Source organism: Carcharhinus amblyrhynchos, chromosome 15 (assembly GCF_965287045.1).
Source record: "Carcharhinus amblyrhynchos chromosome 15, sCarAmb.v2.hapA, whole genome shotgun sequence".
Classification (NCBI taxonomy): domain Eukaryota; kingdom Metazoa; phylum Chordata; class Chondrichthyes; order Carcharhiniformes; family Carcharhinidae; genus Carcharhinus; species Carcharhinus amblyrhynchos.
The window spans coordinates 16,927,769-17,185,120 of NC_137338.1; the positions used below are offsets into that span (position 1 = coordinate 16,927,769).

General features: G+C 42.8%; 2 protein-coding genes and 2 long non-coding RNA genes across 8 annotated transcripts; 2 read left to right on the top strand and 2 right to left on the bottom strand.

The window, feature by feature from the left end:
- Positions 1–5,206: 5,206 nt before the first annotated feature.
- LOC145353107 (E3 ubiquitin-protein ligase DZIP3-like) lies at positions 5,207–167,759 on the bottom strand. Of its 5 annotated transcripts, none has more exons than XM_080203475.1 (36): positions 166,660–167,759; positions 143,664–143,752; positions 142,365–142,508; positions 140,806–140,886; positions 133,832–133,956; positions 130,263–130,383; positions 128,291–128,413; positions 125,230–125,331; positions 123,839–123,931; positions 121,777–121,820; positions 119,551–119,636; positions 115,133–115,408; positions 113,595–113,903; positions 110,818–111,474; positions 109,478–109,516; positions 105,795–105,883; positions 104,011–104,067; positions 101,389–101,444; positions 98,947–99,244; positions 98,073–98,195; positions 97,742–97,860; positions 94,023–94,091; positions 91,650–91,746; positions 90,066–90,169; positions 85,528–85,615; positions 83,013–83,114; positions 82,722–82,859; positions 80,409–80,554; positions 80,116–80,236; positions 79,904–79,999; positions 78,771–78,863; positions 75,470–75,557; positions 16,010–16,381; positions 10,772–10,795; positions 6,906–7,024; positions 5,207–6,439 (listed from the first exon to the last, which is right to left on the bottom strand). In XM_080203475.1, exons 1-36 carry the CDS (start codon positions 166,778–166,780, stop codon positions 6,338–6,340), a joined length of 4,911 nt encoding a protein of 1,636 aa, XP_080059601.1. In that variant the 5' UTR covers positions 166,781–167,759; the 3' UTR covers positions 5,207–6,337. The 5 variants fall into 5 exon arrangements, with proteins under 5 accessions (XP_080059601.1, XP_080059600.1, XP_080059599.1 ...); XM_080203474.1 differs by having other exon boundaries at positions 75,479–75,557; positions 80,409–80,572; XM_080203473.1 differs by having other exon boundaries at positions 5,207–6,433; positions 80,409–80,572.
- Positions 63,963–69,782, bottom strand: LOC145353106 (uncharacterized). Its single transcript, XR_013888641.1, has 2 exons — positions 64,242–69,782; positions 63,963–64,200 (listed from the first exon to the last, which is right to left on the bottom strand). It is a non-coding gene; the product is annotated as an uncharacterized LOC145353106 (long non-coding RNA).
- LOC145353109 (uncharacterized) lies at positions 164,511–167,838 on the top strand. Its single transcript, XR_013888642.1, has 3 exons — positions 164,511–164,625; positions 165,583–165,675; positions 167,752–167,838. It is a non-coding gene; the product is annotated as an uncharacterized LOC145353109 (long non-coding RNA).
- Positions 167,839–217,477: 49,639 nt separating this feature from the next.
- On the top strand, positions 217,478–231,117 carry LOC145352917 (SH2 domain-containing protein 1B). The gene is made up of 4 exons (XM_080203218.1): positions 217,478–217,683; positions 221,260–221,323; positions 224,144–224,294; positions 230,086–231,117. The coding sequence occupies exons 1-4, from the start codon at positions 217,538–217,540 to the stop codon at positions 230,124–230,126; spliced, it is 402 nt and encodes a 133-aa protein (XP_080059344.1). The 5' UTR covers positions 217,478–217,537; the 3' UTR covers positions 230,127–231,117.
- Positions 231,118–257,352: the final 26,235 nt, after the last annotated feature.

Consider the following 257,352-nt stretch of genomic DNA (forward strand, 5'->3'; position numbering starts at 1 on the left):
AAAGTTTAATTAAGAGGAACTCCCAAAGTACTGGACGGCGCACAGGAAGGGACAGGGTACAGCAGTTTGATCCAGGGATGCCACCATTGCTACTTCATAACTGGCCTGATCGATGTTGGATTTTCTCAGGAAGGGGTGGAGGAGTTAGTCCTGTCATTTCTCTGGCAAAGTGGCCTGTCTCCTTTCCTTTCCACAAACCCTCTTAAGGACCTGACCAAGAACAGGAGAGGCTTGCTCACACAGCTTATCAAGTTTCAGAATGACAAAGTCTGATAGACGGGAGTTCATCATGCCACACATAGTAATCTGAGAAGTCTATCACACTACACTTCTTTAGAAATAAAATGTGGTTAGGAAGTTTTCAAATCTGTACTGAAAAGCTTTTAGCTCAAAGATCATCTCTGGTGATATCTCAGCATAGATTGTTGAATCTGTTCCAGTATGTGGCAGTTCAAGAAGGCAACTTTAATTTTTTTCAGCTTTCTCTCAGGACAATCCTTGGATCTTCAAATAATCCTCAACAAACAACTGGTCTTCAATGTAATCTTCTTCATAATGAACTGCTTTTGACAGCAAATCAGCTTCTATAACAAAAGGAATGTTTGCAGGACCTTCCTTTCTTAGGACTCTGATTAACAACTAAATCACAACAAACATTCTAAGGAAGTCTTCATCATGTGCAAACAGCTTCCTCAATGAGACAATGCCCATTCATGGGAATGTATGGAATTTTTTCCAAGTTCAACTACCTTTAAGATCTTGGGGCAGCACGGTGGCACAGTGGTTAGCATTGCTGCCTCACAGCGCCAGGGATTGGCTTAGGTCACTGTCTGTGAGGAGTTCGCACATTGTCTGTGTGGGCTTCCTCCAGGTGCTCCAGTTTCCTCCCACAGTCCAAAGATGTGCGGGTTAAGTGGATTGGCCACGGTAAATTGACCCTTAGTGTCAGGGGGCTAGCATGGTAAATACATGGGGTGATGGAGTTTGGGTGGGATTGTGATCGGTGCAGACTTGATTGGCTGAACAGTCTCCTTCTGTACTGTAGGGATTCTACGGTCCATGCTAAACTATACAGAAAAAAGGCCTAAATTTACAATATTTCACAGCATTTTGTAATACATAGACACACAAAATGTGACCTAAGCTTGTATTAGAATGTTATCCTAAAGAACTGTCATTACAGTTTACACTATAAACTTCCACAGCATTCCTGACAAAGCAAAATTTTCAAGCATCAGATTACATTCACATTGAGTACAGAGATCTCTGGAATATTTAAAGCCTTGCTCAGAGGTTGTTCCACATGCACCTCTGAACTGTGAACGTTCAGTGACTGATAAATTGAACCTTAACCTATTTGAAATGCAACTTGTTCACAGACAGTGCTGTGTTGTTGCACATATAATGTTAAGAAATTTTTGTGAATATTAATACAGTTTAGGAATTTAGGGCAGCATGGTTGCACAGTGGTTAGCACTACTGCCTCAACAGCACCAGGGACCCAAGTTCAATTCCAGCCTTGGCTTTTGTGGAATTTGTATGTTCTCTCTGTGAGTGCATGGGTATCCTCCCAATGGTCCAGTTTCCTCTCACAGTTCAAAAATGCACAGGTTAAGTAGATTTGTCATTCTAAATTGTCCCAAAGATATGTAGGTTAGGGGAATAGCAAGGTAAATATGTCGGGTTACGTGGATAGGGTCTGGGTGGGAAGCTCCGTCAGAGAGTTGGTGCCAGCTCGATGGACCGAACGGCCTGTAGGGATTCTATGATTTGATTCAATGAATGATTTTGTTATATACACTCTCTGGATGTATCTACACCTAAAGGATTGTAGCAGTTCAAGAAGGCAGCTCACCGCCACAATCTCAAAAGCAATTAGGGATGGACAATAAATTTTGGTCTAACCAACAACTCCCACATCTCATAAATTAATTTTTAAAATATTACACCAGTGTTAAGAATAAGTTGCATATGATTTATACTAATGATTTGGATGGGAATATAGGAGGCATGGTTAGTAAGTTTGCAGATGACACCCAAGACTGGGGGCATAGTGGACAGTGAAGAAGGTTACCTTGGATTGCAATGGGATCTTGATCAATTGGACTAATAGGCTGACAAATGGCAGATGGAGTTTAATTCAGATAAATGTGAGGTGATGCATTTTGGTAGATTGAACCAAAGTGGGACTTACTCACTTAATGGTAGGGGAGAGGGAGGGTTGTGGAACAAAGAGATCTAGGAGTACAGATTCATAACTCCTTGAAAGTGGAGTCACAGATGGACAGAGTGGTGAAGAAGGCACCCGGAATGTTTGGTTTCATTGGTCAGAACATTGAATACAGGAGTTGGTTATACAAGACATTGGTGAAGCCACACTTGGAATACTGTGTACATTTCTGGTCACCCTATTATAGAAAGGATATTATTAAACTAGAAAGAGTGCAGAAGAGATTTACAAGTATGCTACCAGGACTTGATGCTTTGAGTTATAAGGAGAGGCTGCATAGAAGGCTGAAGGATGGTCTCATAAAATAATGAGGGGCATAGAGCAGCTAGCTAGTCAACAACTTTTCCCAGAAGTAGGGGAGTCTAAAACTAGAGGGCATAGACTTAGGGTGAGAGGGGAGAGATAAAAAAGGGTCTACAGGGGCAAGCAATTTTTTCACACAAAGGGTGGTGAGTGTCTGGATCAAGCTGCCAGAAGTAGTAGTAGAAGTGGGTACAATTTTGTCTTTTACAAAGTGTTTAGACAGTTACATGGATAAGATGGATATAGAGGGATAGGGGCCAAATGCGGGCAATTGGGACTAGCTTAGGGATTTTAATAGAAAGGACAGCATGGACAAGTTGGGCCGAAGGGCCTGTTTCCATACTGTAAACCTCTATGACTCTATTGCCTATCCGGAGCTTGGAAATATTATAATGGCAGCTCTGTATCTCTGAAAAAAGCACTCTGGAGATGCTAGTATTTTAATGTATTACAATGAAATACAAGCTCCCAATTAACATTATCCTCTTTTCTACCGTAAAATAGGGTACAATTTGCGGCATAAGTCTCATAATGTTCTATTCATAACATTGCTATGATTATTGTTTTGATGATCTTAAAGGAGTGCAAGGCCAATAATTTTGCCCTGGCTATGATGATTGCTGTCATCACAAAGCATCCTAAGGTCAACAGAATAGCTTTGTCCTGGTTATTGCATTTATTTGTGTCACAAGTAGGTTTACATTAATACTGCAATGAAGTTACTGCTAAAATCCCCTAGCCGCCACACTCTGGCGCCTGTTTGGGTACGCTGAGGGAAAATTTAGCATGGTGCATGGTCTAAGCTCACATTTCATTGCATTGTAGGCGGTTCCACCTTTCAAACAAGGGACATCGAATTGAAGACTCAGTGACCTCTAAATATATCTGTGGGGCAATTCAAAGAAGAAACAGGAAAATCTTCCTGGTCTCCTGACCAGCATTCATTCCTCAACACCAAAAATACATGATTTGCTTCTCTACTGTAGTGTTGTTGGGACTTTACTGTCCACACAATAAGAGTGACTGCCTTTGAAAGAGTAAACCTTTGGCTGTGAAATATTGTGGGAAATACAAAGGGCACAGAGAGTAATTGGAAGCACATTTATTCACTTTGTGAATGCCTAAAGCTACAAAGGCAATAATTATAGGAATAACATTAAACATTCAGTTAGGGATTTATGTTGAAAACAAGACGTTCCACTTGTATGGTGCCGGTAGCGGAATCAAACATTCCAAGATGCTTCATTGGAGCATTACAAAACAATGTATGCCATCCAGCCATGTAAGGACATTTTCAGTCAGATGGCCTAGAAGTTTGGCCATAGAGGTGTGATTATGGAATTTTATAAAGAAGGGAAGCGAGGTGGCTAGGCAAAGAGGCGGAGGGAAGGAATTCCAAATTTGAGGGCCTCAGTAACTGAAGGCACAACCAGTTGTCATGGAACGATTAAAGTTGAAGATGGGAAAGAGGTCAGAATGTGATGAGAATCAATAGGACAGAAAGTTGTGGGATTGGTGCAGATTGCAAGGATTGGGCTATGTCATGTAGGAACTTGAAAACAAAGATAGAAGTTTTAATATCAAGATGTTGCATCAGAAGAAGCCAATGTATGCCTGTGAGCATAGAATTGTTGCGTAAACGAAACTAGCTGCAAGTATGCTCTGAGCAGAGTTTGCACATTCTCCCTGCGTCCATGCGGGTTTCCTCTGGGTGCTCCGGTTTCTTCCCACAGTCCAAAGATGTGCAGGTTAGATTGATTAGCCATGCTAAATTGACCTTCATGTCAGGGGATCAGCAGGGTAAATATGTGGGGTTACAGGAATAGAGCCTGGGTGGAATTGTGGTTGGTGCAGACTTGATGGGCTGAATGGCCTCCTTCTGCACAGTCAGCATTTTATGATTCTATTCTAAGATAGCAGATGAGCAGCAAGCTTAGAATGATCTCAAGTCAATTGAGGGTATAATATTGCAGGCAGCCAGGAGTACATTGGAATAATAACATTTCAAGGTGCATGAATGAAGGTTAAAACTCTCCTTCCTGATTACATGGTCACCTATCCCCTCCTCCCCACTTCACAGCTTTCGCCTGAGGGAGGGGGAATTACATTGCATCCAAATGGACAGCATCCACTTTCACTTCTCTGGCCCAAAAGATGAAGGGTTAATTCACCATTTTCAGTAGCATCACACTGTGCAACATTTAAATGCATTAGAACATGGAACACTACAGCACAAACAGGCCCTTCGGCCCATGAGTTGCGCCGATCACATCAACACCTACCAATCTATAGACCTATCTATAACCCCCAATCCCATTAAATTCCATATACTCACCCAGAAGTCTTCTAAAAGACCCCAGCGAGTTCGCCTCCACCACCACTGACGGCAGCCGATTCCACTCACTCACCACCCTCTGAGTGAAAAACTTACCCCTAACATCACTTCTGTACTTGCCTCCCCGCACCTTCAATCTGTGTCCTCTCGTAGCGACCATTTCAACCCGGGGAAATAGCCTCTGAGAATCCACCCTATCTATTCCACTCAACATTTTATAAACTTCTATCAGGTCGCCTCTCAACCTTCGTCTCTCCAGGGAAAAGAGTCCCAGCTCCCTCAACCTAACTTCATAAGGCATGCCTCCCAGTCCAGGCAACATCCTTGTAAATCTCCTCTGTACCCTTTCAATAGCTTCTATGTCCTTCCTATAGTGAGGCGACCAGAACTGCGCACAGTACTCCAAATGAGGCCTGACAAGGGTCTTATAAAGTTGCAGCAGTACCTCCCGATTCCTAAATAATAGTTCCTAAGTTGCATTCTGCAACTTCATCCTTTAGGTTTGGTATGAAGTGGTAAGATATTTACAGAACAAAATAATTAGGCACCTAGTGAGTTCAAATATATTTACTGCTTCTAGTTCACAATGACTATGAAATGTTCCTTCATGTGTGCTGTGCCTGATGGGGGATCCTTGACTCCTTGTCTGTTGATGCTTCATCCTCAGTCAAAACAGGAATCAAAACAGTGGGGTTGGAATTATACTGAACTGCATGCAAGACATCTAACCAACTGAACTAACTCACCCTCTATGAGATGCTAATGGCTTCATTGCAGTGAACTTTATCAATCTCTTTGAGAGAATTTATATGTTAGCCATAAGATTGTTTAAAATTTGTGGCCCATGTTCTAGCAGAAGTAAATATTGAAAAGGTGAACCATGTGTGCCACTTTGAGGAGCTGAGACTAACCTACTTTGTTTCTTATAAAGTTAAGGCAATAAGCAAATATGATGCAAAACACTTATCAAAATGGCTTGGGGAAAATATTTCACAGCATTATCCCCAGGCAGGCATAAGGTCAGCGAGATGGACAGAGATTTTCAACATCATGCATTAATATATAAAGTTCTTGGGCATTATCATACTCGGAGCCACCCAGAGGAATCCTCATACTTTCCTCAAACATTATTATGTGAGTTAGTCTGCTAAAGAGAATGCATGTCTTAGGTCTGGATTAAATACTGCGCCTTCCATAGGATTGCATCATTTTTTGAGTTCCTACATGTCCAATGCTCTCACATTAGCTATATGCTATTGTATATATGCTAATACATGTGACAATAATAAATCAAATCAAATCAAATACTGGAATATTCATTACCTAATGGAATTTTCTACAGATCACAATTGTAGAATTGATAAACTGATGATGCGTACAGTGACTGCGTCCATGTGATTTGCTTCTTTGAGCATAATTTGTTGGTGTATGAAGAATAATGTATTTCCAAGAATGAGAACAAACCAATTTCATGTCTTCACTTGTCTCATTTCACTCTTTCCTATGTTCATGTCTTCATATATTGATGAGTCCATCTGTGTTTCTCTTGATTTTCTTTGGCAAACCTGTTTCTTTTGAAACAAAATAAACTTGTCAAAAAATGTTACCCATAACCCACAAACGTCATAGAATTTCAGAAGGTATTTGTTTGTATGGTAATTATAAATGGAATTATCTTAATATTTGATAAGAACATTAATAAGAGCACTTTCTAATAGATGAACCAGTTCAAGAAGGCAGTTCACCACCACTGTCTCTAGGTAATTAAGGATGAACAACAAGTCCTGGCCTTGCCAGCAGTACTCACATGGCATGAAAGAATAATTTAAAAAATTTAAATTAATTAGTGAGTAAAATGCCACTAAGTAATACTGGCCACCATAATGTTTTCTCATGTGTCAAACTAATTCTCAAAATTTACCCATTCTTTCCAGTGATTGAGATGGGAACAGATGATCATGATATTATCAACTTTACTAAAATTTCTGTATAAACACTCCTGGGTGTGTAAGATGAAGATAGTGCAGGCCAACTTACCCAACAAACCAATGTAAGCACCGTCATCATCAGAGCATATACCATAAGAATCACAAACATTGCAAGAAGTGCATTTTCACTGATTCTGTTTGGGTGCTCATATGTTCCATTCCCAGCTCCTTAAAGGTTAAAATAAATTACAATAAGTTTTTTTGTTTACGAGATCATGTAAATCAGTGCACATCTGTAAAGCATTGCTTCCATTTTCTTTTATGAAAAACGAACGAAGGTCTTTGTTGGCACAAAACATACTTAATTCCAATAGTAATTATAATTATTGCAACTCAGTAAAATGCTCTGCCATGTAGGAGCATATGTATCTGCCAGGTGTGGAAATTAGTGTCAAAGCGTTGGGTTCTGATGACTGGTGGCCAAGGACTTCTGGCAGTAGTTTATTCAATACTCTGAGCAGTTTTACCTGCTTCGACTCTGCCCACGCTCCAACATGTGGCTCTTTAAGTATCATAGAATCATACAGTGCAGAAGAAGGCCATTTGGCCCTTCGAGTCTGCATTGACCACATTCCCCACCCACACCTTATTCCTCATAACCCACTGCATTTATCCTAGCTAGTCCCCTTGACATGAAGGGGCAATTTAGCAAGGCCAATCCACCTAACCCACACAACTTTGGACTGTGGGAGGGAACCGGAGCACCCAAAGGAAACCCATGCAGACATGGGAGAACAGACAGTGACCCAAGCCAGGAATCGAACCCAGGTCTTACTCACAGGTCACTGTGAGGCATTATCATGTGCTACCCGGTCTATATCTTCTCTGTTGAGTTGGAAAAATCTGTGGTACTGAGATGTAACACTGCACACACAGTAACTTTGTGCAAACCATTTTGTAACGTACAGATTGAACAGGCTAACAATATATAATTATTTACTATTCATAGGGTGAAACATGGATTGAGCTGTTGCAGCTGCTGTACAGCCCAACATGTCTCTTGACTGATTGCCAAGGTGTCTGTGGACATGGTAATCAAAGTGCATTTTTCTTCTTGATCAGTGTTCCATGAGGGCACCACTCACCAGTAAGAGGTTTGAGTTTGGGTTACAAAAGAGCCTTAGTAGTAGGAGTTGTTATCCTGGTGTGCCTGGAGAAGTTGTGCTCACCAGGACAGACCCTGTTGCAGTAAGTTCTGTAGGCTGAGGAGTGCAGTATTGTAATCTGTGTAATCCCTGGCATATTTCTGTAGAAGATGCTTGGCTGAGCATAGCACCCATTCTGCCAGGCTGTTGGACTGTGGATACTGGGGACTGCTTGTGATTTGCTCAAAGTCCCACGTGTGCACAAAGTTTTGAAATTCGGTGGAGACAAACTCAGTATTGGACGCTGTGGGACCTGCAAGGAAGCCCACTGCTGGACAGGTACTGGATCCTGAAGAGAGGGAAGTATTGGATAGGAAAGATCTGGGAGCCCAAGGAGGGCAGTGAGGCGGTTTGGGGAGTGTTGTTTCGGAGGTCTGACAGAGAGGAACAAAAGGAGTGCATTACCTTGGGGTTGGGGAGTGGCAGAAGTATAGTGCGTCCTATGAAAGATATATCCCCAGCCTTCCCATTTTTTAATCATTTTCCTTAAAACAGGTTTGTCCATTCCTGCCAACTGTTTTATGGTGTGGGCAGTGTATTATTCCAGTTAATTGACTTGATAACAAGCTCAATTGGCCATTATTTATTTAAAAATGGTGGTCAGGCACTGACTTTGGGACCCACATACCCACCATGTTATGGGGAACAGCCCGTGGGTGATGGCGATGGTCTTGTCACCCCTAGTATTTTACATGCCTCTCCCCTGAAAGCATGTCTGGTGACTGGCCACAAATCCAGCCCTCAAGTTGAAATTCCACTAGAATTAAATTTAAAACTGTAGCAACTTGTGGGAAGGCACCAGAATAAATCACTGTGAGACCTGCCAGAATGTTATATAAAAAAAGCCTGCTCCACAATGTCCTTAACAGAGGCAACCTGCTACCCCCCATTTGTTCTGACCTATATGTGACTCTAGTCAGAAACTGAGGTTGATTCTTAATGTTTTAAAGTTTATTTATGAGTCACAAGTAGGCTTCACACAACAAAGAAGTTACTGTGAAAATCCCCCAGTTGCTGCACTCCGGCCCTTGTTTGGATACACGGAGGGAAAATGTAGCATGCCCAATTTACACATCTTTGGACTGTGGGAGGAAACCAGAGCACCAGAAGGAAACCCATGAAAACATGGGGAGAATATGCAAACTCCAAACAGACAGTGATCCAAGTGGGAATCGAACCCAGGTCCCTGGCGCTGTGAGGCACAGTAAAAAGTCTGACAACACCAGGTTTTAGTCCAACCAATTTATTTGATAATAGACTCACAAGCTTTTGGGGATAGCCCCTTCGTCAGGTGAATGGAGAGTTCTGGCCTGTGAGTTCTGTGAGGCAGCAGCACTAACCACTGTGCCACCGTGCTACCATTCTCTGAAGTGGTCTTACTAGCCAACTACTCAGTTTTAAGAAATGCAAACTTTGCACGAAAGCCCAGCACCACGTTCTCAGGGACGTACAAGTGGAAAATAAATTACATCTTGCTAGCACAACCCAAGTTCTGAGAATAAATACAACCGTTTTGATTCCGTCTTTTGGTACAAGCCCACATAATGGTTATAACTTGAACAGAGATATGAATTACTATAGCCTATTATCAAACAGAAAAGGCTAGTTCTAAGGAAACCACGTCCAGAGCACAAAAGCAGAGAAAATTGTGAGATTCAACGTGCAAGAGGGACAGAACTTAAGAGTATCACTTTGAACTAAATCAGATAAAGTTGGTAAGAGATGGTAATGCTCCACTCAACTCTTACAATTTGCTGTAACCACAGTTTGTGGGTACAGCTTCTTCACAATGAATAGAACCTGCTCCCAACCATGAACTCCTACATAGGTTCTATGACTAATAAAAGGGTCCTTACACCAATTAAACAGCCAAGCCACTCAATGGTCACTGGGGATTATCATCTATGCAGTGCTGTCATTTGAAATAAGTAAAGGTATTACTAATCTTGTTTATCTAATTCTCCCATGAGATTCCTACATGCTGAAGTTAAATAAATAATTAACTACAAAAGTAGTCACACAAAATTTAGATCTTGAGCTTTAAACAGTTTAATTAGTCAAACAATCTTTGTTTGGACATTGAGCTGAGATCCTCAGACCTTGAGTTTCTAGAAGTGACTGCTGGAGGTACTGGCATACAGCGTCTAATATGTCTGCAGAATACTCCTCAATATGTCTGCACAATATTCTGATATGGTGGCACAGTGGTTAGCGCTGCTGCCTCACAGCGCCAGGGACCCAGGTTTAATTCCCAGCTTGGGTCACTGTCTGTGTGGAGTCTGCACGTTCTCCCAGTGTCTGTGTGAGTTTCTTCCAGGTGCTCCGGTTTCCTCCCACAGTCTGAAAGACGTACTGGCGAGGTGCATTGGCCATGCTAAATTCTCCTTCAGTTTACCTGAACAGATATCGGAGTGTGGCAGCTAGGGGACTTTCACAGTAACTTCATTGCAGTGTTAATGTAAGCTTACTTGTGACACTAATAAATAAACTTATTTCCTTAATCTGTTGTTTTAAAATAATCATGTGCTCGATTAATTTAAATAAGTTAACACCACCATTGAGCTAGCTAAGAAAAATAATAAATTCTTTAAATGCGCTTCACTATTATTGCCAACAGTCATTTCTAAAGTTTGAACATTTACATCCATTATTATGAACTAAATATAGATCTGTTTCAGACAGGAGTTGTACAGAAACTTTACATTCTTATGAAACATTTCCAAATATGCTTTTTATCTGATAGCTTTTCTTTCCTGTATGATGTATTTACCTGATTTGGGAGGTTTCCCGTATTCTGAAAAAGAAATGTATACAATTTTCAATGTGGTTTGACTTGAAATAGTGGAAGATTAAGGAAAATGTTAATGAACAGTAGAATCAACAGTCACAGCTCTTGTTCACATACAGTGAAAACTGTTCAGATAGTTCACAGCAAGGCATTTCAATAATACATAACTACTGGTACTTTTTGATTTCTAACATGTCTGAAATCTTTCAGCATTTTTGCCTCGACTATAAATCATGGGTCTCTCCAATCTGTCATATACTTTATCATTTTATTGATAATGTGATTGAATAAATAACTGTGCTGTAATGTGTGCGATAAACTGCTTTGGAGTTTCAACCTTATTTGTTATAGTAAAATGAACCTTTCACAGAGTACCAAGGTTAACATAATCACATTCATAAGCAGGAAATTTCATTAGTACAAGTAAGGATATCATTTTTTAAAACTATCCAGTCATATAATCACAAATCACAATGGGCTGAAAGGTCTCTTTCTGTGCTATAAGCTCTATGACTCGACAACATACTAGAAAACATCTCCAAGAAAGCTGATAACAATAAAATGGTTTCATTCTTTTCACCCATATGGTACCATTATCGCTTTTATATCGGAAGATTGTGGGTTTTAAGCACGGCAGCAGCAACTCAAGCACAGTATCTAATATTGAAGCAGTTGGGTGAGATACTTAGCTAAGGCAACATCTAGTCTCTCAGATGTTGCAAAATATCCCATAGTGCTCTTTGAAGAAGAACTGTGGGTTTCTCGAGCTGTCCCCTGGCTAACATTTATCCCTCAACTGAAACTACTAAACCAAATTATTTACCGATTTATCTCTTGATTGTTTGTCACACTTGCTGTCTGTAATCTTATTGTCATGTTACAACGGTAACTATGGTTAGAATTTTACTGTCCTGCCCACCACAGGGTGGGAAGGTCCATTGACCTCGGGTGGGATTTTTTGGTTTCGGGCCATAAAATCTCATTCTATATTTCAAGAGTACTTCACTGCCTGTGGAGGTTGTTTGGATAAGCTACTAATGTCAAAGGTGATATATAAATATAAGTTCTAATTGGGCAGCATATCTGTTGTTTCCCAATACTACTGGGAGCTTGATAAAAGATGTTACAAGAAAAGCACAAGGAATCAATGCACTGCTAAATAAATGAGTTATGATTTTAGTCAAATGGGATCGACAGGGTGGCATGGTGGCACAGTGGTTAGCACTGCTGCCTCACAGCGCTAAGGACCTGGATTCAATTCCAGCCTTGGAGTTTGTACATTCTCCCCATGTCTGCATGGGTTTGCTCCAGGTACTCCATTTCTCCCCCCACAGTCCAAAGATGTGCAAGTAAAGTGGATTGGCCAGCTAAATTTCCCCTTAGTGACCCAAGATATGTCGGTTAGTGGGATTAGTGGGGAAAATATGAGGGTGGCATGGGCAAGATGCTCTGTTGGAGAGTTGGTGTAGACTCGATTGGCCAAATGGCCTCCTTCTGCCCTGTAGGGATTCTATGATACATTGGCCCATACTATGCTATCACCGTAATGATGAGGTTAATAGCTCTCACTTTCATTTATGCACAAGTGGTAAAGCAAATTCGAGCGAGGGCAAATACATGATTAAATGTTTAAACTCATAAACTGCTGTCCAAGTCACTTTGTTCCACTGTTAGTTTGATGAAAGCAGCATTTATCTATCTCACCATTGAAATGTATTGAACAAAGAAGAAATGGAAATGGTTGAGAGGTTCTAGATGTTAGATTTCCAGATCACCAACAACCTGGTTTTCCCATGCCAATACTATTGTGAAGAAAGCCTCCTTTTTCACATGTCTAAGGAAATTGAGCATATCCGCTATGACTCTCACCAACTTTTGCAGGTGCACCATAGAAAGCATTCTTTCTGGTTGTATCACAGCTTGATATGGCTCCTGTTGCTGCCCAAGACTGCAAAAAACTATAAAAGGTTGTGAACGAAGCCCAGTCCATCAATCAAACCAGCCTCCCATTCATTGATTCCATCTACACTTCCCGCTGCTTCAGAAAAGCAGCCAGCATAATCAAGGATCCCACGCACCCCGGACATTCTCTTTTCCACTTTCTTCCATCAGGAAAAAGACACAAAAGTCTGAGGTCATGTACCAACTCAAGAACAGCTTCTTCCCTACTGACATCAGATTTTTGAATGGACTTACCTCATTGATCTTTCTCATCACCCTAGCTATGACTGTAACGCTATATTCTATACCCTCTCTCCTATGTATCCTATGTATGGAATGCTTTGTCTGTATAGTGCGCAAGAAACACTTTTCACTGTGTACTAATACTTTTGACAATAATAAATCAAATCAACTCAAATTAGTGTGAACTTGCTATACTTGCATTGTAGGTATGATCTAAACTTGCCACCAAAAGATAAATCGTATCAGTTTCAGTCTAAATACTCTTTTAAACTACTTAAAAGCGTAAGTTAATTACTGCCAAATAATTTCATTGACACTGAAAATTAATAATTAAAAGTGTGGTTTCTCATTCCTTCAGGCAATAATTGTCAGAAATTTAAAAAGTCAAATTTATTTGTTTTTACATTTCTATCTCTCAGTCAAATCTTTCTGTCCTTCCATGTGCCTCATTTGGCATTGAATGTATCTTCTTTAACTCACCCTCCTTTCTCAGTCTTTACGCTAGTAATTTTGCATTCTTTCAATCTGACTGGCTAAGTTGTTTGCCCTGTTCACCCTGGTCCCAGATGTTCAGATTCCATTGCAGTGCCTTAATCAGTTTGCACTTCCAATCATGCAAAAATTATAAAGCCTAAATATGCAGGGGATACTGGGGGATGCCCTACCACATCAAATTATGGCACAGTGTGTCCTTTCACCTTCAGGAAATGAATTCAAAGTCAATGCAGACTTGTGCAATCTTATTCTGCTCTCTCTGGTGATTGTAAATTCTTATGTTCATATGTTTTGGGCTGTCTCAACCTAGTTAATAAAGGCAATGGGATGACAACATTGTAGCACAAACTGGTAGTATCACGGAAAGGCCAAAATATGATCTAACAATAGAATCATTGTTGTGGTGAAGTTGTTGTATAATTCTGAAGTTAGGATTAAAAATCTTTGCTTTTTTTTATTCGTTCATGGGACATGGGTGTCTCTGGCTGGCCAGCATTTATTGCCCATCCCTAGTTGCCCAAGGACAGTTGAGAGTCAACCGCATTGCTGTGGCTCTGGAGTCACATGTGGGCCAGGCCAGGTAAGGCCAGCAGATTTCCTTCCCTAAAGGACATTAGTGAACATGGGTTTTTCCGACAATTCACAATGGTTCCATGATTATCAGTGGTTTCTTAATTCCAGATAGTTTTTTACTGAATTTAAATTCCACCACTTGCCGTGGTGGGATCTGAACTGGGTCCTCAGAACATTAGCTGAGTTTCTGGATTAATAGTCTAGTGATAATACCACTCGGCCATCATCTCCCCAGTGCAATTGAATGCAATTGTTTGAAAGTTATCTTGTATCCTACCTACTTCGTTCTATCAGCCGTTGATGCTGACAGTGGAGGTGGCATGGTGGCATAGTGGTTATGCCAGGGACCCGGTTCCATTCTAGCCTTGGGTGACTGTCTATGTGGAGATTGCATATTCTCCCCATGTCTGTGAGGGTTTTATCCAGGTGCTCCGGTTTCTTCCCAAAATCCAAAGATGTGTAGGTTACATGAATTGACCATGCTAAATTGCCCCTTAGTGTCTCAAGATGTGTAGGTTAGGAGAATTAGCAGGGATAGGGCCTGAGTAAGATGATCTGTCAGAGAGTTGGTGCAGACTCAATGGGCCGAATGGTCTCCTTCTACACTGTATGGATTCTATGATTAAGAGTGGTGGAGTATTCTAACATTTCTCACTTTGATAAACAATTAATTTGCCTATCTTTTCTAAAAATAATCTCAATGATTGTTATTTAGTTTTATTTAGCTTTTGATTTGATTTGGCTTGATTTGATTTATTATCGTCACGTGGATTAGCATACAGCAAAAAGTATTATTTTGTGCGTACCATACAGACAAAGCATACCATTCATTGAGAAGGAAAGGTGAGAGTGCAGAATGTAATGTTACAGTCATAGTTAGAATGTAGAGAAAGATCAACTTAATGCAAGGTAGGTCCATTCAAAAGTCTGACAGCAGCAGGGAAGAAGGTGTTCTTGAGTTGGTGGGTACATGGCCTTAGACTTTTGTATCTTTTTCCCGAAAGAAGAAGGTGGAAGAGGGAATATCCAGGTTGTGTGGGGTTCTTAATTATGCTGGCTGCTTTGCCAAGGCAGCAGGAAGTGTAGGCGGAGTCAACGGATGGGAGGCTGGTTTGTGTGATGGATTGTGGTATAGTGATGACATTTTGTAGTTTCTTGTGGTCTTGGGCACAGCAGGAGTCATTCCAAGTTGTGATACAGCCAGAAAGAATGCTTTCTATGGTGCATCTGTAAAGGTTGGTGAGAGCTGTAGCTGACATGCCAAATTTCTTTAGTCTTCTGAGAAAGTAGAGGCATTGGTGGGCTTTCTTAACTATAGTGTCGGCATGAGGGGACCAGGACAGGTTGTTGGTGATCTGGACACCTAAAAACTTGAAGCTCTCGACCCTTCCATGCATTTTGGGCAGGGTTTTACAGCATCACTCATCTCAAAACCATAAAATCCCACCCGAGGTCAATGGACTTTTCCATTGTCTGCCTCTCTCCCGCTCTGATTCTTGTGGGGGGCAGAATGGTAAAATTTCAGCCAGTGCTTTCACAACAGGGTAAACTTAAACTATAATTTGTGAATGTCACACAGCGATGTCCAAAATTCTGCATATACAATGAATATTTGCTGACTTATGTTCAAATAGGAGATTTGATAGAATTTTTGAAACCACAGCCCAAAATGGATTTATCTAAGATATTTCTAATTAAATAGCTACAATCACTGATTGTATAACAAGTACCAATGCGTTCTGGCTGCTCTGCTTATGCTTAAAAATGAGGTACAATGTTGGGGTGGATAAAAAATAGCCTGCATTATATCTAAACATTTCTGCATTATTTTGGTAATTCTGAATGAGATTATAGCATCCCAAATTGTTCTGCAGTAGTGACAAAAAGATACCATGGCTTAACCAGGTCGTTATTCATTTGGATGAATACAAAAGCTCAACAGTTCCAAAATAAAATAGTGACTCTTACCAGCAATGTTGGTGCCACTCCCTCTGCCTTCTATTGGTGGAGGGAGTATAGTTCTAGTTACTTTACAGATGTACAAGCCAAAGTCTGTTTTTTGCAAGTTTATAATTTTTAGAACGATTAAACCTCGTTTTAGATTCCCAGAGAGACTGAACAATCCTTCAGAACTATTGAGAATTGTACTCGTGTTGAATATGGGAAATCTCTTTGAAGAAATGTGGAGCAAATCACGTGGTTCACTTTGGTTGACTTGCTTCATCCAGTACACGTCAACCTCATCTTTATCCCCAATGTCAAGTTCAAAAGCGCAAATGATGGTAGCTGAATGCCCAGGTTCAATGCTAAGATGCGAAGGATACTGCTTTATGGGAATCTCTGTTGAGATAAAAGGCAAAGAAAAGAACAATCACTTGAACTGTTATTAATTTACTGATGATCAACAAACACATTTTTGTTTGATTATATGATCAATATATTGAAAAGTAATGTGTCCCAGAAAATGAAATCAGAACTTACAGATTAAGGACGTCTAGATATAAGCTTCAAGCATTGGAAAGATTAAGTATACTTGCCCATTTCAATGGTAGAATTTCTTCTCATTGTAGTGTGACAGGCCACATTCTAGCTTTGTACTTATATTTCCTACGCTGATTTGTATTGTTTCCTCCTGCCCTTGTAAAGTACAAGGCCGGGAAGATTATGTGAAGACTCTTACTCTCTGAAACTTAACTCCACTTCCTCTATTGACGGCTGTTTCTTATGATAAATTAAATCCCAATTAAAGTAAAATTTATTTATTAGTCACAAGTAAGGCTGACATTAACACTGCAGTGAAGTTACTGTGTGAAATCCCCCTAGTAGCCACACTCCAGTGCCTGTTCAGACTGTGGGAGGAAACCAGAGCACCGGGAGGAAACCCCCGCAGACACAGGGAGACTATGCAAACCTCACACAGTGACCCAAGCCGGGAATAGAACGCAGGTCCTTGGTGTGGTGAGGTGGCAGGGCTAACCACTGTGCCACCATGCTGCCCCTTATTCAAACAGTGGGTGTATCATACATCTAGCATTGTAATTTTAGCAAATTATCAACTGTGAAATAAAGACAGTACTAAGTACATTTAATTCTTAATTTTTGCAGATAAGATAATGATTAAGATACATGCAAAGGGCACAATTATTTAAAGCTAATCCTCTTCAGTAGTTTCTAATAATAATTGCAAGTTCGGGTTTGAAGTCAATTATCTTCTTTTATTGGAATTCATCCAGATCTTAGTTAATATGAAAGGAGAGGCAATTATGTAAAAACATAATTTCACAGGTAATTTCTGATAATAATTGCAAGTTAGGTTTTAAAGTCAGCCCTACTAGGACTCAGTCAAATATCTAACCAACAACTAGAATTGCCTACATTCTATAGCTTTAGTCACACTGACAGTTAAAATCATGGTTTGTCATTTTCACCAATGTTGAAGTAAGCAGCAAGTGGGCTGAACAGTAATATCTTAAATTGCTGCATTAGGAAAAATTCATTCACATTTTGATGTGAAACCGACATCATACCTAAACATGGTAGTGTAACATGGAGATACACAATGTATTTAAACATTCTGCTTGTTTATGCTAAAGCTGTTTATGCTGTTGCAGGTAAGTTAGTACTTGCCAACTATAACTTAAAAGTAACCTTAGCTGCAAATAAAGAAATGTTTTAATACTCCTTAAAGTTCAAATATTCTATGTATATTTAGCATCTGAAGTTTACAGATTTCAGCCCAAATATTATGTTATTGAACACACACACACACACACACACACACACACACACACACACACACACACACACACACACACACCACCGCCCCCACCCCCCCCACCCCAAGTGAGGTAAGCAGGTTTCACTTGTAATTGAGTAACATGTTTTTCGCTGATTTTTATGTTTATTCCACATTTCATTGCAGATAACTATTCAACTCATTGTCCAAATATGTGTGGGTTACGTCGATTGGCCTTGCTAAATTGACTCTAACGTCAAGGGGATTAGTAGGGTAAATAAGGGTCACGGGAATAGAGCCAGGGTGGGATTGTGGTCAGTACAGGCTTGATGGGTTCAATTGCCTCATTCTGTAAGGATACTATGAAGGGCTGGAAAATGGGATTAGGTTGGATCGCTACTTGTTGGCCGACACAGATATAATGGACTGAATGGCCTCCATTCATGGTTGAAATTTCTATGATTCATCTTGAGCTCAGACAGGTAGACTGAGCTCTTGACCAATTTTGGAGAGGGGTCTTTAAACAAGTGTTTGCCATTTTATCAGCATTTTATCATGGGTGGCACGGTAGCACAGTGGTTAGCGCTGCTGCTTCATAGCTCCAGGGTCCTGGGTTCGATTTCTGGCATGGGTCATCGTCTGTGTGGAGTTTGCATGTTCTCCTCGTGTCTGCATGGGTTTTCTCTGGGTACTCCGGTTTGCTCCCACGGTCCAAAGATGTGTGGGTTAGATTGATTAGCCATGCTAAGAGATTTCCCCTTGATGTGTAGGTTAGAGGGATTAGTGGGTATAATAGGTAAGGATATGGGGGTAGGGCCTGGATGGGATTGTGTTTGAAGCAGACTTGATGGGCTGAAGGGCCTCCTTCTGCACTGTAGGGATCTATATGAATGGGGCCTAATGCTTATTATGGCATAACATATATTTCATGCCTCTTTGGAGTGTGAGAATAGCCCTGTGAAACTTGATCTCTTTGCCGCTGTTTCACGGTGAATAAGTTGGCAAAGGAGCTACAATTCTGCCCTCTATACTTTCATAACCTTTTAACCAGTAAATTTACGAGTTGACTGTTACTTTGCAGCAATTGTCTCCTAATTTAGACAATACTGTTGTTACCTAATTATTATTGAAGTGTATGAAGTTGAGAAGTCTAGGTAGAATGGATAAGAAGGCTATATTCCCCTTTGTTCCCCTAGTTATGGGGGGCCCATAACTAGTGGCATAGATTTAAGTTAAGAGTTTGGAGGCTTAAAGGACAATAGAAGGTGGTGGTGGGGATCTGAAACATACTGCCTGAAAAGGTTGTGGAGGTAAAAACCCTCATAACATTTGAAAAATACTTGGATGTGCACTTTAGGTATGATTGGAGCTTCCCATCAGTCACCTTTGTTCCAGAAACAACCTTGGTCTCTTCAATCTTTCTTCATAACTAGAATATTACAGTCCAAGCAAATATTCTCCGCATCCTTTTTAAAACAACCATGTCTTTTCCATATAGCAGTGAGCAGAACTGTATGTATTACTTCAGCTGTGGCCTGTCCAGGGTTTTATATAATTCCAGTGTAACTCGCCAGCTCTTATATTCCAAGCCTTGGCTAATTAGGGCAAATATTCCCTATGTCTTCTTAACCGCATTATCTACCTCTTTAGCCATGTTCAGGGAAGTGTGGACGTGCACTCCCAGGGCTTCCTGTTCCTTCACATTTCTCGGCATACTACCGTTTATTGTGTATTCCCTTGTCTTGTGAGCTTTCTCCAAGAGCAATACAGTCAAACTCAATCCTATCCACATCTGATTTTAAAATTTGCATGTGAACACTAAGGTTGTTGATCAGGAATCAAAGTCAAAATTCAACCAATTTCTCTCTCTTTCTCTTTGACTGGGACACTGAGGACTAACGTAGTACCCTATCGTTACTGAGGGTGAGATCAGTTAACTTGGCATAGATAACCTGCAGCTTTTCTGGTTTGTATGACTGAGCTCCTTACAAGCTGAACTATCTGAGCCGTCAACCGCGTCAAGTTATTTTTATCGAGTCTGAGAATCATTGTCCTATGATTTTGTCAAAGGCAAGTTTAAGGTCTTGATTACTTCAAGTTAATTTTTTTTACAAAATTATTCACACAATATCTTAATTTTTTAAATAACTGTGGCTAAGTTCTGTACCTTGCCATACATTTTTAGTTTTTAACTTGATGAAGCTGAACTGAAAGTATGAAATCATTGGAAAGGGGGTTATGAATTTTAAGTCTAAATATTAAATTAAAAATTTGCTCCTTGTTTTAAAGTATCTCTTGACTAGCAATGAGTTAGTGTCTATGTTATCAGAGCTCATCAATAGTCACATGTTTATCAACTATTGTCATAACCTGATAAGAAATAATAAAAAATCATGAATAAATTATTATTTTCTTTAGAATTTTAAAAGCTACAACATTTAACCTGCAAATATAATGATATTTATTAATGATAATGATCTCACAGCAAAGTGATCAGAGATAGTCTTTGACTTATACCACTCTTGTCCTTCAGTCTTACTGCACATGCCAAATTTAAGCAAGAATTTCATATATTCCTAGTCACTCAGGGATCTCTGATTATTCAGATTAATTTAAAAAAGGGACATCTTATAAATGCTACACATACAAAATGAGTGCAGTTGTTGTAGAACAAATGAGTATGAAATGCAGGCAGAAAAATCTGTGTTATGCCTAAACCTCATCGGGCTTTGATTCAGACCCTGACCCCAGCTATGCGCATGCAGACTTAAAATGGGCACGGATAGTTCTAATTGAAAACATCCCAAATTAAAACCCCCACCTTCCACCCTCACTTCAGTGATAAATTAATAATAGGAGAAAATGCTGGTAGCTTCAACAATTCTTATCTTATGACTGCATTAAGTGCCCAGGGGGACTGCTTGTGGGCCCACTGCATGCCAGAACAGAGCAATAGCACGGTGCTAATCCCAAGAGGTGTGTGATGACCCACTGAAGGAGTTCTCACTCTGCATTACTATGATGTACTTTGGGATACGTCTGCTGGGTTAACTGGCACATTTGCATCAGTGAGCAATCCAAGTAGCCTCATAGTGACTCAAGGGTGAGAGCATAACTACAGGGCAAATATAAATTCAAGTGCTAAGCAGTTGAGGTAACATGTAAATAAATTCAAAGAGACACAACGTACAAAACTTGCAAGTTTTGACTAATGAAAAGTGTCATTGCTGAAAAATCTCTTGAGAAAATCCTGGTCACATGAATAACCCTGACACCTGACTTTAGCTTAGACAATTAAAATAAAGTCTAACACACTTAAAAAAAAACTCCTAAATAAAGTAAAAGTAAAGTTTATTTATTAGTCACAAGTAACGCTTACATTAACACTGCAATGAAGTTACTGTGAAAATATGGATGTTATCAAGTATTGTTGATAAAAATTAGAACTAGAATTAGAATTAAAAATCAGAATTCTTTTTATTGTTATTTTATAAATAAAACATGACATTTTCGATTAATCTACTATAATATTTTCAATAGAGAATATTCATGGTATTCAAGAACGGATTTGATATCAGGAATTTATGTGAAAATGATTGAAAAGACAGAATGACAGCAGCATTCATATAGAACTTTGATGCCAGCCAGTTACAGTCCTGTCTGTATCCATGACTCTAAGTGGGAGACACTGACATTGAAATTTAAGGAGTGTGAATATTGCAAACGGCCTTATCGAAAGGTGGATCTGCTGAGAAATAAAAATGGCAGATTTCCACTCTGAATCAGCGCGTTTGGAAATATTTCCACAACTTTTTGGAGAAAATATGAATTGGGATAAACCATGATCAGAAAAGTAAACATGATGAAAACGGAATTGTGACACATGAATGCCTTGAGAAAAATCAACATGTTCATATATTCACCATAATACACCTTAACGGATCAATGCAGTGCTGAACTAGTTTTGGGGCTTTTCAAAAGCTGTATGTTGATTTAGTTTTTGAATCCTCCTAGTTCTCTATTAATTTTATTTCTCTCTGACTTTTACTAGTTTAGAAACTCCTCCAGAAGAGAATAGAGGAAAATGTATGTACTCAGGTTCATGATATGAACCACCAGGTTAAAGTCCAACAGGTTTATTTGGAATCATGAGCTTTCAGAGCACTGCCCCTTCCTCAGGTGAGATGACACAATGCAGGCATCTCGACATCATGCAATAATTAAACTAGCAATAGTCATAGGCAGGTCAGTAATAATAATAATAAAATGTTTTAACGAACAACAACATTCCTCAGATGTATCTTTTGATATCATACATATCTAAGCCTACAGTTCCCTATCACAGTGCAGGAAAAAATTACAAGTAGACAGTTTGCTCACTCCTACCTTTGCAGTAGCTAGGTTCACTCTCCATGGCCAAGTAGAACAAAATATAAATTCCTAGAGATGTCACTCCGGTTAGATGCATTTTAAAAAATGTTGAGACTACTATTGTCACTGATTCTCACCAGCTCTTATGAAAAATAGTTAAAGGTCGCAAAGGGTCTCCCAGCTCAGTTGCACTGAATCATCTTCACTTCTTTACAAAGAGCTTCTGGTGCGTTTAATGTTCACTTTTCTGTTTACTAATATGAAGGGTAACAATAGTTAACCGATTAAACAGCAAAGACAAAACTACCAAAAGATTCTCAGTTCTTGTTTGGAACAGTCAGATATAAATTACTAAGTACCACAGGTGACAGGAAGTAATGGGCGTACTTAGAGAAATGGTAAATTCTCAGTACAGGAATTGCAACTACCACCCCTCTATGAATTAAAGTTTGGCAGTGGCCAGAGCTTGCATCTGCTCACAGGTTAAAGCGGAATCAAAGCTATTTGGTGTTTAATGCTTTAAAAGATAACTGTTAACTATCATATCTCTACAGCAAAAGAATGAATTGCAATTGAACTCCATCTTTAATATTAATAAATTACAGCCAAACTGCTCTCAAAAGCTCAGCACATGTGAAGTATCTTCAGAACGTAAATTTGGGTTGCTTTTGAGAAAAATAATTGTTCAATTATAAGGTATTATCAACACAGTGCTTTTCTAAAGTCATGTTCTACGACCTGCTGAGCAGGCAAGAAGAATGAGGGTGATTCAATTGTTCCCTCTTTGCAGTTCTACACAGAGTAATTCACTTCTCTTGCGAAGTGAAGCAATGTAAATGTAAATTTCAACGTAAGTATGTTTTAAGATAATGTCAATGCTGAAATTCAGAGACTGTATAGACACTTTTTCTTTATTCTTTCATCCGATGTGGGTGTCACTGACTAGGTAAGCATTTGCTGCCGTTCTCTAATTGCTCTTGAACTGGTGACTTTGCTCGGACATTTAGAGGGCAGTTAAGAGTCAACCTCATCGTCATGGGTCCAGAACATATGGAGGCCAGACTGATTAAAGATGGCAGACTTCTTTCCCTAAGGGGACAAATTAATGAACCAGATGGATTTTTACAACAACGATAGTTTCATGGTCAACATCACTGAGACTATCTTTAGAATTCTAGATTTTTAAAAATAATTTACTTTAAATTTTGCCAGCTGCCATTGAACTCATGCCCCCCAGAGCATTAACCTGAGCCTCAAGATCACTAGTCTAGTGATATTACCACTATACTACCATCTCCTCTTAAATACCAAGGCTCATTTAATTTCACTCGGAAGATTTAACTTGATATTGAATCACAGAATTGTTATGGTGCAGAAGGGGACAATTTAATCCATTGTGTCCGTACCAGCATTATAAGTTAGTGCCTTTCCCCTGCCTTTCCCCTGTTACCCTGTACATTGTTTCGATTCAAATAATCATCTAACTGCCTGAGTGCCACGCTTGAACCTGTCTCCACCACACTTTCAGCCAGTGCATTCCAGATCTGAACCGTTTGTGTGAAAACGTTTTTCTGACATCGCATTTATCTCTTCAGCAAATTGGGCAGCACGGTGGCACAGTGATTAGCACTGCTGCCTCACAGCACTGGGACCCGAGTTCGATTCCCGGCTTGGGTCACTGTCTGTGTGGAGTTTGCACGTTCTCTCTGTGTCTGCACGGGTTTCCTCCGGGTGCTCCGTTTCCTCCCACAGTCTAAAAGAATGCTGGTTAGGTGGATTAGCCATACTAAATTCTCTCTCAGTGTCACCGAGCAGGTGACTAGGGGATTTTCACAGTAAGTTCATGGCAGTGTGGATGTAAGCCTACTTGTGACTAATAAATAAACTTTACGCTTTCATTTTAAATCTGTGCCTTCTCATTCTTGAACCTTTCACGAGTGGGAACAGTTTCTTCCTATTTACTCTGTCCAACCCCCTCACGATTTTGAACATCTTGATCAGATCTCCTCATAGGGTTCTCCTCTCCAAGAAAACAGAACCAACTTCTCCAATTTATTTTCATAATTGGAGCTTCTCATCCCTGGAACCATTTTTGTAAACCACTTCTGCACCCCAATGCGTTCACAATGTTTGCTTTTGCATTTAACATTGAATTAATTGTTCTGAAGTAATCTATTATGTGGGTCCATGTAATTTCTTAAGTCACTTTGTGAAACAGTATCAAATCAAGCAATATTTTATAGTGGTTAAGACTGCCCACTTATCCCTCTGAAAGGATTATGTTGTAATTTTTTCATCTTTTTGTTTCTTCAGTTTTCAGAGGATGGAGTGGGAAGTTGTTCTATAATTGCATTGCTTATTTTATGTAGCTCTACGTCAGATAATTTTTGAACATAGTTATTGTAAAATCTAAGTCTAATTCATCACCAGAACTAAGACTGAATTACTAAAATTGCTCAGTTTATTATTCTGATAGGTTTCCAGAGAAAGTTGTTTGAAAGGAAATATGAATTACTCTGGAATCAATTAAGTACTTGAAGGATGAAATTGAGCTTGGAAGCCTCATCTTTGGAACCATTCTCATATATCTGTTCTGCACCCTCTCTAAGGCCTTCACATCCTTCCTAAAGTGTGGTGTCCAGAATTGCACACAGTGGTGGGCTGTTAACAATGATGTACCATTTCCAATGGCAAAACAGGAAGAAGGTACCACTTTTGCTCACCTGCTTTTTACTGACTGTCATGCAATGGAAACTTAAAATGCCAATGTTATAATCACACAATGGGGAAGTTTGTCAATTATGAAATCTGCTGTCAGCTGAAATTGCAGCAGGTATGGGCAAGTTATAAAAAGCCCCCTGTACATCATAACTAAAATCCTGCCCAACTCAACTTCCATTAGCATCAGACTTATTGAGAGCATAAAGCTGGCATGGGTGTTTTTTCAAACTTAAATTTTGCTGGCAAATATTTACATTACGCTGTTATTCACATGTGCATCATTGTTATTTGTTGAAGATAGCTGAGACAGAGAGATAAATGTACTGGCACATCTCATTGACTTTTATTGATGATTCCCCTTAGTTCAAGAGTCAGTCACAAGGAGACATGGGTTCAAGGTGTAGGGCAGGAGGTTTAGGGGGGGATGTGAGGAAAACCTTTTTTACCCAGAGGGTGGTGACCGTCTGGAATTAGCAGCCTAGGAGCGTGGTAGAGGCAAGTTACCTCACATCCTTTAAAAGTACCTGGATGAACACTTGGCGTGTCATAATATTCAAAACTATGGGCCAAATGCTGGTAAATGGGATTAGGTGCGGTGTTAGGTATTTCTCACATCTCAATGCAGACTCGATTGGTTGAAAGGCCTTTTCTGTGCTGCATGATTCTATGATTACCGGAAAGTTAGGGCCTTTTTTTTGTTGTGGATGAAACAATGTTGTGATTTTGCCTTCACCCGTAATTGAATGCTCATGTTAGTGTCCAGTGTTGTACTCAGCACCCCAGGGGATATGATTGAACTCAGCTGGCTCTCCCTTCCATGCATCAGAAATGACATTGTTCAAGATCACTACAAACATACAAACAAACAAATTAGGAGCAGGAGTAGACCACTTGGCCCATTGAGCCTGCTCCACCATTCAACAAGATCATGGCTAATTTGATTGTAACTTCAACCCCACTTCCTGCCTACACTTGGTAACCTTTCATCCCCTTGTTAATCAAGAATCTATTTAATTCTGCCTTAAAAATATTCAAAGACTCTACTTCCATTGGCTTTTGAGGAAGAGAGTTCCAGAAACGTGCAACCCCCGAGAGAAAAAAAATCTTCTCACCTCTGTCTTAAATGAGCAACCTCTGGTTCTAGATTTTCTGACAAGAGGAAACATCCTTTCCACGTCCACCCTGCCAATATCCCGCAGAACCTCATATGATTCAATCAAATCGCCTCTTACTCTTCTGAACTCTAGTGGATACAGACATAACCTCTCCAACATTTCCTAGTAACTTGTCGATTCCTGGAATTAGTCTGGTAAATCTTCTCTAAACTGCTTCTAACACATTCTTCCTTCAACATGGGAGACCAATACTGTAAACAATAGTCCAGATGTGGTCTCAACAATGCCTTGTATAGCTGAAGCATAACCTCCCTGCTTTTATGATCAATTCCCCTCAAATTCCAATAGCTTTACTACTTACTTGCTGTATCCCTAAACGGGATAATTGAAATGTTGTAGGTGGAGCCAAAGCATTGTAAGGATTCTGCTAACTAACACACTTAAATGACCCACATGCAAACAGTATTGACCCTGCTCTTCATGCCCCTCATTTTCATTCCTTGACAGATTGTTTCCACCAAAGCCACCACACCTAAGACATCACAGCCTTTTCACTTCACTCCTCCATGGCCTGACCACACCTTCTGTCACCACCGCCCCAATACTCCAGTTGAGACCAAATCAGTGTTTTAGAAAGGTTCATCATAACCTTACCTTTGAGCTGATATCCTATGCTCCTGTGTAGTATTTTGCAAAGACAGGCAATCATCAAGTAGATTAGCGAATGAATGGTTTATTATTATTTAACATTATTATCATTATTATTATTATTATTTTATTATTAAAATAACTATATACAGAAAGTGATACAAAGGCTACCATAGACCATCACTTCACACTCCTAACTGGCAAGGAAAACCCGCACTCAGCACCAGGAATCACGCACTGTAGTCACATACCCGCCAAGATCTTTTCCTTTAAAGGGACAGACTACCACATCCCTCCTCCTTTAACTTCCCAATTAACACATTTAAATAATATTATACAACAAGTAGATCTCAAATACAGTCCCTTATAAGGTAAATCAATCCGGGGATGTCCTGATTGTTTGGGAGCATTGAATTCATTAGCAGGTGCTCTTCAGTTTGAACCTCAATGGGTGGACAATTGATGTGTGAAGGTGTGTTAGTGCAGACAGCTTCTCCAGTTCCCACTGGAACATTACTTGGCTGTTCCTCAGGATAGCTTGGTGCTGCATTAATTTCATTCAGAACAATATCACCGACAAGCACACGAGTGGCTGACTGCCCCACTGGTTTTGTGTGGCAGGATGTGGCATCTGAAGATGCATTCACAAACTTTGACCTCCTCCTGCATTGTATTCAGGACCTTGCAGTTATACGCCTAGTATTGAGCTCCATTGGTGTGTCTTGTCATTGTTTTTTGAGCATATTTAGAGCTTCTTGCCTTCTCAATGCTCACCCCTCCCCACCTTTTCGTGGACAGGACATCTTTCCTGCCTTTAATCTCTTTCATGAACACCTGCAGTGCAGCATTTGAAAGTCTTGTTTTGCAAGCTCTAAAATGGTCAGCCATTGTTGAATGTTGCACATCACTATTCTGAATGGTCTCAGCACTTTCAAAAGCCAACGAGAAAGTAAGGCTTACATTTACTGTAAAGTTCCCCTAATCACCGCATTCCAGCACCTGTTCGGGTCAATGCAGCGAACCGGCACATCTTTCAGATTGTAGGAGGAACCTGGAGGAAACCCACGCAGACACGGGGAGAACATGCAAACTCCACACACACAGTGACCCAAGCTGTGAATCGAACCTAGGTCTCTGGAGCTGTGAGGCAGCAGTGTTAACCACTATGCCACTGTGCTGCCACTTTAAGCTGCGCAGTCTAGTTTTAAGTAGTGCCTGAAGTAACCACATTGGATCCCTTACTGATGTCTGCAGCAAATGAAAAATGCACACAGTGCCGGAGGCACGCAGGAGTCATTAGCAGGCAGCGCAAAGTTGACACGCTGTCTACGTTTGACTGAATGTCGATGGGTCAATCCTGCTGCCCAACGTTCGGGGGCTAACAAAGCTAACCCTTATAAAAGTGCATATTTGGACAACTGCAAGATATATTAAATGTTAAAACAAAATAATTCATCCAATTAATTAAAGAATAAAGTCATTTGTAACTTGGGTATACCTTTTTCAAAAATGATTTTCAAAAATGTTTTTCCTGAGATAATCCTAAATGCTGTGAGTCCAATTTAAACAGGAAAAATTGGGTGGGACTTTGCAGCCCACTTGCCAGCTGGATCTTCCAGTCCCACTGACTTTCGGCTGGTTGTCAAATATCTCATGGCAGATCCTGCCCCAAAAAGGCTGGAAAATCCCAGCCGTCATCCAATTGAATTTCATGTTTGTTAGATTGTCTTTTTGTAGGGTCTAAAATTCCAATTATTTAGGTATTAGGGATAATGCAACTCTTGTATTTATGAATATTCATGACCTGGGATGTAAGACAATCATATTTGTTCTTTCATCCCACAGTGCTTCAAATCTTTGCCTTGGGAAGAGTGTAACAAATATGTTCATAATAGCAAAATTACAAACAAAGAAATAACATCCATGTAAAAATGGTACAGCAAATATCATGGGGGATGTTAATCTATGTATCAATTGGTCAAACCAGGTCGGTCAAGGCAGCCTTGAGGAGGAGTTCATAGAAATTACCCGCAATAGCTTCCTTGAACTGTATGTAATGAAACCAACAAGGGAGCAAGCTATCCCAGATCTGGTCCTGAGATGGGAATAATTAATGATCTTGCAGTTAGGGATCCTCTTGGAAGAAGCGATCACAGTATGGTTGAATTTAAAATGGAGCTTGAGAAGGTAAAATCCAATACCAGTGTCTTGTGCTTAAACAAAGGAGACTATAAAGGGATGAGGGAGGAGTTGGCTAAGGTAGACTGGGAGCAAAACTTTATGGTAGGACAATTGAGGAACAGTGGAGGACTTTCAAAGTCATCTTTCACAGTCCTTAGCAAAAGTATATACCAGTGATAAGGACTGTAGAAAAAGAGATAATCAGCCATGGATATCTAAAGAAGTAAAGGAGGGTATCAAAATGAAAGAAAATTCATACAAAGTGGCAAAGATTAGTGGGAACCTAGAGGATTGGGAAATCTTTAAAGGTCAGCAGAAAACCACGAAAAAAGCTATAAACAAGGGTGAGATGGATTATGAAAGTAAACTAGCTCAGAATATAAAAGCAGACAGCAAAAGTTTCTACAAATATATAAAATGAAAAAGTGTGGCGAAAGTAAACATTGGTCCTTTAGAGAAGAGAATGAGAAAATGACTGAGGCATTGAACAGGTATTTTGTGTTGGTCTTCACAGTAGAAGACATAAATAATGTGCCAAAAATTGATGACAGGAAGGCAGGTGAGAACCTAGAAACTATCATTATCATGAAAGAGGTAGTGTTGGGCAAGTTAATGGGGCTAAAGGTAGACAAGTCTCCTGGTCCTGATGGAATGTATCCCAGGGTACTAAGAGAGATGGCGGGAGAAATAGTAAATACACTAATGGTAATTTACCAAAATTTGCTGGACTCTGGGGTGGTTTCCGCAGATTGAAAAACAGCAAATGTGATGCCACTGTTTAAAAAAAGAGGTAGACAAAAGGCAAGTAACTATAGGACAGTTAGCTTATTTTCTGCAGTAGGGAAAATGCTTGAATCTATCATCAAGGAAGAAATAGTGAGACATTTGGTTATAAATTGTCCCATTGGTAAGACACAGCATGGGTTCATGAAAGCAGGTCATGTTTGGCTAATTTGGTGGAATTCTTTGAGAACATTACATGTGCAGTGGACAATGGGGAACCTGTGGATGTGGTGTATCTGACATTTCCAGAAGGCATTTAACAAGGTGCCGCACCAAAAACTGCTACATAAGATAAAGGTGCACAGTGTTACGGGTAATGTATTAGCATGGATAGAGGATTGATTAACTAACTGAAAGCAAACAGTGGGGGTAAATGGGTGTTTTTCTGGTTGGCAATCAGTGGCTAGTGGTATGTCTCAGAGATCAGTGTTGGGACCACAATTGTTTATGATTTACTTTGGTGATTTGGCATTGGAGACCAAGTGTAGTGTGTCAAAATTCACAGATGACACTAAGATGGATGGAAGAGCAAAGTGTGCAGAGGATGCTGAAAGTCTGCAAAGGGATATAGATAGTCTAAGTGAGTGGGCGAGGATCTGGCAGATGGAGTACAATGTTGGTAAATGTGAGGTCATCCATTTTGGTAGGAATATGGACTATTATTTAAATGGTAAAAAATTGCAGCATGCTGCTGTGCTGGGTATCCTTGTACAGGAATCTCAAGGAGTTGGTTTGCAGGTGCAGCAGGTAATTAAGGAGGCAAATGGAATTTTGTCCTTCATTGCTAGACGGATGGAGTTTAAAAAGAGTGGGATTATGTTGCAGCTGTATAAGGTGCTGGTGAGGAGGCCACATCTTGAGTACTGTGTATAGTTTTGGTCTTCTTACTTGAGAAAGGATATACTGGCACTGGAGGGGTGCAGAGGAAATTTACTAGGTTGATTCTGGAGTTGAGAGGGTTGGCTTATGAGGAGATACTGTGTAGACTGGAGCTATACTCATTGGAATTCAGAAGAATGAGGGGAGATCTTATAGGTACATATAAGATTATGAAGGGAATAGATAAGATAGAAGCAGGGAAGCTGTTTCCACCGGTGGGTGAAACTAGAACTAGGGGGCATAGCCTCAAAATAAAAGGAAACAGATTTAGGACTGAGGATTTAGGATTTGAGGAGGAACTTCTTCACACATAGGGTTGTGAATCTGTGGAATTCCTTGCCCAGTGAAGCAGTTGAGGCTATTTCATTGAATGTTTTTAAGGCAAGGATAGATAAATTTTTGAACAGTAAAGGAATTAAGGGTTATGGTGAGCAGGTGGGTAAGTGGTGCTGAGTCCATAAAAAGATCAGTCATGGTCTTACTGAATGGCGGAGCAGGCTCGAGGGGCCAGATGGCCTACTCCTGCTCCTAGTTCTTATGTTCTTTTTGCAGTTCACAACCATTTGAAAACAACTGCAAACAATTTTGGTTTCATATCTCTGTTTGAAAAAGGACTATGAAGAGCAAAAGATGCAAAATATTTACAAGACATAAAGGAAATATTTTGTAAATGTTTTACAAATTGATCTACAATCACACTAATTATCTTTTTTTATCATGCTTTGTCAAATCTGCCTCTTGCTTTTTATTACTTTTATTGTCTGTTTCAGGATTTTTTGGGTTTTTTAGAATAACATTATTGAAGGTTACAATTAAAATGTCAGATTTTACTTAAATTACCTTGTGAGCAGTACAGTGGTACAGAGGTTAGCACTGCGGCCTCACAGTGCTTCAGACGTGGGTTCAATTCCCAGCTTAGGGTCACTGCGTGTTTGGAGTTTGCATGTTCTCCCTATGTCTGCATGGGTTTCCTCTAGGTCATAGAGGTTTACAGCATGGAAGCAGGCCCATCAGCCTAACTTGCCCATGTCGCCCTTTTTCTTTAACCCCTAAGCTAGTCCCAATTGCCTACATTTGGCCCATATCCCTCTATACCCATCTTACCCATGTAATTGTCTAAATGCTTTTTAAAAGACAAAATTGTGCCCACTTCTACTATTACCACTGGCACCTTGTTCCAGACACTCACCACCCTTTGTAACTCTCGCCTCTCACTTTAAACCTATGCCCTCTAGTTTTAGACTCCCCTACTTTTAGGAAAAGATATTGACTATCTAGCTGATCTATACCCCTCACTATTTTATAGATCTTTGTAAGATCACCTTCTATGGTCCAGAGAAAAAAGTCCCAGTCTATCCAGCCTCTCCTTATAATCAAACCCATCAAGTCCCGGTAGCATACTAGTAAATCTCTTTTGCACTTTTTCTAGTTTAATAATATCCTTTCTATAATAGGGTGACCAGAACTGTACACAGTATTCCAAGTGTGGCCTTACCGATGTATTGTACAACTTCAACAAGACATCTCAACTCCTGTATTCAATGTTCTGACCAATGAAACCAAGCATGCTGAATGCCTTCTTTACCACTCTGTCCACCTGTGACTCCACTTTCAAGGAGCTATGAACCTGCACCTCTAAATTGCTTTGTTCTATAACTCTGCCCAACGCCCTACCATTAACTGAGTCAGTCCTGCCCTGGTTCAATCTACCAAAATGCATCACCTCATATTTTATGTAAGTTAAACTCCATTTGCCATTCGTCAGCCCACTGATGCAATTGATCGAGATTCCGTTGCAATCTGAGATAACCTTCTTCACTGTCCACTATGCCACTAATCTTGGTGTCATCTGCAAACTTACCAACCACGCCTCCTAAATTCTCATCCAAATCATTAATATAAATGACAAATAACAGTGGACTCAGTACTGATCACTGGTGCTTCAGTTTCCTCTTACGGTCTGAAAGAAGTGCTGGTTAGGTGCATTGATCCGAACAGGCACCGGAGTGTGGCGACTAGGGGCATTTCACAATTACTTCATTGCAGTGTTAATCCTTGCGACTAATAAATAAACTTTAACTTTATCTTCGATTGAACTGATGAGATGGCGCAATCTCCTTTTAACTCATTGGAACAAAACTAAACCTTGTTTGAAAGCAACATTTCTTCAACAATATTTAATAATAATTAAACAGCACAATTGAAATCAGGCTTTAAATCTACGTATCCATAAATGAAACTTATTCTATCTATCAAGCTCTGTGCAGGATACCCTTGTTTTAAGGGTTTATAGCTGATTTGGCTAAATAGCTAATGTATGAATCAGAATAATGCCAACCAGTGCTGTTGTACAGGTTGTTTGATGCCTCATGGAGAGGTCTGGAGGCCTCTATGTTTGAACATTAAGGGTGCAATTTTACAGCCTCGCTTGGGTGAGACTAGAAATTCCCATCCAAGGTCAACAGAGATTTCTATTGTCAAATCCTTGCCCATTCCGATTCCATGATGGAATCCAGCCTAAGTGTTTTTTTAACAATTTGTAACTATATGCATCTCCAAGGTGTAGCCCTGCATGAGCACTGTCTCGTTCCAGAATCTTCCACATCACTGTCTTTGTGATATTTTTATCTTAGTCCCACATTGACCCTTTCACTGTCTGAACATCTTATACGACAAGACCAGGTTCGATTTCCAATGTGTGTTGATGTCAACTTGGGACCTGCCTCCTTACCCTGCTCCTGAGAGCGGGAGGCAATGGCAGAGTACCACTGACAAAACCGGCCAAGTAAACAGCTCAGGATCAAGCATCAGGAGATGTTGAGCCAAAGAGCTGCCTTCAGGCAGAGCACATGTGGAACGGAATGGGGAATGTTTATGTGATACAGGCGAGGCTGGAGAGGATTGGAGCTCTGTGGATGTTGTAACATTACTTAAAAAGATTGCGAGGGAAAGGCCAGAAAATGATAGGCTGGTCAGTCTGATAATGCTGGTGGACAAATTACTGGAAAGAATTCCGAGTGACAGAATAAACTGTCGCTTAGAAAGGCATGAGTTGAGCAGAGATTGTCAGCATTGTTTTGTTAAGGGAAGGATGTGTCTGACTAATGTAGTAGAATTTTTTGAGGAAGTAACAAGGAAGATTGATGAGGGGAGTGCAGTGGGTATTGTCTACATGGATTTCAGTATGGCATTTGACAATAACCCCCATGGAAGACTGATCAAGAAAGTGAGATATCCTGGGGTACAGGGGAAAGTGGCAGATTGGATCAAAAATTGGCTTAGCGGCAGGAAACAAAAGATAATGGTTGATTGATATTTTTGTGAATGGAAAACAGTTTCCAGTGGTGATCAAGAGGGCTCAGTGTTGTTTATTATCTATATAATTAATGATTTAGACTTAAATGTGGGAAGCGTGATTGGGAAATTTGCAAATGACACAAAAATGAGTCGTGTAGTTGATAGTGAAGAGAGTAGTTCTTGACTCCAGGATGATATCAATGGTTTGTTCTTTGTTCTTTGTTTGATTGAGTGGGCAGTGAGAAGGCAAGTGGAATTCAATCTGAAAAAGTGTGAGGTAATAAATTTGTGGAGGACAAACAAAGCAAAGGAATACCTAATAAATGGAAAGATATTGAGAGGAGTTGAGAAAGTGAGAGACCTTGGAGTGCGTGTCCATATATCCTCGAAGGTGGCAGGAGGGTCAAGAAAGCATATGGAATGGTTTACTTTATTGGATGAGGTATTAAATACGAAAGCAGGGATGTAATGATGGAACTGTATAGCACACTGATTGGGCCACAGTTGGAATTTTGAGTACTTCTGGGCACTACATTACAGGTAAGAGCCTTATTGCTCTGGAAAGAGTTCAGAGGAGACTTATAAGAATGCTGCCAGGGCTAGAAAATTGAAGCTGTGCAGAGAGATCAACTGGACTAGGATTGTTTTCCTTAGAATACAGGATGGCCTCATTGAGGTGTACAAAATTATGAAGGGTCCAGACAAGGTGGACAGAGAGGACTTGTTTCCCCTAGCTACAGGGTCAATTACCAGGGAACATAAATTTAAGATTAGTAAAAGTAAAGTTTATTTATTCGTCACAAGTAAGGCTTACATTAACACTGCAATGAAGTTACTGTGAAAATCCCCTAGTCGCCACACGCTGGCACCTGTTTGGTACACTGAGGGAGAATTTAACATGGCCAATGCACCTAACCAGCACGTCTTTCAGATTGTGGGAGGAAACTGGAGCACCCGGACAAAGCCCACGCAGACACGGGAAGAACATGCAAATTTCACACAGACAGTGACTCAAGCTGGGAATCGAACCCGGGTCTCTGGCAGTGTGAGGTAGCAGTGCTAGCCACTCTGCCACCGTGCCTCCCCAACAGAAGTAGAAGGATTAGGGAAAAACATTTTCTTCCAAAGGATGGTAGACGTCTGAAATTCACTGCCTAAGTTGATGGTTGAGACTGAAACAGTCAAGTCATTTAAAGGGTACCTGGATCTGCATCTGAAGTGCTGGAAACTGCGAGGCTATGGACCAACTGCCGGAAAGTGGGATTAAAACAAATGGCTCAGAATGGCTCAAACACACCTCTCAGCTGTAGGAATATTTTACTTCCACCTCCTTTAATTTGGTCTACTGCATTCGCTGCTCCCAATGTGAGCTCATCTACACTGGAAAGATTAAATGAACACTGGGGTGATGCTTTGCAGAAGACCTTTGCTCAGCTCACAAGCACGACCACAACCTTCCTGTTGTTTGTCATTTCAACTCAGCATCTTGCTCTCTTGCCTTCATGTCCACCCTTGGGCTGCTGCACTGCTCCAATGATACCCAATTCAAACTGGAAGAACAATACCTCATCTTCCAATTAGACATGTTACACCTTCTTAAACAATTGTAGTCCATCCAGTGTATGTTCAGAAAGGAGTTCCAGGATTTTGACTCAGTGACAGGGAAAGATGATACAGTTCCAAGTCAGTATGGTGCACATTTTGGTAAAGAACTCTCAGGTGTTGGTATTTCCATGCATTTGTAGCCCTTGTTCCTCTGGATGGTAGAGGCCATGGTTTTCCAATGTGCTGTCAAAGGAGTCTTGCTAAGTGGCTGCAGTGCATCTTGTTGACAGTATACATGGCTGTCACTGTGTGTTGGTTGTGGAGGGAGTGATTGTTTAAGTTGATGGATGAGGTGCCAATCGAGTGGGCTGCTTTGTCCTGGAATGTGTCAAGTTTTTGATTGTTGTTGGAACTATACTCATCCAAATCTACCATCATCCAGGCTTGGGCCTCTTTAGCTGCTGATCTGCTCCTGTAGCCACAATATTTATATATTTTTTATTCATTCATGGGATGTGAGCGTCGCTGGTTGGTCAATGTTTATTGCCATCCCTAGTTGCCCTTGAGCTGAATAGCTTGCTAGGCCATTTCAGAGGGGCAGCTGAGAGTCAACAACATTGCTGTGTCTCTAGAGTCACATGTCGGTCAGACCAAATAAGGATGGCAGATTTCTTTCCCTAAAGGTAATGAAGTCCTTGACCAAAACTCCAAGTTACATTAGAAAGCCAGATTAGATCCCAACAATTTTTCTATTTTGGCATAAACATGAGGAAAAGATACTTCCTTCCCTGAATTATTGCACTGATAAAGTAATATAATAAAACAAACTTTATTTAATTACAGTTTAAATACAACAAATGAAGCAATTTAACTATTAACAGTTGAATAATATGTAAAAAATGAAAAGGAAACAACTTTAATTTCAAACTTATCTCTTTTTCAGTTCCAGGTGAGGAACTTTCTTCTTATAGGCTTAAATGCCACTTTAAATATAGTTAGAAACTTCTTGTCAGGTCATTCTTAAATTGTTTTTAAACTGTGCAACCCAGATTCCCCATGAGAGGAAATATTCTTTCAGTAACTACCCTATCAAACTCTCTCAGGTTCTTGAACATTTCAATAAGATCACCTTTCATTCTTCTAATCTCCACTGAGTATAGACACAACCTACTCAACCTTTCCTCATAAAAACACACCTTCATCCCAGGAATCAGCTTAGTGAACCTTTCTTGAACTGCTTCAGGTGAAAGTATATCCCTCCTGAAGTAAGAAGACCAAAACTTGACACAATACTCCAACTCGGATCTCACAAACAATTCTAGCAAGACTTTCTTAAAAAGTTTAAAGTTAATTTATTAGTCACAAGTAAAGCTTACAGTAACACTACAATGAAGTTACTGTGAAATTCCCCTGGTTACCACACTCCAGCACCTGTTCAGGTCAATACACCCAACCAGCACATCTTTCAGACTGTGGGAGGAAACCCCATGCAGGCACAGGGAGAATGTGTAAATTCCACACAGACAGTGACCCAAGCCAGGAATTGAACCTGGGTCCCTGGCACTGTGAGGCAGCAGTGCTAACCACTGTGCCACTGTGCCAACCTTACTCTTGTACTCCATCTCCCTTGCAATAATAGCCAAAATTTAATTTGTTTTTCTAATAACTTGCTGTACATGCGTGTTAACCTCTTGTGATATGTATACTTTAGCTATCATTTTCTTTTTAAAATACTTGTAGAAACTTTTGCTCTCTGGCCCCATATTTCTCGCTAGTTTTCTCTCGTAGACTAACCTCTCCCGATTTTTTTCTTTGTCCATATTGTTCTGGTTTCTAAAATGTTCCCAATCTTCTGGCTTACAACCAATCTTCACTACATTGCTTATTTTTTATAATTTAGTACTATTTCTAATTTCCTTACCACAGATGAAGTATTCTTCTCATAGTCTTTCTTCTTTAATGGAATGTATCAGCAAATTAATCAATCATACACTTTAGAATACATTTCTTATTTTGAACTTAAGTATGAGCAAACTAACGTGGAAACTTTCTGTTACTAACAACTAAAACCACAAAGAATCAGAGATTTATTGTTTCCTGAAAAATATGGTTCTCACTTTTACGAAGATAGATGTTCTTGCCAAAATGACTCATAGGTTAAGTGAGAAATGATGCTTTTATGTGTCCTGTTATGCAATTAATGATTGCATATAGTCCCTTTTGCAAGCATTTTTGCATGTTTTCTTCCATTTTGAGATGAGTATTCAAATGAAATTGTGCACTAATAATAAAGTGCGGATTTCACACAATTAAAGTAATTATGAAATATTACGCTACAGTTCATACTAGAGTTTCATCCGTTCTTCCCTTCGTTTTCAAGGATCATTTTGAAGTATTAGTTGTTCCCGAGTCTAATACTCACAACTGAGCTGATACTGGTGTAAACGGGGACAAAGGACCACTTTAGTTACCTGTTAGATTTAATGGCCCAAAAGCTTAGGGTGGGCAGCTGATGTGTAGATGAGGTTTAGGAGTTCAAGTACCCCAGGCATCAAACTTAAGTATGAAGTTTCAGGTGGCTTGGTTCCTCACTACTTCCCTCTCCATCCCTCAACCGCACCATTACCATGGAGGAAAGAATTAATCCTTGTTGAAACTTACTGTCGTTCAATGGACAGTTTGCGGTTTAACTGCATAACAAAAATTAAATGGCATCATTTGACTCTTTCTTTGATGGAAGAAGCCTGCTCATATTTGATTTTAAATGCACTTAGTTTCCTTTTATTCATTCATGGGATGTGGGCATCGCTGACAGGGCCAGCATCTGCTGTTCATATCAGAAGACAAAGTACAAAAAACAAAGAACAACACAGCTCAGGAAACAGGCCCTTCGGCCCTACAAGCCCGCGCCGCTCATTTTAACATTCAGTGAGTGCCTCATTCCAATCCTTCTTCTACCTACGACTTTTGTCTACGCCTCTTGGACTCCACAATCAAGGGGTGCAAATTTAGAGAATTATATGTGTGCCAGATTAAGGGAGGTCTAATTTAGGGACAATTTGTCAACGCCAATCAGCCTAAAAGCATGTTTTTGGGGTGTGGGAGGAAACCGGGGCACCCGGAGAAAACCCACGCAAGCACAGGGAGAATGTGCAAACTCTCACAGACACCTCTCACATTTAAGAGTCAACCACATTGCTGTGGATCTGGAGTCACGCGTAGGCTAGACCAGTAAGTATGGCAGTTTTCCTTCCCGAGAGGACATTAATGAACCAAATGGGTTTTTACAATGAAAATGATTTCATGGTCATCATTAGGCTTTTAATTCCAGATTTATTTCATTGAATTCAAATTTCACCATCTGCTGTGGTGGGATTCAAACCAGGGATCCCAGAACATTACCCTGGGTCTCTGGTTACTAGTCCAGTAAGAATACCACTCTGGCACTAGCTCTTCTTTTTCATATTGATGGCCAGCGACCAGGATAAGTTTAATAAAGGAGTTATCATCACTTTAGATATCGTCTAATTTAAATTATAGGTCTAGTTTTAACTATTAGTATTGTAGGATCAGTAAATATATAGGCCGAGTTTTGGAATGGTCATGTCTGTAACACTCCTATTGTGACGTAAGAATGGTGAACAGCAGATGCCACGGGTGATGCTTAATGGAGGTGACAGGGGTCTCGTCATGTATCCCTCAGCAGGAAGTGATTGAAGCTGATATCATTGATACATTTAATGAGAGGCTTTTCTCTTTCCACCATGCCTTCATAATCGGTCTATTCCTTGCACCCCCTCTGGCCATCATGGGGATGATTTTACAGCCTCGCTCAACCTGAGTCCAGAAATCCCGCCAAAGATCAACGGACCTTCCCATTGTCCGCCCCTTGCCTACTCCGATTCCCATGGCGGGCGAGGCAGTAGAATTCCAGCACAAGTCACTCATTAAATGCATCAATAACATCAACTTCAACAACTATGAGGTACCAAGTCCCACATTCTCCCCAATTCCTGGGTAAAACAGTTTCTCCTAAATTCTTTATTTGACTTATTAATGGTTATCATATATCCAACCCCTTATTAGGGAGCAGTTTGAAATTAAACATACACAAATATACACATATTGTACACATATAGCAAAATACTGACTGGAAATCAGAAATAAAAACAGAAAATGAAATAAATACTTGGCATGCCAGATACCTTTTGGGAAGATCGAAGTAATTAATGTGTAGACTTAATTTCTTTGTCAGATCTTCTGGGTGTAATTCCGATAAGTTAACTTGCTTGTTTTCTCCACAGATGGCACAGTGGTAAGCACTGCTGCCTCACAGCTCCAGGGACCCGGGTTCAATTCTGGCCTCGGGTCACTCTCTGTGTGGTGTTTGCACATTCTCCCCATGTCTGCGTAGGTTTCCTCCCACAATCTGAAGATGTGTGGGTTAATTTGATTGGCTATGCTAAAATTGACTCTCGTGTCAGAGGGATTAGCAGGGTCAATGCATGGGGTTACAAAATAGGGCCAGGGTGGAATTGTGATCGGTGCAAAATTGATGGGCCAAATGGCCTCCTTCTGCACTGTAGGGATTCTACGGAGATGTTGCCTAAACTGCTGAGTATTTCCGCAGTTTCATACAGAAATTGCTTTCCTAAGCGTTAAACTATTTATTTTTCAAAACTCCAGGGGAATTGTGCAGTGTTACGGGTTACTTTGAATGAATACTCGGTTATGATATCTGAACAAAGACTCCTTACCATTAGGAAATCTCAGCCCTTGGAAGCCAATGCAAGCAGAAAAGTTTTAAATGCCATCAAGATGTTTCAGAACTGCTCAACTCGTGCGGTTTTTATGTTGAAAATGCCAGTGAGTCAGGAGATAAACAGATGTGGTTGTTTGTTGAGGACAGCGGAATCCAACACGGCAGCGATACTACCGACTGAAATGGAAATAAACATTTCAGGTGGTGTCACTTCATCACATAGGAACATAGGACTTAGGAGCAGCAGGAGGCCATTTGGCCCTTTGTACCTCAGCCTACCCCACTATTCAGGAAGAATTGGCTGTGGTCTGGTGTCAACTCCACTTTTCTGTCTGCCACCTTCACCACCCCCCCCCCCCCCCGAAAGTGTTTGTCAATCAAAAATCTGACTAACTCAGCCTTGAATAAATTTGATGACTCAGCCTCCACTGCTTTATGGAGGGAGACAATTCTTCAGAGAGAAAAAAAGATTCTCCTTATTAAAGAGAGGTCTCCTGTTCTTAAACTATGCCCCTAGTTCTAGTCTCCCCCACAAGTGGAAAGTTCCTCCCAAGGCTCCTCAGAGTCTTGAATATTTCAGAACTTTCATCTCTCATTCTGCTAAACTCCAACCTGTTCAACCTTTCTTCATAAGGTAAGTCGTCCTTCACAAGAATGAGTTGAATTGAGAGGTAACATGGTGACACAGTGGTTAGCACTGCTGCTTCGGAGGGCCAGGGACCCGGGTTTGATTCCCGGCTTGGGTCACTGTCTGTGTGAGGTCTTCTCGTTCTTCCAGTGTCTGCGTGGGTTTCCTCTGGATGCTCTGATTTCCTCCCACAGTTTGAAAGACGTGCTGGATAAGTACATTGACCCGAACAGGCACTGGACTGTGGTGACTAGGAGAATTTCACAGTAACTTCATTGCAATATTAATGTAAGCCTTACTTGTGAGTAATAAATAAACTTTACTTTCACTTACTGCCTGAGTGTATGATGGAGGGAAGTTCAATTGAGGCCTTCAGAACAAAATTGGATCATTATCTGAAGCAAAGAAATAATTGTAGAGTTACAGGGAAAGGCAGAGGAGTTGCTCTTGCAGAAAGCCGGACAGACTTGATGGACTGAATGGCCTCTTTCTGTGCTGTAAGTAATCTATGATACTCAGATTCAGAATTTTGCTGTACTCTTTGTGCCATTCAGTGTTTAATCAACTTCAATCTTATTTCATTCCTCTGGAATCTCTGATCAACATTATATGTTGGTGCCTCTCTTATTTGCGTGGTATAACGCAACATGGGGGTGACATTCTCTGCACAACCCACCATGTGTTTCGAGATGGCCGAGGTAACCCACCATTCATCAGCGCTAGAAACTTCTGGTCCCCTCATTAGTCATAGAATCATAGAAACCCTACAGTACAGAAAGAGGCCATTTGGCCCATCGAGTCTGCACCAACCACAATCCCACCCAGGCCCTACCCCCATATCACTGCACATTTACCCCCTAATCCCTCTAACATACGCATCTCAGAACACTAAGGGGCAATTTTATCATGGTCACTCAACCTAACCCGCACATCTTTGGACTGTGGGAGGAAACCAGAACACCCGGAGGAAACCCACGCAGACACAAGGAGAATGTGCAAACTCCACACAGACAGTGAGCCGAGCCAAGAATCGAACCTAGGTCCCCAAAGCTGTTAAGCAGCAGTGCTAACCACTGTGCCACCCTGTCAATGGAGTTTTCCGTTGAATGCCCCCTTTGCCACTGGGAAGCCAGCGGTGGGGTTTGCCAGCCTGCTGGTATGAATTGCTAGAAAATTCCAGCCAACTGATTGTGGTAGTAAATATATGTGGGTAAAATATGATTAGATGTCAGGCTTTAGATGAAATAGTTTGTTATCAGTTTATTTGCCTGGTCCAGTTTACAGTTTATTTGGATGAAAGCACAGCGGTTAGCATTGCTGCCTTACAGCGCTAGGGGCCTGGGTTCAATTTTGGCCTCGGGTCACTGTCTGTGTGGAGTTTGCACATTCTCCCTGTGTCTGTGCGGATTTTCTCCACATGTTCTGATTTCCTCCCATGTTCTGAAAGATGTGCATTGACCTGGACTGTGGCGACTAGAGAAATTTCATAGTAACTTCATTGCAATGTTAATGTAAGCCTTACTTGTGACTAATAAACAAACTCCAAACTTTTTTAAAAAAAGGATGCTGGATTCTGAAAGTGAAAGAGAAAACTCTGGATAATCTCAGCAGGGGTCTGGCAAATGGCTGACGTTTCGAGTCCAGGTAAGCCTTTGTCAAAGCTGGAAACTCTTCCTTTCTTTCACTACACACAACAGGACACTAGAACCACTTGCAAACACGATGAACGCAATATAAAAAAAAGCAGAGCAATGATCTTTATGATATAAAACAGTTTATTTGGGTTGGGTTTTACCACCTAAAGTAACAAGTTACACCCCTTTCCTGAAGAAAATTTGTGTGGAAATAGGTAGCAAAGTGGCAGGTCTGAAAAGCCAGTCCCAGATTTTGGAGATTTGTGGCTGCAAATGTTGCCTCTGTTGATGGCGAGATGAAAGGGAGAGGTGGGAAAGGGGGATCTGAGATATACAATACAATATCTTAAACTGTGAATGGTTGTGTGAGAATGACACTAATTCATAATGCTTATTTGGAGAGCCAGTACGGAGATGAAGGGCTGAATGGTCCCCTTCTGCACCATACTTCTAGAATAAATGGAGAGAAATTGTTTGCAGTGGCAGGAAGTTTAGCAACCGGCGGAACAGATTTAAGTTATGAGAACCACTTTTCGATGAATGAGTTATAATGATTTAGAATGCACTGGATGAAAAGATGGCAGAAGTAACTTGAGTGGTAATTTTAACTTGCTGAAGAGCTGACCGAGTGAGTTATGACCAAATCACTTCCTCCTGTGCTGCACAATTCAGTGATTCAATGTTACAATTCTACATTGAATATCTCAGATTCTGAATGTTGCAGTGTACAATTAGATCATCCGTTTTTCTTTAAATATCTGATCATACTTTGATTTGTAGTTTTCATGGAGTTTCCTTGTTGCAAAGAAACTGCCCTAGAGTCAAAACTTTCACTATGGATATTTAAATTGGGTGGCACGGTAGCACAGTAGTTAGCACTACTGCCTCACAATACCAGGAACCTAAGCTCAATTCCTGGCTTGTCTCACTGTCTGTGTGAAGTTTGCATGTTCTCCCTGTGTCTGTATGGCTTTCCTCCGGGTGCTCTGGTTTCCTCCCACAGTCTGAAAGACATGCTGGTTAAGCGCGTTAACCTGAACGGGCGCCGGAGTGTGGCAACTAGGGGAATTTCAAAGTTACTTCATTGCAGTGTTAATATAGCCTGACTTGTGCCTAATAATAAATAAACTTCCAGAAGCTCTTGTTTTATCTGAAAACTGAGCAAATCTGCAGTTCACTGCCCAGCTAGACAGCAAAACAAAACACTTTTTTTAACTTAGCTAGTTTGTCACAGGATATGAACTGGTTGTTTATGGAGTGAGGACTACAGGACTTGGCAGTTATCTGATCTAAGTGGCAAACACAACATTTCCTGTGTGCTTAATATTAATGAGGAGCGCTGCTGCTCGCTTGCTTTACACTGTGTACGGGCGAGATGAAACTGGAGGTAAAAAATGATAAGCTCTGCAAAACACTGTGTAACAAACCAAAAAGGAAATCTTTGTGTCAGCAAGTAGAAATCTGAAATGACTTTACTTTCAAATACAAAAAAAAATCACTTCACTAGATTGGCAAATCAAAAAATGCATTGAGTCAAAAAGTCAGAGAGGTTTATAGGCCTGAAAGGCCTTTTTCTGTGCTGGTCAAAGACAAACCGCCCAACTTTGCTAATCCCATTTTCCAGCACTTGCCCTTGTAAGCCTTGGCATAGCAAGCATCTAATTACTTAAATATTATGAGGGTCTCTGCCTCCATCATCCTTTCAGGCAGCAAGTTCCACACTCCCACCATCCTCTGGGTGAAAAAGTTTTCCTCACGTCCCCTCTAAACCTTCTGCCCCTTACCTTAAATCTAAGCCCCCGGTCATTGATCCCTCCACCAAAGGGAAAAGTTTTTTCCTGTCAACCCTATATATGCTCCTCATCATTTTATACATCTCAATCAAATCTCCCCCTCAGTCTTCTCTGCTCCAAGGAAAACAACCCCAGACAATTCAATCTCTCTTCATAACTAAAACTCTCCAGGCCAGGCAACATCCTGGTAAATCTCCTCTGCACCCTTTCCAGTACTATCACATCCTTCCTATAATGTGGATTCAAGAACTACACACAGTACTCTAGCTATGACCTAACCAACATTTCATTTGTTCCAGCATAACCTCCCTGCTCTTAAACTCCATGCCTCGGCTAATAAAGGCAAGTATACCGTATGTCTTCCTGACCACTTTATCCATCTATCCTGCTACTTCAAGGGACCAGTATACATGCATAAAAGGTCCCTCGGATCCTCAGTGCATCCCAGAGTTTTGCCGTTCACCCTGTTTGTCCTGCCTAAGTGCATCACCTCACTCTTACCCAGACTGAATTCCATTTGCCCAGTGATCAGCCCATCTGACCAGCCAGTCTATATCTTCCTGTAATCCAAGGCCATCCTCCTCACTATTTACCACCCTTCCAATTTTCGTATTATGCACGGACTTACTGATCAACCCTTCTAACATTCCAGTATAAATAATTTATATAAACCACAAACAGCAAGAGCCCCAACACTGATCCCTGTGTGATTCCACTGGACACAGACTTTCAGCCAATTCTGGATCCGATTTGCTAAATTTCCTTGGAACCCACGGGCTCTTACCTTCGCTATGAGTCTCCCATGTGAGAACTTGTCAAAAGCCTTGCTGAGGTCTAATTAGACTACACCAAATGCATTGCCCCTATTTCTCACACCTGGTCATCTCTTCCAAAAATTCAATCGTGGTGGTGAGACATGACTTCGCTTTAACAATCTGATGCTGACTATTCTTGATTAATCCCTTCCTCTTGAAGTACCCATAGCCATATCTTTTGTTTGGAGGAAGTGAGAGAAGTTGAGGGAGAAATTATTCAGTGAGAGTAATCCCTACTTTCAGTAATCCCTATGTTTATGTTCCATTCCCCTTGCAATAAACAGCACCATTCAATTTGCCTTCCTAATCATTTGCTGTCCCTGCGTACTATCTCTTGTGATTCATGTACCGGATAGCCGGATCATTCCGTATCTCAGAGTTATGCAAGTTTTGCAGGTGGAGGGGAGTAGGAATGTCCCAGTGCTGAGGAAGGGGAAAAAAAAGCCTGCTCTTTCAGAAAATTCATACTCACTTAAATCAAGAAGGATCAGTCATATGAAGTGACACGATCAATCTGGTGTCAAAAATGAAGGTGAGGCAAGAGGACGAAGCAAGGCAAGAGGACAATTTGTCATTTTACTTTTAAAAAGTAAAAAAACTGCACATTCATCCTCACCCACCAAAGGTACGGATGAATTACCTGATGCTTATCACTTGCTGATTTCCTGACAAACCACAATCCTGAAAAAGTTGAACAGGAAGGACTCTAAAATGCCAATGGATCTACAAGATATTTCTTCTGTTGAAGTGAGGGAGGATGCCTTTGGTTAAAGGGGGGGCCAAGGGCCGGGGTGTTGGATTGAAGAGCAAATAAGAGGTTTTTTTTCAGAACACTGGAAAGGAGGTGCAGCCTAGGACAACTTACACATGCGTGGTTCACAGAGTCTCCAAGGCTGCAAAAAACACATGCATCTTGGAAGCTGTGAACCAACATAACCTGCGGTTGTACGGGATTGCTGCATGCAATACCCTCCACTCCAGCTCCCTAAAGTCTAGTGGGAGGACTATGTGTAGAGTTTTCCACCGAGGACATCTGATGCTGGACAGCAGGCAACAAGGCATACCTGACATGACCGGGCAGCAGGCAAGGGCAAGTGGGTGAAAGGTATGTAGCAGCTCATACAGGCAACCCCTCCCTGCTGTGCATTCCCACTAAGCACCTCAGGCTGTGGCGCACCAGCACCCGACAAAGGACCCGGGGCACACCAGAGCTGTGTGTGTGCCCTGATCAAAGCAAAAATGAAACTAAGACTGGGTCACATAACACAGTGGTATTCCTTAAAGGCATATTCTAACACATCTGACCATCTCAACCTGGAATTCTCTATACCCACCCTGCTACAAGAGGCACTGGATGCTTATTTCCCATCCATCGTGTGCAAATGGTCATGGATATAAAGGCCTGCGTCCTGGTTGATTTTTTTGCTTTCTTCCTCCTGAGGCTGCCAATTAGAAGTGGTAGTAGGTCTGACGAAGCAGCAGAATTAGACGTCAAGTCATCTACTGAGGGAAGGGGGTCTGAGAGCAGCAACCTCTTCATTCTGGTATAGGGCTCTGTCTGAGAATCTCAGAGTGGAGTTTATGGGTAGCAGACATGCTTGAAGGCCAAGGGTGGTTTGGATAAGAACAAACCTGAGTAAAAGCAACTTAAATACATGGCTGAAAGCAAGTGCATGGTGAGTACAGAGGTCTTTGCATGCATCCTCTGGCTGAGGATGCTGGAGCACTAAATATGCATAACTTCAACCTTCTGCATTAGTTTATTTATTTATCACAAGTAAGCTTACATTAACACTGCAGTGAAGTTATTGTGAAATTCCTCTAGTTGCCACAGTTTGGCACCTGTTTGGGTCAATGCATCTAACCAGCATGGCCTTAGACTTTGGGAGGAAACCGGAGCATCTGGAGGAAAACCAACCAGACGTGGGGAAAACATGCAAACTCCACACAGACAGTGACACAAGCTGGAAATCGAACCCAGGTCCCTGGTGCTGTGAAGCAGCAGTGCTAACCACTGTGCCACCATGCCACCCTTCATCACTGTTCATTATTATCACTCAGTAACCTGAAAGGATAAAGTGGATTAATATCTCATGCGGGTGGTAAATTTTCATTTGAACATATATTAATGGTCAGACAATAATTATATTTGTATAATGCATATAATCAGATAATTAAGATACATTCCACACAGATTACAGTATTTAAGGATTAAGACAGAACGCTAAGGGAGCTCGCTAAAATGTCAATGCTGTTATAGAATGGAAAAATATTGAACTTTTATTCACCTGTTGGACTGAATTTCTGATAGGTTACACCTATACTGAAGGCATCGAAGAGGGACACATGGCGAATGGAAAATTGGGGCGAGTGGGTGTCTGGGGCAGACAGTCCTTATCACAAGTTTACTAGCAATCATCTGAAGAGCGAGAGAGGAAAAGGAAGAGAGACTGCATACCCTTACAAAGATAAAAGCTCTACGTTAACCTTCTGATGCTCATCTAAGTATATAATCATTTTTTGATGTTGTTAGAACTTTATCTGATCCAATCATTTGTGTGATTTACTCTGAATAGCAGATGATAAGAAACTACTATGACCACTGCATTATCTAGAACAGACTTCAACGACATTACATAACTTAGCATTAGTTACATAATTACTTCAAAGTTTTGGAAAAAAACTGAATAACTTTTAATCTATTTTAATGCCCCCTCCCACACAAAATGATTGGGGGGTGGGGGGATAAAATGTTAACAATCTGAAACAGTAACCCAGCCCACTTATAATCCACTTGATTTCAACATGATGGCGAGAATTTTTCAGCTACACCTCCTGTTGTGAGTTCTCCTGTGAGTCATTGTAATCCCTGTTCACATCTGTGGGATGAGGAGATCTGATGCGCGAAGGGCTGGAAAGTTCCAGCTGCTGAATGACCTTTCAGAGCTTTGGCCCAGCAAGAGGCTCCAAATAGGATGTCGGTCATGTGTCCTACAATCTTTAGTGAGAGCAGCTCTTGTGTGTCTACCCTCAACACCTACTCCCACCACACCCACCCTCCCCACTCACGTGTTTGCATAGGAAAAAGAAAGAAGGCAGGGATATACTACCCAGGCATCAGCAAGAGGTGTGTGGCCAGCTATCTGGGGAAGTAGTTACTCTGACATAAGGGTCATTACAGTCCCATGAGGCTTAATCCTACTGTCTTCCTTCATTCTCTAAGCAGAATAGATTTAGGATGCCAAACGTTACACTCAAACAGAATGAATGAAAACAGTAATGTTTGTAGCTGCCGTGACTATGTGGTGGCCATCACCGAAATTGTGTGGTTGTTGATTCTGTAAGTTGGTTGGTATGAAGTAGCATTGTCAAAGCTGTGCAATTTATTCTATACAGATTTTGGACAGTGTGTAACCTTTAAGAAAGGTGTTGTCTAGATTGTTGATAGAACCCTACAGAGCGGAAAGAGGCCATTCGGCCCATTGAGTGTGCACTGACAATCTGAAAGAGCATCTTACCCAGGCCCACCTTCTGCTCTATATCCTGTGGCTGAATGCCCTGCGGAGATTTAATTTTTAATATGTTGAAGGATCTTCAATCAAGCAAGCCTGATTTTCGGCCAAAGTTGTTTTTAAGCATGTTGGAATTTCCCATGGCCAAGCTGGCCTGAAGGACACAAGATGTGGATGTAGCAACTTGATCCTAAACCAAAGAGCTGAAGAAGTTGGTTCCAAAAATTTTGGAGCCAGTGTTTCCTTATATGGGCATTGAGGAGTCAGCGAGATGCAGCAAGGCCGAAAAACATGCTGGAGTCTTTAGGGTCCAGAATCTCTGTGCTGACTCCATTTGATTGGCCTAATTAAACAATCCAATTGGGTCTTTGATCAATTCATCGGTTGGTTTGGGGTATAAGAATGCTAACACAAAGTGCTTGTGGGCAGTGTAAAAAACCCAGGGACCAAAGCAAAGGAAGAAGGCAACATCTGCAAGAAAAGAAAGCCATGCAGCATAATCCTGGTCAGGTTTCATGCAAGTGGAAACCAATCTTAAGTTAAATAAATTAGCAGATAATGAGTACTTGTTTTAAGTGTTGCAAGGATTGACTAGTGTCTAAGTAGCTATAAAATAAAGTTGCGTTTATCTGCTACTTTACCACAAAAACCCGATTGCATCGTTTGATTAGGCCAATCAAACACAGAGGCTCTGGATCCTTGGTGTTTTCATTCGCTAGTGGAGGTTAAAACCCACAGGTTTGTACAACAACCCGATGGCTAATCCACCAAGCCAACACATCTTTAGATTATGGGAGGAAACAGGAGCACCCAGTGGAAACCCACATGCACCCGGGGAGAACGTGCAAACTCTGCACAGACTCAGGTCCTTGGCACAGTGAGCCAGCAGTGCCAACCACTGTGCTGTCTCAGGTTCATGTAGTGGGCTGCCACATAGCTATCAAATCCTCTTAAGCAGATGGTTCTGCCTCTGTCAGCCTGCCAATGGGTTTCCTTTGCTTTCTGTTTCCCCTGTTGACTTGTGGTTATCTCCTTCCCCTCATCTTTCTGGGTGGCTTCCTCCTGTGAAGGGCTCTACTCAAAAGCAAGAATATGTAAACACTGTACAGTGGAGCAGCGTTTCGCCTTGAAACTGTATGGATCAGGAACAGAAGATCAACCTTTATTTCCACTCAAGCACAGTGATCTTTTCTTGTTACTTCCAACTCTGCCTGCCAAAAGATGGATCCACCCCAATCTTTAGATCCATAAGTCCAAAGTCACATTTCCTGCCCGGCATGCCACAGGTATTGCGTCACCTCAAATTACTCATTTACTACATCCCAAGAATATCTTTGTGAGAAATCTACCTAGTTTGCGTTTAAATGAATCATACAAACAATGAGTGGGCCCTGGGCCCCATCCACCCCCCACACACTGCCTGGATTGTCCACTCCCAATGATAATCAATGGACTTTTATCTGGACCACAAAATCCCCCATGGCGGGACCAACTAGGATGGGGCTGGAAAATCCTAGCTAATATCTCCTGTTTCCCTGGGATGACTGTAATTTATCTATATACTGCACATGAATTATTTTAAAGTTGAGGTAACTCTCAGAGACACCTTAGAATCTCAAATAGGGCTTGGAGGTGACTTCATGCTTTAGAGCTGCAGGTAGGTTTGACTTATAGCTAATGAAATTAAAAGTTAAATTTTTAGGAAGAGGAGTATTTGGCATGGTGACACAGTGGTTAGCACTGCTGCCTCACAGCGCCAGGGACCTGCGTTCAAGACCGCAGGTGACTGTCTGTGGGGAGTTTTCACATTCTCCCCGTGTCTGGGTGGGTCTTCTCCAGGTGCTCCAGTTTCCTCCCACAGTTTAAAGATGTGCGGATAGGTTGATTGGCCATGTTAAATTGACCCTAGTGTCAGGGGGATCATTAGCATAAATATGTGGGGTTACAGGACTAGGACCTGGGTGAGATAGTGGTTGATGCAGACTCGATGGCTGAGAGGCCTCCTTCTGCACTGTAGGGATTCTATGATTCTACGAAAGCTAATTCTGTAAGCTGCCTCTCTCATTATGATGTTGGCAATATAGATAGAGAAGTGAATGTTCAGTTGCTCTGTTAGCCTCTGGATGCTATTAGTTTCCCATGATGGTAAAATGAAGTTTAGGAATGATATCATCATCACAATATGGGGAGAAAGCAGGAAAGTGGAACTGAGCCACTTCAGATCAGCCATGATCTTATTGAATGGCGGGGCAGGCTAGATGGCCTACTCCTGCTCCGACTTCTTACGTTCTTATGTCACAAGGCCTGTTGCTAAAGCTCATTTTGTTCACCTTGTACTATCCTGTCAGTTAAATTATACAACTGTTAGGGTCTTAGTGGGAATGAACAACTTTTTTTTTAAAGTAAAAGAAATCCAAAATCCCAGTTATTTACTAAAAGAATGAGCCCAATAGATACCATCATTTAAAACAGAAAAATTTTTACTGTACAAGATTCAAACAAAGTACAATCTTAGATAAAATCCTATATTCTGGGACCCAAAGTCAACTTTGTTCAGCATGAATCAAAAGGCAAATTGCAATTGATTATAAACTATGAATTACTCTTTAACTGGTAAATACAACCAAGACTTGAATTGGTTCCGTATAAAAACCATCAATTTCAGTCATTGTCCTTTAATACTTTGTTTTATGAAGAACTTCAGTTCTTCTTTTAGGATGAGGCCTGATCCCCAGTCAACAGTAGCACACATCCAACCCTAGCTTGAAAGTCTTCACCAAAAGTGACACCAAAAATCTGCAAAACCTCCTCAATCTTGCTGGGACAACATAGATCCACCAGTGTTATCTTGTAGGCAATGAAATGAAAAGTGTTTGGAAAGTTAATTCTGTTAGCTGCATCTCATAGAAACATAGAAAATAGATGGATGGGTGGGACTGGAAAACTTACCACAGTGTAATTTGCCTATTCTCATCTTCAGGATCCAGCCTGTGTCTTCTTCAGCCTGCCTGTCCTGCACACTGGACTCATCAGCCAGCTCGAATGACTCAGTCTCCTTTTATCTACTTCAACCATAAGCTTTGGTTTTCAATTCTCAGTTTCAGTCTTAGTTTCCTTAGAAACTTTTCAATTAGGGGCTGAATCAAAAAATACAAGCGCTGCCCACAACTTCCATCACACAACCATAAAACAGATAGACTTGTACTGATATAGCTTTTTGAGACTACTGGACATCATCTCAATGCACTTCATAGACAAGTTAAGTCTTTTATCAGGTACAGTATCCGTGATAAAGCCAGAAGCGTGGCAGCCAATTGTGCACTAAGCAAATTCCCATAAACAGCAATCTCAGACTCCGTTATCTGTGATTTTGATTGAGTGATAAATATTTTCCAGGACACTAGGAGTAACTTTCTCCTCTTCTTCCAAATGTTGGGCATTGCCATGGGATCATTTGCATCTACCAGAACATGCAGATGGGGGTCCTGAGTTAATATCTCTTTCAAAAGATGACACCCCAGACCGTGCAGCACCACTACAGCACTGCATTGAAGTGTCAGCCTTAATCTTTGTGGTCAAGTCCTCTGACTGGAGTTTCTCAGAGGAAGCGGGAAATGGGGCGCTGATCTAATTCTGGTTCCAAACCCATCTCCGTTTTGAGACCAGCACTGCCAGCAACGTTCCCTGACATGGAGTCTTAATTGAGTACGGGATGGGTCTAATAAGTTGCAAGTGTGTGGGAACAGGGACAGCTGCCTCATGATTGGGCAGGATGATAGAGTGCTTTGGTTGATGGAAATCTGCAATGCACAATGGTCCACCCGGTCACTACCGATTCAATCCAATGCTAATTAATAACATTAATATCACTAATTAATCGCCATATCAGCCAATCTCAGCTTGATTCAGTTGCCTTTCTTTCAGCTCTGTAGCCAGAGTGTGCAAAGCTTCATCTGATTGGAGCACTGATTACATGGTCTGCAGGATGTTTGGAGATGCGGAGTTGGGCTTTTCTGTAGGCATGGGGGTAGGTTCCCAGCATAGGGAAGGTCAGGTGGTACCCGATGTATCATTGACTACAGGCTGATCTTGGTGCCATCACTGGAGACTGCTGTGCTTCCAGAATGATTTTTTTCCTCCTGGAAGATTGAGGCCAATTCCAGGGGATTTCTGGACATTGCAGAAGGGTTGGTAATCCCCAAATTGACGACTACTGCTATGCTGCTTTCTGAATCTTCAATAGTCTTTCCACCCTCTCCTTACTGCTATTGCTGTAAATGTGGTAACTCATTATCTCATACCATGCTACTAACCCTCAAAGTTTTCTTCTCCCTTGCCTCACCTGATGGCTAAGGTTTCCTAAAAGCCAGCTGCCCCCATCAAAGTCCTAAAACTTCTGAGAGTTGGCCTTTTAACAAGCCCTTAAGTACTAACCTGTCAAAAGTGTGGGTGAATTTGGAGCCACGCACTGTCCCCTGCCCTTACAAAAGAGCTGTCTGGTAGAATTTCCAGCCTCATGACCTGGTCCCCATTTTTCTTTGCTGCCCACTTCCATTCCAGTACAAATTGGGTTGAGAAGACCTGACTCCTAGTGTGGGACTATTATCCCAGAATCCAAGGCAAGAGTGCCATCGATGGAACCTCTAGGCAAAGCAATAATCTCTATCAAGACCAATATTTTGATATGTAAGACGATCAAATAAAAATCATATCTTAAGCTGATCTTTCTCCATACTCTATCTATAAACAAAACACTATATCCTGCACCATCTCTTTTCCTTCTCCCCATGCAATCAATGAACAGTTTGTATTGTCTGTATAGCACGGAAGAAACATTACTTTTCACTGTATCCCAATACATGTGATAATAAATCAAATAAAATGATTTTTTTAAAGGACTATGTTTCACTTCAAAGACAAGAGTTGATCTTAACAGCTATTCATGCCATGCTGCCATGGCAGCGAAGTCGGAGAATTTGACAACCAACCAAATCTCCGTTCACTACAGCAGGATAGGAAAATCCCACTGATGTGAATGGCCATAACATTCCAGCCAAAGTATCCTTACAACCAAATGACTTTTAAAGTTTATTTATTAGTCACAAGTAAAGCTTACATTAAGACTGCTATTACGTTACTGTGAAATTTCCCTAGTCGCCACACTCCGGCGCCTGTTCGGATCAATGCACCTAACCAACGCGTCTTTCAGAATGTGGGAGGAAACTAGAGCACACGGCGGAAACCCATGCAGACGTGGGGAAAATGTACAAACTCCACACAGACAGTGACCCAAGCCGAGAATTGAACCGGGTCCCTGGCGCTGTGAGGCAGCAGTGCTAACGCACTGTGCGCCTGTTCTAGTGGCTCTCGGATTTCTGTTGTTATGCAATTTCCATAAAATAGGTAGAGGGGTTTGGGCTTACTCATTCCCAAAATACATTCAAGTCCAGCAAGCAAAGTATCAGTTTTTAACTTCCATTATAATTCTATCAGCCGGTCAGAAAAACTAAATATATCCTAACCCCAATGAGTATAAAAATAGAACTACACATGGGTCATCTCCTGTGAAAGTGATGAAATCAGGTGAGTTTTATATAAATTTTCCATTCATCAAACAAAACCAGGTGCAACCATCAGAGGTTAACCACAGATCTTTTGTTAACATACACAAACTGCTCAAACTGCGCTTCCATTCTTATAACCTGGTGACTCTGTTGGGTACATCGTCAGAAAGGTTGCAAAGGTCTAATAATGCAGATGCGAACTTCAACTCCTTGCCCATCACCCCCACCCCCACCCCCACCTCCACTCATACTTACAACACAACCTGTAACTGTGAACATTTTGTTCTCATCTGCAGTAAAGTAGTGGGTGCATCTGGTCCATACCACATCTAAGACAGTGAGTGTGAGAACTTGTCAGAAAACGGGCAAATTGAAACTGGTGGTGATGGATTTCTGTTAATCAACCATCTATTATTAAACTACAAAGACAGTACTCTTAACTTCTTTGTAGATTTTAAAGTTAAGGTTTTTTATTTATTAGTCAGAGTAAGGCTTACATTAACACCGCAATGAAGTTACTGTGAAATTCCCCTAGTCGTCACACTGCGGCGCCTGTTCAGGTCAATGCATCTAACCAGAATGTCTTTCAGAATGTGGGAGAAATCTGGAGCACCCGGAGGAAACCCACGCAGACACGGGAAGGATGTGCAAACTTCACAGAGACAGCAGCCCATGCTGGGAATCAAATCCAGGTCCCCAGCGCTGTGAAGCAGCAGTGCTAACCACTGTGCAACCATGCCACCCCACTGTAGACCCTGGCTGATCCATGCAGTCTTCTATGACAGGCTGTTATCCAGGTTGGCTTAACTTTTGCCAGCAAATTTGCACTTCCAGCTGCTGGCTGAGGTGATCATCTGTTTCCAAAGGATAGAATCCCTACACTACACAAGGAGGCCATTCGGTCCATCAAGTCTGCACTCACTCTTTGGCAGAGCATCTTACCCAAATTCTCTCCACCCCGCCCTATCCTGATAACCTCACACATTTACCATGGCTAACCCATCTAACCAACACATCTTGGGACGTGAAGGGATAATTTAGCACGGCCAATCTACCTCACCTGCACATCTTCGGACTGTGGGAGGAAACTGGAGCACTCGGAGGAAGCCCACACAGACACAAGGAGAATGTACAAACTCTACACAGTCACTCAAGGCTGGGGCCAAACCAGGGTCCCCGGCGCTCTGTGCCAGCAGTGCTAACGACTGTGTTACCATGCCACCCAAAATTGTCAGGTTTTAGTCTGTGGGCTTGTTGTCTTGTGCTACTTCAAAACAGTGTGAAACACTTTGGGAAGATTATAGCAGTCAGCAGGTTGAAACAGGGGTCCATTTGCAAACAAAGCAGCAGCACAGGAAAGAATCAGCTGCTTTCTGTCCACTCTCACACTATGTCGTTGGCATTCATCATTCACCAATTCAACCAGAGGGTCAGAGGTCAGAACATTGAAATTTTGAAAGTGCAGTTGTGAGTGGACCTAGTGGATTGATTTTTTTGTTCCAGGGATGGATGCAAATGGAGGTAGGGTTGGGGTGTGGAAATGGCATGTGTGGGTGGTGAGTGACATAAGGAAGCACTCAGATAATCTGAAATTGGTACAAGGAGGCTAGCAAGACCCTGTGAGATGGCAAGATCAATGGGGTCGCGGTCAAGGGGTGGCCATGAACATGGGTTGAGGAGATTTAGGGAGGATAACGGGGCAGTAAACTCCAGCATTTGACCTGTGGGATGGCATTGTGGCAGAGAGTTGGGAAGCACTGCTGCCTTAAAACGCCAGCAACAGGGGTTCAATTCTTGGCTTGGGTCACTGTCTGTGTGGAGTTTGCACGTTCTCCCCGTGTCAGCATATGTTTACTCCGGGTACTCTGGTTTCCTCCCACATTCTGAAAGACGTTCTGGTTACGTGCGCTGGTCATGCTAAATTCTCCTTCAGTGTACCTGAACAAGCGACTGGGGGATTTTCACAACAACTTCATTGCGGTGTTAATGTTTCGGGGGTGGCGCAGAGGGCAAGGGTTGTGATACTTTTGGGTGGGAGAAGGGAGGTTCTTTGGGGGTCAGAAGCTGAAAGCATTCAGGGTGCTGAAGGTGGGGGCATCTGGGGATCATTTAGGGGGAAGGTGTTAGATGAGGTAAAACACTTACCCTTGTTGCCTCAGCTAAGTCATTCAGTTTTTTGCAGCACTGCTTCCTGGTTCTCCTGGCCAGTGACCTGGCACTAACACATGCTGCCACCACCTCCCAGGGTGTGTTTCCATCCTTTCCTCAGCGATTGCGTCCTGCTGAAGGGAAGGGTCAGAAGGACCCATCTTGCCTCCACTACCTCCAACAACCTGGCCAGATCAGCATCAGTAAAATGGGGAAGCTGTCTTCCTGGAGACCATTTCCTCCTGCACTGCCTGCCTTGGGGGTTTTTTGGAACTCTCCCTTGTCAGGGCAGACCAGCTGCAGGCAGTCTGTACGAGTCATGCACCCATTTGAGCATTCCAGCGAGGTTACCATGAAGGGGAAGCCAAGTCAGCAATTGCTGGGCAGAGAGAGGGTCATGTCCGTCAGACACTGGGGCTGGGGGAGGCGGAGGGTGGGGGGAATGGGTGTAAGGGGGTCAGTAATGTAGGGAGGAGGGGTTTCTGATGTCCATGAGGGAGGGCTGGGGAGTCTGTATCTGACCCATGAGGGTTCTGTCAACAGAGCTGGGTTTTACTCCTCTCTATAGCACTAGCAAAACTTCCCGCAAGGAACTTGATCCCACTATGGTTCAGATGTAGACTGTCCCAGTTGTACAAGTCCCACCTTCCCCAGATATGGTCCCAGTGATCCAGGATTCTAAATCTCTTCTCCTACACCAACTCTTAAGGTCGCACATTCATCTGCACTATCATCCTATTTCTGTGCTCGCTGGCACGTGGCAATGGGGGTATTCCTGAGATTATAATCCAAGAGAATCTGCTTTTTAATCTACTGCCCAACTCCGTTGCAAGACCTCATCCCTCTTCCTAACTACGTCAATGGTACCAACATGTACCATGACCTCTGTCTCATCACATTCCCCCTTCAGGATGCTCGGTAGCCATTTAGTGACATCCTGGATAATTTAAGCACCATCCCCATTAGATATAAATCCTATTTCAGAATCACGTAGCACCCAGTCCGATTTACCCACATGGATGCTAGATTTCCAGTCTTTAGCCCCTCTGGATAGATGCAGAAAGACACCTGCCTTCTGACTCTTCCACAGAGAAGGAGATTTCCTCAAACAGCAGAACTTCAGAGAAATTAGTCTCCAGAGAAAGAGATACAGAGAAAATGACCCCTCTCTAAAGATCCCATGCAGCAGACTGAGTTGGGTTTCTCTCAGTGGGCCTCGTCCTGTCCTGTCACCTGATATTACTGTCAATCTGTTGTTGACTTGGGTACAATCAACACTATGGTACCAACAGTACTCAAACTTCCAAGCTTTATTACTTGTGCAGCGCAATGTATTGCTGGGTGTTCTGTTAATTCACACAGATAATTAGCAGTTATTGTTAATTACAGAAAATGAGAAACGAGTGACTTCCCAATCTTTCATCTACATACATTGTCCACCAATCATAGCATAGCTTTTTGCTCTTTTTTATCCAATAGAAAACAGTCTCCTAATCCTTCATTAGCATGTCACCAATGGTATTTGTCATTATACTTGTCCTTGTTTCATCCTGTGGCCAAGGCCAGGAATGCAGTGTTTATGAAACTAACAAAAGATTAGATTAGTCTCTTCCCTAAATACATAACCGCTGAGCTCATCAAGGCCGTATCTACACTTTCCATTCTTGCTGACAGTTATTTGCCATAGTTTTTGTAACTTAAGTTCCACACTCCCCCGCTTTTTGTCCTTTAAAGACAATCCGATGGGCCCTCCACAAGCGCTATGTGCATTAGTTTTCTAAATTCTTCCTCAGCTGATTTGTAGGCCAGGAGGAGGGGGAGGAGATGGGAGCTGGACTGTCGATGGGCCATGAGGGTGGCAAATAGAATGGATATAGCAAGAAAAAAGTTGTTTAACTATATACAGGACAATGGGCAAGGCAAGGCCCACAATAAGGTACTTGAGAAGAGTCTTGGGAAGGTCTCCAAAAAATCTGCTAATGTTAAGGAGCCAGCCCCACCAGTCAAAGGGCTTTTCCTGAGCAACTGAGTGTATGAGACCCATCTCTCCTGAATGGCAGGCACATCTGTCTCTAGATGCAGCATGTCTCATTGACAGCCACACAAACTCTCCTTACACTGCCAATAAGAGATCAAGGGCCATGCAGTTCTGAAGCACCGTCTTAGAAAGCAATTGAATTTCCAACTGCAGGCCCTGAATGGCGTCTACAATACTATTCTCAATTAGTTCCATGGTAGCAGAAATATTAATAACAGCCATTTTCTAATTCTGAGACACCAAGACCTGAGAGGAGGGCTCGGACAAACTGGTGAAAGCCAGTGTTACAGGTGACCAGCAGGTTTAGAACTGACCATTTCTGACACCTCATAAATCCTAGGTGGTTGTAGAAGGAGTGGATGGATAGGTGTTTGACCCCAAAGGTCACAATGGCAATGTGGTCTATGGTGCAGGTGCCAGCCCAATCGATGGGGAGGGTTTTGTATTGTCCGCCCCCACAAGAAGGTGGATGAGGGCTGTCCAGTTGATGTTGTCTACATGGACTTTAGCAAGGCCTTTGGCAAGGTACTGCATGGTAGGTTGTTGCAGAAGGCTAAATCTCACGGGATCCAGGGTGAAGTATCTAAATGGATATAAAATTTGCTTCTTGACAGAAGCCAGAGGATGGTTGTAGAGAGTTGTTTTTCAAAGTGGAGGCCTGGGACCAGCGGTGTGCCTCAGGGATCAGTGCTAGGTCCACTGTAATTTGTCATTTGCATTAACGAAAGTGGAGTCACAAGTGGACAGAGTGGTGAAGAAGGCATTCAGCATGCTTGGTTTCATCGGATAGAACACTGAATACAGGAGTTGGAATGTCTTGTTGAAGTTGTATAAGACTTGCAATACTGTGTGCAATTCTGGTCACCCTATTATAGAAAGAATATTATTAAACTGGAAAGAGTGCAGAAAAGATTTACTAGGATGCTACCGGGATTTGATGGATTGAGTTATAAGGAGAGGCTGGATAGGCTGGGACTTTTTTCTCTGGAGCGTAGGAGGCTGAGGGGTGATCTTATAGAGGTCTACAAAATAATGAGGGGCACAGATCAGCTAGATAGTCAATGTCTTTTCCCAAAGGTAGGGGAGTCTAAAACTAGAGGGCATAGGTTTAAGGTGAGAGGGGAGAGATACAAAAGTGTCCAGAGGGGCAATTTTTTTCACACAGAGGGTGGCGAGTGTCTGGAATAAGCTGCTAGAGGTAGTAGTGGAGGCGGGTACAATTTTTGTGTTTTAAAGAGCATTTAGATTGTTACAGGGGTACAATGGGTATAGAAGAATATGGGCCAAATGTGGTCAATTCGGATTAGCTTAGGAGTTTTAAAAAAAGGGATGGCATGGACAAGTTGGGCCAAAAGGCCTGTTTCCATGCTGTAAACCTCTATGACTCTAAAGCTAGAAGGGGCCATTGTAAAAAGTGTCAGGTACCAGCACGTGGAGTTGTGGCGAAAGGTAAGCCAGTGCTGAGTAAGGGGAGAGTTCTTCGGGACATACTAATGGATAATACAAGTCTGGCTAAAGCATAAAGCCCAAAAAGCCTACAGGTCAGCACATCTGGATTGATTTTTTAGGAAAGAAGCCGCCAGGAGTCCAAACAGTTACGGAACCATTAACGGTGAGGTTGTATGACCACTGGCAACCACACCCCCACCTCGGTGTAGGTGAGTTTAGCCTTGGAAGTGGGAGCCTGTGAAATGCATAAGGGATCATTCCTCATGCAATCTCAAAAGGATGTCATGGGACCAGACAGATTGTGGAAGTCAAATCGGGCTTCCCAGTGATCATAATCAGCAGGGTTGGTACAAGACTTCAATGGCAAATCATCCACCCGACTGTTACACTAGTATAATTCCTTCTGACACACAGTCACGCTGGTCCTTTAATGGTCACAAGGGTGGGCTGTTGCCTCCAAATAGGCGCACAATGGACCATGTCATTTGCTGACCACGTAGGGTTTGAAAGGAGACCAAAAAGTGCATCTCTGATGAGGCAGGGGTGGTAGGGAAGTGAGTACAGATCCAACACTAGGTTTGGTTGCCCTGCGAAGTGATAGCCTGCATCCTTCGGACCGCTTGTTAACCCATATCCCTGCACAGGTTAGTGCAGTCAATAATAGTGGGTCCACATTTCGGATAGTATCAAGTCCTTGTTTAAGTCCCTTCTTCCAAGGGCAGTGCTCACTTGACATGAGTAGGGTAGATCCACAGAGGTCTCCCTTCCACCCTCATGGTTGTCTGAGTGGCCAGCAGAACTTGGCAAGGGTCTTCCCAATGAGGTTCCAGGCAGTGCTCCCTTTGGAAGGCCTTCGTGAGGACGAAGTCACCCGGCTGTTACACGTGACACCCTTCAGTGGTGACTCTTTTTTATGCCTCAGCGATCTGGGAGTGCAAACCTTTGAGAGAGTTAGTTAATGCTATGCAATAATCCAACATTCCTCCATCCAGGGAGTGGATATCCATCTGTTTAATAGTAAAAAGGTGGGGAGGCAGGTAAGCGCATGGGATGTCCCATTACTACCTTATAACGTGACAGAGAGGTGGTACGATCGGGATGAGAGCACATGGTCATGAGGGCCAGAAAGGCTTTGGGCCATTGCTATTCTATTTCCTCAAACAATTTGGCTAGCTCATTCTTTAGTATCCTGCTCTACCTTTCTATTGAGCCTGTAGACTGGGGATGGTAAGGGCAGAAAAAGTAGTGTCTACACTGTAATGCTTTCAATAATTCTTGTATTATTTTTGCCGTAAAATAGGGGCCATTGTCACTAGATAGGACCTCAGAGATCCCAAACCTAGCCACATATTCATGTGATAGTTACTTAGCCACAGTGACAGCATCATCCTTTCTAGTTGAGTATGCTTCCACCTATCGCAAAAACAAGCACATTGCGATATCCCATACATTTAGGCATTTGTATAAGGTCCATTTGTAGCTGTACAAAAGGGTCCCATGGTTGTGGGCCACTGAAGGTATTTTTCCAGGGTTATGGCTTTGGCAGAGCACGCACTGAGCGGCAAATTTTCCTGCCACGGTGGAAAATCTTGGTGCAAACCTGTGTCATCCGCCCTCTGCCCGCATGGGTAAACTCATGTATCGTGTGGGAAAGCCAGGGCAGGAGTGAAGCACAGCTCGCGCCCATCCGGGGAACACGAAAGGCTGTCGGAAAGCTGGGGGCATTGGGCCTACAGCCATGCATCTCGTTCCGACTGGGGGGCTTCAGATTGTAAACGCATAACATCAGACAACTCAGAAACTGGAGAGGGGAGGCAGCCTGATAATAAAGGGGAATCAGTTGTCCGACTGCTTTGGCTGCTGCTGTCCATGCGGAATGATCTCCCCTGTCATTACCTTGAGAAATTAGCACGAGTGTGAGCCGTACACTTGATAACTGCAATACAAGAGGGAAGCTGAATAGCTGGAAGGAGATTAGCGGTGAGCTGGCCATGTTTGATGCAATTCCCTGCAGAAGTAAGAAAGTCCCAAAGGTTCCACGACTGTCCAAAGTCATGCGCGACAATAACAGTGTAATGTGAGTCAGTACAAATATCCACAGATTGTCCAGTCGACAGCACGCGGGCCCGTGTGAGGGCGAATAGTTCAGCCGCCTGCACAGGGCCAGTCGGTGGAAGGCGGGCTACATTAACAACTGAGTGGAGGTCACAGACGGTGCAGCCCGTTTGGAGACTGCCGTCGGGAGCTCGGGTGGAGCCACCGTCGACAAAGAGGACCCTGTGTGGGTTTGTTAAAGGGTGATCCTGCAGATCAGGTCAAGGGAGGGTAGGCAACCGGACGACTGCTTCACTATCATGAGGATCACCGTCGTCATCTGCGGGCAGCACCGTGGCACAATGGTTAGCACTGCTGCCTCACAGTGCCTGGGGCCTGGGTTCAATTCTGGCCCTCGGGGAGTCTGTCACATGGAATCTGCACGTTCTCCCTATGTCTGTGTGGATTTCCTTAAATTTCTCCCCACTGTCCTAAGATATGTTGGTTAGGTGGCTTGACCATGTTAAATTGCCCCTTAGTGACAGGGGGACCAGCTAGGGTAAATACATGGGGTTGTGGGTGGGATTATGGCCAGTGCACACTTGACGAGCCTCTTTCTGCACTGTAGGATTCTTTGATTCCATGAGTGTTGTGGGGTTAAGGGTAGTGCAGCGAACAATGGTTAGGGATGGCTCTCTCAAGAGTGCAGTTTCGTACTAGTAACTCTGGCAGCTGTCAAATGTTGGGTGGTGGAGTGATTCAAGAGAAGCGTGGGGGACATGGAGCACCAGTCGATCAGGCCCTGTATGGAAATAATGGCCAAATAAGCAGTCGCGCTGGAGCAGAGGCAGGAGGGTATTTCTCCTGCAACAGGGTCAAGGTGGGTGCCATAGTAGGCTACAGGCTGCTGAACCTCTGTGTGATTGGGTGAGGATAGCCTGGGAGGATCCACTCTGCTCATGGACATAAAGGTTAAAAGGCTTGTTGTAATCTGGCAGCCCTAACGCAGGTGCAGAGGCTAGAGGGGTCTTCAAGGAGGCAAAGGCGGCATCCAAATTGGAGTCCCAGAGGACATTGTCAGGAGCTGAGGGAAGGGCGAGGTCGCGGAGGGTATGGCTAATTCCAGCATAGTTGGGAATCCACTGTCAGCCATAGCCCGCCGCGCCTAGGAAGCGGGTAAGTTCCCTCTTAGTCAGCAGTTTTGACAACAGGTCAATGCTGTCCACGCAGTTGCAGGAGAGGAGATGGAGCTGGATGTCCAACACATGGTCTAGGTATTCAACCGGAGGACTACAAAGCTGCAGTTTTCCCTTGGAGGCCTTGTGACCCATGTTGGCAAGGGCGCACAGGAATATCCGGGAGTCCTGCGCACGGAAAGGTCCGGAGTCCTGCGCACGGAAGGGTCCGGGAGTCCTGCGCACGGAAGGGTCCGGGAGTCCTGCGCACGGAAGGGTCCGGGAGTCCTGCGCACGGAAGGGTCCGGGAGTCATGCGCACAGGAATGTCCGGGAATCCTGCGCACAGGTCTCATGTGAAGGGGAACAGAGGAGGAGGTCGCAACATTCTGGAGATGCATAGAGCTTTGGGGAAAAGAGACATTGGCCAAATCGAACTGGAGGACATGCAAAAATAGTGGGGCTCTCCGTCTGACCATGAGGCAATCGAATCCACACTTCTTGCCTCTGTAAAGGTGAATAGGTATTGGGAATCTGGATGAATGAGGATAGAGAAAAAGGTGCCACACAGATCACTACAGTGTAGTAAGTGGACTGTGGCAGGATGCAACTGAAAATAGTGGCAGGTTTAGGGACCACCGGATATGCAGGTATGACACATGCATTTACTGCCCGTAGATCGTGGATAAAGCATCAGATGTTCTTACCGGGATCTTGATAGGAAGAATGGGGCTGTTATAATAGTTGAGATAATAACTCCAAGGCATAGGAGTTCTTCCAAGACGGGCTGGACGCCTTCCTCTGCCTCTGGGTTCAGAGGATATTGAGACTTCAGACAAAGGCTTCATTGGATCCAGTCAGATCTTAAAGGATTCTGCTGACAGTACACAATCCATATCGTTAGGGCTTCTTGCCCATAGGTACTCCGGAACTCCCCTGCAACAGCTTAGGCATGGTCACAGTTGTCCCATGGTGTCACACGGTCTTATGCTGAACACATGCAAAATGTAATCTGGGAACCCAAAACTGGAACTGGACTGTTGAAGTGGAAATTTCCCTGATTCTTGACTGGCAGAAAGACTCAACAAAGTTCGTTGCAACAAAATAACTTGTCTTTATTTACAAAACACTGCATGCAGTACTGGCAAAAACTTGAGTTCCGAGAGCCGTCGTTACGACTTGCTAATTCTTCCTCAAGTCCGCTCTTACATAAAGAATCAACTCAGTATTCATACATAATCATTATCGGTTTGCGTTACCAGAGCTTATTCAGGAATTCGATCAGTAATAGCGTCATAAGCAATGTCGTAAATCATGGTACAACCTGCAGACCTCCTAGAACTCTTTGTCACATCAGTCATATCTCATCAGACCTCCTAGAACCCTTTGTCTCATCAGTCATACCTTTATCTCGTCCTTTGATAGAACAGAAGAAGGTTGGTGACTCCTTCATCCCGGACCTTATCTTGTCTCACTCATACAGCTCTAGGTCATGTGGAGTCAGCCTTATCAGGTCTTACAGAGGTCGGACATTTCAGAATAGCTTGATCAGCTTTCCTTATTTTGTACCAAATACTTGACCAATTTTCCCATCATGCCACCACTTCATTCATACAACTTCACAGGATGGCATTATCACATATGAGAATTAACCCATCCTCATCACGAACAGTATAGCTGTGGTTAGAGTGAATAAGTCATAGACCATAAAGCCCCAGTCTTTCAGCTGATGTCCCGGTGTCACAGACAGCGTAATATGGGGTGCTACACCTAGGGGCTCTTGGAACAGGGAATTGGCTTTGTGTTAAGGATAATTGCAGCAGCTACCCCGACTGGTCCGATGCTGGATGAGGAGACGCTGCTAGTTCGTCCGATGGGTCGGGTCCATCAGAGGAATAGTGGACTGTGCAATGGAGATCGCTGTACCACTCCCCAGGGAGTGCTCAGAATCATCCAGAGTCCTTTTCACTAGTTCATGCTGCAAAAGATGATGGACCACACCCTGGTGCTTTGGAGAGAGAGTGTGTTTTATCAAAACCCACCAGCACACTGGGGTTGTCAGCGTCGTTTGCCTATCTGCTAGAGAAGGGCACATACTGTCGATATGTAGATGCTGGATATGTAGATTCGAGGTGAATGCCCTGTGGAGAACAGATCGACGTACATCCCAATTTATAGGGAGAAGCTCGTCCCAAAATGTTCACAGGTATAACTAACTATTCCCCCATCATCACAGGCTTTGAGAGTGGAGGAGGCCTCCGGACACCCACTGTCATTGCCCTTGTTGAACAAAATGCCTTTTGGCTTTTCGGGACAGAGGTGGGGGAACATCACTTTCTGCTTGGAGAGGCCTCTTGCGTACAGAGGGTGGTTCTGGTATCAACTGGAAACACAACTTCCCGCTAACTTTGATAGGGATCACAGGTTCTTTATCGGCATTGGTAATGGCAGGACATTGATGGGCTTGGCTACCTTCAGTAGGAACCAAAGGGCTGCTGCATGGAATAAGGAGTCGTTAGGGGTGCAGGTAGTGGGGAGGCAGGAGCGGCATGGCCAAAGATCCCTGTGCCTGTTGTCTCTGGGGACAACCCTGGGACCACTGTCCCTGTAGACTGCAGGTGAAACAGGCACCTGGGTTGTTATCTCGGTCAGCCGATAGCCTACCCCCTTGCCTGCGTCCTCCATCTCTGCCCCATTATGATTGTTTTCCCCCAGGCTCTAACTGGCCGGCACCTCATCTGCACCTTTACTTTCCTATTTGGGCACCTGGTCTTGAAACTGGCGTTTACAGTGCTGGAGGGCACTAATGAACTCGCTAAATTCAGTTTTCCCTCCCACCAACACAGGTCAATGTAAACACGATCAGGCCGAGATCCCTGCACAAGAGCATTTACAAGCGCTGGCATTCCGGCGTCCTGATATACCTGAATTAATCATAAGCACGAGCAAAATCTCTCTATGTAGCCTTGCACATCCTCACCAGGTTTCCGTGCCGTGCTATGTATCTTATGCCAGTCCATAGTGGAGGGGAATGACTTACACAGAGTCACAGCCAGACGCTACCACAATTATGTTAATTTGGCAGCCTCTGACTCCCTATGTGGCCATCCAGACAATTCCTTAACTGTTTTCCACTTCTGGGTGCCCAAGCACGCGCCCAGAACAACCTTAATATCATCGGTAGTACAACTGTGGCACCAACGCGATATTTCGAGCTTTTACATGCATTTTCCTACATCAGCTTTAGGATTGGGGCAGATGCAACAACTGCCCTCAACTCGGAGGGCATCCAGGGACGGTAAACGTTCACGGGCTCACCCTGGGGTCCGGGAAAGTGTGAAGGGGCAATTATTTATCCTGTGGTTTTGAACATGCTCCCGAAGAGGGGCCCCCGGACCTGCTGGTGCCGGCACTATCTGCTGGTTGGAACCCTGCCAAGAAGCCAAAGGCCCCACTTCCCCTCCGGCCGCCGCACCCCCCTCTGCCTCCGGTATGAGGGGTGGCTGCTCTGGGAAGGGAGGATGTGGAGGTGGAGGAGCGCCTGGCTGGAGTTGTTGATATTGGGACATCCAGCTTGACTCCTCTCATCCTCCTCGCTTTCTCTCATGGTCTTTCCATCATGCCAATTTTTTCACATAGAGGGTGGTGTGTGTCTGGAACAAGCTGCCAGAGGTAGTGGTAGAGGCAGGTACAATTTTATCTTTTACAAAGCATTTAGGTAGTTACACGGGTACAATGGGTATAGAGGGATACGGGCCAAGTGCAGGCAATTGGGATTAGTTTAGGGTTCTTTTAAATAAAAGGGCAGCATGGACAAGTTGGGCTGAAGGGCCTGTTTCCATGCTGTAAACCTCTATCTGGAGACTGTAATTTGACTCTTTCATGCACCCCCACCCCCTGCTTCTGCTGCCCTTTCTGACTCAGTTTTCACGACTCATCTGCACCTCCTTTTGCCAATGGAAATGTGCACATCATCCCACGTGCTTTATATCCTCTGTTTCCTTCCTTCCCAAAACACATCCTAAGCTCCTCCTAGAAGTTTCTTCGGGTGGAAATGATTTTCCTTTATCCTGGGTCCACTTCACCCATTTGGGACACATGACGGATGCTTTCTGATCCATAATTTAAATACACCTACGCTATTGGGATCCCTTTTGGAAGTCCTGCTGTAAGTGTTTACTATCTGAATTGCCCATTTCAATTTCTTTTGTGCCAGCTTGTGCGAGATATAAAAAAAAGGAATAAAGAGTTAAAGGAAACAAGTTTTTAGCACTCTTGCCAACAGTGTATGACTATATGATCTTGGGCACCATCATGTGGTGGAATTAAGTATGGCAGACAGGTCTTGACAAACAAAACTAAGGGAGCCAGTTCAGTGTAATGGTACATCTATGCTCTAAACCGGTTACAATATCCCATCAATCGATGAACCAGGACCTAGGTAATTAATGACCCTACTCAAACAGGGCCTCGAACCCCAGAAGATTTTGATTTATTATTGTCACATGCATTAGAATACAGTGAAAAGTGTTGTTTCTTGCACGCTTTTTAGACAAAGCATACAGTTCATAGAGGAGGAAACGCGAGAGTGCAGAATGTGGTGTTACAGTCATAGGTAGGGTGCAGAGAAAGATCAACTTTCTTTCTGATAGACAGGGACAGTAGGGGTTATGGGGAGAAGGCAGGAAAGTGGAACTGATCCACTTCAGATCAGCCATGATCTTATTGAATGGTGGGGCAGGCTCGAAGGGCTAGATGGCCTACTCCTGCTCCTATTTCTTATGTTCCTATGTAACTTAATGCAAGGTAAGTCCATTCAAAAGACTGACAGCAGCAGGGAAGCAGCTGTTCTTTAGTCGGTCAGTACGTGACCTCAGACTACTTCCTGATGGAAGAAGGTGGAAAAGAGAACGTCCTGGATGCGTGGGATCCTTAATTATGCTTAATTTTGCTGAGGCAGCAGGAAGTGTGGACAGAGTCAATGGGTGGGAGGCTGGTTTGCATGATGGATTGGGCTACATTCACAACCTTTTGTAGTTTCTTGTGGTCTTGGGCAGAGCAGGAGCCATATCAAGCTGTGATTCAACTAGAAAGAATGCTTTCTCTGGTGCATCTGCAAAAGGTGGTGACAGTCATAGTTGACATGCCAAATTTCCTTATCTTCTGAGAAAATAAAGGCATTGGTGGGCTTTCCTAATTATAGTGTCGGCGTGGGGAGACCAGGACAGATTGTTGGTGATCTGGACACATAAAAAAATTAAGCCCTCAACCCTTTCTACTTCATCTCCGCTGATGTAGACAGGGACATGTTCTCCTCTATGCTTCCTGAAGTTGTTGACTTCCATTTTGTTGACATTGAGGGAGAGATTATTGTCACCGCATTAGTTCACCAGAAGAGGGACTCGCACCTCTCCACTAACACTGCTGATGACACACCTCACTGATGTCAGTACTTGCATTTCAACGAGCATTTCACTGACTTTGCTGAAATTGGGCATGCAAGTCTTTGATCGATGAGGCATGATGAGGTACCATTAACCCGTGCAACGCTTCGAGGGACGGCCATCTCAGTGGAATCTCCAAGAAATTGTCGTCGATTTGGGTACAATCAACACTATGGTACCAGGAGTACACCTACTTCCGAGCTTTATTATTTATACACAAGGACAACACACATGCAGTACAATGCACTGCTGGGTGTTCTGTTGATTCACACAGATAATTAGCAGTTATTGTTAATTACAGAAAATAGGGAACAAGCAACTTCCTAATCCTTCGTTTGCACACATAGTCCACCAATCATAGCTTTTTTATCTTTGTTATCCAATAAAAAAACCATCTCCTTCTAAAATTTAAAGTTTATTAAATACAAAGAACAAAGAAAATTACAGCACAGGAACAGGCTCTTCGGCCCTCCAAGTCTGCACTGACCATGCTGCCCGTCTTAACTAAAACCCCCCTTCGCTTCTGGGGACCATATCCCTCTATTCCTAACTCATTTTTGTATTTGTCAAGATGCCCCTTAAAAGTCACTACTGTATCTGCTTCCACTACCTCCCCCGGCAACGAGTTCCAGGCACCCACCACTCTCTGTAAAAAATCTGCCTCGTACGTCTCTTTTAAAACTTGCCCCTCACGCCTTAAAGAATATAAGAAATAGGAGCAGGAGTAGGCCATCTAGCCCTTCGAGCCTGTCCCGCCATTCAATAAGATCATGGCTGATCTGAAGTGGCTCAGTTCCACTTTCCCGCTTTCTCCCCATAACCCTTAATTCCCTTGCCTACCAAAAACCTATCTACCCGTGTCTTAAATATATTTAGCGAGGTAGCCTCCACCGCTTCAACGGGCAGAGAATTCCAGAGATTCACCATCCTTTGAGTGAAGAAGTTTCTCCTCAACTCCATTCAAAACTGCACCCCCCCCTTATCTTGAGGCTGTGCCCTCTAGTCCCTCTAAACCTATGCTCCCTTGTAATTGACTCTTCCATCCTGGAAAAAAGCTTCTGACTACCCAATCTGTCCATGCCTTTCATAATCTTGTTGACTTCTAGTCACAAGTCAGTCTTGCATCAACACTGCAATGAAGTTACTGTGAAATTCCGCTAGTCACCATACTCCAGCACCTGTTCAGGTCAATGTACCTAACCAGCATGTCTTTCAGACTGTGGGAGGAAACCAGACCACTGGAATAATCCCACACAGACATGGGGAAAATGTGCAAACTCCACACATTCCCAAGCCGGGAATCGAAGCTGGGTCCCTGGCACTGTGAGGCAGCAGTGCTAAGCACTGTGCCGCCCCTCTAATCTTTCATTAGCATGTCGCTATATCTGTTTTTTCAGTATTTGTCATTGTACCTGTCTTTGTTTCATCCTGTGGCTGAGACTAGGAATGATGTGGGTATGCCAGCGTTGGACTGGCGTAAACACAGTAAAAAGTCTGACAACACCAGGTTTTAGTCCAACCTATTTATAGGTTGGACTAAAACCTGGTGTTGTCAGACTTTTTACTGAGACTAGGAACGCAGTGTTCATGAAACTACATAAGGTTAGATTAGTCTCTTCCCTAAACATACAACCACTGACCTCATCAGAGGCCTCGTCTGCCAATAAGCACTTTCCATTCTTGCAGTTATCTGCCATGGTTTTTGTAACTTAATTTCCACAGATCAACCCAAGTTCTAGTCTGCAAAACCCAAGTGAATAGTAAAATAACAGAATAGCTTTAGTCCAGCAATTAGGACCAATTATAGTGCGGTAGCAACAACAGAACAAAGAACAAAACAGCCTGGGAAACAGGCCCTTCGGCCCAACGAGCCTGCGCCGCCATTTTAACACCACCAGTCCCCCCCCTCCACCCATGACCCTTATCTATTGTTTTATGGCGTTCCACGTTGCGGGAAACTAATTTAGGGACAATTTATTACTGCCAATCAGCCTAATAACACATCTTTGGGGTGTGGGAGGAAATTAGAGCACCCGGAGAAAACCCAGCTGCTGTTTACAGACCCAGCTGGATCGGTGTTGGAACAGACAGTTAAAAACAATCCTGCACAGAAACATGACTCAAATACATTGCTTAAAGGCACAGTGTCATCACAAGGTACACCAGTCCCTGACGGTAGCAGGATAGGTAGATAAAATGGTTAAGAAGGTATATGGTATTGTTGCCTTTATTAGCTGAGGCATAGAGTTTAAGTGCAGGGAGGTTTCGCTGGAACTATATCAAATGTTGGTTCGGCCACAGCTAGAGTGTTGTTTGCAGTTCTGGAATCCATATTATAGGAGAGATGTGATTTGGCACTTAGAATTTTTTTTGTAAGACTGCACCCTTAGATTCTAACCTTCATCTTTAGGCAAACCATTCTCTGCTTTCATGTGAAACTTCTCTCAGCCAGTTGGTGAAGGAGGCGGCCATCAGTGAACATTTATTTGGTTTTAGGTTTATTGACAAAGTGAGACATCATAAACAAGTGTCTCTTTACAAGTGCACAAGCAATGATGGCCCCATCCATAAGCACATAACCTTAACTTGTACAATTAACAGTGGGGCTGCAGAGAATGGAATGTCGTGCCTTAATCTTCCAGTTTTGACCAGTGACTTGATGACAGAAGACAGAAGGTGGTTACAGAGGGTTGTTCTTCAAACTGGAGGCCTGTGACCAGCGGTGTGCCTCAGGGATTGGTGCTGGATCCACTGTTATTTGTCATTTATATTAATTATTTGGATGAGAATTTAGGAGGTATGGTTACTAAGTTTGCAGATGGCACCAAGATTGGTGGCATAGTGACAGTGAAGTTATCTAGGATTGCAACAAGATCTTGATCAATTGGGCCAGTAGACCGAAGAAGTTTAATTTAGATAAATGCAAGGTGATGCATTTTGGTAGATCGAATCAGACAAAACTTATTCAGTTAATGGTAGGGTGTTGGGGAGCTATAGAACAAAGAGACCTAGGAGTACAGGTTTATAGCTCCTTGAAATTTTAGAATGTGCTATGATATCAAACTTAGACATCTCATTATCTTAAAAAAGTTTATTTTACAAACTTTACATGACTACAAATTAAGGTTATTTACTAGTCACAAGTAAGGCTTACGTTAACACTGCAATGAAGTTACTGTGAAATTCTCCTGGTTGCTGCACATTGGCATCTGTTCGGGTGAACGCACCTAACTAACATGTTTTCCAGACTAGCCACTGAGAATGGAACACTTTGAAATTTAAAATTTTAGGACAGCACGCTGGCACAGTAGTTAGCACTGCTGCCTCACAGCGCCAGGGTCTCAGGTTCAATTCCTGCCTTGGATCACTTTCTGTGTAGAGTTTGCACGTTTTGCTGTGTCTGCGTGGGTTTCGTCCGGGTGCTCCGGTTTCCTCCCACAGTCCAAAGATGTGCGGATTAGGTTGATTGGTCATGCTAAATTGACCCTAGTGTCAGGGGGATTACAGGGTAAATATGTGGGTTTATGGGAATGGGGCCTGGGTGGGATTGTGACCAGTACAGTCTTGATAGGCTGAGTGGCCTCCTTCTGGAATAGCTGCATTGTTAATCAAGGATAGTTTAATGGCTGCTGCAAGGCAATTCGATGGGGATCTGCCTACTGAGGTAATATGGGCTGAAGTTAGAAATAGGAAAGGAGCGGTCACGTTGTTAGGATCTATCCATACGCCCCCAAATAATAATAGAGATGTGGAGGAGGAAATTGCAAAGCAGATTATGGATAGGTGTGGAGGTCATGGGTGACTTTAACTTTAAGCATTGATTGGAACCTTTACAGGTCGAATAGTTTGGATGGGGCAGTTTTTGTACAGTGTGCGCAGGAGGGTTTCCTGACACAATATGTGGATAGGCCAACAAGAGGTGGGGCCACATTGAACTGGGTAATGAACCAGCCAAGTGTTAGATTTGTTTGAGAGAGAGCACTTTGGAGATAGTGACCACAATTTGGTGTCTTTCATTAGTGCAATGACAAAGGATAGGGCCATATGGCACGGCAAGGTTTATAATTGGGAGAGGGGTAATTATGATGCGATTAGGCAAGAATTAGGGAGCATAAAATGGGAACAGAAACTGTCAGGGAAAGGCACAAATGAAAAGGGGAGCTTGTTCAAGGAACAAATATTGCTTGTCCTTGATAAGTATGTCTCTGTCAGGCAGGGAGGAAGTGGCCGAGTGAGGGAACCATGAGGTTGAATATCTTGTCAAGAGGAAAAAGTATACGTTAGGACGAAAAAAACAAGGATCAGTTGGGTCACTTGAGGGTTATGAGGTAGCAAGGAATGAGTTAAAAAAAGGGCTTAGGAGAGGGCATGAAAAATTCTTTGCGGGTTGGATAAAGAAAAACTCCCAAGGCTTTTTACTCTTATGTAAGAAATAAAAGAATGACCAGGGTGAGGTTAGGGCTGGTCAAGGATAGTAGTGGGAACCTGTGCATGGAGTCAAAAGAGATGGGAGACACGATGAATGAATACTTTTCTTCAGTGTTCACTAAGGAGAGGGGCCATGTTTTTGAGGATGAGTGTGAGATACAGGCTGATAGGCTGGAGGAGGTAGATGTTCTGAGGGAGGGAGTATTAGCAATTTTGAAAAACCTGAGGGTCGATAAGTCCCCCACACCAGATGGGATATATCCTAGGATTCTTTGGGAGGCAAGGGATGAGATTGCAGAGCCTTTGGCTTTGATCTTTGGGTCCTCACTGTCCATGGGGATAGTGCCAGAGGACTGGAGAGTAGCGAATGTTGTTCCTCTGTTCAAGAAAGGAAATAGGAATGACCCTGGTAATTATAGGCTGGTTAGTCTTACTTTGGTGATTGGTCGATAAGCTAGTATATGGGAATGTCGAGTATTCAGCTCAGCAACAAAACTGAAGGTCTTCAGCTACCCTCCTGTATACCTGTGAAATGTGGACTTTGTATTGAAGGCATGCAAGACAGCTCAATCATTTCCACATGACTTGACTTTGCAGAATATTACGCATTAGATGGCAAGACAAAGTACCAGACACTGAAGTTCTCTCTAGAGCAAGTCTACCATCAGTTCACACACTGCTGATGAGTGCGCAGTCCAGATGGGCAGGTCACGTCATCCATATGCCAGACAAGTGCACACCCAAGCAGCTCCTTTTTGGGGAACTCTCTGCTGGAAGATGCTCGCATGGAGGACAGAAGAAATGTTACAAAGGCACACTCAAGGCCTCCCTGAAGTCGCTTGACATAGACATGACCGCCTGGGAAATGATGGCACAAAACCGCCTTACCTGGCGCTGCCTCATCCACAAGGGCTGCCAAGCTTATGAAGCAAGGTGCATTGCTGAAGCACAATTTAAGCACAAGCTGCACAAGTCCAGAGCCACCAGCGCAACAACTATAGTGCCTACACTAGTCTGTCCAATATGTGCCAAGACATTCCGTGCCTGAATTGACCTGATCAGTCATCTTCGGACACATCGCATTAACCTCAAAATGACTAATGGTGTCGTGGTCCTATCAACGACGATGGACAAACAACAACAATGGAAAAGGCTGTGAGGGACAGGATTTATGACCATAAATCCTGGTCATGGAAAGATGCAGCTTAATCTGGGATAGTCAGCACAGATCTGTAAAGGGTAAATCTTGCCTCACAAATTTGATTGAATTATTTGAGGAGGTAACTAAGTGTGTAGATGAAGGTAGAGCAATTGATGTTGTATACATGGATTTTAGTAAGGCATTTGATAAGGTTCCCCATGATAGGCTCATGAAGAAAGTAAGGTGGTGTGGGATAGAGGGAAATTTGGCCGATTACATAAGTAACTGGCTATCTCATAGAAGACAAAGGGTGGTGGTGGATGGAAAATTTTCAGACTGGAGACCAGTTACCAGCGATGTACCACAGGGATCAGTGCTGGGTCCTCTGTTATTTGTGATTTTTATCAATGACTTGGAGGGCTGAAGGGTGTGTCAGTAAATTTACTAATGACACGAAGATTGGTGGAAAAGTGGATGAGGTGGAGGGCTGTTGTAGGCTGCAAAGAGACATTGATAGGATGCACAGCTGGCCAAAAAGTGGCAGATGGAGTTTAACCCTGATAAGCGCAAGGTGATTCATTTTGGTAGGACAAATTTGAATGCGGATTACAGGGTTCACAGCAGGATTCTGGGGAATGTAGAGAAGTAGAGAGATCTTGGGGTTCATAGGCAGAGATCTCTGAAGGTTGCCACTCAGGTGAATAGAGCCGTGAAATAGGCTTATAGTGTGTTAGCATTTATTAACAGGGAGTTTGAGTTTAAGAGCCACGGGGCTATGATGCAACTGTACAGGACCCTGGTGAGACCATATTTGGAATATTGTGTGCAGTTCTGGTCACCTCACGATAAGAAGGATGTGGAAGCATTGGAGAGAGTGCAGAGGAGATTTACCAGGATACTGCCTGGTTTGGAGGGTAGGTTTTATGAGGAAAGATTGAGGGAGCTGGGGCTTTTCTCTTTAGAGTGGAGGAAAATGAGAGGCAACTTAATAGAGGTTTATAAGAAGAAGAGGGGGATAGATAGAGTGGATGTTTAGAAACTATTTCTTTGGGTGAATGTAGCTGTTACTGGGGGGCATAACTATAAGGTTCATGGTGGGAGATATTGGAGCAATGTCCGAGGTAGGTTCTTTACTCAAGAGAGTGGTTGGGGTGTGGAACGGACTGCCTGCTGTGATAGTGGAGTCGGACACTTTATGGACTTTCAAGCGGTTATTGGATAGGCACATGGAGCACACCAGAATGACAGGGAGTGGGATAGTTTGATCTTGGTTTCGGACAAAGCTCAACACAACATTGAGGGCCGAAGAGCCTGTATTACGCTGTACTGTTCTATACTGGAGGGATTCTAATGAAAGTGTAGTCTCAGGTGGACACGTTGGTGAAGAAGGCATTCGTCATGCTTGGTTTCATTGATCAGAACAGCTTGGTAGCACATGCTGGCCTCACAGCGCCAGAGAGTCCACTGGTTTGATTCCCATCTTGGGACACTGTCTATGTGGTGTTTGCACGTTCTCCTCACATGTGTATATTCTTACTTTACTGAATACAGCACTCTATAACTGTTCACAAAGGAGGAATTTTCCTACTGGGAAGACCTGGGAATTCTTGCGGTAGCACCACATGAAGTCTACAAGTTGGACACGTCCTCTGTTCACTCAGCCATGGTCCAATACACTATATGGAAAAAAAAATCACCATTAGTAAATTTACAATTAACATTCCTTTCTGAAGTATTTGTTACCGAGAGATACATGAGCTGTAGTGCAATGATAACGGAAAACACTAACCATCCCGACATAGGGGTCAATAATTGTGTTAAGGACAGCAAGAAGAAAAATTTCTCAACAATTTCAGGACATGGTGGCACAGTAGTTAGCACTGCTGCCTCACAGTGCCAGGGACCCAGGATCGATTCCTGGCTTGGGTCATTGTCTGTGCGGAGTCTGCACATTTTCCCCGTGTCTGCATGCGTTTCCTCCAGGTGCTCTGGTTTCCTCCCACAGTCAGAAAGACATGCAGGTGAGGTGCACTGGCTATGCTAAATTCTCCCTCAGTGTACCTGAACAGGCGCCAGATTTACACAGTAACTGCATTGCAGTGTTAATGGAAGACTACTTGTGACTAATAAATAAACTTTACAATATTTCTGATCAGTATGTTTCATGTCCAATGACAGAGCCATTTTAATATCAGTTGGGGGGTGGGGGGGGGGGGGGTCTGTACAGTTTTTAAAAACAATAGAAGAAATTGACAGTAAATTTTACAAGCATGGATAATGAAAAATTACTTGTATAGATTTATTGACTACATTTAGTCTTGTGATGAGGTAACAGAGAAGAAGGATAAAGGAAGTATAGTCAATGTTTAGCAAACTGTTTGATGTACACTGCACGTAACACATTGTGACAGACAATGTGAGCTAAATTGTACAACTTTAAAAATGGTGCAAGGACAGAGACCTAGAATGCTTGTACACAAATATTTGAAGGTAGCAGGACAGGTTAACAAAGCAATTAATAAAGAATAGAGTGGGTTTCATAAATAGATGTAGAATATTCGCCATTTTTAAAGGGAGTCCCAATCAGCACAAAAATTGAAAGACAGTGCCAGCCAGTGCCTACTTGACAGTGCAATCTGTGCTGGCGTGTCCCTCTCCCCCACCTATGGCCTATATTTACGTAGGTGTGCCTGGTGGGATCCCCTCAACTATTTCCTGTCTCCACAAACCTGCTGTGCACCTTGCCAACATCACATCAGCAAAGTTTCAATGTTCTGTGTGGGCTAGCGTGGAGACTGGACCCTTTAAACATATGTAAATACGTTTAAACCATCGGCAAGGGGCGGGGGGGGGGGGGAGAAAAAAAAATAATCAGGAAATAGGATCTTGCCAGCAAGAATCTGTCATCCGATTCTAGCAAGATTTTGTGCCCGTGTCACCGATCTCACTGATGGCAAACACAAGCACCAAATGGCCCCCATTATGTCTAATTTTGGGCATCACGCTTTCACAAGAACGAGAAGGTTTGTCAGGAATTTAACAGAATGGTTACACAGATGAGGGGGTTCCGTGAAGTGGACTGACTGGAGAGCTGTGGTTGTTTCTCTTCAGAGCAGAGAAGACAAAGGGGGAATTATTAGAAGCGTCATGAAGGATTTAGACAGAATAATTAGATAAATTGATTCTAATGTTTGAAGTGTTGATAACCAAAGGTCAGAGATGTAAGGTCATTGCCAAAAGAATCAGCAAGAAAAATTTTATGCACCAAGTTGGTAGGGTTTGGAAAGCACTGCTTGATAAAGTCCAATAGCAGCCTTCACAGGGGCACTGGATAAGGGAGGAAGAAAAATTACAGAAATACGTGGAAAGAGCGGGCTCTGGAACTGGACTGCTGAAAGAGTCGGCACAGACTTGATGGATCGAATGGCCTCCTTCTGACCTATGCTGCTCTGTGATCTTCCTGCGGTAGTGTTCTATAATTCTAAGCAAGAAGTACATAGTGCAGCAAAAACACCAAATTCTGCTACAAATTTAGTTAAAAGATCTAGTACAACTGGGAATAACTGGCAAAGCAGTCCAAAGATAAAATACTGAGCTTTGCATTATAGGTAAATTTGTAGGATATAAATTCACCCCACAATTATTTGTTCAGATTTCATGATATCTCTTAACAGAAAATAAGGGGGTGATTCTCCCACCCCAATGCACTAGTATTTTCAGCATGGCGGGCTGTAAGAATTGCGTGTAGGCTAATTCGCGGCGCTAGACATCCAACGCGGTTGGGAGCATGCTGGAAACCGACGGGAGCAGCAGGTAAGTGATTTTAATCTATGTTTCCTATAATTTAAATGTCATTATTGAACAAGGAGTCTCCTGGCTCACTGGCATCTCCCACCCTGGAGGAGCTCTCCACTTTCTTGGGGGGGGGAGAGAGAGAGAGAGAGAGAGAAAGAAGGTGGTGGTGGTGATGCTGGCCCGGGAATGCTCATGGGGCTGCGATTGGGCTTTTGGTGTGTGTGTGTGTGTGTGTGTGTGGCTGGATATGGGCAGCGCTGTGAGGTCTTGGGCTGGCCACTGCAGTCTGACAGTTTGGACCAATGGCACATGTGCACTGTTCCAGAACTATCAAATTCTGGTGTGAATAGGCCCCACCCCCCCCGAGCTTTTAATGATATTCACGATTTTGACCTCGTCATTGCACAGAGTGTGGGAGATTCTGGTCTAAACTCTCATGTAAAGAACAATCATGATTTACACTAGTTTCCCTGCAAATTCAGCCCTTGGATCTTTTTTGGGAGAATCACTCCCTAAGTTTTTCTCAGTAAGGAGCTGGTATGAAATAATCTGCAAATATAATATTATAATGCTTTCTTACTCTTACTGGCTGGTTCCAGATCGCAACAGGCAGATACTGAAGAACAGATATGTATTATAGATACGTATTCAATAAAGTTGTTATAGTCCCAGATGACCACAGACTGCTCTCCCCTTCGAGGAGAGTGAGCTGACTGGTGGTGATTTAACCCAAGGTTCACCACACCTGAAGCGAAAGGCACAGCTGGTTAGTGATGTCAAGTGATGGCAACAGTGCAGGTTCAATTCCCATAATGGCTGAGGCTATTCATGAAGGCCCATCTTCTCAACATTGCCCCTCGCTTGAGGTGGGGTGATCCTCAGGCTAAATCGCCATGAACAGCTCTCGCATCAAAGGGAGAGTAGTCTATGGTCATCTGTGACTATGGGGACTTTATGTATTCAGTCCACATTTTGCTCTCAAATGGATGTGTTCCTGTTAATAAATTTTCACTGTGATGGATCCTCTTTCTCTTTATTTGTTTTATATAGATTATAAAATTAAAGTTAACAAAGGTGTAATGTCATGATAATACCTGAGTGTGGAACTTGTGAGCACATGGTAAAACAAGCATCGACTCTGTAGAAAGTTCTTCATGGCAGATCACACAAGGGTCTTGCTCTTCAGTCTGTAACCCACAAGAATTATTTTGAGTTGCAACAGTTCTTATAGTTTCTCAGTGTACAAGCATTAGCAGCATTTAAAGCTCAAATCAAAATCTCGAGTGCACTGACACACATTTAGTCATTCAGTGAACTTCTCAATTGCTATGTTAATTATATATGTGCAGAAGATCCCTTTCACACGTAAATGACAAGGGCACAAGTATTTTCAAACTGAATGTACTCAAAGGGATATTTTGTGCCCAATGCCCACATGCAGTAATGAGTTTTGGATGCAATGTAGTCAACGCAGGGTCTCTTTCCACCTTGTCTGAATAATAACTACCATAATCCAAACCTAAAATGTGTAAGTGATTTCCCAAATAGTCACCTTGTGCGCTGAAGTTTCCTTGAGCCCTGAGAATGGCTACAAAGTTCAATTCAAAATAAGGTTCCTCAAAAGTGGCATCCTTCCACATTATATATATTAAAGCTGTGCTGTCTTCATACAGCTGAGAAAAGAAAGTCCCGATCACAGACTTTTTCAGGCCACTTTAGCTTACTGACATTCAGGCTGGCTTTGTTTATAATTGCTACTTTAACCTTCTTCCTCTCCAACCTAGTGAAGGGTGGGGGCCTGATCAAACATAACCTATCGATGGTCACTAAAGTGCAATGTTACTCCAGGATGGGATTCAACCCAAGTCCTCCTGGGACGAGAGCTTAATTCTCTACCGCTAACAACGATAGTTTCAAATAAACTGTTGATGATGCCTTTTAAGAAATGAATGCAGCCGTCAAAACGAACAACAAATTCTCCAAGCCACCCTGGGGTTAAAATTCCAAATCATAACATGCTGGGAATGCACATCACAGAATCGTGCTGTAGCCTTTGATTTTATTTTATCGATTACTTTGTAAAGATGAGAGATCTCAGGTTGGAAATGCGGGATTCCATTCAAAGAACACAGGATCAGAATTAATTTTTTAAAAACTGTATAAACTATTTGTCTCTAAATTTTACTCGCAGTACGTTCCAGTACGTTACGTATCAAGTTTAAATTACCAGTGCCCTGGCTCCTTCCCAAGACTGAAATCCCTGTTGCCGAGATGCACCCCAAACAGATTGCTGAGAAGGTTTACTTTGACTATTGTTGCTGCTCTGGAAGTCAAAAAGGAAAATATTAATTGCTGTGGGAATTAGTTCCTTTATAAAGCAATGAAACTACTAATTGCCTACTCCCAGTTTTTGCAGAAGCAGTAATTGCTCAAGTTTACCTCCGAGAGTTTGGATTCCACTAATTGTGCTACTTTATTAACAATCTCATCATAGGACAATCCTGAAAGGGATCCACCATTTGACAGCCTTACTGCTTTCAGGAAGTCAGTTAATGAGCCTCTAGAATGGAAACAGAAATAGCATTTTCATTTTAATACAACTTGGGATATAAGACAAATGTTCCAATTGTTACCATCAAATAAGTTTGCCAGAGAAGCAAAGTTGTACAGAAGGAAATGAACTGCATTGGACGCAATTCTGTGAACAAAGAATTTGAGCCACGGATATCAACCTGGTAAACTGTGGATAGGATGCTGACAGTTTCTCCATAATTCTCTCAAAGCTGTTCTTCCCACGGATTCCGACTGGTGTCACCACTGCCCCTGCTGCTCCTCTGTCAGCTTTCATAGACTGCTGGGGTGTAGTTTGCTCAGATACCTGGACAGACACTCGAAGCTATGGATTAATGCATAGTAACTTTGAAATCACGAGAGAAATAATCTATACACAACTTAAACCTCAACAAAAGATTTACCCAAAAAAACTAGCAGAAAGCAAAAAGGAAAGTTGTGCTTTTTTTCCCTCCCTATTTAAGTACATTGCTTCATAAATGTTAAAACATACAGGTGAAACAGATAATATTTTTGTTGCGGCAAACTTCAAATCACTATCTCACAGCAAAGCATTCACAACCTCAAGTTAAAGTCAGAAGCAACTGACTTACACCCAATATTAGGAGAGCACAGCTCCCTCTCAAAATCTTTTTTTATTGGTTCTACAGATGGATTCCTCTCAATAATCACAGGATACATTTGCAGAAGGGAAAAATGCCAATAGAACCACCACCTGTCTCAGGCACAGTAAGAAAAGCAAGACAGCTATTGCATGTGCTCAGCCTAAACATTGCCCCCTGTTCTTCACAGTCATGACTGCTGACAAAATACCCCAATTCTGAAGCATACAGCACTAACAGATAGCAACATGCAGGGTGGGAGGGTGAGCTGTGAGGAGAATGCAGGAATGCTTCAGTGTGATTTGGACAAGTTGATTGAGTGGGGAAATGAATGGCAGGTGGAGTACAATGTGGATGAATATGAGGTTATCCATTTTGGTAGGCAGGTTATTTTATGAAAGGCTATGGATTGAGAGAGGAGAATGTGCAACAAAACCTGGTGTCCCTGTACATCAGCTGCTGAAAGTAAGCATGCAGGTCCAGCAGGCTGTAAAGGAGGCAAATGGGATAGTGACCTTCATAGTGAGATGATTCAAGTACAGGAGCTGGAATATCCTGCTGCAGTTATACAGTACCTTGGTGAGACCGCACCTGGAATATTGTGTGCAGTTTTGATCTCCCAGGGACTCGGGTTCAATTCCGGCCTTGGGTCACTGTCTATGTGGAGTTTGCATGTTCTCACCACATTTGCATGGGTTTCTGCGGGGTATTCTGATTTCCTTCTACAGTCCAAAGATGTGCTGGTTAGGTGGATTGACCACGCTAAATTTCCACTTAGTGTCTCAAGATATGTAGGTTAGGTAGATTAACCACAGGAAATGTGTGGAGTTACGGGAATAGGGCAGGGGAGAATGTCTTGGTAAGATGCTCTGTCAGAGATTCAGTGCAGACACAATGGGCTAAATGGCCTCTTCTGTACTGTTGGGATACTATGATTCTACGAAAGTGGGAACAGATTACGGAGTTGGATGATTGATCACGATCATATTGAATGGCTGAGCAGGCCTGAAGGGCCAAATGGCCTACTCCTGTTCCTATTTTTATGTAGCAGAAAGCACATCAGAATATCAATCGCAATTAATTCAATAAACACTCGTGCAATACAATGTGAAGGGGGAGATGATGATGTAATGGTAATGTCACTGGGTTAGTAATCCAGAGTCGAGTACTCTGGAGAATTGAGTTCAAATCCCATAAAGGCAGCTGGTAGAATTTAAATTCAATTAATTAAATCTTGAGTCAAAAGCTAGTCTCGATAATGGAGACCATGAAAACTTTCATCCATTGCACTAAAAACCCATCTGGTTCATTAATGCGCTTTAGAGAAGGAAATTTGCCATCTTATCCAGTCTGGCCTACATGCGACTCCAGACAGCAATGGGGGTGGCATAGTTCTTAGCACTGCTGCCTCACAGCATCAGGGAACTGGGTTCAATTCCCGCCTCAGGTCACTGTCTGTGTGGAGTTAGCAAATTCTCCCTGTGGGTTTCCTCCCACAATCCAAAGGTGTGCGGGTTAGGTTGATTGACCATGATAAATTGACCCAAGCGTTGGGGGACTAGCATGGTAAATAAGTGGGGTTACAGGAATACAGCCTGGGTGGGATTGTAGTCGGTGCAGACTCGATGGGCCGAATGGCCTCCTTTTGCACTGTAGGGATTCTATGACTCAATGTGGCTGAGTCTTAAAATATCCTTTGAAATGGCCTAGCAAGCCACTCATTCAACGGCAATTAGGAATGAGGAATAAATCCTGGCCAAGCCAATGGTATAAACATCCCATGAAAGAATTTTAAAAAATTAAATTGACTCAGCTTAATCCAGAAGTCAATGGTCTTCATCATTTGGTCTAATATGACTTATTAGTTCCTACCTGTTCATGCACAGCTGCAGAAACATCTGCCTGCTCCTTGACATTAGTGGATCTTTCACTGGTAGACTTTGGCTGTCCAAATCCAGTCTGTACATTGTTTGCTTTTGCCTGTAAATGCTGTTCCAGAAAATGTTTCATCTATAAATGAAAGGAGCAAAACACAAACTACTTTTTAAGGTTTTAAGCAAGCTTTGATTGCAGACCTTTCACAGGAATAGAAAATTATTAGAGCAAAACGAATCCAGACAGAAAATTCAATGTTGTAAAGAAATTATTGTAGAAGAAACTTACAACAGCGTCAGGATGTGGAGGTGGCGGTGGGATCTTTACCTTTGGAAGACTACTCAGTTTAGTTCCACTCTTCAACAAACTTATCTGTTCGTCAAATTGATTCTAAGAAGAAGTGTCCAAATTATTACAAATTAAATCAATTGATACCAGCACAGAAAGCCTTGTGAATGAACTAGGTTTTTATTACGATATACGCTCGCAAAATGTCATTATAAAGTCATCTGAAATACATTTTCTTCCTAATTTCCCTCTTCTCTCAAATAATTTACTTTTACCGAGGTACTGTTCTAAAGTCACAAGCGGCTCTTTGACTAACTCTTTGCAACTATTGCCTTTGTTTAAGTGCAATATTAGATAGTGAATGTTGGCAGACAATTCAATCATTACTACAAACTCGAACTCCATCCTGCACTCATGTAATAAACACATGTACAATTCAGAGAAATAAATACATAAATTAATTCATACTGTTCCTTTAATCTGGCACAAGTCAGGAGTGTGATGGAATACTCCCCACTTGCCTGGATGGGTGCAGCTCCAATAACACTCAAGAAGCTCGACACCCTCCAGGAGAAAGCAGCCCACTTCGACAGGCACCACATCTACCAACATTCAATCTCTCTACCATCGATGCTCAATAGTAGCAGTGTGTACTATCTACAAGATGCACTCGGCAATTCATCAAAGATCCTTAGACAGCACCTTCCAAGCCCACAACCACTTTCAATTAAAACGACAAGGGCAGCAGATAAATGGGAACACCACCACCTGCAAGTTTCCCCTTCAAGCCACTCACCAATTCTGACTTGGAAATATATCGGCGTCCCTTTGCAGTCGCTAGGTCAAAATCCTGGAATTCCCTCCCTAATGTCATTGTGGGTCAACCCACAGAATATGGACTGCAGCGATTCAAGAAGGCAGCTCACCACCACCCTCTCAAGGGCAACTAGGGATGGGCAATAAATGCTGGCCAACCAGCGATGCCCATGTCCCATAAATGAATTTTAAAAAATTTCCTAAGGCACTTCACAAAGATCAACCAGACAATAATGGATATTGAACCAAAAGAGATATCAAAACGGGCAATTAAATGATTTGGTCAAAGGAAAATGATCTTGAGGAGGAAAGAGAAGCAGAGAAACAAAGCAACAAAGAAGATCCAGATGGTTGAAGACATATTGCCAGCATTGAGCTGAAGGAAGGGAAGAAAGAAAGGAAGGTACTGAAGTGCTGAGAGGATGTTTCCCCTCATGGGAGAGTCTAGGTCCAGAGGGCATAGTCTCAGAATAAAGTCCAATGTAGGACTAAGATGAGAAGGACTTTCTTCTTTCGGGGGGCTGGGAGTCTTTTGGAATTACTTGCTTCAGAGAGCTGTAGAGTCAGTGTCCATGTGTATACTTAATGATGAGTTAAATAGCTTTTTGATCAGGAAGGGAATCGAGGGTTATGGAGAAAGGACAGGAAAGTGGATCTAAGGAATGTCAGATCAGCCATGATCCTGTTGAATGGCAGAGGTCATGATGTGGATGTGCCGGTGTTGGACTGGGGTAAACACAGTAAAAAGTCTGACAACACCAGGTTTTAGTCCAACCGATTTATTGAACTTAGCATGGCCAATTCACCTAACCTGCACATCTTTGGACTGTGGGAGGAAACCGGAATACCCAGAGGAAACCCATGCAGATACGGGGAGAACGTGCAAACTCCACACAGACTGTGATCCAAGGCGGGAATCAAACCCGGGTCTTTGGTGCCGTGAGGCAGCAAAGCTAACCACTTGTGTTTCGTACACAAGTACTCCGAAGTCCCTTTGTGTTACAGCTTTCTGCAATTTTTCTCCATTTAAATAAACTCTGTTCTTCTGTTCTCCCTTCCAAAACAAACATTTTCCCACATTGTGCTCCACTTGCCAACTGTTTGCCCACTTACATAACCTATCAATATCTCTTTGTAAACTGTCTGTATCGTGCTCACAACTTGTCTTTCCAACTATTATTGTGTCACAAATCTGGCTACAGTATATTTGCTTCCTTCCTTCAAGTCATTAACACGTATTGTAAAGAGTTACGGTTCAGGAGGGGCCGATTGCAGTGCTGGGGGTTAGGCCAGGGTGAAGGTGGGGGGTGGTGGAAGGAAGGGCACCCCAACTCTGAAAGGACCTTCAAAGAGTGAGGTGCCCCCAAACTCCCTGCCCGCCAGAGGTGAGGAAAAATTTAATTGTCACTTTCCCACCCTATGCACACCCTCCATCCTAAACATTAAGGGCCTTTAGGTGAATGGGTGGCGTTCCACCCGAGGCCTCGCTCACTCAGACATGAGATTGCACTTGAGTTTGGGTGGATGGGTTCGCACCCATTCAATTTTAGCCCGCGCGCCCTGCCCCCATTCCCCCATTGAAAACCCACATTTGAGGAGAGTGCAAAAAATGTGTCCCAAGATGAGTAATCAGACAAAAACTGACACTGATCCGATATTAACATTTTAGCATTAACTGTCGTGGGGAAAAAAAACTCACCTTTGTAAAATCAATCTTGTTTCGTATATCAGCTACAATTGCCTGCCAGCCATCAACTGTTGCACGTACATGAGCAGATTCAGGATTCCTGACAGCCAAAAGTACAACAGTTTTCATTAGATTTCAACAACTATTGCATCTTAGCGAAGCCAAAATAGGTTTTCTGGAAAATGACACAGTACTTCCTCCTTTCATCATCTGGATTTGGTGAAGGGGACTGTTTATAAAACATTTCTGTTCAAGGAAGGGAGAAAGTTTCAAACCAGCTCAGCATATTACATGCAACCTTAGATTTGTCGTGACTAAGCTTCTGGAGGCAATAAATTGGGATAAAAGTTATTACCAACCCAGAAAAACAGCCAGTATGAATTTGTTAAATGAAAGTTGTATAAACAATAATAACAATGAATTATTGCTGTGTATTATCGCTATGGATTTTTAAAAGTTAAAATTTATTTATTAATTACAAGTAAGGCTTACATTAACATTGCAATGAAGTTACTGTGAAATTCTGTGAAAGGAATCTGATAAGATATCATGGAAGAGAATTGTTGGTAACAATCAGGCTGAGCTATTAAAAGAAAAGTTGATTTGTGGGCAGAAATTGGTTGAAGGACAGAAAGCAGAAAGAACCGGTTAATAAATACTGTTCAAGCTGTAGTAACATAATCTGTATTATTCCTCAGAGGTTAGGTGCATTGGCCTGAATAGGTGCTGGACTGCGGCGAGTAGGGGAATTTCACAGTAACTTCAGTGCAGTGATAACGTAAGCTTTACTTGTGACTAATAAATAAACTTTAGGTCACTGCTAGAACCTCACTCCCTCTCTCGCAGGAGAGCATGATTAACTGCAAACAAAAAGGACCACCAACAAATCCAGATGGACATAAAGGGGTTGGTAGATCAAGACAGATGTCCGATTAAATTTAATGGGCAAGATACGTGAAATAAAGGGGACGATTCTCTGGCCTCACAAGCCCTTTTGGGATTCTCTCTGCCCCTAACCGACAACGTATTCTGGTTCATAGCCAGTGAAGACATGAATCTCCATTTGGATATGCAATTCCAGATGTTAACTGGATTCACCCTGCTCCTGATATTCAGTGCCCGCCAGCACAATATGAAGCACAACTGGGTATCAGCCAAAAAATTGGAATTCCTGGTGGGCTCAAGGCACTCGGGATTCAGCTGATCTCCACTGGCAGCCCCGATCATTTTTCCATCAAAAATGGGAGGGAACCTTACACGAACACCTTCGTATCTATGTCATTAGCAGGACTGGCCTGAGATGCAGCGGAAGTCACCCTGGGTATAGTTTGGTATTACTATTAAAAAGCAGAGACTTCGCTGCCCCTACATGATTCATCCTTATCCCACAGGGTGACCATAATACCCTTGGAAATTTCCTGTCAGATGAATGATCTTGATGGAAACTCAGGTTTGACTCAGTGCCAGTGTCACTCAGTGCAGCACACTTCCCCCAGAGGTTCACTCCAGAAGTACTTCATAGGGACGCGAAAGGGGTTTGATAAAGGAGAGCATGATGCAAGATGGGGGAACAAGGGGCAAAGGCCTCATCATGTAAACTGGATGGTGCAGACAACAGTTGCTGCAATGCATGGCTGCATGGGGAGGGGGAATACTGAGGGTTGGTCATCCCCCAGTTGCTGCAACACCTAGGATGAAGGGGGACGTTAGACTGAAAAGATGGATAACATTATGACCTATCTCCCTCTCACTCTTCCATGCCTCACAGACTGAGGATGGATTTTAGGTTGTGAGGGTGCCAAGGCCAGTCCAGGTAGGTGGACACAGAAGATCAGGCAGCTGTTGCTGTGGCTCAGGTGCTGACTGTCCATCAAGCTGAGGAGTGGGCAAGAAGACCGCGACACCCAGACCCTGGGTCTACAGGAGGTGCTGGCATTTTGAGGAGCTGCTGGAAGACTGCGCCTGGAAAGGGAGACAGTGCGGCACTTCTGCCAGCTTTGTGATCATCTGGCACCAAGAGGAGGAGGAGGAGGACGACACTAGCTCCTGGTGGCTGTAAATGTTACCATCACCCTCAACCTCTATGTCACTGGACCTACCCAGGGCTCAAGCGGGAACCTATGTGGGATCTCACATCCATCCATGCACAGGTACATCTGCTAGATCATGGATGCCCGGGTAGCAGATTACAGTAGCTTCAACCTGGACTAGGCCCATCGGAATGCCCAGGCTCCAGGAATCAGTGCCATCGTTGCAATGCCCTATGTCCAGAGGCAATCAATAGCACACATTTCACCCTACGAGCACCATCCTGACTGGGAATGCCCTTGTTCAACAGGAAGGAGTTCCACTTCCAAAACATGCAGATGGCCACCAGCTGAACATTATGCACTTCTCCGCTCATTATCTTGGCATCCTACATGAGTAGGCCATTCGGCCCTTTGAGCTTGCTCTGCCATTTATCTTGATCACAGCTGATCATTGAATTCAATATCCCTCGATCCCGTTAGCCTCAAGGGTTATATCTAATTTCTTCTTGAAATCAGACAACGTTTTGGCCTCAACTACATTCTGTGGTAGTGAATTCTACACATTCACCACCCTCTGGGTGAAGAAATTTCTCCTCACCCCTGTTCTAAAAGATTTACCCCCTTTCCTCAAACTATGACCCCTAGTTCCGGACTCCTCCGCCATCGGGAACATTCTTTCTGAATCTACTCTATCTAACTGTGTTAGAATTTTATAAGTTTCTTTGAGATCACCTCTCATTCTTTTTTTCTAAGTGATGGTGCATGAAAGTAGAGAGGCAGGAAAGAAGGATATGGAACTGATAAGCATTAACTGTAGAAAGATAAGCTATCTTTTCGTAATGAACAGAACTCAAAGCAGATAAGTCTTTGGGCCTTATATAGCTGATGTTTTAAATCTTGTTTGTATGAATCCTGGATGCAAATAAAGACTTTTAGTTTCCTAGAAGTATATTCCCTAAAGGTCAAACATTAGTCCCTCCATTTCAAAACTGATAGCAAATGTCAACTATATGCAGAAGTAAGTAATTAATATAGGGTATTTTCTCTGGGTTTTTTTTGGTGCAGGGATTGAGTTTTGTGGGTTTTTCTGATGTCTATTAATGGATAAGAAGTGCTGTTCCGCGGAAAAGTTGACTGTAAATGAAATATTTACAGAGTTCAGCAGAACAGAAGAATTCTTAAAGAAAATAAGATCTGCAGCAATTTCTAGAATATAACTTCCACAGTGGCTCAGGGCACCAGGTGCAAGCTAAAGGTTCAACGTATATTGCTATTTATAAGAACATAAGAAATAGGAGCAGGAGTAGGCCATCTGGCCCTTCGAGCCTGCCCCGCCATTCAATAAGATCATGGCTGATCTATCGTGGCTCAGTTCCACATTCCCGCCCTCTCCCCATAACCCTTAATCCCCTCTCTTATCAAAAACCCATCAACCCGCGTCTTAAAAATATTTAGCGAGGTAGCCTCCACCACTTCAACGGGCAGAGAATTCCAGAGATTCACCACCCTTTGAGTGAAGAAATTCTTCCTCAACTAAACCGTCCCCCCCCCTTTATCTTGAGGCTGTGCCCCCTAGTCCTACTGTCCTTTCTGAGCGGGAAGAGTCTCTCCACCTCTATCCTATCCATCCCATTCATCATCTTATACGTCTCAATGAGATCTCCCCTCATTCTTCTAAACTCTAACGAGTACAAGCCTAGTTTATTCAGCCTCTCCTCATAGCTCAACCCCCTCAACTCCGGCATCAGCCTAGTAAACCTCCTCTGCACTCCCTCCGAGGCCAAAATATCCTTGCGTCAGTACAGCGCCCAAAACTGCACACAGTACTCCAGTTGCGGCCTCACCAATGCCCTATATAGCCGCAGCAAGACCTCCCTACTTTTACATGCAATCCCCCTCGCTATGAAGGCCAGCATCCCATTCGCCTTCCTGACCACCTGCTGCACCTGCAAGCTGGGTTTTTGCAACTCATGCACAAGGACCCCGAGGTCCCTCTGCACCATCGCCTGCTGCAGTTTTTCTCCACATAAGTAATAATCCTTCCTACCATTATTCCTACCAAAGTGGACCACCTCGCACTTGCCAACATTAAACTCCATTTGCCAGTTCCTGGCCCATTCGCCCAGCCTAAGATCCTTCTGTAGACTCTCCACACCCTCCGCGCAATTTGCCGTTCCACCAATCTTGGTGTCATCAGCAAATTTCGACGCCATACAATCTTAGTAATTTGAAGGTTAAAGTGATGGTCGATAAAGAGATATGCTAGGAGATCAGCTAGTGCCAAAGTCAGTCAATCTGCAGCTTCCATGACGTTACTGCATGGAAGAGCAGCAATTGTCAGCAGACCCAGCTTGACAAAATATCCAGTTTTGAGAAACTGTGAAAGTCATTAAATTCAGCTATTTATAGTGGAAGATAATAGGGCACCTGAACACAGCAGGGATACTGATGATCATAACATGCATCCTTGAACAATATAGAAATCAGACACTGATTTATATTAAAAGATAGCCCTCTCACCGTATCAAATTCTCTTCTGCTGCCCTAAGCTGGACTGAGCAATCTTGCTCAGCCTGTTGCAACTGGAAGAGACCATGATCTCGACGGCATTCTAAAAACAAAACCTGTAACAAAGATTTAAATACATACAAAGGAGTATGAACATGTATTATGCAAAAAAATTCTGAAGAATTATGTTGAAGACAATTTTGAGATTTCATGTTTCCACCATGAAATGGATTCTACTTGGGATAAGGCAACCCAGCTGATACAGCAGACAGTGTTTTTCACATACATAATCAGTAGGCGTTCAAGACGCATTGTATGCCAAGGCATAACAGGCATCAATCCACTTCAGGATGTCCATATTAAAGGAGGAAAGCAATGAGTATAATACGGGGGTGCAAGTTAAAGACAACAGGAAGGGAGAGAGGCCACTGACTTTTTCCGTAAAGATTTAAGCTCATTGTTACACATAGGATGTCAAACCCAACTGAACCCTGAGCTGCTGTGTTGAGATTGTTCAACAGAAAAACAAGGGCAACTATATGTAATACAGTTACTTTTAGGACCTCAGCAGGAGTAAAACTGGGGATTACCTAGCTGTGGAGGTCAACTCTGCAACAACCCTTGCTGGGAGTGAACACTGATAGGTATATTCAAACTGCTAATTAAGGCTAAGGTAATTTTCTATGCGAATGCAGTTACAACAAACCGGTTGTTCTGAAATACCCCTGTTTCTGTGCACTGCAAGCACTAGCTCAGATTTTTCAAGAGTATGGACATTACTCTTGATTACTCAGCTAGCTTCCCCAGTGAGCTCCCGCTTCAGTCTGAAAGCATGATACAGATTCCACCACAAAACTCAGTTTCAAGTTAGGCTGAAAGGTGGTCAGATTATTATGAGAACCGTGTCCGTAGAATGGGTGTAGCTTAGCGTGAGGTGATCAGCATTAGGCCAATTTCCAGGATATGGCACACTGCTTTCATTTTGAATGGTCAGGGAATGTGTATAATCAAGCTCCTATCAGTTACCCTGACTTCGAAGGACTTTAATATCCCTAATGTTATTTTTAGTGAAGGCAATTTAGCTGGTACAACTGTGATTTTTAAATTAAATTATCTTATCAATCATGGAGGGTCACATTGTTTCTCAATTAAAGAATGGGGTGGCACAGTGGTTAGCACTGCTATCTCATAGCATCAGGGATCTGGATGGGATACTCGTTCAGAGAGTCAATACAGACTTCATGGGCCAGATGGCCTCATTCTGCACCGTAGGGATTCTATGATGCTACTTAATTTGAGCATTGACTCCACTTATATATAATTTAAAATATGTTGATTATTATCAGTGCTGAAAACAGATGATTTAGTTTCCAATACAGATCCAATTAATCTTGACACCATTTACATTTTCCCTTTTTAAATAAACAAGCCTAACCATACAATACCGGACCACAAGTTTTAATGGCTGAAAATGTCAAATAGCTTGCAGAAACAAAATTAACAAAATATATTCCTACGGTGATAAACTGCCTCCAAAATTCAAAAGTTCACCCAATAATTATAACTATTCATTCCAAGATTAGCAGTAATGCTTACCTCAGCAGCTATTGCTCGCTTTGTTGCCTCTACTAACTTTGCAATATTTTTTGCAGTTACATCTTCTAGTTTAGCTTTATCCTTATTCCACAGCAACCTGCCATAGAAGGAACAACAGAGCTATATGTATTGCCAATTGAATAGATGCCTGAGAGCAGACAATATTTCAATCAAAAAGTTCACTTGATATTATAAACACATAAATCAAATGCAATGAGTTTAAAATAGTCACCTAAAGAGGGGATGAGATTAATAAGACTCCACTATATATATTTTTTCAGAACAGACTGTGATCATTTTAAGAGATGATTTGGTATGATTTTGGGCATCCCCTCCCCTTCCCAGCAGCAAGTCTATTTAGTATGACAATTACCAAACTACTCAGAGTTGTCGAAAGAAGACAATGGCCGCAATTCTCCAACCTTGCTTGCAGCTGGGATTTTCCAGTCCTGCTGCGATGAACGGAGATTTGGCTGAGCGCCAAATTCTTCGTTCTCGCTGACAAGGGGATGTGCGAGACTGGAGAATTCTGGCCAATATATACAATGAAGGATATTGAAAGCAACCTACAAAATAAGTAGATGGTACTTTGTTCCACAGCTCCAGATTGTGTCATGGTTTCTGAATTCATGCACGATTGCAGTAAATTATTTTCTGGTTCAAACTGATGGGAGTGTTGAGGTGGGCATTGTATAACCTTACTGTATTCACATTGTGCTGCTGCCAATCCAAAACTTCGATAGTCCCCTTGCTCACGTTTAACATTAACTTAAATATATCTCATTTTTATAGGTCTCAGCAAAAACACATCATATTGTCAAAAAAAATCAATCTGCCAATTCTGGGATGCAGTGATTATTTTTATGTAGAATTTGCTGCTGCAATGAACCATCAATAATGTAACCTGACAGTTTAAATACTTATACTTCTGAAAAGGAGAGCATATTTGTTCTGCAAGAATAACAGATACATCCTTTATTTAAATTATTCTACAAAGAGAATGTCCTATGTTCATCAACTTACTTTAGTTTTACATAGATACTCCAAATGCCCACTCAAACATATTAAAGATTTTAACAAATTGTATATAATGGACTTAATCACTATTGAATGGGCAACTAAACTTGAAGCAGATTTAATATTGGATTAAAACTGATCCCGTCTTTAATGCTACGTCAAATCTAATTTCTTATCAACGCAACACAATCTTCCTCAGATGGTCCAGACATTATAAGAACATAAGAACATAAGAAATAGGAGCAGGAGTAGGCCATCTAGCCCTTCGAGCCTGCCCCGCCATTCAATAAGATCATGGCTGATCTGTCGCTGCTCAGTTCCACTTTCCCGCTTTCTCCCCATAACCCTTAATCCCCTCTCTTATCAAAAACCCATCAACCCGCGTCTTAAAAATATTTAGCGAGGTAGCCTCCACCACTTCAACGGGCAGAGAATTCCAGAGATTCACCACCCTTTGAGTGAAGAAGTTCCTCCTCAACTCCGTTCTAAACCGCCCCCCTTTTATCTTGAGGCTGTGCCCCCCTAGTCCTACTGTCTTTTTTGAGCGGGAAGAGTCTCTCCACCTCTATCCTATCCATCCCATTCATCTTATACGTCTCAATGAGATCTCCCCTCATTCTTCTAAACTCTAACGAGTACAAGCCCAGTTTATTCAGCCTCTCCTCATAGCTCAACCCCCTCAACTCCGGTATCAGCCTAGTAAACCTCCTGTGCACTCCCTCCAAGGCCAAAATATCTTCGCGCAGGTGCGGTGCCCAAAACTGCACACAGTACTCCAGCTGCGGCGGATTATGCTTTTATTTTGGAGATAGCTAAAATATTTGGACAGTTTTTTCTTAAATTAGAGTGCCCTGTTGCTATCATTGCTGTTACAGGCCAGGAGTTATTGAAGCTAAATGCTTTAGAAGAATTGCTCCTCATCACGATGTGTAGTCACATCCTAAACACTTCATGAAAGAAAGCTTTTGATGTCACAACATGTGATTATCACAGTATTTTTTTCCTCCAGTGGACGGAAACAAGCACAATGAAAAAGGTAAAAAAAACTTGAAATGATTCTAGTTCATTTTTTTTAAGAAATGAGAATGGCATTTGAATTTGCAGAAGTTAAAATAAGAAAGCAGACTGAACTTTTAATCCCTTAGTTGTCTTTCTGAATGTGTATGGGAACATTAATTCTGAAGTGAAAAAAGAGATATCAGTCTGGTTCCAAAACTGCTTTACCTTGTCTGACTGAAAACAGCTGAGACTGCAGGATTGCCTTCACAACCATCTTTCACACTGACAGCTAATCAAATCAGAGTAATATTTTACTAAAGCACTAGTTGATACTTGTGGCTTTAGCAAAGATCTTACCGTTCATTTACAAACTGTGCTGTAATTTTCTTTATTTCTTCATCTTTGCTTTGCAATTGCTGGTTCAATCTAAATGATACAAGTAAAAATGTTATTACAACATAATAGTGAGGAAGAAAAATAGATCAGAAGGGTGATTGAGCCTGCTGTACCATTCAACTGTCATGGCTAAACATTTGCCTCAACTTCATACACTCCACGTTTCTGATATATGTTTGCTATGTTTAAACCTATGTCTGCATCTAATAATTTTCTTCCATGTCTTAATGGCTCCGTGATGTACTGAAATTCACCTCTGAAATGGATCAATCCAATGAACTCCCTTTCCTTGACTTAACAGCAGAAAATCTGCCAGGGAATTCTCTACCACAAGCTTACCTTCACTAATCAATATATGCAGTGTGCTTCTTATACTTCCTTGAACTAAAATTGGCCTTATCAGCAATTTTGTAAATAGGCCCTGAGACATTTGCTCACCATGCAAGCTTGACACTGAATAGAGCACATTAAAGATGTCTAATAGCTATCCTATCATGTAAACTCATTAATGGGCCAAAGCCCATCACATTTGGCCTTGAAAAGTACACAGTCTCTCAGGTTATCCTAGAAGGGCAACATTTCGCAAATCTTTGAGCAACAAGTAAAGACAACCGTTTCATGTTGCTACCATGCAGTAGCAACAGGAGAGGTAATCACCATAAGTAGGATGCTACAGTCAAGTCAAAAGATGTTCTGCATATCACACAAATGAGTAATGCAGTATATGAATTCCAGTACCAGTGTTAGCTTTGTAGGCTGTATGTCCAAAAGGCCCGCTGATCAGGGGATGATTCTCCCAGCGCAGTGGGCCAGGAAACTTGAGCAGAGGCCATGCAGAGGGCTTCTTGCAGGGCGCCACAGCTTCTATGCGTCTCTGGCTATGGGATTTCCAGCATCATCAGCTCCACGCCAGGAATGGGCATGGAGCTGCATAAATTATTTCAATGCCGCTTTTAATCTAATTAGTGAGCCCGGGACTGGAGTCTCTAGGCCTGCGAGCCCCCCCACCATGGGCAGTGGCTCATTCAGCACTATGCTGCCAGCCTCTCCAGTGGAAATAGTCACCGCCCACAGATTTTTAATGAGATTCAAACTCGGCACTCTGCACAGAGTGCGGGAGGTTCATTCTGAAAGTCCCTCTGGAAACACCAGCACATCTTACTCCAGTTTTTACTCGAATTCAACTTAGATTTTTTTTGGGCAAATCCCAGCCCATATTTAATAGCATGTCCCAGCTGCTGTTTGTAATGGGCAAGTTACCAACATATCCAACCAGACCGTATTTGCAAAACTCAAATCAGTATCCAGCTTTAGATGTGATTCTGCAATTGGACAATATTTGCTAAATAATTCTCAGTGTACTAAGAATTACACTGATAACTGATTTAAAATTGTCAGTTGGGCTCACAGTGTGGCACATTTGTTGATTCATTCCTCAGGGCAGTGCCACGACTAGCTGCCCATGGTAAATTTCAAACAATGCTTAAAGTAAAGTAAAGTTTACTTATTACATTAACACTGCAATAGGATTACTGTGAAAATCACCTTATCGCCACAGTCTGGCGACGAGGTGATGATCTCCAGGATAACCTGAGAGACTGTGTAGTTTAAGGCCAAATGTGATGGTCTTTGGCCCATTCATGAGTTTACGTGATAGGATAACCATTGGACATCTTTAACGTGCTCTATTCAGTGTCAAGCTTGCAGGGTGAGCAAATGTCTCAGGGCCTATTTACAAAATTGCTGATAGGGCCAATCTTAGTTCGAGGAAACGTAAGAAGTCCACTGCATATATTGACCAGTGGACCAGAAGATAAGCTTGCGGTAGAGAATTCCCTGGCAGATTTCTCTGCTGTTTGGGCACACTAAGTGAGAATTTAGCATGGCCAAACACCTTAACCAGCATGTCTTTGGACTGTGCGAGGAAACCGAAGCACCTGGAGGAAATCCACAGACACGGGGAGAATGTGCAAACTCCACACAGACAGTGACCCAAGCCGTCAATCAAACCCAGGTCCCTGGCACTGTGAGGCAGCAGTGCTAACCACTGTTCCACCTCATCAACTGGCACCACCACTACCAAAGACCACTCTCTTCTCATACAGTATAAACTTGTTTTTCTTTACACTGGTATTCGTGTGCATTGTGCCTGATGAATGCAAGACAAAAAGCTTCAAGTGTGCCTTTTTAAGCAACAGTCAACTCCTTACCTCCAATTTCCTTAATCTCCAAAAATCTTATCAATCTCGGTTATGACTATATTCATTTAATGAACATTCACAGCCCTCTGGGTTGAAAGTTCAAAAGATTCACAAGCTGCCAAACGAAGAAATCCTCTCAGCTCAGTCCTAAAAAGCTCTTTTATCTTGAGATAAGGCCATTAGTTCTATACTCTTGAACCAGGAGAAACCGCCTTTCAGCATCCACCTGTGATATATTTCAATAAGATCATTCCTTATCCTCGCAAATTCCAGACAATTCTATTTATTTTCACCTTACAGGCAGCCCTTTCACCCTAAGAATCAATCTAGTGAACCTTTATTGCAGAATTTCTAAAACAACCATATCTTTCCTTTCAAATGTAGACCCAACCTGGAGAATAGTGTACAATTTTGGTTTCTTCCCAAAGCGCTATATCATTACAGCAAAAAACATTTTTATTCTTACTCCAGCATATTTGAAATAAAGATTATCATACCATTTGCCCACTGTCTTGCTAAATTTCTGTGATTTGTGTACAAGGACACCCCACCATAATCCTCTGAATACATTTCATTTGAAAGGGTGCATTTTGGTTTCATTATATTTTTCAAAAGGGGCTTTTTGTGGTCTGTTTTTTTTTGGTACAGAAACAAGAAGAATTAGATATTGTAACGTATATTAGTCCAGATTTTGCTGTAGTAATGAAGCCATATTTGTTGTTATATGCCACTGTTACTCCATAAAAATGACAGTAACTTCTCATGTCACACTCAGGCAGTTAAATGAATAAATTCAGAAGTTGTTATCTGTGAATCCCCACTCCTCCACAGGTTGTGCTGGTAAAGTCCAAGTGGAGTGGAATCAAATTTTTAAAAAATTACTGTAGTCACATTAATTTCTGCGATTTGCTCAATTATCATCACTGTAAACTCCCTGGAAAAGATTAAATCTCATTGAATGAGGTGCAAGCGAGTTTCTAAATGGCGTACTAAGTCAAAATTATTGCTGAGAAATCTTCCTGGCCTTGGAAAACTAATTTTATATTTCTGGAATGTCGAATTTCTCCATTGCATTATAAAAAATCTAAAGATTAAAATAACAAAGATGTTTTTTAGATTTATAATTTTTCAATTTTTACCTTAATCCTATACGTATGTGTCCCAATTTTTATTTCATTTTCTGAAAAGTTATGGGCAGTAAATTACAAAATAGGCTTTTCACTCCTCGATTTGCTGTTGGTGAGAATCTTTCAATGTGATTGGTTGATTGGTGACATCACAGACGCTGGACTTTAAATTAATTTTGGTGCCAGGTAATGGTGAAAAAGGGGGAAACCACAGCACATCCTTAATCTTTGAGGGCAGCTTTTTTTAAAAGTTATTGACAAGTATCATAATTTCAATGCTGATCACAAAATCCACTTTACATCCTGATTGATTATGAGAGGTAAGCTATGTATATTCTATACCGAGCCATACCTAGATATTTCTAACTGGTAATATTCTTGGAGTCTTGAATAATGGTTTTCTGTGTGGCTTCTTTGCTGTTGCTCTTCCTTGAGCTTAATCATCAATTGTTCCAATTTCCGTGTAAGAGCCTGTGAAAATTTCAAACAATTGATACAGACACTGGAATAAAAAGGTATTGTTTCGGAAAGCCAGAAATTCCCTGCCATCAACAGCAACCAGTAAAATAGCTGCAAAATTATCTATTGGATGTAATTTTCCCATAGAGATGCTTGTGGTCCATTTTAAGAAGTGCTTTGGATTGAATGCATTACACATGAAATATTTTTTGGAAAATACTTACTTGGTTTTCATTTTGTAAAGCAGTTAACTTTTGCCTCATTTCAGATTCCTCTTTAACATTTTGCCACATGTGCTCCTGCATTTTGATGGCCCCGTCAACAACCAATGAGGATGAATACAAATCCTATAGGAGGAAAATCAAATAGCTTAATTTCATCCAGAGCAGCTTCTAAGGAACAATTCACCCTTTCACCACATCTAGTTCCTCAGCAATTAAGCTTAGGATAGACTCATGGAGTCATAGAACCTTACAGTGCAGAAAGAGTCCCTTCGGCCCATCGAGTCTGCACCAAACACAATCCCACCCAGGCCCTACCCCCATATCTCTATGACAGGATGAGGAGCAATCATTTTGAACTGAGAAGAGAAGAAATGTCTTCACTTAAAGGTTTGTGAATCCTCAGAATTCTGTCCCACAGGATGTGGGTACTCCATTTCTGACTATATTTAAGGGGACAAGAGGCAGATTTTTGGTCTCTCAGGAAATCATGGAATTATAGGGAGTGGGTGGAAAAGTGGAGCTAAAGAGCAGCCATGATTGTAATAAACAGCAGAGTAAGTTCGCATGACTGCTCCTATCTCTTGTCTTCTAATGCGAGTGATGTGTACAAAGATCTGGAGCACTGTAGGGGCTAAATCAAGACCAAACCAAATGAAAATTATCACTAACACCTCCGGCTCAATGATTATAATAAACACAACATCCATTCTTCTACTCCAGGGAACATTCACCTTGAATCAAAGTAAATTTTGGTTCGATCCTATGATGGTCTCATCCATAACTGAATTGACCTCTAAGGATTATCACACACTGCACTGTAAGTTTTTTTTAAACAAGATATATTTATAAAAGATAAACTCAAACTTAAACTTACTGGCGCAGCACATACAGAGGAACCAGTGGACTCCTCATCAATGAGAGTATTATCATTGTCATCCAGCTCTCCATCACTTTGGTATGTTTGATCAGGCAAGTCGTCAAGTGTATTGACTTCGTGACTTGTTAAAGAGGGACCAGCATTACTGTTATCAGTCACCATTCTCAATGAGATCAGCGATGAGGCTGGTGCACAGGCACTGAAGGCAGAAACTTCACAGCTGGAATTTGCCATTTCTTTGTTGCTTCCACTCTCATTCAGCTGGTTCTCTTGCACAGGAATTGATAGGGTCTCACTGTTACAAATAAAACTCAGTAAGTTTACCTAACAAGTTTGCTGCAAAGTAAAAATGAGGACAAACTGCAGCCAAAGTTTGATACCATTTTGCAAGAGTGAAAAGCTGCACATTCAAATTCTCATTTTTATTCATAGGAATATTCTTTCTTCCCAGTATTTCTCACATTTTCTGTATTCTTTCTACAGAAACAATATGCATATATATCAAGGCATCATAGAATCTTGCAGTGCAGAAGGTGGTCATTTGGCCCATCAAGTCTACACTGACCAGAATCCCACCCAAGCCCTATCCCCTATGTATTTACCCTAGCTAGTTCTCCTGACACTAACGGGCAATTTAGCATGGCCGATCCACCTAACCCACACATCTTCGGACTGTGGGAGGAAACCTGAGCACCCGGAGAAAACCCACACAGACACAAGGAGAACATGCAAGCTCCACACAAACAGTGACCCAAGCCAGAAATCGAACCCGAGTCCCTTGCGCTGTGAGGTAGCAGTGCTATCCACTGTGCCACCCAGATCATGAGTACTGATCCTTAAAATGGAAAATGGCAAACAGGCCCTTTCTTCAATGCTACCTAATCCATTTACCGCTCGCACATGGGTGGGTCGAACAGATTTCAGAATACCTATTCAACTAAGAAAATACTTTTCATTATACTTCTTAGACTATATCAGAATGGAAATTTCAATATTTCCTATATATTTGGAGCAGATACACATGCCAATAGCAGGGTTAATGGGGCAGCCAACTTAGTGATTTCAGACTGCTACCTTGCTATTTCATGGAAAAGAGGCGGATGATTTGTTTTGGGTTCTTCCAAAAGGTTGTTTGGTAGCAAGCTTTCAGTTTGATTTGTCAGGGATAAATGATGTGCGAACACTGAAGTGAGACCATGCACGCCTTGTACAGGATGTAAGTCCACTCCCCACCTTCATTGCTGGAAGTTACCAATGCTCCATGGAAGAGGCTAAAACCCAAAATTGGGTTTAACCCCAGCTTTTAGTCCTCCTGCTACAGGATGCTTGAATTCTGTCTCAAAGTATAGTAGTTTCAGGGTAAAGTCTTGCTGCACTGTAAGAACTAGGTGTTTCATGCAGCATCACATGTGCTTAATATTCCCAAACCTGTACTTAACAAGAATCATTCAAATAAGTTCATATTTCCTTTCAACTCTCTTCAATAAGTAATATTCTTTTAAAAACAGGGAGCACAAAATTGATTAGTTACCACAAGGCAACCTTATAGGATGCCCACAACCAAAAGTAAGTTACTCTCCTCTGAACAAAGACGTAGGAGTCTTTGAGATCTATCATCTTCAGGCTCCCCAACTCTAACCCCTAGGTCCTAATCCTGTAGCTCACTATAATACTTAACAACAGCAATTTTTATTTACATGTAACTATAACACAAGAGGCTTCCAAGGTTGAAGTGATACAGAAAAATAAGCTTGCTAGGGTGACCCTAGTTTCTGATTGGTTACATGGGTCACAAGATCCTTTTGGCAGCTCATCCCCATAAAAGGGACAAAACTACTCTCACTGTCAGCTGATACTTCTTATGATCCTTCTCAGAGCTCACCACTCAACTGTGGGCTGTTTCTTCCATCACTCACCTTCTTTGCTTCCCCCTGCATCATCATTCCTGTGCGAATGAGGTCAGAGGTCCAATGTCTGTCCTTGGACCATAATATTCAAGATCCCTATGTATCGTGAAGTGGGGGAGAGCCCAAAAATAGTAGTGTACCATCTGATGGACAATTACAGATGGGTAATCAATGCTGGCCTTATCAGCAATGCTCACATTCCATGAATGAATTAAGAGACAGATTTGTTGGCCAAAGAGTCAAAACGTTCAGACAATATTTCAATTTGAGCTCAATGGTACACAATTGGGATTATTATTTCTTTTCAAGTCCCATCTAATGATTCACTGTAAATTACTCCATCAATCTCATACTGATTCAACATGGATATAAACCGAATGTGCCAGGTAAAGAAATCATGTCAAAATCTACAAAGATAATTGAATTAAATCTAAATGTGCAGAAATGAGCTTATACATGAAGGGAGGAAACAGAAATTGAATTATTATGTCAATTATGGAAAGAAGATCGGTCTATTTAAAAGGGACATTACCGTGTGTCAGACGCTGCATCATGGGCTGTATTTTGGTTCTCTTCATTTATTTGAGCCTGGAAGAAAAGGACTGTTTCAAAAAATCTCATCCACACAGGAACACTGGCTAACTCTGCCTTCCTTTCCATCAAAATAATGATTTCACATTGTTAATGAAACCTGATGATGTTGGCGCAGGTTGAGTACAATGGGGCGCATTTTCCCATTCCACTCACAATGGGAATCTTAGCAGGTGAGAGCGGGAGTACTTTGGAAAGGTCCATTGACCTTAAGCTGATTTTCCGGTTTCAGGGCGAGCACAGCCGGAAAATCCCGCCGAATGTATCCACATGCTCCTTTGTATCTGGGTAGTAATAAATGGATTAGAGTAGACCAAACACTGGATTTAAACAATGGTGTGTTTCTAATTGAGCTACACAGGCTTACTTGGCTTCCTCAGAGCCAGACTGCTGCCTGCACCATGCGGCATTCTCCAATGACGTGACTGCATACAGTTGTATCCTAAATATCATGGCATCTCACAGTCCAATCAGCTCTGGCTGATGTGACACCAAGATTCCAAATTTGGACACATAGGTATTGGCAACATCTGCATACAAATATGCAAAACAGGAGCAGAAGTAGATCATTTGGATCCCCCAAGTCTGCTTCGTCATTCAATTAGATCATGGCTGATCTGCTTGTGTTTTGAATTCCACATTCCCATCTGCCCCCGATAATCTTTGATTCCTCTGCCTAACGCCGTCACGGTGGTACAGTGGTTAGCACTGATGCCTCACAGCGCCAGAGACCCGGGTTCGATTCCCAGCTTGGGTCACTGTCTGTGTGGAGTTTGCACATTCTCCCCGTGTCTGCATGGGTTCCTCCAGGTGCTCCGGTTTCCTCCCACAGTCCAAAGATGTGCGGGTTAGGTGGATTGGCCATGCTAGAGGAACTAGCCAGGGTAAAATGTATGGGGTTATGAATCATAGAATCATAGAACCCTACAGTCCAGAAAGAGGCCCTTCGGCCCATCGAGTCTGCACCGAACACAATCCCACCCAGGCCCTACCCCCATATCCCTACATATTATATCCGCTAAACTCCGCTACCCTGGACACTAAGGGGCAATTTCTTAGCATGGCTAATCAATGCGGACAGGACTGGTTGGTGCAGACTTGATGGTCCAAACGGCTTCCTTCTGCAGCACTGTATAAACATAGAACATTACAACGCAGTACAGGCCCTTCTCCCTTCGATGTTGCGCCGACCAGTGGAACGAATCTAATGACCCTCTAACCTAAACTATTCCAATGTTATCCATATGCCTATCCACTGACCACTTGAATGCCCTTAAAGTTGGCGAGTCCACAACTGCTGCAGGCAGGGCATTCCACGCCCTTACTACCCTCTGACATCTGTCCTATAATTACCATCCTGCAATTTAAAGCTATGTCCCCTCGTGTTAGCCATCGCCATCCGAGGAAAAAGGCTCTCACTGTCCACCCTATCTAACCCTCTGATCATCTTGTATGCATCAATTAGGTCATCTTTTAACCTTCTTCTCTGTAACGAAAATAACCTCAAGTCCCTCAGCCTTTCCTCATAAGACCTTCAGTGCCAGGGACCCGGGTTCGATTCCGAACCTACCTCTATAAAAATCTACCTCTGCCTTAAAAAATATTCAATGACCCTGCCTCCATCTTCTTCTGAGGTAGTGTTCCAGAGTTGTAAAACTCAAGAAGAACTTCTCACCTGTCTTAAAAGGGTGACTCTCAATTTTAAATAGTGCTTCCTAGTTCTGGACTCACCCACAAGAGGAAAACAGGAAACATCCTTTCCACACCACCTTGTCGCAGTCATTCAGGATCTCATGCACTTCAGTCAAATCACCCACCATTCTTCTAACCTCCAGTGGAAATAACCTGTCTGTCCAGCCTTTCCTCATAAGATAGCTAGTTCATTTCAGGTATCAATCCTGTAAACCTTCTCTGAAATGCCCCAAATGCATTTACATCTTTCCATAAATAAGGAAATCAAAACTGAACAAAGTATTCAAGATCATCAATTCGCTGTACAACTAAAGCATAACATTCTAACTTTAATGTTCAACTTCTCATGTGACAAAGGATAGCATTCCATCAGCCTTCTGAATTATTTGCTGTGTCTGCATACTCACTCACTAGAACACCCAGATTCTTCAGAACTTTGGAATTCTGCAGTCATCCATCATTCAAGTAACATTCCACTTTCTTATTCTTCCTGCTTCATATTTTCCCACATTATGCTTCATTTTGCCTACTCACTCAAACTATCTCAATCTGTTTGTAACATAGATGCCACAAAATTTGATAGGAATTTATAAATTTAGCTACACTCCTCATCTGAGTTACTTGTTTTCTACCAGTCTCCATGCTAATATGTTAGTCCCTAAACCATGAGAATAGTATTTTTCATTGCTCATTGAAATAACTTATTGGTGAATGGTGTGTCTATATACAGCTAATTATGACATGGATTATTGGAAGCAAATACAATGCTCTTTCCATTAGTAATCATTTAATCAGCATGCATTCTGACCTGTCACTGTGATTCATAGCTTAGTGACACCCCTTAATTCAGTTAAATGGTAACACAGCTTACTTTTTTACTTTTAGACTTCTTCTTTTTCTTCTTAGACCTGGTTTTGGTTTTCAACACCTAAAATGAGACCAAAAGAAAATTAATCAGTGACATATAGCCCTCATCTAAAACTTTTCATCAATCTTTTGGTTCCAAGTGAAGACCAAGTGGGCAATTTTTTTCCGTGACCGGCAATTTAAATTCGAGTCGGATGATCTCATTGTCAATGTTAGCTGCAGATTAGGCATTTCCAAGGCTGCAAATGGATGTGTAAAAATGTCTAACAGCAGACTTCTCATTAATGCTACAGCTGCTAATGGCTTGGCGAGATGTAGCCTAACATATAACTTAATGATGCATTGTTTACAAGAATCTTGGCATACCTGCACTAAACAAACACAATGAGAAACTGCAAGGTTACGGACATGGGAACAAGGAGCAGGAGAAGACCATTCAGCCTCTGAAGACTGCTCCACCATTTAATAAGGTCATGGCTGATCTGATACTAACCTCAAATCTGCATTCCCCCTACCCCTGATAACCTATCACCGTCTTGCTTACCCAGAATCTATCCACCTCTGCTTTAAGAATATTCAAAGACTCTGCTTCCATTGCTTTTTAAAAAAGAGAGTTCCAAAAATTCATGATCCTCAGAGAAAAAAGTGCCTCATCTCCATTTTAAATGAATTAATTTTTCTTGCTGCAACTGTACAGGGCACTGGTGAGGCTGCAGCGGGAGTAGTGTGTGCAGTTCTGGTCGCCGCACTTGCGCAAGGATATTTTAGCCTTGGAGGGAGTGCAGAGGAGGTTCACTAGGCTGATACCGGAGTTGAGGGGGTTGAGCTATGAGGAGAGGCTGAATAGACGGGACTTGGACTCATTAGAGTTTAGAAGGATGAGGGGAGATCTCATTGAGACGTATATGATGATGAAAGGGATGGATAGGGTAGAGGTGGAGAGGTTCTTCCCACTCAGAAAGGACAGCAGGACTAGAGGGCACAGCCTCAAGATAAGGGGGGGGCAGTTTAGAACAGAGTTGAGGAGGAACTTCTTCACTCAAGGGGTGGTGAATCTCTGGAATTCTCTGCCCGTTGAAGTGGTTGAGGCTACCTCGCTAAATATATTTAAGACGCGGGTAGATAGGTTTTTAGTAGGCAAGGGGATTAAGGGTTATGGGGAGAAGGCGGGAAAGTGGAACTGAGCCACTTCGGATCAGCCATGATCTTGTTGAATGGCGGGGCAGGCTCAAAGGGCTAGATGGCCTACTCCTGCTCCTATTTCTTATGTTCTTAATGAGCAACGCTTACTTCTAGATTCTCCCACAAGACGTAACATCCTCTTCCTATTCACCCTGTCAATACTCCTCAGGATCTTGTATGTTTCAATCAAGTTGCTTCTGACTCTTTTACGATTACATCCTATTGTACAGCCACAGACTATAGAAATGTTATTGATGGTATCAAGCTTTTTTCTCTTTTTGTGTTAGTTATTCAAAATGTATTGATTAGAATCAAATCAGCAATTGCTTCAAAGGGGGAAGCAAACTGAAATGGGCTCAACTGGTTCTTTATCTAGCAGAGACTATGGATGGGACTTTACAGCCTCACTCATTCCAAACCTGAAAAATCCCACCCGAGGTCAATGGACCTTTCCGTTAGGTCTGTCCCTCACCCACTCCGATTCCCGTGGTGGGTAGGATGGTACAATTCCACCTATGTGTTCTTTCTCCACATTCTGAAGGTGAAAGAATCATCTAACAAGTTTCCAAACATGGTCATTGGTAATTTATAGGAGGAAGATCTTACCACTGAGTCATCATCATCATTTAAATCGGTTGAGTCCATTATTTTCTCTTTTGTCTCAACTGGAGGAGGAAGTGCAGGCAAGTCCGTTGCTAAATAAAAGAACAAACTGTCAGCCTAACTTTTATTTCAGAATGCATGTACAGGTTTCTCAGTTTTGGGACCTTTAGTAAACTGGTAAAACCAATAACTTTGGGGGATTCTGTTTGTAATAAGGAAACAAAGTTGAACAGCCCATACTGCTAACTATTATTAAACCACAAATCACACACTGAAAAATTACGACTGCACAAAAAAAAAACCAAAACAAGATCACTTAATTAATGAGAATATCTTTCTGAAAACATGAGGACAGGGGGTCACAACTTTCAATCAAGGTCTGCTAACAAGGAAACTCACTAAAGACCAATTCCAGGACTATTCAGAAATCCATGGACCTAGTAAGCTGAGGTTTTATTTTGGAATTACAGTGGTACGGATTCAAATCCAAAATTAAAATTACAATTAATTTCTTCTAGTATAAATTGAAAGTCCGAGCAAAATAAACATGAGTCAGAATGATACCAAATACATTCCTTATCTGCAGTGCTAATCTCTAGAGAAACGGGGGCATCATTGCATTGGACATGACGTTGCAAAAGTGTATTTGTAGTACCCATTTTGCATGCCTGTCTGTCCGTCACATATCACTCTATATGAACAAAGCTGATCTTGAAAGTGAAACTGTGTTGTGGAGACATGAGCATCAAGTTCATTTCCTTAATAGAAACAAGGCTTAGGGTGAGAATTATGCAACAAGCAACAAGGTCCGTAAAATGCATTATGCGCGGATGGAAAGATAGGAAGACCTTATGAAACATGAATGCCAGGGCAGTCTAGTTTCTGTAAATTTGATGGAACCTAAGTGGTTTTGTTAATTTGAAGTTTTTGCCTAACTGATTCTCAAATTTTATCAGCACAGCAGCAATTTATCAAGAGGTTTGAAGTGACTGATAACAAAATTCAGACCATGAGATAGCGACATCCTTCCACGTGGACATAATTGCTGAAGATTTCCACTTTAGTGCCATAAAATGTTATGATTATTGGTGTATAATTAGCACCTAGTCAACATAGCGATCCAATCAGTTTTCATTTAAGAGGCAAACTTGTGCAAATGATCTACATTACATTTTCCTGTGAAAACAGTCTACTTTTCAGCAGGAAACAGGAGTAATACAGCTGAGCTCCTACCATCAGGAAAGGGGGCCCCCTGAAAGCCATCCTCTGTCATTTCTTTCAATCTGCGACCCCCCAGTTGTCCTTACTAATCTGTGGCCTATGCCTTTGGTGATCCAAGGCTTCTGGTGGATATATTGCCAGTATTTGCCACTGGTTCAGGAGGCACGACTGGACAATGCACATCTCTGATTGGCTGGCACTCTCCATGTATCTCAACCTCAAGGAAGGACTCATCACTAACCAGTCAAGTGTTTGATGGGCACTTACTTTGGATTTCACCAGGGTCACTCAGCTCCTGACCTCATTACAGCTTTGGTCCAATCGTGGACAAATGAGCTGATCTCAAGAGGGAAACAGAGTGGCTGCTCTTGACACCAAGGCAGTATTGTGGTGTTAGGGACCAAGTCAGAAATTCCAAGATATATAACAAGGTTAGACTAGACCAAAATTATTTTTGACCTTTGGGATTAGTGAGAGGATAAGGTGATGTGATCCTGATGTGATTCTATTGGCCCATTAGGAAGTTTTTCTTAAAATAAACTTTATTTATTTAACAATTAAGTTTAACTATAACAAAAAGAATTAGCATAAGTTTTATCAATTGAAATACTTAAACATGACAAGATACAATTACCTCTATTAATTACAATTTAAGTAATATTCCTCATAGACATAAACCACCGCCCCCCACCTTTCAGAATCAGCTAGCAAAAACACATATGCTTACATAGGTTGCTAATCTATAAGCCTTTTAACTCATCTGGAGAGAGATACCCATTTTCCAGAAAGTCCCAGACTTTAATCTCCAGAGAGAGACAGAGAGACAGACAGAGAAAAGAGCTGCTGTCTCTTGCCAATCCAAGCAGAAACTAACTGATTTTTCCCTCTGTAAGCCTAGCTCTTCCCATTAACACATGGTGCGGTCTATTCAATCAACCTAACTTTGAAATTCCAGGGGACAACCGAAAAATAGAAACAAAACTGTATTCGTTCAGATTAAAACACCCCAATATCTAGAAGCAATTACTCTTCCGCATTCTCAGCGTATGGGCTGTCTGGCACAGACAAATCAGCACTGCTGAGCAGAGTTGAATCTTAACATAATCTTTACAAGAAATATACAAAATACATTTCTTAAAGGAATTCTGTCACCACAGTCCAGCAAAACTGGAGTCAACAGGAATCGGGGGAAAACTCTCCACAGGTTGGAGTTGTATCTGGCACAAAGAAAGATGGCTGTGATTGTAGGAGTCTTGGCTGCAAGAGTTCCATGGGTGATGTCCTATGCCCAACCATCTTCAGCTGCTTCATCAACACCTTTCCCACCATTATAAGGTCAAAAGTGGGGATGTTCGCTGATGACTGCATAAGGTTCAGGACCATTGCAACTCCTCAGATAATGAAGCAATCCGTGCCAAATGCAGCAAGATCTGGACAATATTGAGGCTTTGGCTGACAAGTGGCAAATAAGACTTACACCACACAACTAGCAGGAAACGACCATCTCCAACAAGAGAGATTTAACCATCTCCCCATGCTATTCAAAGGCAACACTGTCACTGAACCCCCACCATCAACATCCCGGATGAACCACTGACCTGAAACTGAACTGGACTTACCATATAAGTGCTGCGGCTATAACAGGTCAAAGGTTGGGGGTTCTGCAGCAAGTAACTGACCTCCTGACTCCCCTAAGCCTGTCCATTATCTACAAGGCATATGTCAGGAGTGTGATGGAACACATTCCATTGCCTGGCTAAGTGCAGCTCCAACAACACTCAAGAAGCTTTTTGACATTTGCCCACTTGATAGCATCCCATACAACACCTTCAGCATTCACTACCCCCCACCACTGCACCATGTACAAAATATACTGCAGCTTCTCACCCAAGGCTTGTTTAACAGCATGTTTCAAGTCTACAACTTCCATCACTGAGGAGGACTGGGGCAGCAGATGCTTAAACCATGCATAATTCTGACTAGGAAACATGTCACCGTTCCTTCACTGCTGCTGGGTCAACATCCTGGCAGTCAAGTACTAACAGCAGTTTGGATGTTCCTACAACAGATGGACTGCAGTGGTTCAAGAAAGCAGCTCACCAGCACCTTCTCAAGGGCAATTAGGGATAGGCAATAAATGCTGGTCTAGCAAGCAACAACTGTATCCAATGAATGAATAAATTTTCAAAAAGGCAGTATCTTCAGCCGGCATGCACCCATTTGATGTCAACTGGCAGAAAATCTAATTCTATAATCTGAATTCCATCAGTAATATGGTTACTGAAAATTAATATCCAATGTGACCTTTTACGTTCACTCTGAAACAGATACACGCTGAAATAGATACATTATTTGAATATACTACATGTTCCACTTAGTCCTCAAGTATACCATTTTTAGCAGAGATAATAAAGTTAAATGGCCTGTATTACTGTAACATAGCTCCAAAGATCACCAACACTTACTCTTTGTTATTGCTGCTCCTTTTGTCTGTACAGGCGCCCCTATTGAACATTAAAACAAAAGGATGAGTGTCAATAAAGATGGACCACCTGATGATGCCTAGGAAAATTTTCAGTCCTCCCGTTACATTTTAGTACTTTTGAATTTATTGTCAACAGCAAAACATGCACGCAGTTTGGCCATTTAGGAAAGTTGCTCATTTAATTGTCCACCAATTTGCCCTGTGGCTTGACAAAACAGGGAACTCCCATTCCATTTAGATCAGTGGCCCATCCGGCTGTATGCAATTGATGTGAAACAACAGTGTCAGGTCTGATTTCCAACTCTTCTTGTGATTCTGAGTAATGCACAAGTGAGCAGCTTTTTCATTGCTTTATTCAGTTTGTTAAAACATAACAGACTAACGAAAATCAAACTTTAAGACTAGTGTTTATATTCAAGGACTGAATTAATATAATGTGCCTACATGAGACACTTTGAGGGTACTTACAAAGGCCATTACTGAAGATTGTTTCCATGGGATCTTCGGAACTTTTGCTCACTTATGTTGGGAATCCTACATCTGACTCACGGCATCATAAATGTGCACTAATATTGATAACTATTCCAAATATGAATAATGAATACACATTTGCAAATTAGTAATGTTATCAATAGAAGAATGAGATGAAGGGAGATGAAATTTTCCCGTCACAGATTGTTCATTTGAATTATGTAATACTTTATCAAAAGGGGCTAGAATTATAGAATCTCTAAAGCGCAGACTCAGCCCTTTGAGTCTGCACTGACTCTCTGACAGAGTACATTACCCAGGCCCTCTCTATTCCTGGAACCCCACACATTTACAAAGGCTAATCCATCTAACTTGCACATTTTGGGACACTAGGGGCAATTGAGCCTGGCCAATCCACCTAACCTGCACATCTTTGGATGTGGGAATATATTAGAGCTACGGGAGAATGTGTAAACTCCACAAAGACAGTCAGCCAAGGCTGGAATTGAACCCAGATCCCTGAAGTTGAGAGGCAGAAGTGCTCACCACTGGGCCACAGTGCTGCTGGCTACTTGGTAAAGGACAAACATCGTTTAAAGAGGAATTCAATTTGTAAAGGAAGAATACAAGCTGATGAAGGGAGGGCAGGGAAGTAAGAATGGATAAATGGCAGGTGAAGAGCTGGCATCATCACAGGGATGGACTGAATGACCACTGACACTATAATCAATGATCAATGGCACCATTGAGTAGCACCTAAACTTGACTGAAGCATGTTCATTGTATACTTGCAAAATCAATCTCTATCCAATTATGAAAATATTGTTTTCTATTTCATTTGTACTGTACCTTGTTGGAAAAACGACAAGAGCAGTTGCATGACATCTGCCACAGGTTTTCCCAGATAGCCAGCCAGTCGATGGTGATCTTCCCAGAGTTTTTCAATTGGACATTCTTTAAGTACCTCTAATGTTTGCCTTTCTGCTCCTAGCCTTGTGAGAATGTCTGTGATTCTGTCCCACATAACGGTAAATTCAGGTTCTTCAATTCCCGTGTTCAGAGTTTCAAAGAGAAGTTTGTTTCGGTAGTTACAAAGGTGCAATATAGCAGCACTTTTGCTTTGATCATTTGCCGATGGTTCAGCATCCCATCCACGCCGTGGCGCAGGGAGGATCTTCATATGCCGTATAAGTGATGCCAGTAGTGTGATGTCGAATCTCTTTGAGTTGGGTTGTTCATTGTTAGGTGGGTAAAGCAAGCTCCATTCACCTGTGTTAAGCATAGTCCTTGACGGACCTTTGTGGAAAGGTTCCAGAGTGCGTTTATTTTTCAACAATTCCCTCTTCAGTATGTGAGGTGGTACTGCCCGATCAAATATCTTCAAAACTACCTCAGTACCCTTTATAATGAGCAGGTGAAGGAGACGGTAAAATAAGGAATAATCCATGGTCTGGGACAGGGGATCCACGGGCAAAATGTTTCCAAAATTAGGGACACGGCCTTTGTCTAAATATCAGCAAGCATTGTATTAGTGGAAGAACATGTAAAACAATTGGAGTATCATAGAAATACATCATGCATGCAAGTACCACAGTCACAACATTACAATTCCACAAACATCATGGATAAAAAAAAATTAGCCAGGAAATTTGCCATTTTCGACTAAACTGACAATTTATCTTTATAATTACATGAGCAAAAGCCCAGATGTTAGTATGACTCTGTAGCAGCGCTCTGCAAAACTAATATATTGCTGTCTTAATTTCATAGTCTACAATATGTTTAGAGCAACTGAAGGAAAACAGCTACAATTATGCTGCTCGATCTACTAGCTGCTCTGTAACTAATATAGCTCAGAACTTTCAACTATTAGCATTGCAAGTTACCCAGATCACTATCTAGAACTAATTTAGGAATGGCAGCCAATTATGGACAGCAGTATCCAATCAAATTTGAACACAGTTTTAGACCTTCTGCACATTTCCTCTTTTGCACAGACCAGCTACCTGCTCTTATTCCTCTCAGCTTTCCACAAATCTGGCAGAAGTAGGAACAGAATGGTATTCAGGGAAAAACACTTCATGCTGTGTTTTGTGCCATTTGCAAATCTTGATGGTCAAAGCACCTACCATCCAATCTGCAAGACTCCAGAGTTTGGCTTTTGAGCAAACATAGAGAGAGTCCTTGCTTAAATGTTGCCAAATGCAACTAATTATGCCCCAGAGGAGAGAAAAGCCCTGAAGACTGACTGCAATTCTTTGCCTCAAATTGTTCTGCTCCCTGGAGGCAACCAGCAGCCTATCTCCCACTTGTAAATGACGCTGCGCCAAAAATACAGAGGCTTCACAGCAGCCACACAATTCCCACCTCCCCCTTCCTGGAGATGCTCTCCAGTAATAGCAAGGTGGGAGATGGCAAGAAAGTCTAGTTATTCTGTTAGGCTAAGGTCACTTTGTTGTGGTTTAAAAGCTCTAATTCAACAATTCCCTACTGTAGATTATAATGAAAATGTCAAAAGGTAAACTGAGCCGGAAGAGCAGAAAAATGTTGGACGGAATCTTCACAAACAAATTCAAAGTGTCATAACAATGTGAAAAGGGGAGTGTTCCACACCAGTCTTTTGGGCAAGCTCGGCACTGCAATTTTCCTACACTCTTGTCAATTTTCCTGACAGCTGGGAGCTTTGTGTCTGTGGGGGGAGGAGCCTATGTATGCCAGGCAAGCCAAATTCAGACCACTCGGGCACCATTGCACAGGGCCCCCCCAATATACTAGTGCAATGGGAGACTATCTCCATTCCAGCCTCCACGGACAACAAACTGTGTCCCCCATCATCCACCATTGCTATTCCCCACACCAACATAGATCACTGTCATCTAGGCATCAGGAGCCTCCCGACGAGTCCCCTAGCAAACCCTTGAGAAGCCCCCTCATCACGTCCCCCTCCGTGGCCCACCCCTGATTGACCCCCACCCCCCCTTTCACTGCATGGCGCCCCCCAATCCTTGCAGAGCTCAGTTGTGTTTCTTGCAAGGGCAGAAACATCCAGGATGACAGAAGCAGCTGTGTTGGACCAGGTAAATGCCTTTAAATTTAGACATTTTTCTGTTAATGGGCTTTGCGCCCTTTCTGGGCACGAAGCCACTCTCATCAGTAAAAAGGGGCCAGGTGGACAGCGATGGTGTGAATTAGATTTTTGCCCTCCCGCTCTAACTGCCTGGCTTGCAACACTGATCGACTGATGTGGAAGCCGGTAGGATTGTGCCTTTAAATCTGGAATATAATTGTTAAATAATAACTAGTGACATCTTCCTCTTTGGTTTCAAGCTATGGTCCCTCCTTGCAAGTTAAAAAATGCAAAAGAAACATTTGCAAGCAAGAGTAATCAATCACAAATCATTAGTACAATTCTATTCTCCACAGTGAAAAGTTTCTTTTTACAGGAATGCAGGTTGCAGTCAAGAAGCAGCCGACTTCAAAGAAAGCTTCACAATAAATTCTGGAGCTAAAACCTGCACCAGTTGATGCTGTCTGCAGACTGAAGAATGTTGTGTGCATTTGCTGCTTTGGACACTTTGAAATTTAAAGGTTAGTTGCGTTAGTTTGTGATCTCGCTCGCAACTTACTGAATTTTTCAAATTCTCGGTCAAACTCTTCAAATAAAGGCTTCAGTTTAGGAATCCGCTCTCGTTCATCAGCCAGGGCAAATACGAGCTCTCCCATCTGCCAAAGGTCTTTCTGAACACTCATTTGTTCCATCAGAACCTCTGCTCTTTGTTCAGATGGGGTTGCAGTGAGCACCTTTACTTCCTCTTTACTTAGAGCTTTTCTTGACAGCAGCTTTTGCGCAAAGACGAGGAGATTTTCCACATCAAAAAGAATCTGGACTATTGCTTTCTTGTAGCTATACAAGAAGCACAGGCTGCATTGATCACCTAAACAGAAAAACATGAAAAAGATCACTATGTTTGGACACAAACAGGGGGCCGTTAGGAAATTTCATTCAGACACACAGAGGAGGTGAATATGGTCTACACCAGCAATGCAAAACAGGCCTGTAACAAATCACAGTCAGTTTTTTTTGCTGCATCATTTCTAATTTTCCACTGACTTGGGAAATATTGCCAAAATCTTTAATTTCAAAACAAGTAAAATAATCAGACTAGGAAACAGGCTTCAAAAAAAAACTTGCTATCATTCTGTGAACTTCCAAGGAAGGAAGATTGGATAAAGTGAAACTGTGACTGTTAATTCGCTACAAGCCCATGTTTTTGCCAATGACCAATTCTATCTCCTGGATCTATTATAAACACTAGAGCAATTAAAATTTGAATAACCTGCCAATACCTTAGGAAACCAAATGTGTTAAGAAGAGATGGCACCACTATTATCAAAATACAAGACAAAATTGCAGACAAGACTTAACAAGTGATAATAGGTACTATTTCTGCACAGGAAAAAGTAGTGAAGTGAGAAAAATGCTTGATCTGTTACAGCTGAAAAACAATAATCTGAGCCTAGATTATATGATTATCACTGATCTCAGGAAAAGAGAAGCTGAGGAAAATGAAGTTCTTCAGTCTAGTAACAATATCGCTTTTTTAAAGTTTATTTATTAGTCACAATTAGGCTTCCATTCACATTGCAATGAAGTTACTGTGAAAGTCACCACACTCTGGCACCTGTTCGGGTACACTGAAGGAGAATTTAGCATGGCCAATCCACCTAATCTGCACATCTTTGGACCGAGAGGGGAAACCTGAGCACCTGGAAGAAAGCCAGGCAGACACGGGGAGAATGTGCAAAGTCCACTCAGGCAGTGGCCCAAGCAGGGAATCGAACCCAGGTCCCTGGCACTGTGAGGCAGCAGCGCTAACCACTGTGAGTATGCTGACGATGATGTTTTAGAGTGAAAGACTCTTTAAAATTTGACATGAAATCAAATTTTAAATTGATATGAATTTTTGCAAGATGAAAGATATGAACCGATGAAGAGATGGATGAGGAATCATAAATTTACAACACTTCACCAACCCTGGTCCTGAAAACATTTCCAAATTCCATTTACGTCAAACTTATCATTCTAATTAAAATGTTTATTTTCAATTATGTCAAGCTCGCTATATTGTGGTCAACATAGGGAAATTAAAATTCAAAATCTTACCCAGTTCCAAAATAAATTCAATCCATTCCTTTAATTCTGTGTGATTAGAGAGATCCTCATCTTTAAACAGAATTAAGAATTGGCGGATTTTAAAATTGCAATTCCAGCCCAAAACATGGTCTAGAATCATTTCTGGAGTAATTTCACTGCTTTTCTCCATAAATGCTTCCTTCAAGCCACAACAGGCCACCAAGTCAGACATTTTTCCTGTATCCGCAATTGCATTTTCAATCAAGTTTCTTTTCAGAGTGACTTCACAGAACAAACGACACTTATCTGTAAGAGGTAATAGAATTTATTATACTTAAGTTAAGCATATTATATATAAAAAATATATATTCATATATGTACACATTTGCCAAATAAATTACATTTGAAAACCTTCTACCCCAATTTTACAATTCTTTTCATTCAAGTGTAGTTGACAAGTATAACAGACCCATCACATGTGCTATGTTTTAAACAGAAGCATCATTTTGCATCAGCATTCTTGGTTGATTCTGGGATTACCATTTTGTGGTCTTTGTGAAAATGTTTTAAAAAACTGCAACACTTTGTAAATTTCTGTTACTGAAGTAACATAGAAAAATAGGGTGGTAATAGTAAAGAACTTGAACTTCCCCAACATTGACTGGGACATAGATGGAGAGAAATTTGTTGAGTGTATTCAGGAGGAATTTCTCATTCAGTTTGTAGATGGTCTGACGTGAGAGCAGGCAAAAAAACTTGACCTCCTCTTGGGAAATAAGGAAGGGCAAGTGACAGAAGTGTTAGTGAGGGATCACTCTGGGATCAGTTTTAAGCTTTAAGATAACAATGGAGGTCTGCTACAAGTCGACAGATAAGTTAAAATTCTAAATTGGGCTGATGCCAATTTTGATAGTATTAGACAGAAACTTCCAAAAGTTGAATGGGGGGAGTCTGTGGGAAAGCAAAGGGACATCTGGTAAGGGAGAGGCTTTCAAAGGTGTATTAACCAGGGTAAGCATATCCCTTTTAGAGTGAAGGGCAAGTCTAGTAGAAGTAGGGAGCCCTGAATGACTCAGGATATTGAGGCCCTGGTCAAAAAGGAGGCATATGTCATGCATAGGTAGCTGGGACCAAGTGGATCCCTTGAAGAATATAGAGATTGTTGGAGTAGAGTTGAGAGAGAAATCAGTAGGACAAAAAGGAACATAAGATTGCTTTGGCAGATAAGGCAAAGTAGAATCCAAAGAGCTTCTACAAATACATAAAGGGCAAAAGAGTAACTAGGGAGATGGAAGGCTTCATAAGGATCGACAAGGTCATCTATGTGCACATCCACAAGACATGGGTAATATTCTAAGTTACATTTCTCATCTGTATTTACTGTTGCGAAAGGCATAGATGTTGGGGAACTTGCGGAAATAATCAGTGATGTCTTGAGTGTACATATTATAGAGAAGGAGATGCTGCAAGTCTTAAAGTGCATCAAGGTGGATAAATCCCCGGGACCTGATGAAATGCATTTCATGAAGCTGTGGGAGGCTAGGGAGGAATTTACTAGTCCCCTAGCAGAGATATCTAAATAGTCGACTGCCACATGTGAGGTGCTTGAAAGTTGGAGGGTAGCAAATGTTGTACCTTTAATGAATTAACTAATCTTTGTTCAAATGATTAATTATATTAACCAGATCTTTAAAATACAAGACAAAAAATTGATAAAACCCCTGTAGACCGTCAGAGTTGCTGCATCAAAATAAAATAATGACATCATCATTTTAATTATAGGGTGGCTTAAGAGCAGCCCCCCTCCCACCACACAGACACACACATACACACACAGGAACTGCACTGGTATATAGTCCAATACTCTAGTGTTCTGTAGTACGATCACTGGGCTGGATTTTGTGGAGGTGTCCCAAGTCCCACTGCTGGAAATAAAAGTAGAGAGGCCACTCAACCAGTGTGGGACCCTGAAGCAGTATATATAGCTGCAATGGCCAATTAAGTGGCTACTGTAGAGGATGCTGTCCAGTTAAGAAAGGGGACCCACACCCAATGGCTACCAGTCAATCACAGGACCAGCAGCCTCAGCAGTACCACATTGATGAGACTGTAGCTGCAGGATAAGCATTCCTCAATGGCCAAGCACCCTCCCAGAAGGGCAAGTACTGTTGAGGAATGATGGCCAGGCTGCCATGCTGGTAATTGGAGCAGTTCATATGGTTAGATTTTTGAACAAATCAAGAGTAATTAACAAAGCACACTGGATCTTTGGGACTTTAGAAGTAAAGCTACTGAGTTCAAAAGCAGGGAACGTATGCTGAGTTGCTGGTTAGATCATCAATGATGTAGTTTGTTCAGTTCTGGTTACCACACTTTTAGGAAGGATGTGAGAATGCAAAGATTTACAAAAATAATTCTAGGGATGAGGAAGTTTACCTACAAAATTTGTTGAAGAAGCTGGGGTTGTTCTCCATGGAGAAAAGGAGGTTGAGGGGAAATCTAATAGAATTGTACATAATTACAATAGATTTGGTGAGAGACAAAGGCTGTTCTGATTAGCTGATTGCACGAGGACAAGGAAACTCAGGTTTGAGGTTTGCACAAGAAAAACGGGCAGGGCAGGGAAGAAATGTAAGGGGAACTTCTTTATGCAGCAGGTGGCAATGACTTGGAACTCGCAGTCTACGATGAAGCAGAGAAGATCAATGATTTCAAACAAAAAACTGGATGGGCACTTGTGGGAACTAAACTTTGAGCTCCTGGAATAGAATTGGACAATGATACTGATCAAACTGTCTGCAGAGAGTCACTATGGACTTGATGAAATGGAGTGAATGGCCTCCTTCTCTATCATAGTGACCCCATGACTGTATTGTGCCCTTTATACAAGATGCTATGGACTTTCCCCAACAGTACATAAGGCACCATAAAGGATGAGGTTTAGATGATATTCTAACAACGTGACCAAAATCAAGCAAAGAGCGTGGGGAGAAGGTGGGAGAGAAAGTTAAACTGATAAAAACAAATTATTTCCTGCAAACTTCATTAAATAATAAGACGCCAAATGGAAAATGAACTCGACTGGTTTCAATCATCTCAGTGAGTAGGAGAATTTTCCATTTGCTTTCCCTGAAGGTCCCTGGGACTCTTCTGGGGTTTTTGTCTCTGTAACGTGAGTCTGTGGCTGCTGGAGAATCTGAGCAGTAAACATGAATTACTGCTGGTAATCGGTGGGCAAGATTGAGCAGTAGCAGTGTGAAATCCACATAACTACCATGACAAATATCTTAATGTCTAATCCAGATTTAAACCCAGCTGAACGAAGCAATTGTAAAATACTTGCGTGAAAGATTGTATAAACCGTTTAAAGTAATCACTTTAGAATAGTGCGATGACTTCAGCCAGGCTAATGAGGTTGGTTTGCTAGAGTATGAACTACCTGATGAGTCCTGTGCAGCGGCCGGTTAAAGCACGGTGCTAATAATGCAAAGGTCGCAGGTTCGATCCCCGTATTGACCAGCATACTTTTGCACCCAACGGTTGAATTTGCATCCTTCGCACAATGTTTCCCTGTGGACCAACTTCAAGGAAATCAACACTTTTCTCCCTAAGTAGGGACCTCGGGGTCCTTGTGCATGAGTCGCAAAAACCCAGCTTGCAGGTGCAGCAGGTGGTCAGGAAGGCGAATGGGATGCTGGCCTTCATAGCGAGGGGGATTGAATATAAAAGTAGGGAGGTCTTGCTGCGGCTGTATAGGGCATTGGTGAGGCCGCAGCTGGAGTACTGTGTGCAGTTTTGGGCGCCGTACTTACGCAAGGATATTTTGGCCTTGGAGGGAGTGCAGAGGAGGTTTACTAGGCTAATGCCGGAGTTGAGCTATGAGGAGAGGCTAAATAAACTAGGCTTGTACTTGTTAGAGTTTAGAAGAATGAGGGGAGATCTCATTGAGATATAAGATGATGAATGGGATGGATAGGATAGAGGTGGAGAGACTCTTCCTGCTCAGAAAGGACAGTAGGACTAGGGGGCACAGCCTCAAGATAAAAGGGGGGGTGGTTTAGAACGGAGTTGAGGAGGAACTTCTTCACTCAAAGGGTGGTGAATCTCTGGAATTCTCTGCCCGTTGAAGTGGTGGAGGCTGCCTCGCTAAATATTTTTAAGACGCGGGTTGATGGGTTTTTGATAAGAGAGGGGATTAAGGGTTATGGGGAGAGGGCGGGAATGTGGAACTGAGTCACGACAGATCAGCCATGATCTTATTGAACGGCAGGGCAGGCTCGAGGGGCTAGATGGCCTACTCCTGCTCCTATTTCTTATGTTCTTATGAGATAGTTTATTTGGTTGGTGTCGAAGAGAGATACCTGATGAATCCTAATTAAAATACAAGGCTAAGAACAGGAAAGGAACTGCAGTCATAACTAAAATTATTAATATTTTAGCAGACAAACCTTTCTCTTCCTTTCCTAGCTTAGTATCATTCTGCTCATTGCTTTTCCCCAACTCCTCTGGGACAACTTCTTCTTGTTCATTTTTTCTGTAAAAACAGAACAAAAACATTAGATCAAAAGGAGACCCTTTATAAAGCAAGTTAAGTAGATTGAACTGGTTTATAAGATTCAGATTTAAGCATAGCAACCAACTTTTGTAACAAAAATAAGACAGTTTTACAGGCTATTAATGATTATTTCTGGCCTCTTGAATTTTGCCTTCTGATGTTCCTTGGGACATTTTATTACTTTAAAAGGTATAATGTAAATAGCTACCAAGGTGCTATACAAATACAAGTTGTTGTTCTGCACTTTTGCATCTTTCACTGCCACGCGGAGTTGCAAATTTGCCATTGCCATGTTATACCATATGGAGTTTTATATCTGGTGTAAATCAGTAGGGGAATGGAGAAGGGACAGGTAACATTTCCACAAGGGCTTTAGGGCATAAAGCATGCAAATCACTGAAATATTGGTTACAATTCCAGGTCTTTCCTACCTCTAGATTTACTTTGACTCCCCCCCCCCCACTCCTTTAGATCATTCTCATGTCTAAATCCCAACTCCTCAGATACACAAAGCATCTCTCCTGCCCTTGAGATAAAAGTATAAACTGATTTCCTGAAAAACTTTCGAAAAACTGCGCTCTCTGGCAAGCAAAGTATGTGGAGCGATTCAAATTGCCCAGTAGCAACAAATAGAAAAATGATTAAATGACCCATCTGTGGAAAACGAAAATAAAAATCACTGCATCTTTCTATTAACATTTCTCGTTTACTGAAATACAATAATTGAGCTGGTGGTTGCCATGTAATCATAACAAATTGTGCTGAAAAAACTGCTGGTCTGGCAGCATCTGTCAAGGAACAGAAATAGAGTTAACTTTTCGAGTCTGATACGAAAAAGAACAGTCAAAGCGGATCTGAAGCATTAACTCCGTTTTTGTTTCTCTCTGTGCTGCCAGACACGCTGAGTTTTCTGAACACATTTTTTAATTTCAAATCTCCAGCATCTGCAGTATTTTGCTTTAAGTTTTACATCAAACTGCTCTGAGGCACCATACACTTATGGTCCCTGCTGCAATATGGTGTAAATTGATGCAGAGCTGAACTTCAAATCCATACCTACTCGTTGCACATAATTCTGTGAGAAAAATGTTCTCTGAAGTGATGCACTGTGATAGGAAGAATAAGACAGACAAAATAAAAGGGCAGAATTTTAAAGGGGGTGCAGGAATACAGAGTCCTGGAGGTATACAGCACAAATTGCTGAAGGAAAGTTGAGAAAATGGCAAAAAGACATATGGATCCTGAACTTTATAAATAAATGCATAGAATACAAAAGCAAGGATGTTAGGGTTTGGTCTCAACTGGAGTATTGTGTGATATTCTGGGCACCACAACTTTAGTTAAGGATATGAAGTTCTTTAGGGGGTGCAGAAAATATTTAAGTGAATGGTTCCAATGATTAGGGACTTGAGCGGTGTTGAGAGATTGGAGAAGCTGGGGTTTTTCTCACTAGAGGGGAAAGGTTGAGAAATTTGATAGAATTGCTCAAAACCTTGTGGAATCTTAGACGGCTTAGATACAGTTTCGTGTTGGTGGAAGGATTGAGAAGCAGTGGATGCTGATTTAAAACCAATGAATGGTGACATGAGGAAAATGTTTTTTTATTCAGCAAGTAGTTAGGACCTGAAATGCAATACCTAAGAGTGCAGCAGATTACATTCAATTGAGCCTTTCAAAGGGAAATTAGATAAGTGCCTGAAGGGAAAAGATTTGCAGACCTTCAAGAAAAGGGCAGATGATGTGGGGTTAGTGGAGTTGTCTTTGCAGAGAGGTAGTTTCCTTAACACAACATTTGGGAACAGTGATGATCCAATGCACCAAATTCAAAATCATTATGACATATTATTTGGCAGCTTTGCCACATCTTCCCCAATGCTCTTCCAACCTTATATTCCAGATGCAACCTATCACCCTCTGCCTCTCTCTATCACTGGTCTCCTCCCATCCACTCAACTCATGCTCTTTACTGACTTTACTGTACAACTTCTCCGCAAAACCCACCACGTGAATTGCCCTGTCGTTAGATTTTTCTTTTAAATGTTCAAGCTGTTTTCTCACATGTGATGTATATGTTATACTAAGCAAAGAAAAATGCAATTTGTTCTGTTAAAACACTTACATAGCTGGAATCTGAGGTGACAGATCTGGAACTTTGATTTCAAACTGCGAGAAAAATGTTTAAAAGTTTAAAAAAAAAACAACTTTCCCTGTTAAAGAAAGAGATAAAGCACAGAAAACAACCATAATACAACCATTTGGAATCAAATAGCATTTCACATTAAAAAAATGATTCACAGGGTAAGCCAAGTGGCAAGGAGAAACAATCTTTTCCTAATGATATTTGCCTTGCAATTTTTTCAGTTCAGTTTTCCAGACAGCATGCTTCATAGCAAATGAAGAAGATCAGAAGAAGTATGAAATAGAATCATTAGGTCACAGGGACATCTGCAGGGACAGACAGTGATTGGGTGTAGGAGATTCCACAGGGGCAGTAGCAAATAGGTGTGTGGGAATCTGCAGGAGAGAATTCTTATCCAAAGTTCTACTTCAGCATAGGTTTCTAAGGATTAAGGGACAAAGGCGTTTCTGAAATCAAGGGGCCGATCCTCCCAGTCTGCAGAAGCTGTTTAGTGGGCTCCCCGCTGGGCACCACAGCCTCTGTGCATTCCCAGGGAGACGATTTCCAGCGTTGTCAGCTCCATGCCGGAAATCGGATTTAAATATTATAATCACCATTCAATCCCCATTACCGGGCCCCGGACTGAGATCTCCAAGCCCAGTAGCCCCCCCACCACCCCCCACGGAGTGGCTCACTCCAACGGGGTTTACAACAGCTCTGCATTAATGGGGGAGCTGGTGGCCTGACCCAGCTGGAGTGAAGGAAGGCCATGGAGTCCTCCCAAGGAGGTTGGGGTTAAGGGTAGAGACAATGTTGGTGCAAACATATGTAAGTATCTCTATGCTTGTGTGGGAGATAAATGATGACGAGCAGAGGACCACAGGTGGAATCCTGGAACATGTCAATGAGACTATGCAGATATGGGGGAGGGGGAAAACGTGAGATATACAGTGCTAAGAAGATGATCACAGAAAAATGGAGATGCTGAAGGCAGCAAAGAAGTTCAACTGTTCACATCACGCAAAGCTTGTGAGAGAAACAATTAAGAAGCATCAAACCAAAGTAGATTCTGCAGTTCAGGAAACATCCCAAGCTGTGAGCAAAACAAGCTGCCTAAATAATGCAGAAAACACTGGCTCAAAAAAAAACCGTACTTAAAACGTGAACTATGATTCAAAGCCTGAGGATCAAACACAAAACCTGGCAGGAACCAGGAATTGTCTGAATTGCAGCCACAACCTTAGATTTAGTTTGAATCTCAGAAGACCAAGGAAATTTGGCATGTCAGCTAAGATTCTCACCAACTTTTACAGATGCACCATAGAAAGCATTCTTTCTGATTGTATCACAGCTTGGCATGCCTTCTGCTCTGCCGAAGACTACAGGAAACTACAAAAGGTCTGAACATAGCCCAATCCATCATGTAAACCAGCCTCCCATCTTTTGACTCAGTCTACACTTCCCGCTGCCTCGGCAAAGCAACCAGCAATTAAGGACCCCACGCACCTCGGACATTCTCTCTTCCACCTTCTTCCGTTGGGAAAAAGATACAAAAGTCTGAGGTCGTGTACCAATAGACTCAAGAACAGCCTCTTCCCTGCTGCTGTCAGACTGTTGAATGGACCTATCTTGCACTAAGTTGATCATTCCCTACACTCAAGCTATGACTGTAACACTATACTGCATTCTCTCATTTCCTTCTCAATAAATGGTATGCTTTGTCTGTATAGTGCACAAGAAATAATACTTTTCACTGTATGCTAATACATGTGACAATAGTTAATTAAATCAAATCAAATCCGCACTGAATTGTAGCTACAACCTTGGGTTTAATTGAATTTGCACCGAATTGCAGCTACAACCTTGAGTTTAGATTGAATTGGTACTTTCTGAAAAGATAATCTGACTTGCTAACTTCTAACAGAAAAAGAAACCCATATCCTGTTTACAGAATCAAAACGTGAAGCTCGGCAGGCAAGAAACAAGGGTAGTTTTCTAAACTCATGAATGTTATGGAGCCTTTCAACAATCCAACATATCCAAAAATTTTGTGGGTTCTTACCTCAGTCTGTGCGCTTCCTGAAGCATTGTGAATCACACATTTTATGATATGACCTTTACAATCATAGTTCATACATTTCATTAAACAGAAATCCTGAAATATATAAAAATAAATGAATTTGAGCTATTTTAATATTAGGTTTATCAAAAAAAACTGCAAAATAAGATTTGAGATTCCATTTTTGCAGAGCCAAGAAGACTTTGAAATGAGAGTGGCAACTGGATGCAGAAGTTTCACCCCCATTCTGACAGATACATTTTTTGCTGACAAAACGGATGTGATTAAAACGGACGTGATTGAAACGGACGAGAAATCTGAACTCAGCAAGGCCATTTGATCTCGGTGCTGAGTTGAAGCTGACCCTATTTTGGCTGTTTTGAGAACTTTAACCCACAGAATGGAAGCCACAAATTGATGAGCTAGACGGACACGCTTTTGAAGGTTGGCTACGGTCTGTTTAAGTGTTATAACCTGATTTTAAAAAAATCTTTTTAAATTTGAAAATAAACAGATGTAAGATGTCAGTGAGAGAGTTTAAAAAGTCAGCTGGACTGCTTTGATTAATGTGGGTTAGTAGAACGCCATTTGTTTCATCATTTCCATAGAGTTCTTTCCTAAGGGCTGTTATTATGTTTTTATCACTGCTTGGCTGATTTTCAAAATCTATTAAAAGCACTTGCGGGAGGGTCTGAGTTCACAGTTTAATTGACAACTTAAAGAGGATAGTAAGGGATTAGCTGTCTTGGATGTGATTATGTAATAGAAATGAGTTTGCTTTTATAACCAGTCAACTACCAGGGGAAATTTAAAAGTTTTGAGTAGGTTTCATAAATGGGACTTTTTTCCCCACTACCAAGTGTGTATGAATTAGAAATGTTTTAAATTGTTACAAGTTATTTTTTTCATCTCCACGTGGCCGCCAAGGTCTGCCCATGGTGGATACTAGATCAGTAGCTAAGGAGGAAGTATGAGGGGGCATGGCTTGGCAGGAAGGGCAATGGAGATTTTGAGTGGTGTGGGCTGCAGGGTTCAACTGCTTCTGAAACAACTGGACAGAACAGAGGTAGGTCTTCTAACCATTGCATTTTGGCACTTGCCCATGCTTTTAGCCACCTAACGTCTACCTGATTGGCGGACTGACTCTCCATCTCCCTGGAGTATCCAATAGGGCCCTTTAACCTGAGCTGGGTGTGCCAAATTGGGAAATTTCACAATTGGTAGTGAAAATCCAACCTTGATCATCCTTGCCACCAGAAACTATATCTAGTTTGCTGCAGCAGTGTTAGATCTAACAGTGGGAAGTATTTGATTAGGTAATCTATTGTCTCGCTTTCAACAGCAGATGAAATAAATGAAGGAGGAAAGAGAAGTTAAATTTGAGTCTTTCTTACCTGATTAGTTTTCCCACGATACTGAGAGTCCTTTAGCTTTTTCCAGCAAGTAGTATGATATGCTATCAAACAGCGATTATCACAGCAAAGTTCAAAATAGCCCTGAAATGAGACAAGATTACATGTGTTGAAGTGTCAGTTCTTAAAGAGTTATAATTATCCTTTGCTGTATTTTGAGAGGAATGCAGGAAAAGAGAGGACTGAGAAATTATTTATACAGAAACCTTTTGATAGAGAAACAAATGTGTCTGTTGGTACTTAGGGAAATTATTATAGCACAAGCAGCAAGCAGGAGAATAGATCTAGTATTTGTTACCACTGCATAAAAACGGAATGCTTCCTGCTGATAACCAGACTGGGGCCCAATGTGGAACCATTGGGTCTTTATTATTAATGGCTTTTATTATATTGTCAGTCAGAAGTGCATGGATAGCAATTTCAATGCTTAACCACTGTCCTCCAAATGTCTGGTAACCAACTTTCTTCTCTTTTTAAGTCTTAGAATCATAGAAGTTTACAGCATGGAAACAGGCCCAACTTGTCCATGCTGCCCCTTTTTTTATTAACCAATTACCCGTGTTTGGCCCATATCCCTCTATAGCCATCTTACCCATGTAACTGTCTAAATGCTTTTTAAAAGACAAAATTATACCTGCCTCTACTACTACCTCTGGCAGCTTGTTCCAGCCAATCACCACCCTGTATGAAAAAAATTGCCCCTCTGGACACTTTTATATCTCTCCTTCTCACCTTAAACCTATGCCCTCTAGTTTTAGGCTCCCCTAAATCTTTTGGGAAAAGATATTGACTATCTAGCTGATCTGTGCCCCTCATTATTTTACAGACCACTATAAGATTACCCCTCAGCCTTCTATCTATCTAGCTTCTCTTTATAACTCAAACCATCAAATCCTGGTAACATCCTAGTAAATCTCTTCTGCACTCTTTCTAGTTTAATAACATCCTTTCTATAATAGGGTGACCAGAACTGTACACAGTATTCCAGCAGTAGTCTCACCAATGTCTTGTACAACTTCAACAAGATGTCCCAACTCCTGTATTCAATGTTCTGACCAATGAAACCAAGCATGCTGAATGCCTTCTTCACTACTCTGTCCACCTGTGACTCCACTTCCAAGGAGCTATGAACCTGCACCCCTAGATCTCTTTGTTCTATAACTTTCCTGAATGCCCCACCATTAACTGAGTAAGTCCTGCCATGCTCTGATCTACCAAAATGCATCACCTTGCAATTATCTGAATTAAACTCCATCTGCCGCTTGTCAGCCTACTCGCCCAAGTGTTTCTAAAATATTTGCATATTGCCCAGGAGTTAAGATTCATGGTTTAGCCTGACTCAAACACTAATATAATTTTTGTAAACAAACCTTACACTATTAGTGGGATTACTCTGCTTTTAGAGTAACATGATGTCAAGAAGTCTCGAAAACAAATCATTCTCTTTTTCCCTCTGTAATTTTTCATTCATTCAGAGTAAGAATAATAGGAATTGTTTGGAGGTGTTGAGAATTTGCACATTCTTCTTAGGATTATTTATTCAGGTGCAATGCAAACTGATGGGAATGAAGTTATTTACTTTTCTTCTCCTATTTTATTTGGAGTCACCACAATGCTGGTTGATCACCTTTTGCTACTTCCTCCTGTCAGTCACTCATTCTTCCAATCCCACTGCATTTAAGTCGCTCACCACTGCATCTTTCTATTGATCTTAGGCCGACTTCTGCACCTTCTTCCTAGGAGTTCCATCTCCATCCATTTCCTCATCATATTTAATTTCTCTGTGACAGATAATCATACCAAGTGATAGAAAGATATTGGGAGGACAATAACATGAAGATTGCAGGTATTGATTTAGAGAAGGCTTATGATTGTGTGCCTAGGGAAGAAGTCTGGAGATTGCTAAAATTCACAGAGTCCCTCAGATTTATCAAGAGAATTTGAGAAAAGTATGGGATAACTGGTATGAAGATCAGCAAATCAAAGACATTTATGGACTATCCCTTTAAGCCCAGAGAAGAGGTGTATGGCCAAAGTTCAATCTTGGCTACTTTCTTTGATGCTCCCACAATCTTCACTATACTCCTAAGGTGCTGGTTTCTGATCCTGTCATTTCTCATTACCACAGACATCCATCTCAGCACCCGCATCTCAGTGGTATCCAGTCATGTTCCTCCTTTCTCGATTGTTCATGTTTCTTCACGATATAAGAAGGTTGGCCTCCACTCTATCTTGTAGATTCTTACTACTTTGCTATAATGTAACATGCCACTGCACTTTTTCCAATTACTCCAACCAGAACCAATCTGTTGCTAATTTCCATATTTCCATCTTCTGCCACCACTGGCCTCAGAAATTTGAAACTCCTCATATTCTTTAAGTCTTCAGCCATACATCTTCACTTTGATTCTCTTCTGAGCTTAAAGTAACAGTCTATAAATGTCTTTGATTTGCTGATCTTCATACCAGTTATCCAGTGCTTTTCTCCAATTCTCTTGATAAATCGGTCATCACCCCCACCACATAATTCAGCATCATCTAAAAAAAATACTGATCATGGCACTTCCTCCTTCTCTTGCTCAGTCAGAACATCCATGACGGTCAGGAATAGGAAGGGGTTCAGTGTCAATCTGTGGTGTACTCCAACTAAACTCTCACTCTCCACTCACTCTGCATCTTACTCTTGTACAGCACTCCTTGTATAAATCCTTAATAGTTGTACATGTTTCTCAGGGACTCTGAATTTTAGCACATCGCCAGGCTTTCTCCCTAGGCACACAATGCCTTCTCTAAATCAACGAACAGAGCCTTCATGTTGTATTGGTCTTCCCAATATCTTCCCATCACTTGGCTCAAAACAAAAAAAAATGGTTTGGTGGTGCTTTTTAAGGTACCATTTTTCCAGTAAGTTAAACATAAAAAAGAAAGCAGGGAACAATTTTAGAACAGCTTTTTACACACAAATATTCTACATTTTGAAAATACTTCAAGGATCTGCTCTGTAAGACCAATCAAGATTGTTTCGGATTTTATTAAAACATACCTTGTAATCAGGGTCAGAAGCATATATTTCCCTTTTGTAATATCCCTGACAGTTCACATCTTGGCAAATGGCGAGTGGATCAGGAGCATTTTTACACATTTCAATATAGTCATTTATTTTGACCTATGGGACAACAAAAGCAGACTCTCAGTAGTCATGTCATTTGTACAACAGAATTCATGTGATCTATATTAAATACTTTATAGTCGAAGACGATATTTGCAATAGGGACTTTAACTCCAGCCAAGTGTTTACAAAACAAAAGTATTGTTAACCAAGATAGTCTTAAAAAATATCTCAATAGAAGTAGACTGACTGTATGTTTTCCTGTCATTTATACTGAAGAAACATCTATTGACTTCCTGTTCAGAAAGTCAACACACACACACTATTTAAGTTGATACTACCCACATTAATCTTACTGAAAGATTTCCATCAGTCCAGCAAGCTCCCACATGTAGCATTGTGATAATGACAAAATAATCTGGTTATACGGTGTTGACTGAGGGACGATTATTGGCCTGGACATGAGGGATAGCTCCCCTGCTCTTCTTTGAGCTAGTGCTGCAGGAAATTTATACCTACAGAGCTACAGTTTAACATCTCATTCAAAAGGTGGCACCTCCAATGAAGCACTACCTTAATACCGAGTGGAATGTCAACTTTGCTTTTTGTGTTCAAGTGGGCTTGAATCTGGAACTTTTTGATTCAAAGGCATATCGGAAAGGTAGCATAGTGGTAATGTTAATGAACTAGCGTTCAGAACCAGAGGCATGAGTTCAAATCCCCCACCTGTAATAACCATCATGAAACTACTGGATTGTTATAAAAAGCTACCTGGTTCACTAATGCCCTTCTGAGAGGGAAATTCATTATCAAGGTGGCTCTGCAGTTCAGCCAGGTTCATTTGTGAATGGTGGTGGAAAATTAAACAGATCACTGGAGGCGGCAGCGGCTCCACAAACATCACCATCCTCTGTGATAGGAGAGTCGAGCATGTTGGACCAAAAGACAAGGCTGAAGCATTTGCAACCACCTTCAAGCAGAAGTGTCAATGGTTGATCACCGTGGCCTCCTCCTGAGGTTCTGCGCATTACAGATGTCAATCTGATTTCCTCCATATGAAATCAAGAAACTATAAAGCACTGGGTACAGCAAAAGCGATGGTCATCAAAGCAGCATTTGACCGAAAGTGTCATCAAGGAGCTGCAGCAAAATTTGAGTCAATGGGAAACATGGGGAAAACTCTTCACTGACTGAGTCACACAAAAGGAAAGCTGTTGTGGTTTTTGCGAGGCCTCCTCGAGGAAATGCCTTTGGCCCAATCATTCTCAGATGCTTCATGTCCATCATCTACAAGGCACAAGTCAGGAGTGTGATGGAATACTCTGTTCTTACTCAGATAAATATAGCTCCAACAACAATCCAGAAACTTGACACCATCCAAGATAAAACACCCCATCCACCACCTTTAACATCTACCCCTCCATCATCATTCCATTATGGCTGCAATGGATACCATCTACAAGACGCAATGAAGCAACTGTCCAAGGCTCCTTCTAAAATCTGTTCCAAACCACCTAGAAGAACAGGGCAACAGACACACAGAAACACCATTCCTACGTTCCCCTCCAAATGACACATCATCCCAACTTGGCCATTATGGCCCTTCATGCCAGCAGGATTTTCCCACCCTGCTGCAGTGAACAGAGATTTGGCTGGGCGCCAAATTCTCCAACCTTGCTGCAGTGGGAATATTTGGCATGGCGTGAAAGGCCAGTAAGATTGTGCCAATAGTCTTTCCTTCACCACCACTGGGCCAAAATCTTGGAACTCCCTTCCTAACAACACAGTGGCTACACATTCAAGACTGCGCACTACAACTTCCTCAAAGACAACTAGGTTTGGGTGTTAAATGTTGACCTTAGATGCGATGCTGACATCTCAGTAATGAATTTAAAAAGACACTTACTGAAAAATTTTCTGGTTCAATCTCTTCTGCTTTTAACGCTATATCATTCCATTCTGTAGTTGGTTGGTTATCCTGAAACTCTTGCTTGGATTTTTGAAACCATTTCATAGCCTCTTCAAATCTGCAAAAAAATGGTTTTGAATCTTAGATCACCACTAATAAGCACATAGAAATTCATGAGTTTGGTTAGATCAGAGCTAAGTACAATATATAATCAAAATGCTACACAACTCTATAAAATAAAATTAATGGAAAATTGGAAAGGACATTCCAGTTTTGGACCAATGTCACACTAATGTAAATTACCAAATTTGAGGCAAACTTCTTCAAGTATTTGATACTTAAAAAAATTATTCTTTGGAAATGCTGCTTACACAAAGCTATAGGATTGAATGGAGTGAGACAATTAGAAAAATACAACACTGGATAAAGAAAATAAGAGGGAGGAGAAAAAAAGCAAAAGAGAAAATAATATGCATATTTTAATAATGGGAAACAAGAAAACTACACAAGCATTAAATGGGTATTGTGTCTTTGGCTTCACTGTAGAAGACACAACAGAAAATCCACAAAAATACTTGGAAATCAAAAGGTAAAAAGATTGGAGGGATTTGAAACAATCACAGCCACGAAGGGAGAGGCTTGGAAAATTATTAAAACTAAAGGCTGACTAAAGGTCCATTGATTCTGATGGCCTGTATTTTAGGGTCTTAAAGATATAGCTGCAGAGTTGCTGGATACATTGGTAGTCAGCTTTCAAAAATTCCCTAGGTTCTAGAAAGGTCCCAGCAGATTGGAAAACCTCAAGTATAACACTTCTAGTCAGAAAGGAGAGAGGCAAAAGAAGTAAACTATAGGCCAATAAGCCTAATGCTAGGATCCATTATTAAGGAGTTATTTAGAAAATCTTAACATAGTCAGGCACAGTAAAAATGGTTTCATGAAGGGAAATTCAAGTTTGACAAATTAGTAATGTTTTTTGAGGAAGTAACAAGAAAGGCGAATAAATTAGAACCTATTGATGCTGTGTACTTGGATTTTGAAAAGGCATTTGATAAGGTGCTACAATGTTTGTCACACGAAATAAGAGTTCATGATGTAAAGGGTAACATCTTAGTATGGACTGAGGATTGCTTAGTTAACAGAAAGCTGAGAATAGGGATAAATGGATCACTTTTTGGGTTGGCAAACTGTTACTAGTGGAATGCATGAAGTAGAGATGCTGGCGTTGGACTGGAGTAAACATAGTAAGACGTCTCACAACACCAGGTTATAGTCCAACCAGTTTATTTGATAGTAATAAGTCCAAATAGTCCAAAACTTGTGGGATTACGATCAAATAAACTGGTTGGACTATAACCTGGTGTTGTGAGGCTTCTTACTAGTGGAATGCCACAGGGATCAGTGCTGGGAGCCTCAACTCTTTACAATTTATATCAATTACTTGGATGGAGAGACAAAATGTAAAGTAGTAACTTTACTGATGACAAAAATTGGTAAGCTGTCAAGAGGAGGTAAAGAGTTGAGAAAGGGATATAGATCGCTAACTAAGTGGGCAAAAATTTGGCAGATTGAGCATAAATGTAAGAAAACGTGAATTTGTCTGACTTTAGCAGGAAGAATAGAAAGGACCATAAATGGAGAGAGGTTGCAAGACTCTACTTTTCAGAGGGATCTGACTGTCCTGGTACATAAATCACAGAAAGGTTAATACATAGTTATAACCAGTAATTAGGAAGGCAAATGGAATGTTGGCATTTATTGCAAGGGGAATATAATATTGTACAGATGTATAGGGCCTTAGTTAGATTGCATCTGCAGAACTGTATACAGTCTCCTTACATAGAAAGGATATAATTGCATCAAATCCATCAGTTCAGAGAAAATTCCTATGACTGATTCCTAAGATGAAGGGGTGATTACATGAGAAAAGATTCGGGTTACATGCATTGTGTTTAAAAGAATGAAAGATGTTCTTATTTGGGCGGCATGGTAGCACAGTGGTTAGCACTGCTGCTTCACAGCTCCAGGGACTTGGGTTCAATTCCCGACTCGGGTCACTGTCTGTGTGGAGTTTGCACATTCTCCCTGTGTCTGTGTAGGTTTCCTCTGGGTGCTCTGGTTTCCTCCCACAGTCCGAAGATGTGTGGGTTAGGTTGATCGGCCAATCTAACTTGCCCCTTAGAGTCCCGGGATGCATAGATTAGAGGGATTAGTGGGTAAATATGTAGGGATATAGGGATAGGGCTGGGGTGGGATTCTGCTAGTGCAGACTCATTGGGCTGAATGGCCTCTTTCTGCAATGTAGGATTCTATGAAAAGTTCTATGAAACATAAAAGATCCTGAAGGGACTTGACAGGGTAGATGCTGAGAAGCTATCTGGAGCTAGGTGACACAGCTTAAAAACTAGGGCTCTCCTATTTAAACCAAAGGGGAGGTGAAGTTATCTCAGAGGGTCATTAATCTTTAGAATTCTCTTCCCTCAGAGAGCAGTGGAGGCTGGATCACTGCATATGTTCAAGACTGAATTAGACTACATTTTTGATCATCAACGGGCTGACAGGAAAGTGGAGTTGAGGGCACAACTCAGGACAGTCATGACCGCAATCAAATAAACAGTCTTTCCTAATTCTTGTGTTAACAAACATGATTTTAAAAAAGTGCTTTAACAAAACTGCTGCATCATCGGCAGTTTGAATTATTTTGAACACTAGGAATGCAGAGGAGATGAATAACTCTGGTCACATCAAGAAGAATTTTCAAGATTTATGATGCAGTGCAACCAGAACAATTCTTTCTACCATGTCTACAATTTTCAAAGCAGGCTAATCTTGGCTTGTTCATTCAATTAAGCTGCTATCGAATGTCTTGTTGCCACAATTTTAGTGCTCGATAAGTAACAAATATGCTCTGACATTTAACATTGGATTACACCTGTGAAGTCTTGCGTTTTCACTGAAAACAGCACTCCTAAGTCTATAAAACAACAGTTCTCCGATCACAATTATGCATAAACTTCTAACGACATAATTTCTTATAATGACACTTAAAACAGGTTTTGGGCATCGAGGTTTACTACCCTGTGACTGGGCTGTAGGGTAGCTTTTTCCTCAAAAATAAATTCTTAGAACATCATTGATATACCTTTTCTCCCTCAGTAACTGAAATCTCAAAACAAGTGCTTGAGCAAAATATATCTCACAATAACATAATTAAATATATTTCATGACTATCTTGTATCTTTTAATACACACTCCGAATTTAGAGAGTTAATACTAACTTCTGTACTGTTAATTTTAATGTTAATTTTATTAATGTGTTATTCTACATAGGAAGAAAATTTGAGTTTTTTCTTATTAATTTTCGCCCCCCTGCCTCACCCCATATCCCCATGAAAGAAACCCACAAATACAAATTAATATCAAAAACATACAAGTATATAAAACGGGGTGCAAATATGACACAGACAAGTTCAGTTGCTCTCAGCCAAACTGAATTTCCAGTGCAGGTAAATTCCTGTTACGTGTTATTTAATTTTAATATCCAACTTCAAGCTCAGGTTCCTTACCTATTTTGCTTGTAGTATAAACAGCCTAATGTGTGATAGGTTATGTACAGAAACTTCTGACATTCCGGTGCTTCTTTCGTCAATTTTTCAATTGTCTTAATCTGCTTTTCAGCTTCAGATAGATCCTGCAGAGATAAAATAATGTACAATGGCTGCAAAGCAAATAACACAAATTCTTCAAAACTGTGGACTAAAACTGGATACAGTCATAGAGGTTTACAGCATGGAAACAGGCCCTTCGGCTCAACCTGTCCATGCCACCCAGTTTTTACCATTTTAAGCTAGTCCCAATTGCCTGCATTTGGCCATATTCCTCTATACCAATCTTATCCACGTAACTGTCTAAATGCTTTTTAAAAAGACAAAAAGCCTCTACTACTGCCTCTAGCCACTTGTTCCACTAACCACCCTCTGTGTGAAAAAATTGCCCCTCTGGACCCTTTTGTATCTCTCCCCTCTCACCTTGAACTTATGCCCTCCAGTTTTAGGCTCCGCTACCGTTGGGAAAAGATGTTGACAATCTACCTTATCTATGCCCCCTCATTATTTTACAGGCCTCTATAAAATCATCCCCAAGTCTCCTCCATCCCAGGGAAAAAAGTCTACCCAGCCTCTCCTTACAACTCAAACAAGCAAGTTCCAATAGCATCCTCATAAATCTTTTCTGCACTCTGCAATTAGATAATGCCAATGGGTATAATTTATAATCTGCCTACATAGGTTCCAGTGGAAGTGGGCAGCAGACAAATTTAATGCTGCCCACTCTATTTCCATGATTGTAACTTAGGACCAAGCAGCTGCTCCATTGCTGGTGGCCTGTGTGTGTTGCTGGTTTTGCTTTTGGTGCAGATGGAGGAGGAGAAAATGGGTTCCCGGACACGCGTCCTTTGTTTGAACAGAGGGGAGTACGGTAGGATGACAGAAGAATTGGCGAATGTGGACTGGGGGAGCGCGTTGGAAGGTAGGTCTGCTGAGGAGCAGTGGAGGATCTTTAAGGAGATCTTTCTTGGTGCTCAGCAGAAATTTATTCCGATAGTTAAAAAGGACCGTAGGAGGAGAGGTAATAAGCCGTGGATAACGAAGGAGGTGAAGGAAAGTATTAAATTAAAAGCGGAGGCGTTTAGCGTAGCTAAGAGTAGTGGGCGAGAAGAGGATTGGGAGAGGTTTAAATGTCAACAAAGATTGACAAAGAAGTTGATAAAGAAGGGTAGGAGAAACTATGAAGCTGGGCTAGCGCTTAATATAAAAAAGGATAGCAAGAGTTTTTATAAGTATATAAAAAGGAAGAGGCTGGCTAGGGTGAACGTTGGTCCCTTAGAGGATGAGAAGGGGGACTTAGTGGTAGGGAATGGGGATATGGCTGAGGTCTTGAATAACTTTTTTGTTTCTGTCTTCACGGAGGAGGACGTGAATAATTTGCTGGGTGTTAGAGATGGAAAGGTGGTAGGACTGGAGGGTCTCAATGACATTACTGTTACTAGAGAGGCGGTGCTCGACAGACTGGGGGGGAAACTGATTGTGGACAAGTCCCCAGGACCGGATGGAATGCATCCAAGGGTTCTGAAAGAAATGGCGGAGGTGATAGTGGATGCCTTGGTGGTTATTTTCCAGACGTCGCTGGATTCCGGGGAAGTGCCGGAAGATTGGAAAACGGCTAATGTTACGCCGTTGTTTAAGAAGGGTGCCAGGCAAAAGGCAGGGAATTATAGGCCGGTTAGTTTAACGTTTGTTGTAGGTAAAATGTTAGAATCCGTCATCAAGGAGGAAATAGCGAGGCATCATGAGGGGAACTGCTTGATACAGCAGACGCAGCACGGTTTTGTTAAGGGGAAGTCGTGTCTGACAAATTTACTGGAGTTCTATGAGGATGTGTCTAGGGCGGTGGATAGAGGAGAGCCGGTGGATGTGGTGTTTCTTGATTTTCAGAAGGCGTTTGACAAGGTACCTCACAAGAGGTTATTGCAGAAGGTCAGGGGACATGGAGTTGGGGATAGGGTGTTAGCATGGATAGAGGATTGGTTGTCAAATAGGAGGCAGAGAGTGGGGGTCAATGGGTGCTATTCGGATTAGCGGATGGTGACTGGTGGAGTGCCCCAGGGGTTGGTGCTGGGGCCTCTGCTATTTACCATTTATATAGATGATCTGGAGGAGGGAACCGAGTGTAGGGTGTCGAAATTTGCTGATGACACCAAGATTGGTGGAACGGCAAATTGTGCGGAGGGTGTGGAGAGTCTGCAGAAGGATCTAGATAGGCTGGGCGAATGGGCCAGGAAATGGCAAATGGAATTTAATGTTGGCAAGTGTGAGATGGTCCACTTTGGTAGGAAGGATTATTACTTACGTGGCGAAAAACTGCAGCAGGCGACAGTGCAGAGGGACCTCGGGGTCCTTGTGCATGAGTCGCAAAAACCCAGCCTGCAGGTGCAGCAGGTGGTCAGGAAGGCAAATGGGATGCTGGCCTTCATAGCGAGGGGGATTGAATATAAAAGTAGGGAGGTCTTGCTGCGGCTGTATAGGGCTTTGGTGAGGCCGCAGCTGGAGTACTGTGTGCAGTTTTGGGCGCCGTACTTACGCAAGGATATTTTGGCCTTGGAGGGAGTGCAGAGGAGGTTTACTAGGCTGATGCCGGAGTTGAGAGGGTTGAGCTATGAGGAGAGGCTGAATAAATTAGGCTTGTACTCGTTAGAGTTTAGAAGAATGAGGGGAGATCTCATTGAGACGTATAAGATGATGAATGGGATGGATAGGATAGAGGTGGAGAGACTCTTCCCGCTCAGAAAGGATAGTAGGACTAGGGGGCACAGTCTCAAGATAAAGGGGGGGCGGTTTAGAACGGAGTTGAGGAGGAACTTCTTCACTCAAAGGGTGGTGAATCTCTGGAATTCTCTGCCCGTTGAAGTGGTGGAGGCTACCTCGCTAAATATTTTTAAGACACGGGTTGATGGGTTTTTGATAAAGAGAGGGGATTAAGGGTTATGGGGAGAGGGCGGGAATGTGGAACTGAGCCACGACAGATCAGCCATGATCTTATTGAATGGCGGGGCAGGTTCGAAGGGCTAGATGGCCTACTCCTGCTCCTATTTCTTATGTTCTTTAGGGGGCTGAACAGTGCTGTGCTGAGAGCCAAACATCTGTCCTTAAAGATGCCTCTTAAAGGTAAACTACCCTGAATGGTAGGAGGCTATAGCTGAATATCTTGCTGCAATTCTAAACAAGGCAAATGGAACAGCAGGGCAAAGTGGGGGGTGCTTCAGAGTTACAGATGCAGCATTGGAGACCTTAGTGGAGGTGAACATGTGGGGAACAAGAGGAGAGACAGTATGATTTTGCTGGGGAGCAGAAGGCCTTCAAGGTCAACCTTCAGAGGAATCGCGAGCAAGTGGTTAATTATCAATATCTGTTAATTGATATTAGAAGTCTAATGACCTTGCACAGATGGTCAACATCAGTGAAAGCATCTTCACATGGCATTTCCTACCCTGCTGCTCCACAGCTTCCCACCCTGCTCAATGCATCACATTTCCATCATTCAGCCATCAGCAGCCTCTGGCACTCAGGACTCTCCTCTTACAACCAGATATCACACGTCACCAGTACATATCTTCCAGCACTGCCAGCCTTTCGTTGTCTCTGCATACTTTTAGCTACGGCAGGCACATGACACAAAAATCATGCAACAGACTATTCTATTTCTCTTGCAGAACAAAGTGGCACAAAACAGAAGATATAATAAGGACAACTGCATCTTGCAAGCTCTTCAAAAAGAATACGGTTGTCTGCATCATGGGGTTTGCTGCAATACAGTGCATGGCAACTAATGTTGCTGAAACATTACTGCTACGTTGAACAAGCTACAATAGTGTGACCATGAACTTTTGGAAAGATGTTGAAGTCTTAGAAAAGGTGCAAAACATATTTATCAGCAAGGCTGAGGGACTTCAATTATTTGGAAAGACTGGAGAAGCTGGGATTGTTTGCCTTAACAGTAAAGAAATTTGAAATTACCTGTTCAAACCATGAGTGGGTGACACAAGGGTTGGTATGAGAGGACATGAGAATAAATAACATATTATTCTGTTCACAACAAGTTGTTGTGAATCAGAATGCACTGCCTCAACAGTTTTGGTAGTCATTTCAAAAGCAAATGGGATAAATACTCAGGGAAAAATGCATAGGATTATGGGAAAAGAGCAGGTGAGGAAAGACAAATTGAATAGATCTGGCAAAGATCTAACAGAGGCACAATGGACACAATGGCCACCTCCTATGCTATATCATTTTATAGACCTCTTGCTTCTATCCACACTACCCTGCTTTCTTTATCCCAACATTCCAGTTCTGATATAGAGATACAGAGGAACAGTAGTTTGCAGGCACATCAATCCAAAGATGTGTACAGTGTTGGCAAGAATCTACTTATTGCCCACTGTTAGATATCCAGTAAACAAACTACTAAATCATCTTCCATATTTGTGGGAGATGGCACTTTCAGAAAAATGTTAAGTGGAAAATTGACATTATATCTGGCGGACCTCCATCTCTCCACTGATATGACAAAACTAAAATCAGTAAATAAAAAACATTTTCATGGGCGCCACTGTATAAAGAAAACAAGTTTGGAGGATCTGTTAAAATTTAATTTCCCCTTAATTAATATTACAAACTGTATTATGAGGGACAAGTAACCAGAAGCTTGGTCAGAGATAGTTTTAAAAGTCATATTGACAGGGGGAAAAGAACATACAAAACATAGAACATAGAACATTACAGCGCAGAACAGGCCCTTCGGCCCACGATGTTGCGCCGACCAGTTACAAAAACAATGACCCACTAGCCTATACCAATCCCTTTTCGTCCATAAACCTATCCAGAGATCTCTTAAACGCCCCCAAACTAGACGCATTTACAACTGCAGCAGGCAGGGCATTCCAATCCCTCACCACCCGCTGGGTAAAGAACCTACCCCTGACATCCGTCCTGTAGCTACCCCCCCTTAATTTAAAGCCATGCCCCCTCGTGCTAGCTTTCTCCATCCGAGGAAAAAGGCTATCACTATCCACCCTATCTAAACCTCTAATCATCTTATATGTTTCAATAAGATCCCCTCTTAGCCGCCTTCTTTCCAACGAAAACAACCCTAGATCCCTCAGTCTCTCCTCATAGGACCTCCCCACCATACCAGGCAACATCCTAGTAAACCTCCTCTGCACCCTCTCCAACGCCTCCACATCCTTCTTGTAATGCGGGGACCAGAACTGCACACAGTACTCCAAGTGCGGCCGCACTAGAGTAGTGTACAGTTGCAACATTACACTGCGACTCCTAAATTCAATCCCCCTACCAATAAACGCCAAGACACCGTACGCCTTCTTGACAACCTTATCTACTTGATTCCCAACTTTCAGGGATCTATGTACACACACACCTAGATCCCTCTGTTCATCCACACTATTCAAAGTCCTCCCGTTAGCCCTATACTCGACACATCTGTTGCTCCTACCAAAGTGAATTACCTCACACTTCTCCGCATTAAATTCCATCTGCCACCTCTCGGCCCAGCTCTGCAACCTATCTAAGTCTCCCTGCAGACTATGACACCCTTCCTCACAATCTACCACACCTCCAACTTTGGTGTCATCAGCAAATTTACTAATCCACCCAACTATACCCTCATCCAGATCATTAATAAAAATTACAAACAACAGTGGCCCCAAAACAGATCCCTGAGGCACACCACTCGTAACTGCACTCCATGATGAATATTTACCATCCACCACCACCCTCTGTCTCCTATCTGATAGCCAATTCCTGATCCAACTTCCTAGATTACCCACAATCCCATACATCTGCATTTTCTGCAGAAGCCTACCATGGTGAACCTTATCGAACGCCTTACTAAAATCCATGTATACCACGTCAACTGCCTTACCCCCATCCACCTCTTTGGTCACCTTCTCAAAAAACTCAAATAAGATGTATAGACTCGCAAATTTTGGTACCTGGGGCCTTGATAGCCAAAGACAGTTTTCAATTGTAAGGCGAAGTAAATAGGGATGCTCAAAAGTCCAGAATTTGACAAACATTAGATTCTTGGAAGGCTTGTAGCAGGTTACAGAGAATCGAAGGGCAAAGCCTTGGAAAGGTTTGAACACACAGATGAGAATTTTAAACTGAGGCACAATTTAAAATTTTAAACTGTTGGGGAGGAGGCCAATTTAACTCAGTGAGCATGGTGGTGATGGGGAATGAGTGCGAGGTGGGGATGTGAGCAGCAGAATTTTAAATGAACTGGAATGTACAGAGGATGGGAAATAGTAGGGAGATCACTGGAATGTTTTTGTATTGCCCAGGCTGAATTATTCTTAATGTTTTCCCGGCTGGCCTGCCTTCCTCCGTAATCTTCAACTTATTTGAAACTCTACGCTCAATTTAGAATTCTCATCTTCAAATTTAATTTGCTTCATGATCTCATCACCTTGCTTCCTTCTCCAACAACGTCCTACCTCAACCCCTGAAACACTGACCTCTTGAGCATCCTTTCCTTCTCCCATTATTACTGATTGTACCATCAACGCTCTGAGTGTTAGACTCTGGAAATCCCTCTTTAAAGCTTCAGCTTCCTCTGTTTCATTATGACCTTCATCAGGGCAAAATCCACATCAGAGGTGAAGTTTTGAGTTGATAATTTCAGTCCTTCAGTCTTTCTTTTCAGCCTTCACTTGTGTCCTAACACTCAATGCCCCGCAACATTTTGTGTTTACACTAGAGGATGTATTTTATGTATATATTGCTGTCACATGGTGATACAATTTATCTCATAAGCTGGTATAAACGTTCACAGATTGGCTACTCTATGTTTAAACTCTCTTAAAACATTGAATGTGATAAAACAAAGTATTTGGATTTCAAATGGCGGTTTGCTGATGGATAAGCCACAATAACTTCAAACAAATATTAATGGGAAAATGATGTACCTGTGCTTGACCTCTGGAACAGAGAGCCATAACAAAACAATGCAACAGCAAGAGATATTGTACTTCAGTTATCTGCCGCACCTAAGAGCAAGGAACATAGAAATACAGAATTAAATTATAGTTTCTGTATGAAAATAATTTATGTAGCATAGTACATGTGCAGGATATCCAACAAAGTTCTTTTCAAGTATACTTACAGTTGTAATATAGGAAATTCAGCAGCCAATTTGCACACAGTAAGTTCCTACAAGTAACAATGAGATAAAGACCAATCAAACTGCTTTACTAATAAATATTGGTTAGGAAACACAGGAAGCTGTTCTTTGAATCATTGGATCTTTGTGATCCCCCCGTGAGGGTAGGCAGGGTTGCAGTTCAATAATTCCTGAGTGCATGCCTAAAGTGTCAGCCCATGTGCTGAAGTTTCCAGATTGGGACATGAACCCACCATCTTCTGAATGTGATGCAGTATCATCATTGAGCCACACTGAGCCAAAAAACTTCATTTTTTTCTTGGCCTCAGCATCCTTGTGGTAAAAATTGGTTGGTCTCCATTGTCTTGTCCAAGCAAATCTTTAAGCAGGTGTTAATATGAAGCCATGTGATGAAAGCATTACTCTCGATTCACCCAATATTTTTATATATATATCCTTCGAGCAAAAGTTGTGGTATATTTGGGGGGGGGGGGGCCAGAGGGTGGGGGTGTTGTGGTAGGTCCCAGGGGAGGGGGCGTGTATGTTGGGGTGCCCTGTGTAAGGCCGGACCTGGGTGTTTAAAATAGTTACTCTGGAGTTACAAGCAATTTTTATCCTTCTAACTCTTAACTCAGGGTAGCAAAACCATCTAAAGTCACTTCTGTCGGATGGTTCCAGCCCAGTGCAATTGTCTGAGGAAATTAGTACTTCTGGGCAGTTGCTGGGTAAACCCTCAAGTGGTGAAAGGGTTAATATTTACAAATTTAAAAATCATATAAGCTGCATGCTGCTTTGATTAAAGCAGACCCAGAAACTCCTAGTTACAAGGGAAGCTTCAAGCATGCAAGAATTCCACATGGTGTAGCTACATCCATAGTGCTGTTAGAAAGGAAGTGCCAGGATTTTAGTACAGTGCCAATGAAGCAACAGTGGTGTAGTACAAGTCAGGATCATGGTTTAAAGCCACAAGAAAGTTCAACTGTACATCACTTAGCTGAGACGTTTTGAGAATGGAGCCGGGCCTTTTGACCTGTACTGGACTTGCCCCACTGAACTTGTTTCCACCTTGGGCCTGACGACCCTATCTGCTGCTGATCTTGAGACACAGGATTAGCCCCATCTCCCCATGAAAATCTGGTTCCATGTTTCCAACATTTTCCTTATGTAAAAGTTTCCTATACTTGGCACTGATTTCCATAGGCCTTCTCCAGTGACAAGTTTCAAGAGGCATTGCAATGATAAAATAGCCTGTCTTGGTTACTAAGAATCAAACTCTTTCAGTTTCATTTTATTATAATCTCTTGGCAGTGCTGTGCACAGTGCAATGTGCGAAAATGATTCTTTTGGTCTCACACTTATACTCACCAAGTCATTTACCAGTACAGATGCGAGGACGATTCGGAATTGCTTAATCTTTTCATCAGTACTCATTGGAGCAAAGAACCCAAGCTTCTGGTTTATGTCAATTGAATTACTTGTGGATAATCCTTTCACATTGTCACTCTCCGCCTTAGAAAATACATTAAGGTCAGTTAATATAGCTGTCCTCATTTTTTTTAAGAATAGGATGAAAGTACTTTCAATATAAAAATATGTTTTTCAATTCCATACTAATCTTATAAATTGATTAGCAGCACAAGAAACTACAAAATAATGTACTCTATTGCAACAGCAACTTGGAACTAAATAGCACTTTTAACAGAAAAATATGCAAAGACACTTCATAAAATCTGCACGGGTTTCCTCTGGGTGCTCCGGTTTCCTCCCACAGTCTAAAAGATGTGCGGGTTAGGTGGATTGGCCATGGTAAATTGCCCTTTAGTGTTGGGGACTAGCTAGGGTAAATGCATTGGGTTATGGGGATAAGGCCCGGGTGGGATTGTGGTCGGTGCATACTTGATGGGCCGAATGGTTTCCTTCTGCACTGTAGGGATTCTATGATTCTATGAAATCATAATCGGAAAAAGTTATGCTGAACAAGAGGAGATAATAGGTGGGGAACTAAAAGCTTAGTTGAAGCAATAGATATTTATGAAGGATCTAGAAAAGAGAGAAGTAGGTGGCTTGGCAGAAAGGTTTAGAGAGGAAGTTCCAAAATTGTAAAGTCTAGACTGTTGAATGTGCAGCCAACAAGACAGGAAAGTGAGCATGTGCAAGAGGCCAAAGCTGGAGGGACAGAAGAATATTGGGAGGGCTGTAAAACTGAAAAAGGTTACAAAGGTCAGGAGAAGTGAAGAAATTTAAATACTTGGATGAGAATTTTGAACTGGAAACGTTAACAGACTAAAATTAGATGGAGGTCAATGAGCACAGAGGTGATGTTAAATCAAGCTTGTTCCAAGACTGGATGAGCTGAAGTTTAAGGAGGATTGAAAAGGCTGTCCGGCAAAGCACTGGTTTACTCAAGTCTGGAGGTGACAAACGTCTGATCGAGATTTTGCGAGCAGATAGGCTGAGGTCAGGACAGAGAATGGTGATGTTAAGTAGAGGGAAAAAGAAAATCTTGTGATCAAGAGGAAAAGTACTGAGCAAATCTGTCAGGACTTCTGAAAAATGATAAAGCATTTGAAACATTAGGTCAACTGACAGGGAGGTATATTTTTCACTTTATTTCTCTGTTGAAGTATAAATCTTTGAAAATGAAAAATGAAAAATCTGACTTACCTCTGAACAATTTGATTGTACTTCAACTTCAGGATCCATCTTGGAACAGTTTTCGTCTTGACCAGTCGTGACATCAAAATTTACAGACACTATACGGCCAGCAAATGAGAAAAAAAACAGCTCAGTCCAAACCTACTTCAGTTCGACTGGACAGCAGCTATCAACATTATGCTAGCTTGGGGAAGTCCCAAAAGAACTAACTTCCCCCAAAACCGAAAGATCAATCGGCTGGGAGGATATTGAAATTTTCCTATTCTATATCGTTGGCCAAAATGCCTGAACTTTGTCTCTAGCACGATTACTCTGTCATGAGGATGAATTGCAAATCAGGAACACGGATGACAGAGCAAACTTCATGGAGGCAGCCAGCTACAAAGCACCTCTATGCTGCAGACTTTGACAGAAAGCCCTCAGCAGTGTGCAATCCAACCCTGCCCAAGTTGGAAGTTCGGACAGACTTCTGAGGTAGGAAACTAAGAGAGGATGACAACCAGATTCCACAGAATTTCAGGCCTAGGAAGGACTTGGTGTCTTAAATACTCTCAACCCTCTCATAGCTCAGTCAATGAGCTATTTCTCCTGTATGAGTCTAGATCATGTACTGGCATACAATGTGGACTGCAGTTCAGGCCCCATTTTAAATCCAACTCTATGTCTACAAAACCATTAGATTCACCATTGCTTTGGCTACGAACAGACAAGAACAACATGGAAAATAAGGTGAACCAGCAATCTTTCTGATCTCCACAGAGTTCATACCAACTCTGCCCTCATAGGACCTAATCTCAGTTGATTTCAATTAAATAACTTAATAGGTTTACACTACAAATTTAAATTTTAGAAAATGAAATCAGATTAACTCTGTGGAATGGGAAAAAGCATTAAAGAACATTCTAAAATTGCTATCACATAATTCGTAGAACGGGTTGGATGAGATTTCTGGGGGAAAATAAGCTAAATCGGTACACAAGAATGCAAATACACATGTCCAAAGGCCAGCCAAATTCATCATCAGTTCTCGTGCTTTCCACATTACTCAAATGACAGTGGTAAGCAGCAAAAAAGTACATTTATGCAAATTGAAAATCATCACAAAAAATATCAGAGTTTAAAATTCCACATGCAGAACCCCTCCCAATATCAATTATTATAGTGCTAACACTCCTCTTCCAAAAGCATCAGTCACTGTCACACACACACCCTTCTTATTGCTTGCAGCTTCCCAGGAACAATTTGGGGGCTTTTGTCTTGCAACTCGAAAGTCATTTCAGGTGCTGCCTTATACCGGGCAATTTGGACTGGATGAACAAGGGAAGCAATATCACAGACAAAATTTAATTGTGATAACAGGGTTCGCACTCACCAGTTGGAAAACCAGTGCGCATCATGTGCTACCTTTCCGCAGGAGGCTCAACATTAGCAAGATAAGTATGTTTCTCACGGGCGAGATATGGCGCGTCATTCGCTGGTGGCAGCATCCTCTCGCCCCACCACTGTCAGTGGGGATTCCCATTGAATACACCCCACGCTGCTGGGAAACTCAAAGCAGGGCGTGTGCTGCCAGCGGGATGAGAGAATCCCGTTGGCATGAATGGCCAACGAATTCCAGCCAAGACACAGGCAGCACAGTGGCACAGTGATTAGCAATGCTGCCTCACAGCGCCAGGGACTCAGGTTCAATTCTGGCCTTGGGCTGTCTTTGTGGAGTTTGTGCATTCTCCCCATGTCTGCGTGGGCTTCCTCCAGGTGCTTCAGTTTCCTCCCACACTCCAAAGATTTTCAGTTTAGGTGGACTGGCCATGTTAAATTACCTCCATGTCCAAAGATATGTTTGCTGGATGGATTAACCACGTAAATGCACGTAATTATGGGAATAGGGTGAAGGGAAGGGCCTGGGTGGGGTGCTCTTTTGGAGAGTCAGTGCACATTTGCTGGGCCAAATGGCTTCTTTATGCACTGTTGGGATTCTATGATATTAGACAACCTTAAATTTCATTGCTTTTTTGAAGAGGAAAATTTATTTGTTTCTCCACCACATTGGAAAAGGCAACATCATCTTCCATGTCACAGTTTCCAGTGTGTCCCATTTTCATCCTTAGCCAGGCACTCCCCCCAGCATGTTTTTCACAATCTTCAGCTGTTTTCTTTCCGTTTCCTGAAATTCTTCTCTCACCCCTTACGCTCTTTCACAGAACCACAGTAGGATTTCATTATATCTTAAAGGCTTGCAGAGCCCACTGCTGCTCCTATGTCCCCATGTCCTCACATGCCACTCACTGGCTTCCACATCCAACAGATTATTAGTTATTTCCACCATTGGATATGACACCACCACCCAATACATCCTCCCTTTTCCGTTCAACATTAACCCTCCAACAACACACTTGATCCACTCTTCAATCATTCCTAATCATGAGTGCAAGATATGCAACACCTTTTATGTGCTTCTTAATTCAGTATACTTCACTTAGAGCCCCACTCAGCCTTTTATGTTTTAAGGGGACAATCCCAGCCTAAGCAGCCTCTCTTCATAGGTGAAACACTTCAGCTCAGGCAACTTCCTGGTGAACCTTCTCTGCACCCCTTCTAGTGCAATCACATCCTTCCTATTGTGTGGCGAACAAAACTGCATCCGGTACATTAGCTAAGGCATATTATACAGTTCCATCATAACTTATATTCAATGCATTAACTGATAAAGGCATAATTCCTTACTAATTATCCCACACGAACTCTTAACTACCTTATCTACCTGTCCTGTTGCCTTCAAGGATCTTTGGGCATGCACCTCAAGGTCCCTCTGGTCCTCTGTACTTCCTAGCAACTTAATTTTATTGTGGATACCCTTGCATTGTCAGCCCTCCCATTATCTCACATTTTTCAGGATTAAATTCCACTTGCCACTGGTCTGCCCATCTGACTAGCCTGTCTAAATTGCCCTGTAATCTGGGGCTTTCCTTCTCGCTGTTTACCACATTGCCAATTTTCGGGTAATCTGCAAATATTCTGATCATTTGTCCCATGCATTCTGTTTATTACCTGGCCAAAACCAGTGAGTCAATATCAGAAAAAAAAATTTCTGTCCTTGAGAGATAATATGGTTCAATCCACAAACTGTAGCCAAAGTCTTCAGATTTGACAAAGAAAATTTGTGTTTTTACAATGCAGTGCCTGGCTGAAACCACACTGAGTCAATATCAGAAACTAAATGTGTGTCCTTGAGAGATTACATGGCTTAATCCACATATCAGTATGGTAGCTCGTAGAAACATAGAAATTAGAAGCAGGAGTAGGCTAATTGGCCCATCAAGCCTTCTCTACCGTTCATTTTGATTAAGGCCGATCATCGAATTCAATATCCTGATCCTTTCCCCCCTTTTCCCCCAGATCTCTTGATCCCTTTAGCCCCAAGAGCTAGATCTAATTTCTTCTTGATATCAGATGTTTCGGCTTCAACTACATTCTGTGGTAGTGAATTCCGCACTCTCACCATCCTCACCTCAGTTCTAAAAGGTTTGCCCCTTAGCTTCAAACTATGACCCATAGCTCTGAGGAGACATCTTAAGTTACAGATTTATTTTACACTTTTTAATGGCCCTGTAGGTCCATGATACCAATTCTGTAATGCAGACACTGTGTCATGACAGCTGTACACTGCAGAAGCATGAGGATACTGGATATTATGGATTGTCAGATCGTCCTTTGTGAAAATGGCCACAAAATCTGTTGAAACGGCTACAACTTAATTTGACTATGGAACAGTACTGAATCCTGTGGCCAATATTTAATCATGGACATGAATAAGAGTACTTTCCAGCCACCTGTGAAGTTTAAGTGTCCCACTGCGCAAGGATGAACTGATATTTGAGGAATATGAAATCTCTAGACAGTTAGCTCAAGAGTGCCATATATTAACAAAGGAGAATATTTGAGCTCAAATTGGGACAGAGAGAGAGAGGAGTCAATGATCGTTGTCAACTGGTACTGAAATCGTGGTAGACTGGACTCCAGAAATAGTCATGTGGCTGAAATCAATTGTCAGGGGCTGCAGTATAATACAGCCCAAGTAAATCTGCATGGGAGAAATATCTGAAACAGCTGAGCCACCTTCACTGAAAGTCTTTCTATGCAGTTAAAGTACAATACTTGTTCCAGCTTACAGAGTCCAAAGACATACAGGTAAGGTGGATGAGCCAATTCTATTTATGGTTTAAAGTCCATCTGAGAACCAAGCTCCTGATTATTCATCTACAATAGGCTTAACAGCTTTATAAAAATCCTTTATTTCTAAAAGAACATCAGTTAAGTTGTCATCAGGTCTGCAGTGACAGAAAGATTGAGTTACCGATTCCATTTTTATAATTATGGCTTTAACTCAGTGATTGAGATATTTGTGTTCAAACTTCTAGTGCAAGTGTGAGATAATAAATAACCTTTGCTTATTTTTAAAAATCACCAGAAAGCCTACTGTGAGAATTCATTTCAAAATAGAAAAATAACACTCCAGGGTAATGTAATATTCACCTTACATACAAACATCTTGATCAGACTGCAAAAGGAACTCAAAAATGCTGTCCGTAACACATTGGATCCACTTTTCCATTTTTATCCAGACAGTAAACTTGCCCCATTAACAACCCTTTTAACCTTGAACCATATCCTATGTATGTTCCTCTGCCTTCCACCATATCATAAACCTTCACTCTTGTTTGCTTCTCCCCTTCCGTGATTCAGTACTTGTATAAAACCGGTTACATCTCCAAACCTTTCCAATTCTAACTGAGGTCAAAAAGGTTTCTCTTTCCAAAGGTGCTGCAGGACCTAAGTATTTCTGGCCTTTTCTGGTTTATTTTACATGACCGAAACTGCTACTGCTTAATCTTCACTCTGTGACCTTCAAATAGATCTGGTAAATTCAAAAGAATTGCAGTGTATTGCACGCAGAAACAGGTCATTCTGCCCATCATGTTCATACTGGAGCTATGCTCTACATCAGCTTCTTCGCACCCCTTTCACATAATCCCATCAACATGGTCTTAATTGGTCCAGTAGCCTCAGCAGGTCAGGCAACAATTAATGAAAGAGATGCAGAGTTAATGGCCATAATTTTACCACCTCACCCGCCACAGGAATCGGAGCGGGTGAGGGGCGGACAAAGGGAAGGTCAGTTGACCTTGGGTGGGATTTTATGCTTTCGGGGTGAACAAGGCTGTCAAATCCCACCTAATGTTTCAGGTTAGTGACCTTTCATCAGAACTCCTTTCTGATGCAGAATCAAAGTGAAAAGTTAACTCTGTTTCTCTTTAGGGATAACACCAACCACAATATCCCCTCTTTTTATTTCAGATTTTTAGTATATGCAGCATTTTAGAATCTCAGAATTATACAGTGCAGAAGAGGCCCTTTGGCCCATTGAGTCTGCACAGGCACACGAGACACCTGACTTCCCACTTAATTCCATTTACCAGCACTTGGCCCACAGCCTTGCATGTTATGACATGCCAAATGCTTTTTCAAGTACTTTTTGAAGGATGTGAGGCGACCCGCATATACCAAGCTCCCAGACAGCACATTCCAGACTGTCACCATCCTCTGGGTAAAAAGATTTTTCCTTACATTCCCCCTAAAGCTCCTACCCCTCACCTTAAACCTATGTCCCACGTGACCGTTACTGTGCAAATTTCCTGGTTGCCATATTCTGGCGCCTGTTTGGGTACACTGAGGGAGAATTTAGCACGGCCAATGCACCTAACCATCACGTCTTCCAGACTGTGGGAGGAAACCGAGCATCCGGAGGAAACCCACACAGACGCGTGGAAAATGAGCAGACTCCGCATGACTGTGGCCCAAGCCAGGATCAAACCTGAGTCCCTAGTGCTGTGAGGCAGCAGTGTTAACCACTGCCTGACCTCCCACCTACTTCAATTTACCAGCACTTGGCCCATAGCCCTGAATGTTATGACGTGCTAGGTGCTCATCCAGGTACTTTTACAAGGATGTGAGGCAACCCACATCTACCATCTTCCCAGGCAGCGCATTCCAGACCGTCAGCATCCTCTGGGTTAAAAAGTTTTTCCTCACATCCCCCCTAAACTTCCTGCCCCTCACCTTGAACCTATGTCCCCCTGTGACTGACCCTTCGACTAAGGGGAACAACTGCTGCTTATCCACTCTGTCCATGCCCTTCATAATCCTGTACAACTTTGATCCAATGGTTTCTCCTCATTTTAAATTTTAAAAGGAGGCCAAAGTCTAACCAAATAAATGCTAAATAGATTGTGAAGTTTGTTTCTACCAAACACAATCAATATTATTATCCCTTGCATCAATAAATCATACAATGTAGACGGGTGCTTTCCTAGCAATTGCGACTCATTCCCCAGGGCATCCAGTGATTTATAATCAACTCCACCGCATACTTTCTCACCACAAAACTGAAGTTGTGCTCTAGCTGATTTGCAGAAACTCACTATCATTCAAAGCTGACTCGAGTGTTGCTTGTGAGTGGGCAGGACTCCCATCCATCCTTGGAAGGGAGTCCAGTCTTGGAGAGCTGTCAGACTGCCAAACAGCTCTACAACCCCTCCAGGCACAATAGGTCAACTGGCCCCATAATTGTTGGCAGGCTTGCTGCTGTGCTGCGACTGGGTCTGCTGACTGAAATATCGCGCAAGTACAGGACGATGCCGCAGTGTGTGCCTAATATCATCACACACTATTGTATGAGCTTCTGGTGCATGCCTGCCCAGGACATGTAAAATTCTACCCCTAGATTGGTGTGCAACTTGATTCCGAGGCGAAAGAAACAGGGACCTTTAAGAAATAATTTTTTTTAGAATTATATTGAGCACCAATGGAATTAACAGGCGCACCATTAATTCCCTCTTTGAAAAATTAACAAATAATTCAAAGAAGGCAGGAGCAAGACAAGGTAGAGATAACTGTCACAAAATGGTGCTTCCCACATTGAGATCAGTGAGCTCACCATATTGAGATTACAAACACTGCTAAACTAACTGCAGGAATCCTTTGGGCTCTCTGTGTACCTTATGTTTAGCAAATGGCATCAAACAGGAGGTAATTAAAAAAATGATTCCAAGCTGGGTTAGAACATAGAACACTACAGCACAAACAGGCCCTTCGGCCCACAAGTTGCACCGATCACATCAACACCTACCAATCTATAGACCTATCTATAACTCCCAATCCCATTAAACCCCATATACTCATCCAGAAGTCTTTTAAAAGACCCCAGCGAGTTCGCCTCCACCACCACTGACGGCAGCCAATTCCATTCACTCACCACCCTCTGAGTGAAAAACTTACCCCTAACATCACTTCTGTACTTTCCTCCCCGCACCTTAAATCTGTGTCCTCTTGTAGCGACCATTTCAACCCGGGGAAATAGCCTCTGAAAATCCACCCTATCTATTCCTCTCAACATTTTGTAAACTTCTTTCAGGTCGCCTCTCAACCTTCGTCTCTCCAGGGAAAAGAGTCCCAGCTCCCTCAACCTAACTTCATAAGGTATGCCTCCCAGTCCAGGCAACATCCTTGTAAATCTCCTCTGTACCCTTTCAATAGCTTCTACGTCTTTCCTATAGTGAGGCGACCAGAACTGCGCACAGTACTCCAAATGAGGCCTGACAAGGGTCTTATAAAGGTTGAAGGACAAGACATGACTGTCTAACAGTACCTGTCCTGAATTCATTGGTCAGAAGGGTTTGAATCGGTGCTTGACACAAGTGTAATTAAAAGTATATTAACGAAAGCTGGGAGATAGGGGTGGGGAGTGGGGGGAGGCAGTTCTCCTCACACAGCCTTCTTCATCAGGTAGAAGACGCACAGAGAAGAGTGAGGAAGACAAAGGTATTTTTCCAATCCATCGACTAAATAGCAGAAAGCTGTTATCACTTGCTACTGAGGCCAACACAGTGGGTCACCTGTCTGTCCATCCTATGGGATCAGTGAACCATTCCCAACTGTAACCTGCTGTATACTTTTCCTGTCTTGGCAGCTGATGAACTTAATAAACTACCTTAGAATTACTTGCAAATACTCAACTGCCTTTCTTAAATAACTCTGGCTGCCAAACCCAAAATCTTACAGATTGGTGTCAGGAATGGGATCCACAGCAGTTGGGGTGTCATTGAACAGTCTTAAATGCATTTGGCATAGTTATCAGGGGAACCCTGCACAAGTTTAACAATGTTAGCTCGCCATTTAGTCACTTTCGGGGGGGTTTTTCATAGTCACTGCCTGCTCCTGAGAATCATGCAGTTCAGTCTTTAGATCCGCAATCTGTTTCTTAGAATTTTCCTTTTCTGCTTTTAAAGTCTGGATTTGCTGTTCATCTCATATTTCATATGCTTTAGATTGGATTGAAGTTCAAGAATTTCATTAGTTTTGGTTGCTAGTTCTGAAAAATATCAGTAGGAAGGTGATTTAGATTCTGGCTGCTGTTTTAAAACTTCTCCCCCCCCGCCCAATCATTCGAACTGAGTGATTATCTGGCAATGGCATCAACTTTGGACTGAGCTACAGCATTCTATCAGGACCACTGACTAAACACTCCACTCTGTCTGATTAGCATCCCCTGAATATTTATTTTTAAATTCAGCCTTTTAGTGAATTTTGCTCACTACTTTTGTGATCTAGATAGGTCCTTTGACTCCGTGTTGGATCAGGTTTGACTTTTCAGTTGCACAGTGGATTCTCCTTCTACCCTTTACCAGCCACATTTTTCTTTACAAGATTTTGCTCAGCCTCTTGTGATTTGATTAGGTTCTTTGACTCTGCATTTGATTAGGTCTGGCAGTGGGGCTTCTTTTTTTTGGTGATCTTCACTTCAGGAGCACTGTAGTCAGGTTATGGCTTCAGCTTCTTGAGATTTTCATGTCTGGAGATTCTGGAGTCTGACTCCAGCTTCTTCAGTTTTGAATTTAGCATGAGTGGCTACCAGGATGCAAGGGTTTGTTTTGTGTCCCACAAAGAAGTCTGGAGGCTTGTGTGGTTGAACAGTAAGTCTTTATTTGTAACACGTAACTATATGCATCTCCGGAGTATAAACGAGATACTATCACCGTGTTGGCTTCTGCTAACTCTACTGTACTCTGTCCACTATCATGTGACTCTACATTGTTCTATAGGCCATACTATAGGTAAAATGAAACAACGTCAGTCACAAATTGGTCAAAAGCAAGCACTCGTGACTGTTGTCTCCAAAAATCAGGTGACCTTGTCCTTCGCTTACTTGATGGGGGAATGCCAGTGCGTATGAATGCCATTGTGTGAGGCACAGGACAGGTTAAGACAACTGAATGGTCCAACTATATTAATACATTATTTATCTTGGCCAATAATATTCTATTCCCTGACACAATTAGGAATTCATTGGCTACTTGGACCCCAAAAGTCCTTCCTTCATTGCTTAGCAACCTGCGTATGCAGCTCTTTCATGTACCTAACAAGTAAAACGAACTCAAATTAACTTAGGGACAAATTAAGAGGGGCGACCCCCCAAAAAGGAAGGGGGGATGGCCCGAACACAAACCAAAGTCCAAAGGAAACTTAAAACATTAAATCAAAATGTGGTTGTGAGGGTCTATAACACACACCAGCCCCTGCGGTGCCCAGCAGGCACACAGGGCATCAACTGCACCCGTGGACACCACATGCTCCCTCTCCAGGGACACCTGGCCACGAACGTAGCCGCGGTAGAGGGGCAGGCAGTCGGGACGGACGGCCCCGTCGATCGCCCGCTGCCTGGACCTATTGATGGTGCATCTTGCCAGGCCCAGGAGCAGGTTCACAAGGAGGTCGGCGTCCCAATGCACCCCTCTCCACACCAGGTGAAACTCAAACCTACTTTGGCAGCGGTGGGATTCGAAACCACGCCCCTGCGGAGACTGGAGCCTTAACCCAGCGCCTTAGACCTCTCGGCCACACTACCACATCTGACCGGTTCAAGGTTCACTCCTGCCACCTGCATACTGTGGAAGCTAAGGAAATCACCCTATTTAACTGGCTACCTTATCAGGCCAAATAAAGAATGGAATACTCTTATACATTTTAATTAGCAGCTGAATCCTCCCATTCATTCACTATCTAGTACCTCACAGCTGCAAGGTGTTCCAAAGGATCTCACTGATTAAGTTCAATACTTCATTGTTCCATTGAATTTAGCCTGTCTGGTTCTGCTATTTCCCACTATCCTGTAGAGCAGTTGCTTTTGACCAAAGCTCACAAATACCTTTACAACAACATTTCAAAGTTACAATACTTGTTAAGAATCCCATTATTATTGATTATATATTTGTGGTTAAGTCAATACCTTCGTACGATATGTGTATGAGGCACATTATGATACCTTTGGTATATATAAGACACATTATGGTCCCTATTTTAGACTAACGTACTTTGTTTTAAAAACCCATTTATAAACAAGGATTTCAGCATCCCCTGCTACATGAGGCACCGGTATTGAGAATGATCGTGGAGGTGTAGTTGCCCATCCTTACTGATTCCGGTCTGTGGGTTAGGAAATTCAGGATCTAGTCGCAGATGGAGGAGCCGAATCCCAGACCATGGAGTTTGGAATAATGGTGTTGAAGGCTGAGCTGTAGTCGGTAAATAGGAAATTGGTGTCTTTGTTTTCTATAAGTATTGCGATTGCCCATGACTGTCCCAGTAGATACATTGTGGAGGCTAGCAATAACAGTGAACCAAACTTGTCCCCACCTCCTGCACAGAAGCAGTTACCGAGCAGTGTATACCGTACATTTGCAACATCAAGGAGCCACTGTTAAGCAGGATGTTTGCAGAAAACATGAAGCTACTGAGTGAAAACAAGACTTTTAAACAAATTCAAATATACGTACGAAGCTATGGGAAGGGGCTACAGTTTGTTTCCCACAACATTGAGACAAAAAGTTTACCAAATTCAATTTGAACTTTTCAAAACAGTTGTCCCAGAGTTAAAGAATTGGTAAGGCATGTTTTACAGACTGTTCCTTTTAAATTTGGTTAAGCAACAAACATCAGAACTAAGGAAAAACAATGGAGAGATGGGAAAGGTTATGTTCTTCTCCCACAATTAGGCCAGCATTTTCCCTGGTATCGGCAAAGACCAAGGTCGGGCGGGAAAAGTGGCTCTGAAGCTGCTGACATCAATGACAGCTTTCTCCATTATTTGGTTTGGCACTTAGGAAAAAAAGACTGGAAGTTGTAAAATTTATTTATTAGCATCACAAGTAGGTTTACACTGCAGTGAAGTTACTGTGAAAATCTCCTAGTCGCCACGTTCCAGCGCCTATTTGGATACACTGAGGGAGAATTTGGCATGGCCAATGCACTTAACCAGCACATCTTTTGGACTGTGGATGGAAACCAGAGCATCCAGAGGAAACCCATCCAGACACGGAGAGAATGTGCAAACTCCACACAGGCAGTGACCCAAGCCAGAAATTGAACCCAAATCCCTGGTGCTGTGAAGCAGCAGTGCTAACCACAATGTCACCCAAGTCATGGATTCCATGACATATCAGAGGGCAACCTCTGATTTACCCGATAATTATGTGTTTATGAAGTTCCTGATGTTCACCGACGGGCAATGCATCAATGAGGTGTGGTGGGGATATGTGAAATTGTTTCTTGCTTTGACTTCATCATGAAAGGCAACTTTGGCCATTCTGCGATACTTTCCACTCCCATCACCAAACCTGCCCAACGTAAACGGGAGTAGAAATTCCTGGTCTTAAAAAACTTGCGTCTCTCTCTTTACCTCTTTTGTTTTTACAATCCTAATTGTAAAAACAAAATAATCTTGGATGAGAAACATTTCATAAAACTCTAAAATCTTTTGAAACAATTGGAGGCTAATCTAAAATCTGGGCAAAGTTAAAGAATAGATAACCAAATAACTTGTTAAATCAAAAACTGCCCTTTTGATCAGGAAAGCTTAAAAAAAAATTAACGTGGCAGTATTGCATGTACTTGAGACGGTTCTATTCCACATCTTGGAGAAACAGACTCATGAAACCTTTCTGACCACAGCTGCTTTCATAAAAAACACACATAACTTTCATATTGCTAAATACATGTTTCTGTCATTATTAAATTTAGAAATCAGGCAGATATTAACAAGGGCCACATTGACTTTGGTTTTTGAGACTTTTTCTAAAACAGGTTTCTTATGCAACATTCCTGAACCAACAGCAGGAAGCCATGTGGCACTCTGAGACTTCAACGTCAAACAAACGGTCTTCAACATAAATGACATTAAAAAGTTACTTCAAGCCAAAGTGATGACAGACGGTGGCTAGTGGGGGTGACCACACTGACATCTTGGGTACCTGTTTTATACTTACTGGACATAAAGGTTTGAAGGAGTGATTGACATTAGGTAAACTACCAGAAATAAAGTATATCAATAGAGTACTGGGAGGTAGGGAGCAGTACTCATTGTGCAACGCATTTTTTTGGATGGCCAGGGAGACAAGAGGGAGGCCATATAAATATTGTAGCTACAAGAGCTGATCAGAGGCTAGGAATTCTGCAGAGAATACATCACCTCCTGCCTCCCCAAAGCCTATAAGGTGGAAGTTAGGAGTATGGAGGAGCACTATTATCTTGGCAGGTAGATTTGCTAGACACTCAGGAGAGCTTAAACTAGTATGTCAGCAGGGTGGGAACCAGAGCAGTAGGTCAGCAGGAGAAATAACTGAGGCAGAGCTACAGACTAAGGCCAGTAAGATTAAGAGGAAGAGCAGGGAATAGTTGTTGAACACAGCGGGACGCGAGGAACACAACAGGTAAAACAGATGAACTCAGAGCTTGGATTAGCACTTGGAACAATGATGTTGTTGCTATTACAGAGACATGGTTGAAAGATGGACAAGATTGGCAGCTAAACATTCCAGAATTTAGGCAGGATAGAGGTGGTGTAAAAGGGGTGGGAGAGTTGCATTACAGGTTAAGGAGAATACCACAGCTCTGCTGAGGGAGGACACCTTGCTGCCTAATGATTCAGGCAGCAAGGCAATTTGGGTATAGCTCAGGAACAGGAAGGGTGCAGTCACAATTTTGGAGCTTTATTACAGGCCTCCCAACAGCCAGCAGGAGATAGAAGAACCGTTATGCAGACAGACTTTGGAAAGGTGCAAAAACAACAGGGTTGTTGTGGTGGATGATTTTAACTTTCCCTATATTGACTGGGACGCACTTACTGCTTGGATGGGGCAGAATTTGTAAACAGCAGCCAGGAGGGTTTCTTGAAACAGTATGCAAATAGTCCAATTTGGGAAGAAGGCATATTCCCAATTCATGTTATTGGGGAAAGAGCCCGGCCAGATGATCGAAGTTTCAGCAGGAGAGCATTTCAGGAACAGTGATCATAATTCTGTAAGTTTTAAGGCGCTTGTGGATGAGGACAAGAACGGTCCTCAGGCAAAGGTATTAAATTGTGGGAAGACTAACTACAACATTAAACAGGATCTGCAGTGTGTCGACTAGGGGAGGTTGTTTGAGGGTAAATCAACACTTGACATGTGGGAGTCTTTCAAATGTCAGTTGGTTGGAATTCAGGACCAGCATATATCTGTGAGGGTGAAAGATAAGTGTGGCAAATATCGAGTACCCTGGATAACGGTGGATATTATGAGCCTTGTCAAAAAGTAAAAGGAAGCATTCATAAGTTCTTAAAAGGCTTAGAACAAATGAAGCCCTTGAAGAATATAAAGAACATAGGAAAGAATTTAGGCTAAGAAGAGTCATGAAAAGTCCTTAGCAAACAGGATTAAGGAAAATCCTAAAACACTTTAGAAGGATGTAATGAAAAAGAGGGTAGCCAGTGAAAGGGTTGGTCCACTCAAGGATAGTGGAGAGAATCTATGCATGGAATCAGAGGAAATAGGCAAAATACTAAACGAATACTTTGCCTCAGTGTTCACCAAAGAGAGGGACTTGATGGATGAGGAGCCTAGGGTAGGGTGTGTAGATATTCTGGGTCATGTTGATATCAAAAAGGAGGCGGTATTGCGTATCTTCAAAAGCATTAAAGTAGATAAGTCCTCAGGGCCTGATGGAATCTACCCCAGAATACTGAGGGAGGCAAGAGCAGGCATTGCTGGGGCCTTGACAGAAATCTTTGTATCCTCATTGGCTACAGGCGAAGGTTAAGAGGACTGGAGGATAGGCAATGTTGTTCCATTGTTTAAGAAGGGCAGCAGGGATAATCCAGGAAATCATAGGCCGGTGAGCCTTACATCAGTGTTAGGGAAATTTTGGAAAACATTCTTAGGGACGGGACTCACATTTGGAAACAAATGGACTTATTACTGATAGACAGCATGGTTTTGTGAAGGGGAGCTCATGCCTCACTAACTTCATCGGGTTTTTTGAGGGCGTGACGAAGATGATAGATGAGAGAAAGGCAGTGGATGTTGTATATATGGTCTTCATTAAAGCCTTTGACAAGCTACATCATGGTAGACTGGTACGAAAGGTGAAGTCACACGGGATCAGAGGAGAGCTGGTAAGATGGATACAGAACTGGCTTCGCCATAGAAGACAAGTGTAGCAATAGAGGGATGCTTTTCTGAATGGAAGGCAGTAACTAGCAGTGTTCCTTAGGGATCAGTTCTGGGACCTTTGTTGTTCATAGTATATATAAACGATTTGGAAGAAAATGTAGCTGGTCTGATTAGTAAGTTCACAGACAACACAAAAATTGGTGGAGCTTCAGACAGTGAAGAGGATTGTCAGAGGATACAGCAAGATATAGACTGGTTGAGACTTGGGGTGGAGAAATAGCAGATAGAATTTAATCAAGTGTGAGATAATGCATTTTGGAAAGTCAAATGCATGTAAGAATTATACAGTAATTGGGGTATTGACAGGCAGGGAGAATTGGGCGTACACGTCCACTGATCACTGAAAGTGGCAATGCAAGTGGATAGGGTAGTCAAGAAAGCACACAGCCTGTTTACCTTCATCAGTCGGGGCACTGAGTATAAAAATTGGCAGATCATGCTGCAGCTGTACAGAACCTCATGTTAGGCCTCATTTAGAATATAGTGTACATTTCTGCTCGCTACATTACCAGAGGGATGTGTATACTTTGGAGAGGGTACAGAAGAGGTTTACCAGGATGTTGCCTGATCTGAAGAGTATCAGCTACAAAGAGAGATTGGATAAACTCTGTTTGTTCTAACTGGAACGGAAGAAGTTGAGGGGTGACCTGTTAGAGGTCTACAAGATTATGAGTGGGATGGAAAAGAGTGGATAGTCAGATGCTCTTTCCTAGGATAGAAAAGTCAAGTACAAGGGACGTAGGTTTAAGATGCGTAGGGAAAAGTTTAGCGATTTGCAAGGCAGGTTTTTTTTTTAAACAAAGAGTGGTGAATGTCTGGACCGTGCTGCCTGGGGAGGTGGTGGGAGCACATACGATAGCAGCATTTAAGGGACAACAAGACAAATACTTGAATAGGATGGGAATGGAAGGATACGGACTCTATAAGTGCATACAGTTTTAGTTTAAGTCAGCATCATGATTGGCACACGCTTGGAGGGCCTGTTCCTGTGCTGTACTTTTCTTTGTTCTTATGTTGGAATACTCTCCATTTGCCTCAGGAAGTGCAGCTCCAGCAACACTCAGGATAAACAGCCTATTTGATTGGCAGCACATATACCATCTTGAACATCCACTCCTTCAACAGCACCTTCCAAACCTGCAAACTCTACCACATAGAAGGGTAGCAGATGCATGGGAACACCATCACTGCACATTTGTCTCTAAGTCACTCATCATCCTGACTGGAAATATATTGCTTTTCCTTCACTGTTGCTGGCTCAAAATCTTGAAACTCCCTTTCCAGCAGCACAGTAGATGCACCTACTACCACATGGACTGCAGCAGTTCAAGGAGGCAGCTCACCACCACCTTCTCAAAAGCACTTAGGGAAGGGCAATAAAAATAATGGCCTAGCCAGCAATGCCGACATCTCATGAAATAGTTTAAAAAGTGCAGAAGACCAGGGGAAAGAGTTTCTTGATACAGCAAGTAGGGAGCAGGTTGCTGCTATCACCAGTTATGATTAACACCACACTGTGCCAACCATCCATTTATCCTCTGGGATCAATGAACTTACTCCCAACTGTCAAGGGCCGTTTACCTTTCCTGTCTATGGGTGCAATCTTACAACCTTGTCTTGTCCATCATTCGGTGAGATGAGGTGGTAAGATTGCATGCAAAGCTATATTTCAGAAACGTGTGTTTTGATGCCGGATCCCAGCTCACCAGCCACTTCCTCCGGATGTAAACAGCTTTGTACCCAAAATGGGCATGACATCGATTTGCATGCAATTCAATCTCATCAGTGAGTGTGGCATGCAATTGCTGCCCCCACCCTCAATTATGTTCACTACCTCGTTGGTCAGAGGTCACACTGGTGAGAATTACAGCTGCTCTACATAAATGAGTTTCAAGTACACCAGTGACGAAGGTGAGTACTATTGAGCACCAAAGTCTGGGGTGGGGCTGTGTGTGTGTGTGTGGAGAGCTCGCCTGTGCAGTGGTTTGAGGGGGCTCAATCCAGCCTGGGGTACCAACGTGTTGCATTCATTGCCGTTGCCTGATGAACAACCCCCAAGGGGTTGCACACGAGGTTGATCCCCCACAACCCCACTGACATCACCACAGTTACCCTGACATCTTTCTGCTGGACACACCCTGTGGCTGACTTCCCATCCCAGAACCCAGAAACAGACACAAGTAGCAGCAAGGTTAGCTGCTGCTCCAATCAAGGACGCTCTGCTGGTATAACACAGCTCCTCACACTGCATGGACTCTGCAGGACCGTCCTCAATCGTCACAGGGTGCTTCCTGACTGTCTGTCTGAACTGCAATCTTGGAAGCCACTGCAGAGGTCCAAGTAGCTGCACCCATGCCTAAGCTTCAAGGGTTCCCATTGGGGAACCCGCACAGCCACCTGTACACTCTCCATGCCCCCCATGGTGAGGGTGCAATGACAGTTGCCAACCCATTAAGTAGCATGGCACTGGAGATGGGAGGGAGTGCAGGTCCCAGGATGGATATGTCACAGACCATCTCCCTTTCTCTTGCACTCCTCCCCACTGCCACCCACAGCAAAGATGGGATTCAGCATGCGCATTTAGACCTGGGAGTCATTCTTGAGGTTTCTGCTACAGAAGAGGAGGGAGATGCCTGCATAATGCAAGGCCAGCCTGAGCAACAGGAGAACAGGGGGGCGGAGATTGTGGGCAGGAGGTGGGCATCCATGGGCTTGAGGGAGGAAGCGGGGGAGGAAGAGGGCACAGAGGAGACAGAGTCCCAGGCAGTTTAGGGCACGGGTGTCCTTCAACGAGCAGATGGACTCTATGTGCTGCCGCAGGCTCCGGCTCAATAAGGAGCTAGTGTGTGGCACCAGTGGCAGGTTCCCAAGGACTTAATACTTCAAGGGACTGGGGGACACCTGATCCTGGTGAAGGTTACCACAGCCCTTTACGCAACCGGGTGTTTCCAGGCCACCACTGGAGACCTCTGTGGGAATCACCCAATCCTCGGTTCACAAGCATGTTTGTGAGGTGACTGATGCCCTGTTCACTGAGGCAGGCCAGTAACAACAATTTCAATTGGGCCAGGCCCAGCAGGAAGCCCAGGCTTCCAGGATGGCTCAGGAGCGTCAAGGGCCACTCACTAAGAGTTTGGCTAATGATGCACGTGCGGAGGCCTGAGACCGATGGCAAGACCCATTATAATGAGCCCCCCGGTTTTTCACTGAGCAGTGCATCAGGCTGCTGAAGATCCGTTTCTGCTATCTGGACCGTTCTGGCAGTGCCCTCCAGTACAGCCCCCAAGGATCTCCCACATCAACCTGGCGGAACAGCAGGAGATGGAAGACATGTGGCGGCAAGGGTATAGCAGGGCAGTGAGGGATGTCCACATCGCCTCAACGTTCAATGACCAGGGAGTGTGCAATCCACCACCTCCTATCCCCAGTCCCTGGAGCCTACAATCCGGTCCCCCCCCCCAATCCTCGACCCTACCTGCCTGCCATGGGTCCCATTCGACATTTTACGATGACGACGGGCCTCGACTGGCTGGGTTAGAGAGTTACTACTCCAGGCAGGAGGGTGATGACGACTTGCTATGCGGCACACTGGGACAGCCCCAGTGCCACACAAGTCTGACTCTTACTTGTTCTATGACAGCACACTGACACATGGGTCCACACCCGAATGTGAGGGCGTTCCCAGGGTTCGGCAAATGCTGGGAATGCCAGGTTGTATGACATAGTAGATCTACAGGCACCCACTGTTACGATAGCTTAGGATGAGTGCTTGGGAGTCCCATGCCAGTCAGGAGTCTGGCACAGGCATTGGAAAATGCAATTGCATACTTTGTGGACCAAATCATAGATTTGTCACAGTTGTGGGTCAATAACACTTATTGGTGAAACTAACAGTGCAATAACATTAAGTGCTGATATTTAACAGTGCAATAAAAAACGTGTGAAACTCTAAACAGTGTCTATTGTCTTAAACCCAACCAGGGCAGCCCTTCACCCATGCCTTCTTGGTGACCCTACAGGTTCTTAATATTGTGTGGTCTACCACTATATCAAGGTATTCCCCCAGGATGTACATCAGAGGTGGAGGATGTCAGCTGCACTCTGTGTCCCCTGGCTTGTAATGCCCTTGGCAGGTGACCTGAGGAGCCAGGTCTTGGAGGGCCTCAGCCGATTTTCTGGTGTCACAGCTGCCACCGTTTATCCTACTGGCCATGAGATGCATCAGCGTTGGTTTTCTCCTGCTCCTTCCTGTTATGGGCCGTCTTCTCCTGTTGGGACTGAAGCAGGGTACGGGGGGTGGGGGGGTAAAGTTTGAAACTTGATGGCAGGAAGGGGTGGGGGTAATCAGGTGGCATATGTTGGGACAGTGCTTTGGCAGACAGGTGTTGCAATGAGTGTTGGAGGTCAGTGCTAGGGCACCGGACGCTGGAAGGCTGTGAGTTGTCAGGGGGTGGATTGATGTTGCAGAGGTGACAGACAGGACTGATGACAGAACAGGATGGACACTACCCTTGATGCCTAAACAAGCCATTTAGTTTCTTTCTGCACTGGAGGCTGCTCCTATGTGCCAGTGCCGCTGCCAATGCCTCCCAGACCTCGGGCACCATGATCCTTGGCTTGTCGCCCATCCAGGGCAGGGTCGAAATGAAAATATTCCTCCTCTCTTCCAATGCACCTGGCGGATGACCTAACTCTCCCTCAGTGAATCTTGAGGCTGTTTGTCTAGGAGCCTGGTGTGACTGCCTGTATGCCCATCATTAATGCTTATGAGTAGCTCTCCATTGTTGATGCTGTACAGCTGCAGCCACTTTGAGAAAGTCACATGCCCGGAGGGTCCATTCTAGCGAGAATTGCAGCAAGGCTTCTTTATCACACTAAATTCCATAAGATTGTGACTCACCGTTCATCGCAAAAAATAATGCCATTCTCTCTCATTTACTCACTCATTCAGCACTTAGGGCATGATCTTACGAAAAAAAAATCTATGTATCTAAAGCATCATATCTAAACTATTGCTTCTTAATAAACTTGAGAAATTGCTTAACATTACATACAAATACTTGACTGCCTATATTAAATATCTGTGGCTCCTGGGCCCAAAATTTTAGACAGGCAACAATGTTACCAGAGTTATAGAGTACAAGATTTTAACAGCACAGAAAGAGGCCCTCGGGTCCATTGTGTCTGTACCAGCCATTAAATATTATTCTATTCTAATCCCATATTCTAGCACCTGATCTATAGCCTTGAATGAAAGAGAGCGAAAGCATTGATGGGACACCACCAGCATCAAAATCCAGATCTATGCGCACTGGGGAAAACCGTTGACAAAATTCCACTCTTATAAAAGAATTGTAAGCAAAATAATATAGGACAAAACAGCCAGGTAACAATTAAATCCATTCCATCCAGGCCTAGGAACTATTGCAAACATCACTCGATATTGGGGCGGCACAGCGGTTAGCACTGCTGCCTCACAGCGCCAGAGACTCGGGTCACTGTCTGTGTGGAGTTTGCATGTTCCCCCTGTGTCTGCATGGGTTTCCTCTGGTTGCCTCCCACAGTCCAAAGATGTGCAGATCAGGTAGACTGGCCATTGTAAATTGCCCCATAGTGTCAGTGGGAATAGCAGGGTAAATACTTGGGGTTAAGGGGATAGGGCCCGGGTGGGATTGTGGTCGGTGCAGACTCATTGGGCAGAATAGCCTCCTTCCGCACTGTAGGGACTCTATAATTCACTCCAAGGCTATCCTGCTGCCATCAGACTTTTGAATGTACCTATCTCATATTAAGTTAATCTTTCTCCACACCCTAGCTATGACTGCAACACTACATTCTGCACTAACTCCATTTGTTCTCCCCTATGCATACTATGAACTGTATGCTCTGTATAGTGCACAAGAAACAATATTTTTCACTGTATATCAATACATGTGACAATAGTAAATCAAATTCCACAATCAACTCTGGAAAGAACAAGATGCACGAAAACACAAGCTTTGACATCTGGACACAAAACGTCAGCTCTTTTCTGTTTTTACAGTGACCTCCTGGAATTTTCCAGTATTTACTCTTTCAGTTTCAGTTTCCAGCAAACGCAGAAAGTTTTTTGTTAAGAGATATGAAAGGTTGAACGTTATGGAGCGGGCAGAAAAGTCAGTCTTGGGCTCGTTGATTGCCTTTTATAAAGATTGGCCTGCAGCAACAATATGCTGGGAAACTGAGGGTGGGACTTCTGCCCTCAGGGAAATCCACCCCCAAGATGCAGCCAATTTGATTGGCGGACTGCTGTATAGTCCTAGCAGCATCAGAACTCAGTAGAACATTACTGGGACGACAAGTGAGGAGGAGGCAGAACATCGGGTTAAAAGGCAAGTCTGATCAGGGACCTGAGGGCGGGAGCAATCGGAGATCTTGGGGCAATCGAGTTTTGGAGGCCGGGGAGAAAGTACAAAGCCCCAAGAAGGGGGGAAAAAAAACAAGTTCAGACCAATACTTATTTCCCAGTTTTTAAACTGGTGTTCCATTTTAAAGTAAAGGCAAATTCTGATCAGTATTTTTATTTTCCATTTTTTCCTTCAGGAGAGAAGGGGTACTGTTTGGGGGAGGGAGTGTAATCCCAATGGACACAGGACAGCCCCCCCTCCAAAAGGAAATAACCTCACCCACACCAGCCCAAAGTGGTGAAGGAGCAGGCTAGGGTCTCATCTGCCCACCCTTCCCCAGCCACGGGTGGAGGTAGAGAGGCCTGAAGTGGCCGGGACAGGGGTCCCTCATAATCCTCAGTCTGATGTTTAGCTGCCCACCTATCATGGGGGTGGGGGGAGCACTGCTGGTGATGGTGGTAGTACTGGAGGATAGCCCTGGGCCCCAGTTCAGCACTAAGTGCAGATGCTGGAATCTGAAACAAAAACAGGGAAACGTTGGAAAATCTCAGCAGGTCTGGCAGTTTCTGTGGAAAGAGAATACAGCCAATGTCGAAACATATGCTGAAAGTTGACCACCCTGTCCACTACCGGAGCAGGCGAAGGGCCGACAACAGAAATGCCTATTGACCTCAGGCGGGAATTTCCGGTCTCGGTCGAGCGAGGCTGTCAGTTCTTGCCCACTGGCTCTATCCTCTCTCCACAGATGCTGCCAGGCTGGCTGAGATTTGCCAGCATCTTCTCTTTTTTCTGGCCCTAGTTCAATGTTAGTAACCCCTCCCTGTGAATAAGGCAGTAAAATGCAATCATATATTGCAAAGCAAAAGTGATCATATATTCATTAGAAGTTTTGTGTTTTTGGTTTCTGGAATTGTCGCTTCTTCTTTTATCCCTTCTTTAAAGGTGCTGATGAACAATGGATATCACAGGGAAGCTGTGCCTTGGGATGGGCCTGGAGTTGGTACGGCAGAGGGTTCAAACCCCGGACCTTGGGAGGTGGGTGGCAAGGTAGTTAGTACTGCTGCCCCAGCACCAGGGACGTGGGTTGCATTCCCGGCTTGGGTCACTGTCTGTGCAGAGTTTGCATGTTCTCCTGGCGTCTGCACGGGTTTCCTCCGGGTGCTCCGGTTTCCTCCCAGAGTCCGAAAGATGTGCTGGTTAGGTGCACTGACCCAAACAGGTGCCGGACTTTGGTAACTAGAGGAATTTCACAGTAACTTCATTGCAGTGTTAATGTAGGCTGCCTAGTGACTAGTAAATAGACAAACTTCTCCTTTGCTTTAGGAGTTAAACCCCAGGGCCAGGGCAGGGGTGTGGATGTGGGGGTAGAAGGAGGGGTGGAGGGGGGCGGTAGAAGGAGGATGGGGGGGTAGAAGGGGTGGAGGACAGGAGGGAGGGGGGGTGGGGGTGCAGGAGGGGTGGAGGGCAGGAGGGAGGGGGGGTGGGTAGAAGGGGTGGAAGGCAGGAGGGAGGGGGGCGGGGTAGGGCAGGAGGGAGGGGGGTGGGGAGGCAGGAGGGAGGGGGGTGGGGAGGCAGGAGGGAGGGGGGTGGGGGGGTAGGAGGGAGGTGGGAGGGGGGGGTTGAACCCCGGGGCCTGGAGTGGTACATCCTGGACCTGGGGGTGTTGACCTTCGGAAGGGCTGTTTGCGGCCTGTACAGCCGCGTTGCCACTCAGGGAGCGGGGGGAGGGGCGCAGAGTGGTTTATTCCGACCCTGTCAAGGAGCCAAGATGAGCTCCAGCACCGGGTGCGCTGCCTTTCTTCTCGGATCTTTTGTTTTTGTTGGCTCGGTGCCGCCTTTTTGGAGCCATTTTCCCGGCCCTTCGACAACCAACAGAAAAGAAAAGCCCCGCAGCCGACAGGCCCGTTTGTCCACCGGGGTTATTTCTCCCCCTCGCCCCCGCCCCCTCCTCCCCCTCCCCCTCCCCCTCCCCCTCCCCCTCCTCTGTCAGTGAGGCCTCTGTCAGTCAGTCAGTCTTACCTTTCCCAGCCATAACCCTGTGTGAAGTGAAGTCTCCTCGGCGCTTTATTCGGAGCGGCGGATCCTGGTGACGGTTTGTGTGGCTGTCGCACTTCCTGAAATAGAGCAGGCGGGGCAGCATTCAACCCGCTGGAAACGGTTCAAAAACTCTCGTCTCGAGAAAACAACGAAAGACTTGATTCAGTTCCTGCTTGCCCCCACCAGAGAGAAAAAAAAAATCACATCACCGCATACTGCAGCTGTTGCAAGTCTTGAAAGAAACAGAAAATGGTGGGGGTGGGGATGGTATTCAGGGGGATTTCGCAGTAACTTCGTTGCAGTGTTAGTCACTTGTGACTAAACTTAACTTTAACTTTGGAGTGACGAACAAATAAGTGAACTTTAGCTCCCTGGAGTTAGTGATTAGAGTAAAGGATCTGGAACCTGAAACAAGAACGAGAGAAGGCCGAAGAATTCCCCTCCTGTGACTCACTTTCAGGGGTTTTTACTCCCTCTTACGGTTTTGTGACTCATCTTCAGACACTTAACTTTCAAAGCTGACTTCATTCATGTCACAAGTAGGCTTCCATTAAAGTTTAAACTTTTATTTATTAGTCACAAGTAAGGCTTTACATTAACGCTGCAATGAAATTACTGTGAAATTTCCCCTAGCAGCCATACTCCAGCACCTGTTTGGGTTAATGCACCGAACCAGCACATCTTTCAGATTGTGGAAGGAAACCAGAGCACCTGGAGGAAACCCACGCAGACACAGAGAGAATGTGCAAACTCCACACAGACAGTCACCCAAGCCAGGAGTCAAACCCAGGTCTCTGGCACTGTGAGGCAGCAGTGCTAAATCATTGTGCCACAACATTGCAATGAAGCCACTGTGAAAATCCCTTCGTCACCACAATCCAGCGCCTGTTCAGGTATACTGAGGGACAATCTGGCATAGCCAATGCACCTAACCAGTACAGTAACTTCACTGCAGTGTTAATGTATGTCTTACTTAACTTTAACTTTGAAGTGACTAATAAATAAATAACCTTTAGCTCTCTTGAGTTAATGATTAGTTTGGATGTTTCTCAAACAGCTCCACTGTCCCCACAGATTTTAAGCGTGCTCCTGAGCAGCCTTCATTTCTCACTCAACGATGCACTGTGACAAAGCTCCTGCAGCAATACTGCGGATCTGGAACCTGAAACAAGAACAAGACTCGGACTGTGGTTGGAAAGCCGCACAGACACAGGGACAAGATACAGATTCTGCACAGTTAGTGACCCAAGCTGGAAATTGAACCCTGGTCCCTGGTGCTGTGAGGCTGATACTGCTAACTGAAATCTCTCACTTGCACACCTCCACATGTCCCTCAATATGGGAATTCTAATTTCAATTTTATGTATTGAAGGATATGTAGGGCACATTAATTAGGTCACAGGAGTGTGGCCATGATCTCACTGAATGATAGCCAGGCTGAATGGAGCTAAATGTTGACTTCTACACCATCCCCCTGCCCCCATCAAATATCTGTAACCCATCCAAAAAGTCTCAGAACTCACTGCACCTCTGATTGAATCCACTCGTTTGATGTGATTTCCAGTTTCCTGACATCACTTCGTGGCCCCAACTTAGTACAATTAACATTACAGATAACCCATAGTGAATGAGTCTGACTAAAATCTAGAACAAAATTACAGCACAATACTGACTGACCATCATCCTGAAGGGAACACATTTGTGTGATCTCATTAGCTACTGCAATCTTCAATAATCCAAAATCCCAGTGTTCCTGTGAAGGAGGGACCTGATTCAAATTCATGTGGACAGACAGCTCTAGAAGGAGCTCCCAGACTTGTATCTTTATCCTGGGCTATCTGTTGCCCTTGAGAGAGTGTGGAAAAGATTCACCAGAGTGGTTCCAAGGATGATGAGCTTCAGTTATGTGGATCGTTTGTGGAGAAGCATAGAATCCCTACGGTGTAGGAGGCCATTCAGCCCATCAAGCCTGCACCCACAACAATCCCATCCAGGCCCTATCCCTCATGTACTTATACTGCTAATCCCTCCAACACTTCAGGAAGCATAAAGGAGAACATGGCCCTGCCCACATCAATGGGGACAAAGTAGAAAGGGTCAACAGCTTCAAGTTTTTAGGTGTCTAGACCACCAACAACCCGTCCTGGTCCCTCCATGCTGATGCTACAGTTAAGAAATTCACATGCATTCAATGTGAATGTGAATGCATTCACATTCTCAGAAGACGAAGGAAATTTGGCATGTCAGCCATGACTCTCACCAACTTTTACAGATGCACCATAGAAAGCATTCTTTTGGTTGTATCACAGCTTGGTATGGCTCCTGCTCTGCCAAGACCACAAGAAACTACAAAAGGTTGTGAATATAGCCCGATCCATCACGCAAACCAGCCTCCCATTCATTGACTCCGACTACACATCCCGTTGCCTCGGCAAAGCAGCCAGCATAATTAAGGACCCCACACACTCCAGACATTCTCTCATCCACCTTCTTCTTTCAGGAAAAAAATACAGAAGTTTTGAGTTCACGTACCAACCAACTCAGGAATAGCTTCTTCCCTGTTGCTTGAGACTTGAATGGTCTGGCATTAAGTTGATCTTTCTCTAGCTATGACTGTAACACTACATTCTGCACTCTCTCGTTTCTTTCTCTATGAATGGTATGTTTTCCCTGTATAGCACGCAAGAAACAATACTTTTCACTGTATGCTAATACATGTGACAATAATACATAAAATAAAATCACTAATGGTCTTGTGACTGTATTCCTTGGAGAAAAGGTTGGGTGTAGATTTCTTAGAGCTATGCAAAATCAGGAGGGGTCTGGACAGAATTAAAACTGTTCCTATTGATGGAAGGATCGAGGGGACGAATTTAAGTTAATTGACAAAAGAAGCAGTAGTGACATAAAGGAAAAAAAAACATATTGTTTAGGAACTGGAATGCAATGCCTGACAGTGTGGGGGAAGTGGGCACAGTTGAACCATTCAAGAAGGAATTGGATGATTATCTGAAAAGAGTTAAGTGAAGTGGCATCAGGTGAATTGCTTCTCTGTCGATCCAGCACTGATATGAAGGGCCCTAACAATTCCATTATTAAACTGAATATCTTCTAAAATGATCCAACTGTGCCAGATTTTCGATGAGGTGTAAGTTTTGGTTTCTGTTCCTGAAACCGAGGTAGGTGTCATCCAAACCACCAAGCTGAGTTGGCATGTCGGAATTGGTGCAGCTGTAAAGGCCTGAGACTGAGCGCTCAGTCAAGTAACTGCTAACAGGAAAAAAAACAGAACAAAAAACTGGTGAAATGCCCTTGAAATGACAAAGACAAGGACCAATCATTTCACAACGATCACTTATTGTTCCTTCCGGGTGTTTCTGCTCGTTTCATCATTTGGTTAGACATATTTGGAAGAAATGTTGAGAAATTAGTTAAGACGGGAACCCGACTACTTTGAAACTGTAGTTGGGCGTACACTTCCGCCTTGCTGTCGTGTTTAATACGCTCATTACTCAAAGGCTTTTCCCTGCGGTATATTCTGCCGGGTGAAATGAGCAGATTAAATATTAGGCCGAAAGAGCAGATGAAACCTCAGATTATTACAGAACAATCCTCTGCCGCACAAATGACCCAGTTTAGCAATACCTTTAGAAACTGACCCTGGTCGACACATTAAACCACAACACCATTCAGAGCTGTGTGAATTGCAATATGAGCGAGGCACGAAAAAAAAACCTGCTGAGGGTTTTTTTTCCCCCGTAATTTCCTCAGATTTCATTTCATGTAAATTAATTGTGAATTTGAAGTGCGGTCACCTAAGTCCTCAAACCGAGTTGCGCGATGAAGACCAGATCCACTTCTCTGTTCGACCATAGGGAAACTGCTTCCCAGAATTGGCCGGCTGAATGTGGGCTGAGCAATGCAGGAACCATTCCACCGCAACCAAGAAGTGAAGATGTGGAGATGCCGGCCTTGGACTGGGGTAAACACTGTAAGAAGAACTTCTCACTGACCAGACTAACAACCCATTCTAAGAATAACTAGCTGTGGAAATAAACAACACCTGTCTTAGTGCATTACTAGGTGCACTGAGTTGAAATGAAAAAGCTTTAAAGATTCTGAACAGGACGTAAGATGCTGTTCACTTCACAAATGCACGTAATGGCCAAGAATGAGGAACCGACTATAGTAAATAAATAATTGATTGATGAACAAGGATAAAGTGACGGATAATGCCATTTATGCAAAAGTAGGAACAAAGATAACATGCATGCTGGAAGGGGCAAATGTGTGGAGGGATGTCACCATCATAAGAACAGCAGGAACGGCCACTTGGAAATATAAATGTGCAGGATGAAGGACAGGAGATAAGGCTGTTGATTGGCAAAATGAGGTAAAGATGTGCAAGACCAGAAAGAATGGTATGAGTTCTGACCGTGAACCTGAAAGGGGCCGTGATACCAGGAAGAGATCTCGGACTTGCAGATAGGACTCTGATCACATGCAAGAAAGATCATGCAATCCAGGAAGAGAGAAAAGGCCGAGTAGAGGTCACAGCATGCCCAGAAAGAGAACTACAGAACAAAGTAGGAATGTCATGAGAGATAAAAGCCCTCATGAGAGGCCAATAAATTGGAAGATAAGTTGTTAAAAGAAGCAAAACAGGAAGAGCAGGGAAGTTGGAGAGAATTTGGAGTGTATGCTGAAATTAAGAACATAAACATAAGAACATAAGAAATAGGAGCAGGAGTAGGCCATCTAGCCCTTCAAGCCTGCCCCGCCATTCAATAAGATCATGGCTGAAATTCCTGCCGTAAGGGTGGGAATGCACAGAAAAGATGCCCCCTGACAGCACATTCAAGGCTAAAGTTAGGCTAGGAGTGTAAGGTTTTGGGGAAAGACTTGGGGATCAAGATATCAGTGGACGTCCCTACTGCAGGGAAAGTAAGCATGAAGATTTTTTAGGCCATTTTATCAATATCCTGGGCATGTAGATTGATGGATATAAAAGCAGCCTTGCTGCAGGGCGAGCAATTTAACAGTGAAGTATTTTTGAAACCACCTAAGTATGGAAGGAAAACAGTGGAAATTGAATTGTTGGGGAGAAAATCCTAGTAGGTTAGAAAAATTTCAAATAATTAGGGATTTAAGCCACTAATAAACTACCGGCAAAAAGTGAAATGACCTCAGATCAGACTAACAGTTTAACAGGAGAAAAAAACTGCCTGCTTAAAGGCACATAAGAATGAGACTTGAACAGGTATTTCTGATTTAAACATATATTCTGGTATGTCTTGATTTAAGGATGTATAGTCCTTTCATGAGTCCTCGTATTAGCTGAAGTTTTGGCAACTCCTAGCCTTCAAAGAACCCCACATGTGTCAAGTATGGTATTTTTCTGTGAGATTCTAGCTAGCTTAAATGTGTTGATATGAGTCATCAGTTATAAGACAGTTTTATGAAAAGGAATGCCTGCTTCAAGAAATTGCTAAATGTATTGGAAGAGGGACATATTGTTTTATAATAATGAACTGGAAAATGATTTGTTTTGTAGTTGTGTATGTGTCCAAACAGCTTAGGTTAGATGGATTAGCTAGAAGGCTATAAGGCCAGGTTATTGAGTATATTTAAGACAGAGCTGGATGGGCTTGATTGGTAAGGGGATGGAAGGTTACGGGAAAAAGAAAGGAGAATGGGGTTGAGAAACTTATCAGTTATGATTGAATGGTGGAGCAGATTCAATGGGCTGAATGGCCTAATTCTGTTCCTATACCTTCTGGTTACAGAAATGGGGGGAGGGGGTATGTGGGTGGGAGCTGAATAGGATGCTCTTTCAGACAGTCAATGCACATTAGATGGGCTGAATGGCCTCCTTCTGCACTGTAGGGATTCTGTGGATTCTATGCCAATACGGTGAAGGAAATGTGTAATCTATATTAAAGCACATTATTTGTTTCCATTTGTTTGGATTGAATAAATGTGTGCTCTTGAATTTTTTTTTGTTTCTATTATTCCTATTATTAGGTTTTCTTTATCATTTCAACAATGTTCTTAGAACAGGATATGTACAACTAATGCCACAAAGATTTCCCATTGAGGACTACGTTGCTGAAATTTATAATGGTAACTCCAAGCAACTGAGCAATGTTCTGCTTCCACTTGGAATCCATATCTTGTTCACTGCTTAGTGATGTTCACGATTTGCTTCAGATTGTTTTTGTTTTTAAAGCTTTAATTTGAAGCAAAGTCAGGGGATGTCAATGTATCCGCAATTGCTTGGCGGATACTGGTGTAGAAAGATAGAAGAGAAAAGGGCTACAAAAAATTGGCAGACTCCGCTAGAGTTTTTGTTTAATTAACTTAAATGTAGGATTCACTTTAAATCAATGGGGAGCAAGTTCTCGTAATTGTAATGAGGTGTTTTAAAAACTTTGTAGTAGTTTTAAAGGTACGTGTAATACCTTCAGTTGGTCCATACATATAAATATATCTTATATACATTTTTAGAAATTAAACAAAGAAACTTAGATGCAGAGTTACAGTGTCCCTTTGATACCAAACATATATTAGATACATTCCTTTAAAGCTCCAAATTGTTGGAATCACAAGGCCATAAAGGAGACTTAATTGCTTCACCAGACACCTTATCAGAAACAACTGATACAAGACTGAGTTTTAATGAAGCTGCCTTCACTGTTTTTAATCAAAATCGAGTCAGAAAGATATTAAGGTCTCAGCTAACGAAAGAGTTACGGTAGGGGGCTTAGTGGGAACTGACAAGAATTAATGGTAACATGATGATACCCCTTTTAATTGTAGGTAGTGATAAAAAGCTCAGTCATGAATTGTTCAGCAATCTATATGTGTGTTTCAATATGTTGGCAATAAACAAAACTTAGGGCTATAATTGGGGAATATCCTGAAGGCAAGATGAGTTGACCACATCCCTTAGAGATTCAGTTAACTTCACTGACAAGGCCATAAATACTAATAGCTTTGGTTGGCTCCCGTTTATCAATTAAAGGATGCCCATGGGAGAATGTTTTAGTGAAGATGCTTTGTGAGGCTGCTATCAAAAATAGAGACACGATGTCTGACTAAGTACAGAGGACAGGCTTAGGAATGATATATTGGGTATCCCACAAGGTATCATGAGCTTATAGATGAGGGTGGTTCAGTACTTTTTCCATTATATCAATATGTAAAGTATGTCATTTATAACACTTTTAATTGGATTGTGTCCAACTGACCATGAGCTGAAGAATTGTATAAACCAGGATGATTTTCTTTGTCTGGTGGAGTGGTGTTTCTGGCCTATTGTGCCAAGAATCAAACCCCTTGCTAGCAAGTAAAATAAAAACAATCTGTCAGTTAAGTATTTTGTATTAATGTGTGTTTGTACTAAAATCAAACTTGGAAGTCGAGATTTTAACACTGGCAGAGCGTTCATGAAGTTTAAATTCATGATGATTTCATCCAGCAGAAGACAGGCTGATGGGTAGTGGCAGTCAGCTCAAGGCATCTGTGTTGGCTATCTGTCTCTTTGGACAGTGTTCTAAGGTATATTCAAATGCACCTAATAGCAGTGTCCAGTGTTGGATCTGAGTTGATGCGATGGGAGGAATCACCTTGTCTTTCTTAAACAGGCCTAACTGAGGTTTGTAATCGTTTACTAAGGTGAAATGCTGACCATAGTTGTAATGGTGGAACATTTTCACCACGAACACCAGGGCCAGACCTTGTTTTTCGACCTGGGCATACTCCCTCTCTGCATCTGCCAGGCTTTATGATGCATAAGCGATTGGATGTTCTGTCTCATTATCCCAAAAGTGCAATAATGCTGCTCCTATCCCATAAGTTGAGATGTCACAGGTTACAGCGAGAGATTTCAGTGTGTTATAATGGGCAAATATATTTGTTGACAGCAATTGTTGTTTGACTTTCCCTTGTGGCATTTGCCACAACCATTTATGTTTTTTTTTAACAGTACGTGAAGGGGTGTCAGCAGAGTCACCAAATTCTGTGTGAATTTTCCATAGTAATTTATGAGACCTAGGAAAGATTTCACCTCTGTCGTGTGCCTTGGAGTTGGAGTTGGAGCCCCTTTTATGATCTTTGCCTACTCTTCGACAGAGTGTAATCCATCTTTGTCAACTCTTTACCCAAAGTACACTCCTTCATTGACTTGAACACAATTTTTCTCTTTTTAATTGGATGCCACCATCAGAAAAATGCTGTAAAGTCTCTTCCAAACTCTCCAAATGCAATAGCTCCTGAGATTTAAATGTCACCGAGATAGATTGCCACTCTTCACTACCCTTTAAAAAATGGCACAAACTGAAGACACCTGAAAGGGCGAGCGAGTGTACTCGTGCAGTCCTTTGTGAATATTTATGGTGACGCACTTGCTGGGTGACACCTCAAGCTCCAGTTGGAGATAGGCGTGGCTCATGAGTAATTTGGAAAGTATGTGACACCCAGCCAGTTTCACACACAAATTTCCTATGGCATCGGGTATCTGTCGGGGCAGTTTAGCATGGCCAAGCAACCCGCACATCTTTGGAGTGTATGGTTTAACCAGAGTGCTTGGAGAAAACCCATGCAGACATGGGGAAAATGTGCAGGTTCCATAAAGACAGTTATAGGCCAGGAATTATAGGCCGGTTAGTTTAACGTCTGTTGTAGGTAAAATGTTAGAATCCGTGATCAAGGAGAAAATAGCGAGGCATCTTGAGGAGAATTGTTTGGTAGAGCAGACGCAGCACGGTTTCGTTAAGGAGAAGTCGTGTCTGACGAATTTATTGGAGTTCTATGAGGATGTGTCTAGGGCGGTGGATAGAAGAGAGCCGGTGGATGTGGTGTTTCTTGATTTTCAGAAGGCGTTTGACAAGGTGCCTCACAAGAGGTTATTACAGAAGGTCAGGGGGCATGAAGTTGGGGGTAGGGTGTTAGCGTGGATAGAGGATTGGCTGTCAAATAGGAGGCAGAGAGTGGGGGTCAATGGGTGCTATTCGGATTGGCGGTTGGTGACTAGTGGAGTGCCCCAGGGGTCGGTGTTGGGGCCTCAGCTATTCACCATTTATATAGATGATCTGGAGGAGGGAACCGAGTGTATGGTGTCGAAATTTGCTGATGACACCAAGATTGGTGGAACGGCAAATTGTGCGGAGGGTGTGGAGAGTCTGCAGAAGGATCTAGATAGGCTGGGTGAATGGGCCAGGAACTGGCAAATGGAATTTAATGTTGGCAAATGTGAGGTTGTCCACTTTGGTAGGAATAATGGTAGGAAGGACTATTACTTATGTGGCGAAAAACTGCAGCATGCGACGGTGCAGAGGGACCTCGGGGTCCTTGTGCATGAGTCGCAAAAACCCAGCCTCCAGGTGCAGCAGGTGGTCAGGAAGGCGAATGGGATGCTGGCCTTCATAGCGAGGGGGATTGAATATAAAAGTAGGGAGGTCTTGCTGCAGCTGTATAGGGCACTGGTGAGGCCGCAGCTGGAGTACTATGTGCAGTTTTGGTCGCCACACTTACACAAGGATATTTTGGCCTTGGAGGGAGTGCAGAGGAGGTTTACTAGGCTGATTCCGGAGTTGAGGGTGTTGAACTATGAGGAGAGGCTGAATAAACTAGGTTTGTACTCGTTAGAGTTTAGAAGAATGAGGGGAGATCTCATTGAGACGTATAAGATGTTGAATGGGATGGATAGGATAGAGGTGGAGAGGCTCTTCCTGCTCAGAAAGGACAGCAGGACTAGAGGGCACAGCCTCAAGATAAAGGGGGGGCGGTTTAGAACGGAGTTGAGGGGGAACTTCTTCACTCAAAGGGTGGTGAATCTCTGGAATTCTCTGCCCGTTGAAGTGGTGGAGGCTGCCTCGCTAAATATTTTTAAGACGCGGGTTGATAGGTTTTTGATAGGCAAGGGGATTAAGGGTTATGGGGAGAGGGCGGGAATGTGGAACTGAGCCACGACAGATCAGCCATGATCTTATTGAATGGCAGGGCAGGCTCGAAGGGCTAGATGGCCTACTCCTGCTCCTATTTCTTATGTTATGTTCAGTCACCCAAGGCTGGGATTGAACTTGGGTCCCTGGCGCTGTGAGGTGCAGTGCTAACCACTGTGCCGTCGTGCCGCCTGTCACTGAGAGACAGAGAGAGAGGGAGGGATGGAGAAAGAGAGAGTCAGAGAGAGAATGAGAGATGGAGCGAGAGAGGGACAGAGACTGAGAGACACACACACACACACACACACACACACACACAAATACGGAGACACATAAGAGAGAGAGAGAGACACAGAGAAAGAGATACACACACACGCACACACAGAGACACAGAGAGAGAGAGAGAGAGAGACAGAGACAGAGAGAGAGCCTCGCAAACAAAAAGAAAACACTCTTTCATCAAATTCACCCCATCTTGTGGACAAATAATGTCAATCCCACTCCCTGCTCTTAAATTCTCCTCTCTCATCGATACATCTGCTCAACACCACCGCAGACTATTAACCTACCTTCAGTGACACCCATTGGCCCACAGTCCTCTCTCCCTCCTACACTACCACCCCACCACCATTCTATATATCTTCGCCCTCAGTGACCACACTGCTCCCTCGCCATCTCACTGCCAGACCTTCCCATCCATGCTCACTGACAACAGTTCCCTGCCACGTCATCCATCAAACCACACCCCCTCCCCGTGAGCAGCGGATGAGGGTTGATGTACAAGGAGAGTTTAAACAGTTTGGGCTCAGTATTGCTGGAATTTAGCAGGATGAGGGGGGATCTGCTTGAGCGAAATACAATTTGAAAAGGGATTGATAGAGTAGATGTAGACCAAATGTTTCTTCTTGGGGGCAATCTAAAACAAGAGATCACAGGTATGAGTCGAGAGGCAGTAGATTTAAAACTGAGATGAGGGGGAATTACTTCTCGCAGAGGGTAGTGAATTTGTGCCACCTAGCCAGGTGAAGTCTGAATCATTGGATGGTTTCAAGAAGGAGATAGATATATTTCTAATAAAAAAAAGGGATAGAGGATATAGGGAACAGATAGGGAGGTGGATTTGAGACCAGGGAGAGATCAGCCATGATCTGATTGAATGGTGGAGCAGGCTTAAAGAGCTGAATTTGCCTACTTCTACTCCTAAATCCTATGTTCCTATCATTTACAACAACCATTTGGACTTGGAAAGCAGATGTAAAATTTCAAAATTCGTTGATGACTTCAAATTGGGGGCTACGGTTGCAGGAGAAAAAAAACACAACAAAATTGTGGCCAAACGGGCCGTCTAAAGTGGCGATTTGTAAAACACTCTGGGACAATTGGGCAAGAACTAAAACGACAGGCTACAGTTTAAAGACAGAGACAAACAGACCGCAACCCTGACAAGTGAATAAACAGGATATGGGTCATCTCCAGGATGAAAGAGACTTTATAGTCACACTGGCTTGTTTCATCTCCAGGATGACAGAAACTTTCTGGTCACACTGGGTTGTGTACCAGACATAAGGGCACAGTGAACCCTTATTTTGGAGGGAGGTATGTGACCTATGTGCCTCCAGTACCTACAGACATAGCCATTGGGGCCACACCCAGATGTCGGAGTGGTAGCACCTGATTAGACTCTTATTGATCAGAGTGATCAAGTCCTGATCAATTGATTGGCAATGGCTAAAAGGGGGCGTGAAACCAAACAGGGTATAAAGGGTGCTGCACAACCAGGAATCTCTCTCTCTCTCTGACCCCACGAATGAGCTACAACAACAGAGAGCCACCACACACAAGAAAGAAGGAAGGAAGATCAGAGCCAGAGTGCCACACCAGACCAAAGGACCAGACTACACAGATGACTACCAAGACCAGCGCACAGATAAAGGCCAATATCTGTTTGGGTACTTGCCAGTCACGCTAAGTTAAGTCAAGGTCTCGTATTGGACTTGAACTTTAGTATCTCCTGTAAGATAACTTATTGCTGGTCAGGTGGGTGATTATTGATTGTGTGGGTTTAAATAAATATTGGTTGTACTAACAAGATGTCTACTCGTAGTTATTTGTCCACCGTGTAAGGGTTAAAACAGATTGTGCGGTAGGCAACAAAATAAAATGTGGTGTTAAGAAGCTCGCTGGATGGGTGTGTAAGCAAAAAATTAATTTCATCATAGGATGTGAGACTTCAGCCAAATGGTAGATTTCTGACATTGAGGTTTCAGAAATCCGCCATTTGCAATTTTCTTTCTGATCTGAAAGGCTGACTTTTTTTAATAAAAGTACTGCCAGTGGGGACTGTTGCTTTTGACTTTCAGGCAGCTTTTTGATTTTGCAGTGAGCTTTTAAAAAAAAATGAAACCAGGGATTACCTGAAGATTGGAACCAATAGTTCCCACTGGACAGTTAAAATGTTGCCTGCGGTTAAATGCTTGGGTTGTGGGGCATATGTGAGGAGAGGGGCTGTTTGGGGTGAGTGGAGGAGAGAGAGGCTTTGGTGGGTCCTCTGACATCCAGAAATATGGAGAGCTTGACTAAAAACTGTAAGGGAAACTGATTTTAGACAATGCTCTTTTCAGCTATTTGCCGTAACAGTTTTGCTGGATGTACTTGTCCCAGATTTATAGGGAGTCAATGGCTTAGTGGCATTATCACTAGAGTATTAATCCAGAAACCCAGCTCATGTTCTGGGGACCTGGGTTCAAATCCTGTCATGGCAGATGATGGAATTTGAATTCAATAAAAAATATCTGGAATTATAAATCTACTGATGACCACAAAGCTGTTGTCGATTGTCAGAAAAACCCATCTGGTTCACTAATGTCTTTTAAGGAAGGAAATCTGCCATCCTTACTTGGTCTGGCCTACATGTGACTCCAAAGCCCAGCAATGTGGCTGAATCTCAACTGCCCTCCAAGGGTAACTAGGAATGGGCAATAAATGCTGGCCAGCTATCGACACGCATGTCCCATGAATGAATGAAAAAACTGTAAACAGTTGGTGGTGCAGTGTTTGTTTATGGAAGTTGACAGAGTGCAGGGTAAGCTGGTCCTTCAGAAGGTTAATGGATGACCTTTTACTGTACAACTTTGTCAGAGCTGCTCAACTTGTAATGTTGGCTCTGTTAATTGTGCGGAGGGTGTGGAGAGTCTGCAGAAGGATCTAGATAGGCTGGGCGAATGGGCCAGGAAATGGCAAATGGAATTTAATGTTGGCAAGTGTGAGGTGGTCCACTTTGGTAGGAAGGACTATTACTTACGTGGCGAAAAACTGCAGCAGGCGACGGTGCAGAGGGACCTCGGGGTCCTTGTGCATGAGTCGCAAAAACCCAGCCTGCAGGTGCAGCAGGTGGTCAGGAAGGCGAATGGGATGCTGGCCTTCATAGCGAGGGGGATTGAATATAAAAGTAGGGAGGTCTTGCTGCAGCTGTATAGGGCATTGGTGAGGCCGCAGCTGGAGTACTGTGTGCAGTTTTGGGCGCCGCACCTGCGCAAGGATATTTTGGCCTTGGAGGGAGTGCAGAGGAGGTTTACTAGGCTGATACCGGAGTTGAGGGGGTTGAGCTATGAGGAGAGGCTGAATAAACTAGGCTTGTACTCGTTAGAGTTTAGAAGAATGAGGGGAGATCTCATTGAGGCGTATAAGATGATGAATGGGATGGATAGGATAGAGGTGGAAAGACTCTTCCCGCTCAAAAAAGACAGTAGGACTAGGGGGCACAGCCTCAAGATAGAGGGGGGGCGGTTCAGAACGGAGTTGAGGAGGAACTTCTTCACTCAAAGGGTGGTGAATCTCTGGAATTCTCTGCCCGTTGAAGTGGTGGAGGCTGCCTCGCTAAATATTTTTAAGAAGCGGGTTGATGGGTTTTTGATAAGAGAGGGGATTAAGGGTTATGGGGAGAGGGCGGGAAAGTGGAACTGAGCCACGACAGATCAGCCATGATCTTATTGAATGGCGGGGCAGGCTCGAAGGGCCAGATGGCCTACTCCTGCTCCTATTTCTTATGTTCTTATGTTCTCTCTCTACAGATGCTGTCAGACCTGCTGAGATTTTCCAGCATTTTATATTTTTGTCCCAACTGCTTAAGCTGTTCCCTGCTCTAACCAAGTTCCACCACTAGATGGAGCACAATCTGGGCTGCAATTTTTAATATTTATATTTATCTTGTATTTTCTTATTTATAAATTTATTATTTTACAGGTTATTTGATTTATGAATGTAAACATTTAGGAATATACAGTACAGCATTTCTATTTATAATATTTTTTTTCTAATGAGAAAGATCCTAAGGTATCCACAGTTTACATTTACTGATTTATTTTGTAAATTATAGCAGCTAGCAATACATATATGCAGCATTTCAACTTGTACATTGGTTTTTCTAGGCAAGAAACATCTGAAAGGACTTAATTTAGGTTTTCTATGAGGATCAATGATGTTAAGGAACACTGGTATGACTTTTACATGAGGATTTTCTATTGGTCCCTGCTCTAATGAACAACTCGATTATAAAATTGTGTACTCATCATACAGAGACAAGATAACTGTGTCGAGGGTGATGTCATCGTCTTCTGCTGGGATCCGTTGTGGGTGCGCAGACTGTGATCTACGTCTGTGACCAGTTCAAACTGGTCTCAGGTGCCACAGTAAATCGTGGCAAGAGTGAGGCAGTGTTCTTGGGAACTGGGCCTATCCCTTGTCCCTTTCACTGTCAGATCAGAGTGCCTTAATGTGCTGGGGATATGGTTCAGAAGGGCGAGGGTGCCTGTCAGAAACTGCAGGGTGCGAGTAACTATAGTGAACCAAAAACTGGGTATGAGGAAGAGACATTCCCTCTTCATTGCAGGTCAGAACCTGGTCACCAGGTGTGAGGCGCTCTCGATGTTACTGTATGTGACACACATCTGGCCCATTCCTCACTCCTGCACTGCAGCACTCACCTGAGACATTTACGGTGTCATCTGAGGGGACCCCATTCACACGGATGGAGAAGTTGGGAAAAAGACATGTTCAACATGGCCCCAATCCTGATGCCACCTTTGGGTGTAGCAGCATCAAGCTGTGCGTAGATCCTCCGTATGCAAATGTATGCTGAGGTTCTACCTGTCCCCAGCGTTGTGAAGGATGGATCAGGGCATGCTGCCATGGGGCAATCCAAATAGTTGGTCTGTTCAGTACCACCATCGTGGAAACATTTATGCAGAGAAATACCTTTGACCACAAGTCCATCAGACAGTGGTCTGTGCAGAATGTCTTATAGGATCTGCAGGAAATGGAGATGGTGGATCCTGTTGGATAGTTCCCTGAGTAGAATATCAAGGTCATTTGGCAGAATGCCTCATCACCAGAACTTTCAATCAAACACCAAGACTTGGCTTCACTGAGGGTGGTAAGAAAGGCCATCCCCGTTAGATCCTTCCCACACACCTGGAGTCTCGCTCCATCTGTACATTGCCCTCAAGGTGACTGTGTTTGGGAAGAGACTGTTGTCCACCGCCTTGTGGAATGTAATTTGCAAATGAGGCCTGAAGAGAGATGAGGTGGCTTTTGTTGAGGTTCATTCTGACCAGCTCTGTGACACAGGATTCTGTGCTCCACGGACTGTTCCCACGGACACACACCAAGACAACATCAGCTGCTGCTGCTGGAGGATCATCAACTTGATAAAAGACACTCATTTGTCCATCTGAAACTTGTTGCTCTTCCAGTGCCAAGAGTTGTCCCCGACTGCAGACTGGCACATTCCCTCTCTCCCACCCCCTGCCAATCGCCCCCTCCCCCCCCCATCCTCATCCCCCTTGGCAGAATTCCCCTTCCCTTCCACCCTGGCGGAATACCCTCCCTCCCAGCCCTACAGAGCTCCCCCCTTGTGTAAGCCCATCATACCTCCACCCCATTCAGCGCTGCCCTCACTCTGCCCCCCACCACCCTAGTCGCCACACACACTGGCACCTGCTCAGGTACACTGAGGGAGAATTTAGCACGGCCAATACACCTAATCAGCACATCTTAACGACTATGGAGGAAACCCACACAAACAGGGGGAGAACATGCAAACTCCACGTAGACAATGACCCAAGCCAGGAATTGAACTGGGGTCCATGGCACTGTGCGGCATCAATGCTAACCACTGCGCCACTGTGCTGTCCCACACGTGAGTCTTGCTGGAGAGAACCTTGGCCAACGAAGTGGTAAAAGGAGGTGAGTCCCAATGATAGCGTCTGGGATTCATCAATGACATTTAAATTATGTCATTAATATTTAAATGAAAGGATGCAAAGCCAATTTCGCTGGCAAGGCAGTGCCACTATCTCTCTTTACAACAATACAACAATCTGAGATCCATATCTGCTTCAAGAAGATGATTATCATCTTGGTACCTAAGAAAATCAAGCAGCATGCCTTAATGACTATCGGCCAGTGGCTCTGACATCCATCATTATGAAATGCTTCGTAAGGTTAGTCATAGCACTAATCAATTCCAGTCTCCTGGATGACCTGAATTCACTACAGTTTGCCTATCGTCGCAACAGGTCCACAGCAGACGCAATCTCCCTGGCCCTGCACTCAACCCTGTAACACCTAGATAACAAGAATACCTATGTCAGACTACAGCTCAGCCTTCAACGCCATTATTCCTACGAAACTCATTTCCAAGCTCCGTGATCTGGGCCTCGGCTCCTCCCTCTGCGACGGGATCCTGAGCTTCCTAATCCACAGACCACAATCAGTAAGGGTAGGCAACAACACCTCCTCCATGATCATCCTCAACACCAGTGCCCCACAAGCCTGTGTTCTGAGCCCCCTACTATACTCCTTGTACATCCATGACTACGTGACCAAATTCCATTCCAATTCAATTTTTAAATTTGCAGATGATACCACCACAGTGGGCCAGATCTCAAACAATGACAAGACAAAGTATAGGAATGAGATAGAGAATCTGGTAAACTGGTGCAGCAACAATAACCTCTCCCTCAATGTTAACAAAACGAAGGAGATTGTCATCGACTTCAGGAAGCGTAAAGGAGAACATGCCCCTGTCTACATCAATGGGGATGAAGTAGAAAGGGCCAAGAGCTTCAAGTTTTTAGATATCCAGATCACCAACAGCCTGTCCTGGTTCCCCCATGCCAATACAATTGTTAGGAAAGTCCACCAATACCTTTACTTTCTATAAGACTAAGAAAATTTGGCTTGTGAGCTATGACTCTCACCAACGTTGTATCATAGTTTGGTATGGCTCCTGCTCTGCCCAAGACTGCAAGGAACTACAAAAGGTCGTGAATGTAGCCCAACCCATCCGCAAACCAGCCTCCCATCTATTGACTACACTTCCTGCTGCCTTGGCAAAGCAGCCAGCATAATTAAGGACTCCATGCACCCCGGACATTCTCTCTTCCACCTTCTTCCATTGGGAAAAAGATACAAAAGTCTGAGGCCACATACCAAACAACTCAAAAATATCTTTTTCCCTACTGCTGTTAGACTTTTGAATGGACTTACCTTGCATTAAGTTGAGCTTTCTCTACATCCTAGCTATGATTGTAACACTACATTCTGCATTCTGTGCTTTCCTTCTGTATGAACGGTATGCTTTGTCAGTATAGTGTGCAAGAAACAATACTTTTCACTGTATGCTAATATATGTGACAATAATAAATCTAATCAAAAATTACTTAATACACCCCAGAGAAGCTGGAGTGTGTGTCCTTGCCACGAAGAAACATTTCACTGTATACTAATACATATGACAATAATAAATCAAATCAATGCCAGTATGTTGGGGGAGGTGAGAAACCAGGAGCGAACTTTATTTTTTGCCTCGCCCATTCTTACTACCTCGCTTCGCAGAAAATCGGATGGACCGAGATTGATAAGATTGTGTCCTATCACTCTATCTCATTCTTTAGGTCAGCATTAAAGAAGTAACATGTTCTGAAGGAAACTGAAACTCATGAAACTTTTTCTTTGAAAAACTCACTTTACTATGTGATGGCAGCACATCAATCTGATTTAGGCAGCAGACTGAATGTCTGTACTAGGATAGAAGGCAGGAAGGATTAAATATTAAAGGGGATTCCTGTTACAAGTTAAAAGGATTTGGGAATGGGACAAGTGAAGAAGTAAAAGATACAAATGAGAAAAAGCAGAATCATGAACAAATTTCCATCTGAATAAAATGGGAGCAGAGGAAAATGAACATATTGAACTTAGTGTAAAATGCCTCAGTGAAAAATCAGGTGCTGTTCCTTGATCTGTCACTAAGTTCATTGGAAAAGTACACAAGGCAAAGCTTGGAGTAGTCAGGTGACAGGAAGTTCAGCGTGTTTACTGTTTGAAAGAATGTGTTCTGATCTGCCTCTGGTCTCCTCAATTACAGGAAACTACAGTGGGAGCAGCGAGTACAGCATACTACATTGAAAGAGATAAAATTAGATCACTTATTTCACTTGAAGGATATATAGAGCAGGTATTGCATTCACGGTGCTTACCTGGGATAATGCCGTGGGAAAATGAGGGGGTGTTAGGCATAATAGATGAAAGGGGCAGAGTTTCACGGAGGGACAAGTTCCTTGGAAATACTGAAAGGAGGTGGGAGGATAAAATGTGTTTGGTGATGCAAAAGGTGGTGAAAATGGTGGGGATGATCTGTTGAATATGAAGAATGGTGGGTGGAAGGTGAGGACAAGGGGAACTGTAGCATGGTTCTGGGTAGGAAGGCAAAGAGTTGAGAGCTGAAATGTGGGAAATAGAATGAATATGGTTGAGAGCCTGCCAACCACTGTAAAGAGGAATTCTTGGCTGAGGAAAATTGAAGGCATAGCAGAAGTGCTATTGTGGAAGGTGGGCTTAAGCAAGCTTGAGGTGATTATGATCAGTTTCAGTATCAGTATCTTGTGAATGATGTAACCTTAATCAATAACAGAGTGGATAGAGATAACACCTATACCTTAATTGGTTTATGCTAATTACTTGTAATTGAATTTGAAACTACAACTGCTTGTGCATTCCTGAAATCTGGACTCTGACTCGTTACTGGCACTGACCTATAGCTTTCCAGGGTCCTTGCTATATAGCTTGCAATAAATCATCTTTTAAAAGAACTCTGTGACATGGCCTGGTTACTTGAAGGGTAAAGTTGTGGTCAATTAAAAGGCTGAACAGCAAAGCCTACAACACTGAGTAAACCTCTAATTTTACTTTTCACAAATTTCTTTTGAAAGTCCATATGTGCAATATTTACTACCTTATCTTCCTCAACTTCTTCTTCAAGTAACTCAATCAGATTAGTCAGACACAATTTTCCCTTTAACAAATCCATATTCACTGTCCCTTTATTAACTCACTCCTTCATTTTGTATTCCACTCTGCTTTCATATTGGATTCTGACCTGGCACTTTTAATTTACTTTCTAATTTACTTTAATCTCTTTTCCCTTTGGCAATTAAATAGTGTACATTTGGATGTCATTTCCTCCTTATAGGAAAATTCTTGGCTAATACCAGGCCTACTTCAACCTTCAGGCCTGACATTGACAATGAGCAATCACTATTTCAAGTCCACTTGCATTAGATCCATTCTCAAATCACTGAATTTAGCTATTTCCAGTTGAATATTTTCACCTTTGTTTTTTAATCCCTTTCTGCAACTTCTTTAAACTTGATTATATTCTGACCAGTATTACCCAGATTCTCTCCACTGAAATACACATCATTCACCCGGCTTCATTTCCCCAGAACCAGATTCCACCCTGCTTCCTTCTTTGTTGGGCACATCATAATTTTTTAAAAATCCTGTATAGTTTTTAGGAGTTTGTCATGTTTTTTGCTCTATACTCTTTTATTTTGCCAGTTTATATGAGGGAAATTGAAATTCTTGCTCATAGAATGGTTACAACATAGAAGGAGGCCATTCAGTCCATCAAGCTCATGCTAGCTCTCTGCAGCAGCAATTTAGTTAGTCCCATTGTCCCACTGTTTCCCTGTCATCCTGCAATTGAAGTCATAGAGGTTTACAGCATGGAAACAGACCTTCAGCCCAACTTGCCCAGATTGCCCCTTTTTTTAAAACCACTAAGCTATTCCCAATTGCCCGTGTTTGACCCATATCTCTCTATAGCCATCTTACCCATGTAAGTATCTAAATGCTTTTTAAAAGTCCAAATTGTACCAGCCTCTACTATTATCAGCTTGTTCCAGCCACTCACCACCCTCTGTTTGAAAAAATTGCCCCTCTGGACTCTTTTGTATCTCTCCCCTCTCATCTTAAATCAAAGCCCTGTAGGTTTAGTCTCCTCTATCTTTGGGAAAAGATATTGACTACCTAGCTGATCTATGCCCCTCATTATTTTATAGACTGCTATAAGATCACTCATTAGCCTCCTACACTCCAGAAAAAAAAATCCCAGTCTATTCAACCTCTCATTATAACTCAAACCATCAAGTCCCAGTAGCATTCTAGTAAATCGCTTCTGCATTCTTTCTAGTTTAGTAATAGTCTTTCTACAATGGAGTGACCAGAACTGTACACAATGTTCCAAGTGTGACCACATCAATGTCTTGTACAACTTCCACAAGATGTCCCAACTCCTGTAATCAATGTTCTGACCAATGAAAATTATTTTCAGATGCTTACTCAATTACCTTTGAAAGCCATGACTGATTTGAAAGTCTCCTCCACTTTTTTGGACAATGCAATCTAACTCGTAACCACATGCTGCATAAAAACATTTTTCCTCATGTTGCCTGTGATACCTTTGTCTCTGCTTCCAAACCCATCTGGGAGCAGAGAATATTTTCTCTCTATGTACTCTGTCCAGCCTCCTCCTGATTTTGAGTACCTCTATCAAATATCTCTCCAGCCTCTCTTGTTTAAGAAGACTAACCCCAGCTTCTCCAAACCCTGTATGTAACTGAAGTGACTCATCTCTGGAATCATTCTCATATATATTTTCTGTTCCCTCCCAAAGGGCTTCACATCCTTCTGAAAGTGCAGTACCCAAAGTTGAACATAATACTCTGGCTGAGGCCAAACTAGTGTTTTCTAAAGACTCATCATAATATCCTTGCTTTTGTACTCTATTTAACTGCATTCTCAAAGAGCTGTGACATCTTCAACAATTTGAACTAATACATCTCAGGTCCCTAGGTTCTTGTATTCCCTTTAGAATTGTATTCTTTATTACATCAACTCAGAATTCCTACCAAAATGTATCACTTTGCACTCCTCCCAATTAAATTTCATTTGCCATGTATCTATCCATTCCACCAGCCTATTTATTTCTTCTTGAAGTCCATCATGATCGTCTTCAATGTTCGCTCTACTTTCAAGATTTGGGCCATCTGCAAATTTTGAAATAGTGCCCTTGTTCATCCAAGTAAGCCATGAACAAAAATAGAAGTAAATAGTTGTGGGGCGGGGGGGGGTCTTTCCAAAAAAAATGGCATTGTTGTTTCTGCTGAGAAAACCAATGCATTTCTCTCCGTAGAAAAAGGTTGGTTTTCTTTCCAGATCTTACAACATTCTGCCAAAAAAAGCAAGGAGTGTACAGGAAGGTGAGGCCTCAGCAGGCCAGCAAAACCCCACCAGTTAGAGATCCGGGAGCTATCTTTAAAATCTTAGTAAACCTCTATCACCAAGCCCATCATGGAGGTCTCAGGGACCAACCTCTCCACACCCAATCTAAGTCAGCACTTCTCTACTCCCTGATTATTGGCACCTCTTCTAACCACAAGCTATTACCAGGCCACTGCCTGGCCATGTCCCTCTCCCCCGAGAGCTATATTTACCTTTATACCCCAGGGTGACCCCTCCATGACAAGTTAACATCTGTGTGAACCTCTTGTAAGCCAGATACGGCATGAAGATATGGCGGGGGATGGGGGGTGCAATATCTGGCGAGGGGGTGGGTTAATGACATTGGAATTTATTAAAATGTATGCCAATCAGGTTCATGCCCATTGTCAGTGAGGGGTGGGGCAGATCCAAACTTGCCAGTGAGAACTACGACTTTCGGATCTTGAGCTCTTGGCCGGCAATTTCATAGATGGCAAGCGTGGGCTCAAGATACCAACCAGTGATTCTAGTACTGACCACAATGAAACCCAACCGATCCAACACATTATCACTCAACACTACTCTCAGGTTTGCTGCAATTATGAGGTTTATAAGGCGATTATATTTAGGGACTGTAGCTTGAAATTTCAGATGGCTGAAGGGGATCATGTGAGCAGTTCTGCAGTCTGCCAGGCAGTAATCCTGGGCGGTTAGAAGCCTGTTAAAACCTGCTAGTGGGAGGATTTAGATCGTGTTACCAGGAAAAAGATGCAAAGTATTAATGTTTGGAGACAATGGCACCAGTCTTGATTTTATCCTGTGTAGGCCCTGAGTATCCCAAAGTCCCAGAAAAGTGTTGTAGGTGTTAGGTTGTAAAGAACTCTGCTGTAGACCAGTGTGGGTTTCCTCCAGATGCTCCGGTTTCCTCCCACAATCCGAAAGACACTGGATAGGTGCATTGGCCATGCTAAATTCTTCCTCAGAGTACCTGAACAGGCGCCGTGTGTAGCGACTAAGGGATTTTCACAGTAACTTCATTAAAGTGTTAATGTAAACCTATTTGTGACTAATAAATAAACTTTAACTTTAACTCTTGATTCCCTTATTGATTAAAAATTTGTCCATCTCAGCCTTGAATATACTTAATGATCAAATCTTTACAGCCCTCTGCAGCACAGAATTCCACAGATTCATTACCCTCTCTTTCTTAAATTAGTCACCCCTTACTCTGAAATTATGTCCTCTGGTCCTGGATTCTCCCACAAGGGAAACAAATCCCTCAGTACCTACCCTGTCAAGTCCCCTATGTCTCAATAACGTCACCCATTATTCTTCTAAGCTCCAATGTACAGGCCCAACCTACTTAATCCCCTCTCTTAAGAAAATCCTTCCATAGCCTGAATCAAGCTAGTGAACCTTCTCCGGACTGCTTCCAATCCCAGTATATCTTTCCTTGGATAAAGAGACCAAAGCAGTTCACAGTATTCCAGGTATGGTCCAACCAGTGCCTTGTATAGTTTTAGCAAGACTTCCTTATTTTTATAGTCCAGTCCCTTTGAAATAAAGGCTAACATTCCATTAGTCTTCCCTATGATGTGCTGAACTTGCATGCGAGTAGACTGGACTGTTCACGAACAGGTCTGTAATTCCACAGAGAGTGCATCGGTGGTCGATATACAAAGAACATAGAACATAGATAGAACATAGAACAGTACAGCACAGTACAGGCCCTCCGGCTCTCGATATTGTGCCGAGCGATGTCCGAACCCAAGTTCAAGCTATCCCACTCCCTATCATTCTGGTGTGTTCCATGTGCCTATCCAATAACCGCTTGAAAGTTCCTAAAGTGTCCGACTCCACTATCACAGCAAGTGGTGCATTCCATACCCCAACCACCCTCTGAGTGAAGAATCTACCTCGGGCATCCCTCCTATATCTCCCACTGTGAACATTATAGTTATGTCCCCTAGTAACAGCTACATCCACCCAAGGATATAGTGTCTGCATGTCCACTCTATCTATCCCCCTCATCATCTTATAAACCTCTATTAAGTTGCCTCTCATCCTCCTCCGCTCTGAAGAGAAAAGCTCCAGCTTCCTCAACCTTTCCTCATAAGACCTACTCTCCAAACAGGGCAGCATCCTGGTAAATCTCCTCTGCACTCTCTCCAATGCTTCCACATCCTTGTTATAGTGAGGTGACCAGAACTGCACACAATATTCCAAATGTGGTCTCAGCAAGGTCCTGTATAGTTGCAGCATAACCCCATGACTCTTAAACTCAAACTCTCTGTTAATAAATGCTAACACACTATAAGCCTTTTTCACGGTTCTATCTACTTGAGTGGCAATCTTCAGAGATCTTTGGAAATGAACCCCAAGATCTCTCTGTTCCTCCACATTCCTCAGAACCCTGCCGTTGACCCTGTAATCTGCATTCAAGTTTGTCCTACCAAAAGGAACTGTTATTTTTTGTCGTTGCATTGGGGAGAGCCTTAAATTGATTAGAGTGGGATTTCTGTCCCCATCGGGGATGAAGTCCTGCCCTGGGGAGCTGATGGACACTTTGTATTCTCAGAAGCACTAGAATCGTGCAATTACCACTGCTGGGGCTACAAGAGTGTTGGAGAAGCAATGGATCCTCAGGTAAGTCAGGGATCTCCTGCCTGGTGTGAGAGGTGCATGGGAAGGGGGATTACAGGGAGAGGGGAGGGGGTGTGACAAAGGAGATGTATAATTTTGGGTTGTGGGTTTCGCCTCTAATGGGCTCAGGAAAGCCTCCCCAAAGGCGATATTCCCCCATTTCTACCTGCCAGCAGTCAGCACAGTGAATGCTGCCAGGTGGGCATCCTGACTTTGCCCATTCCGATGCCACAAGTATTATAGTGGCAGAGGCAGAACGAGGCCCTTAAGTGGCCATTACTTGGTCAGTTAAGGGCCTCAAAATGCCCAGAGTGGGTGGGCAATGCTTCAGACAGCCCCATCACATAGGCAACAGATCAGGATGAGTGGGAAGATGGTGGGCAGGTCACCTATTTTATTTTAAGGCCCCCTCTGCCTTCAATATGCTGGAAACGCACTATAAAAATTAATCTCTTAAACAATTTTGCATCCGTGCTTCCGTTGTCCTTTTTATTCCATGGGCTTCAACTGGCAAGCCATTATGTAGAACTTTATCAAATGCCTTTTGGAAGTCCAGTTGCTCCACATCAACTGCATTATTCTCATCAATCATCTCTGTTACGTTAACATAAGTTAGTTGCCTTTAACAAATTTGTTCTGGCTTTCCATAAAAGTGATGAATAATTTTATCCCAGATAATCACATCGTCTGCGTTCAAATGACTGCCTGGATATTTTTCTTGTACCCTTTTATTGAATTTGCAATTCATCAGTTCTTACAAAGCTTACAAGCTTATGGCTCATAAGCAAAAACTAATGGGAAAATCCGTCAAAGAAAGTTGTGCAATATTGGTCTGAGGAATTGGATGATCTCCTACAGGACTGCTTAGAGTCAGTGGATTGGTCAGTTTTTAAAAACTCTGCGACCAGCCTGAATGAGTACAGTAACTGACTTCATTAGTAAGTGTGTAGAAGATTGTGTGCCAAAGAAGCAAATCCGCATGTTTCTCAATCGGAAACCACGGATGAACAAGGATATCCACAGCTGGCTGAAGCCTAGGTCTGGGGCATTCAAGTCAGGTGACCCTGACCTATACAAGAAAGCCAGATAAGATCTAAGGAGATCCATCAAAGATGCCAAAAGACATCTGGTTCAAGCTGGAGTGCTTGGCTAGTCACATGGACCCCCGGTGACTATGGCAAGGTCTGCAAGACATAACAGGCTACAAAATGAAGGCATGTAAGAACATAAGAACATAAGAAATAGGAGCAGGAGTAGGCCATCTAGCCCCTCGAGCCTACCCCGCCATTCAATAAGATCATGGCTGATCTGTCGTGGCTCAGTTCCACATTCTCGCCCTCTCCCCATAACTCTTAATCCCCTTGCCTATCAAAAACCTATCAACCCACGTCTTAAAAATATTGAGTGAGGCAGCCTCCACCACTTCAACAGGCAGAGAATTCTAGAGATTCACCACCCTTTGAGTGAAGAAGTTCCTCCTCAACTCCGTTCTAAACCACCCCCCCTTTATCTTGAGGCTGTGCCCTCTAGTCCTACTGTCCTTACTGAGCCGGAAGAGCCTCTCCACCTCTATCCTATCCATCCCATTCAACATCTTATATGTCTCAATGAGATCTCCCCTCATTCTTCTAAACTCTAACGAGTACAAGCCTAGTTTATTCAGCCTCTCCTCATAGTTCAACCCCCTCAACTCCGGAATCAGCCTAGTAAACCTCCTCTGCACTCCCTCCAAGGCCAAAATATCTTTGCATAAGTGCGGCGACCAAAACTGCACACAGTACTCCAGCTGCGGCCTCACCAGTGCCCTATACAGCTGCAGCAAGACCTCCCTACTTTTATATTCAATCCCCCTCGCTATGAAGGCCAGCATCCCATTCGTCTTCCTGACCACCTGCTGCACCTGCAGGCTGGGTTTTTGCGACTCATGCACAAGGACCCCGAGGTCCCTCTGCACCATCGCATGCTGCAGTTTTTCGCCACGTAAGTAGTAGTCCTTCCTACCATTATTCCTACCAAAGTGGATAACCTCACATTTGCCAACATTAAATTCCATTTGCCAGTTCCTGGCCCATTCGCCCAGCCTATCTAGATCCTTCTGCAGACTCTCCACACCCTCAGCGCAATTTGCCGTTCCACCAATCTTGGTGTCATCAGCAAATTTTGACACCATACACTCGGTTCCCTCCTCCAGATCATCTATATAAATGGTAAATAGCTGAGGCCCCAGCACCGACCCCTGGGGCACTCCACTGGTCACCAACCGCCAATCCGAATAGCACCCATTGACCCCCACTCTCTGCCTCCTATTTGACAGCCAATCCTCTATCCACGCTAACACCCTACCCCCAACTCCATGCCCCCTGACCTTCTGTAATAACCTCTTGTGAGGCACCTTGTCAAACGCCTTCTGAAAATCAAGAAACACCACATCCACTGGCTTTCCTCTATCCACCGCCCTAGACACATCCTCATAGAACTCCAATAAATTCATCAGACACGACTTCCCCTTAACGAAACCGTGCTGCGTCTGCTCTACCAAACAGTTCTCCTCAAGATGCCTCGCTATTTTCTCCTTGATCACGGATTCTAACATTTTTCCCACAACAGACGTTAAACTAACCGGCCTATAATTCCCCGCCTTTTGCCTGCCACCCTTCTTAAACAACGGCGTAACATTAGCTGTTTTCCAATCTTCCGGTACTTCCCCGGAATCCAGCAACATTTGGAAAATAATCACCAAGGCATCCATTATCACCTCCGCCATTTCTTTCAGAACCCTTGGATGCACTCCATCCGGTCCTGGGGACTTGTCCACAATCAGTCCCCTGAGTCTGTCGAGCACCGCCTCTCTAGTAACAGTAATGTCATTAATGTAAAATTGCCAACTCCAATGCACCCCTCCCTGATGAGCTCAATGCATTCTATGCCCATTTTGAGCAAGAGGTCAATGAGAGTATGCCCTCTACCCTGGAAGCCTCAGATGAACCTATATTTGAGGTCACCATTGCAGATGTCAGAGCAGCTTTCTCAAAGGTCAACCTACAGAAAATGAGTTGCCTGGATGGGGTGCCTGGAGAAGCACTCAGATCCCGTGCGGATCAACTGGCAGGCGTACTTGAAGACATCTTCAACATTTCTTTACAATAATCTGAGGTGCCTATCTGCTTCAAGAAGACAACCATCATCCCAGTACCAAAGTAAAGCCAAGCAATGCCTCAATGACTATCGTCCAGTGGCTCTGACAACCATCATTATGAAGTGCTTTGAAAGGGTAGTCAAAGGGTACCCTGTCCAGAACTGGACAAGGTATTCCCACGGATCTTGAGGGAGGCTAATAGTGAACTTGCAGGGGCCCTGGCAGACATACTTAAAATGTCAGTATGCACGGGAGAGGTGCCGGATGATTGGAGGGTGGCTCATGTTGTTCCGTTGTTTAAAAAAGGTTCCAAAAAAATCCAGGAAATTATGGGCCGGTAAGTTTGACGTCGGTGGTGGGCAAGTTATTGGAAGGTGTGATAAGGGATAGGATCTACAAATATTTGGATAGACAGGGACTTATTAGGGAGAGTCAACATGGCTTTGTGCATGGTAGGTCATATTTAACCAATCTATTAGAGTTTTTTGAGGAGGTTACCAGGAAAGTGGATGAAGGAAAGGTGGTGGATGTTGTCTACCTGGATTTTAACAAGGCCTTTGATAAGATCCCTCATGGGAGGTTAGTTAGGAAGGCTCAGTCACTAGGTATACATGGGGAGGTAGTAAATTGGATTAGGCACTGGCTCAGGTCTTGAACAGCAGGTTAGGTGTAAGGATTCGCATTCTAATCAGTAATCTCTAAACTGTCTGTGCTTTATATGCCCTGTCTGAGGCCAGAACTCTCCATTCACCTGACGAAGGGGCTAACCCCGAAAGCTTGTGAGTATATTATCAAATAAATAGGTTGGACTAAAACCTGGTGTTGTCAGACTTTTCACTGGAAGAAGCCAGGGAGTGGTTGTGGAGAATTGCTTCTCTGAGTGGAGGCCTGTGACTAGTGGAGTGCCGCAGGGATCGGTGTTGGGTCCATTGTTGTTTATCATCTATGTCAATGATCTGGATGATAATGTGGTAAATTGGATCAGCAAATTTGCTGATGATACAAAGATTGGAGGTGTAGTGGACAGTGAGGAAGGTTTTCAAAGCTTGCAGAGGGATTTGGACCAACTAGAAAAATGGGCTGAGAAATGGCAAATGGGATTTAATGCCGACAAATGTGAGGTATTGCACTTTGGAAGGACAAACCAAAGTAGAACGTACAGGGTAAATGGTTGGACTCTGAAGAGTGCAGATGAACAGAAGAATCTGGGAATACAGGTATAGAATTCCCTAAAGGTGATGTCACAAGTGGATAGGGTCGTAAAGAGTGCTTTTGGTACATTGGCCTTTATAAATCGGAGTATCGAGTATAGAAGTTGGAGTTTTATGGTAAGGTTACATAAAGTATTGGTGAGGCTGAATTTAAAGTATTGTGTACAGTTTTGGTCACCTAGTTACAGGAAGAATGTAAATAAGGTTGAAAGAGTGCAGAGAAGGTTCACGAGGATGTTGCCCGGACTTGAGAAGCTGAGTTACAGAGAGAAATTGAGTAGGTTAGGACTTTATTCCCTGAAGCGTAGAAGAATGAGGGGAGATTTGATAGAGCTGTATAAGGTTTTGATGGGTATAGATAGAGTAAATGCAAGCAGGCTTTTTCCACTGAGGCTAGGGGAGAAAAAAACGAGAAGGCATGGGTTAAGGGTGAAAGGAGAAAAGTTTAAAGGGAATATTACCGCCGTGTGACACCACCGTAGTGGGTTGGATCTCAAATAATGTTGAGATAGAATACAGCAACGAGAAAGAGAATCTGGTGAACTGATGCAATGACAATAATCTCTCCCTCAATGTCAACAAAACAAAAGAACCTGTTATCGATTTCAGAAAGTGTAGTGGAGGACATGCCCCTGTCTACATGAATGGAGATGAAGTAGAAATGGTTGAGAACTTCAAATTCTTAGGTGTCCAGATCACCAACAACCTGTCCTGGTTCCCTCCCCCATGCAGACATTATACTTAAGAAAGCCCACTAATGCCTCTACTTTCTCAGAAGATTAAGGAAATTTGACATGTCAGCTATGACTGTCACCAACCTTTACAGATGCACCATAGAATGCATTCTTTCTGGATGTATCACAACTTGGTATGGCTCCTGCTTTGCCCAAGACTGCAAGAAACTATGAAAAGTTGTGAATGTAGTCCAATTCATCACGCAAACTAGCCTCTCATCCATTGACTTTGTCTACATGTTCTGCTGCCTGGGAAAAGCAGTCAGCACAATTAAGGATCCCATGCACCCCAGACATACTCTCTTCCACTTTCTTCTATCAGGAAAAAGATACAGAAGTCTGAGGGCATGCACCAACAGACTCAAGAACAGCTTCTTCCTTGCTGAAATCATACTTTTGAAATTAACCTACTTTGCATTAAGTTGATCTTTCTCTACGCCCTAGCTATGACTGTAGCTCTACATTCTGCAATCTCCTTTCATTATCTGTGAACTGTATACTTCGTCTGTATAGTGCACAAGGAACAATAATTTTCATTGTATGCTAATACATATGACAATACTAAACCAAATCAAATCAAATCAAAATCCCCTGGAACATCTTTCACAGCACGAAATGAAGATAGCAAAATTATAGCTAGTTCCTCCACAATTGCACTTTTCCTTCAGTCTACATCTTCTTTTGCTATTATTGAACTGCTTGATTATTTTTATATTTCTCTGAAATGTGTCTACAGCTTTGTTCCTCTATTTCCTTGCATTCCTTCATGGTGTATAATAAGGGTTCTCTTTTTGTTTCTCAACTCCAATCAAAAAGATCAGTCTTTGAACATTCTGGTGTATCTGTAGAACTGTCATGTTATCCTTGACCAATATTTCTATACCCCACCTCCTGCCCTTTTGCCTTTCCTAGCTCTCACTGGAGCCAGAAATATTTAGTTTTTCTTCCTGCCCATGTATGAGCAAGTTCTCTGTTATAACCACTAAAATATAATCCTAATGCCAATCTGGAGCTATGCCTGCAACTCATTAACCTCATTGCTTCATGTTGCTGGCTTTGGTGGAGATAAGGCCTGGGAGATAAAGCAGCACCATGCAAGTGTAAATTGCAGGAGTTCATGGCCTCCCAAGAAGTCTGCCCTTTGTGCGATCTAGCGGAGGTTGTAGGCCATGTCTACATTAATTGTTTTCAGCTGCACTCCCTTTTAAGTTATTTAAAAAATCTTTTGTTGTTATGTTTGCACTTCAGCCCTACGCTCCTGGTTTACAGGCACCTGATGTGGCAATGGGATGGGGGTGGGGGCTGGGTGGCGGGGTGGGAGGTGCGCGGTGTGAAGAGGTGGAGGACCTCCTTGCGAATCTGTTTCTGGGCCTAGCCAAATGTGCTATAAACAGGTCCAGGCAGCGGGCAATTGAGGAGGTCGTCCGACCTTACTGTCTGCCGCTGTAGACTGCCCATGGATATATTTGCGGCTGGGAGTCCCTGGAGAGGGAGCATGAGATGTCTGAGGGCACTGTCGAGGCCTTCTATGCTCGTTGGGCACCTCAGGGGGTCTGGGGTGTATTATCGACCCCTTTAATCACCTTTTGGTTTAATGTTCCCTTTTTGATTTGTTTTCCTTTTGGATGGTTCCCTTTTTGGGGGCTGCCCTTTTTTGTTCTCTTAGTTTGTTTTAATTTAGTTCAATTGGTTTACCCAAAAGAATGGTGGAGATAAAGAGAAGTGCTCCCAGATGATCTCGTGCAGATAAGGTCTCTCTCTCTCTCTCCTGCTAAGATTCAGTTTTCGCCCTGCTCTTCCTTCCTCTGCAATCATTATATCTTTTGTTTTGCTGCCTCTGCTCAATCTCCCTCTCATGCTGTAGCCTGAAAGTGAGCTCTAACTATAGCACCTGTGACTATGAGCAAGTGGTCTGTACAGAGGCCTCCAGTCACGACCGATGCCTTTTATGGCCCTGCAAACTTCACTGACTGTAACCAATTCCTCAAAACACCAAGCACTTACACAAACACAAACACAGCCAGTTAAAATGCAATAAGCAACTAACCTGCAAATTGTTGATGACACCTTTAAATAGCATTATCCAGGCTCCTTCCTGCTGAACTGACTGGCACGTTCAGCTGTATAAGGTTAAAGAGGGTGTTACTGAAAGTGAAGAGGTACAAAATGGCAGGACAGGTGTCCAATCATTGCTATGTTAATAAACACTACTTTGCGTACTTCCGGCTTACACTGGTGAGAGCTGTTCCAATGCTCATGTTAAGAGGGCATATTTTGCGGGCCATGCCGAAAATGACTACATACGCCATAGATATAACTTTGACACAGAAACAGCACACATTGGCACCAAATCTACCAACTCCGCCGTGCCCGCTCATGCAGCTGTGTTTTAGAAACAGTCTGCTTATTTGATGCTTCTGGCCTGTTCCTGGTCTTGATGAAACCATTCTATTCTTAAAGAAAAGTTGCTGTTCTAAACACATTTGGTTTCTGTATCTAAAAATATGTATGTGTGTGAAAGAGTTGCTCAAAAGCTGCATTACAATCGTAGTAATAATAGTTACAATAATAGTTAGAACAGTATAGTAATAATGTGCAAATGGTTGATTCTGCAATGAAAAGTTTAATGACTTATCCCGCTGTGGTGATTTGCAATTGCAATCTCAGAGCTCTGGCCTTTTATTGACAACTGATAGAGTTTAATAGAATGTGAAATGTGATTTCACATTCATCCACCTTACTGTGCTCTACTGCTGATGTTACGATTCCAGCTGATGTTATCACAGGACAATTCAGATCCTAGCGGGTACCCAGCTTGATTGATCCAAACTTATATTTTTCATTTAGAAACCTGGAAGGCAGCTACTAAACGGAGTCATAGGAGTTAGCTGATGAACCTTTAATAAACAAGTAAAACACTTATTAAACAAGAAAAGATTAACTGTACTACAGTATTTCTTCACCCACAACTATACCTTTATATATTTGTATACATATATATATACACACACACATATATACATATATTGTATATATTATATATAATGTAGTTTTGTAAGAATAACCCAAGTTACAAAAGCTAAGTTACGCTCTACTGTTCATGCTGAGTATACGAATAGGCAACCTGTGGTCATTCACCCCACACTTTGAAATCAAGTGACAGATGCCATCCAAAGCAACTCGAATGGATTTCTCATCAACTGCCCCCTCCTCCTCCATTCACCCCCCCCCCACTCCTTCCCCCCGCCACACACACACACATATACCAGATCACACTGAGCCAGCTATACTGCCTTTTAACTTGTTTCAGAAACTTCTCCCAAACAATGCCTTCTCTCAGATGCATTCCACAAGAGTCTACCTCCAGGATTTCAACCTCTCCTTCCAATGTTCCTCTCCCCTGGATTACCACATGCATTGAAGCTTCACTTTCCGCACTCTCTTAGCAGTGCTACATAGTGCCACTGTTTCACAGGCGCATAGTAAGGAGTTACCAGCCTTTGTCTCATCTGATCTTCTAGTTTCTTGCAAGCCTATTTTGATTTATGTCTGCTTCCTGCAGCTCTGTCTTTTACCTGCGAGCCTTTTCTTCTGCCACTCAATCTTGACTTCACTTAACAGGACCTTTTCCAGATTCCTGTTCTTTCCTGTTGACTAAAGAGATCTCTTGGGGCCTTTCTCCTGTGACACTCCCTGATGTTGTCTATCTCTTCAACTTGGTACTTGCTATCTTTCAATTAGCATGTTCTGTCTGTTCTGGCACTTTCTTCTGTGTCACCTTATAAATCCGTGGATCTCTCTCAAACTCTCCATGTTGCTAAGCAACAGTGGCACAGTAGCACTGTGGTTAGTACTGCTGCTTCACAGAGCCAGGGACCCAGATTCGATTCCCGGCTTTGGTCACTATCTGTGTGAAGTCTGCATGTTCTCCCTGTGTCTGCGTGGGTTTCCTTTGGGTGCTCCGGTTTCCTTCCACAGAATGAAAGATCTGCTGGTTAGATGCATTGACCTGAACAGGTGCTGGAATGTGGCAACTAGGAGAATTTCACAGTAACTTCATTGCAGTGTTAATCTAAGCCTTACTTGTGATACTAATAAATAAACTTTACTTTTACTTTAACTCAGTTTTTTCTCCCTTCTTTTTTCAACTTCCATTCAGTCATCATAAAACCCCATTAAAATTACAGGTTTTCTTGCAGCTCCGGACATTCTGTCTCCACTCTAAAATGAAACTTAACCCACTGTTCACCATTTTAACCCACAAATTAAAAAATATAACTTAGACTGAAAGTTAAAGGTTAAATTTAAATGTAAAACTTGTCACAGTAATGGAGGAAGACACTGAATTATGTCTGGAAATATTGAACTTAAAGTAAGATCTTTGAATTTTTAGAAAATGGACATACAAGCCAAAAATGGCTGAGATGTCAAGTCAGTCACTGGCTGTATTGCTGGTGGGTAATATATTGAGAGGGAAATTGGGGATGATTTTCAGCCTGTGTTAACTGTAGGCAAGAATGGCGACGTGGGTGCAATAAAACAGCAAGAATCGAGAAAACGCTGTTCTCACCAGTGAGATCATGTTTCCTGATTTTCCAGGCCCCTCACCAGTAATGTAATGAGGTTCCTGCCAAAGAATGCTGGGAACCTCATTTAATTGCATTAGTAATTAGTGACCCCTCCCACCAGGGCTTGCCCCTTCCAGTGCCACAAGGCTGGGTTCTCAGCCCCCTACTATACTCCTTGTACATCTATAACTTTCAGGTTTTCTGACAACACCACCGTAGTGATCGGATCTCAAACAATGACGAGACAGAGTACAGGAAGGAGATCGAGAATCTGGTGAACTGGTGCAGCAACAATAATTGCTCCCTCAATGTCAACAAAATAAAGGAGATTGTCATTGACTTCAGGAAGTGCAGAGGAGAATATGTCCCTGTTTACATCAATGGGGACAAAATAGAAACAGATGTTCAAGAGCTTCAAGTTTTTAGCTGTTCAGATCACCAACAACCAGTCCTGCTCCCCCCATGCCGAAACTATAGTTAAGTAAAGTTTATTCATTAGTTACAAATAAGGCTCACATTAATACAATGAAGTCAGTGTGAAATTCCCCTAGTCACCACTCTCCGGTACCTGTTGGGTCAATGCACCTATCCAGACATCTTTCAGATTGTGGGAGGAAACCAGAGCACTCGGAGGAAACCCACCCAGACACAGAGAGAAAGTGCAAACTCCATACAGACGTTGATCCAAGCTAGGAATTGAACCTAGGTCCCTGGTGCTGTGAGGCAGCAGCTCTAACCAGTGTGCCACCATGCTGCCCTGCCAAAGCCTCTACTTTCTCAGAAGACTAAGGAAATTTGGCATGTCAGCTACAACTCTCACCAACTTTGACAGATGCTCCATAGAAAGCATTCTTTCTGGTATCACAACCAGAGTTCCTGCTCTGCCCAAGGCTGCAAGAAACTACAAAAGTTGTGAGGGTAGCCAATCCATCACGCAAACCAACCTCTCACCCATTGACTCTGACTACTCTTCCTGTTGCCTTGTCAAAGCAGCCAGCATAATTAAAGACCCCACGCACTCTGGACATTCTCTCTTCCACCTTCTTCTGTCGGGAAAAAGATTCAAAAGTCTGAGGTTACATATCAACTGACTCAAGAATAGCTTCTTCCCTGCTGCCATCAGACATTTAAATGGACCTACCTTGCATTAAGTTGATCTTTCTCTACACCCTAACTATGACTGTAACACACACATTCTGTGCACTCTTGTTTCCTTCTCTATGAATGGTATGCACTATCTGTATGGTGCGCAAGAAACAATATTTTTCACTGTATATCAATACATGGGACAATAATAAGTCAAATCAGATCAAAATCAAAATCTCACTGAATATTCATCAGCACAATCTGCAACAGCTATATAAAAGCGGGAACCTGGCGACTTCATTTCTGAAGGGGATATCACAGGTTAGCATCCAAGGTGCCATCACCCTCCAGGGTGCCAATTGCAGACAGGGCACCAGTGAGGACATGGGGGACCCAGTTAAGTGCAACTTGGGGTTGGGGGAATGGGGGTGACTCGCAGGCCTTAGCAGCCCTTCAGGTCTGTGAGGTCTCAGGTTTAAAGTGATCTAGCAGCTGGTTTGCAGGCAGCGTTTCCCATATCCTACTTGCTGGGTGATATGGCTGCTGAGGGATTGCCCTTCTGGTGGTGGCAGTTGTAAGTGAGTGGAAGAAGGAGAATGCACAGGGTCAGCGCAGGGGGCAACTGTGAGTCCCCAGGTGGGGTCACAGGAGATGCCAGGATGCATAGGCAGAGTAGCAAGGGATGGTCCCAGTATAATGAGGGTTGAAGAACCTCACATGGTGGAGAGGATGAATGCAGTCAGAATGAACCCTCACAGTCTGTCTGAACCTTGAAGCCAGAGGGCATGAGCTGTTTGGAAGTTCAAAGCCACTGGTTCTGGAAGCCTGGCTGTCAGGAATTAATGTACGGGTGGCTGGCTATCCAATTTGGAATGCTTGTCTAATCCACAGCCCAGGAGAGCTGGAGAAACGAGGGCATCGTGGGAGGATGAAGCTCACTAAACTTCAGTCTTCAGATGCATTAGGTGTACCTTGCCTGCCAGAAGGGGAAGCCAGTTGCCTAATTATCTTTCTGACTCTTCTTTGATGAGTCATTTGTGCCAATTTAGTCAGCATTGCAATGCTCGAGTGTGCCACTGATTGGCGCCCAATGGTTAAACCTTTGGGAACTGTTTTTGCAAATGTGAGGGACTGTTGAAACTCTGCTGAAGAGCTTTTCCCTGAGGAATAGGAGCTGGAAGGACTTCTTGTGGATTCTTGAACTACAGACAAGTCAGTAAGAAGCACAATCTTTATTCTTTGTGCTTGTTTTGCTTGGCTATTGAAGAGAAGGAGGGAGAGGGATTGTTCTGCAATCTGTGCATTGCTCACCTGTAGGCTTGTGCTGCAAGCTCTACTTTGCCTCACCATTTCCAACAGGAGCAAAGAGTCAGAGCTACAGTTTCTGCTTGGCCTGGAGCACCCGCCCATCTTGGTGCTATCTCTCCTGTGCCTCCTGCTCCTCCCTCTCCCCCTCTCCTCTATCCCTCTTTCCCCACCTGAAAACTAATAATAACCTTCACACCCAGGGGAGAGTGTTTCCTTCAACTGCCCTCTACACCACCACCTCCCCCTGCCCTTTCACTCTAATAAAACAAATACTCAAACATCTGGGGTGAGTGTAGCACCACCCAAATGACAGTGACACCACCTTTGCCAGTGGTGGGGCTCTCCATGGCCAGTTCTGCAGGATTGGAAGCTTCTGGGGGTCCCCACTGCTCCTGTGGCCCCGCCACCCTTCACATTATTGACGAAACATCAAGGCATAAAGTGCTACACCCACATTGAAATGACCATTGAGGCATCAATTCGGGCAATGGCTGGGTTGTCAGCCCCTCTGCCATTTTTGTAGCCTCAAAAATGTATGGCAAAGCCGTCTTCTTTTTAAAGGCTGAGCGAACAGTGAACCTCACCCTTGAAAAAAGGCTCAGAGTGAGCAGGACCTTCCTGGCAGGACTTGCTAGAGACCATTGGCCAGCAACTTTTCTATCAAATATCCTGCCCTTCTTCCCCATTGAGTTCCTGCTCCCCCACCTCCATCTACTGGGGGAGGTAAGGTCCAAACTGCAAATCCTGCTTGGCCTCAGGGAGGCCTCCACGGGGACATCTACTCCTTCCAGTGCCCGGCCTGAGAGGAGTGTCTAGAAGGGAGCTTTGACGTTCCCCATGACAGGGGTCAACCACTGCATCCTCAGGTCCATGGAGGGTGTGTGGTGCCATGTCGGCAAGAGGCTGGTGCAGGTACGGAAAAACCTGTTGCTGTCAATACTGAGGTGGCTGCAGCTGACACCATTGCCCCCAGCAGCAGCCTCTGCTGCCATTGAGGAGGGGGGAGAGGATCTATGTGGCTGGAAGGTGAAATGGGAGGACGTCACCCCCATACCCCCAAAACCTCCAGCTTGGGGAACAAGAGGGATTGTCCTCCTTAGTTTCGGGGACCTGGGGTGGAGTGTGTTGCGTACAGTACAACTGTAGCTTGCACTGTTTCACGGACTCCCTTTATCCGGTCTTGTGGACCATGTACACATAAGGTGATTTAGATGGCACTCTCTTAAAAATCTTTTGTTGCAGTTTTGTTTGCACTTCAGCCCCATGCTCCTAATCTATGGGCACCCATTACATGGGGTGGGGAGGGGGAGGTGAAGGAGTAAGATTTCCTTGTGACCCTGCTCCTGAGCCTGGCCATACTTGCCATTAACAGGTCCAGGCAGCGGGCAACCGAGAGACCCATCCGACCTGACTGTCTGTCCCTCTACCATAGATATATTTGTGGCTGACTGTCCTGGGACAGGGAGCATGCAGTGTCCACGGACACCATTGAGACCCTCCGTGCACAATGGCCACCACAGGAACTGGGATGTGTTATCGATCCCTTTGATGTTTTAAGATTCATCTGTGCTTTGTTTCTATTTTGGGTGGTTCCTCTTTAAGGGACTGCCCTTCTTACTTTGTCCCTCAGTTCGTTTACTTTGGTTTAATCTTTTTTGACTCTAAAGAGTTGGAGGACATTACTGAGCTGTGGCCATACTAGTCCGGAAATGCATCATCTGACCTCAGAGTTAAGCAGGCTGCAACCCCAGGCGGCACAAAGCTGCTGCAGCGGATCCTGTGGTCACTGAAGTGACCAAGCCTGACTGATACAATTTATTTTAAAACTTTTGTTTGACCAACATTTCATCAAAGTTTTCACGGAACAAATGACCTACATCCTATGATCTGAATATAACCTTTTGACTTCTCTTCCAATTTCTATTAGTATTTTAAACAACGGAAGATTAAGTCTGCCAGGAAAAAAGGTAAGATTGTCTCCTACATTACAAATATGCATGAGCAGATTTAGTAAAGTCCTGAAGCAAGGACAAAAATTGCAAATGAACCTCCCTGGTTGTTACTGTATATACTTTGATATTTTAAAAGCTCAAACTATTTATGATGGCTTTTAACTTGTAAGATGTGTACAAATGGTGTCAAATGCTAAATGATAGGTCTGGTTAGATTTTTGAAAGTACAAGTTCTCGTGTACCCTCATGCAATTAGATCTACAGCGCAGTGCTGCCAAGGTAAGAAGTTCCTGAGAAGATAATAGCTTTTAACAGATAATGTGATAGACATCACTCTACCGCGTCTCTTCGGGTATGCTGAGGGAGAATTTAGCATGGCCAATGCAATTACTCAGCATGTCTTTTGGATTGTGGGAAGAAACCGGACTACCCGGAGGAAACCCACTCAGACACAGGGAGAACCTGCAGACTCCGCACAGACAGTGAACTAAACCGGGAATCGAATCTGGGTCCCTGGCATTGTGCTGTCCTGAAAGACATATTTGCAAGTCAGAGCCTGTGGCAAGTTACAAGAGAGCCAACACAAGGGTAAAATCTACATGAAGGCATCTTCACCAAACTGCCTGTCATAGACATAAATATCCATGACAATCCATGAGACTAAGTCCCATTATCACACCTAGGACAGTCTCCATTGTACGGTGTAGCACTATCATCGTGTTAAATGGGATAAATTCAGAGCAAATCTAGAGGCACAGTGGCACAGTGGTTCACACTGCTGCCTCACAGTGCCAGGGACCTGGGTTTGATTCCTGCTTGAATTACTGTCAGTGTCTTCATGTTCTCCCTGTGTTCGTGTAGGTTTCCTCCAGGTGCTCTGGTTTCCTCTCTCAGATGTACTAGTTAGGTACATTGGCCATGCTAAATTCTCCCTCGGTATAGCCGAACAGGCACCAGAATGTGGCAACAGGAGGATTTTCACAGTAACTTCATTGCAGGGTTAATGTAAGCTTACTGGTGACACTAATAAATAAACTTATTAAACTTATAAAGTACCAACTGCAACTCAGGTCTGCGTAGGTGTTGGACAATATAAGTATTATACTTTAGGCAAGTGGTCATGGTGGCTCTTCAGATAAAGATATACCACTAATCTACAGCTCATCTGTGCTTTCAACATTTTACTTCCTTTGCTGAGCTTCAGCAAAACAACAGAGGCTATGTGCCTCAGACAACATCAAGGCAACTGTGATGGTGTGAAACTTTGCATTGACGAAATTTTACTTTAACAAAGAACAAAGTACAATACGGCAAAGGAACAGGCCCTTCGGCCCGCCAAGCCTACACCGATCATGTATTCCTAACTAGACCATATGTTTGTATCCCTCTGTTCGCAGTTTGTTCATGTGGCTATCTAGATAGGTTTTAAATGATCTTAGCATATCTGCCTCAACCACATGCCTGTCAACAGAAAAGTAATCTTCAAACCATAAAGATCGAGAAAGTCCCAGGTTTGTACCTTAATCTGTGCTGAGCTAGCTCATCACAGCCAGAGCCACAGCCGAAATAATATAATTTGCCTCAGTGTCCCAGGGTTATGGTGGACTAACTAATGGGCATGCAGGGGTGAGGATGTGGATAGAAGGGGAGAGAAAAACCGCACACGAAACTAGATTTCAGAGAGTTGTGTTAGAGCATAACTCTGGAGGAAATTGCAGAGGAGGAGTGGAACATTGCCAGGAAAAGGTTTAAAAATGAAAATAATGTATTTGAAATCTCAGGTTTTGATGTCTGGGGCCAGTTGGAGTTAACAACTTGGGTAAGGTGTGTGGGACAGTGGTTAATGTGTAGCGCAGTTGTTCACACTGCTGTCTCATGCTGTCCTGGCAACTGTCTCAACCTTCACCTTACGACTAAACTTCTCTTGATCCCATTATATGATATAACAACAAATGGGGCGGCACGATAGCACAGTGGTTAGACCTGCTGCTTCACAGCTCCAGGGACCTGGGTTCGATTCCTGGCTCAGGTTACTGTCTGTGTGGAGTTTGCACATTCTCCTCATGTCTGCGTGAGTTCCCTCCGGGTGCTCCGGTTTCCTCCCACAGTCCAAAGATGTGCAGGTTAGGTTGATTGGCCATGTTAAAATTGTCCTTCGTGTCCTGAGATGCATAGCTTAGAGGGATTAGTGGGTAAATATGGAGGGCTATGGGGTGGGGCCTGGATGGGATTGTGGTTGGTGCGGACTCGATGGGCCAAATGGCCTTTCTCTGTACTGTAGGGTTTCTATGACTCATAGCTTCAGGGACCTGGGGTCAGTTCTGGGTTCAATTCTGTCCTTGGGTGACTGTTTGTGTGGAGTTTGCACATTCTCCTCAGGTCTGCGTGGATTTCCTCTGGATGCTCTGGTTTCCTCCCACAGTCCAAAGATGTGCAGGTTAGGCCATGCTAAATTGCCCCTTGGTGTCCAACCGTTTGCCGATTAGATGGAGCAGCCATGGGAAATGTATAGGTGACGGGGGAGAGGATCTGGGTAAGATACTCTACCAGAGAGTCAGTGCAGACTTGATAGGCTAAATGGCCTCTTCTTCACAGTAGAGATTTGATTTGATTAGATTTATTATTGTCACATGTACTGGGAAACAGCAAAAAATATTGTTTCTCGCGTGCTATACAGACAAAACATACCATTCATAAAGTAACATACGGGAAAAGGAAAAGGATAGAGTACAGAATATAATGCTGCAGTTACAGGTAGGGTGAAGAGAAAGAACAGCTTAATATATGATAAGACCATAAATAAAAGTGGACATTTCATTAGGCAAATGTTTTGTTTCCACTAATCAGGATTGAGCAAATTTGAGTTTTAGTGTGAAAATGGACTGTTAGTAGTAGCATTGTATTATGAATGGATAATGTTGCCAAGGGAAAAGTAAAATCCTGGTCCATTCTTCTTTATCGTCTTCAAGAGTCATGTCTTGCAATGGCAGCAGTCATGGCTCTCTCACTTTTGCGGTCTTTGATAACAGCCAACATCTTGCTGTTGCTCTCAAATCTTGTACCTGTTCTGCTTTTAAAAGTGGTCAGTGTATTTCCTGCATTGTCTCCCTCTTGCTCTACTGCCCTCAGTTTTACCAGTCACTGCCAGTTGTCCGAGTTTCTCTCTCTTTTTTTCATGCCCAAGGAATTGAAGTTGTCTTTCAAATCTAATCCTATCACATCTCTCTATGCTTTCTTGGAGTGATCTGGGACCACAGATCCTTAAAAGTGGCAGCACAAGTGGAAAAGGTGGTGAAGAAAGCATATCCTTTAATTTAGCTCTCATTATCTTGCAGCTTTACATTAATATAGTAAAGGTCACCAGAAGCAGCATTTTAACATGTAGCGTTTTCTTTCTTATACTGGTTAATATTGCTACATCCAGTGCCTTGAACATTGTGCATTGCTAAAGGTGTCACAGAAATGGAAATCGTCACTGTTGCCTGAAGTTACTTATTATGGTGTATATTAGGAATCGATTGCGAAATAGAAAGAATTCTTCTAATTCTTCTACTGTATGCATCAAATGTTTGGACATATAAATGATTGAACAAACACAGTGCTTATTTTTCGATAGTTTTGCACATGAACCTTCCAAAGCACTTTACTGAATTGGAGGAGAATCAGCAAAAAAGGAGTTAAAAATACAGATTGTAACCAGAAGATAAATTTTAAAGGAAGCGGAGGAGTTTTTGAAGAAAATTCTAAGTAAGGGGATGTACTTTTGGAGTGTTTTGCCACTGACGCTGTAATGGAGTGTTAGATGGGAGTGTTGGGTGGGCTTGCGGGGAGGGGGGAGAGGAAATTTGCACAATAAACCAGATTTCAAAAACTTAAGTTAAAGCATAACTCTGGAGGAAACTGCAGAGGAAGAGCAGAACAGTGCCAGGGAGAGGTTTAAAAATGAGAACAAGATATTTGAATTCCCAAGTTTTGATGTCTGGAGGCCAGTTGGAGTTAACAGTAACTCAGGCAATAAGAGTATGGGACATTTGGAAAGGTTATGTGTTCAAATTTCTTAATTAGTTGGGTTAATGTGTCAAAGCTTGGCAAGAAAAGCATTAGAAAAATTAAGTATTGTTGCTGCAAAAGCCGTGAGTGAGGACCATGGATGAGGAAGGGATGAAAGACAGTATTTTTTGGAAGTGGATTATTCATCTCAGGGATATGAATTTGGATCATGAAGCTGAATTCAGGGTTAAGAAAGTTGGTGAATTAGCACTGTTAGATTTACTCTGAGCAGAGAGCTGGGAAGGAAGATGATGTTTGTGACTAAAACACATGTTCTAAAAGCATCCAACAACTTTCTCGGCTTGAGTTAAGGAAAACTCTGACACATTCATGATTTGATGTCAGATATGCAGTTGGACAATTCAGTGGTGCTCATGGATTCAGGGGTGGAGCTGTGGAGATAAGAGCAAGTATGTCATATATATGAATGCTGAGCTGGCTGGAGTGGAGTGCAGCTGCCCTGTTGGATTTCTCAAGAACTTGAACATTTAACTCCAGGGTCATATTATAAAGGGCAGCACTTGGAGCCATATTCAACAATGCAGTGACTTTCTGTGTGTACCTGCAGCGATCACTTGCTCAATGTTTTGAGAAGCCTACTTGAAGTGGGATGGCGAATGGCCATCTTGGCAGGACTTTGCCTCATTGGTTTATTCTCCTGCCATGGTGCCTGTACTAGGCACAGTACATCTGGATACAGATCACCACTGTGGCGGCCCGGTGGCACAGTGGGGTGGCCCGGTGGCACAGCGGTTAGCTACTACTACCTCACAGCACCAGAGACTCGCGTCTCAATTCAGGTGGGAGTTATAAAATAAATGGCAGAACAATCAGGAACATAGACACATGAAGAGATCTGGGAGCACTGGTCCACAGATCCTTAAAAGTGGCAGCACAAGTGGAAAAGATGATGAAGAAAGCATATGGCATGCTTACCTTCATCAGATGGGGCATCGAGTACAAAAGTTGGGAACTGAGGTTACAGTTGTATAAGAAGTTGTTTCGATCACATTTGGAATATGGTGTCTAATTCTGTTCACCACACTACCAGAAGGATGTGGAGGCTTTGGAGAAAGTGCAGCCAAGTTCTACCAGGATGTTGCCTGGTATGGAGGGTATTACCAAGAGGAGAGATTGAATAAACTGCGATTGTTCTCCCTGGAAAGATGGAGGCTGAGGGGCGACCTGATAAAAGTTAATAAAATTATCACACAATTACTGAAATCACAGCACTGAGGTATGGATAGGATGAACAGTTGCAAGCTTTTTCCCAGGACAGAAATGACAATTACAAGGGGGCACAAGTTCAAGATAAGGCGGGGGAAGGTTCAGTGCTGGGGAAGTTTTTTTACACAGAGGGGGTGGGGCTTGGAATGCATTACCAAGTGAGGGTTGAGGCAGTTATGTTAGTCACATTTAAGATTTATAGGCATATGAACAAACGGGGAATACAGGGATATAGGTGGTTGGTTAGATAGTTAAATGTGATCAGTGCAGGCTTGGTGGGCCGCAGGGCCTGTTCCTGTGCTATATTGTTCTTTGATGTTCTTTGTTCTTTGTACCAGAGTGTGACGACTAAGAGATTTTCACAGTAACTTCATTGTCTACTTATGACACTAATAAATAAACTTTGAACTTTAGCTTTAAGCTAGAGAGATGAGCAAGACAAAGCATGAAGACTGAATGATAAACTGGAGAGAAATGTTAAAAGTTTGCAAGGTGAGGAAGCGCTCAGCTAGGTTGAGTCAAAGAAAGACACAACAAGATTTACCAAAGTCTTGAAAATGGGATGTAATTGCCAAGGAGGTGGAGGTGGAGAGGACACACAAATTAGGTGCCTGCATTACAAAGCAGATTAACGTCTGTCATAGTTTCTTAATTTCCATATTTTAGTGGATTTTACATATAAAACAAATGCAAAAATGAGGAAGCAGCTACCAAAACCAAGCAGGAATATTCTGAAATGTTGAGAACCTGATTTCATTTGAAATTATTGATTTTCTGTGAAAGTGGCAGATTTAAATTCATAAGGTGGTTTAGATTTGATTTAATTTGATTTATTATTATCACAAGTATTAACATACAGTGGAAAGTATTGTTTCTTGTGTGCTATACAGACAAAACATACCGTTCATAGAGAATGCAGAATGTAGTGTTACAGTCATGGCTAGGGTGTAGAGAAAGATCAACTTAATGCAAGGTTAGTCCATTCAATGGTGTGACAGCAGCAGGGAAGAAGTAATTCTTGAGTTGGCTGGTACATGACCTCAGACCTTTGTATCTTTTTCCTGACGGAAGAAGATGGAAGAGGGAATGTCCAGGAAGCATGGGGTCCTTAATTACGCTGGCTGCTTTGCTGAGGCAGCTGGAAGTATAGACAGTGTCAATGGATGGGAGGCTGGTTTGTGTGATGGATTGGGCTACATTCATGACCTTTGTATTTCTTTGTGGACTTGGGCAAAGCAGAAGGCATACCAACCTCTGATACAACCAGAAAGAATGCTTTCTGTGGTGTATCTGTAAAAGTTGGTGAGAGTCGTAGCTGTCATGCCAAATTTCCTGTGCCTGAGTCAGATGCATGTGAGTAATAACCATTTTTGACCTGGCCATGAACTGGGAACTAGACTACATTGTCATGGAATTTACCCTCCTACGTTTATAGACAGAGGCCATATTAGTAAAACGTGTGAGCAGTATTGACGCACGCTAGTTTTGTGAAGAAAGCAGTATAATTTACATATTCATAAAATAAATGAATGCCATGTCTCACATATTATACCAGACATCACATTTCCAGCCAAAAGTGCAGCTGCGTAATAAGAGTTTGTGTCCATATAGCACCTATAACATGGTGAACTGTTCAAACATGCTAATCAAATAAAATTTGACACCAAGCTACCTAAGGAGATAATAGAGCAGATGACGAAGAGCTTGGACAAAGAGGTAGGTTTTAAAGAGGACCACGAAAGAGGAGAAATGGAGACGTTGAGGAAGGGAATACTTGAGCTTAAGGTCTAGAAAATAGAAGGCAAGACCACCAATGGTGAAGTGTCTAAAATTGGAGATGTGCAAGGGGACAAAATTTGAGGATCACTGAGATCTGGGAAGGTTCTAGGGTTGGGGAGACTACAGAGTTAGGGAGGGGAAAGGAGAAATTTTAAAAAGAATACAAATTTTAAAATTGAAGAGAAAAGAGGTGATGAGTGAATGGGACTTTGTGCGAAATAGAAAATGGGCAGTACAAATTAGCTTGAGCTCAAGTTAATGTAGCATAGAAGGTGGGAGCATTAGAGATAACAAAAGCAAAGAAGTGGGTTTCAGTTGCAGCAGCGTTGAGATAGTGGTGGAATGAGTAGGACGATGTAATGCTGTGGAACTCAGTGGTTTAGGCTGATGAAATGGATATGTGGGAAGAATAATGGGTAGGATTTTACGGCCTTGCTCATCCCAAAGTCATAAAATCCCACCCAAGGTTAACAGACCATTGTCTGCCTCTCGCCTGCTCCGATTCCGGTGGCAGGTGGGGCAGTAAAATTCTGGCCCATATCTCAGTGTCAATCATACCACCATGTAATTGGAGAGATTGGTTTCACTGGTTTCTCAAGTCATGGAAAATGGCATACGCTCAGGGTGAAATTTTCCTTTCCATTTTCAGACTCCTGAGTCTGACTATCTAAAAGAGGAATGGATAAACACTTGAAAAGAAGAATGTAAACAATCAGGGAAAGTTTAAAAAATAGGATTAGTTTAAGATAGTTCCAACTGATCAGGTAGCAGTTATTTGGGTTGGTAACCTCCTTCAGTGCTGTGATTTCAGTAATTGTATGATCCAAATATAAAAAAGTATATAAAAGTATATAAAAAGAATATAAAAGTAGGGAGGTCTTGCTGCAGCTGTATAGGGCATTGGTGAGGCCGCAGCTGGAGTACTGTGTGCAGTTTTGGGCGCCGCACCTGTGCAAGGATATTTTGGCCCTGGAGGGAGTGCAGAGGAGGTTTACTAGGCTGATACCGGAGTTGAGGGGGTTGAGCTATGAGGAGAGGCTGAATAAACTAGGCTTGTACTCGCTAGAGTTTAGAAGAATGAGGGGAGATCTCATTGAGATGTATAAGATGATGAATGGGATGGATAGGATAGAGGTGGAGAGACTCTTCCCGCTCAAAAAAGACAGTAGGACTAGGGGGCACAGCCTCAAGATAAAGGGGAGGCGGTTTAGAACGGAGTTGAGGAGGAACTTCTTCACTCAAAGGGTGGTGAATCTCTGGAATTCTCTGCCCGTTGAGGTGGTGGAGGCTGCCTCGCTAAATATTTTTAAGAAGCGGGTTGATGGGTTTTTGATAAGAGAGGGGATTAAGGGTTATGGGGAGAGGGCGGGAAAGTGGAACTGAGCCACAACAGATCAGCCATGATCTTATTGAATGGCGGGGCAGGCTCGAAGGGCTAGATGGCCTACTCCTGCTCCTATTTCTTATGTTCTTATGTTCTTATGTTCAAAACAATATAAAATCATTTGTAACAATATTGCTGACCTTTCGATCCTGAATCCTCTCTCTGTATCAGGCACAGTGATGTACTTGGTAATGAGCCTGTCAGACATCTTGCTACCACAAAATAGAATGACAGAAACAGACATAAAAAATAGAAGCAGGCATAGACCATTTGGCCCTTTGAGCCTGCTCCGCCTTTCATTATGATCATGGCTGATCATGAAAATCAATACCCTGATCCCACCTTCCCTCAATTTTACACAATTTTACCGCCTCACCCACCCCAGAATCGGGCAAACAAGGTTCGCAGAGCAGCACTTTTTGTTAGCCTCGGGCAGGTGCGGCAGTAAAATTTCAGCCGTAGAGTTTGTTTTCCAGACCCTGTCTCTGATGAGCTCTCAGAAAGGCCAGTAAAGGGCAGAGATAATTCACTGGGGAAAGAGCTGTCCTGAAAAACTTGTGTTAAAGCAGCCTCTAATGGCATTTCCAGCATCTAGCTTCATTTTTGCAATGAAAGGCTTGTTGGATGATATGGTCTGTCTCGGAACCACCCCCAGGAAGGTCTACAGAGACAGACTTAGACTTGAAGATTTACTAACTCCTCATTTCTCTGGATCTTGAAATCCAGTTAGGACTTTCTGACTGCCATTTTCCATTGACAGGCAAAAGGATTGAATAGTCCATAGAGAAGGATATGAGAGAGTGCAGAATGTAGTGTTACAGTCATAGTTAGGGTGTAGAGAAAGATCAACTTAATGCAAGGTTAGTCCATTCAAAAGTCTGACAGCAGCAGGGAAGAAGCTGTTCGTGAGTCGGTTGATATGTGACCTCAGACCTTTGTATCTTCTTCCCGACGGAAGAAGGTAGAAGAGGGAATGTCCAGGATGCATGGGGTCCTTAATTATGCTGGCTGCTTTGCTAAAGCAGCTGAAAGAGTCAGTGGATGGGAGGCTGGTTTGCCTAATGGATTGAGCTACATTCATGACCTTTGTATTTCCTTGCTGACTTGGGCAAAGCAGGAGGCATATCAACCACTGATACAACCGAAAGGAATGCTTTCTATGGTGCATCTGTAAAAGTTGGTGAGAGTCATAGCTGTCATGCCAAATTTCCAGCGCCGTGCCTCAGTCACAGGAATGTGAGTAATAGCCATTTGATCTGGCCACGAACTGGAAATAGACTATGTTGTCATGGAACATACCCTCCTACATTTACAGACAGAGGCCACATTGGTAAACCATGCGAGCAGTATTGACGCACACTAGTCTTGTGAAGTATGCAGTTTAATTTACATATAAAATAAATAAACACCGTGTCTCACATGTTGTACCAAACATCACATTTTTTGACAAAATTGCAGCTGTTTAACAAGAGTTTGCATCTATATAGCACCTTTAACATGGTGAACTGTTCAAAGGTGCAAATCAAACAAAATTTGTCACCAAGCTACTTAAGGAGATAATAGAACAGATGAGGAAAAGCTTGGACAAGGAAGTAGGTTTTAAAGAGGACTACTAAAGAGGAGAGATTTGTAAAAGTTGGTGAGAGTCATAGCTGTCATGCCAAATTTCCTGTGACATGCCTGAGTCACAGGCGTGTAATAGCCACGAACTGGAAACTAGACTACATTGGCTAGTGAAGTACGCAGTGTAATTTACATATTCATAAAATAAATGAATGCCGTGTCTCACTTATTATACCAGACATCACATTTTCTGCCAAAATTGCAGTTGCTTAACAAGACCTTGCTTCTATATAGCACCTTTAACATGGTGAACTACTTATCCAAGGAGGATAAAGAACAGGGGGATATGACATTGGATGGGAAACCCTGAGAAACTTGCTATCATCTGTGGCTTTTTAACACTGCCACCTAGTTGTAAGTTCCATTGAATACATGGCAGCAGGTGAGAATGCGGACTCACATAATGTGATTGATGTCAATTGGGGTATTCAAGAGCCATCTATTTGTGGAATTTGGAGACAGAGAAGTTTCGTCATAGATGCAGGAAGGTCAAGTGTGTGACGTACTGTTGCATGTAGAATTAATGGGAGATACTCTTTCTGAGTAATGGGATGCAGAAACCTTTGTTGCCACCTTGAAGATATGGTTGAAGAGAGCACAGGAGGTCAGCAGCAGGAGAATTATGCAATGTTCAAAACTCATTGCAGGAAATATTTTAATAGCCTAACCAGATTCACATTTACTTGCAATCTGTTGTGCACATTACACCCCCCCATCCCCACTCTAACTTGCCAAGCTTACTCCATCACATAACACCTCACACCCCTTACCTGGCAAGCACATCCTGCATTCTTTTTCTTTACACTTTCTCACATTCAGGAGACTTCAGGAGTGCCCAACCCATCAGACTTCCTCCTTCCAATGACCATAACAACTCTAATCCCACAGGCCACGGAGGGTGGCACTGCCACACAGCAGTATACTGAGAGCAGGATGGGGCCCTCCAGTCTTGGCCATCCAGAGGATGCCTGCCAAGATCATCATAGACAACAGGACAAGGCAGGCAGCAGGCTGCCTCCACTTCTGCTGTGGATTCTGGGGATATACAAGGACAAAGCAGCAGGGTTAGAAAGGTTAAGATTGTTGGGTTGCACACATGGGCATAGATAGCTTCCACCAATGCAAGTTAGTAAGTTAGCACCCGCTTCATAAACTCTCACTTACTGCAACCTCTCTATGGCATCCTGGTCTCAGGAGATGTCTTCCTGTAATGAAACTGAGGCAACTGTGTTTGTGTTCCACTGAAAGGCTGGATGTTCGCCCCAGAACCTCCTCCATCTGTTTTCTGCAAGGCACCAGTGCATGAGATGGAATCCCCTCACATTGACAGAGCACATCAGTCATGTCATTTTTCCTTAGCATCAAGGTCCTTTGTCAATTAACTCCCCATATCCCGAGGCCCTTCGCAGTCTCATACCCCATACCCTGAGGCACTTTGCAGTCTCATACCCTACACCTTGAGGCCCTTTAGTGGAGCTCACCTTGTAGGCAGTGGTGTTCTGTGGAGAGCTACACTTTAAACTCCCGTTGGAGTTTTACATTTTTAAAGGGCAGTCATAAATGGAAGTTTTGTGACATCACATCTCATTGGGATACTTCTGAGCATGAGGGTGATAATTGCTGTGGAGAAACTTGATAATGAGATGCAAATGTATTAAAATAGGGTGCCTGATGTTGCATGGCGGGAACCCTCATACGTCATTAGTGGGGTGGGGACAATCGCTATGGAAGCCTTGCCAATGTAATTTGTGTTTTGGGCCTATCGTGATATTTTAAGCTCCGTCACCATGCACACCCGCCATGAACAGGCGTTCAAAATCCTGACCCATTAAGTTCTTTCTCTCCACGGGTACTGTTGGATCTTCTGAGTATTTCCAACATTTTTTGCATTTATTTCAGGCCACTGTTTGGCTGGCAGCTTATTGCCAGTGAAATTTTTCCTGTTAAGGGTCTCATTAGTTGGGTAGGCCTGACGAAAGTCACTAAATGGCTGAAGGATGCATGATTCCGTCTGGGCTCCCCAACAGAACTGACAAGGTTCTCCCACCATGGGGCAAGACAACTGACAGAATTCGGCCAACATTTCTCCCTAGCTGATTTTGGGGCCATACAGTGGTTAACACTGTTGCCTCACAGCGCCAGGGACCCGGGTTCAATTGTCTGTGTTGAGTTTGCACATTCTCCCTCTGTCTGCGTGCATTTGCTCCTGTTCCCTCCCACGGTCCAAAGATATGCAGATTAGGTGTATTGGTCTTGCAAAAATATCCCTCAGTGTATCCAAAAAGGTGCCGGAGTGTGGAGACTCGGGGAATTTCACAGTAACTTCATTGCAGTGTGAACGTAAGCCTACTTGTGACTAATAAATAAACTTAAGCTTAAACTTATCCCTCTATCCAATATATCCTATGTTCTATTTTTCGTCCAGTGGTTTGTGCTGAATCCACAGAACCTTAGGTTTATTTAGTCATCTTTAATTTAGCTTTTTTACTAAGAACACAATAAAGTAACATGCTTATTTTTTACTCATCAGTTAATGCTGAGGCCCCAAGACAAAGAAGCAAGATTCCAAATGTGAATGGGAGAGAAGATATGAGATTAAAAAAAACAAGGCTAGATGTCTGATGTAACATCACTCCCGTATTTTCATGGAAACATCAGCAAAAGAGACTGTGAAATTTTATTTGCAGCGAATGGGAAAGACGGAACTTATTTAGTGCGAGAGAGTGAAACCATCCCAAATGCTTTATGCCTCAGTGTCTAGTAAGTACTGGCGTGATAAACATATATGCTGAATTTTACCACCTCACCCGCCCGAGGCCAATCAAGAATGTCATCTGTGAGTCTCGCCTGCCCAATTTTGGGGTGGGCGAGCTGGTAAAATTCCAGCCATAGGTTTGATTCCAGGTCTAATTTTTTTAATGGAAGTAAAATTAAAAAGTCATTAATGTATTTTTACAAAGCATCTGGTCGTGATAATTTTGCAAAGGGAACACACCAGCAGCTTAAACTTGACAAGACATCAAGAGCATGTGTCACCATAAATAAACGTGTTGTTCGTCCATCGTCATCAATGAAGACCTCGACACCATTAGTCATTTTGAACTGATGATGATGATGATGGTGTCGTGACTAGCGCTTGATTTGGATTAAAGTGAGGGAGAGTTGCGCAGCGCCAGCCTCACTCTCTCTTCCCAATTCCCATCTAGATCCAGTGGCAGGACAAGGGTCAAGACGTCTGGAGATGGGACTAGGTGCAGTGGATGACCAGGACGTCATCTGTGTCTTGTCCTGCTCTTCGCGTTCCATGACGCTTGCAGAGACCGTCTCTTGACCATTGGACCTTCCATTGGTCGCGTCCACTCAATCCACTACAGTTTTCACATGCTGGGATAGACATCTCCCTATCTCAACTGAAGTCGGCTACCCTTACCTGGTTTAGCCGGCTTGTCAAAGTCATTGCCTGGGATGTGGCCGCTGTCACATGCAAACAGCTACGGGGAGCCACAGGTGACAGCTGAGTGCCAGTTGGGGACAAAGGGTGGACAAACCACCCTGAAAGGATGCGACACGTTCCCCCACCAGAGGTACTACCCCTCCCTGACATCCCATACACGCCAAATGTACATAAAGGGTTACATCAATATACACGCCTGCCGTTTGGGATTTCGTCAGCTTATGCCATCTTTCAGTGAACTATGGCAAGTTTGTTGCAGGGTTTGCCCAAAGTTGTCACTTATTTGGATGGCAGCCTAATAACAGGGTCTGCTGAGGAGGAGCATAAGACAAATTTGAATGAATTTTTGAAGAGGTTCCAGAAGGCAGAAGTGCACCTAAAAAGTGAAAAGTGCACCTTCCAAGTATATGAGGTGGTTTATCTTGGTGATTGGATCGATGCTTAGGGGTTGCACCCAATGGAGGAGAAAGTGAAAGTGATTAAAGAGGCACTGGCCCCTAGGGAGACATCAGAACTCAGATTCTTCCTCAGGATGGTTAACTATTATGGATGGTTCCTCCTAAATCTATTGACATAACCAGCACGGTTGCATTTGCTGTAAAAGAAGTGCCAGAGATTGTGTTGAGAAACACCACAAAAATAGGCCTTTAGCCAAGTTAATCAGGCACTTCTGTAAACATGCGTATTAGTGCATTTCGACCTCTCTCAGAAGACAAGTACTTACGTCCAATGGATCACCATGTGGGGTTGGGCCTGTATTATCCCACACAATGCATGGTGGGTCCAGGAGACTTATTGGATGTGCATCAAGAGCCCTGTTGGATACAGAAAGAGCACACTTCCAAAAGAAGGCCTAGCTGTTATCTTTGGCATCAAGAAGTTTCATCAGTACATTTCCAGAAGATGATATGCTATCATCACAGGCCATAAGCTACTTGTAGGACTTTTTAAGGAGGACAAGGTGATTCTACCAATTGCATCTGTGAAAATACAGCAATGGGCACTGTCCTTATCGGTTTCTGAATATATCTACAAACACTGGCCAGGCGTTCACAAAGACAATGCAGATGCCTTAAGCCATCTCCCGTAACCCGAAAGTGTGCCACCCCCTCTATTCCTGTAAGAGATTGTAGTGGCTGTAACCTTTCTGGACTTCATCTGTAACAGCACGACAAATTAAGTTCTGGACTAATAGAGACCTACTAGTATCAAAGATTAAACATGATGCTACATGGACGGTGGAATGAGAGTGCTTCAGAAGAGATGAAGCCTTATCAGCTCAGGAAGCATGAGCTCCGTTGCAAGGATGGTGTCATCCTTTGGGGGCTGAGTGTTCATCCTTATACCAGGAAGAGAGGAATTGCATAGTGCCCATCCGGGTGTGTCAAAGATGAAAATGCTATCAAGAAGGTATATCTGGTGGTCTGGCATTGATGCTGATATGGAAAGGGTTGTCAAACAATGTGACCAATGCGAGTTCCAGCAAAAGCTATGAACTGCAGCCTCCTTCACCCATGGGAATGGCCAGTTCGATCATTGATAAGTGGTCATGTGAGTTATGTTGGTCCATCTATGAGCGCGATGTTCCTTTTATTAGTTGATGCCCATTCAAAATGAATAGAGGTATTTGAAATGAGGTCCACAACTTCGTATGCAACACTTGTAAAGCTGCATCAATAGTTTGCCACCCACAATGTATAGAAATACTTGTCTCAGACAGTGAGACAGCATTCACAAATGCCAAATTGCATAAATTCATAATCTCAATGGCACAAAGTAGTTTCATTAAAGTTATGGTGTAAATCTGACCTAAGTTAGGAGTTAAGATCTCATTTGTTATTGAAGCAAAACCTTGACACTTTGGGTGAGGAAATCTCCAGTTAATTCTTGAATTAGGTGGGGCCTCAAATCTGACCAAATGTTACCATAGAATTATAAATGTATTCATAGTGAGGGTCTATTGCTGGTATGGAGACTCATTACACATGGATGTGGTATGTAGAATAAGGGCAATGGTTTTGTTATCCAATCTCCTGCCCGTGCTTATGTCTAATGGAACTCTGCTCTTGTAATAGAATTTCTGTGCTGTAATGTTAATGGCCTCTTACAAGGTCCAAATGCAGAAGTGTACACAGATAATAAATTTCACTCGACACTCTCCCTGTAATGAAGTTTCTTCTGGAGTTTTGTAAGGGGGGTGGGGGGGTTGACATGGTGGCACAGTGGTTAGCACTGTTGCCTCATAGCTCCAGGGACCCGGGTTCAATTCCCGGCTTGAGTATCTGTCTGTGTGGAGTTTGTACATTCTTCCTGTCTAAATCTGGGTTTTCAACAGGTGCCCCAGTTTCCTCCCAAAGTCCAAAGATGTGCAGGTTAGGTGGATTGGCCACAGTAAATTGCTTTTACATTAGGCTTACATTAACACTGCAATGAAGTTACTGTGAAAATCCCTTAGTTGCCACACTCTGGCGCCTGTTCGGGCGCAGAGGGAGAATTTAGCATGGCCAATGCACCTAACATACATTTCCTTTGGACTGTGGGAGGAAACCAGAGCATCCGAAGGAAAGCGATGCAGACACGAGGAGAACCTTCAGACTCTCACAGACAGTAACCCAAGCCGTGAATTGAATCCGGCTCCCTTGGTGCTGTGAGGCAGCAGTGCTAACCACTGTGCCATCATGCCGCCCCAGCATGTGTGTTGCCCTGTTTGTATGTCTTAGCATGTGTCCTGTATGGACCTGCATCCCACCCTAGGTGTACCCTGCCTAACGCTCAGTGTCAGTCGGGATAGGCCCTGACTCCCCTTGACCCTGAATTGGAGTAAGCGTTGAAGTGAAGAATATGGTGCAATGAAACTCAATGATAATATCTTTCTTTTTCAGCTTTCAAAGAACTATATATACGTATAGAATTTTTAAAAATCACCGAGGACGTTTTATGATTCAGGTAAGAGTGCAGTTGAAGTTATTTGATCTACTATTTTTCAGTGCAGTATCCAGCACAGAAAGTGATTTTTCAAAAACATAATTGGCAATTTTGCGATTGTTCCACCAAAATGCATTTGAGGTGCAAAATTAGCTCTTAGGAGATGTAGGACATTCTATTAATCTCTGGTTCAGTAACTGCTGCTAAAAGCCGCCCATGCACATAATGTAGATCACAACATACAAGTTGATCTGGCATATTAGACAACCCATTTTTGTAGCCCCAAAAATCATGGTTTTGCAAGTACTTGGCGTGTAAGTCGGCCCTCCATTTAGCTACGACATGCTGTACTTGTATTAGTAGTCAGCCTCAATTTTTACCCCACTTTCCGACACCTTATACCTGGATATAAGGGGTCAAGTAGATGATATGTGCTGTTGCAAATATAGGCAGAAGATTACAACACTCTCACACACCTTCATCCCTTCATGGCAAAAGACAAATATGGCAACTAACCTCACCCACTCCGATGGCTCACTTGTTTATGCATGGATCCTACTGCTTGGGGCTTTCTCAAGGCTTCAAATGTTGATTTGTACTGACATCCAGGGTAAATAAAATACTTTCCCTGATGTGAAAGGGGTTACTGAGGCATTCTAGTAGCACTCAATTGATGTGGATCATTTATCCATGTGATAATATTCTTTCAGGTCTGAACCACCTGCTTTTCCCAGCTGTAAAGATGATAAAATTTGATGATCAGTTGGCTGAGTTTCTCTTCCTGAATACTGAAGAACAAATTGTAACAAAAATAAGAAATTAATTTTGTAATAGATAAACATACTAAGATGCTGATTGTACAATTTAACAGATTGGGTATATTTTAAAATTGGAACTTTTTTAAAAAACTAAAAGAACAGAATGTGTTCAGACCTGCTTCTATTTAAAGCTCAGTGGAATAGCCAGCAGTCAACTCCTATGTGCACTGTGACATTGATGTCTATAACTGATGAGTCCACATAGGTTGTTTTTTGATACATGTGTATTTTGTCTTTTGCACTTGGTTTTCTCTTCTGTGCAGGCAAGCTGCTCTCCATGAGGTGGCTGCAAAAGTGAGGTCTGATTGGCACTTCAGGAAAGCTTCTTCAGAGGATAGCCACATAGCATGCCTAGTTGGGCCAAACGCGGGCAATTGGAACTAGTTGGGAGGGCACCATGGTCAGCAGCTTGGTTGGGCCAAAGGGTCTGTTTCCATACTGATTTGGCCCCAATTTGTATATAGTGTTACAAATCGTAGTACTGGTTCTTGCTCCTGATCCAATCTCATTTGAATAATTCTTATTTGAGGAAGGATGTGGTGGTATTGGAGGCAGCTCAGAGGAGGTTCACCAGGTTGATTCTGGGGATGAAGGGGTTGACATGTGAGGAGAGATTAAACAGTTTGGGCTTATACTCACTGGAGTTTAGAAGGATGAGAGGGAATCTGATCAAGGTATATAAAATGTTAAAAGGAATTGATAAAGTAAATGTAGAACAAATGTTTCCCCTTGTGGGGCAATCTCAAACAAGAGATCACAGATATAGGTTGAGAAGTGGTAGGTTTAAAACTAAGATGAGGAGGAACTACTTCTCGCGAGGATGATGAATTTGTGGAACTCATTGCCCCATAGTGCGGTGGAGTCTGAATTGTTGAATGGTTTCAAGAAGGAGATAGGTATATTTCTATTACAAAAAGAGATAAGGGGGTTGGGGAATAGGTGGGGAGGTGGATTTGAGATCAGCCATGATCTGACTCAATGGCAGAACAAGCTCGAAGGGCTGAATTTGCCTAGTTCTGCTCCTAATTCCTATGTTCTTATGTTCCAATCTTGTTTTAACCTATTTTCTGCTTCAGGTACTGACTAAGGCTACTATGCATTATCAGTACTTTCACTTTCTTTCAAGTTTCCAACAGTAATGATTTTTCTTTTTATCCCATCCAATTTGTATTGTTAAAGAACATGTCCTTATGGATTACTGCAGAGACTCGGCATCCGACTGAGACTCAACATCTGGATCTCCTCCTTGTTGATCACTACGCAAAGATGTTACTCCTATTTCTAAGTTTATTGGTCACAAACTTATGTTAGATAATTTCACTTTTGAATCTTTACATTAGAGAACTGGGTGCTACAGTGCATTGTCCTTTAAACCTCTGAGACATGTGCTACAGAACAGAACTAACCCGCTGGAAGATTATGACTCAAAATGAATTGGGTGGCTTTAACTGAAATCCTAGTAGATGTTGACATAAAACAGCAAGCTGTACCTAAATCAGGAGAGAAGAATGTTAATTCTCTATGCAAAAAAAGTTTCTGTTTTTTGTCATTTACTGTGTTCTGCCACTGACATCTCTCAGCTGAACAGTTACTGAAGAAACGTAAATGAATCTTGAAATTGCAACATGCAGAATCTTTTAATACTTAATTATATATATGCACAAAAATATAGTTATAAAACATGTAGAGTATATTTTTCTCATAAAAGTGAGGAGTTTCCTAACTATGAAAGAGTCATTAAGGATTGGGAAGCTTATATAAGGCGCCTAATGCATTATTTCAGTATAAAGCCTTGTTGGTTGCAGATCCATGCATATGAATAACACTCTGACAGACTGATTTTTTTTTATTATTCGATTGTGGGACACGGGCACCGCTGACTAGGTCAGCATTTAATGCCCATCCCTAGTTGGCCTTGGAAAGGTGTTGGTGAGCCGCCGGCTTGAAACGCTACAATCCACTTAAGTGAACATTGCTGAATTAAGCTAGATTTTTACAGGGTGATTGTATTTTCATTGCTCAGACAGGGTATGGTATCAAAGAAAAGTTCTTCAAAAGCCTGGCTGCTTTACTTGCTTACTATGAAAAACCTGGCAAAGGACTAGTGATTCATTTACGATACCCTTTGGAAAGAAGCAAAACTAAGGAGGCAGATAAAGATAATGATTATGAAGGTAAGGCAAATTCTTCCTGTATTTTAGATAGTATTTTATTTTATCCCAGATTCTATTAATCTGAAAGTAAAGTAAACAAAGTCATGTATAGAACAGCATGGGATGATAGAGGAAAACATTAGATAAGGCCCAAAAATGGGCACAGGGATTTTAATGCATGATTAAGCCACACCCGATGCTTCCAATGCAGGTAGGATGCAAACTTCATGTTAGCTGCTAATTTAAATGATTGTAGCATGTAGTTCAGTGCTAAGTGTACTGATGAGTAGTGCACGCCTCAGCAGGGGGTCTATGTTTTATGCGGCTCACATCATTCAAAGCTATAGCCTGTACTCTGTAAAACCAGACTGCACCTCTGAAAGGGGAGATGCGTTATGACTGTATCAGGTGCTGCAAGTGGCCGCGGAAGACATTCTGATCAGGGAGAACACTTACTAATGGCACAACAGGGCAAAGAGTATGATCTGAAATTCCCTGGTGCATCACTCGAGGCCTTAGTACAGGAGGTGGATATGAGGGAAAGATTTTCAATACAGGGTATAAGGAGGCCCTTGAGATAGATTCTGAGAGGCAGCATGGGCAGATAACTGCTGTGTCGATATCAGCACTGTAGCCCCGAGAAGCTGGATACAGTGCTGCAGATAAGAGAGGGGATTAAGGGTTATGGGGAGAGGGCGGGAATGTGGAACTGAGCCACGACAGATCAGCCATGATCTTATTGAATGGCGGGGCAGGCTCGAAGGGCTAGATGGCCTACTCCTGCTGCTATTTCTTATGTTCTTATGTTAAGTAGTTAAATTATCTCATACAAATGGTTAGTGAATGCATCTTCAAATACCATGGGGGTGATGCTCCCAAAAATATTCTAAGTGTCAAATTTGCGTGGAAACTGGAGTAAATCCCGCTGATTTTTTTAGCGGGAGTTTCAAAATGTATCTCCCACATTCTGCGCACTGCAGAATGCACCAGTGTGAATCCCTCTGGAAATCAGTGGGTGAGGCCTATTCCCACTGGAGAGGCTGGCAGTATAGCACTGAATGGGCACTGCTCATGCATCGATCTGTCGGTGCTGAGGGTGGTGCGTGTGCAGTGGTCCCTGTCTGTCAGCGTCTTGATTGCTGGCCAGCGCCTTAACCCAGCAATGCTGGTCCCTCCGATCCCACCCCCTCCATGGCCCAATCGCTGGCCCCATGGACGTGTCTGGGCCAACCTCGATCTCCCCTCCCCACAGCCCCAATCTTCCGCCTCCCCCCCCCGCCCCCCACACCGATTTCACCCTCTCCCCACCACCAGCAGTCCCGATTGCTTCCCCCCCGACTCCCCGCTGCTGGTAGCCCTGGCCCCACCCCTCTGCTGCCCCAACTCCTCCAGCAAGCTGACCCCCTCCTCACCCTGATGGCCAGCCCCAATCGCTGGCCTCCCTCCCTCTGTCATTCAGCCCAAATGCATAGTTGCAGTGGGACCTCCACACCCACCGATCGCAGCAAAAGTGGCACAGCAGGCTAGGAGAATCACCCCCCTTCCCCCTCTCCCCGTATCTTTACGAATGAACTACTCAACTCACATATTCATCTCACATCACACTCATCCAATAATCTACAACTTATTCAGAGTTACACCACATGTTCATACGCAGCACTGAACTCATTGCTGTACATTCAATCTCTCCTCACCCACACTCACTGCACCACATTCACTGACACACTTTGCTCTGTCTTGTAAGGACAAGATGGTATACAATGGCAGGGGAGCAGCTGTGAATCCATAGGAAACAGGCATGGCTGCATGTCCTCGCACTGATGGAGAAGGTGGTGCTGGCCATCATGAGCATATCTCATGACAATATTGAAACCCACAAACTATCCTGATGCTTCTCTCCTTTCAGATTTCTAAGAATTGTTCCTTGGTCAGGCAGTAATGAAGGAGTGTGAAACGTAAGAGGATCAAGAGACTGATCATATAAAATCACACTCACAGTCACCAGATCAGCTAGTGGGTATTGTATATACTTTAGAGAGAAGTGTGAGACTCTAGTCCCAAGTCAGCACAGGACTAAGCACCAGTCTCCAGCATGGAAATAGTGGCCGGCCAACTCTATGGGAACAGTTGCAGACCTGACCACAATTCAGTCCGGCCAATGTCTCAGCTTCCACCGCAGCACAAGCAAAAACTCTGCAACATTCAATACTGCAGACGAAGCTCAGAATAAAGTTATGAGATGTGTGCTTGCTGCCACGCAAATCCTGCTTAGTCACGGACTGTGTCATCTTGGCTGTCAATACCAGAGGCTCACTCAAAGGCTCCCACAGCAGTCCAGCAATCTACCTTCTTGTTGATTTTGAGGATTGCTGAGCCATCATTCCAGAAGTGTGTTGGTAGCTCTGGGAACCTGATCTCTCCAGTTTCTTCAGGTTTTGAGCTCTAAGGACTTCCACTTCACCAGCAATGTTTTTCTTGACTCTCCACCAGTGAGCCCTCAGTGTTTCCAGCTTATGCCACGATGTTGCAGTCAGACGCCGAGCTTGCCAACAGCAAAGCAGCACAAGGTCATCCAGCAAGGCCATCTACAGCCTCTCCCACTGAAAAGCAGCAGCATTTATGAAGGTACCTTCTTTCAAATGGGCTATTGAACCGATGCCCTATCTGCCTCTTCAGATGCTCACCATATACCTGATAGTATGGACTTTGTCCTCTTCATGGCCAAGTTTAAGCAAGATACAGAAAATCAAGAATGATACATATTTGGCAATTATTGAGCGTTCCATCTGAATGGACCAGGCAACAGGAGGATAACTTAAACAGCCCTCTAGCCGCTTCAGTGAAAGTATACCTCTCCTTAAAAAGGGAGATCAACTGCATACAGCATTTCAGTTGAGGTCTCATAAGAACATAAGACATAGTAGCAGAATTATGCCACTCAGCCCATCGAGTCTGCTCTGCCATTCAATCATGGCTGATATTTTTCTCATCCCCATTCTCCTGCCTTTTTGCCATAACCCCTGATCTCCTTATTAATCAAGAACCTATCTATCTTTGTCTTAAAGACACTCAATGACCTGGTCTCCACAGCCTTCTGCGGCAAAGAGTTCTACAGATTCACCACTCTCTGGCTGAAGAAGCCCTTTCGAAGGCCAACACATCCTTCCTTAGGGCCCAAAACTGCTCACAATACTCCAAATATAGTCTGACCTGAGCCTTATACAACTTCAGAAGAAAGTCCCTGCTCTTGTATTCTAGCCTTCTCGACATGAATGGTAACATTGCATTTGCCTTCCTAACTGCCAATTGAACCTGCGTGTTAATCTTAAGAGAATCTTGAACAAGGACTCCCAAGTCGCTTTGTGTTTCTGTTTTCCTAAGCATTTTCCCATTTAGAAAATCATTTATGCCTCCATTCCTCCTTCCAAAGTGCATCGGAGGAGTTGTGAGAAGTTAGATAAGTCAGCAGCCAGTTTGCCAATGTTGCTTTGTATTTTGTACCACCTTGTCCTGCAAAAAATAGGAAAGTATGTCAGTGTTGCAATGTGTTCAGATTTGCAGTGCATGTGCGTGTGTGTGTGTGTGTGTGTGTGCATGTGTGTGTGTGTGCATGTGTGTGTGTGTTCATGTGTGTGTATGTGTGTGTTTGACTGTGTGTATGTTTGTGTGTGTGTTCATGTGTGTTTTCCGGAAGTGTTAGTTGTATGATGGTGAGCTGAAGCAAATAAATGTGAAATTGATTTAATTGTTGGTATCTAACTGAAAAGTGTATTGTGATTGGAGCATTCTGATTGCCTTTTAGTGGTATTGGTAAGATTGGAAACGTAAGAGTGCATTCACTGGTTTGATCAATTGTGTGAGGTTATTAAACTTCTTTCATCAAGGTTCTCGGCTCCAGATTTGTGGCATTGGTTTCCAAAGCCATCTATTCCCACTGCCTCCTGAGAACTTGTCTGGATGGCCACCTGACATCCAGCTCACATCCTGCACCAGTGACTCCATTCCAGGATCCAAAAGCCACCTGACATCCAGTCCACATCCTGCACCAGTGACTCCATTCCAGGATCCAAAAGCCTGGGAGCAAACTGCACATGTTGCATCATTTTGACTGCATCCTGAATCTCTTTCAAAGCAGTTTCAGCACCTATTATAGTCAATTTGCACCTTGCCTTTAAGACATGTGGTCTGACTTTAAGTAGTGCAGATTAACCACCTCTGAATTTGGGCTCCCTGCTAAGGCACGCAACCACTCAGCAGCATACAATCATAGAAATGAGCAGTCACAAGTTTATATGCTGTCTGCATCACTTTGATTGGATATCTCACAGACTGTCATTCCCATGTTCATATAAATAATTAATAAATTGTTTATGTGAACAGAGTGAAATACAGAGATAAAATTGCTGAGTGGAGGAGTTGGCAGGTGGGGTGTAACAAAACAGGCAATCATTCTTTAATCAAGTCTAGACATTATGAGCTCTATTTTACCACTTTGATTCAAAGTTTTGGGCAGACTTGAAACTGGGAGTGTTTCAGATTCAACTTTTAGATCTGTTCTCTAGACCCAAACGCACTCTGCATGAAAACAATATTAGGGATTCCAAATCGCACTGCAGAAGCCTGTGGGTGGGGCTTAACACGCCCAAAACCCTGCAGCTCCGGTTGGTGCCTCCAACTGTACGTGTGCAGAAAAGAAAGATCGAATGCTGCTTCCCTGCCACATTGCTCCTGGGCTGCATAATGCCTCCCCCCTTGCTCCCACACACATTGCCCCACCCCCACAACATTACTGACATCCTTATCCCATCACCCCTCCTTGATCTCAGACAGAGTGGCAGCGGACCTCCCTTCCACCCCACTGATCTCAGGTAGACTGGCAGCGGACCCGCCTTCCCTCCCACTGATCTCAGACAGAGTGGTAGCGGATTCCCCTTCCTTAACTGATCCCAAGCAGAGTGGCAGTGGACCCCCCATCTTCCCCTCCCCATTGACCTCAGGCAGAGTGGCAGCGGACCCTCCCTTCCCCCCCACTGATCTCAGATAGAGAGCCATCAGACCCACCTTCCCCGAGCCCTATGAGGTTTATATTAATTCATTCGTGGGACATGGGCATCACTGGCTGTCCAGCATTTATTGCCCATCCCTAATTGCCCTTGTTCAGAGCACAGCTGAGAGTCAACCACATTGCTGTGGATCTGGAATCACATGTAGGTCAGACCAGGTAAGGATGGCAGATTTCCTTCCTTAAAGGACAGTAGTGCACCAGATGAATTTTTCCGACAATTGACAATGGTTTCATGGTCAACAGTAGATTCTTATTTCCAGATACTTTGTATTGTATTTGAATTCCACCATCTGCTCTGATGGGATTTGAACTCGGGGCCCCTGAACACTAGCTGAGTTTCTGGATTAATAGTCCAGTGATAATACCACTAGGCCATTGCCGTCCCATGATTTTGCTAACAGTGGCAGCCAGACTTTTTATTCCACTAACCTTTCTTTTGCCACACTTCTTTGATTATATGAGGAATTTATGTTATTAATATCTTTTTGAGGGAATATTATTCAAATCAATTGGAGCTGCTCTGGGTCATCTCCTTTCAACTATACAGAATAACTCCAACGCATTGACATTAATGTGTGCTATCCTCTGATCTGTTGCAAGTGATACGAGTTGTAGAGATCTAAAATCAGAATAAAGTTGGAACAAAAATAGTTGTGCCAGAGAGTATATAAGGAGACTTTGAGATGATTTAAACATTCTTTCAATTTAATCTCACATTTCATTATTCATTTGTTTTCTATTTTACAGAGGTTAATGATGCTGACTATGTGGAAGTCCTCCCTAATTGAAAATGTTCAAAGTTATTGAACAGAAGAACAATTTACTTTCTCTTAATGTAACATAAACATTGTAGAAAAAATGGCAATGCATATAGTGGCATAATTTGTGCCTAAGTGCATAATAATTACTTTGCAAGAATATAATCACTTCAACTGGATGCAATATGAATATGTCATAAAACACACATAACTCCTCAGTTTTACTCCTTCTCCAGCAGACAACCTTTATTTATTGTAAATAGCTTTTCATGTTCTTAATAGTCACTGATTATTAAAATTCCAAAGGAAACGTAATTTGCTCAAGAAAATTACTCTGAGACCTCAAATTTGAGGTCAGTGTCAAAGTGATGATACTCATTGCTGACCTTTAAGAAACCCCTGCTGGCTTGGATTTCACCTTTTCTAGTGTTCATTTGATTTTCTTGCCAACTTTCAGAAACTCCAGTGTCCAGCAACAGTGATGTCACCAAGCAGCCAATCATTTTGAAGAATTTTCACAGACTGGAAAACAGGATGTAAAATGTGTTGGCTATCCTTCACTTTTCAATCATTTTAGAGAAAGCAAAATGAAGATTGGGGTGTACACATAGGATTTAGGTAGAAGCTGAAATTTCATTAAAAAAACTGTAACTATTATTTTTAAATTAAAAACCTTTGAATTTTTTAATAATAGAATTCCACAAATATAAAATTAGATTTTGAGGGTTAGAAAGGTTGTTCAGTGGCAATCATTATTTATTAACCCTTTAAAAACTTCAACTTTACAGGGGATTTAGCATATAAACAGTGGAAATCCATATCAATCCAAATGATTACAGAAGATTTCCATCTGCTGGGAATTCACATCCTATGGAGAAAGAGGAGTGACTGACGGTAACTTCTGGATTTCCATGTTTAACTGCACATATGTGGGCACTAGATGTTGCTGTTAGGTTCACAGTTTCAGTTATGTTCAATGCTAACAGTTTCAACAGCACCACAACCACAAAATCAGAACCCTTGTAAGGCATTTGTGTTAATAAGATTTTCACAAATGATTCCATACTTGATGTTCTGGCAGAAAATATATATTAAAAAATCTTACAATTTTCATTTGTTTTTGTACAAATGAATAAATAAAATCATTAAACTCCAGTCACCAAAAATACACTATCGCCACAGTCTTGCAACTCTCTTTATTACAATACCTATCCTAAAGAAACTATTTCAAAGCCCCATTTTTGTTCTCTATTTCTATTTGTAAAAAAGCTGTTTGCTTACAATCTTCTTTATTTCACTTCGATCTGACATTAAATCCCACTTTAATAAGATCATCACCTTTCAATCTAAGGCATCACCCTCCCCGTCTGAGTGGGTTCTGTGGTTATTATGTTTGAGAAGAAGTTTGACTTGGGTTCCACCTGTTTCTCAGTGTGTTGTGTGTGAGGACGGATGTCAAATTTCCATTTGTCTCAGTTTTAAAAAAGCACCACAATTTGTCACTGCATGAATAAGTAGATTACTTGAACAGCCTGAAGATATTCTAAATAAGCAAGTTACACAGAAGCACAGCATTTCTGAATTGCAGATTTTGATCATTCTGAAGAGATGACTTGAAAGTTTAAGAAAGAAATAAGAACAGGCTATAAAAAACAGAACTGTGAGAAGAAGATGGCTGAGGTTGAGGAAGCCCTGATGATTTAATCAGAAAGGAGCTCATAAAATCCAACTTGACAATTGAAAGCTGAAGCCAATAAACTTGCCAAAGGACTTGGTGTGAAATGCTTTGAAGTACAAAATGGCTAAATGAATTCATGAATAATGGAAAGTGAGACAAAGTCTTATTTTCAATAAAGCTGAGTGGCTAGTGACCAACCTGAGTGAACTGAAAAAGTATTATCAGGTTTAGGGGTGGCACATGGCACAATGGTTAGCACCATTACCTCACAGCACCAGGGACTCAGGTTTGATTCCAGTTTTGGGTGTTGTGTGGAGTTTGCAAGTTGTTGGCGTGGGTTTCCTCTGGGTGATCCAGTTTCCTCTCACACTCCGAAGATGTGCAGGTTAAGTTGATTAGCCATGTTAAATTGCCCCTTAGTGTTGGAAGATATGCAGCATAAGGTGAATTGGCCATGATCAATATGGGGAAAAGGTACAGGAGTGGGCCTAGGTAAAGTGCTCTTTCTGGGGGTCAGTGTAGACTCGATGGATCAATTGGCCTCCTTCTGCACTGTAGGATTCTATGATTATTACCTGAATATCTAACTAACTGTATTTACAATTGTGATGACACTGGCCTTTTCTACTGGTCAAACAATGCAAAAATGGAGAGAAATGAAAAATCTATGCTGTACTGGATGCTCTGCACTTATCCAGTAGAGATTGGTGTTAACGTAATAGAAGAGTGCAAAAGTTAATGGCTCTGCGTTCCTATCAATAAAAATGCAGAATTCCTTGTAGCTTAAAAACAGCATTGTTCTTCAAGTTTTAATTGTGATAAACTTTTTGAGATGTTGTCATAATTCACCTTTTTGAGATGTTTTAATAACTTTTTGCTACATTAAAATTGGAAATTTACATTTTCTTTCAATGTTAAAGTGTTATACCATATTTATCATCATTGTAAGAAGCTATACAATATTTAGTCAAATAAAATGATTTGCACCAAGCCAATCAGTATTTCTGTTGCTTTTACTGCTTCCCACTGATTAGAAATTCCCATTTTATCCTAATTTGCAAAGTTGTCCTGAATGGTTCTTACTGTACTGAGCAGTTAGTATAAGTAGAAGGTAAAGAAACATTAAAGATATTTTTGCTCAATTTCATTTATCTTAGAGATATTCAGGTTTTCTCTGGAGAGAGGAGAGATGTGGCTCGGCCTCTTTGAAAGAGCAGCAGCAGCTAATGGAGAAAGGTTTGGGAAAATGGATAAAAGGAGTTAGGAACATCTGTTAAAAGTGAAGAATCAGAAAAAAAACAATGGACCAGATCTTCTAATCAAGGTCCAAATGCCTATTTTTGATTTTGATCAGATAAAAAAATACGCACTCAACTTCCTCCAATTTTCCTGGCCAATCTTCTGGTGAAGAATCCTATAGCAAACCTTGGGGATGGAGGGAGGGGGATAAGGAGGGGAGAGTGGAGACAATCTGCTTAGAAGCCATGCTTCTCTTTTTCTGGCATGAGCTGTTATGTCCTGTTAAGAGTTTACATTAAATTTTTGCCTCTTTCACTGACATACCAAACAACCAAATATCCTCCCTCCCATCACTAACAAGTTGCCTCTGATGCAGTGACTGACATTTGCAGCTCATGGATACCATTCTAATGAGAACAATAAACTAATTTGCCTCGATCATGCTGCAGGCCTCATAGGTACTTGCAGCATGTGCTGCATTTGACTCAAGATAATCCTATTTCTAGATCAAAGATTTTTAAATATCATTCTTAAATTACTGTAATATTTTCTGCCTGTATTTTCCCTCTGTTTTCCATTTTATGGTCTATGGGTGCCAATCATCCAATGCTGTTTTAATTGAATGAGCCTAAACAGTGAACGTTCGCAGACAACTGCAGGCCAGGATGTAAAATCACTCTTATAACAATTTGCATTTATATAGCTGGATGTCAAGGTTTACATTCATGTAGCACCTCAAACATCCAATGTGCATTGCAAAGAACATCAGACAAAAATCAGCATCTGATTACTTTGATGCCAATCCAGTCTTCATCAAATATTCAAACAAGGCACACTTAACATAATCAACAGACAACAGTCAAGTGCAAGACATTTTGCTAATTCCATAGCTTGGAATTGTTAAACCCTTTATATCATTCCTTCTAACATAAGAGCTAATGGAGTAGAGACCTGAGATTAGGTTTGACACCTGCTCGTCAATTTTGTTCACCTACTTATTACTTAATCCAGATGAATTGTTGGGGAACTCTGGAAGTCTTATCCAGCATCCCCTCTCTCCTGCCTGCAGAAAGTGTGATGATCCAGGTTGCTAATTGCATATTATTAACCATGCTGCTGCTTTTACTAGGCAGCAATGCACTTGCTTTAAATGGCCTAGTTTCTGATATGATTTTTTTCTCTCTCGTTTTGAACATCAACTATCATTTTGTTGCATGAGTTATTCTGCCATCAGTTAACAAGAACAAACTCTAACTCAGCCAAGAATTACGTAGGAACATGTGTAGGCCATTCAGCCCCTCCAGCCCACTTTGATAGAATCATGGCTGATCTGTGGCCTAACTCCATGTATCTGCCCTTGGCCCATATGCTTTGATGTTCCTGCTCAATAAAAAATTTTCTATCTCAGACTTAAACCTAACAATTGAACTAACATCCACCGCCATTTACATAAGAGAGTTCCAAACCTTACATATAACCCTGAGAATTAGTCCAATATTCAAAATGAATTATTTTATTCATTCATGTGGATGTCACTAGCTGGGCCAGCATTTATTACCCATTCCTAATTGCCCTTGAACTGAATGTCTTGCTAGGCCATTTCAGAGGGTATTTAAGAGGCAACCACATTTCTGTGGCTCTGGAATCACACGGAGGCCAGATCAGATAAGGTTTTCCTTCCCTAAAGAGCACCAGCATTCGTGAATCAGATGGGTTTTTAGGGAAATCAACAATGGTTTTGTGGACTTTTAATTCAGGATATGTGTTGGATATCACCATCTGCTGTGGTGGGATTTGAGCATGGATCCCAGAGCATTACTAGTCTGAATTACTAGCTCAATGACAATCAGCAGAAAGACTTACAAGAACAATTGTGAGTCAACATGAAACCACCCCCCACTGCAGTTTTCACTAGTGCGACAGAGAATTTATTTTACTTAAAATAAAAGTAAAGGTTTACAGCTTGAAGTACAAATAGATCTTTAACTTTTAATTTGAAATGTTTTCTTTTAATTAAGGCCGCTCAATACAATTCACTCAATGAGTCAAGAGTGCCTGTGGTCACAATATGGTTGAATTTCTGACACAGATGGAGGGTGAGAAAGTAGGGTCCCAAACCAGTGTCCTCTGCTTGTACAGAGGGGAGTACAATAGGATGAAGGCGGAATTGGCTAATGTAGACTGGGAGCGCAGACTAGTTGGTAGGACAGCTGAGGAACAGTGGAGGATTTTTAAGGAGATTTTTTTCAGTACTCAGCAAAAATATATTCTGGTGGTAAAGAAGGACTGTAAGAAAAGGGATAACCAGCAGTGGATAACGAAGGAAATAGAGGGGAGTATTAAATTAAAAACTGATGTGTACAGAGTGGCCAAAAATAGTGGGGAATTAGAAGATTGGAAAAGCTTTAAAAAACAACAAAGAACGACTAAGAAAGCGATAAAGAAAGGGAAGATAGATTATGAAACTAAACTAGCTCAAAATACAAAAAATGATAGAAAAAGTTTTTACAAATAAATAAAAAGGAAGAAAGTGGCTAGAGTGTATGTTGGACCCTTGGAGGACGAGAGGGGGGATTTAATAGTGGGAAATGAGGAAATGACTGAGACTTTAAATAAGTTTTTTGTGTCGGTCTTCACGGTGGAGGACACAAATAGCTTACCGAATATTAAAGAACAAGGGTTGGTAGGGGGAGAGGTCCTTAATACAATTACTGTTACTAAACAAAGAACAAGAACAAAGAACAAAGAACATCCCAGCATGGGAAACAGGCCCTTCGGCCCAACGAGCCCGCGCCGCCGCATTTTCCTACACCTACCCTGCCCTGTGTGTATGTGAGTGGAACCCCTTATGTAGCCAGATTCAGGGGAGAATAGTGTCAATTCGTTACACCAATCAGCCTAAGAGCACATCTTTGGGGTGTGGGAGGAAACCGGAGCGCCCGGAGGAAACCCACGCAACCACAGGGAGAATGCGCAAACTCCCACAGACACAGGCCCAAATCCATGTATCTGCACAGCTAGCAGTGATAGTCACTGAGCAGTTGCGGTGCCCATCTGCTGGTCCAGGATTAAGCACACACAACGACACGAAGTACTAGGCCACTCCCGGAACCTCCAAGAGCAGCCCACGCATGACCCACCGTGTGCATGCCCCTCATTTGACAACAAGGTGGACCGACCCTGTGGAATAAAAAAACAATAAAGAGGTAATGCTTGGTAGACTAATGGGACGGAAGGTAGACAAGTCCCTGGGCCCAGATGGAATGCATCCCAGGGTACTGAAAGAAAAGGGAGAAGCAATAGCAGATGCGTTAGTAGTTATTTATCAAAATTCGCTGGACTCTGGGGGAGTGCCAGCTGATTGGAAAACAGCTACTGTTACACCGCTGTTTGAAAAAGGAAGTAGACAAAAGGCGGGTAATGACAGGCCGGTTAACTTAACGTCCGTAGTTGGGAGAATGTTGGAATCCATCATGTAAGAAGAAATAGCAGGATACCTGGAATGGAACGGTTCAATCAAGCAGACGCAGCATGGATTCATGAAGGAGAAGTCATGTTTGACAAATTTACTGGATTTTTATGATGATGTGACTAGTGCGGTTGACAGAGGGGAACCGGTGGATGTGGTGTTTTTAGATTTGTAGAAGGCGCTCAATAAGGTGCCTCACAAAAGGTTACTGCAGAAGATTAGGGTACACGGAGTGGGGGGTAAAGTGTTAGCGTGGATTGAAGATTGGCTATCTAACAGGAAGCAGACAGTTGGAATAAATGGGTGATTTTCTGGTTGGCAGTTGGTGACTAGTGGCATGCCATAGGGATTGGTGCTGGGGCCTCAACTGTTTACCATATACATAGACAATCTGGAGGAGGGGGCTGAGTGTAGGGTAACAAAGTTTGCTGATGACACAAAGATGAGTGGGAAAACGAATTGAGTGGAGGAGTGGAAAGCCTGCAGAGAGATTTGGATAGGCTGAGTGAGTGGGCGAGGATCTGGCAGATGGAGTATAACTTTAGCAAATGTGAGGTTATTAACTTTGGAAGAAATAATAGTAAAATGGAATATTATTTAAATGGTGAAAAATTACAACATGCTACTGTGCAGAGGGACCTGGGGGTCCTTGTGCATGAATCGCAAAAACTCAGTCTGCAGGTGCAGCAGGTGATCAAGAAGGTGAATGGAATGTTGGCCTTTATCGCGAGGGGGATAGAATATAAAAGCAGGGAGGTCTTGCTGCAACTGTAGAAGGCACTGGTGAGGCCGCAACCAGAGTACTGTGTGCAATTTTGGTCCCCTTATTTGCGAAAGGATAAATGGCCTTGGAGGGAGTACAGAGAAGGTTCACCAGGTTGATACCAGAGATAAAGGGGTTAGCTTATGAGGAGAGATTGAGTAGAATAGGCCTGTACTGTTGGAGTTTAGAAGGCTGAGGGGTGATCTTATAGAGACAGATAAGATAATGAAGGGGCTCGATAGGGTAGAGGTAGAGAGATTCTTTCCACTTAGAAAGGAAACCAGAACTAGAGGGCACATCCTCAAAATAAGGGGAGGTCAGTTTAGAACAGAGTTGAGGAGGAACTTCTTCTCTCAGAGGGTTGTGAATCTCTGGAATTCTCTGCCCATTGAAGTTGTGGAGGCTACCTCATTGAATATATTTAAGTCAGGGGTAGATAGATTTCTGGTCGATAAGGGAATTAAGGGTTATGGTGAGCAGGTGGGTAAGTGGAACTGATCCACTTCAGATCAGCCATGATCTTATTGAATGGCGGGGCAGGCTCGAGGGCTAGATGGCCTACCCCTGCTCCTATTTCTTATGTTCTTATGACTGTAATTTAAAAATGAGGTGTGATTTTTAATTTCTATACACTCCCCAGAAAGTCTATGCTGCTTTTTCTTTCAAACTACACCCCAGTGAAACATTTTTCTCTAACTTGCCAACATTCACTATTTAGGCTTCTATTTTACTAATATTTTAAAACACCGTTTTTTAACCAGGCAGGCACCAGGTGTGCCCTGTTAGACCTTTCCAAGAACCTTTCAGTAAAACATCTTTATCCTGTAATTTGCTATCCTTCATAATTTCCTGTAATAGGGATTGATGGGGGCAACTTGGCATATGCAACCTTAGTGAATACAGGATCAACATTGTATCTCCTTAAATTAATGAAATGTGGGAAAAGAATTGAGAAGAGAGGAAGGACTGAGAAGGAAGGTGAATGAAAGTGAAAATTCAAATTCAAATCATGTACTGGAAAGAAAACAAAGTAAAGTTTATTTATTAATCACTAGTAGGTCTTGCATGAACACTGCAATCAAATGAAATTCCTCTAGTCGCCATACTTTGGCGCCTGTTCGGGTCAATGCATCTAACCAACACGTTTTTCAGAATGTGGGAGGGAAGGGAAGAATGTTCAAAAGCCACAGACAGTGACCCAAGTCAGCAATTGAACCTGGGTGCTGTGAGGCAGCAATGCTAACCACTGTGCCATCATGCCGCCCATAGACTTGAGTAAAGGAAAGAAAGAAGAGACAGAATGGAAAAATAAGAGGTTTTTTGAAAAGAATATCAATTGTTCACTTTCTGGGTCAGAGATCTTAGCAGTTGATAATAATCATATATTACAGTACTTACTAGAGAAGTACTAAACTTTTCATTAGACCTCTGACGAAGGGTCATCCAGACTCTCCACAGATACTGTCAGACCTGCTGAGATTTTCCAGCTTTTTCTGTTTTTGCTTCAGATTCCAGCATCCGAAGTATTTTGCTTTTATCTAAACTTTCTCTGGTTATCTTAATGAGTAATCAATGTGCAAATGCTGCACCTTCATGAGATTCATCAGAAGGTAACGGGCAAGATATCAGTTTTGTAAAGCTAATAGTGACATAGAACATAGAACGCTACAGCACAAACAGGCCCTTTGGCCCACAAGTTGCGCCGATCATATCCATACATACCAGGCCATAGAACTATCTGTAATTCCCAATCCCATTAAATCCCATATACTCATCCAGAAGTCTCTTAAAAGACCCCAGTGAGTTTGCCTCTACCACATCGACGGCAACCGATACCACTCACTCACCACCCTCTGAGTGAAAAACTTACCCTTAACATCTCCTCTGTTCTTGCTTCCCAGCACCTTAAACCTGTGAGCTCTCGTAGCGACCATTTCAGCCCTGGGAAATAGCCTCCAAGAATCCACCCTATCTATTCCTCTCAACATTTTATAAACCTTTATCAGGTCGCCTCTCAACCTTCGTCTCTCCAGGGAGAAGAGACCTAACTCCCTCAACCTATCTTCATAAGGCATGCCTCCCAATCCAGGCAACATCCTTGTAAATCTCCTCTGCACCCTCTCAATAGCTTCCACATCCTTCCTGCAGTAAGGTGACCAGAACTGCCCACAGTACTCCAAGTGGGGTCTGACAAGGGTCTTATAAAGTTGCAGCATTACCTCCTGACTCCTAAACTCAATCCCTCAATTAATGAAGGCCAGTACACCATACGCCTTCTTGACCACATCCTCCACCTGCAAGGCCGATTTAAGAGTCCTATGGACCTGGACCCCAAGATTCTTCTGCTCCTCAACACTGCTAAGACTCCTACCCTTGATATTGTACTCCTTCATTCCAATGGTCCTGCCAAAATGGACCACTACACATTTATCCACGTTGAAGTCCATCTGCCACTTCTCCGCCCAGTCTTGCATCCTATCTATGTCACGCTGCAACTTCTGACATCCCTCCAGACTATCCACAACATCACCAACCTTCATGTCGGCGAACTTGATGGGTTAGTATGTTCGCCGACCCTCCACCTCCTCATCCAGGTCATTCATGAAAATGACAAACAGCAAGGGTCCTAGAACAGATCCATGGGGCACTCCACTGGTGACCGACCTCCATGCAGAAAAAGACCCACCCACAACCACTCTCTGCCTCCGGCAGGCAAGCCAGTTCTGGATCCACAAGGCCAAAGCCCCTTGGATCCCATGCCCTCTCACCTTCTCAAGAAGTCTTGCATGGGGGACCTTATCAAACGCCTTGCTGAAGTCCATGTAAACCACATCCACCGCTCTTCCTTCGTCAATGTGTTCAGTCACATTTTCAAAGAACTCAACTAGGCTCGTAAGGCATGACCTGCCCTTGACAAAGCCGTGCTATTTCTGATCGTACTAAACTTCTCTAAATGCTCATAAATCCTGTCCCTCAGAATCCTCTCCATCAACTTACGAACCACTGAGGTCAGACTCACCAGTCGGTAATTTCCCGGACTATCCCTGTTCCCTTTCTTGAAAATAGGAACCACATCCGCAATCCTCCAATCCTCCGGAACTTCTCCCGTCTCCATCGATGATGCAAAGATCATCGCCAGGGGCTCTGCAATCACTTCCCTCACCTCCCACAGTAACCTGGGGTACATCCCATCCGGTCCCGGCGACTTATCTATCTTGATAGAATTTAAAAGTTCCAACACATCCTCTTTCTTAATGTCCACATACTCAATCTTTTCAGACCGCTGCAAGCCTGTAGTACAACCTCCCAGATCACTTTCCACCATGAATACCGAGACAAAGTACTCATTAAGCACCTCTGCCATTTCTTCCGGTTCCACACAGACTTTTCCCCCTTCACCTTTTATAGGTCCTATCCCTTCACTTCTCATGGCACAAATCATTGTGCAATTTGTGATTATTTATCTTCCGTGCTATAGTTGATGATTCATTTGTGAATGAATATCAGTGCGCATCATTCAGAGGCTGTTACTTTTTCCAGAAAATTTATTACCCATCCCTAACTGCTCTTAAGATAACTGTTTTTTTTTAATTCATTCATGGGACATGGGTGTCACTGGCTAAGCCAGCATTTATTGCCCATCCCTAGTTGCCCTTGAGAAGGTGATGGTGAGCTGCTTTCTTGAATCATTGCAGTCCATGTTCTGTGGGTTGACCCACAATGCCAATAGGGAGGGAATTCCAGGATTTTGGCCCAGCGACTGCAAAGGAACGGAGACATATTTCCAAGTCAGGATGGTAAGTGGTTTGGAGGTGAACTTGCAGGTGGTGGTGTTCCCATTTATCTGCTGCCCTTACCCTTTTAATGGAAGTGGTTGTGGATTTGGAAGGTGCTGTTTAAGGATCTTCGGTAAATTGCTGCATTGCATCTTGTAGATGGTACACACTGCTTTACAGAGCATCAGTGGTGGAGAGATTGAATGTTTGTAGATGCAGTGTCAATCAAGTGGGCTGCTTTGTACCGGATGGTGTCAAACTTCTTGAGTGTTGTTGGAACTGCACCCATCTAGGCAAGTGGGGAGTATTCCCTCATACTCCTGACTTGTGCCATTGCAATGTGTATAGACTCTGGGGAGTCAGGAGGTGAGTTACTTGCTGCACTATTCCTAGCCTCTGACCTGCTCTTGTAGCCACTGTGTTTATTTGGTGAGTCCAGTTGAGTTTCTGGTTAATGGCAATCCCAAGGATGTTGGTAGTGGGGGATTCAGAGATGATAACACCATTGAATATCAAGAGGTGGTGATTAGCATGTCTCTTATTGGTGATGGTCATTGTCTGGCATTTGTGTAGTGTAAATATTACTTGCCACTTGTCTGCCCAAGCCTGGATATTGTTCAGATCTTGTTACATTTGAGCGTGGACTTTTTCAGTATCTGAGGAGTCACAAATAGTGCTGAACATTGTGCAATCATTGGCCAACATCCCCACTTCTGACCTTATGATGGCGGGAAGGGCGTTGATGAAGCAGCTGAAGATTGTTGGGCCTAGGACACTACCCTGATGGATTCCTGCCGAGATGTCCTGGGAGTTGATATTACTGACCGTCCACAACCAAAACCATCTTCCATGTACCAGGTATGACTTAAACCAGCAGAGTGTTTGCCTTGATATCCATTGATTCCAGTTTTGCTAGGGTTCCTTGATGCCACACTCGGTCGAATGCGACCTTGATGTCAAGGATTGTCACCTCAGGAATTTAGCTCTTTTGTCCACGTTTGAACCTGTAATGAGGTCAGAAGCTGAGTGACCATGGCAAAACCCAAACTGGGCATCACTGAACAGGTTATTGCTGAGCAGGTGCTGCTTGATAGCCCTGATGATGACCCCTTCTGTCACGTTACTGATAATCGAGAGTAGATTGATTGGGCGGTAATTGGCTGGGTTGGATTTGTCCAGCTTTTTGTATACAGGACATTCCACGTTGTTGGGTAGATGTCAGTGTTGTAACTGTACTAGAAAGCCTAGGTAGGGGAACAGCAAGTTCTGGAGCACAAGTCTTCAGTACTGTTGCCGGAATGTTATCAGGGCCCATTGCATTTGCAGTATCCAATGCCTTCAACTGTTCCTTGATATCATGCTGGAGGCTGGCATCTGAGATGCTGGGTCCTAATGGAGGAAGCTAAGATGGATCATCTACTCGATACTCCTGGCTGCAGATGGCTGCAAATACTTCAGCCTTATCTTTTGCGCTGATGTGCTGGGCTCCTCTATCATTGAGGATGGAGATATCTGTGGAACCTCCTCCTCCAGTGAGTTGTTTAATTGTCCACCACCATCCTCAACTGGATGTGGAAGGACTGCAAAGCTTAAATCTGATCCGTTGGTTGTGAGATTGCTTAGCTCTGTCTATCACTTGCCCTTTTCGCCATTTGGCATACAAGTAGTCCTGTTTGGTAGCTTCACCATGTTGACATCTCATTTTTTTGGTATGCCTGGAATTGTCCCTGGCATGCTTTCCATTGAATTAGGGTTGATTCCCTGGCTTGATGGTTTTGGTTGAGTGGGGGAATATGCCAGGCCATGAAGTTGCAGATTGTGCTGGAATATAATTCTGCTGCTTTTGAAGGCCCACAGCACCTCATGGATGCCCAGCCTCGAGTTGCTAGATCGGTTCGAAGTCTATCCCATTTAGCACGGTGATAGTGCCACACGACACAATGGAGGTTTTTCTCGATGTGAAGGCGGGACTTCATCTCCACAAGGACTGTGCGGTGGTCACTATTATGATACTGTCATGAACAGATGCACCTGCAGCTGGCAGATTGGTAAGGATGAGGTCAAGTATGTTATTTCCTCTTGCCAGGAAATACTTGCTGTATGTACACCTACAGTACAATTAGGGAGGCAGTTCCAGATTTTGACCCAATGAGATTGCAACATAATTTCAAGTCAGGGTAATTTATTTATTAATCACAAGTAAGGCTTACATTAACACTGCAATGAAGTTGCTGTGAAATTCCCCTGGTCGCCACAGTCCAGTGTCTGTTTGGATCAATGCACCTAACCACGATGTGTGACTTGGAGGTGATCTTGCAAGAAGCTGTGTTTGCATTTGTCTGGTGTCTTTGTCTTTTTAAATTCTAGAGTTTGCAGGCTTGGAAGATGCTGCTGAATGAGCTTTTGTCACTTGCTGTAGTGCATCTTGTAGATGGTACACACTGCTGACACGGCTGGTGAATGGAGTGCTGTTAAAGTGGGCTACTTTGTCTTGGATGGTGTTGAACTACTCGTGTTTTGTTGGAATTGCACTCATCCAGATAACTGGAAATTACGTCCCTGACTTGTGCCTTACAGATGGTGGACAGGCTTGTCAGGAGTTGAGTTACCAGCTGCAGAATTCCCTGCCATTGACCTGCTCTTGTAGTCACAGGTTTATTTAAGTTTCTGGTCCTCACCAAGATGTTGGTAGTAGGTATTCAGCAATGGCAATGTTGATTGTCATCGTAAAATTATCTCTTGTTGGAGATGATTATTGTCTGGCACTTCCATTGTGTGCATTTTAATCTGCTGTTACACTCCCACAGAGTCCACTAATTTGGTTTAAAAAAGAAAGAAATCCCCACAATGGCAAAGAAAAGAAAATCTGGACAAGTTTTCACTTTTTAACATTTTATTGTAAAATACCAACTAAAATCAACTTTATAAAATTAAAATTATAAACATAATGTACCAATAACATTTTTCCTTTGACACGTTTTACAATTAAACATTTTTCATTGGCAACAGTATCAGGCTTAACCTGTAATAATACCCACCAAACATGAACATGGCAGTTAGCTCAAACATCAACAGGCGGGGTGAGCCGGTAAAATTGTGGCCACAATATGTCCCAAATAAATGACCTTAGCCTTGACAAACTCACTTTTTGCTGTTTTATGACAAGGTTAGCCTCGGTCAGTTGATCAAATAGTGCTCCCAAATGCCCAATATGATACCAGGCTTTTAATGCATATATTAGGAGCAAGACGGTAGCAAGGGAAAGAGTAGGCCCATTCAAGGACAATGGAGGGGAGTTATGTGTGGACCTACAGGAAGTGGGTGGGATTCTTAATGAGTACTTTGTATCAGTATTCACCAAGGAGAAGGACATGATGGGTGTTGGGGTCAGGGATAGGTGTGCGAATGCTCTAGAGAACATCAATATATCGAAGGAGGCAGTGTTCAGTATTCTAAATTGCATTAAGATAGACAAGTCCCCAGGGCCGGATGGGATCTATCCCAGATTACTGCAGGAAGCAAGAGGAGAAATAGCTGGGGCCTTAACAGATATCCTCATACCCTCTTTGACCACTGATGAGGTTCCGGAGAACTGAAGGATAGCCAATGTTGTTTCCTTATTTAAGAAAAGAAGCAGGGATAATCCAGGGAATTATAGGCGGGTGAGCCGGATGTCAATGGTAGAGAAGCTTTTGGAAGAAGAAGAAAATGGACTATTTAGTGAAGGCAGCATGGTTTTGTGCGGGGAAGGTCATATATCACCAACTTGATTGGATTTTTGCATTTTCTCCGGGTGCTCAGGTTTACTCCCATAGTCTAAAAATGTGCAGGTTAGGTGGATTGGCCATGGTAAATGTGTGGAGTTACAGGTATAGAGTGGAGGAAAGGCCTGGGTATGATACTCTCAGTAAGAAGTCTCACAACACCAGGTTAAAGTCCAACAGGTTTATTTGGTAGCACAAGCCACAAGCTTTCGGAGTGCTGCTCCTTCATCAGGTGAGTGAGAGTTCTTTTCACAAAGAGGGCATATAAAGACACCAACTCAATTTACAAAATAATGGTTGGAACGTGAGTCTTTACAGGTAATCAAGTCTTAAAGGTGCAGACAATGTGAGTGGAGAGAGGGTTAAGCACGGGTTAAAGAGATATGTATTGTCTCCAGCCAGGACAGTTAGTGGGGTTTTGCAAGCCCAGGCAAGTCGTGAGGGTTGCAGATAGTGTGACATGAACCCAAGATCCTGGTTGAGGCTATCTTCATGTGTGCGGAACTTGGCTATCGGTTTCTGCTCAGCGATTCTGCATTGTCCTGAAAGCCGCCTTGGAGAACGCTCACCCAAAGATCAGAGGCTTAATGCCTGTGACTGATGAAGTGTTCCCCAACAGGAAGAAAATACTCCTGCTTGGTGATTGTTGAGTGTGTTTATTCATCCGTTGTTGTATCATCTGCACGTTCTCCCCAAATGTACCATGCCTCAGGACATCCTTTTCTGCAGCGTATCAGGTAGACAATGTTGGCCGAGTTACAAGAGTATGTACCATCTACCTGGTGCATGTTCTCACGTGAGATGGCATCTGTGTCAATGATCTCGCACGTCTTGCAAAAGTTGCTGTGGCAGGATTGTATGCTGTCGTGATCACTGTTCTCCTGAAGGCTGGGTAGTTTGCTGCGGATAATGGTCTGTTTGAGGTTGTGCGGTTGGAACTTGCAGCTCGGCCAACGTTGTCTCCCTGATACGCTGCAGGAAAGGATGTCCTGAGGCATGGTACATTGGGTAAAACGTGCAGACACTACGAATGAACACCACTCGACAATCACCAGGTGGGAATGTTCTCTTCCTGTTGGGGAACACTTCAGCAGTCACAGGCATTCAATCTCTGATCTTCGGGTAAGCATTCTCCAAGGTGGCCTTCATGACACACAATGCAAAATCGCTGAACAGAAACTGATAGCCAAGTTCTGCACACATGAGGATGGTCTCAACTGGGGTCTTGGGTTCATGTCGCACTATCTGTAACCCCTACGACTTGCCTGGGCTTGCAAAGTCTCACTAACTGTCCTGGCTGGAGGCAATACACATCTGTTTAACCTGTGCTTAACTCTCTCTCCACTCACACTGCCTGTACCTTTAAGATGATTACCCGTAAAGACTCGCATTCCAACCATTATTTTGTAAATTGAGTTTGTGTCATTATATGCCCTGTTTGTGAACAGAATTCCCATTCACCTGATGAAGGAGCAGCGCTCCGAAAGCTTGTGGCTTATGCTACCAAATAAACCTCTTGGACTTTAAACTGGTGTTGTGAGGCTTCTTACTTGCTTACCCCAATCAACGCCAGCATCTCCACATTATGATGGTCTGTTGGGGGAGGCACGGTAGCACAGTGGTTAGCACTGCTGCTTCACAGCTCCAGGGATCAGGGTTCAATTCCCGGCTTGGGTCACTGTCTGTGTGGAGTTTGCACAATCTCCTCATGTCTACATGTGTTTCCTCTGGGTGCTCCGGTTTCCTCCCACGGTCCAAAGATGTGCGGGTTAGGTTGATTGGCCATGTTAAAAATTGTCCCTTAGAGTCATGAGATGCGTAGGTTAGAGGGATTAGCGGGTAAATACACTGGGATATGGGGGTAAGGCCTGGGTGGGATTGTGGTTGGTGCAGGCTCGATGGGCAGAACAGCCTCCTTCTGCACTGAAGGGATTCTGTGATTGCTGTCTCACAGCACCAGGGACTTGGGTTTGATTCCCGTCTTGGGTCACTGTCTGTGTGGATCGGGTTAGGTGGATTGGCCATGCTAAATTCCCCTTAGTGTCAGGGAGATTAGCTGGGTAATTGCATGGGGTATTGAGGATAGGGCCTGGGATGGCCACTTTCTGTAGTCTAGGGTTTCTATAATTTCTATTTCTATGAGTTGGTACAGACCTGATAGGTTGAATGGCTGCTTCTAGTGACAAAGATAATTGATGAGGGAAGGGCTGTGGATGTAGTTTGTAAGGACTTTAGTAAGGCGCTTGATAAGGTCTCACATGGCAGACTGGTACAAAAGCTAAAATCATATGGGATTTGTGTGGGCTGTCTAGATGAATACAGAACTGGCTTGGTTATAGAAGACAGAGTAGTGGTGGAAGAGTATTTTCCAGATTGGAGATCTGTAGCCAGTGGTGTTCTGTAGGGATCAGCATTGACACTACCGTTGCTTGTAGTATATATAAATGATCTGGCAGAAAATGTGGGTGGTCTGATTAGGAAAGTTGTGGATGACATTAAGATTGGCAGAGTTGCTGATAAGTGTCAGCGATTATCAAAGAATGCAACAGGGTATAGATAGACTGGAGACTTGGGCACAGAAAAGACAGATGGTGTTCAATCTAGACAAATGTAAAGTTTTGCATTTTGGAGGATCAAATTTAGGTGTGAATTGTAAAGTAAATTTCAGAATCCTTAGGAACATTAACATACAAAGGGATCTGGGCGTGCAGGTCCACAGTTCCCCAAAAGTGGCAACACAGATGGCCAACGTAATTAAGAAGACATATGGCATATGACATATTGCCTTCATCAGCCGGGGCATTGAGTAGAAGAGTTGGGAATTCATGTTGCAGTTATATAAAACCTTGGTTAGCACACATTTGGAGCATTGCATGCAGTTCTGGTCACCACACTACCTGAAAAACATGGAAGCTTTGGAGAGAGTACAAAGAAAGTTCACCAGGATGTTGCCTGGTCTCAAAGGTGTTGGTTATGAAGAGAGGTTTTATAAACTAGGATTGTTTTCATTGGAAAGATGGAGGCTGAGGGGAGACCTGATAGAAGTCGATAAAATTATGAGACAGACAGGGTGGATAGTCAGAACAAATTAACTTTGCTGACAAATGTTAACCTTCCCACCGTATCAATACAATCTTCAAGATGTTGAATTAGTTAGGAATTCACCTTAATTACTGTACTAAATGATAAACAATGTAGAATCTCTGAGAACTGTCTGGTTTAAATAACAGCAGATCACAAGAACTCCAACTACTTTGACTGCGATCAAGTATATCATTATCTAGCATGAATTGAACTTGCTGTCTGACCTTGGCCACTTAACTGGGATTGAGTCTATTGGGATTCTGTTTAAGTGGGGTAGCTTCACTATATCATCCTGATATACACCCAGAGAGGTTCGAACAAGCCTATCTCTACATATAAACTCATATTCCTTTAATAATTTATTTTTATCTGTCTTCTGCTGCTCAGGGAAATAGTGCAGTTCATTATCAAAACATTTCAATACTTCTGCATTTGTCAGTTTCATCACAGGATAGTCAATCCAATAATTTTCAGTATTGGAATTAATTGCTTCACCACAGGCATCATATTACTATCTTTCTTTTCTATTGTCTAGGCTACACCAATGGTCTGACTGGATTGATTGTCATAGTAGCTCTTCAGCATGTTCATGACAGACACGGTGACTCTTTCATTTGCCTGTAGTACTGACCACTTAACTTACCACATTGTAGAGTCCAAGAGCCATGGCTGCCAGGCAAGACCAACAAAACCAGCACTCTATCCTTTGGCCAAAAGCAATGGGTTTAGCAGTTCTATCTACTTGAGTTTTTATCACCTGCTGAGAAGCTTTTTGGCATTCTATAGCCACAGTTTAGATTTTTAAAAGCATCTCTCAGATCTCGGACACATTATCAAAAGATGTGCAGGTTAGGTTGATTGGCCATGCTAAATTGCCCCGTAGGGAGATTGGCAGGGTGGATGAGTGGCGTTAGGGCCTGGGTAGGATTATTGTCCGTGCAGGCTCGATGGGCCAAGTGGTCTTTTTCTGCACTGTAGGGATTCTATGATCCCGATCTGCTTCACAGTAACCTTGACCAACTTCAACCTGCTGCCACTCTGCTTCATGTTACGCATGACTGGATGCCACAGCACTGCGAGCTTTGATCTGATAGGTTGACTGTGGGTATTTACCCTGATGGTCCCCCTGACACCAGGGGGCAATTTGGCCGGTCAACCTAACCTGCACATCTTTGGAAATTGAGTGTAAATTCCACCCCCTCCCCCACCCCGCAGTGTAGACTGAAGATCTCCCCTAAAGCCAGTTGTGAAAATCAGGGGCTGGATATAGAGTTAGGGAAAAAAAATTACACAATGTACAAACCTTTCAGAGAATTGAATTTCATAATCTGGCCATCACCTGAAACATTGGAATCATACATGGAGAAATAATTAATATCAGGAGACAAAGGCTCCCTTTGGTATGAAATGGTTAACATGGCTTTAAAAAGTAGGGAAGCTTCTTAAAATGATATAGCGATAGAGAACTGATTCTGAGAATCTTAAGATAATCATGGTTAGAGGGAGTGAAACTATTTAAAGTAAACGTGCAAGGAATTTTTGGTTGAGACAATGGAAGGGTAAGGAAAAATAATACTTAACAAAAATTATTCACAAGCTGGATACAGGTGAAAGGAGGGTGGGGAAAGGATGGGTGGATGAATTACTGACCATATTAATATGCCCGCAAGCTACACTAAGTAGGATGACAAGATGAATGCCATGATGAAGGGCAGATTTATGCACCCACTGCCCTCCCCACCCCACCCCCCAACCAGGGAACTGACCCCGGAAGTGAGGAAACTAGACCATTGATAGATGAGACAAGAAGATGCATTGTAGAGTTGTGCCCTGAGGTGAGGCATTGGACTGGGAAATAAGTGAGGAGGAGCTGCTCCCTCGGGACACGCTAGAAGTAGGAGATAAGGTAATGGTTAAGGAGGCACCAAAACAGCTGGACTTTACCACACAACAGATAATATTGAGTACTTTTATGTATATATTTGGAAGCATTGGACACAGGCAAATGCTCACATCTTGCAGCCTGTTTCTGTTAGCAGGAAAGCAACCAGCACTCACTGAACTATTACTAGTACTTGATTTAGATTTGATGAGGCCCTAAGCTTTATAAAGCTTGGGGACCCCTTGTTAAAAATTTACACCAAAAGGTCTCACAAAGGTGCGTACCAAAACAGGACATTGGGTTGCCACAAAAAAAACTGAAAACATAATTATGCCTTTAATTATTTAATAGCAAGGTGAAAAATACAAATTATTTTCAAATGAATGCATTTACTGATAATGTATTTATCTTTTGGCTGGCTGGCTTGATCTCTCTCACAGACTATAATATAATATACCCTGGAAACAGTACTTAAAAGTAATTTTTAAAATAATTTTAAGATATATTAATATATATACAAAATGCTGACAAAATAAGTAATCAGGATCACTTTTATTAACATAAAATGCTCTTAAATGTTCTCTTCATTGTAAACCTTCTGAAATTTTGTGAGGCCCCTGTGGATTGTGAGGTCCTAAGCTGTTAGCTTGTTTAGCTTATGCCTAATCCGGCACTGCTTGTTTCGGATAAATCCTCAGAATAATGGCAGTCTGGAGGACAGCAGCAGCTAAAAACACTTTTCACAATAGTAACTGGAGCATGGAAGGGAAACATCAATAAAAACCACTTGCTGCATTCAGGACGTTACGTGCAGATAAAGACAAGAGTGGAGAGTGGATGCGGAAAGCAAGCATTTGGATTGCTGAGTCACTACCAGTAGTCATTGTGTCATTCAGGTGATGTTATTAAAAGGGGAAGTCTGATTCAGGTAGCATTACGCTTTTTTCACAAATGACATGGCTGGTTACATGATGTAAAGGGAATGTTCATCACCAACTTGGCGGTGGGGTAATTCTGGTATCAGAATTAGGGGTGGGGGCATCTTAAAGGTGCCCAACACAACAGCGATCATTACTACGTGATGGACTAATCTACCCCCCATTTGTTTGGGATTCAGGATTGGAGGAACAAAATTATCATGGGCAACATATAAATGTTATTAATCATTTTGGTTGTAGTGATACAAGGTGCTTTAATTTATTGCATTGATGGTATCAGAAACTCACTAGGTGCCCAGCCACCATACCACCATTCCTGGATCGGATGGTCAGAAACGGAAAACCCAAAGTCATATTACATGATATTACATGTACCTTAGAGGTGACCTACAAGTTGACCAACTGACCTTGTTAGCTGATTGGGCCCCTGGATAGCCAGAACTGCAGGACGACTGTGATTTGCAGTCCAGGGAACTGAATAAAGTTGTGGCTGTACAGGTTGAGAGGGAAGGTATAATGGAGGTGTGAAACTATTATGTCATGTCATTATTAATGTAACATATTCACAGTCCATTTGACATGTTGGCTCAGGACCTGATAACATTGGGTCAGATACTGAAGATATCAGATTTGGCGCTGCTCCTCAACACTTATACTGGACTGTGAAGAAATTAGACTACATCAATTTACATGAATTGACTATATCAATTTACACCAAGATTGGTGGAACGGCAAATTGCGCGGAGGGTGTGGAGAGTCTACAGAAGGATCTAGATAGGCTGGGCAAATGGGCCAGGAACTGGCAAACGGAACTTAATGTTGGCAAGTGCGAGGTGGTCCACTTTGGTAGGAATAATGGTAGGAAGGATTATTACTTACGTGGCGAAAAACTGCAGCAGGCGACGGTGCAGAGGGACCTCGGGGTCCTTGTGCATGAGTCGCAAAAACCCAGCTTGCAGGTGCAGCAGGTGGTCAGGAAGGCGAATGGGATGCTGGCCTTCATAGCGAGGGGGATTGAATATAAAAGTAGGGAGGTCTTGCTGCGGCTATATAGGGCATTGGTGAGGCCGCAGCTGGAGTACTGTGTGCAGTTTTGGGCGCCGTACTTACGCAAGGATATTTTGGCCTTGGAGGGAGTGCAGAGGAGGTTTACTAGGCTGATGCCAGAGTTGAGGGGGTTGAGCTATGAGGAGAGGCTGAATAAACTAGGCTTGTACTTGTTAGAGTTTAGAAGAATGAGGGGAGATCTCATTGAGACATATAAGATGATGAATGGGATGGATAGGATAGAGGTGGAGAGACTCTTCCCGCTCAGAAAGGACAGTAGGACTAGGGGGCACAGCCTCAAGATAAAGGGGGGGCGGTTTAGAACGGAGTTGAGGAAGAACTTCTTCACTCAAAGGGTGGTGAATCTCTGGAATTCTCTGCCCGTTGAAGTGGTGGAGGCTACCTCGCTAAATATTTTTAAGACACGGGTTGATAGGTTTTTGATAAGAGAGGGAATTAAGGGTTATGGGGAGAGGGCGGGAATGTGGAACTGAGCCACGACAGATCAGCCATGATCTTATTGAATGGCGGGGCAGGCTCGAAGGGCTAGATGGCCTACTCCTGCTCCTATTTCTTATGTTCTTATGAAGAATGATATGAATTAGTAATTACATAGCCTGCAGCAGGAGGACAAAGGCATATAATAAAGTCCTGATGAGTATACCACAGGAATACACCAGCAGAACACATTGATGGGGGGCTTGAAATAAATCTTTGTCTGCTTGAATCTCACAGGCTTGAAGCTGTCTTTTATTTTCACCACAAAACTGGATCTTCCATGAAGCAGAAATCATCGTTGGATTACGACACTGCTAAAAGATCCCCCAACTCAACGCTGCTCCACATATCTTCTGGGATATTCTGAATACAGTTTTTCCAGAAATGCAGACTGCTACGTCCCTCAAGGTCCTTCTTTGAAGTGGAGTAGAGGTAGGGGAAGATTGCCCCTTTTTGCAGCACCAGCTCCCATAAGAGAAATTCAAATGCCCAATCTTTGAATGTTAGTAATTGGATGAATGAATGGCTAGGTTGGTAGGGTGGGTGAGTGAAATGGTGGGGAGGAGTTTAATTAGGTCGGGTGGGTGAGATGGGTATGTGGGGAAGGTGGGTAACTGGGTAAGGAGGGTGAGTCGGTATGTAGGTGAGTGGGTAAGTCAGACAGTAGTCAGCTCTGCTGGAAGCGGTAGTCAGGTCATGGGCTAGTCAAGTTTGGTTAGAGGGGTAGTAAGGTGGCGGGGGCATAACATGGTCAGGAGGGATGGTCAGGTTAGGTTGGATGTAACTGGAGATTGGTAGCGAGAGGGGTTAGTTTATGGAACAGTTCCAAGTTTCTGATTCTACCTCAGATTCCGAGACGATTCCCACGGAGTTCCCATATCAGGACAGCTGTACAGTCTCAACGTGAATCCTCAGATTTACAAAAATCTGGCCTAAGTGGATCTATGAGGTTACTAATTAACCCTTTAATTTGGCAGACCTTTCCAAGGAGGCAATGTTGGTCTCTCACTGGCTCTCCAGTCAGCAGATAAGACCTCTGTCACCTTTAAAGATTTGGCCCTTAGTCTCTGCCAAAACAAACAGTACAGCAAAGGAACACACCCTTGGACCCACCAAGCCTGTGCTGATACATGACACCTTTTTGAACTAAAAGCCTTTGTCTCTACACGGTCCATATCTCTCTGCCTTTCATGTATCTGTTAAGATGCCTCTTAAAAGTTGCTATTGCATCTGCTTGCACCATCTCTTTTGCTTATAAAAACCTTGTTTTGAAGGTCTTTTCTTGTCTCACTGGATCTGCATCCATCTCCTTGGCCCTCCAGTGGAATGGTGTCATCTGGACTCGAAACATCAACTCTGTTCTCTCTCCACAGATACTGTCATACCTGCTGAGATTTTCCAGCATTTTGTGCTCTTGGTACCCACTCCAAACTCCATTCCCTAGCTACCAATTCCCTCCTTCTGCCTGGATACAGTCTGTAATTAAGCCAGTTTGATTGTTATCTTTGCGACACACTTGATCCTGCAATGAGCTTCTGACATTATATTCAAATCATCACTAAGAGGAATAATGCAGCTCTCTATCATCTTACTTCATCCCATCTCAGTTCATCTACTGCTAAAACTCTCAATCGTGCCTTTATTGCTATCAGGCTTGATTATTCCTATGTACTCCTGCCAGTCATCCCCAGATTATATATTCTGTATAATGTCATCCAAAAGTCTGTTACTCATATAACTTACTTCAATGCTATCACCTTGCTTCAATGCAGGTTCATTGACCTGCATTATTGTCTGGTCATGCAACATCTTGATTTTAAAATTTTTATCTTTGTTTTCAAATCTCACCAACATGGCTTCACCCTTCCCTATTTCTGTGATCTACTCCACTTCCACAAACTTCAGAATATCTGGTTCTCTAGCTTCTTTTGCATTCTCTGTTTTATTCACTCTATTGGTGGCTGTGCTTTCAATTCTGTCAGTTTTAAGTTCTGGAATTCCCTCCCTTAACTCCCTTTCCTCCTCTTTAAAGCATACTTCTTAGACCAAGCAGCGGACATATCTCTTTAACTCAGCATTTTGCTCTCATGCCCACATATAGAATACAGGACAGTATAGCACAGGACCAGACTCTCTGGCCCATGATGTTGTGCTGAACATGATGCCAAACATGTCCATCCTAGGACTGGTGCAATTCTCCAGTGAAGCCAGTGCAAGCAGGAGGAGCAGCATCTCAGCTTTCGGTTGGGCATACTGCAGTCATTGGGACTCAACATTGAGTTTGGCAGCTTTAGATTGTGACCTTTTTCGTCCATCTTAAATCTCTTTTATTAAATATCCAATACATGCATTGCCTCAGTGCAACTCCCCCCTGCCCCCCAAACAGGCCATCTGTCTTTTGTTTGTAAAGTTGCTACTTTTGGTTGCAATGTCTAACACATTCTCCCTCCCTTCAGTTCTGACCAAGAGCCAAAGGACGTAGAAAAGACGTTTCCTCTTGTGGGATAATCTAGAACAGGGGTTTCCAAACTATGGCCCGTGGACCACATCCGGTCCACAACGGGCTACATCTGGCCCGCAGCCAGTGGGGCGGGATGGGATTCCCACTGCCAAAAACACTCCTGCGTCCAGAACCCTGCTGCTGACTCAGGATCCGGATGCGGGGACAGAAGCCACATTTGCTGCTGCTCCGCACGATGTTTGTTGGACCCATGGGAATCCCTGGCCTCTTTACTGACCTATTGTCCAATCAGAGCTGCCATCCTGTGACAGTTCTTTAAACAAATCAGCAATTAAGACATCTGTTATCCAATTGCTGCTCTGCATTGACTGAGTGACAGCTGCTTTATCCAATCTGTAAGCTCCATCTGTGTGAAATGTGCAAGAACAATGATAATGACGGCAGCAATTCAGAACAATTCAGTTATGGAAGGAAAAAAGAAAAGTGGACTGCAAGTGCCGTCTGTTTAGTGAGAATGGGATGTAAAGTACTTCTTTGTTCAAACAGGTGGTAAAGCCTTGTGTGTCATATGCAACAAAACTGTTGCAGTTTTGAAGAAGTACAATGTGCGTCGGCACTATGACACCAAACATGAACCACATTATTCCCAATTCACATGAACACAGCATTTGGAAAAATTTGAATCAATGCAACGCAGGTTGCTTTCCCAATAAGCCTTTTTTACGCAGAAGATAATTGAAAATGAAGCTTTAACCAGGGCCAGTTACAAACTAGCTTATGTCTTGGCTGAAAGTGGAAAGCCATTCACCAATGGAGATCTCATCAAAGAGTGTCTAATGGAAGCAGTGGAAGAGTTATGCCCAGAAAAAGCAATTCTGTTCAAAATCATCAGTCTTGCGCCAAATACTGTTGCTTGTAGAATTGAGGATATAGGAAGCAATGTATTTCATCAAATTGCAGACAAAGCAAGGAATTTTCAGTTGTTTTCTCTCACAGTTGATGAATCGACTGATGTGTGTGACGCACCACAACTCCTAGTCATCATCACTGGCGTCGACAGTGAATTTAATGTACACAAGAGTCAGCATCAGTGCATAGCATGCAAAGCACAGTAACTGGAGAAGACATTTTCAAAGAATTGCAAAAAACTGTGTTAAAATATAACCTGGAGTGGAATAAACTGCAATGCATGACAATTGATGGAGAAAAGAACATGTCTGGGGTGAAGAAAGGTTTGGTTGGACAAATCACAATAACTTGTGAGGTTGGTGGATTCTCAAAGCCCGTGTTTCTGCATTGCATTATCCATCAACAAGCATTGTGTGGAAAATATGTGGATATGTCTTGCATTCTGAAACCTATTGTTTCAACAGTGAACTTTATTCAATCTCACGGGCTTAATCATCGCCAGTTTCATGATTTTTTGAAAGAAACTGATTCTGAGTTCGGTGACTTGCCCTATTATACATCAGTTCAATGGCTTAGTTGTGGAAAGGTTCAGCTTAGAGAGGAAATTGATTCCTTTCTCACAGAGAAGAATCGATCTGAACCACTTTTATCAAACACTGACTAGCTTTGGAAATTGGCATTTTTTTGCAGATATGACAGGTCATATGAATCAACTGAATCTGAAGTTGCAAGGAGAAACAAATGTGATTTTTGACCTATTTGCACATGTCAAGGCATTCAGGGCAAAACTGATGCTATTTCAAGGACAGCTGAAAGTTCATAACTTGGTTCATTATCTGTGTTGTGAAAAATTTCATGAAGAAAGTGAAGCAGAATTTCCTTCTTCATTTGCAACAGAAATCATTAAGGATTGCAAAAACAATTTCAGGAACGATCTTCTGATCTTGATGGAAACACAGATGAAATAAAGCTGTTTGAAAATCCATTTGACTGCAATGTTGAAACACTCCCAAGTCACTTTCAAATGGAAATTATTGATCTCCAATCAGATGACATGCTGAAAGACAAGTATAAAGAAGGAAATCTGATTCAATTTTATAAATCTGTGCAGCCTAAGCAGTTTCCAAATTTGAAGTGATTTGCTTGTGGATTTGTATCAGTTTTTGGTATAACGTACCTTGTGAACAAAGATTTTCAAAAATGAAGTATGTCAAGTCCAAATATCGAGCAAATTTATCTGATGAGCATTTGAAGTCCATTCTAATAATTGGCTCCTCATGCTTGAAACCTCAATTCAGCAATATTTTGAAATTAAAAAAGCAGTTCCATCATTCCCATTAATCTTGTGCAAAACTTCATGATTTGTTGGCTACGACTGAAAACTCCAATTGCCGAAATTGTGTAGAAAGGTACAGACTGAATTTATTTTTGTTCGAACTTTATTAATGATTCAAGTTTATTTTGAATTTCTTTGCTTTGTTTTACTGAAGTTCTTTCTTGGGGCGTGTTTATTTTTCTTATTGTGTGCCACAAAATTGGGCAAGTTCTCATTTCAAGTAAACATTTGTAATATTTCAGTAAAAAAATGAATTAAAAAATGAATAGCCTGCTTTTCTCAACTGCAGTTAAGTAATTGATTGTTTTGTCAGAGCATTTGCTAATGTTTGACATTTTTACTTATTATATATCATTTCTCAGTGTAAGCCCGGCATTGTTTCTTTGTAAGTGTCAAATTTCTCTTTTGTTCT

Excerpts from the sequence above, each read along its gene's own strand:
- LOC145353107 (XM_080203472.1), bottom strand. The coding sequence starts at position 166,780 with ATGCTGCCCCGCCTGCTCTATTTCAGGAAGTGCGACAGCCACACAAAC. Across the intron at positions 75,558-78,770 it reads CTCACAAGTTCCACACTCAG|TGTATTGGACCATGGCTGAG; the intron begins GTATTATCATGA and ends TTTTCCATATAG. Across the intron at positions 10,796-16,009 it reads GAGTGGCACCAACATTGCTG|AATACGGGAAACCTCCCAAA; the intron begins GTAAGAGTCACT and ends TTTCTTTTTCAG.
- LOC145352917 (XM_080203218.1), top strand. The coding sequence starts at position 217,538 with ATGTCTGATGTAACATCACTCCCGTATTTTCATGGAAACATCAGCAAA. Across the intron at positions 217,684-221,259 it reads GCTTTATGCCTCAGTGTCTA|CTTTCAAAGAACTATATATA; the intron begins GTAAGTACTGGC and ends TTTCTTTTTCAG. Across the intron at positions 224,295-230,085 it reads TAAAGATAATGATTATGAAG|AGGTTAATGATGCTGACTAT; the intron begins GTAAGGCAAATT and ends TCTATTTTACAG.